The sequence below is a fragment of the Sarcophilus harrisii genome, chromosome 1 (genome assembly GCF_902635505.1).
Source record: "Sarcophilus harrisii chromosome 1, mSarHar1.11, whole genome shotgun sequence".
Taxonomy (NCBI): Eukaryota; Metazoa; Chordata; class Mammalia; order Dasyuromorphia; family Dasyuridae; genus Sarcophilus; species Sarcophilus harrisii.
Window position 1 is genome coordinate 548271416 of NC_045426.1, and position 288358 is coordinate 548559773.

A 288358-nucleotide genomic window follows, 5' to 3' on the forward strand; every position below is an offset into this window, starting at 1 on the left:
GTTTTTCAGATGCAGCAAATATGTCAGGATGCCAAAGATTACTGTTTGCTCCCTACTCAATAAGTATCTAAGCAAGAGTAAAAAAAAAATCAGTTTTTTATCTTAGACAGAAACCTTTTCCAGATCATCTGGCGTTCTCCCAAAAGGGATATAGAACTTGAAACCAATTAATTGTCACTGCCTGGATCCCAAATAAAAAAATCGTCTTCAGCAAAAACTCTTCCATTATTCCCAGTTCAGTGAAATTTGACATTTGAGATATGATAGTAGAAGCAGCTTTAAAGGAGATTTAATTAAAGCCCACATAAAGGGATATCTAAATTGTAATCTATTTGTACTGATTGTGTACACATAACAGAAGATTTAAGAGTTTGGGTACTTTAGGAAAACAAAAAAGCAATTTGTTGCTACTTTTAAAATTCTGGTAATGAACAGCCTGCTTTTGAGTTACCAAGAGTCAGACTTCTGAGGGCCCTGTCTGTAAAAACTGACACCTTAACCCTTTCCTGACTCACAAAATAAAAATAATTTGTATAAATTGGAAAATAACAAAATTCAGTTTGTCTTGAACATTTAATTAGAATTTAGAGAATCTCATGAACTAAAAATAAGTCAATTTCAAAATCCGTTCTATCTCAATTTTAAGAATTGTCTTGTTTTCTCCCTAAAACAAAAGGGAAACATATTTAAGAGAATAGAAATTCTCCCTGAGAACTTTCAAAGCTACAAGAACTTGAGGACAGAATAAACTAAAGGTGGAAAGTTTATTTAGCCTTGCTAATCCCAATATTGCTAATATTTTATAAATTTAATTTAGGGAATTGGGTGTTTTCACCTTTGCTAGAAAATTAAGAGGAAATTATAGCTAAGACTAGTTGACTTATAAGACTAGTTGACTTTATAAGACTTATAAAAATTCTAAAACTGTTGACTTATTTGGAGTTATTGTTATCATGTTAAACCTAAAATTGATGATTACTGTGTATGGAACAAGAGAGATGGGGTGAAAGCCTTGTCAGTTCACCTTCAAGTATGACAATATGCAGCACCTTTTTCCCCTTTACAGAATGGGGGAGGAGGGGGAAGGTATCAAACAGCACAGTCCATGAAAACACTAAAAATAGTTGGGTTGGGCAACAGTCACAAGCTAGGAGAAACAAGTAAACTATTAGATTTGTCAGGTCTGCCCAGTTTTTGCCCAAGTAAATCCTGAAGGGGCTGTTAATTCTCCCTCCCCCCCCATCATGAAGCCTACCCAGAGGAGGGGTAAATACTCAGGGGAGGATTGGCAGATAGATTTTATACATATGTCGCCTCAAAGGGGCTTCAAAGTGCTTTTTTTTTTTTTTTTTTTTTTTACATCTTTAGGCCACCTAATACTCTTTCATTTTTTATTTATTCTAGGAAAATCTGTTTGGATGAGAGGCATTCATGATAACCTTATCTTCCCCCCCCCCCCCCAAGCCTTCCTCTGGGTGGGGTTCCCGATTACTGTCTCTAACCTCCATATTAACTCCACTCTTATTTATTCTTTTTCTTTTGCTCATATTTTGTCCTTGCATTTTTAATCTACTTGTGAGAGTTGTTTCTTCTAGACTCCAAGCCATGAAATTACAACTACTTGGTCAATCAGAAATCATCTAATATCTGATTCTGACATTCAGCATCCCTCCAATGTTGCTGACATCACCTACAAGTCCCTTGTCTCTTCAGTCTGGACCCCACTGGGCAGGGCCAGCTCTATATCCCTTATCAACCTGAAGCAACTTCAGAAGATGAGAACCTTCCTCCCTTTGTTCCAAATGAATCTGGATCTGGACTGCTTGAGGTGGGGAATGATGGGATAATGGCCCTGAGGCCCCCGGGCCTTGACAATGCTGTAGTTCTATGGATAACACTGGCTGCCAGATGCCAATTTATTGGTCTGTGACAACAGGGTTTCCAAGACAATTGGTGGGAGTTGGTGGAAGCGGGGTCACTACGCACTTGCTTACCTTGCATGATGCATTTAATCACTAGAATAGTTCAAGATCCTTTCGCTAAAATGGTCTCAGTAAAAGCTTCCACTGATGTGTGGATGTTGATTCTCAATGGTAGAAGGTGGATTACCAGTGATTCTGAAGAGAGGGAAGAGCCTGAAGACTAGGTAACAGGAATATCCTAGTGGAAGAAATGTGTCAGGACTGGTGTGAGAAATCTTCAAATGTGTGAAATAAAAAGCAGGGACTGAATGAAACCAATGAAGATGTCTTAGAGACTGTAAGGTAAAACAGGTCAGACCCTAGGCCTAAGTTTCAGGTTGCTATGCCAAAAAAGACTTTGTTTACATTGGCCAATAGCCCCTTTCCATACAAGAATAAGGGAGGACCTATGGTTTTTGGCTATGTGACCCAGCTTCTCCCTCTGTACTGGGCTATCCCCTACTAAATAGACTGCCTGGGGAGGATGCTGACATGCAAGAACCAAATAAAGGCTTTCTGTTTGTATCTGGAGACAGCTAATTTGGTTAAAGGGGTGGGGTGGGGGTCTAACATCTCCATACCACACACCACAATCAGAGTAAGACTTTAATGGAGTAAACAGGATTTTGTACTCTACTGAAGGAGGTAATTTATGCATATGAAATCCCCATACTATACTCAAAGTTCTATGAGGACAGGGACTAGTCTTACTTAAACCTTGGGCTTTCCCCTATCTAATACAACGATCTATATGGATAGGTATGGGTACTAGTGTTATGACTCCCTTGGTACAATGCAAGTTGGCATATTTTCAAAGATTTATAGTCTTGGAGAGCTGCCTGAAGCACTGACAGGTTTTATTAAACACCTAATATATATGAGGTATTGCACTAAGTATTGGGGATACACCAAAAGATTAAAGACAGTTTCTGTCTTGAGACAATCAAATGGAGAGATAACGGAGATATCATGATCTGCAGATGAACCAAAAAAGCAGAATCAGGAAAAGTACATTTGTAGACAACAACAGCAAAATTATGTGATGATCAACTATGGCCTATGACAGACTTACTTTTTCTCAGCAGTTCAAGGATCCAAGGCAACCCCAATAAAACCCCAGGTTGGATGGAAAACTTCATCCAAATACAGAGAGAACATTATGGAGACTGAATATAAATCAACATATGCTATGTTCAATTTTTTTTCTTTTTTTTTTCCTCTTGTTTTTTTCTTTTTGTTCTGATTTTTCTCTCCCAACATGATTCATAAAGAAATGTTTTTTTTAAAATATATACATGTAAAACAACAAAAAAATTGTTTCTACATATAACTGGAGAAAATATTTTTTTTTTAAAAAAAGTGAACATCAGAAGGAAAGCACTTGAAAAAAAAGCTTCCTGTTGAAAATAAGATTTTAGCTGGTATTTAAAGGAAACCAGGAGGAGACAAGAAGGAAAAGCATTCCAGGTATGAGGGACAACTAGGGGAAACTGCTCGGAGTCTGAAGATACAGTGTTTTGTTCAAGGAATAGTGAGAAGGGTGGGATCATGCTGTAGGTGGAAAGTGGCTAAAATGTAACAAAACTGCAAAAGACAGAAGAGAAGGTTATAAAGGGCTTTGAATACAAAAAAGGAGATTTTTCTAAATCTGATCCTATATCAAAGATTGTAGAAAGGTCAAGAAGGAAGAGAATAAAATGTCATTAGATTTGGCAATTAATGTGGTATATGAATATTATGAAATATTATTGTTCTATAAGAAATGACCAGAAAGATGAATACAGAGAGGCTTGGAGAGACTTACATGAACTGATGCTGAGTGAAATGAGCAGGACCAGGAGATCATTATACACTGCAACAACAAGACCACATGACAATCAATTCTGATGGACTTGGCTCTCTTCAACAATGAGAGCATCCAAATCACTTCCAATTGAACTGTAATGAACAGAACCAGCTACACCCAGAGAAAGAACACTGGGAAATAAGTATGGACCACAACATAACATTTCCACTCTTTCTGTACTGTTTGTTTGCATTTTTGTTTTTTTCTTCTCAGGTTATTTTTACCTTCTTTCTAAATCTGATCATTCCTGTGCAATAAGATAACTGTATAAATATGTATGCATATATTGTATTTAACATATGCTTTAACATATTTAACATGTATGGGCCTACCTGCCATCTAGGGGAGGGGATAGAGGGAAGGAGGGGAAAAGTTGGAACAGAAGTTTTTGCAAGGGTCCATGTTGAAAAATTACCCATGCATATGTTTTGTTAAACAAAAAGCTATAATTAAAAAAAAAAGTAGAGATACCTATTATAGGTGATTTCATGAAGTTTAGCCACAAAGGGAAGCAGAGATATGGAACAATAACAATTGAGGGTGGGTGGATCAAGTGAGGGTTTTTTAGGACCGGGGAGACATAGGCATGTTTGTAGGCAGTCGGGAAATGACCAATAGAGAGGGAAGAGATTAGGGGGGAAAATGGAGATAATAGACAGGACAATCTGCTGAAGCAGACAAAATACAATGGGATTGCTTGTGCTGGTAGAGGGTTTTGTTTTGGCAAAGAATTAGACCCTACTCTTCATGTGAGATGGGATGGAAGAGATGAAAGCATCCTGGTGATTTGAGATGAGGAGAGAGAGAAAGATAAAGCTCTCAGTAAATGTGGTTGTTTTGTTTTTTGGTTTGATTAGTTTTGCTTTATTTTATTTTTCCCAGTAAAATGTGAGGCAAAGTTCTTACGAAAAAGGGTGGCTAATTAATTGGAGGTGGAACCATAAGAAGTTTGAGAAGGGATGAAAAGATTTGAAGAAAATTGTAAGTGGGTTAATGAATTAGAAAATTGTAAAGGGGTTGCTTTTGCAACAATCAGGATTACAGAGTTTATATAACAAATCTATGGTGAATCCAGTCTAGTTTAGTGGTTTTATCCAGCTTTATTCAGCAGCACATGTAAAGGAACAGAGGCACCAAATGATCAGAGAGTAATCCAAATCTAAGGCTTGGCAAGGAATGCTTGGTGATACCTTAAGGGAGAAGGGATGAAAGAGAAGATGGGATAGAATCACACTAATTCACCAAAGGGTCAAGATGCAAGAGAATGTAGCTAGTGTAGCAGTGCTGGCCTGGGGGAGAACCGAGAGCTCAAAGGCTGTGAGGTTATAGTGTGGAAGAAAAACAGGGCTTGGCAAAGGCAAAGAGAGGTGAAATGACATTAGATTGTGATTAGATATGGAAATCTCAGAGCCCATGAACAAAGAAGTGGAATATTTGTGGGTGATGGCAAAATTAAGGTTATAATCTTTGTGCGTGACTAAAGTGGAGTGGAATAAGAGCATCAATCTGAATATTGTTTTTCCCTGGAATAAGCAAAGAAATTGGAGAGGAAAGAAAGACTGAGCCAGGAACTGAACTCATAGAGGAAGGGAGAGTATCCTACTAGACAACAACTATCAGAATTTTAATTGTGTGGAAGTTGTGGATCTAGTGGTAGGGGTAAAAGGAGAACCATGAAATAGCAATGAGGAGTAAAGAATATTCTAACTTCCCCATCTGGACCAGTGAGCTAGGGAATAAGTTTAAGTGTAGCCATTATGGGAAAAGGTGGCCAAGGAAGATAGTGTCCTAGGAGGGAACCAAGTCACAGGATGGAAGGTATGGGAATAGAAAAGATATGAGTTGTCTGTGAAATAGGCATTTCTTATTATTGTTCTGTAAGAAATGACCAGCAAGATGATTTTAGAAAGGCCTAGAGAGACTTACATAAACTGATGCTGAGTGAAGTGAGCAGGACCAGGAGATCATTATATACTTCAACAACAATACTATATGATGATGAATTCTGATGGACGTGGCCCTCTTCAAAAATGAGATTGAACCAAATCAGTTCCAATACAGCAGTAATGAACTGAACCAGCTACACCCAGCAAAAGAACTCTGGGAGATGACTATGAACCACTACATAGAATTCCCAATCCCTCTATTTTTGTCCACCTGCATTTTTTATTTCCTTCACAGGTTAATTGTACACTATTTCAAAGTCCAATTCTTTTTGTACAGCAAAATAACTGTTTAGACAAGTATACATATATTTAATTTATACTTTAACATATTTAACATGTATTGGTCAACCTGTCAACTGGGGGAAGGAGTGAGGGGAAGGAGGGGAAAAGTTAACAAAATGTTTTGCAATTGTCAATGCTGAAAAATTACCTATTCATATATCTTGTAAATAAAAAGCTATTAAAAAAAAAAAAGAAAAGAAAAGAAATAGGTATTCCTGAGAGCAAAGTGACAAGGCTGACTTTAGAACTGGGAAGGAGGAACTTGAAGAGAATGAGGATGAGAAATTGGGGGATAGACTTCTGAGATTCAGATTCACTGATATGGGAAGGGGATGAACCTGAGGGAGTTTATTAATCATTAAGGGAAGAGTTTAGATAGATTTTCATTATTGTTTCTTCGGGCATTTGGCAGCAAGGTATAATTCTCTCAAGGTCTTAGATAATTCAGATAAGAGACCCAATAGTTAGAGCCAAAGGAACAGAATTCCTGCTCCTCCAAGACACAAGACTAGACTGAAGATCTGATGGGATTTTTTCTTTGGAAAGGAGGAGTCTGAGACTAATGAAATGGCTTTTTCTCTTTAGGAAGGAGGCTGGAGAGAGATGTATATGTGTCTAATGAAATAGCATGAAGTCAGGAGACCCGCCCAGGGCTCCACACCCAGTTCTGTGTGAGGAGGAGGACCCTCATCTTGCAGGTTCCAAGGGCAGCTCTCCATCGCTATGGCATGATACCACTCTATGTAGCAAACAGTAAGTAAAATTTTCTTAATAAAATGAATTTAAAATGAAGGTTAAATCTCTTAAGTCAGATCCAGGCTTGGATGAAATATCTGGCAGTTCTGGCAAATGTCAGCAGGGATCTATGTAATATAATCTTTACTCACTTCTCTTTTTGAGGGCAGAAGGGAGGCACAAGAAAGACTGTGCTGGTGGATTTGTAATGCCAGAATTCATTTTTAGACCTAGTTTGCCCTTGTATAAGTTATAAATAGAAAAGACATTCCATTTATTTGAGGAAAATATCCAGACCTCCCCAAATTTTTTTCAAAATATAAACTTGATTTCTTTTGTACTATTACTTTTATTCTTTACCAAGCCTTACTTGTCTATGCAGGAGATTTTTTTATGATCTCATGATCTCACTTTATCTTTAGTTTGACCAGAAGCCTGAAACCTATCAATGTCAAAGAAATCGACACCCAGAATTTTGAGGTTCCACTTCCAACACAAACTGAAAACTCCATAGTTGCAATTTCCTGCTACATGACCCTCACTATGACTGTTCTGTCCCTAAACTGGGAATATTGATGAATATGCAATCCCAATAATCTCTAATAAACACTAGATGTTGATTTCAAGTACCCTTCTTGCTATTTCTCTGGGTTTCCAATTGGTTCACTATGTTCCAACTTGTCACATTTTCATCACTATGCTGCTTTAAGGCCATAAGGCCATGAACAAAAATCACAGCATACTTAGTGCTACCCTCAAACTTGGGAACATGCATCCTACCCTTGTTTTATTTCTGGCAATCAAACAAGTACTTAAAACTGGAAGGGACTTAGGAGGTCATGCATGTAGCTCAATACTACCAGTCAATTGCTTGTGTTCATGGGGAAAAGGGGAAATGTTGATAATGAATTAAAGTGGGAACTTGAGAATGGGGTAACTGTCTATATATGAACTCTTAAGAAAATTTTATCAAAGTCAAACATTAAAAATAAACACTGCATATAAAACTATGATCTTGCTACTTAGCCTAATTTTTTTAAATGTATTTTAACAAAGCAGTAACAAAGTTGCTCAGTTTATGTCTTATTGAATCTTGTTTTCTTGTGTATTTTTAATGTTTTTAGTGACTATCTTCTCTCCAGATCTCTTTCTCTCCTCTTCCTCCAGTCTTCTCCCTTTGTCCCTCTCTCTCCCTCTCTCTCCCTCTGTGTGTATGTGTGTGTGTGTCTGTGTGTTTCTGTCTCTATCTCTGTCTCTCTCTGTGTCTCTGTCTCTCTGTCACTGTCTCTCTCTGTCTCTCTCTGTGTGTATCTCTCTCTCTGTCTCTGTCTCTATCTCTCTGTCTCTCTGTCTCTCTGTGTCTCTCTCTCTGTGTGTCTCTGTGTGTCTCTCTCTGTCTCTGTCTCTCTGTCTCTCTCTGTCTCTCTCTGTGTGTGTCTCTCTCTCTGTCTCTGTCTCTCTCTGTGTCTCTCTCTCTCTGTGTCTCTGTGTGTCTCTCTCTGTCTCTGTCTCTCTGTCTCTCTCTGTCTCTCTCTGCTTTCCTAACTTGCCTTCATCTGCTGGGACCAGGGAGAAGGGGGCCAGAGGAAAGAGCCCAGGAATGACACAACCTCCCTGGTTCCACCGGGGGAAGAGGAGCCGGGCCTGGAAGCTGGCGGGAGCGACGCCCCGCCCCCTCGCAGCTCCAAGCCACACACCCCTGCTCTGGCGGCTGAGCCCGCCCAGAGCCCCAGACTCGGCCGCGCCCGCCCGCCCGCCCGGTTCCTCCACACCCGCCCGCCTCGGCAGGATAGGGCGGAACCGCGCCGGCGTCTGACAGCTGCAGTCTCCCATACTTGGACCCGACTCCCCGTTCCGCAAACCTAGCGCCACGGCCGGCCGCGGCAGAGGATGAAAGGGTACTGGCTCCAGTGAGCGAGCGCATCAGCGATGACCGGGGAAGCGGTCGCGGGCACCGGTCCGAACGGACGCCCGAAGGCCCGGCGGCGGCTGCTGCGGCTGCTGCTGCCCGGGAGGCGATGGGGGACCTATGGCGGCGGCTGTTTCCGGAGCCTCCGCTGGTTGTCGGCCTTCCCGGCGGGTGTCCGAGGGCTGCCCTCCGGCTTCTCCGTGGGCCTTGGCAGTCTGTCGCGCGCCTCCCCGCTGCTGTTTCTCTTCCTCGTGCCTTCCCCTCGGCTGGTGGCGACGGCGACCCCGCGCCGTCACCTGGGAGACTGGGAGCGCTCGCGCCGGAGGCCTAGCGAGACCATCGGGAGCCGGAGCCCGGCGGAGGAGCCTGCTCGCCTGCCCCCGCCGGCCGCCGCCGCCCCGGAGCCGCACTCCCCGGGTACGGGGCTGGGCGGCGGTGGCCGGGTGCGGTGGCCCGTGTCGTGCCTCGTCCCCGGCGGAGCCGGTCCCCTGCACCCGTGCAGTTTCCTAGTGTGGGCTCCTTCGAGGAGAGGTGAGGAGGTGGCGGGAACGGGAGAGTGGGGCGGCTGAGTGGGGGAGGCCCGCAGCCCCGGCCCCCGGGAAGGAAGTAGATGTCGCCGCCGCAGTCGGGGTCTCGCCTCCCAGAAAGAAGCCTCGGGAAAGGAGGAGAAGGAGGACGGGGTCAGCCGAGTTCATCGCTCTTATCAGAGAGAAAGAGAAAGCGCAAAGGGCGCTGGTCTCGCCCCTGACTCATGGAGCTGCGCTGACCTGGGTAGTCAGGTTGCTCTTTCTTACCCCCGCTGAGAAGAATCCATAATACCGCTAATCCCGTCCCCAGGGGGTGTGTGTAATAGTTTTTAATGGGTGGGCTCCGGGGGGAGGCCAGCGGCTAGGCCGGACTTGATTTTGGAGTTGGAATTGGTGGAAAGACACCTTTGCACTGATGTCCCCGGTTTCTGAATTTTTGTTTCACTTACAAATGAAATGAGCTTCTCTCCCCTCCTTTCTCAAGAGTATTATGGAGGGGGTGGTTTTCAGATTCCGAGGAGGGAAATGAAGAGAAATTTTTTTCCCCCTTATCCTCCACACCACTCCAGTTAACTTGAAACTTTGGAGTGCTGTCATTGCCGTATTAAGAAGTTCCAGTAGCCCTAAAACTAGTACTTTGCATCTTATGGAAATTAAAATTATCAAAGGTCGGTTGTACTGATGTCTTGAGGAGACTCGAGGGTGACGTTAGTCTTGTTTGTCCATGGTTCAGTAGTCTCTGGTCCCAAGGTCATCTAGCAGTTCTGAGCCAGAAACACTAGTTCTTAAAAGTAATGCGCCTTGACTACATAAATCGTGCCTGTTGTCGGCTCCCCTTCCTCCCTCCCCAATCCTACCCCCAAAGCCTGGGGGGAAACTGATTTGTGTACTATTCATAACCTATAGAATTGTGGGTTTCAAGTATGTTCTAGTTTCTCCCAATAATTTGCCAGCTGTCTTTCCGTTGTAAACACTGGCAAAGCCAATAATCATATAACTTTTTTGGCCTTCAGGCCAAAACCTCCACACCTTAAATTGATGTTAAATTTTTCAGTAATGACCAGTAAATAAGTTATAAGAGAAAAATGAGGGAGACAAAAACAAAAAGGACCCAGCAAGGAAATATTCAAAGTTCGTACTCAGTAATAGGTTAATGGATTAAGCCTCTGTTCACTGCTCGCTGGTTTGTTTTGCTATTTTTTATGTGGCCTTTGTATTTTCAAGAAGATATGTTTTGAAAATGAAGAGTTAAACTGATCGTAAACCATTTAAAATTGATTTACAAATTGATCAGAGCTGGAAGGAGACCTGAGAGTCCATGTAATCCAACCTCCTTATTTTACAGATGTAAAAATCTGGGGAAGTACCCAGGAAAATAAATTGACTTGTCCAAGGTCACAAAGGCACAGTATTTGGTATAATTGGAAGCCAGTTCCTTTGCTCTTTCCATTGCTTCCTTTTTTTTTTTCCCCAAGAAATATTCAAAATATTCCTTTTAATAAACTCAGAGCTGTTGAGAAAAACTAAACAGACTGAACCTTGTTGAAACTTTAATTCAATGAAATCCATTCATTTTAGTTGATTGCATATTGGTATCCCAAATAATAAATGTGTTGCCATTAAGAATATAATTATCTGAAGTCAAAAACAATTTCTACTTCTAATCTATGGTAGTAAGGATGACAAATGGACCAATTATTTAACATTTGGACCAAGTTCTTTTTATTATAATCTGCAGTCCAAAATCTACAAGTAGTATTCAAAGCGGGATCATTTTTTGCTTAGAAAGCATTTGCAGCTTTTTTAAAAGTCTTCATAAATGACTACCATATTAGAAATTGGAATTGGAAACATCTAGTACCAAAGATCTTGTTGATATTTTTGCAAGACTCCAGGGAAGGAAAATCATCAGTTTTAATAAAGTGGAAGGTGAGAGAGATTTCTTTCTCATTGTAGGCTAGACCCAAAATCTAAGCATAAAAGTAAATGAAATAAAGTCCCATTTTGCTACCAGATTTTAGGAAGTTTAGGTAAAAATAAGAGAAGGTATTATTGTATCTTTCATTATTTCCATTTTCATAAAACCATAAAATCTTGTAATTTGAAAGGAGCAGTCTAGATTATCTGCTCCAAATTCCCATTTGTGAAAGAATTCCCAGAGGTAATATCCCTGCTATTCTGAGTTTTCTTTTGCAATATTAAGGGGATAGAGACAGTTTGTGAAGTTTCTTTTCCAGCTTCTTTGATGATTTTTGTGGCTGAAGATTCTAGGACCTTATACTTAAGAGTTGGGATTAATGGAAGTTCATGAATGGTTCACCTGTGTGTTAAAAGTATTTTTAAAAGCTATAAGCTATGATAATCATAATAAATGTGGAAATATATATATAGAAGAATTGCACGTGTTTTAACATATTGGATTACTTAACTGTCTGGAGGGGAGAGAGGAAGCAAAATTTGGGACACAAGGCTTCACAAGGATGAATGTTGAAAACTATTTTTGCTTATATTTTGAAAATAAAAGGCTATTATTAAATTTTTTAAAAGGATATAAGCTGGGCAGTTAGATGGTGCAATGGATAAAGTACTAGCCTTGATGTTAGGAGGATCTGAATTCAAATTCAGCCTCAGAATTTGAACTTACTAGCTTAAAACACTTACTCGGTGTGTGACCCTGGGCAAGTCAATCCAATTGCTTTGTCAAAATGTGTGTGTGTGTGCTGTTTGATAAGAGTCTTTCTAAGGTAATAAATTTATTTCACAACATTCTACTGCCTCTGCTTGCTATTAAATTCATTTTGTTTTTTGGCCTCGTGTTTTCTTTTTCTCTCCAGATCTGTGCATTTCTGCTAGGTCACAACAAGAAGCAAAAAAATTACCTTGGTTCTCCTCAGGAAATAAGAAACTCTACTTTGATACCCATGCTGTGGTGCGTCTTCTGGAGGAAAAAGGTAATTCTCTTAGATATTGGTTGCTCAGAAATAAAGAATTTTAACACTACTTCATTTACTTTCTCACCTAAACTATTAAATTTGTTATTATTCTTAAATATGAATGTTGTTTTGTGACAAAGGAACATATAGGAAAAATGCCACTACCTTGAAATTATAAACTGCGGCAGGGAATTGGAGAGAAACATCATTAATCAATTCAAGAAAGTTTCACTTTACATTCTTTCAGCACATTAATTTTTTCATTATTATTTTTTAACACATTGCTTTATGAATTATGTTGGGAGATAAAAATCAGAGCAAAAGGGAAAAACCATGGGAGAGATAAAAAAAAATAAAGGAGTGAACATAGCATATGTTGATTTACATTCAGTCTCCTTAGTTCTTTTTTTGCATGCAGATGGCATTTTCTGTCCAAAGTCTATTAAAATTGCTTTAGGTCACTGAAACACTGAGAAGAACCCAGTCTTTCATAGTTGATCATCTTAGCACATTAATTTAGAAGAGTTCTCTATGACTCCTACTATATAGAAGCCTACCAACAAAGAAAATAGAAACCTTACAAATTTCAAACACATGATAATTCTGATATAATTTATAATTATGTCAATTAGTTGTCAATACTAATAGGAGAAAAATAGTCAATCCCACCATCTTGATAGTTTCAATAAGATTTGAATCTAGATTGTTTTATTTTACCCATAGATATAAATGAAAACTTTTTAATAAAGCAGACAAAATAGTTGGTAAATTTCTTATTCTGAAGAAAGTTGCAATAGCATCACTATGCAAAATGAAATACCATTGATGTAAATTTAGACACTAGTCACCAAAATTCATGGTTCTCATAGCAATATGTCCGTAGGACAGTTTAAGCAGTGGTTTTATTCAGTCTAAGAATGCTTTTAAACTTTGCATTTTTGGGCTGTAAGAAATTGCATGTAGTGAAATTAACACATGTTATGTGTATACAGTTGCTTATGTAAAGATACCTTTTAAAAATAAAAGGAAATAAGCATAATTAGCTAAAAAATAAATGAACGAGTTTAAGATGAATAGATCTTTATTGAAATAACTGTAGCTTTAATTTTATTTCATCGTATGGTTATTTAACCAATTGTCATCTACATTTGTAGAAAATGGGTTTTTGAGCATGCTTAAAAAGAGGTGAGGAAATGAAAGAAGCACTTTATAAGTACTTTTTGACTCAATGGTCAAACAACTCTTCATATCTCATATTTATCAAGTGTTTACTATATACCAGGTACCATACCTGGTGCTAGAAATACAAATCTGGTGAATGAAACAAGGCAAGAAATTTAAAGTCTATTCAGGAGTAGAGGAAAATATAATGGTGAAATGGCTAACTCCACAATCATGATTGGAGAGGAATGGAAGTCAGGTCAGGCGGAATGAAAAGATTGGAGAGATGGATAGGGGCAAAGAAATTGAGGAGAAATGAGGCTAAGGGATTAATGAAATGATAGGAAAGATCTCTCCAGTCTCTGCCTCAACTTCAATCCTTCATCACCATTTGCTTAAGAGATATTGCATACTGGGTTTGAAGATATCTCAAAATCAGCATGTCCAAAACAGAACTCATTCTCTTTCCTCAAAACCTAGTCCTCTTCCAAACTTTCCTATTTCTGTTGAAAATACGATCATTCTTCTAGTCTCCTCTGTGGATAATCTCTCATGTCTGACCCTTCTCTATTCAAATCTCCACCCCCTTAGTTTAAATCTTTATCACTTTTGCCCAGATTAATTTGATAGCTTCCTAATTGGTCTTTTTGCCTCAAGTGTCCCCCCACTTTGATTCATCTTCCATTCTGCTGAAGTGCTAATTATTTTTCTTCTCAGTAAAGTCAACTTCTCTGTTTAGCTTTAAAGCCCTTCAGAACCTAACCCCATCCTCTCTTTTCAGACTTATTGTACAATCCTACATTCTGTGATCCAGCACTTCATTTCTCATCTCCATATCCTTGCATTGGCCTCCCCCTACCCAACCCATTCCTGGAATACACTCACTCCTGATCTCCACTTCGTAGAATCCTATCTTTCTTTAGGACACAGCTCAAGCACCATCTTTCTCATGAAACTTTTAATAACTCCCTAATTGCTGGTACCCTTTCTTCTACCTTGTAATTAGCTATTTTGTAATTATTTTAATTGGCTTTATATTTATTCTATATATATTTACATATATGTAAATATATATGTATATGTGTATATATATTATCTCCCCTTTGGAATGTAAGCTTCTTTTGAGTAGCATATAGCACAATGCCTGGCCCATAGTAGCAACTTGATATTCTTAAATCACAGGTCAGACCTTATTACTATTTTGCCAAAAAAAACTCTAGTGGTTCCTTACTTATTACTTCTAAGATGAAGTAAAATTCCTGGCATTTAAAACCCATCACAGTCTGCTTCCTGCCCACCTATATCTTCTGTTTATTTTGTATGTTTTTTAAATTTACTTTAATGGGTACATGCTGTTTCCTCAGATAAAATTTAAGCTCTTTATAATATAATAAAAAGCATTGATGCCATAATTCAGATTTCATCTTTTATGCTTACTACCTGTGTAATCTGGGGCAAGTTCATTAGCCTTCCTAGTTCTTAGTTTTCTTATCTTTAAAATGAGATGTTTACACTGTATCTTTTCAAATTCCCTTTTTTCTGTAGATTTATGAAGAACAGAGACTCTTTTGAGTTTATTTATTTATTTGATCTTTGTATCTCCCAGATACAGAAATATTTTCTTATTACTATGGGCACAGATACAGATTGATCATGGGATTCCAAAAGTAAATAAATAAAGCTGTTACTGTAAAATATTTCCTTTTCTGTAGTCTTTATTTGGGGTATTTATTTGAAGGTTCATTCCAAGGCATATGATTTTCCTGAATATAGTTGTTTTATTTATTTAGGATTTACCACTCAACAAGCAGAAATCATTGTCTCTGCATTAGTGAAGATCATGAACAACAATATGGAGGTTGTCAGCAAGGATATGGTCACCAAGGTGCATCAGGTTAGATGAGAGGAAAATCTTCTAGATTTGTGGGTGTTTTATGCATTTTCAAATAAATAAATTGATGTATGTATATGTGTATCTTTAGTATGCTATATTGTGTTTTGAGCGCCTGTGTTCAAATGGAAAGTAGTCTCCAAAGTTCTCAGAGACAAAGAAGTTCAATGCTATAAAAATGTAACTATTGAAAACAAAAATGTAACTGCTTTTCCTGTAGTTGCTGGTTTGATGTGGTTTGGGGAGCAAGAAGAGAAAGAAAAATTAAATTGTCTTCAAAGCTTTTCTACTAATACTTAATAGCTAAACATATATATATATATATATATATATATATATATATTTCATTTAAATTGATATGAAAAACCATTCTATAAATGATCATTAAAAAAAATCAACATAAGCTATTTTCTCTCGTTTCAGCACAATGACTCACAACTCTTGTGAGACTAATATAAATTATAAAGATATATCTTGGAAAGAACAATATATATAAAATGCACTTTAAGATTTGAAAAACATTTTACATGTTTGATGTAAACTAAGTATTAAAGAAGATTATTGTTCTTGTTTTAGTAAATTTAGAAGGTGACCAAAAATCAAGTATTTGTTCTTAAATTATAATTGGACATTTTCCATTTCTTGATTTTAATTATCCCCTTAGGTGGTAGTTAACAGCTGTTATGTTACATTCAGACCTTCTAGACATGGATAAAAAGTATCTACTTTTGACCACAATTCCAGAGAGAGGTTATAAGTTGAACACTCTGGTAATATAAGTCAATTATGTATTGGCATTTTTTTTCCCTAGGAGATCACTGTACAGCAGATAATGTCTCAGATTGCGGGTGTCAAAAAGGATATGATCATTTTAGAAAAGAGTGAATTTTCAACCCTCAGAGCAGAAAATGAGGTAAACCTATGGAACTCCTCTTTTATAGTAAAACACTTTAATAATTAGTATAAATTTTAAAATTCCTTATTAAGTGAAATAGAAATCTCATAATACTTCAAAGTAGAGGCAATTCTTTATGCAGTGTACCCCTTAAGCCATCTGGTGAAGCCTATAAATATCTCAGAAAAATGTTTGTCATTGCATAAAATAAAATACTTAAGATTATAGACTTTTGGAATTCATGGGAGCCATCTGAAAATGGCTGCTGGAGATCCAACCCAGACTTGCAGAATGTATCTCCTTGTGTGAGAGGAAGATACAAGGAGACTGAGAGGCAGTTGCTGTTTTCTGACCTCTCTGACTGAGACTCCGTTGGGTTGTCTCACCTCCCTCCTCTTCCCTCTGCCTCCAATTTATCTCATTCCCAGTCTGCAACACCTCTGTCAGCAAAGGCTGCCCTGCAACTCCTTCAGATGCTGTGATCCACAGCTGTGGAGGCTCTCGGAGAATTGACCTGCTCCTTAACAATGACAAAATTAATTCTACTAAAATACAGTTTTCAGATTTTTTTAAAAAGTTCATTGACAGGTTAAGAAACACCCCATCCCCCCACCCCCTAGGGTTTGAAGTCCAAGTTCCATGTTAGCTGTTGATATTCAATTATATATAACTCTTTGTGATTCCATTTGGGATTTTTTTTAAGTAGTGATTTGCTATTTCCTTCTCCAGCTCATTTTACAAATGAAAAATCTGAGGCAAACAGTTAAGTGATTTGCTCAAAGCCATACAACTAGTAACTAAGTGTCTGGGTCCAGATTTGAACTTGCAAAGAGTCTTCCTAACTCCAGGCCCAGCACTTTATCTATTGAACCACTTACCTTCCTTCTGTGGTAATTACTGGTTCACAATTTACTATTTAAATGAAAATGTTGCATTTGTTGTAGCTTATTAACTCATAGGCTTTAGCAACTGTGTATATTCTTAATCCTCCTCAAAAAAAAAAAAAAATCTAAAAAGGGCCAAATTCCTTTGGTCTCAGCCTCTTAGGTAATTCTTTTCTTTTGGCCAAATGTCAATTTAAAACTATCAAAAAAACATCTTTGAAAGTTGTAATTTAAGATTACATCTAGGGTTAAAGTAGCTAGAAAAAACTTGAATGAGATTCTGAAAAAGAGGAAGGTTCAATCTTAGAGGTTATTTAATATTTATTAATACACATTTTCTTTTAAAAAATTATATATTTAACATAATAGTATGGTTATTAATACACTAGATTGGAGGGAATTTTGACAAAGTGAATTGTCTTGAACAGACCTGAAATTATAAAATTGGAAGAGAAAGAAAAAATATTCTGTTCCAAGAGAAAGAAACTGAATTCTAACATTTTTTCCTTTTTCATAAAACTTTAACTTGATATATATACATATGTAATACTTATATTTGTTTCTTTTTTGATGTTTTTAGAAATTAATACTTGAACTCCAGCAGTTAAAACAGCGAATGATGGTAAGATTTTTTTTCAGTAATAATAGTCATTAATGAATACAGTTTTTAAAGTATTTATTACACTAGAAGGATTAGAATTTTAAAATACCTCAAAGAACCAAGGCACATCAATTGATACAATGTTGTTATTTTGTTTTGTTTTTAATTCATGAGGAAAAGAAAATAAGGATACTAAAGAGAACCTTTTCTATTTCAAAGTTATCATAAAAGCTATTTTTTTTTTAATTCAAAAGTTGACTTGCCAGGTCTTTTTGGTGTTTAGTTTGTTTAAAAAGAAATAATCTCAACAGTAGCATTTGGGAGCCTATGCTAAAAAAAAAAAAAAAAAACAATCAATGGCTCATCTCAGCTTTCTCTTCATCAAGCATTTGTATTTTTACTAATATTTGAGAATTTCTTTAAAATTATGAGGACTTCATAGATGACCTTTTATATTAGAGAAGCCCATAATTTTAATTCCCTGATCTGTGTATCCAGTCCTAACCACTATCTTGAGCATAAATCTTCTGTCACCAACTACATTGTGAACATCTTGAGCTGGATATCCAATAGATAACCAGCATGTCCAAAACTGAGCTCATCGTCCTCTCCTCAGTCACTCACTTCTCTCTTCCCAATTTTCCCATTATTGTTAAAGGTGCCATGTTCTCTGTTACCCAGACCTGCGGCTTCCAGGATGTCCTGTTCTCACTACTCCATATGGCTAATTGGTTGTAAAACCTTGTCATTTCTATCCTCAGAGCATTTTTCACACGTGTTCCCATATCTCCACGCATGCTGATGCCCTCATCACTTCACACCTGCATATTGCAGTAACCTTTTCTTTGGTCTCCCTACTTCAGTTCTCCAGTTCTCCTCACTCCAGTCCACTTGCGGCTCAGCTGCCAAAGGGATTTTTCCTAGTATATAGGTCTGTCCATGTTACCCTTTCTATTCAATTATTCAGTGGCTCTCTGTTACTATTTGGTAACTAATGCCTTTTACAACCTGCGACTGTGTGATTCTTCAGAGGAGACAATAGTTTAAACTTTGTGTGTGTGTGTGTGTGTGTGTGTGTACACATATCAGCCTATACTAGTGTACATCAAAGGTTGAACTTAAACCCATATCTTCCCAAATATAGGGTCACTTAAGTTCATCTTTATTAATTCACAGTGTCATGTGAAAAATGAGTTTTTCGAACAAAAAAATGGCTCAAGGAGTTTAGACTTTTACAGTCTATTAGGTGATAAGTATGTTTTGTATTTTTAAAAAATACCCACCATGCTTTCTATAGCACTTCTAAATATTAAGTATTTCTATGTAAAAAAAAAAAAAAAGGAATTTGTCTTCATAGATATGAGTTAAGTAATATTCTACTTAAATAGAATTGAGTAACATCTGTTTTTTGATTCCGAGCCTTCTCTGATGTTTTATTGTTTATTTTTTTCTCTAACTCTCTTTTTTCTCACTTTGCCTTCCAGGATGAAATACTTAAAGTCCGAGCAGATAATAAATTGGATTTCAACCTAGAAAAGAGCAGAGTAAAAGAATTGGTATGTCCTTTCAAATTGATTTGTTATTTTAAGGTAAAATTCTAAGTGAAACCTGAATTTGCATGAAGTTTGAATATTTAAGACCATCCTATGCATAATTCTCTAGCAGGGTTGAATGCAAGCAAAATCTTTTATTTGATGTTTGGAATTTTAAAACTTTCCTCAAGTCTCCTTGCACCCTAAATTTCAAAGTATCTGTTGGATTGGTTCTTATTCTACCTGCAGGAGCTTTTCTTTCACTTAATTAGGCATATGTCATAAGAATGAAAATTTAAAACTTAGTCAAAGTGATCTTGGAGGCTTTGATGAAGTATTTGAATTGAGAGTATACTTTTAAACTGTTAGCATGTCACCTAAACTTTAATATGAGGGTTGTATTTAATTCCAGTCTTATATTGAATAAGATTAAGTATCTTCAGAATCTCAGAAAAAATTAAATCATTTTGATAAAATGAACTAGAGTAATATATTTAAATTATAAACTAGCACTCTTGTTTTTTGTTTCATTTTGTAGTTATATTCTTTGGCCTCAGGTTAACTTAATAACTTAATAACAGGTAAATATTTTTAATAATAAAAATAAACAGTGAGTTTAGTGATCTAAGTAGAACTCTATGGAATTCAATATGGCTCATTTCTCATTGTCTTTCTTGCTAAAGCATGTAGGATTCTAAATTGTCTTTTATTGGCATAAGTCTTGCCATACACAAAACTAATTGATTTAAAACAAAATAATTTTAGCTTTTGTTTTTTTCCTCTTCACATTTTTCTCATATATCCTAAGTCTATGCATCTTTGAGATCAAAGGACAGTTACTTTTTTAGTGACTTAGACTTAGAAGTCTTAAATATCAACTGTACTTCAAATTCCTACCATGTGCAAAATGGCCATCAGTATATGACCAGTTTCTAAAGGAAAACATACTTTTTTCTTGTACCTTTTAGTTTTTATAATTTTGCAAGTAAAAAACTATATTTACCCTTAGATAGTCTGTTCTTTAATCTAACCTGTTGTAGGGAACACTTGCAGTTGGGGAAGGTATTAAAAATGTGGGCAAAACCAGTGAAATGTAGATCTGTTTTTTCCCTGTTTGAAGGTCTGTCTATCCTAGTTATTTTTCAGCTGAAGTCATCAAGAGTAGTTGTATGTTTCCATGGAGCTATTGGTTAGATGCTTAATATAAACACTAGATTACTTTTATTATTCTTCAGCTTATTTATTCCCTTTTGCATAATAAATGAAGCAATATCATATATTCTCATGGAAAGGAGATTTCTTAACATTTAGATGGTAAGGATAGAGCAGTAAATAAATGCTAGAAAATAATACCATGTTACCCTCTAGTAATGAGCTTCCTTGTACTGGACTTATACCTTAAAAGATGAGGGTGACCATTATCTACTCATGATACTTGACTGATACCTGCTTCTAAGATTCCTTTTAGTTTGAGATCCCTCCTTCATCACTAATCTTATTCTTGTTTTGTTATTCTTTAAATATGGAAAATGTAATGGAATTTTTTTAATGTTAGGCATTTCATATGATGTTTGAAAAATAATAAACTAAATTATTTCTACTCATCACCAAAACCACAAATTGTCTCTTACCTAAGCTCATTTCAAAAATTCCAGTCACTTGAGTAATGTGACTATATGTAATCTGCATGCCAAAAAACTGTACTAAACTACAGCCAAAGGGAAAAATACAAGCCTAATTCGAAATATTGTCACTCACTACAAAGTAGTATCAACTATAACTTTGTTTTATAACTCTTTTATAAAGAATTTTATAAAGAGTTATATTTGACACCTGACAAATGAAAAAAATCTTGTTGTTTTCTCACTGTGATTATATGAGTTAAAAATATTTAATAATCCATAAAATTTGTGTAATTTGGCATGTAAATCAACATATACTGTTTTAAAAATCTTTTTCCCCATTCTTTCCATCCAGGCCTCACCCACCTGATTAGTCATCATCTAATATATCTTGTATTGTTCTTCCCAAAAGTTAAATCTTTCAGGAGAAATGAAAATAGAGATAAAAGTGTGAGTTGAAGGAAAAGATTCCCAGAATTGGGATGTTACATTTGAAGGATTAGATATCTTATCGACAGTTAATAGTATATCCCTAAAATAAAAGTAATATGGCTGCAGTTCTATTGGTAAAGATGCTGAAATGGTTTTCCATTTCCTTCTCCAGCTTTTTTACATGAAAAGTTAAGATAAACAAGGTAAAGTGACTTGCCCAGATTCACACGGTAAGTGTCTGAGGTTAGATTTGAACTCCAGAAGATGAGTTTCCTGACTCCAGGATTGGCTCTCTATCATAATATTCATTATGACACTAGAGAAAAAGATAAACAGGAATGAACTTACATTCTAACTGAAGTTAAATTTTATCTTTTCAGTATGCATTGAATGAAAGGAAGCTACTTGAAGTGAGATCAGAAGTATTAACATTGGTAAGAAGTGAAACTGAATATTGTGCTAAATCTTAAATTCACATTTGCTTCCTATTATGACTAATATGTTAGTGGATAATATGGTAAAATTATGAATTGTGGCTCAGTGATGGTAGAATAAGTTCTTAAAGAAGCAAAATCCCTTCTTAAGTACTAGCAAACATTACGTAGCTTTTATACTTTTAATTCATTTTGTAATTATCAAGAAATTGTCCCTGCTTTTCTACCATTTCATGAAGACTCCCATGAAGTCTCACATAAGAATTATAGAGCCTCAAAATTTGAAAATTAATTGAGTGGCTAAAATATCTCAAAAGCAAAGATACATGAATCCTGTTGGGCATACACCTATATCTTAGAAATGAAGAGTAAAATAATAGAATATGATTAATATTGACATTTTTGCTTAGTGGTAATTTTGTCAAAGAGGGGATTGTCCATTCCCAAAATAACTGATGAATCAGTGAATTAATCCAAAATTAATAATTTTTTTTTTCAAGAAAAGGAACTAATAGTTAAATAGAATTGATTTCCTCTTTAGTTATTTTTAAGCTGACATTTACTAATTCTACATAAGGATAGGTTAGGAAAATGGCTGCTTTTTTGTTGCAGAAAACTATAAGATTTGTAATTTCATTGGAAAGCCTGTTTGAAGTACCCTGGGGAAGAATGACTTCTCCATTGGGGTTTAGGGAGGATAACTGTTGGGGATTGGTGATACAAAGAGCCTTGTTTGTTTCACTTTTTAAACCTATTATTTGTTTTCTTATACCTTTTCATTTTATGTAATGTTTATCTGGTTCATACTAAGACCTCTCTTTAAAATGTAAGAGTGATGGGATTGGATAATACTCAGATAAATGAATAATCTCTACACTTCATCCTGAACCATCTGGATACTAAAATACAATAGTAATTGATGCTAAGCATCAGGAAGAACCTTCCTTTTCTAAAAGATTTTTCTGTTTCCAGAAGGCAACTTCTCTCTTCTTCTGTGTCTAGAGCCTGAAGTTTTCATCAGTTTAAAAATATGATCATTGAAAAAAAGGATTATGATTGTAAGAGTGTCAATTGAGCTTGATTTCCTTAGCTCAGATTTGCTTATGAGTTGACTGCTAGATGGATTAATGGGTAAAGCTCTGGACTCAGGGAGACTGAAGTTCAAATCCTGCCTCAAATACTAGCTGTGTGACCTTAGACAAGATACTTCTCTTAGAACCAGTTTCCTTAATTATAAGTACTATGACAGCACTTACTCCCAAGATTGTTATTAGATCAAGTGAAATAGCATTTTAAGTGCTTTTACACATCTTAAAATAGGGTGGAAATGATGGATATTAGTTTTGAAGCTAAATACAATGATGTCTAATAGAAAACTGTGCTTATCTAAAGATCTGCCTAAGGTCACACAACACTCTTGTTTTCAGATTAACTTCATATAAACATTGTGGAATTCTTTCTTCTATGATCATTAATATAGGGACTGTTGTTGGGGGTTTTGTTTATTTTATTTTTAAGCTCAAGAAATGGTCTTTGCCATTATTATACTCATAGCCTAATTAAAGAATCAGAATTTGTAGACCAATTGGAGGAAAGTATATTCAAAAATGCGTTAGAAACAAGATATGTATGTTGGGAGGATTCTCAAATGTGTACTAATTTTTCTTTCATTTGTACCCTATAACATCCCTGGAGATATTCTCTTAAGTGGAGAAACTGAGGCTCAGAGTTTTGTGTTAAAGACAAGATTAGAATGCAGGTTATCCTCCCTCCCAAGTCCAGTACTCTGTCCAGTAAAACGTACTACTTCCCATAGTGTAGTAGAATCATGTCAAACTTCTTAAATTAGATGTAGGAGTTCAATGGGACCTGATACCTGTAGTTATGTAATGTCATTCATTTTATCTCTTTCTTTCAAAGCAAGCACAACAACTCCGGGCTCTTACTCAGACAGAGAGAAAGATAGATACTGAAGTTGCTGGTCTGAAAACTATGCTTGAATCACACAAGCTTGATAATATTAAATATTTAGCAGGTAAGATGTTCTGCCTTTAGGCCTGCTATAAATGATGTTATATTAATTTTTATACATTAGATTTAGTATCGGTTTTTTTCTTTTTTAAAAAAAGTACATTCCTTCACATTTTGGAGTTTATAGATAGGGTTGTCTTTGCTCACATTTGAGCTGCTATAGGTTTTACAAATAAATATTTCATAAAAGATAGAAGATTATTGAATTGCTAGTTTGCTGTGAGAAGAGGGAAAGGTTATAAATGGTTTTATATATATAAAGGTTATATATGTGTACTAATATTCCTTAAAGCAGATGTTAAAGGAACTAATAGTTTTTTCCTTACTGTTTTTTTAAAAACAGGTTCTATATTTACATGCCTAACGGTAGCTTTGGGATTTTATCGTCTATGGATTTAAGTGCCTCCTTAAAGGAACCTGTCTTGTCTTGCCTTAAGAATATAAGGTTATTAATTTTTCCTTGTTTCACATGTTAACCTTGGTTTTTATTTTATTTATGCTATTTTTATGCAAATTATGATTTTTACTGACTTGAAAGTGCCAGGGAATACATTTTGTGGCTCTTTATCTTTTTGAAATTTTTTGATCTCACTGATATATTTGTGAAGAAGATACCATTGGCTGAAGTATTGAAGAACCTACTCACTTTGACGAGAGTGATGTTTTCCTTTCATATTCTTTGAGGACTTTACTATTAAAAAATCATGATGGTTTTATGAGTGACAAAGAATCACAGACTAATCCAGAATCACAAAATTTCTTTCTTGACCCAAGCTTCTAGCAGTGAATATATTTTAGTGCACTGTACCACTCTGTTTTTATTTCAGTGCAGTTTGCTGAAACCTGGGGTTGATTGTCATATTCACTAAACAATTTAATTAATGTAGTATTTGCTGTGACATCTAACCAGAAAATCATGTTGACTAACAGAGGATGTTGGCATAGTTTGGAATTGTTTCTTCTATCTCTTGAAGTACTCTGGAGTTTTCTTTTCTTCTTCTTTCCATATTTTTCAATGGCGTGCCTAGGGAACTAATACTCTAATTTTCTAGTGACCTTGATAAAGGATTCTTTGATAGCATTTAATGTCTTCACAGTTTTTTAGTTTTCCATCCTAACTTGGAATCTTATTGTTCCAATATTTTTTTTCCTTTAAATGTTTTGCCCCTACATCTAAGGATTAGGAAAGCTTGGAATATTTTACATCCATTATTTCATTTTTTAGAGCTTTCTAGCCAGAATGCCTTGCAAAATCTTTTCTATTCTAGCCTCAGGAAGCTCTAGCCTGTGCAACTGACTGCAACTGAACAGAACAGAACTCTGCCCTACCTAGGGAAAAAAAAAACTGGATTGTCATAATTTCAGAGAATAGGGGTGAGAGGTAGTAGAGAGCAAATTGTAGAGTCATTGTATCTCCTCTAACTGTAATGTCTGGATGTATACACATAAAAAAATCTTGCTCTGATTAGATAACTATTGAAAATAAAGACCTAGAAAACAGCAGCATAGATGTCTCTAGAATCTAGGGTACGACATAAAACAAAACACTTAAAATGAATACTGATTTACTAAGTTTTGCTTTCTTTTTGATGTGGGGTATGTTTGTGAATATTTCAGTCTTTATTAGGGTGGCATGGGAGGGATCTTTTCCAGTCATGTCTTTAGAAATAGAGATATAACCAAGACAGCCAAAAACCATTTATCACTCTTTTAATCTTCCACTAATGTGTCACCTGTTAGTATATTTTATAGAATTTCTCCTTTGGAAGCAGTGTTTCAGTTTAAATTACTATGTTCTTTTTATTATCACAGCTGGATGTCTACTTTAATATCTAGTAAAGGAGTATGAATGTATCCATTGTTTCCTTCAAGTGTTTTAAATACCTCTTTTGAGAAACAAGTCAGAGGAGAGGGATTTTACTGAAACTAGAAGTGTGATTGGAATTTGACATTAAAGATTTCATCAAAGTAAAATCCTGAATGCTTTTTCTGAGCAATAGTCAATATCTCCAGCTTTAACCTGGCTTCTCTCTCCTATTACTTCCGAAGATGTTCTTTGCTCCTTGTTTTTATACTTTGATAATTTCACAAATCTGTTATTTCACTGATGTGAACTCTCCACCAATGACATAAATGAATGGGTTTTATCTAAAATTTGTTTCTTATCTAGCACCTGGCACAGTGCTCTATGCAAATTAGGTGTTCAGTAAATGTTGCTTGAATTTAATCAAAATATATAACAGATACTTCCTCAGTTGTCTTATCTCCTTCCCCCACCCCAGCACTTCTGCCCTATAATTAACCCATGTCAGTATTGACAGATACTTTTATTATTATTCCTTTGAGTCACATGGAACTCTTATAAAAGTATTTCTGTCATCTTATTTTTTAAACATCTGAGGACCCCCTGAACTAGGTCTTAAATTGATCAAGTCTTTTTAAATAATTTAGCACAAAAGTTGGTGATACTAGAACAAAAGTGTATTTTTGGAAACAACTCTTTCATTTATGTATATGACTTGTCTCTTACTCTTTGGGGTCTCTTATATGTATACTATTTAAAACAAATTGTCTTTTTCCATTTCTAAATAATTTCTTAACTATATTATTCAGTGATGTTCAATTAAATTTAAATATATAAAGAGGGGAAACAACCTTTGTAATAGAAAGCATGAATATTTTTTAATATTTAAAATAAAATACTTGGACAACATTTTGTGACTATTGAATTTTTTTCTAATCATAAAAGTCAAAAATTAAAACTGTTTTCTACCCTGTTCCTCAAACCCTCTGATTTAATTCCTTAGCTTCCTTAAATTTATGGCCTGCTCCTTCATTCCACCTCAACTATTCAGGAATGATCATATACTATATACCCACAAGTATATCATTTCCCTAAGTAGAAACTCTGACATCTGTCTCACCATAATCACTTATTGTTCTTCTCCCTGTCACTTCCCTCCCAAACCTACTCTATTTAATCAAGATTTCTAATCCATTTATCCTACAATACTTTCTAGTACCTCTCCCTATTGATTCCTTCTCTACTGTCTTCAAACATACTTGTGTCCACTATCCTTAGTGGACCTTGTGTCTTATCCACTGTATCTTATCATCTTCTCAAGCTATCATCCCATATATCTCCTTTCCCAGATAAACTTGAAAAAGCTTCCCATAGTTGTTGCTTCCAGCTTGCTTCCTTTCCTTACACCTTTGCAATTTAGCAGCTGGTCTTATTCCTCAATTAGAACTGCTTTTTCCATATTTAACAGTGATCTCTGAATTGCCAGATGTGATGGTGATCTTTCCTCAATCCTTATCCTTCTTGATGGTTCTGCTTTATTTGACACTATTGACCACCTCTCCCCTAAAAACTCCCTCCCCTCATGTTTTTTTGTGATAATACCCTTCTGATTAGCCTCTTACCTGTCCAGGCATTTCCATTCAATCACTTTTGTTGACTCATCATCCACAGTACAACCCATCCTTCCTTTCTTTGTTTTTTCTTCCATCCTTCCTTCCTTCCTTTACTTCTTCCTCAATTATCAATCATGGAAAATAGAGTAACAAAATATATGAAGTACTTTGCAATGCTCCATAAATGGACATGTTCCTCAGTATTCTGTGTCAGGCCCTTTTTACCTTTCACACTCAAATTCAAAATTAACTTTCACCTCTATGCGGTTGACTCAGATCTTTATACCCAGCCTCAGCCTTTTCCAAACTTATTTCAAATTGTATCCCCATGGGAAAATCTCAAATTAAACATGTCCAAAATAATTACTGATCCCCCAAGTCTTCAACCTTCAAAACTTAAATATTTTTTGAAGACACCACCATACATCCAGTTTCAGGTTCATAATCTCAGCATTATCTTCAGCTCCTCACTTTGCATCAGCTCTTATTCAGCCTATTGCCAAATCTTGCTATTTCTGCCTCTGCAACATCTCTCACCTTTCACCCAGAATATTGCAAAAACATCCTAAATGGGCTTTTTACCTACACATTGCTCTATCCCACACATAGTTAAGCACAGATCTGACCATATAACTTACTGAATCAACTCCTACAGTTTCTTATTACCTCTAAGTTAAAACATAAATTCTTAATTTATTTTTTAAAGTACTATTATAACCTGGCCCAAATCTATGTTTCCAGCTTCATATTCCTTCCCATACTATGCAACACAGCCAGATTGTACCTTTTTCTATCACATCTATTCTCCTCCTCTATACCTTTGTTCTGATCATCTTACACACTTAATACTTTTTCTTCAGGATGCAGATCAAATCCAAAGCCTTTCTGATGCACCATTGCCCTTGATTTTCTTCTCAAACTACCTTATATTGTACTACTTTATTTATATTTATGCTGTAGGTATTTATATATGTACTTGTTTCCCTCATTACATTATAAGTTCTTTTTGAGAGGAATTATTTTATTCCTTGTACTTCAGTCCTCAGCTAGTATAGGGCCTGGCACAGAGTAGACACTTAATAAATAATTAATTCAAATAGCATACACAATATAACTTGAGAGAACTAGTAAAGCAAGAAGTTAATTTTTTGACAAAAATTTCTATGAAAGTTAGAAAGAAAAAAATTGACTTAAAAATTAAGCTTAGCTCAATATATGTAGCACTATGTACTACATTAAACCCCAAAAGGGCCAATATTTTAAAAGCCATAAAAATATATTAGACAAAGGAAAGTGATGCAAGAATAAGGAGGCAAAATGTACAATTTTGATTACATAAAATTGAAAAGTTGTACACAGACAAAATGGTATTAGCAAGGAAAGTTGAGAGAAAAAATGTGCTTGCAGCAAATATTTTTGACAAAGGAACTAAGAACTGATACAAATGTATGAAGATGGAGCCATTTTCCAGTAGATAGCCAAAGGATTTCAACAGTAGGTTTCAATAGAAGAAACCTAAGCTATCAACAATAATATGCAAAATATATTCTAAAAATATAAGAAATGCTAACTAAAACATCTGAGTTTCCACTTTACACACATCAAATTGGTAAAAATAACAAGGAAATTACAATTGGGTGAAGATGGGTACGTTAATAATATTTGATGGAACTGTGAAGTGGTCCAATCATTTTGGAAAGCAATTTGGAACTATGCCCAAAAGTCATCAAATTTTTCTACAGTATAGGCATGTAATCCCCAAATAGATCAAAAACAGAATGAAAGGACTCATGTGTACAAAAAAGAAAATTATAGCAATATTTTTTTGTGGTAAAAGAGAGCTGGAAACAATTTCTTATTCAGTTATATCAGCCCTCTCTAACTCTTTGGGATGTCATTTGGGGTTTTCTTGGCAAAGATATTGGAATGGTTCCTTCTCCAGCTCATTCTACATATGAGGAACTGAGGTCCAGGATCACACAACAAGACAAGATTAGACTTCATGAAAATGATTCTTCCTGAAAAGGCCCAGCATTCTGTCTACTTCAGTTACTAGCTTCCCTGGAAACAGTAGATTTCTATCAACTAGAGAAGGCTAAATAAATTGTCTAAAGAATCTAATGAAATAGTACTGTGCTATGAAGAAATATTCAGATTCAGAGATTTTTAAGAATGTTTATATAAGCTGATACTAAGTAAGTGAATGAAACAAGATCAAACAAAAAGCTGTATGTGGCCATAACATGGGAAAAGCAAATAATGAGACAGTGTAATCATAGAAGTATAGATTTAGAACGGGAATTTCTTAAAATATTAATACTAGAAAAGTAGAGATTAGAAAATAGTTGAGAACAAGTCACCACTGATGAGTCAAAGATGTTCCATAATTGGAACTAGTTTGGGTAAAAAGTTTCGAGAAGAAAAACAGAAGGAAGCACATCAGCCAAAATCAAAAGTACCTTTTCAATGTCTCTTCCACCTTGATTTAAGTAAGGATCTGTTAGGAGAGGAAAAACGAAAGCTTGCAAATTTTCCTCACCAGTGTTGAATAAAAGAATTACATTGTGTTTTTTGTCTTTTTTAGCCTAATTTTCCTAGTATGCTTGCTTGCCAAAAATTATTTTATGGAGAACACACAGGGCAAGTGCTCACAAGGTGGTCAGAAAAAGCGATAAGGGCACTCTCAAGGTCTCTCTTAAGAACTTTGGAACTGATTGCAGGGCATGGGAGACACTGGTAAGGACCATCCAGCACGGCATGCCCTCATCAGAGAAGATGCTGTGCCTTATGAGCAAAGCAGAACTAAAGTAAATAAGAAGAAATTCAAGATGTGAAAAGTTAGAGAAACCACCCCAAATGTACAAATATATAAAACTTACATCAGCCAATTACAGCTGCCCAGCTATTGGTATAACAGAATCCAAATCCCCTTAGGACACACTCCACCTTACCCCTACCATATTTTAATCTTCTCACGTCCAAAGTGATCCACCCAACCTTTATGTCCTATCCACCTCTAGGTACAAATCCCTCAGTCTACCAAAAAGCATTGAAGAGTTTCTTATCATAAATATCCTGATAGATTTCCAATCATGGCTCCTTTTCTGTTGTAAGAATTCTAGCCATCAAAGATTCATGTGTTGTGCACACAATTGAACCTTGGATACTATTTATTTCTGTCTAAAGGAGAAACTCTGGGAGTGCACCTGAGAACAGGGGCTTTTATTTATTTGTCCCAAATGGATCAATGCAGTTATTTCTTATTTTCTTATATTTACTATTTTTCTTATCCCCTCATCACCATGCACACTTTATTTTTGTGTAAAAAGTATTATATTTTTTTCCAATTACATGTAGTTTTCAGCATTCATTTTTTATGAGATTTTGATTTCCAAAATTTTTCTCCCTCCAATTCCCCTTCCCTAAGACAGCAAGCAATCTGATAAAAGTTATAGATGTAAACATATTTCCATATTAGTCATGTTATAAAAGAAGAAAGAGAACAAAAAGAAAAAGCTACCAAAAGAAGTGAAAATACTATGCTTCTATCTATAGTCAGTCTCTTTCTTTCTCTGGGTTTGAATAGCATTTTACTATCATGTCATGATTCTTTTGGAATATCTAGGATCATTCTTTTGCTGAGAAAAGCCAGGTCAATCATAGTTTTTCATCATACAATGCTGATATTTCTGTATGCAACTTTCTCCTGGTTCTGTTCAATTCACTCAGCATCAGTTCATGTAAGTCTTTCCAGGTTTTTGTGGTCAGTCTGCTCATCATTTCTTACAGTACAAAAGTATTCCATTACATTTATATACCACAACTTGTTCAGTCATTTCCCCAATGATTTGTTCAATTTCCAATTCTTTGCTACCACAAAAAGAGCTGCTATAAATATTTTTGTACATATAAGTACCTTTCCCTTTTTAATGATTTCTTTGGAATACAGACCTAGTAGTAGTCTAGTAGTCGTATTACTGCATCAGAGGATATGTAGTTTTAAACTGCTCACCAGAATAACTGATCAGTTTAAAACTCCACCAACAATGCATTAGTACATTTCCAATTTTGTGTAAAATTAATTTAGAGAAATAGGTTAAGAGGTTATAGAGGCCTTGAATGTGAAGCTGAAATATTTGCAACTAATTAGAATAGGAAGAAATGGAAAAAAAAGGTATGGAAATTTCTATAACAAACCAAATCACCATATTTTGATTCAAACATTTCATTGTATGCTACATGAAGTGGAAATGGTACTAAATAAAACAAAGCTGAATATGAGGTTGCCCCAGGAACATATCTTCCACATACTCACCACCTCATAACAATAAGAAATTTTCCAAAGCAAAAAAAGACAAAACAAAAGTACCAAGTGCATATTCCAAGTTCCCCATGATTATAGTGGTATTTTCCCCTTGTAATCACACCACAACAGAAACCTAAAAGGACAACTCTCCATCTTTTACAAGGGAGATTGTTGAACTCACCTAGCCTTTATGGTCTGGATAAGATGAAATGAAACAGCTGTGGGATAGAGAGAGAATCAGTAAGGTACAGTGTTATTTGGAATGGAAGGAAAAGAACTTGTGGCAAGAAAATCAAGAGACAGGCCATAAGCTCAGGATTGGCTCATCACCAGTCATGACAGCCCCAAATAGCTTTAAAAAAAAAAAAAAGCACCAAATAAACAAGAACATTGGGGGGAGAAATGGGTATTTTGAGCAAAATGGATGAGTGAATGATTAGGTCTAATCTTAATCCATACCCACTATCTCAAAATAGCTACCAATGTGCCAAAAGTAGTAAAGAATAAAAATAAACAGAATAAGGTTTTTTAAAGGAATATATCATAGGAATGACATCACAGATAAACTAGCAGTAAGTTGGATTCTAAAAAGGGAAAATAAGTAAACAGAGTCAATTAAAAACAAATACTACAAAGTCAAGGAAAGTGATTCTGTGTTGTAGAAGGAATTCTCTTGTAGATAGAAGTTAGATTGGATAATCTCTCATGTTTCTTCTAACTGAGCTTTTGTTATTTAGTTAGGGGACCCTACAGCCTGCAGAAGCAAGCCAAGATTGGCTGGGAGTGAGGGCAGGAGAAGAGTCTCTGCCAGGCTTAACCAAAAGATATCTAAGGCAATGAATTCTGTAGAACATCCAAACATTATATTAGATCAACAGCAAAAAAAACAAAAACAGGATAATTCGCAAAAGGATTAAAATAGGAATAAAGATGAAAATTCAATCAATTATATTAATAAATTAATAAATATTAATAAATTTAAAAATTAAGTACATACTATGTGCCAAGCTTTGAGGTAGGCACAGGAGATTAAAAAAAAAAGACAAAAATTTTAAAAAAACTCGAGTTTATAATCTAGCTATGGGAAACCATATGTACATGTAAAGGTACATACAAGATAAATACTAAGTAATTTATGGGGAGAAAGACTTAGAACCAGAAGACAATCAGAAAAGACTTCATGTAGAAGGCAGTCTTTTAGTTAAGATTTCTAAGAGGAAGATGTTAGAAGAGATCTTATTGCAAGCATGAAGGGCAACCAATAAAACATCGCAGAAACAGAAGATGGAGTGTCATATATGAGGAATAGTGAGAAGATGAGTTTGGATGGATCATAGTATATATGAGACTTATCAATGCTACTAGAATAAAAAGATAGGTAATTGATACAATGGATAGAACACTAGACCTAGAGTCAGGAAGACTCATCTTCCTGAGTTCAAATCTAGCCTTAAACACTTAATAACTGTGTGATCCTGGGCAAGTTACTTAACACTAGTTGCCTCACCATCCTTAGCAAGGAGATCAACCAAATCATTTCCAATGGAGCAGTAATGAACTGAACCAGCTACACCCAGAGAAAGAACTCTGGGTGATGACTAAAAACCATTACATTGAATTCCCAATCCCTATATTTATGCCCACCTGCATTTTTGATTTCCTTCACAAGCTAATTGTACAATATTTCAGAGTCTGATTCTTTTTGTACAGCAAAATAACAGTTTGGTCATGTATACTTATTGTGTATCTAATTTATATTTTAATATATTTAACATCTACTGGTCATCCTGCCATCTGGGGGAGGGGGTGGGGGGGTAAGAGGTGAAAAATTGGAACAAAAGGTTTGGCAATTGTTAATGCTGTAAAGTTACCCATGCATATAACCTGTAAATAAAAGGCTATTAAATAAAAAAAAAAAACTAGTTGCCTCAGTTTCCTCATCTGTAAAATGAGGAAAAATGAAATGTCAAATCATTCCAGTATCTTTGCCAAGAAAACTCCAAATGAAGTCAACATCTTAACAATTAGAATAAGAGAAGTCATTAAATGGGAAAAACATACATTGCTGATAAAACTTTGCCTCTCTGAGTGTCCATAATGAAATTTTATTCATCTTAGAACAACCAAAAGAAAACAAGTGAGATGTTTCACCATGTTCTTGAGATTATTCAATAAGAAGATTGGTTCAAGGAAGTAGAAGTATTTAACCTGAGAAGAGAAGAGTTAGGAGGAAACTGATGTCTTCCAGGGACCAAAACCTGTGGGACAGATTAGATTATTTCTGTTTGGCCCTAGAAAGTAGAACAGGGAGTAATAGTTGGAAGTTTCAGAAAGGCATATCTAGGCTTGATTTGGGAAAGTCTTCCTTAAATAAACTGAGCTGCATTGTGAGAAAGACTGGGCAGCCACTTATCAGGTATGTTGTAGAAGGAATTCTCTTATAGATAGAAGTTAGATTGGATAATCTCTCATGTTTCTTCTAACTGAGCTTTTGTTATTTAGTTAGGGGACCCTACAGCCTGCAGAAGCAAGCCAAGATTGGCTGGGAGTGAGGGCAGGAGAAGAGTCTCTACCAGGCACCAGGTTGTCTGGAAAAACCACTAGGAGGAAACGGTTGTAAGGGCCTAAACTAAGGTAGTGGTCATTGGAGCAGAAAAGAAGGTATAAAGATGTGATAGTACTTGGGAATCCGCTGGATATAGATGATAACTAGATAACTAGAAAAATTGAGCCTGAGAATATGGGAGCATTATCTACTATCAGTTACTATTATTTGTGGTGAGGAAGGTAAGGAAGGGAAAGTACCATAGAGATAAAGTAGGAAAAATAAAGTAATATTGGAAAGTATCTGCTAATTTCTTTAAAAACAACTTTGTGTGTCTTTATAGTTAAAGGTTCTGATAAAGACCTCATTTCCAAAATTGACTCAAATTTATAAGAAATCAAGTCATTCTCAACTGATAAATGGTCAAAGGATATGAAAAATTTTCAGATGATGAAATTGAAACAATTTTTACTCATATGAAAGGGTGTTCCAAATCATTATTGATCAGAGAAATGCAAATTAAGACAACTCTGAAATACCACTACACACCTGTCAGATTGGCTAGGATGACAGGAAAAGATAATGATGAATGTTGGAGGGGATGTGGGGAAACTGGGACACTGATACATTGTTGGTGGAATTGTGAACGGATCCAACCATTCTGAAGAGCAATTTGGAATCATGCCTAAGAATTTACCAAACTGTGCATACCCTTTGAAACAGCAGTGTTAATACTGGGCTTATATCCCAAAGATATCTTAAATGGAGGGAAAGTGACTCACATGTGCCAAAATGTTTGTGGCAGCCCTTTGTAGTGACAAGAAACTGGAAATTGAAGGGATGTCCAACAATTGGAGAATGGCTGAATAAGTTATGGCATATGAATGTTATAGAATATTATTGTTCTGTAAGAAATGACCAGCAAGATGAATACAGAGAAGATTGGCTAGACTTACATGAACTGATGCTGAGTGAAATGAGCAGAACCAGGAGATCATTATACACGGCCACAACAATACTATATGAGCATCAATTCTGATGGATGTGGCACTCTTTGGCAAAGAGAGAATCCAAATCAGTTTCATTTGTTCAATAATGAAGAAAATCAGCTACATACAGCGAAAGAACACTGGGAAGTGAGTGTGGACAGCAACATAGCATTTATATTCTTTCTGTTATTGTTTGCTTGCATTTTTGTTTTTCTCCCCAGGTTATTTTTAACCTTCTTTCTAAATCCAATTTTTCTTGTGTAGCAAGACCACAATATACAACATATATTGTATTTAGCATATACTTTAACATATATAACATGTATTGATTGGTCTACCTGCCATCTGGGGAGGGGGTGGGGGGAAGGAAGGGAAAAGTTGGAACAAAAGATTTTGCAATTGTCAATGCTGAAAAATTACCCTGCATATGTCTTGTAAATAAAAAAAAAACTATAATAAAAATTTAAATATGTATACTTATATTGTATTTAACATATACTTTAACATATTTAACATGTATGGGACTACCTGTCTTCTAGAGGAGGGGGTGGAGGGAAGGAGGGGAAAAGTTGGAACAGAAGTTTTTGCAAAGGTCAATGCTGAAAAATTACCCATGCATATGTTTTGTCAATAAAAAGCTATAATAAAAAAAGTTCGTTTTAGAGTCTACATAGTTTTTCATGCATTATGATAACCTGAAGTCCATTCCATATGTAATAAGGATAGAACATACACAGAACTGCTCTAACCACTTCTGACTATGGGTGCTGGTTCATTGCTTGGGCTCCCTGGGATTAAGAAAGCCTTTGTCTGCTTCTGATTACACATGTGAATCCATTCTAAATGATTGGGTACTTTGGGAAAGACAAAAGAGTCCTCCTATTGGCTACTAAGCATAAAGAACTTTTAACACAATAAATCTGTACAAAGAGTAAATACGCTTTCAGTTTTCCCTTTTCCTCCTGGCTGCAGATCCTGTCAGGACAATTTGAGCCTCTCCTGTAAAGGATAAATAAAGGAAAAGCCACACTTTTCCTTTCCCGGGCTACTCACACATGACCACTACAGATAGGGAACTCAAGTAGGTCAACTTGAGCTTGAACACTTGCCTACCTTTTCTACTTTGTGTTTCCTTTTCTGAGTCCACATATAAGTGATCAGATTGATACTGTGATGGGTGTCAGGTTTTTGGTGGCAGCTTTGTGAGTTCAAGAGTTTGGAAATCCCGAGTTCTTTGGAGTAGCCTGATAGCAGGTCAAGTTCCTACAATGGAAAGGGCATTTTGGGCCACAGAATGAATCCTCAATATCAGAAAACTATTGGCATAATTGACCAAATCAATAAGAAAACAAACAGAAATCTTATAATTATCTCAATAGATGTAGAAAAAGCATTTGACATGCAAATTAAAACAACTCTGAGATACCACTACACACCTATCAGATTGGCTAAGATGACAGGAAAGGATAATGATGAATGTTGAAGGGGATGTGGGAAAACTGGGACACTGATGCATTGTTGGTGGAGTTGTGAATGGATCCAACCATTCTGGAAGCAATTTGGAACTGTGCCTAAAGGACTATCAAACTGTGTATTGTTACTACTAGACTTATATCCCAAAGAGATACTAAAAAAGGGAAAGGGACCCGTATGTGCAAAAATGCTTGTGGCAGCCTTTTTCATAGTGGCTAGAAACTGGAAATTGGAGGGATGCCCATCAGTTGGAAAATGGCTGAGTAAATTATAGTATATGAATATAATGGAAGATGATTGTTCTATAAGAAATGACCAGCAGGATGATTTCAGAGAGGCCTGGAGAGACTTACATGAACTGATGCTGAGTGAAATGAGCAGAACTAGGAGATCATTATACACTTCAACAACAGTACTATATGATGATCAATTCTGATAGACGTGGCCATCTTCAACAATGAGAGGATCCAAATCAGTTCCAATTGATCTGTAATATACAGAACTGGCTACATCCAGAGAAAGAACACTGGGAAATGAGTATGGACCACAACATAACATTTCCATTCTTTCTTTTAATGTTTGCTTGCATTTTTGTTTTTACTTCTCAGGTTATTTTTACCTTCTTTCTAAATCCGATCTTCCTTGTACAACAAGATAGGTATACATATGTTGTATTTAACATATACTTTAACATATTTAACATGTATGGGACTACCTGCCATCTAGGGGAGAGGTGGGGGGAAGGAAGGGAAAAGTTGAAACAGAAGTTTTTGCAAGGGTCAATGTTGAAAAATTACCCATGCATATGTTTTGTATATAAAAAGCTATAATTAAAAAATAAATAAATAAGAAAAAGCATTTGACAAAATACAGCACTCATTCCTATTTAAAACACTAGAAAGCATAGAAATGATTGTAGTTTTCCTTAGTATGATAAGCAGCATCTATTTAAAACATCAGCCCGCATTATATGTAGTGGAAAGAAGTTACAAGTATTCCCACTTAAATCAGGAGTGAAACAAGGATGCCCATTATCACCACTATTATTCAACATTGTACTAGAAATGTTTGCGTTAGCAATAAGAGAAGAAAAAGAAATTGAAGAAATTAGAGCAGGCAATGAGAAAATAAAACTATCATTCTTTGCAGATGATATAATGATTAGAGAACCATAGAGAATCAACTAAAAAATTACTTGAAACAATTTACAACTTTAGCAAAGTTGCAAAATATAAAATAAACCCACATAAATCATCACAATTTTTGTATGTTACCAACAAAGCCCGGCATCAAGAGTTAGAAAGAGAAATTTTATTTGAAATAACTGTAGGCAATATAAAACATATTGGAGTCTAACTGCCAAAACAAACTCAGGAACTATATGAATGCAATTTTAAAACACTTTTCACACAAATAAAATTAGATCTAAACAATTGAGGGGAAAAGTTGTTCATAGTAAGCTAAACTAACAAAATAAAAATGACAATTCTTGACATGTCTAAATTGGTCTACTTATTGAGTGCCATACTAATCAAAATACCAAAAAATAATTTTATAGAGCTAGAAGATAATAATAAAATTCATTTGGAAAAATAAAAGATCAAGAATAGCAAGGAAATTAATGGAAAAAATGCAAAGGAAGGTGGTCTATATTGTAAAGTGGCAGTCATAAAAACCATTTGATATTGGCTTAAGAAAAAAAATAGTAGATCATGCATATAGGGTCAAGGACACAAGACACAATAACTAACAACTATACTATACTTTGGTAAACTCAAAGATTCCAGGTTCTGGGATAACAATTCACTATTTGACAAAAATTGCTGGGAACACTAGAAAAAAAATGTATCAGAAACTAGACATAAAGGTGGTTTCAGAAAAGTCTAGAAAGATTTACATGAACTGAATCTGAGTGAAGTAAGCAGAACTAGGAGAACATAGTGTACTACAGTATCAGCAAGATAATGTGATGTTCAACTGTTGTAGACTTGGTTCTTCTCAGCAATTAGATGTTTCAACACAAATCCAATAGACTTGGGGTGAAAAGTGCCATTGTATTTATAGAACCATAATATTTTCATCTTTGTTTTTTCTTTTTTGTATTTTTTCCCTTTTGATCTGATTTTTCTTTTACAACATGACAAATATGGAAATATGTTTAAAAGGATTGCATATATTTAACCTAAAAAAGAAGAAAAAGAAAAAGAAATTAGGCATAGAGTAACATTTCACACCCAATACCAAGATAAGGTTGAAATGGATACATTTAGGCATAAAGTATGATACTATAAGCAGATTAGGAGAAGAAGGGATAGTTTATCTGTCAGATGATGAGCCCTATCTCCAGTCTGGCTAACTATAGAACTCCAGCTTTAAAGCAGACAATGCAGCGCCAAAATGAAATATGAAGTACCTGTTCATCATTTCTGTAAATCACTTCACATTTTAAGGTTTAAGTTTCAACTCCCAGGAGAATATAACAATAGTTTTTATTGCTGTTTGTTTAAGTTCTATCAATGCATACTTGTGAGAACCTTTTATATCTAGCATTTCTTTTACATGGAAAAAAATAAATACCTATCCCATGATTGATTTCTGGTATAAATCAAGGACCTTTTTACTCTATCCTTTGGGGAAACCCTAGATAAAGGTCAATTCTATGTTTGAAGTAAATTTTCCCTGGGATTCCAGAAAGAAGGTATAGTAAATGAGGGAGTTCAAGAAAATGTTTCTAACCCACTCTTAGGACTGATCAAGCTTTCCCAAGTCACTATTTGTATATATTCAGAACAAAAGAATCCTGTGATAAAGAGGGAGAAAATACATAGCCCCATGTCTTTCAGCCTAGCAAAAAATTGTTGTTGTTTTTTTTTTATTTTTATTTTCCTCAGTTACATGTAAAAACATGTATAGAATAACTATTTTAGGCATTCCTCATTCAGCACTTTTTATTTACAATGTGATTGCAATTGTGATTACTAGGTCAGTTTATTTTCAGGCATTGTGGTAAGAAAGACTTTAGAAAGATACAAACCAACTTCAGCAGCATCTCTTAATTTTCCCAGTAGAACTATGTTATCTAAACATGGTTCAAACCCTTACAGTCCCTAACTTTCCCTGAGACTCTTTAATTAATTTACATAAAGTAATCTTAATCTTTTCTCATATGTGTTAAGGAGAAAAACATGAAACTTTTACTGCTTCCTGAGCTCACCAGATCCTCGGTATTAAAAAAAGGAGGAAAAATTGGCAAAGTTGCAATGCTTCCTACCCATCCTCAGCAACATATAAGAAAAAGTACAAGATGTGCTTTGGAAAAACACCCATACCTTATTCACAGACCTAAAAAAGAACCCTAAAGATCAATTAGCCTAAATCTTTCTTTTTTTAAGGTAAGGGAACAGTTCTAAAGTAGGAAGGTGACTTGTTCAAGTTCATGCAGTTACATACATTTGAACTATTATTATGACTGTCTCACAAAAAAAAAAAAGTGGTTTTTTTACATTGTTATATCCAAAATTTTAATTCTTAGGGTTCATTTTTATTATTTTTTTACTTATCTATTCCTGGGATTATACCCCCTGTAAAGTTAATTATGGGGTGGGGAGGTGGGTGGGGAGAAGGAAGAGGGGGTTTTCTCCCTATATCCAAAAATTATTTTCAACAGTATTATTGGTAGTAACAACAAACTAGGGAAAAGCAATGTGCTCAGTGACTAGAGAATGGCTGAACAAACTATGATGTATTAATTCAATAGAAAATTAGTGTGCCATAATGAATAATGAAGATGAAGAAACCAGAGAAATATAGGAAAACCTGTATAAAATGACTCAGGATGTAGAAAGCAAAGCTGAAAAAAACAATATACATAAAATCACAATCAAGTAAATGAAGAAGGCAATGAAATTTGGGTCAAATAACAAGGGTACTTGATACATTACTATTAACTTTAAAATTAGAACAAGAAATCTTCTTTTTTGTTAACAACTAGGAAACAACAAAGGCAGAAAGTGGCTTGTCCTATCAGTAGCAATCACATAATTATGGACTTTTACTTAACTATTTTCATAGTATGTATTGGAGATACCATTTGGGTGTTATGGAACAGGAGATGGCAATAGAAAGAGTACTGAATTTGGGGTAAGAAAACATGAATTAAAATTCTTGCCAAGTCTATTAACCTCTCAAAGTCTCAGTTTCCTCATGAGTAAAATGGGGAGAGGATGGGGTAAATATTGGGGTTGGACTTGCAAACCTTTAAAGTCTTTCCTAGCTTGAAATCTACGATCCTATGAAGTGCCTCTTTTTTTTTAATCAGAATGTATCAATAAACATTCCAAAATAAAAGCAATTGAGCTATTTCCCAAAGCTTAATTTTTTTTCTGTGACATCAAAATATCTGGTCCTCAATGTGTGTCCTAAACATATTCAGATTAGGAGTAAAGTGACCCAGACCTTGTAGTCAGCTCTAGAGAAGAAGGAACATCAAGAGGGATGGGGCTGGCTTCAGGATGGCATCCAGAAGGGGGCACTACAAGCACGTGGTTGCAGGCCAAATTCAGTACAAATGGTTCTTTTAGGAGCATTATTATCTAAATCCCAAATCCACTTCCAAGAACAGTTTTCTGTAAGGATGCCAGAGTCTCCCACCCTGTGCAGTAGTCTAACGAAAAGGACAATCATAAGGATTTGGCCTCAGTTTCCTATTTTGTGCAGAAGGAAAATAACAGTTACACTAGAAGCATGGGGGACTTGAAAGTTCATTGGAACTTGAAGAAACTTAAAAAAAAAAAAAGAAGTTCATTGGAACTTGAGAAAGCCCAGTTCAAATCCCACTTCTGACACTAGTTATATGGCCCTGGACAAATTACTTAAATCCTCTCAAATCAATTTCATTTCAAGATGAGATAATGCATACAAAGTACTTTGTAGACTTTCAAATACTAAATAAAAGCCGAATATTATTATCTAATACCCACAGGAGTTAGTAGGAAAGGAAATACTGCATGCAAAATTATTTTTAAATTGTAAAAAATTATATAACTGTGAGCTTTAATTAACAGGCATGTTTAGAAAGCGCACAGGTTTAGACATAAGAACAGCCCAAATTCTGGCTGTTATATTTACTGTTTGATTTGGGAGGAAAGGACACAAAGCTATAAGTTTTCTTAGACTTCATTTCTTTTTTTTTTAAGTGAAAAACAATTTTTAACATTTGGTTTTTTAAATTTTGAGTTTCAAATTCTCTCCATCTTTTCCTACTAAAGCCAATTCCTTAAGAAGGTAAACAATCTGATATAGATTATACATGTGCACTCATGTGAAACCTATTTCCATATTAACCAGGTTGCAAAAGAAAACCCAGACTAAAAAAAAAAAAAAAAAAAAAAAAACTCAAGAAAAATAATTTTTTTAAAGAAAAGAGTGCTTTCAGGCTCTTACAATTCTTTGCCTAAAGGCAGATAGCATTTTTTCATTTTGTCAGGCTTAGTTTATTGATCTATAAAAGGGGAATAAATAATATTTGCACTATCAATACTTGCAAAGCTACTAGCTTTATTTCTCAAACTGAGGACCAAACCAAGACTTCAGAGGTTAAATCTTTAGATTTTCAAAATTTCAAAATGTTTTAGAATGTTTCCCATATCTTTTCTTCATCCTTCTCCAAATTCAGCTTATCTGATGTAGTCTCAAAACACCAACTACTTACTGAACATATCTCACTGGATATCCTGAAGATATCTTGTGTCCGTGTTATGTCCAAAATTGAATCTATTATCTAGCTCCTTCCCCTTTTGCTAACTACCCTATTCCCATCTTGAGAACTAACATCCTTCAAGCCCCCAGACTCACAACCTAGATTTATGATTTTTTCATATGATTTTTTGTATGTTACTTCCCCACTAGACAGTGAATTATTTGAGAGTAGAAACAGTCTTTTGCTTTTCTTTGTATTTCTAGGACTTAGTCCAGTGGTTGGCCATTGAGCTGATCAGAATTTTTAAGTCTTTCTTGGAGGGTTTTTGTTTTCTTAATGTTATTGTATAACTTGATCTTCAGATTCTGTTCCCTCCACGTTGTATTTTTTCATACTAATCTTTCACAGGTTTTCATATACCACATTTTGTTCACCTATTCCTCAATTGACAGATACTGTTTCAGATTTCAAATTCTTTGCCACAAAAAGAATTGCTATAAATATTTTTGTATAGTCCTTTTCTTTTTTCATTGACCTCTTTGGGATATAGGTGTAGTAGTGGTATCACTATATCAAGAGTATGCAGTATTTAGTGACTTTTTGGTATAGTTCCAAATTGCTTTCCAGAATGGCCAGATAATTCCACCAATAAATAATATTTTGTAACTACTTCCCCAAAGTTCCTTCAATAATTGTCATTTCACTTTTTTATCATTTTTGCTGATTTAATAGGTAAAATTTCAGAATTGTTTTAAATTGCATTTTACTAATTATTTGTCATTTGGAGCATTTAAAGAAAAATAACCAATTATACCTTATTTCTTTGAGAACTGCCTTTTAATATACTCAAGTAATTCATCTTATGATGAATAACTAGGTTTTTTCTTTTTCTTTCTTCCTCCCTCCTTTCCTTTCTCTCTCTCTCTCTCTCTCTCTCTCTCTCTCTCTCTCTCTCTCTCTCTCTCTCTCTCTTTCTGTCTCTCTCTCTCTCTCTTTCTTTTTTTGATATTAGATTTCTTTATATCATCCAGCCTACAGGGATAGCAGCCACTCATCAATCAAATCTCATTATTGATGCACATGAGAGTTTTGACCTGCTCCTTTCCCACCTTGGCCACTTTGCCCTTTCTTAAATAGCCTGATAGTCTCCTGTCTGTGGATCTGGAGATACTCAAAGGTTTAACCTCACTGCAACTCAGAACTCTTGAGTTGAATAGCTCCACCAGCCTTATGTTCCCTGGCAATAGAGATTAAAGGTGTATAACATTGTGCTGCCTCTTATTCTTTTATTTATTTATTTAAAATACACATTATTTTATCAATCATGCTGGGAGAGAAAAATAGGGAGAGATTAAAAAGAAAAAACAGAAAAAAAAAAAGTGAACATAGCATATGTTGATTTACATTCAGTCTCCATAGTTTTTTTTTTTTTTTTGGATGCATATGGCATTTTCCATGCCAACTCTATTGAAATTGCCTTGGATCACTGTATTGCTGAGAAGAGCCCAATCTATCACAGTTAATCATCACATAATCTTGCAATTAATTATATACAGTGTTTTCTTGGTTCTGTTCACTTCACTTAGCAACAGTTCATTTACGTCTTTACAGGCTTTTCTGAAGTCAGCCTGTTCATCATTTCTTATAGACCAATAATATTCCATTACATTCATATACCATAATTTGTTTAATTCTCCAACTGATGGGCATCCATTCCATTTCCAGGTGCTTGTCACTATAAAAAAAAGGCTGCTAGAAACACTTTTGCATATGGGGTCCTTTTTTCTTTTTTTTGTTTCTTTGAGATACAGACTCAGTAATAGCACTGCTGGGTCAAAAAGTATGCTGTTTTATAGCCCTTTGGGCATAGTTCCATATTGCTCTCCAGAATAATTGAATCAGTTTACAACTCCACCAATACATTGTTATGTATTAGTGTCCCAATTTTCCCACATCCCCTCCAACAATTATCAGTATGTTTTCTTGTCATTTTAGCCAATCTAAGAGATGTGAAATGGTACCTCAGAGTTGTTTTAGTTTGCATTTCTCTAATCAATAATGATGTAGAGCATTTTATTACATGACTGTAGATGGCTTTAATTTCATCATCTGAAAATTGTCTATTCATATCCTTTGAACATTTGTCAACTGGAGAATGACTTGTGTTCTTACAAATTTGACACAGTTCTTTATATATTTTAGAAACGAGACCATTATCAGAAAATTTGGCTGTAGAGATTTTTTTTCCCCAGCTTTGTACTTCTCTGTTAATCTTGGCTCTTTGGGTTTTATTTGTGAAAAAACTTTTTAATTTAATGTAATCAAAGTTGTCCATTTTACCTACTCTTAATCCTTATTTATTTGAATCACTTCTTTAAAAATCTTGGCTAACAGATCTTCATAAGAAAAGCTTGCTGCATTTATGTTTCCCTTCTAATTTTAATATTATTTTGTTCATTAATTTTATTTATACAAAAGTTTCTTGAGTTTATGTAATCAGAATTAACTGCTTTATCTATCTTTTCTGTCCTTTGGTCATGAATTACTTCTAGCCACAGTTGTATTAAATATTTCTATCCATGCTCTTCTAGTTTGCTTACTGTGAGACTTTTCATATTAGTCATATCTATTTGGAATATATTTTAGTATATTATGTGAAGGCTGATCTAAACCCAATTTTTGCCAGACTCTTCTTTTTTCCCCAGCAGTTTTTGTTGAACAGTAAGTCTTTGCTTCAGTCACAATGCTTTTAATGACTTCAAGTTTTTAGTGGCAAAAAAAATCTTACTATTCAACATCAATATCCTTTCAATAACACTACATGGCTCCTGATTACCGAATTTCCTAATCTCTAATTAATCAAAATTAAGGACTTCCAAAGAATGATGTTATTAGTTTTAAGTAAGCCACAGAATACAACCACCAAAGCACTGAACAAATGAAGGGGGGTGGGGGGGGGGAGATGTTTCAAGGAAATGGTCCTGTCACATAATAGGAAAGATGATGGACAATCTTTGTTCTCCTTTGATGATTATGAAATATCATGATACCTAGAGGTCCCCAGAACAATGAATGAAGTTCCTGCAGGCAACAAAGACAGAAGTCACAAAGCATAAGAAAGTGCAGAAGTTTGGGATCTGTGCCATGTGGAGTAGTGTCCATATTGAAAATATCACAGATCTATTGAAATATGGACAGTTTGTTAATATAATAATATAATAGAACATATCATCATACCTTTTAAAAAAACCATTTTGTGATTTCATCAGCATAAGGAACTCCTAAAAGGAACTTGCTCTATCAATAAAAAAGGCTGTTCTGCAACTTTCAGATCTTACTTTTAGGGAGTTGCCTGGGGCCCTGAAAGGCTATGATTTGCCCAGAATTTTGAAGCCAGTATATGTCAGAGGAAGGTCCTCATTACACTGAGACCAGCTCCTTTTCCATCCTGCATAACTGCTTTTCACTATTATAAACCACAATAAGTGAAAATGAGACGATAACATAGAAGTATGGAAAGATTTAAATGGAATGATTCCAAGGGAAAAGCTAAATGGGAACAATGACTCTGAATAATAATGAGAAGCCCAGTAGTATATATAATAGAGCCCAGGTTCTAGATTTAGAGGACAACAATTTGAAGCCAGCTAAGGGTCATGTTAGAAAAATTAATTCCTCTTTGGGGGCTTCAACTTTTTTTATCTTTAAAGTAAGGAATTATATAATAGATAACTTTTAAAATCCCTTCCAGATCTAAAGTCCTATTTTTAAAAAATTTATTGTTTTAGATTTCAGCCCAGGGTCTTTTGACCTCTGCCTTTTTCTATCCTTTACTTGCCCTTACTTGCCTGGTAGATTCTGACTGGACTCATGAATGAGGAAGTTATTATGAAAAAGGGATTCTCATGCTTCAATTTTGTCCCCCATGTCAGATTCCTAGTGAAAAATTCTATTTTTTGGCTCCAGCCTAAGGGTTTCCCCCTCCAACAATGGTAGCAAAAATTAAAAAGTATCCAGAGTATAAATATAAATCAGGTAAGGAACAAGCCATTTTAATTAGTCAGGCAGACAATCAGGCAGCAAGCATTTATTGAACACTTATTTTTTTGCCAGGCACTGTGACTAGCTAAGCCATAGCCAAACCCTGGGAATACAAATACAAGTAGAGAGTCCTATTCTCAAGGTTACTTTTTTTTTCTCTTTATTTATTTTGGGGGGAAAGGATGAAACAATTGGTATTAAGTGACTTGGCTAAAATCACACAGCTAAAGCTTATTTTGAACTCAGGTCCTCCTGACTCCAGAGCCAATGCTCTATCTATTTTACTACCTAGCTGCCCCAAGATTACATTTTAACTGATGAAGACAATCCATAAAAGAAAATTTAAAACTAGTGGTGGTGACAAGGGGAGCCCTAAAACTCTTTTTCTTTCTCTCTCTCTGACTTTGGGAATGAGCCATGAGGTAGAGCACTTGAGAAGCTGCTTGAAGGAGAAATTCTCCTTGAACCCTGCCTCAGTGAGACCAGCCCCAGGGAATCAAGATTAAAGTGGTTTATCTAGGCAGGACTAGTTGAGTCCTAGCTGAAGAATTCCAATTTATTGAATTAAAAATTAGTTAAGAAAGACTAGGTCAATTCTATTCAATTCCAGTTCAAGCCCACCTAGCCCCCATCAAGAGCAAACCCCAGCTTGTAGCTAAGGCTTCTATCATAAAAAGAGCCAATTTTAAGCTCAGTCCTTGCAGAGGAACTAATATGCCCCCATCAAGAGCAAACCCCAGCTTGTAGCTAAGGCTTCTATCATAAAAAGAGCCAATTTTAAGCTCAGTCCTTGCAGAGGAACTAATATGCCATCTCTGGCATAGCAGCAACCTCTGCCTGTTGAAATGATATTCTCTTTCAGCATTACCCTTTCTTAACTCTCACCTATTTCCTTAACAAGACTTTAGACCTTTCTGTTGGGATTTCCTAGCCCCCATCAAGAGCAAACCCCAGCTTGTAGCTAAGGCTTCTATCATAAAAAGAGCCAATTTTAAGCTCAGTCCTTGCAGAGGAACTAATATGCCATCTCTGGCATAGCAGCAACCTCTGCCTGTTGAAATGATATTCTCTTTCAGCATTACCCTTTCTTAACTCTCACCTATTTCCTTAACAAGACTTTAGACCTTTCTGTTGGGATTTCCCCACTAGAAATTTTACTTCTCTGTTGGGACCTTGCCACTAAGGAACTCAGTTTTTCTATTCATGCATAGCAAAGACTGACTTCCCAAATGCCAATAATAAACTTTTTTTTTTTATCAATATAGCTTTTTGGGTTCATAAATTCCTTTACGAAGGACTACTGCACTACCAAAAGGGGGTTCCCACAACTCTGCTATGCACCAAATCGTAAAGGGATTTAGGGGAACCAAACCGCTCCATTTGGTTCCCTGAACTCTGAACCTGCCACTAACCTCATCATTTAACTCCCTGACCACCAGGAACCCTAATCTCATCATTGGAGAGATTGAAAGTATATATGGGGAAGAAAGGAGTACAGCCTGAAGAGGAATGGAGACATGATTGGCTTGGGCTTCCTTAAATGGAAACTGCAGGGAAGGGAGGGTGGAGAGAGGTCCAATGCAAGGAAGAAACCTGGGACAAAGGGGTACTCCAACATATGAATTCTGGGGCTAGCACAAACTTCCAGGACACTGAGGTTTCTGAGTCATATTACAGGAATTCTTGGAGTTTGATCATTTGGAAATCTAATATAATAAACTTCATTGGAATCTTTGCAAAAAGTCTGTTCATTAGCTATTATACATTTACTTCCACCAAAGAGAGCCTAATCAACCCCAAATGGTCTCTGTTCTTCCCAGTAGATTATCTCTCTGTGGATGACTTTCTGCCTTGACTACTACTATCATAATATCAGCTCCAGTAGCTGATAGCTTATTCCTTGAAGGCTGGGAGAGAGAGGAGCCACAAGACCTTTTCAGTCTAGGTGGCCCTATCCCACAGACTTTCCTAACACTTTTCCTGGCCTTCACAAACTTTGAATAGAAAAGTATCTTCACCCCTCAGTGGCCCTAAGAAGTTTAGAATCATCTTCACATTTTCCATTGGAAAAAAGGCCACAGAGGCAGAGAGACTAAATATACAAACCTTCTAAAGACATTTACAACAGGGCTGCTTGTTAGCTAGTTTACATTTCACCTCCACTGCAGAGCTATCAATGCTTCTCATACTTTCCACTCAACGCCCAATTGAAAATGAATCCTTTTGGCCAACTGGAAGAACATCCAGAAAGAAGTGTTACATGTCTCTCCTCCCCACCTCACCCCCATCCAGTTTATTGCCAAAGCCTGTGGGTTCTACTTTTGCAACATCTGCTGATTATTCTCCTTTCTCTCCTCTAGCACTGGCACCCTTTGACATCCTCATCACCTCATGTCTGAACTATTGCAATAACCTGCTGTTTTAACTCTTTCTATTCTAATTCATCTTTTCTATCACTAGAGTGATACAGGTCTGACATGTCACACACCCCCCACTCAATAAACTCCAGTGACTCCCAATCACCTTTACAAAATACAAAATCCTCTAACATTTGAAGCCTTTCATAACCTAGCCCTTTCCTACTTTTCTAGTCTTCTTACACCCTGCTCTTCCTTCTTCTACTCCCTCCCCCCCCTCACCTCCTCCTCTGACATATTCCTCAGCCAAGGGATACTAGCCTCCTGGCAGTTCCATGAATGAGATGATCCATCTCTTAGCTCAGGATATTATCTCTGTCTATCCCCCATCCCTGCAACACTGTCTCTCCTCTGCTCATATTATAACCTCTCTGATTTCCTTAAAGTCTACTAAAATCCCATCTTCTACAATTAGTTAGAGGCAGCTAGGTGGATAGTGAATAGAGTGCTATTCCTGGAGTCAAGAAAACTTTAAATCTGGCCTCAGATATTTAGTAGCTTTGTGACCCTGGACAAGTGACTCAATCCTGTTTGCCTATTTCCTCATTAGTAAAATGAGGGGACAAGATAATAACAAAGTACTCCATTATCTTTGCCAAGAAGACCTCAAATGGGGTCACAACTGAATAATAGGAAGCTTCCTCAAGCCCCTCTTAATCCTGCTGCCTTCCCTCTCTTAACTATTTTCCATTTATCCTTTATATAGTTTGTGCATATTTATTTGCTTGTCCTTTGGATTGTGAGGTCTTTGAAGACAAGAATTATCTTTTGCTTCATTTTTCATCCCCGTTAATTTAGCAATGTCCAGCAAATAACAGGCACTGAATAAATGTTTATTGACTGACTTGACAAGAGAAACATAGAAATTTGCTAATTCTTATCAGAGATAGAACTTTATACAGTGAAAGAAAAGAAGTCAATTCAAAACTCTTTACCAGAATTATCAAATCTTACTTTAAAAACATTGGTTTCTGGTGGAGGGGAAGAGTTAAGTCACCTTCCCGTTGTTTTCCGTTCTCTTAAGCCTTGCTTCCTGTTTTCCCACAGCACCCTTTAGCTGTGGTTGTGGTTGAAACAAACTATTTGCCAGCTTGAACAGATACGTTTAAAATTAGCCATATTTCCCTCAGAAAGGGGTTGAAGACTGGGTGGAACAGAAGTTAAGGGAAGAATCATATAGAGAAATGGTACTTAACCATAACAACAACAACAACAAAATCCAAAACAAACATCATCCCCTCTCCCCCCCCCCAAAAAAAAAAAAAAAAAAAGCCCAGTCTCTTTTTATTCTAAGTACCCATGGAGAACACCTAAGCCCTCAGAGGAGAATGGCAAAAATAAAAAAATTCTCATGTTCCAGCTGTGGTAAAAGCCCCCTAGAATATTCTGGCTACCCTCGGAGGCTGGAGTCTGCTCTGATTGCTCCTTTTAAAAGAACCATAAACTGATGTAGGAATAGAGGAATGCTGTTTACAGAGCTGCTTGGACCGAGACATTCTTCGAGGTAGAGACTTGCTTGATACTTTGGGTGGAATTGTCTGTTACTGTCTACATAAAGTAACTTTGTTATTATCCGACCATAAAGCCAGGATTCTGGGAAACCTTTCCCCCTGGAGGCACCTGAGGGATGAGTCATCAGAAAGAACCTGGGGAAGTGGGCTAAGCTAGAAACCTGAGCTGAGAGAGGTTTAATCATTCATTGGATTTAGGGGTGTGTCACTCATGTTTATTCTGCAAATGAACTAAACCTTGGAGGCGGGGCCCACACAGGAAACTGGAACTTTGTGGGCAGCCCTAATGGGGTTTGGGCTTTGGTACAGGTAGAGGGACGACTCTCTGCTGGCCTTGCTACTCCTTTCTTGGGGGGCATCCTAGCCACTGAGGAGACTAAGCCAGGAGGCAGGCTTAGAAAAACTCGGGAAGAAGTTGGGCTTCACTGAAAATTGGAACCAGTTTTAATAATCAGCTACTGAAAATGCCTCAGGCAAACCAAACAGGATAGAAATAAATAGATCAAAGGGCATGGACTCCGAGATGTGCTGGAGGAAGTGAGGAAGCTGTAGCAAGGTCAGTGCAGGAGATCTTGGACCCGGATTAGACTCTTTGGGACTAGATAGAGGGATGTCTTCCTTCTGGAAGGAGCAATTTCAGAAATGATCTACAACACACTTCTGGTCCCCTCAGTGCAGTGGGGCTGGGGGCCACAATAAATAGTTCAGCCCTAGAAAGAAGAGAAGGAATCCAGTTCTAGAAGAGGCTGGAAATCCTGGTAGTGATGATGATGGTGTATCAATCCCCAACCATATACCTTTGGGTAGGATTCTGAGTATTTTCGTCTAGCATTCAGCTGAAGCAAGATAACGAGTAAGAAAAATAAAAAAGGTTTTGTCTTAAGTAAAAAAAGAGGGGAGGAGGAAAGAGATGACTCAGCAGTGAGGGCCCAGGCCTGGAAGCATGTTGGATTTGTGGACTCTCACCACAACACTTCAGAGCATGTTCCTAAGGAGGAAAAAACAAGCAATTATTAACCTCCTACTATGTGCCAGGGACTATACTATACTTTTAAAATATTATCTCATTTGACCCTCAACACTCCTAGGAGGTAGGTGCTACAATTATTCCCATTTTACAGTCGAGGAAACTGAGACTGTGAAGTTATGTCACTTGCAAAAGGTCACAAGCTTGTTAAGTTTCTGAGGGCAGATCTGGAGGCTTCGTGACTCCAGGCCCAGCAGCATTCTATCCACTGTGCCACCTAGACAGGGCTGTCACTGGCCTCTTTTCTTATATTAAGCCAAGGGCCAGATCAATTTATGTACATGTCAAGGGTAGAAGATCTTGAGGGCAGTTATTACACTCTTGTGCTTTTATTTTCATATCTAGAAAATGAGAAGATTCGATTTAGCTTTCTCTTGATTTTTTAAGGAAATGTTTTTGGGGAAAATTTCAATCCTGCTTTGGCAGGAATCTCTAACTAGGCCAGGTTGACTAAGGAGAATGGGAGGAACTCAAAAGACCAGGCACGGCATCATCACATCATATCACACCTCAGCACAGGTGGTACTGGGGCAGATTAAGCCTTGAAAATTGTGGGTTGGGAGAGGAGGAAGGGTAGAGCCTGAGGATAGAACCAGGATTATCTGAATGCGCTGATCCCTTCCTACCTTAGGTTTTCTATTTCAGAGCTTGAAAGGCACACTTATTTTATGCCGTTCAAACTTACACCAACAAAACAACAAATTAGATCAGTCTGTTTAAAAGGTACTTTCTTCAAAATCTGGTTCTGAAGAAATGACAGGAAGTATCGACATTCCTAGGCAAAACTATGAAATAGCAAAATTTACTCAGGACTCCAATTTTTCCTTTCTGTACCTGTCTGGCCACTTGCCTGGGCTGTGCCCTTAAGTTCCTGTAAATTACTCCTCCCTTCTTTTCTTTTCCAACTTATTTCCTTTGCTTCCCAACCTCATCCTCATCATCAAAACCAATTAACTAAAAAGGTTCTGAAATAATCAAATTGGATAGTTCTACCTAATACTATAAGGAATTCAGTAGCCCCCTTCTTCAATCCACTAAATGAAGAATCCCAGGAAACCTTCCCCTGAGTCACCCTGGCAGAGTAAGTCCAGAAGTAATGACCCAAAGCCTCTTCTCAGGTTGGGGAGTTTAAATGTTTCTTGGTTGCCAACTCCCCCATTAGTATGAATCATCATCAGTCCTGAGGTCTAAACTCCTAGCTCCCTCTTCCCAAAATCTAGTACCCTGATAAAAACCCTATAAAAACGGACTGATTTGATTTAGGAATGAGTGCCACATTCCCTACTCCAGTAAATGACTTCTTTGGATTCATCCTTCCTCAACATCCCTTCATTTTGTGAGTTTCTCCCCTCAATAAAGCTGGGTTTTGTTTCCTAGCATTAGATTTTTAGAATTTCAAACTTTTGTAAACCTGTACTGATAGATACATACTGGACAAATGACCTTAAATAAGCCACTCTCTCGGAGCTCTAAGCCCCAACTTTTAAACTGATAACTGCATGTAGAGATCTTGAAATTATGATTCATAATCAGTGAATGTTTGATTTGCACACCTATTTTATATATCTATGATGTGGTTTGAGAACCAAAATGATGTACCTGATGTAGACATCAGATCATGGTAGGCACCAAAAGTTGGGGTTCAGTCACTTGGCAAAAGGTAGATTTATTTAGGGGAATAGGGTACAGACAAATAGGAGGGATACAATAGACACTGGGAATGGTAAGTATGAAATAGAGTGAGAGAGCATATAAAAAACAAATTCCTCAGTGGAACTCACAAATTACCCAGTAGAAAGGGATCATTACCCCATGATGTTGGGACACATCCTTAGCTGGCAGGCTAAATCCTGAAAGGGACTTAGCACTCTAAAAGAGTTAACTAGCTGTAAGGAAAAGTGAGTTTAGGAAGCATAGTGGAGTTAGGGTAGATAAGGAGAAAAACACCATGAGGCAGAGTGCTGTGGTTGACTAACCCAAAGGAGAGTAACAGTCATGGGATGGCCCACAAGTAGATTTTAAAGGGAAAATTTCATCTCAGGGACATGACTGGGATTTCTACAGAGGGTGGGTCTCAGGAGTTTGACATGAATTTCAGACTGGACCACTTCTCTAAAGGGTGAGATCATGGAACTAAATTGATGTCTATCAGTCTTCTGCCTGCTTGCCTCAGGAATCAATTCTTTAGTTTCTCTTGGTCCAAAACACTATTCAGGACCTCATCACCTATGTAACCAGAGGCATATAAAAATTTCTTGGACAAAAAGGGGTAGTGAGTGGAAAAGTTTAAGAAGCCCTGCCCTAGACAACTGTGTATAATAATTGCAGAAAACTTTTTTGATAGTCTCTTTCTATTTCACATAGTCCCTCTCCTACCATTTATTTACATCTTGGTGTGAATTTACCAAGACATTACTTTTCTTGAGTCAGCTCTTACCACAAATTGTTAAATAATAGGCTTGGTCTACAGGTAAGAAGTTTCAGGGATCCACTTTGATTTCAAGTAGGCTCCGAAACTTTTATCAATGCCTGACTCATAATAGACTCAATCAATGCTTCTTGACTTGACTCTTCTAGCAGCATAACAAAAACATTTCAATGAATTTGGTACACAATAGCTTTCTTTTCAAAGTGTTCTTTGGCTTCTGCTGTAAATTTTGTGCTGGCCACTCCTCCAGTCTCTCACATTGGCATTTGAAGGTTGGTTGCATGTACTGATTATGCGGGTAATTTATTTACTACTCAGCTGCACTTAAGTGAAAGTTTGTTCTCAGATCATCTTATTGAAATTACACTAACGGAAAAACACTAGAACAACTTACCAGTTTTTCCTCTAACCTTCCTCCCACTCAACTACCATCAACATTTAGATAAAGAGAATTTTCAGATTCATAACTTTACTTCACACAATATATTGTGAGAGTCCTAATTGATCCAAAGATTTCTCTTATTTTTTGTTTCCATAGTATGTATATATCTTAATATTCGTCTGTCTATTTGAATGTATAATCTGTGATTTAAACACCAAGTAGGCAACTCTATCAACCAGCTCATAATTTAGTAAGCAGCTAGGTGGAACAGTAGATAAAATTCTAGATTCAGAGTATGGAAAGTTTGAGTTCAAATCCAGCCTCAGACATTTACCAGTCACTTTGGAACCCTTGATAAATCATTTAATCTTTGCCTCAGTTTCCTCATCTGTAGAAGATGAAGAAAGAATATTATTATCTTCATTTTACAGACTATCATTAAGGTTGTAATGAGGATAAAATGGATAGCTTACAAAACATTTTACAAATCTTAAAGCTATATATAAGTGCTAGCTGTTTGTATTATTAGTTAAATTCTAGGGAGTTTCTTGATTTTTATAAGAGCTAAATGAGTACTCAGAGTCTTTACGCTATTAAGTATCTGAAGCTAGTTTGCTGTTCAGGTTTTCCCAATGATAAGTTCCCCACTCTATCCAATAGATCCAGAAAAAAGAATTGTGAAGAAACTTTGAACTTATTTGAATAAGAAGAACCTGCTATTAAAAAAACAAACAAACAAACAAACAAAAATGTTGGTAAGAATCTGAGGTCTATGAAGGCTGTACCTGCTAACCTATGTATCCACCAATCTCTAGTAAATTGGCTGGATTTAGACTAGATATTCTAGAGAGGAAAGTATGCTGACACTTTTTATATTGAGAGTGGGCCAGAGCTAGGATGACAGGAAAAGATAATGATAAATGTTGGAGAGGATGTGGGAAAACTGGGACACTAATACATTGTTGGTAGAGTTGTGAACTGATCCAGCCATTCTGAAGAGCAATTTGGAACTGTGCCCAAAGGACTATCAAACTGTTCATATCCTTTGATCCAGCAGTGCCACTATTGGATCTGTATTTCAAAGAGATCATAAAAAAGGCAAAAGGATCCTCATGTGCAAAAATATTTGTAGCAGCCATTTTTATAGTGGCAAGAAACTGGAAACTGAGTGGATCCCCATCAGTTGGGGAATGGCTGAATAAATTATGGTATATGAGTGTAATGGAATATTATTGTTCAGTAACAAATGATCAGCAGGATAATTTCACAGAGGCCTGAAAGAGACTTATATGAACTGACCCTGAGTGAAGTGAGCAGAACCAAGAGAACATTGTACACAACAAGATTATGTGATGATCAACTCTATTAGACATGACTCTTTTCAACAATGAGGTAATTCAGGACAATTCCAATGATCTTGTGATGGAGAGAGCCATCTGCTTCCAGAGAGAGGACTATGGGGATTGAATATGGATCACAACATAGTATTTTTTTACCTTTTTTAAATTGTTGATTGCTTGCTTTTTTTTCCTTTCTCATTTTCCCCTGTTTTGATCTGATTTTTCTTGTGCAACATGATAAATGTGGAAATATGTATAGAAGGGTTGTTTATGTTTAACATATATTGGATTACTTGCCATCTAGGGGAGAAGATGGGGGAAAGGGAGGGAAAAATTTTTTTGGAATACAAGGTTTTGCAAGGGTCAGTATTGAAAATTATCTGTGCTTATGTTTTGAAAATAAAAGGCTATATTATTATAAACAAACAAAAAGAGAGAGAAAGTGGGCCAGAGCATATTCAGTAGCCTTTCTTTGGCTCAGAAGCTGTCTGCCACTGTCAGACTCAGAAAATCAACTAATTACAATTGTTTAGTTATTTTTCAGTGGTGGTCAACTCTTCATCCACTCCTTTTGGAGTTTTCTTGGCAAAGATACTAGAGTGGTTTGCATTTCCTTCTCCAGTTCATTTTTACAGATGAAAACATTGAGGCAAACAGGGTTAAGTGAACTGTCTAGGGCCACACATTTAAGAATCTGAGACCAGATTTGAACCCAGGTTTTCCTGACTCCAGCCCATTCTATCCACTGTGGTACCCAGCTGCCCTTAACTGGCACATAGTAGGCATAGTAAAAAAAAAAAATACTGCTTATTATTATCATTATAATTACTGTGTGTTGTCTCTTTTCCTTCATTTTAATCTTAAGATTTTTTTAAAGTGTTTTAGATATGTTACCATGGTGAATCATTAGAGAAGGAACAGTTCCCTCCCACCCCCAAGCTGGACACACAAGAATGCATTTCAAAAAGCAAAATTCCAGCCTATAAAGATATCCATGTCCTAAGACTTCTCTAGAGAATTGTGCTCTCACTGCCTGTCATTTGATCTTCTATTTCAACTCTCCAGCATAAATTTGGGTATTGTTCAATATGAAGGCAGAATCTTGACAGCTTCCCTAGTATACATGGCACATCACTGATGATACAATTAATTAGAATGGACAAGATAACTTGAATATGATTATGACTGATGCAATCAGTGCAGCCTCTAACACAGTGCAAGAGTTGAAAAGAGGTTAAATAGTAATCACTAATGACTTTAAACACATTCTTCTTGGCAGCCTCTCAAAGAAATTACAACCAGTGCTGGATATAGAAGCCTGTCTGCTGGAAGGAACTGGCTATAGAGGCCAAGACCATAAATTCCCACCATTGCCTATCTGGGCCAATGTGGAAAGGGTTACCAAGGACATCTTCACTTCTGGAGAAATGGAGGAATGTTCATTATACATATTATTCTGAGTGTTTTATTCCTTTTCCTCCTGGAAGAGTGATAGATAAGATTTAGGGAAAATTAATGGTTTGAATCTGGGTTTCTCATTTTTATTTTGCAACTAAAATGGGCTCTCTTCCAATCTGAGAACAGAATAATCAAGATGCTTTTTTTCTATTTGCAATATTTTATTACCTAATCCGTGAAAACAAAAGATGTTATTCTATTATATAGTACATCAGTTAATCCAGCTAATTTAAGTACAGTTAGTTTGGATAATATCTTTTCTGCTTAAGCAATATTGTCAGTAAATTCATAGCCCTAGAGAACAGCCTGAAATCAGAAGGAACAAGCTGTTCTCAGAAAGAACTTCTCAAGCTTCAAACATTCTTCCCAGTGTCGTTTTCAGCATATTGGAGGGCAAGAAGCAAAATATAATGGAAGAACTATCAGTTCTAAACTCTGGAAAACCTGTGTATGAATCCTAAGTTCTATCACTTACACTCTGTGTGATTTTGAACAAAGCCTTCAACTTCAGCTGGTTCTCAGTTTCTCCAACCTTAAAATGAAGTGGTTAAATTAGATATCCTCTGGTACCTTCAAGTTCTTATATCCCATGATGCTATGCTGCCTGACCATGGATTATTCCTCAGGTGATTATTTCTTTTCTCTTAAGCAACAAAAGAATGAGACCAGAAAATGCTGCTGTGGGCCTCCCAAAGCACAATAGAAATGTTTCTGTCACCCATCAGAGCTGGTGAAGTTTATAGGAAACCCTCAATTCATTAAAAGCCACCTTTTGAAATGGTAAAGAAGACATCATTTTTTTTTTTATGTAAGTGGGAAAGAAATTGTACCTGTTGAGCTAGATTGACAATATTCTTTTGTTGCACATAGCTTAATGCTGTTCCATTATCTCAGTGTGTTTTAAGTTATTATGGAATCTCATGTAATCATGAATGGCTCCTAGTTGGAAATTCTTTTTCTTTTGAACACAAAGAAACCTATCCATATTTCTTCTTGTGTATTATATCTTGAAGCCTCCACCACCACCACAACAACAAAAACCCACTCAGGGTTCTAGACAATTGTAGTGTTTTTAGAGAAATCATAAAGCTACTTTTTTTTTTAAGTCCTAAGGCAAAGACCCAACTCTCAAATACCTCTGGCCCAGCCCTAGGTAGCAGTAAGGATTGGATTTCAGAAGTTGATTATGATGAACCAGTCCTAATCAGCTTACAGAGGATACCAAATCCCCTTTGCACCCCACAAAGAGCCCCAAGTTTATCCAGAAGACAGAACATCCTCTCAGGACGTGGGCACCATGGGACACTTGGGTGGTTCAGAAGGTATTTTCCTTTGTTAGTGATCAGAACCTGTCTTAATAAATAGGCTGAGCCTTGTAAACAATAACCTCAGGATCAGGGCTGACTGAGGAAGACCTGAACTTGCCATGATAAAGACAGACACAATTCTTAATAAGCTCCCACTGGAGCAATAGGGAACAATGAAGCCTGTTGTAGTACATAGAGAGCTGATCTCAGAATTAGGAAAATTTGGTTCCATTCCTACTGCTAGCCTACTGTGAACTTGAACCAGTTGCTTAACACCTTCAGTGCCCCAGACAATTTTCTAAAATTATAAATTGTATAATAATTGCCATTCAGCCTTGGTAGGAGGAGTTTCCTTACTGGAAGTTTCCTTGTACTGCCAAACTTAGAGTGATCATTATTTTCAGTAATACAAAGATTAATATTTACATAGCATTTTGAAGTATGCAAAACATAACGTTCCCAGTTATTTACCTCGTTTTGTGAAATACCAACTATATAGTTCATAGATATTAAACGACTTGCTCATAGTTAATGGCAGAGGCCATCCCAAGCCCTTAGAATCACAGATGAGGGCTAGAAAGAACCTTAGAAATGGCTCATTTTACAGAGGAGGAAACTGAATAATTATTATAATAATGGCTAGCCTTATATATATCATCTTAAGATTTTTAAAGCATTTTATGTATATAATTTACATGAATGAAAACTTGAGATATGTAATTTGCTTAAGGTCAGTCAAATAGAAAGGAGCTGGTATTTGATAATAGGCCTTTTGACTTCGCTTGGGATTTCCTTGGCAGAAATTCTAGAGAGGTTTGTCATTTCTTCTCCTGTTCATTTTACAGGTGAGAAAACTGAGGCAAATAAGGTTAAGTGACTTATCCATAGCCACACAGCTATTAAGTATATGAGGCTGAATTTGAACTGAGGAAGAGTCATTTTCCTGATTATAGGGCTATGCCACCTAGATACCTTAGCTGTCCTAATCTTTCCACTGTCCCATATTTTAAACTCTTAAGGTAAGTGATCTTTTCACCTACTTCATTGCTTCTAAAATTAAACCTTTTTTTGTCTCATTCAAAAATCAAATTGGTGACATTATTATTATCACTAAGGCCAACTCAGAGGAACTAAGATGAATTTTATATCCTCAAGGAATGTGAAATCTAGTAGGTAGATAGTTTAGGTAAACACACAAATAAACTCTCATGCAAATTGGAATAGTCAAGAGCATTTAAGAGTTCAAACAAATTGTTCAGAGATCTTTGAAACAAGATTATCTTGAATTGGGAGTGGAGCTTGAGGAAGGGAATCAGTTCTGATTGTCCAGTGAGGAAGTACATTGAGCTTGTCCAGATGCTGAAGGAGAACAAGCTGGTAGGGAAGCTAAAAAGAGCTCTCACTTGACCTATTGAATGGGATAAACTGTATGAAAACCTCTCATAAGAATGTGAGCTTGATCTATGTAGTAATTGTGACTTGAGATTTTGCAATAACTAGTTGAGCTATAGATAAAAAGTTGCAGGTGTTCCCATTATCCTAGATAATCAAATATTTCCCTCCTGTCTCCCATCACCATCTTTTCATTAGCATTTAAGTATCTAATATGTAAAGTATGTTCTGGGAGTCAATTTTTAGTTTCTGGGTAAATGAGAACTCCCCAGCCAATGGGAAAAAAGTTGGGGGGTGAGGGGAGGGCTTCTGGTTAGGGTCTATATAATCTTGTGTTTTGCAGTTTGCAGTTTGCACTCCTCTAGTGACACTTTGTCTGTTGGGAATTGCCCTTTCTCTAGAGATTGTAATAAATTCCTTTTTGCTTTTTAACCTTGAAACTCTGATTTTAATTTTGGGTAAGGGTCACTGTCCCATACATTATCCATTGCTAGTCCTACATCTTCTTTGCCTTTTGTGATTAAACTCCTTCGAACAGGAACCTACAAATGGGTGCCTCTTTTTCCTCTCCTTTTACTCTTTTCTTAACTTTTTATTGTTTGATCTCTTAAATGCCAGATCAATAGCCATTTTCCATTCCTTATTCTTCTTGATCTCTCTGTAGTCTTGGACACTGATGATCATTCTCTTTTCCTTGATAAGCTCTTCTTTTTAAATTCTCAGGACACTATTCTCTTGATGAAGCATTGAGTGCAGAAGCGGTGAATTCCAAATAATATATTGAGGTTTTCTGTACTGGCCACCAAATGTTGGGATATGGGATTTGACCCCAGATATATACTGGTTAAACAGGTTTTGCAAGATGTTTCAAAAGAATTTGTAGGTTTAGACCATCCCCAAATCAAGAGGCAAAGATTTTATTAAATTGCTAACAATGGGCTAATTTCCAAAAAAGAAGAGTTAAACAATTAACAAGGGGAAAGATATGAGCTAAGTTCCTTAGTGGAACTTGCTATTAATATGGGGAAAGACACCATTTTAGTCAAGTTAAGTTTTAATGAACTAGTTATAACAAGAGGAAAGATGCCAAAAGACACACAAAGTTCTTAGAGAACTTGCTGCCATAAGGTAGGCAGTCCTAAGAAAGCCACAAAGAACTGGGGTACAAGTAGGTTCTCTGATAAATGGGGAAAATTGGGGATGGACATCTTATTGGATTCAGTAACCATGAGTTCAACAGGATTTTGTCAATAGTAGAAATTCCATAAGGAATTATGAGATAATCCTATAAATATTCTTCCCTCATTAACTGAGGGAGTTGCTTTAGGAATTCAACTAGGAAGATAGCAACAAAGGCCCACTTAAATTTCATTTAAATGTAATAAAAGCATTCTCTCCAGGAAACCTCCCCTTATGGCCCATCTAGCCCCTGGGTTGCTAGTTGGGATGGGGCTTTTTTTTTTTTTTAAACTTGGTTTGCAGTTGCAGTTATACCTTTATTTAAAACTTTTTTTTAGTACTATTTCATTTTTCAACATTAATTTTTATAAGACTTTGTGTCCAAATTTTTCTTTCTACCTCTTATATTTCCCCTCCCCAAGGGAGCAAGCAATCTGATATGGGTTAAATATGTGCAATTTTTAAAAACATCCACACTCAACCCTCTTTCTAGTGGCTAGAAACTGGAAACTGAGTGGATGCCCATCAGTTGGAGAATGGCTGCATAAATTGTGGCATATGAATATTATGGAATATTATTGTTCTGTAAGAAATGATCAACAGGATAATTTCAGAAAGCCCTGGAGAGACTTACACGAACTGACGGTGAGTGAAATGAGCAGGACCAGGAGATCATTATATACTTCAACAACAATACTATATGATGACCACTTCTGATGGACCTGGCCATCCTCAGCAATGAGATGAACCAAATCATTTCCAATGGAGCAGTAATGAACTGAACCAGCTACGCCCAGAGAAAGAACTCTGGGAGATGACTAAAAACCATTACATTGAATTCCCAATCCCTGTATTTATGCTCACCTGCATTTTTGATTTCCTTCACAAGCTAATTGTACAATATTTCAGAGTCTGATTCTTTTTGTACAGCAAAATAACGGTTTGGTCATGAATACTTATTGTGTATCTAATTTATATTTTAATATATTTAACATCTACTGGTCATCCTGCCATCTGGGGGAGGGGGTTTGGGGGATAAGAGGTGAAAAATTGGAACAAGAGGTTTGGCAATTGTTAATGCTGTAAAGTTACCCATGCATATAACCTGTAAATAAAAGGCTATTAAATAAAAAAATTAAAAAAAAAAAAAAAACATCCACACTAGTTATGTTGGGAAAGAAAAATCAGATGAAAAGGGGAAACACCACCAGAAAGAAACAAATAAACAAAAATAAAGTGAAAATACTATTCTTTGATCCACATTCAGTCTCCATAGTTCTCTCTCTGGAAATGGATGGCATCTGCTGAGCAGAGTCAAGTTCATCCCAGTTGATCATCACATAATCTTGATACTATGTAACGATTTATGTTTTGTTGGTTCTGCTCACTTTTATTCAGCATCAATTCATGTAAGTTTTTCCAGGCTTTTCTGAATTCAACCTGTTATTCTTTCCTTATAGAACAATAATATTCCATTATATTCATATGCCATAACTTATTCCATTCCCTATTTGAAGGACATCCACTCATTTTCCACTTCCTTGCCACTACAAAAAGGCTGCTATAAACATTTTTGCACATGCAGATCCTTTTCTCTTTTTTTAGGTTCTCTTTGAGATACAGACCCAGTAGGGACACTGCTAGGTCAAAGGGTATATACAGTTTTATTGCCCTTTAGGCTTAGTTCCAAATTGCTCTCCAGAATGGTTGAATTATTTCACAGTTCCAACAACAATGCATTAGTGAGGGACATGGCTCTGATTCTCCTCCCTACCTAATCATTCCTAAATCTCCTCTGCTGGATCTTCTAAGTCATGTCCACCACTATGGAAGTCCCACTTGTCTCTCTCATGGTCCCTTTTTTCTATACTATTTTTAAAGGGCATCTAGGTGGTGAAGTAGATAGAGCACCAGGCCTGGAATTAGGATGACTTGTCCTCCTGAATTCAAATTTGGTTTTCAGACACTTAATAACTATGTGACCCTGGACGAATCATTTAACACAGTGAGCTTTAGTTTCCTCATCTGTAAAACTAACTGGAGAAGGAAATGGCAAACCTCTCCAGCATCTTTGCAAAAAACAAACAAGCAAGCAAAAACCAGTAAGGTCATGGATAGTCCGGATGGAGAGAACAACAATTCTATTTTACTTGGTGATCTAATTATCATGTTATCTCTGATTTAATGATCATTTCTATGCAAATGAGCCTCAAAGGTATGTAATATAGCCCTAACTTCTCCAGTTTCACTTCTTTCACAGTCTTTTAGACATCTATGTCTACGGCCCAAAGACATCTTAATCTCTATGTCCCATAGACATCTTAAACTCATCCTATTGAATGGGATAAACTGAGTGAAGATCTCTCCTAAGAATGTGGCCTCCACTTATGCTCTAATTGTGACCTGAAGCTTTGCAATAACAAATTGAGCAATAACTAAAAGCTGCAGGTGTTTGATTATCTTAGATAAACATTTCCTTCCTGCTTCTCCCACATACACACCTTTTCATTAGCATTTAAGTTTCTAATACAGTAAAGAGTGTGTTATTGACTAGTATTCTTTGTTTCTGGGTTTGGATAAATTAGAACTCCCCAGTCAATGGGGGATAAGGTCAGACAGTGGAGTGGGGGCTTCTTGTTGGGGTCTATATAATTTTGTCTTTTGCAGTTTGCACTTTGTACTCTTCTACTGATACCTTGTCTTTTGGGAGTTGCCCTTTCTCTCAAGATCATAATAAATCCTTTTTTGCTTTTTACTTTGAGAGTTTAATTTGGGTAAAGGTCATTGTCCTGCACACTGTTCCAAAATGACTCTTTCCCTCTCTAATCCTACCCCTTCCACACTTTTTTTATTATTGTTGAGGACATCACTATCTCTCCAGTCCTGGATCTTAAATCTTAAATTGAATCTTAAATATCATCCTTAAATTCTTCATTATCTCTTTTCCCCTATATCCAATCTCTTGCAAAACTTGTCAGTTTTACTTTTACTACTTCTATTTCTCCCCTGTCCTAAACAGAAACATCCCAGCCATTCCTTTTAACTTATTATTGCTATTATTATTTTGCTGAGGCAATTGAGGTTAAGTGACTTGCCCAGCTTCACACAGCTAGAAAGTATTAAGTGCCTGAGGTCAGATTTGAACTCAGTTCCTCCTGACTTCAGGGCTGATGTTCTTTCCACTGTGCCACCTAGCTGCTCCCCTTATTTCTTTTTATTAATGGCACAACTACTCTTCCAGGATGCCAGACTAATAGTCATTTTTGACTATTCCTTCTCCCTCTTTTGAAACATCTAATCAGTTTCCAAGACCTCTAGTTTGTTTTTATCTCCACATTATCTCTTGCATTATCTCCTTCACTCCCACTGCAACACCCCTGTGGGTTGTTTCTTTTCTCCCACTGACTATCTCAGTAGCCTTCCAGATGTTCTTCCTGCCTCCATTCTATCCTATCTCCTATCAGGAACAACAACAATAATACAAATAAACATTTATTATCCATCTGCCCTACTACTGGGAGTAATCTTCCTAGTGTACTGCTATGATGTCACTTCTCTACTCAGAAGCTCTTAGTTGCCTCCTAAATAAGGTACAAACTCCAGATTCTGGCCCTACACAAATGGTTCTAAATGCCCTATCTGCTGTTTAAGGTTCAGTGAAGTTATCTTGCCCTCTCTCATCTCCTTTGCTCATATTGTTTTTACATGTCTGAAATGAATTCCTCTCACTTTTAGCTAGTTCTTCCCTTTTTTCGGGATTCAGCTTAGCTTCTAACTCTTCCAGGAAGTCCTGCCTGACCTCTCAGCTAGAATTGACTTCTCCCTCCTCAGATTTCTCTTGGCGTTCTACCTGGTTCTCTATTGATTATAAGTTTCTGGAAAGGAGAGTGGTGTAATGGAGAGAATACTTGAACAAGTGAAGAAAGACCTGGGTATGAATTCTTTGTTCAGCTGTTTTTGGTCATGTCCAATTTTTTCATTTGGGGTTTTCTCTGCAAAGATGATGTGTTTTAGGAGAACAATTTCAGTACCAAATGATATGTTGCAGTTTAGCACTAAATGATCAAGTTCAGGCACCAAATGTTGTGGTTTGATCACGGGAAGAATTCACGACTATTGTCTTTGGCAAAAGATAAGTTTATTTGAGAGAAGAGTCTACAGGCAAAATGAAGAGATATAACAGATACCAGGAATGGTAAATATGAAATAGAGTTGGGAGAGCATATAATAATTAGTACCCTGAAAGAGTTAGTTAGCAATAAGGTGGAGAAAGACATCATGAAACATTGTGGAGGGATAAAAGGAGAGACACCATGAGGTATGGAGGAGGGGGAAGGGGAAAGATACCACCAAGCAGAGTGGCGTAACTGGCTAGAACCCAAAAGGCATTCAGCAAAGATGGTGTGGGTCATAGACAGATTTGTAGGGAAAATTTAACCTCAGGGGTTTGACATAATGTGGGTTTCTGACTGGACACAGCAAGATGGGGCTACCTACAACCTCCACTCTACTAGATTGAACTGGTCTGCATCAGTGCTCTCCCCTGCTTGCCTGAGGGAGTAATTCCATAGATACTCATTCTCTGTCAGGACCTCATCAAAGATACTGGAGTAGTTTGCCATTTCCTTCTCCAGTACATTGGACAGATACAGGTAAGCAACTTGCCCAAGTCACTCAGCTAGTAGGTGTCAGGCCAGATTTGAACTCTGGAAGGTAAGTCTTTTTGGCTCCAGGCACAGGGCTCTCTCTATTAGGAAGCTCAAGTTTGATAAAACTTGACTTGGTGACCCGGATAAAACACAACTTCTGAGCTTGTTTTCTCTTCTATAAAATGGGAATAATAAGAATAATGCTTACATTGTCTATTTCAATGGGGCTGTTATGAAAATCAAATGAAATAATGTGTGTAAATTACCATAAAGATATAAAGTATCATTATTTATCTTTGTAGTACCCACAAAAATTATCAAAATACCTTACACATAGTGAATGAATACACAAACAATTCAGATACAGGAAGCAGAGACTCTCTCAATAGCAATCTAAATAGATGTATACTATGGTGCAGTTTTTTTTCAAGAAGAGTTAATTTTTTTCAGTGTTGTGTACTTTTTGTGTGTGAATTAAATTATGTTGTAAATACACTAGACGAGTTATTATTATTTAAAGGAATTCAATCTGACTTTCTATATCTGAATTTTTGTATATGCAGTTTGCTTATACTTTGAAAAAATTGTTCAGTATGCCCCAGAGAAAGAAACTGGTAATAACTACTGGTAGAAATTTCTGGTATATCATAAATTAAAAAGAAAAAAAGGTACTATGCAATACAGGGCCAATTCTAAGCAGGGTTGTAAACTAGTTAGCCTTTAAATATTTAAGGCCCGTCTTTCAAAATTTCTTTCTCAGCTCTCCACCCTAATGTTCACACTATGCTATTTCTGGGAAAATCACCCAAACTAGAACTTCTGTTAATTCCTTTACATGCAATTCTTTCCATTGTTAAAATCTGTTGCTATGATAATCCAATTCCTAGCCTGTTGCTGTTGACCATCAATGGAATAATGAATCAGTCCATCCAATCTTTGACCTGCAGCAATTACATGAAGCTCTAATGATGGGATTTCAGACACCAGGGATATAGGCCAAATTTGACATATGTAACTATCTTAAATATTGAAAGCCAGGCCTAGTTGAAAGATATTCATCCAAGAAAGAGAAGAAACGATGGAGTCTATCTAGACTGAGGCATTTGATAGTTGCTAAATGCGACCACTTCCTGTTCTGGTTTAGTGTTCCCTCTTTCTCTCTCTCTGTCTGTCTCTGTGTCTCTCTGTTTCTCTTTCTCTCTCTGTCTCTCTCTTTCTCTGTATCTCTCTGTATCTCTCTCTCTCTCTCTCTCTCTCTCTCTCTCTCTAACATTTAGCCCACTAAATAAAGGTAACAAATTCAGTTTAAAAAAAACTTATTATAAAGTTAGTTTCAGTGTAAAGTTTGTTCACAAACAAAAAATTTAAACCATATATTTTAAGAGGGAAAATCTATAAAATTTAACAAAAGAGTAGCTATAGCAATGTATCTATTTGCCTTTATTAGCTGAGTCTGCAATAGTATACAGTGTAAGAACACTTGGCCTGAAAGCAAATTCTGATTTTTATTTACTACATATGGGATAATGGATAAAACATGTCATCTTACAAAATCAGATTGTGAAAGATGGAAGGAGCATCATCACCCATCTAACCCATACCAGAAATAAACCTCCAAGTGTTCCAATTTTTGACAGTTTTAAATACTGGAAAACTGGTGTAAGTAGATAGAGTGCTGGGCTGGAATCAGGAAGATCTAGCTGTATGAACCTGGGCAAGTCACCTAACCCAGTTTGCTTCTGTTTCCTCATCTAGAAAATGAGCTGGAGAAGAAAATGATAGATCACTTTACCAAGACAATCCCCAATGAGTCATGAAGAGTTGGATAGGACTGAAAAATGACTGAACAGCAAACAACTGCAAAAATTTCTTTGTGGCAGAGAAAACAAGCAAATCAAGAATTGAGTAGTTACCATTTTCCCATCTTCCTCAATTGATGATCATCTCCATTCTTTGACCTTCCTCCAGTCTCAGCTTATCTCTTGAGTATTAGCAGTCCTAATTCTCTTTTTGACAGGACTATTTTATCATGTTTCATATTCATCCTCTATTTCTGGCCTTTGATTCTACTACATCTTTAAAAAATCTGTATATCTCTTCAGACAACAACTATTTCTCCTCTTCCTTAGAACTATTTTCCTTTGTGTCTTCAGAATTTTATTCATAAGAGTTTCCCATATCTCATGAATTTACTCAGCTGCTATTATTTTTAGACATGGTGTATTTATATTGTCAATTGAGAATAAATCCTAAACCTAAAAAAGACTTTTTAGAAAGAATTTTATTGTCATTCAACAGAAGGGAGAGTCAAACAAGATGTGGCCTTATTCTTTAAAATCTCTATAACTTTTACATGATAAAAATTCAAACTAGGATACAAGGATAAAATCATACATATTTTGTCCTACATATAAGCAGTTTCCAAAAGGGGCAGTTTCTAGATAAGGCATGTAGGTTGCCTGAGATATATACCAGCAAGTAAACATTCAATAAAATTTGGGCAGAGTCAAAGGTCCAAACATTCTCTGCAGTGATCTCTGGCTCCCTTGGAGAGGGATGATGTTGGTATGACCTACATAGTTTGGATTAAACAATATCTAGATATACAAAGCTAGATTCAAATAATATAATAAATAATAAAGTTTTCTCACAATATGTTTATATTTATACATACATAAACACACATGCATACATAAAAGTTTTCTCCTCTACCCCTCCCACTATCCTCTTTAATTTAAATTTCTCTTCATTAAATTGATAAGATATTTAGCAAATACACTCTTGTTAATTATACTTCATCCCTGGCCAGGAATTAATCATCCCTATATTTTAAGCCATGGTCTAAAAGCCCAAATTTCATTCCCAGACACCAACTTTTTAGCCAGAAATTTTCTTCCCAAATCAGTTTTTCTCTTTTGTATTCTTTGCCTTCAATTAGTAAACGGTGAAGAAAATATAAGCTATGCTCTTTTAGTCTTTAGGTGTTTTGCCCAAGACTTTGTTTTATAAAGTTTTTTATTTTCAAGACACATGCATAGTTTTCACCATTCACTCTTTTTTTATGTTAAACATGGTAAAAAATATATGTTAAATCCAATATATGTATACATATTTATACAATTATCACACACTGCACAAGAAAAAAAAAAGAGAAGCAAGATAAAATGCAAGCAAACAACAAGAAGAGTGAAAATGCTATGTTATGAACCATACTCAGTTCCCACAGTCCTTTCTCGGGTATAGATGGCTCTCTTCATCATTGAACAATTGGAACTGGTTTGAATCATCTCATTGTTGAAGAGAGCTATGTCCATCAGAATTGATCATCATATAATTTTGTTTCAACATTCACTCTTGCAAAACCTTGTGTTCCAAATTTTTTTCTCCCTTCTTTCTCCCCACCCCCTCCTCTAGATGGTAAGTAATCCAATATATGTTGAACATATGCCATTCTTCTATATAATTTCCACAATTACCAGGCTGCACAAGAAAAATTAGATCAAAAAGAAAAAAAATGAGAAAGGAAAAATGCAAGCAAACAACAAAAAGAGTGAAAATGCTATGTTGTGATCCACACTCAGTTCCCACAGTCCTCTCTTTATTTGCAAATGGCTTTCTTCTTCACAAGATCATTGGAACTGGCCTGTTCTTTGATGTTGAACCTTGCTGATGAAAAGAGCCACATTCATTCTGATGGAAGTGGATTTTTTTGACAAAGAGAAGATCTAACTCAGCTTCTATTGATCAAGGATGGACAGAAGCAGCTACACCCAAAGAAAGAACACTAGGAAATGAATGTAAACTGCTTGCATTTTTGTTTTTCCTCCCGGGTTATTTATACCTTCTGAATCCAATTCTCCCTGAGCAACAAGAGAACTGTTTGGTTCTGCACACATATATTTTATCTAAGATATACTGTAACCTCTTTAACATGTATAGGACTGCTTGCCATCTGGGGGGAGGGGGTGGAGGGAGGGAGGGGAAAAATCAGAACAGGAGTGCAAGGGATAATGTTGTAAAAAAATTACCCTGGCATGGGTTCTGTCAATAAAAAGTTATTAAAAAAAGAAAAAAAGAAAGAAAAAGAAAAAAGAAAAGAGCCACATCCATCAGAATTGATCACTGTATAAACTTGATATTACCTTGTACAATGATCTCTTGATTCTGCTCATTTCACTTAGCATCAGTTCTCATAAGTCTCGCCAGGCCTTTCTGAAATCATCTTGATTGTTTCTTATAGAACAATAATATTCCATTCCATTCACATACCATAATTTATTCAGTCATTCTCCAACTGATAGGGATCTACTAAGTTTCCAGTTCCTTGCTACTACAAAAAGGGCTGTTACAAACATTTTTGCACATGTGGGTCCTTTCCCCTCTTTTATGATCTCTTTGGGATACAGGCCCAGTAGAGACATTGCTGGATCAAAGGGTATTTTGGGTATAGTTCCAAATCGCTCTCCAGAATGGGATCAGTACTCAATTCTGCCAAAAATGTATTAGTGTCTCAGTTTTCGCACATCCCCTCCAACATTCATTGTTATTTTTTCCTGTCATTTTAGCCAATCTGAGAGGTGTGGAATGGTACCTCAAAGTTGTCTTAATTTGCAATTTTCTGATCAACAGTGATTTAGAGTATTTTTTCATATGACTATAAATTCACCAGCCAATTTTGATAAATCATTTTATTTATATCTGATTCCTAATAACCCTTTTTGGGATTATCTAGGCAAAGAGACTAGAGTGTTTGCCATTTCCTTCTGTAACTCTTTTTCAGTTAAGGAAACTGAAGTAAACAGGGTTAAGTGACTTTCCCAGTTACACAGCTAGTAAATGTCTGAGGCTGGATTTGTATTTAAAAAGATGAGCTTTCCCGATTCCAGGTCCAATACTCTTTCCATCTCTGGATGATGTCCTAGAGCAAAAGCATCAAGGTTTTTCCATCTGCTATTTATTTTTCTACTTTGATTCTATCTCTTATCTTTGTGGGCGGTTTAAATCTACTATTCCCAATACCAAAAGATGGCAGAAAATTCTTATATTGTAGATCCAAACCAAATTCAAGGGATAAAAATAATCTTTTCAAAAGACTATAGATTTAGAGTAGAAGGGACCTTAGAGAACACACAGTCCAACCCTCATTTTATAGATGAGAAAACTGAAGTACAGAAACATGTGAAGTAATTTGCTCAAAATTGAGACAGAGGAAAGTAATTAATTCCCAAGTTTAGCATACTAGATTCTCATCCCGCTACATCCTCAACCTGGATATGGAGTCTCATATCTTTAACTGTTCTAGTGGCTCAGTGGATGGAACTCTGTGTCTAGAATCAGGAAGATAAGGGTTCAAATTCAGCTGCAGATATTAGGCAAGTTACTTAAATCCTGCTTGCCAAAGTTCCCTCATCTGTAAAATACTGCCCAAGGTTGTTGTAAGGATCAAATAAGGTTAATATTTGTAACAAAAGCTTGTGGTATAATATCTGTCACATTATAAGTTATCCCTTCTACATCATGACTTTCCCCATCACAGTTGTCAATGTGTCACAGGGTCAGCATAAGACATAAATGGGAATTGTGGAGGGGGGGGGGTTGTATGAAAGTCACAGATGACACACAAAAGCCAAAAGATATAGAGTCTATCACCAAATATTTAACCCAACATTTACAATTTTACAGTAAAGTACTGTAAATATCCCATAAAAGAAAAAGGAAAAAAATTCAGACTTTGCTGGTATGAAAGGAGAGCCAAAATTTTTACATGGATTTTCCAAACCACATCCCTAACCCTTAAGATGTACAAGGGTTAACTATATATTATTATGATTCCATACTTTCAGTGTTTATGGATTTCCTGACTTTTAACCATCTAATTTCTCCTTATTATATACTCTTCCGTGGATATATGTTGTAGTGGGAAAAGCATCAGACTTGGGTTTCAGTGCTATATATGCCAATAACTAATTACATGATTTTAGTCACATCATCTTATTTCATTTTCCTTATCTTCAGAATAGAATAGTTAGACTAAGTTATTTCTAAGGACCCTTCCAAATTTAATACTTTAGAAAATCAAATAAAATACTATTTGTAAAGTGCTTTGCTAATCTAAAGTACTAAATAAATGTCAACTATTGTCAACATCATTATTACGGTGATATATATTACATGTTATGATAATATATCATCCTTGTCCATAAATAGCTTATAGTCTTAGTGGGGGAAAAAATGACCTTTGTGGGAATAGAAATAGAATATTCAACATAAACTAGTATTTCTATTAAAGTCTTATGTGCTTCTTCCACACACCCTTTCTAATACCAACCTAAATTTAGATTCTAGATGCTTTGCTATTTCACAGCTTTTTCAATTAACTATTCACAAGCATCATGTGAAAGTCTTCCTTCAACACCAACTTGTCATAAAATTGGTCAATAAGGAATTCTCAGGCAACAATCTTTGTTGGCTTACAGAGTGATTCAAAAGGCTTTGTGTTGTCTGGTGAATGGATAGAAATGTTTTTGACAAAGGCTGTGAATTAGACAAAGACTAAGGATTTTCTGCTCACATGAAAGTGATAGAAAATCTTACCCTTAGGAAAAATTTCAAAGAGATGAAATTTTATCTTTGGTAATGTTCTTATGCCCCTGTGTAATGATCACCTCTTCTATAGTTATTATTCATTCCTAAAAGGCTTGGTTCTCAGCACATATTTAAATAAATCCCCATTTAGGCATTAGTTGATAATACTCCCATTGAAAGTTTTTGTATTATGGGAGATACTTTAAAATTCTAAATTACAACTAAACTAACTGGTACTGCCTCCAAAGCTTTTTCCTTGTTCTCCCAGCAGCAGGAGTTTAGTACCCTCATATTTCATTCTTCTCCCTTCTAAAACTTATTCTTAGGAGAGGCCCTAAGAAATTCATTCACATTAAAGTGTGAATGACAGGTAAAAGTAAGGTATAACTTTCTGCAATACTTCTATTTTAACAAGTCAAATTCACAGCCAAAGAAATAAATATCCTATTACTGCATTTCAAGCTGGGAAGCACACCTTCCCCCTTTCTCTCTCCTCCAACATCCCCTAGATGATTGTGAAATCACACTAGTTAGGCAGCTGCCTATGGAACAGGTATATTTATGCTCTCAGCCCCAATTACATTAGTTCTTTGTTTTCAGGTGTATAGAACTAGGCATCCCAGAACACTGTTAATATTACTTGAGTACCATTTACAAGTTCAGTGTGAAATTTAGTACTACACAGATCAGAGAGAAACACATTTTTGGAGGCAGGTTAATACTTTACTCAAATTCAAGAGGTTCAGACAAGTTACCTAATCCATGTGACAGGTAAATTGGGTCTACCAAAGTGCTTCTAGAATTGTGTTATTTGCTTTTTGATAGGTTTATCAGTGCTACAATATTGTTTTTTTTTTTTTTTTTAAAAAGTGGCTCCAGCCACTTTTTAAATAGTTTAAAAATACAATGAAGCTTTTGTGTAAAGTATAAGGACTCAGCTCCATGCTAAAATAAATGAATTGGTGTTGCATTGAAATCTATGCCATAGATGACATGTATAATTACAATTTAGAATTCAGGGGTCCTCAAACTTTTTAAATAGGGGGCCAGTTCACTGTCCCTCAGACTGTTGGAGGGCTGGACTATAGTAAAAACAAAAACTTTGTCTTGTGGGCGTTTAAATAAAGAAACTTCATAGCCCTGGGTGAGGGGGATAAATGTCCTCAGCTGCCGCATCTGGCCCATGGGCTGTAGTTTGAGGACCCCTCAATCATTATATTTATGTTCTTGTTTGGGAGAAGCAGGAATCTGGATGCAAATTGCACCTTGGGAGCTCCCAAGTAGGAGAGTGATTGCTAGACCAGCCGGCAGGAAACTGGATCACATAAAACTGTTCCCAAAATGTCAGTAACCATATTGATGGAAAAGTGATAGAAATGGTACAGTGGATAGAACAATAGAAATAGAATCAGGAAGACTTGAATTCAATCAAACCTCAGAAACTTATTAGCTATTTGATGTTGGGTAGATCACTTAATAGTTTCTGCCTCAGTTTCCTCAGCTGTAAAATGGGGATAATAATAATAGTACTTACTACCAGGGTTGTTAGTGAGGATCAAATAAAATAATATTTATAAAGCACAGTGCCCAGCTCATAATAGTGCTTTAAAATGAATGTACCTCTCCCTTTCTTTATCTCCAGCCTTGAGATAAAGCAAAGGACTGAAGAAATATGGAAATGCAAAATTTATAATATCCAGTAAAATCTCTTTAATGCAGACAACTTAATTCTGAATTTGTGATACTTGGTGGACTAAACTGAAATTTATATTTGAATTCTCTTTCATGACCGACAGGTTATAAAGAAAACATATAACAACCCAGGGAGATAGGGATTGTTATCCTCATTTTATATTTGAGTAAACTGAGATAGAAATTAAATGACTTGCTCAGGGTCACACTGCAATTAAATGTTTGAGACTGGATTAGAACTCAGTTCTTCCTGACTCCGGGTGGAACCTTCTGTGTCTCTGAGGATTTCCATTTATTCTTCATTTAGTGGAAAGAGCACTGAACATCTGCATAGTCAGACCTATTAAACCCAGGGTTTAAGTACTGCTTTTGCCTCAAACTTCCTATTTAACTTCCTATTTAATTTTTTTCCCCATTTGATGGATAATACTCTTCTAGTTTTAAGGTTTATGTATTGTTTTTGTCTCAAATTTCCTATTTAAAATTTTTTTCCTTGATGGAAAACTGAAATGCCCGTTTCTTTCTACTAAAAAATCTCTTTTGTTTATTGCTTTTGCTAAGGGAAGGGAGAACTATTTACATTTTGTATCAATCCTGTCTACATGTTCAAGTTCTGAGCCATACTCGTCATGCTCACATGTCTTTGGCAGACCACCAGCCCATCCCCATTCTCTCCTCCTTTCCCTTAAAGGAGCCATGTTCAGCCAAGCTGCTGTCATTCACGAGATGCACACTAACAGATGTTGTCAGTGTATGGTGTTATACACTGAGACAATTTGAACTAGATAAACAGGAAATCAGTGGAACAAGTACTTCCTAAATCATGTCCAGCATATATTGTGCTGCTGTATTATATATTAATAACAATAAGAAAAAAACATGACAATAATAGTTATGCTAGTCAGTGAATGCGGAGAGAATTATTGCTCATGATTTTTCATCATAGATAATTCAAATATATATTTATAGTTTTAAGACATTGCAAGTTTTAATAGTTTCAATTCTGTGTTTTACAGTTTCAAAAGTTTATGGGACTTACGGCTCCCTTTCAGATTTGGGTTGAATTTTAAAGGAAACAGAAATAGAAAGGCAAAAGTGGCAAGGTAGAAATAGTGCTGAATTTGGTGTCTGAGGACCTCCCCCTATTAAGTCCCATTTGTATGACATTAAACAAGTAACTTACCCCCTCGGGGCCTCTGCTACCTCATCTGAAAAAATGAAGGAATTGGATTAAGTGACTTCCAAAATTCCTTATACCTATAAATCTGTGGTCCTAGTTTACTGACATAAAACAAATAGCTTTCTACTGTAGAATTTTAACAAAAAGCATAAGCCCATTTGTGAAAGTCATAGGAAATGTATGAAGTGCTCTACAAATAATAGGTACTACTATACTCGGACACTGAGTAGTCCTTTCTGCTTCTGGCATTATCTAACATTAGTTCAGAGCTTTTATCTCTAACAAGATATTACATCAAATATAGGTCAAGGGTAAACATTTGTCAGAAGACAGCTTTTTGTTTTTGACTGTGATATCCAGATTGTATGACCTCTATGGTGATGGGGATAAATAATTAGTCTGCATTTGTCTTTGTGGAAATACATAGTCTACACAGAATTGTGTAACTTTGTCTTTTATAAAACACCATTCAATGTTCCAAATGGTGGTGATTTTCATTAGAAACAATGTAGTTCATACATCACCTTAGAATTTTCAATATTCAATGTTCACATAAATGATGTAAGGGATTTAAACGGATTACAAGGAGAATGACTATCCCTGTTCCTTTTTTCTACAGGCAAATTTTCCTTTGTTACAAGGAAGAGCTGGCTGAATGGTCAAGATAGGAGGGATAAATTCTGAAATGAATATCAAATAAGCTCAAAAGACATCAATAATTTTTAAAAGAATCCTCTTTCTCTTTTTCTCTTCTTGCTTCACCTTTCCTTCCTTCTTTTTCTTCCTTAGATGAATTACCTATTTCAAAATCTAGATAAATTATGTGTTTATGTTCATGGTTGTATGTAGTCTGACCAGTGTTTGAATACAAGAAGTGTGTATTGAACAATTTTTGAAGGATTCAGATTACACTATATGTCCAGAGTAAGCTCCATTCCCCCCCCCCCAAGAATCTTCCTATTATAATAAGTGATGTGTTAAAAAAAAAAGAGGTTTATTGACAATATGACTATTTTTATTGTATTTCAAGATATTTAAAAACATCCAAACTTAGATAGTGACACATATATTAGTAAATATATTTTTCTTTCTATGTAAACCTCTTTGGAAAAATAAACAAAAAACATTATTCATTATAAACTATTAATTATCAAGCATTAGTGATGCAGTGAATAGAGTGATGGACTAGGAATCAAGAAGGACCTGAGTCAGAATTCTGCCTTAGATAGAAACTTACTATCTGTGACTTTGAGAAAGTTACTTTCTCTCAGTCTCAATTTTCCTCAAATGTAAAATGGGAATTAGAATAGCACTTATATTACAGGGTGGATTAAATGAGATATGCCTTAAAACATTATTAAAAAAGCTAGTTGTACTTTTCTATCTATCAACTTATTATATTCTTATGTTGCTATTATTTATGATTATGTTCATGGTTATTTTTTGTGACCCAATTTGGGGTTTTCTTGGCAAAGATCCTGGAGTAATTTTCCATTTCCTTCTCCCAATTCATTTTACATATAGGAAACTGAGACAGAGGTAAGTGACTTGCCCAGGATCATACAATTACTAAATGTCTGAGGCTGGATTTGAATTCAGGAAGATAAGCCTTCCTGATTCTAAGCCTAATGCTCTGTCCCACTGTACCACCTAGTTGCCTATTATAGTGATATGCTATTATATTCTCCCAGATGGTTGATATATTTAACCTGAAACACTTTGTGGGACTATCAGAAAGGCATTTTCACCTGTATCTTGTGTAATAAGTGTCCTGAAGGAATAGATGGTCAATAGTATCAAAAAATAGGATGATAGTGAGAAGAGTGAAGACTATGATAACATGAAATCTATTGAAGAAACTGGGAATATTTAGCTTGAATAAAGGAGGCATATTAGCTATCTTCAAATTTTTTTTGGCTTTCATGGGGAAGAAGGATTAAATTTATTTTAATTTGGCACCAGAGAACTGAATTAGGAGCAGTGGATAGAAGGTGCAGAGAGTCAGATTTAAGTTTGATTTCAGAACATTAAAGATATTCTAAAATGAAAGGGGGTGACTCTTGAAGTAGTGATTTTTTTCCTCTCTGCAAACCACTGAGCAAAGCCCCCATGGCCATTTGTTAAAAATGTTTTAAAGGGGATTCTTTTTCAGGTACAAGTTGGAGCAGATAGACTTTAAGGTCTTTTCCCTTTTTTATTTGCATTTATTTGTTTTTAATATTCATTTTAAAAATTTGAATTCCAAATTTTCTCCTTCCTTTGAGCTCCTCCCCCATAACTTGAGAAGACAAGCAAAATAAAACATCAATTACATATGCATCTGAGGTCCTTCCAATCCAGTGAGTGACTCACTGATTTTCAAACTCTTCAAGAGTAGACAAACTATATTAACTCTTGGCAGCATTTGCCACTACTACTTTTTCTTTCTCACCCTCTTTTTTCTTGCTTTCTTTTATTTTCCTCTAGTTACTACCTTTCTCCCCTTATTACTTCTTAACTTTTGTTCCCTCATACCTGTTAGCTTACTTGGGGGCACTCAGAGAAAGCCACTAATGGAATGGTAACTCTAGTAAGTGCTGCCCAGAGCCTACCTAAAAGTACTTATTTCTCATTTGATGGTAACTATATCTAGATGAAGAACGTTTTACAAGGCTCTTGTCTGTCCTCTTTAGATGCACAACCCAGGAATGTACTTTTCATTTTAACAATTACAAAACAGGGAACATAATAAAGAAGCAATCTGAGAAGGTGAAGGGAAGACTCAGAAAGAAAAACAAGAGAAAATAACTTTCTCATTAACCATGTCATTTATTTAAGATGTTTATTCATGTTCTTTATGAGATGATTATAGTTTAAGTTCTTTTTTTATAGTAATAGAATGACTGAATTGCTTTCATTTCCTAAATGTATTCCCCACTCTACTTTTTTTTAGTCAATTAGTCAATAAGCATTTATTAAGCACCTATTCTGTGTCATCTGTGACATGTGTGTCACATCTATGATGTGTCATCATCTGGGGATGCAAATAAAAAGCAAAAGACAATCCATGATCTTAAGGAGTTCATAGTCTAATGGGTGAGAAAATAAATAGGGATACTTCATTAGTGGATCAGGAGAATGTCATAGATACTGTTTTCCTGAGCTTTAGTAAAGCATGAAACAGAATCATTCATGAAATCCTTAGGAATTGTTGGAAAGATCTGGACTCAATGATAGTACAGTTAGATGAATTTGGAACTGTTCAATCAATTAAAGACCTTATGTCAGTATGGAGGTAGTGGAATGGTAGAAGATTCTGTCCTTGTCCAATTTATGTTCAGTTTTTATCAGTGACTTGAATGAAGGCACAGATAGCACACTTATTCAATTTATAAATGATTCATTTCTGGGAATGAGAGTTAACAGGTTGAATGTTAGAATGAGGCTCTGAAAGAATATATTAATAGGTTGGAATATAATTAAGATGAATTTAATAGGGATAAATGTAATGTCCTACACTTGGATTTTTAAAAATTAACTTCATAAATGATCCAACCATTCTGGAGAGCAATTTGGAACTATGCCCAAAGGGCTATAAAACTGTGCAGATCCTCTGATCCAGCAGTGTTTTTGTTGAGTCTATATCCCAAAGAGATCATAAAAAGAGGAAAAGAACCCACATGTGCAAAAATATTTATAGTAACTCTTTTTATAATGGCAAAGAATTGGAAACTGAGCAGATGCTCAATCAGTTGGGGAATGGCTGACTACATTATGGTATATGAATGTAATGGAATAGTATTGTTCTGTAAGAAATGATGAACAGGCTAATTTTAGAAAAGCCTGTAAAGACTTAAGTGAATTGACGCTGAGCGAAGTGAGCAGAACCAGGAAAACACTATATGCAATAACTGCAAGATTATGTGATTAACTGTGATAGATGGCTCTTCTCAGCAATGCAGTGATCTAAGGCAATTCCAATAGACTTGGATGGAAAATGTCATCTACATGCAGAGAGAGAACTGTGGAGATTGAATATAGATCAAAACATAGTAGTTTCCCTTTGTTTGTTTTTCTTTCTGGTGGTTTTTCTCCTTTTGGTCTGATTTTTCTTTCCCAACATGACTCATATGAGAAGATATTTAAAAGGATTGTACATTTTTTTTTAATTAGCTTCATATATACAAATTTGGGGAGATGATACCTGGTCTTTTAGCATCTTGAAGATCTTTCAAAAATTTTTATCTATGCTCCAGAAGTAACTATGTTTCTACATCATCTGCTCAGATATTCTCATACTATAATCCAAAGTTAAACATACCAGTATCGTTTAAACCAGTAAAGGTTTTCTTTCTAAAACAGGTCATCCAACATTAGACATGATACAAGAAACAGCTAAGAAGGATAGTATGGATCTAACCATTATGGAAACTGGAAAAAACACATTGAAACTAAAAGCTTGATTGAATTTGATCTTCAGAAATTAAAAAAAGGGCTCACTGTCTACTCTTCCCCCTCTATTTCCTATTTCAAATCATTTGCTAACTTTTGTAAATTTCCTCTCAAAGACCTCTCTTCCATCTATTCTCTTTTCTCTGTTTACATAGCTTCTGTCCTAGTTCTTATCCCCAATGCTTCTAGCTGGTATTACTGTAGTAGTCTTCTAGCTCATCTTGCTGCTTCTAGTCTCTCCTTTCTCTATCTATTTTTCTCACAGTTGCCAACTTGACATTCCTAACTACATCACTACTTTAATCAGAAAGCATCAGTAACTCCCTATTGCTCCTATGACCAAACAGAAAATCTTTATGTTGTCATTTAAAGCTCTTTCCTTCTTCCCCCCAAAAAAACGTGGCTCCCATTTATTTTTTAATCTTATTATTTATTATTATTTGTACATTTTTTGTTCCAGTCAAACTCTGCTAGCTCTATCCAATGTATGAGATACTATCTCCTACCTTGATGCTTTTGTACAGATAGTCCCCCACATCTGGAATGCACTCCTTTTTTATTTCCACTACATGAAATACATAGTTTCTTTCATAACACAGCTCAGGTTCCATTTCCTATTAGAATTTTTTTTCTGATGACCTTGGCTGTTATTGCTTTCTCTTTTTTGAAAACGTATACATATTGTTTTATCCTACTGAATGTAAACTCCTTGAAGGCAGGAACTATTTTATCTGTATTCCTGTTCTCAGTACCAAATATTGTATATTGCACATAGTAGGCAATAAATGTTAATTATATGTTACATTTTATGTTCTGTAGCCCATGTAACCATTCTTATTCCACTCACAAGTCAGGTCCCCAGAAATTTCCAATTCCTCCTAAGTATTATAGAGGCATCTTGAAGGGTCAGGTGTGATTCTCTATCACCATTGGCTCAAGCATCTAATGGGATGATTGTAAAGAAGAATATGAATTGAACATTATTTCCTCAGCCAGCCTTAAGTAGCATTTAGAAAGGAATATCTACTAAGTTGGTGAACTATGAACAAATGGTTCAAAACATCTCCTTAATATCTATCATTTTCAATCATTTTCATATTTTCTGAAATAGCTAGCCAGTATAAATTTTGTATGTTTACAACATAGCAGAAAACAGTAGTCTTGGAGTTAGAGGCCCTGATATCAACTTCTGCCTCTGATATTTGTTAGGTTAATATTTGATGATTTTTAAAATATTCAATTTTATTTTATTTTTAGTTCCTTCCAAATTCTCTCCCTTCCCTCCTCAGTGAGAAAGCAAGAAAAAGAAATTTTTTTACAGATATGTATAGTCAAGGAAAACACATTTTCATTTTAACTATGCCTGAATACTTCCTCTTCCCTTTAATAATGTTTTCAATGTATACTCTGAATACCTCACTTCTCTCTGTGAAGATGTATTAGCATCTTTTATCATGAATGCTCTGGAATTGGGGTTGGTCATAGTTTTGATTAGAGTTCCTAAGTCTTTTTAAGTTGATTGTCTTTACAACATTTTTGTTACTATATAAATTTTTCTTCTGGTTCTTTTCACTTTATTTTTGCATTAGTTCACAAAAGGTTTTTTTTTTTTTTTAATCTGAAAACCCCTCTTTTATCATTTCTTACAACCAGTGTTACAGCACCTTCATATACCATAGCTTATTCAGTCATTCCCCATTTGATGGGTACTTTTTTTCCATTCTCTTCAAAATCTATAGACAATCCCTAAGATATGAGCAAGTTTCCTTGGCTTGTTGGAATATAATTCTTGTACATGATTCCAGTTTGAAGGCCTTTTAGCTCATGGTTTAGGGTTTTTGTGTGTTTGATTTAAACATGTTCTCATCTAATTAAAGTATTATGGTTTGGATTACTCCCACCATTCGCCACCATAACTTCTATTTATATGATGCTACAGGAAGATGGAGATGTTGATGAGATTCACTACAAATCTGTTATAAGACCTCAACTGGCCCTCACTGTTGCTAAGTGATCTTGCTAGACCTCCTTTATCAATTTGCTGTCTCACTCTCCACAGTGACTCTTCCAAACCTTTTTATCTCTTTCAAACCTCCCATGGCCCTAATTCTTCACAACTTTTTCAGCTAAGAACTCTGTCTCATATTTTACAGAAATAAACCGAGGCCATTTTATCGTGAACTTCCTCATCTCTTACTACTCAGATGCCTTCTGCCACCATTTCCTCCTTCATTTCTGTCTCACATGATGAAGGGATCTTATCCTTTATAAAGGTTATTCTGTTTCATCTTCTTCAATAGATTCTCCTCTCTGTCAGTCCCACTCATTTTTTATCAGTCTCTCCCCATTTAGTGGCTTATTTCTTACTATCCACAAACATTCCTGCATCTTCCTCATCCTGGAAAACAAACAAACAAACAAACCTCATTTGATCCTTTAATCTTATATCTCTTCTGCTTTTTGTAGCTCTTCCTTCAAAAGGTGATGCATAATAGGTATCTTCACTTTCTCTCCTCTGTAACCTTTCTCAACTCCTGAAAATTTGACTTTTGACCTCATTCCACCAAAACTGCTCTCTCCAAAAGAAACTAATGATCTCTTAGTTGCCAAATCCAATGGCTTTTTCTCAGTCCTCATTTTCCTTCACTTTTCTGCAGTTTTTGACGCTGTGAATCACTCTTTTCTCCTTGATACTCTCCTCTCTAGATTTTCAGGTCACCACTTTCTCCTAGTTTTCCTCCTATCCATCTGGCTAGTCCTTTGTTCTTCTTCCAGATCATGCCCTTTAATTGTTAGTGTTACTCAGGATTCTGTCCTGAGTCTTTTTTTTCTTCTCTATTCTGTTTCACTTGGTAATCTTAGCTCCCACAGATTAAATGATTCTTAAATTTACTTTTCCTGCTCCAATCTCTTTGCTGATCTCCAATCTCTCATTTCCAGCTGCCTTTCAGAAATTTCAGATTGCATATCTGGTAGACATCTTAAATTCACTATGTCCAAAACAAGTATCTTTCCCTCTAATTCATTATTCACCCTCCTCCAACCTTCCCTATTTATTGTAGAGAATAATTACCCCCTCCCAGTTTCTGAAGGATTACAATTCAGGACTCATTCTGTATTCCTCATTTTCTCATCCCCCACATCCAAGCAGACAAGGCCTCTTGACAGGTCCATGAAATTCACCTTTGTGACTTCTGTCTAATAATAGATTCATCCCTCTATCTCCTTTTTGTCTTCTGACACTACTACCACTTGGAGCAAGTTATCATCTCACACTTGGATGATTGCACTAGCTTGCTAGTAGGCCCACCTTCCTCCAGTCTCCTCACCTCAATTCATCTTCCATTCAGCCACTGCAATGATTTTTCTAAAGCACAGATCTGATTTTTTTCACACATACTCCATCATCTCTTCCTCCCCACTTCATCATCTCTTCCTCCCCACTTCAGTAAATTTTGGTGACTTTAATCCTTCCAGGATCAAAAACAAAATACTTAACCCCTCCTACCTTTCAGGTTTCTTACATCTTTCTCCCTTATAGATATTCTTCAGTTCAGTGACACTGACCTCCTATGTCTTCCACAAATCTCCCCATTTCCAGCATTTTCTCTGACTGTTCTCCATTTCTGGAATGTTTTCTCTCCCTTTCTTGAATTACTTATGCTTCTGGTTTCCTTTAAGTCCCAATTAATATCCTACTTCCTATAGGAAGCTTTCCTCAACCTCTCATAATTCTTGTGCCTTCCTTTTGTTAATCAATTCCTTTTGTTATTTACAGGATAAATAACTTGCTTTGTCACATTCGTTAGCATGTTGTCTTCATCCTTAGATTGTAAGCTCCTTGAGGGCAAAGTCTATCTTTTGCCTCTTTTTATATCCCCGGTGCTTAGCACAGTACCTGGCACAAAGTAGATATTTAATAATTGTTTATTGATTCATTGACTGAAATACTCTTTCCTTTTCTAATTACATGTCTGTGTAAGGCCAGGTTTTCTTTGTTTATTTCAACCAAGAGAGCTTATCACAACAGATTGAATGCAGAGCACATGTGAGAATCCAGCTGTCTTCTATTAAGCCAGACATTAAAAAAAAAAAAAAAAAAATATATATATATATATATATATATGAAGCCACACTTTCTACTAAATGTGTATTTGGAAAATATATTTTTTCACAAAATATTTATGTTAATAAGTAATATAAGTATATTATTATGTTTAAATAAATTAACAAATATTTTAAAAATGTGTCAGTGTAATCTCTAATACAATAAATATTGATAGTGTAATCCACATAAACAAAAAACTCTTTAGGTTCTTCAATAATTCTTAAGAGTGTAAAGGGATCCTAAGACCAAAAAGTGTGAGAGTCGATGCTCTATCCCAATCTTTAAAATGTTGTAATAACTGATTCCATGCTTATCTTGGTTTATTCCTCTTTAAACCCAATATATGAAAATCTGCTTTGATGTATCAGCTAAGTTAGGAACTGATCATTTGTGCAAGGAAGCAATTTTTGCTTTACAAATAGATCATGATTGGATTCCTTTAAATAGCAAGTTCTCCTTTAATGCTCTTTTAATTCTTTTCTGTCCTAAATCCATTTCAAATATATTATATCTTAGATAACTCATGATCTAAGATAACTTTTGTAATCAAGGGTACAGTCATATTCATAATCATAATTCCTTATTATTTCAGGGACTTTTGATGATGTAGCCTATTTTTTAATTAAAAAAAAAAAAAGACAACCCTCCCCACCCAATATCTTATATTTGCTTAGCACTTTGACATTAACTTATTTTTTTTGGTAAGGCAATTGGAATTAAATGACTTGCCCAGAGTCACATGGTAGGAAGTGGTAAGTGTCTGAGGCTAGATTTGAACCCAGATCCTACTGATTCCAGGGCCCTTACTCTACCTACTGTACCATCTAGCTGCCCCCAACTTATTATTTCTTTTAACATTAAAAAAACTTTTACTGACTTCATAAAAATTTATTGCCAACTATTAGTATTAAAAAGGACTTCAAAGGCATTTTGTGCAATTTATATCTGAATAAGAAAAGTCTTCACAAGCTATCTAACAAGTGGTCACTCAGTCTTTGAAGTAATAAGGAGTCCATCACCTCCTGAGGCACCCATTTCATTTTTGGATGGTTCTAATTGTGGAAGATATTCTTTACATTGGGGCACCTAGATAGATTGGCACAGTGAATAGAAAGCTGGACCTGGAATCAGATAAACTTTTTTTCTTGAGTCCAAATCTGGCCTCAGACATTGATCCCAGGCAAGTCAATTAACTCATGTTTGCCTCATTTTCCTCATCTATAAAAAGGGTTGGAGGAGTGATAGATCAGAGCTGAGAGTCTACTCAAAACTGCATGTCAACTTGAGGAATATGGAGCAATAAAACCTCTTATCTGTTCCTCCTTATTTATCCCCATCCTGTCTAATTGACAATACCTTATTAAAAGACATCTGTCTCCTTATTCCAATACAAGCTATTAATCCACTAGCTAAGTCCCAAATTTCAGTATAGAAAAACTTCCAAACTTCCTATAGTTGGTAGACTATTAGAGACTAATCTATCAGCTATGGTGTTAGTAAATTCTTTTGTGATTGCAAGAGAATCTCTTTGAATTCTTTCAAACTATGAACCATGATATACATACTTCAGAAAGAAATGGAAAACCATTCTCTTACCCTTGTCAAGAAAACCCCAAGATTTAAATTTAGACACAACTAACCTAGGCAACAATCTTATCTTTACACCTAAATTTGACTTTCTGTAACTTGTTGGCAATTTTCTTCTCCATCTTCTCTCCACCTCTCCCCTCCCCCCCTAAAATAACCCTCTAGAGTTTTTTGAGATAAAAGGCTTATTTCTGACAAGATTTTATCTTTCTTCTTGACACACTTATTCTTTTGCCTAATATGCTTCCACCTCCAGTTCTTTTGGATTTTGTCATGCTGAATACTTCTAAACTGGTTTTGCTGTCCAAACCCCAGTATTTTCTTAAGAAATCACTCAGCTACATCTGTATACAAACTCACTTCTTCTTATAAAACACATGAGCCTTTCTTAGGGCATCAAGTGAGACTAGTGCAAAAAGTAATAAAGGATCAGTCAACCATCCACCAAAGAAAGCAAAGTAGCAAGAGCTTGGGGGTTCCTTATTGTGCCAAATCCAGAAGGTAACCTGTCATAGGATCATCATGTATTCACCTTCCTCCTCTTGCTCTGGCCTGAAAGTCATCATGTCTAGGATTCCCTCCCTAGGATTACTACTTCCATGGCCAGGGGTATCTCAAGTTAGATATTATGTCCTTCCTTGTATGAAAACTGACCTTGTAATAATTAAGACCCACTGTATTTAGTATCACTGGCCAGACTGTCTCTCATGAAAACTTTTAACTCCCAAAGCAGCTTCAATGGAATTTGATAAGTTTATATATAGTGCTCTTAGTTTTGCCCTCTAAGGCCAAGCAGAACAAGTTTAAACTCTCTTTAACATAACAATCCTTCAAAAGTTTGAAAATTGCTATATATTTACCTTAAGTTTTCACTAGTTTAAAAATCTCAAGTTATTCCCAACTAATCCATGATCTATTATATGATCTCAAAACCTTTTGACATCCTGCTCCCTGAATCTGAATGATTTCTGATTTATCATATGTCTTCTAAAATGTCATGCTCAAAACTAAATGTAATAGTCAAGATAGGGTCCTGCCATGGGAGATTACAACAAAACTACCATCTCCTTATTCCTGGACACCTAATCTTTTTTAAAAAATTAAAAATAATATTTCATTTTAATTTTTAATATTTAAATTAAAATGTAAATATTTAAATATAATATTTTTACTTTAAATGTTTAATAAAATTAATGCTTTTATTTTCACATGTAAGACCTTTCTTAAGAGAGTTTAAGATCATATTAACTTTTTTTTTTTTTTTTTTTGGCCATTGCCCACTATTGACTCAATGAAATTGAAGTTCACTAAGGTTCCTATATCTTTGTCAGATAAACTGCCATCCAAGTATAGTTCTCCAAACTTATGCTTGGGGAGGAGAAAGTGTAAAACTTTTACAACTCTGGCTATTAAAATTCGATGTATTCACTTTGAGAGGCAATGTAGTATAATCATTAGTCTAACCTCAGGTACAGGAAAACCTGAGTTCTAGTTCCACTAAGACTAACTTTAAGTTGCCAAAAGGATTCTGATTTGTATTGGAAGAGGGTATCTTTTCATCTAGGAGTTTCTTATAACTATTAAATCACAGTCCTTATCCTTTATTAAATCTAGTCCTACTTATAATTTGTGGAAGTCTTTTTTTGATGCTGATTCCATCATCCAACTTGTTAATCTATCCTTCTATCTTTGTATCATTAAAATTTGATATGCATACTGTATCTACCCAATCTAAATCTTTGATTAGAATGTTAAATTAAATAAGAGTGAGCACAATTAATTTCCTTAGGGCACTTCACTAGAAGACTCTTTCCAAGTTGACATCAAATCATTAATGACTATTACTATCCATTTGATCTGTCCCAAATCCATCTAATCATTTTATCACCTAGACTACATCTTTGTAGTTTGCTTACAAGAGTAGCTTGAGAAACTTTATGAAATTCTTTGCTGAGATAGAAATAAACTAAATCTACAGCATTTCTATGACTTAATGAATCTAGTAGCCCTATCAAACAACATCAAGTTAGTCCGGAAGGACTAGTTTTTCATGAAACTATGATGATCACTACTATTTCTTCTATATGTTCATTAAGCATCCCTTTCAGAATATGATGACTCAATGGATGGAGTGCTGGACCTGGAAACAGGAAGATTAGAGTTCAAATTCAGCCTTAGACATTTATCAGCTGTATGTCACTGGGCAAATCTCTTAATCTGTGTTCAACTTTCTCCTGGAGAAGGAAATGGCAAACCACCCAATGCCTTTGTGTTAAGAAAACCCCAAGGATAATATGGTTCATGGGGACATGAAGAGTTGGACATGAATGAACAAGAATCATGTAATTGAAGTTACAATTGCTGGTCTATTCTATTTAGATTTTATTGTCTCCTTTATTTTCAAAATCAAGAAAACATTTGCCTTTCTCCAGGTCTACCACATCTCTCCCAAATTCTCTAAAATTTTTCAAAGATCACTGAAAACCCCTCAGCATTCACATCTGACTTCTTTTTGGACCCTGTTCTGGAGTTTGGTGAATGTGGTGATGAACTCACCAAGATCTGTTTACTACTTTTAAAAAATTATAATCTTCCTATTTACTTTGGGCTTCAACTTTCTGTAATGGCATCTGATTTAGGGAACTCTTGATCAATTTGATGAGTTCTCTAGTTGGCTTGCAGTTACAGGGCATGAACTTTCAGGATCTCCCTGTGGAATGTGGACATGCCCACTGATACCTTATTTAGAGGATATAGACAACTTCTTCCACTGGGGTTGCCTTGATGATAATTGGGTAGAAGGGACTCATGAGGACAAATTGTATTGAAGGAAGCATCCTTTTGCATGCTCTATGAAATTGAGTTAACAGCATTTTGGGGACCTTTTTGCTTCTCTGCTTGTATTTCACTTCCAGAGACCTGGTTAGGAGTGTAAAGAAATTCTCCCCTGCTTTTCCTCAGAGGCAGCTGATTTTAGCTTATTTGTAGAAACACAACATATTTGCTTGTATGTAGCCTGAGAGGGAAGATAACAGAGATGAAGGAAGCCAAAGTGTAGTCCACTACACAATTGCTGAATTTAAAATCGGAGAATTTGGATTTAAGTCCCAGCTTAAACACTTATTGTTAGTTCATTTGAAAAACAAAAGGGTTGGATCCCCAATTTCTTAAACTGTGGTTTGTGAATCTATATGGAGTCTTGTAACTGAGTATAGGAATTGTGAAATATGATTTATTATCAGCAAATTTTTGGTTTGTATATCTTTTTTATATACCTATAAACGCAGGCCAAGGGGAAGGGGAGAAGAAAGTGCAAAAAGTTTAAAAATTCCTGAATAATGACCTCTAAGTTCCTTTTGATCCATCAAATTCTAATTCTATGATACTATGGTAGCAGTTGGGGTTATAGAATCCAGTAGAGACATTTGGCAAAAGCAGGCATGTGTATGTCCATACAGCCTGAGAAGGTTCAGAAGATCATAGATTTAGAATTGAGAGGTACTTCAGAGCTCATGTAATCTTGCCCCCTTATTTTGCAGATAAAGAAATAGATATTTGTTGGATACATACACACACACATAAAATACCTAGTTTGTATTAATAAATACACACACATTTGTATCTCTATGGGTACATATATTTGGATAGAAAGAAATAATAAAGATTTTCCTGGAGTAATTACTAATGGGGATGACCAACCAGAGAGAGAAATTAACCCTTCAAAGGGTAAATCTTTAAGATCAAACCTGGTTGAAATGTGAGTCCAGAGTATTCTGTGATATTCTGGGCCAGAGGTGATAGGTCTATTAGCCATTTTTGTTCTGTCCTTTCAGTTCCAAAGGTCATCGTCCTCAGCAGAAATCAGAAGCAAAATAAGAGTTCTTCCTGTTCTCCAATTTCCATTGTCATTGTCTGATCTGCCCAAGAAGAGATCATCTCTTCTTTGATCTTCCTCTGTTCTTCAAGATAGCTTAAAAAAAAAATCCCTTCTTATTATCCTTAATTTTCCTTCATAACCTCAGCTCATTTTGGGCTTTCATGTATTTAACACTTTTATTTATTTTAAGGACTGTGGCACACATGAAAATTTATCCCTTTTTTACCTACTCTTGCTTTTTGTCTGTTAAAATTTAAGGTTGAGAGAAGCCATTAACCAAAGGAAAATTTCTATATATCTCTTAATATTTAGAGCAGTTCTTTTTGTGATACTAAAAGACTGGGAACAAAGTAGATGATCCAATGATAGGGAATGGCTAGACAGATTGTGGTACATAAATGTAATGCAATATTACATGATAAAAACAGAAACATGGAAAAACATGCACTGATGCAAAGTGAAATAAGAATAACCAGGAAAACATCATACATAATTACTATAACAATGTAAATGGCTATAACTACCACAAAACAATCAAAACTGAATATGGATCAAGTATGGAGTACAAGTTTGAGTCCAAAGAAAAGATGAGAAGACACCTTTACATAGAACACTGCATATAAAGTCAGATTTTTTTGATGTGTTAATTAATTTTGCTGATTTTCTCTCCCCCATTCCTCCTTTCATTTTTTTATTAAAGGTTTTTATTTTCAAAACATATGCACAGATAATTTTCAACATTCACCCTTGCAAAATCTTGTGTTCCAAAATTTTTGTCCTCCCTTTCCACCTCCTCCCCTAGATAGCAAGTAATCCCATATATGTTAAACATGTGCAATTCTTCTATACATATTTCCACAATTATCATGCTGCACCTCCTTTCATTTTTAAAAATTATTTTTAAATAAAAAAATTATTTTCTTTCCTTTTCACCTTCACCCCTTTTCTATAATCTGATTACAAAAAAATTTATTCAAGCAAAACTAATTCCCTGGCCATGTCAAAAAAAAAAAAAAATCTCAGTACTCTGAGTCTATCATCTATTTATTAGAAGGTAGATAGCGTATTTCATTGTGAGTTCTCTGGAATTGTGGTTATAAAGAATGCCTTCCTGGGAGAAAAAAAACAAGAGGAATATAACAAAAACTCTAAACAATGTAAAAACAAAAGATATTTAAAAATTATTTTAAAACAACTACTACAATAAATTTAAGACCATTGTCAGGACTTTAATAGTAGTATTACAATGCTTATGTATCCATATTGATTTCTTTAAACAATCTGCCCCTTTTCTCTTCATTGAATTTCTTATCCTTAAGAGCTTTCTGTTCTTTTCCAGACAGAATTTCTCAATAGAGAGAGAGTCCATGGGAGCCTATTTATTTTTGCTCTGAAACCTTTAAAAATATATTTTCCAAAAATCCGAGATATACACCAGATATGTGGCTTTCCTCTCCTATTTTGCAAAATGTAAGATTGATCTGCTACTTCCAAATTTTTCATTTTTACCCTATACAATGAAAATGTAAGAACTAAACAATACAAACCTCAAATTAACCAGATTGAGATTTGATATTTTATTATAATACAATTTAGGTATGTAGATTCTTAATAGCAATCTTATTGAATTATACAGTGTTTTAAAATAAACTTTACCATACAGTTATTAGTTCTGGGCAGAAATCCAGGACCTGTAATTAAACCAATACACTCCTCTGTTGCCCTAGAGGTGGAAAAAGATTAATTATTTTCCAAAATGTTAAAAGCTTATTTGACTAAACAAATGTTAAGTAAAACATTTTAAAAGCAAATCTAATATTTAGTGTTTATTTTAGGATCTACTTATAAAAATTTAGATTTTAAAGGAAAACAAAATAATACTTGGAACAAGAATGCTGAAAACTCAGACTACTAGACAACCTAAAGTCCAATTATACCACTGGTGAGATGCACTAACTTAATAAATCAAGTACTAGATTGGAAGTCATAAAATTTGAATCTTGTTCCTAACTGTGTGGACTTGTTTTTAATTTGAACAAAGCATTCCACTTCAGCTTTATTCATTTACAAAATGATCACATTTTTGACAAAGGGAGATGCTATAAGGAAAAGAGTCTATAAAGTGCTTTGATGTCTCAGGAAGAAAGGCTCTTCCAAAAGCGTATTTTTATAAACCTGCACTCATACAAATTCCTCTTTGTAGAAAACATTTCAATCTTTAGGATTGCTAATTTAACATTCCTTTAATATAATTTACCTATACATTCCCATAAAATCAATTCACATAGGAATCTCTACTTTTAAAAAATAAAATTTTGTTAATTGTTTGAACGAGGAAAGTTTCTACTTAATAGTTTTATGGTTGATTTTGATCCTGATCTGAGATTGTTTCCATAAGGGGAATTCCCCTTCTACATTCTCTTTGTACACATGCAAATCAGCAATTTAAGGCTTTGGAGAGTTGCCTGGGACCCTAGAAGATTAGTTGTCTTTTGAGGTCATAGAACTGGAAGGGACCTCAAAGGCCATGTAGTCCAACCCCCTCATTTTACAAGTGAGGAAACTGAGACCCAAGAATCACAAAACATTTGCTAGGGTTTAATAAGAGAGTAAATGTCAAAGACAGAACATGAATTAACTACACGCACTGGGATTGTACTTGAACTCAGGACTTTGACTGCACTAAGGCAGGTTGCCTTTTTTATATTAAAACAATCGTAGTGTGAAAAATGTCAAGTTTATTTGTACTGGGAGAGGAGCATCATAAAATTTTAACGTTGAAAGGTACTTTGGATGTCCTCTAATGCAACTCATTTTACAGATAAGAAAGATTGAGTAAAAGGGACATAGAGGGTTGAGGGGCAGCACAAAATTTGTGTTAAAGGGACATAGAGGGTTATGGGGCAGCACAAAATTTGTGTTAAAGGGACATAGAGGGTTGAGAGGCAGCACAAAATTTGTGTTAAAGGGACATAGAGGGTTATGGGGCAGCACAAAATTTGTGTTAAAGGGACATAGAGGGTTGAGGGGGCAGCACAAAATTTGTGTTAAAGGGACATAGAGGGTTGAGGGGCAGCACAAAATTTGTGTTAAAGGGACATAGAGGGTTGAGGGGCAGCACAAAATTTGTGTTAAAGGGACATAGAGGGTTATGGGGCAGCACAAAATTTGTGTTAAAGGGACATAGAGGTTGAGGGCAGCACAAAATTTGTGTTAAAGGGACATAGAGGGTTGAGGGGCAGCACAAAATTTGTGTTAAAGGGACATAGAGGGTTATGGGGCAGCACAAAATTTGTGTTAAAGGGACATAGAGGGTTGAGGGGCAGCACAAAATTTGTGTTAAAGGGACATAGAGGGTTGAGGGGCAGCACAAAATTTGTGTTAAAGGGACATAGAGGGTTGAGGGGCAGCACAAAATTTGTGTTAAAGGGACATAGAGGGTTGAGGGGCAGCACAAAATTTGTGTTAAAGGGACATAGAGGGTTGAGGGGCAGCACAAAATTTGTGTTAAAGGGACATAGAGGGTTGAGGGGCAGCACAAAATTTGTGTTAAAGGGACATAGAGGGTTATGGGGCAGCACAAAATTTGTGTTAAAGGGACATAGAGGGTTGAGGGGCAGCACAAAATTTGTGTTAAAGGGACATAGAGGGTTATGGGGCAGCACAAAATTTGTGTTAAAGGGACATAGAGGGTTGAGGGGCAGCACAAAATTTGTGTTAAAGGGACATAGAGGGTTGAGGGGCAGCACAAAATTTGTGTTGAAAGGAACTTTGAATGTAATCTAGAGTAATTCATTCATTTTAGAGGTGAGGAAGACTGTGTGGAGCAAGCTTTAAGCAAAGCCCAGTGAAAAACTTTTTTTTTCCTCTGTGCATTATAAGAATTCTTAATGCGTTTGTTAATTGCAAATTTAGGATTACTTTTTAAACTTTTGAAACTATTCATTATATTTACAATCTTGAACAAGTTTAAGTAGACAGAAAGGAGGAAGGAGAGGGGAACAGAGGAGATGGACTAGGTTTCCCGGTATCTTGAGCTGATACCACTTTTCAAGCTCCCGGCTGGGGAGCAACGTGGGTGCTCAGTGGTGACAGAACTGGGGGTGGGGGAGGGAAAAAAAGAGATGATGCCCGGACACCAGTACTCGATTACTCTTGCCTAAGCGAGAGGCCGCAGCGGCGGCTGCCGTTTGGGGAGGGAGGAGGGGCGACAATAACAAAAAGAAGTAAAAGTAGGAAGGGGGGTGGGGGTGGGGGTGGGATGAGCGCGCGGCGCATGGAGGGTGGGTGGGAGGGAGGCAGGACTAGAGGGATGCTGGAAAGCAGGTGGGTGTGGGAGTGGTGGTGCAGGAGGGCTCTCCGAGGGACCGAGCCTTCCCGGGGGGAAGGGGACTTGGGGATCACGGAGGTGGCGAGTCCCCGCGGCATCCCCGGGAGAAGCCCAGCTGATGGGGCCCGCGCGTGCGCGCTCTAGCTGCGAGACACCTCTCCTTCCTCCTCCCCCTCCCCTCTAGCCCACTCTGACCACAGCGCCTCCTGCAGTGGCGGCGTCCCAACACGCCCGCCCTCCCCGCTTCTCCCTCCCTCCCAGGACCTGGTTTGTCGCGTTCGCTGGGATCTCGCGCTCTTTGGCCGAATTACTGTGCTCTCTCTCCCTTCATTTCCTCCCCCCTTTCATTTCACCCTGCTCCTAGTTACTCCTTCTCTCCTTTCCGCTCGCTTATCCCTCCCCTCCCCCTTCTCCCCTCCCTCGTTTAGCGCCGCCTGCGCGCTACGTCTTGCGCCGGGCTCCGCCGCAGGGAAACAGCGGCATTGGCGGCGGCGGCGGCGGCGGCGGCAGCAGCAGCAGCAGCGGCGGCGGCGGTATCATCAGCGGCATCTGCTGCAGTAGTAGCAGCAGCAGCAGCAGCAGCAGCAAGAGCGGCGGCGGCTGGAGAGGGAGCAGCAGCAGCAGCAGCAGCAGCGGCGGCAGCAGCGACCTCCTCCGCCTCTTCTCTCGCACGCTCCCCCCACCCCCCGCCCTCTGTCTCCCTCCATCGCCTAGGCAGTCCCCGTGCCTCGCGCGACCGCTGAGCTTGAGCCAACGTTCTTTCTCTCAACCTCCCCCCCCGCCTCCCTCCACACTCCCCCATTCCCAGCTTTAGCCCAGTCTCTCCGGTTTCCCCTCCCCCCAAAAAGCCCCCCAACCGCCGCGCTCACCCCTCGGCGCGCGGGCCCTGCCGCCTGCTTCCGGGGAGAGGGGGGTTGGGGGCGGGCGGACGGACAGACGGACTGGGCCAGTGCCGGCAGCGCCCCTGGGGAGCAAAGGAGGAAGAAGGAGAAAAAGAAGAAGAGAAGGAAGAGGAGGCGGGGGTGTGAGTCTCGGCCGGGATCGGGATGTCCGGGCAGCAGCAGCAGCAGCAGCAGCATCATCAACAACAGCAGCAGCAGCTGCCGGCCGTGGCAGCCGCGGCAGTGGCTCCGGCCCCTGGGGTCGTCCTGCCGGCCCCCACCCCCGTTAGTGCCGGCTCCTCTCCGGCCGGCCCCGCCGCCGTGCCCCCGGTTGGGGGAGCAGGGAGCGGTGGCGGCGGCGGTAGCGTTGGCGTCGGGGTGGGGGCCGGGGCGGCCGCTCTGCTCCTGCACCCGCCGCCTCCGCCGCCACCCCCGGCTACCGCGGCTCCGCCGCCGCCTCCCCCGCCGCCTCCCCCGCCTCCGGCCACGGCCGCAGCCTCCCCGACCCCCGGTATCTCGGCGGCTGCCAGCTCGACCGGAGGGGCCACGCCAGCGGCCGCAGGGAGCAGCGCCCCGGCTCCCTTCCCCCACGGGGACCCGGCCCTGAACGAGCAGGAGAAGGAGCTTCAGCGGCGGCTCAAGCGTCTGTATCCGGCGGTGGACGAGCAGGAGACGCCGCTGCCTCGGTCGTGGAGCCCGAAGGACAAGTTCAGCTACATCGGCCTCTCGCAGAACAACCTGCGGGTCCACTACAAAGGTAACTGGCCTGGGGGCCGATCGCCCTCTGGCCCGGAATCCCGCCACTTCCGTGTTTTTGTTTTTAAAATGTATTTTCGCCGCTGAAATTGTTTTCTAGGTGTTTCCAATTCGGGGGTGGGGGCAGGCCACATCCGAGGGATTGAGAGGCTTCTTGGGGAAAGGAAAGTGACCATAATTATCCTGAGCAGAGATGTAGTAATCCTCACACCAGTAACAGGACACCTAGAAAGGAAACATTTTTACAACAATGTCAGGACAAAACTCTTTTCTGATCTCCCTTAAAGTAGAGGAAACTTATATCTTCAGTGTTTGGTTACATTGTTCTCCCAAGACTCTCCCTTTAATTATTTTGGTGGAAGGATAAAAAGAATCTTAAGTATAATTACTTATCTAAGGAGGTCAGGAACACGAAGGAGATGGATATTTATTAGTGGAAGGTTGTTTCCAAAAGTAGGCCAGAAATTGTTTAGAAAAGAACCAAGGGCACAAGTTCGAAGTCAAGCTATTTCATCAGACACAACAAGGAAGTGTCAAGAAGGTGAAGCCACAAAAACAAATCTTGGCTGTTGAAACCTACTAGAAAAGGGAATAACATTAAAATAATCTGTACTTTCATATTGATATAGTGTTGTAGAAACAAGACTGTTTCACACTTGATACTCTTTTACACTTGTAATTTATAAGATCTGTGTGTCAGATGTCTCTTAAAACAAAACTTTCTGAAAAATAGATGTATATAAAATTTCAAATTGTGTGGAGATAGTATTTGAAATTCCCTGAAAAGTGAACAAAAGATATATTACTGTGGCCTGCTTTAAAAAAAAAAAACTAACAATAAATATTATGTCTGGAAACAAATCTAGTATTTTAGGCCCAAGACCTGAAATTAGAGCTTTCACATTCAAAACAACCTTTTTTTGATTAGTTGCAATGGGAGGGTTTTGTTGGAATCCTCAGTTGAATATGGAGCAGAAAAAAAAAAAAACAACTTTGTGGTTAAAGACAAAGTATTCAGGGTGAAATCTGAGACAGACTTTGATAAATAAGTTACTTTTTAATCATAAAGGAGAATGGCCACGGGCACATAACTGGCATGATTTGGATATACTGAGATCTATATACATTAAATCTGGTATTGCTTGAATTTTGATTTCCTTTTTTTTCTATGCCACTCATCTAGACAGCTTTGCCAATTTAAAATAATTACATTATTTAAAAATTTGAAAACTGTTGTTTTATTTTTAATTTTCTATTTTTATTACTGTGGTTTTATGTTGTATGGATAAAGTCTTCATCATTGATATAACTTCCAAAAAAGTTTTTTAAGTTGGACTTGATAGACTCTCTTTTCTGTTAAAAACATGTCAATGGAAAAATGTAACTATGTAAATCAGTTAATGTGGTGTGGTCGAAAGAACAGAACCACTGGAGTCAAGTAATTTGTTATTACTCTGGGTTATATTAACTGATCTTGTAGTCCTATGCAACTTGTCTGGACTTCATCTTATACAAAGATCCTAGGGATTCTTATTGACTTTAGTTTCTTTAACTTAGGCATAAATATGATTTTAATTTTTTAGATCAATTTTAATATTTAAAAGTGAATAGTGAAATTGCATATTCCTATGTGCATTTTGTGAAGTCAGTAATTTATAAAAACACTGGTACTTTTTTTTAAACTTTCGGCCGCATTATAATTTCTATGCAGTACCAAGATCACTTTCTAGAAACTTCATATTTTGCTAAATATAAACTTTTGTTTCTGGAGAACTACATTTTGATGTTTGGTTTATGGGTTTTTTTCCTTCTTCTCTGCACTTTTCCCTTCTATTCTGTCCCCATTTTTTTCCTCTGCTGCCTTCCTCTTCCCTTTATCCTTTCTCCCCTTATTGACTCTTCTGCTTGTCGTTTTTAATATGTTTTGTGAGTTCGGATAAAGAAAAAAACATAAAGTATAACTAATCAACTTTGCTTGGTAGCAAAATGAAGAGAATAACAGTGTTGTGGACAGTTTTGGAGAGAAAAATACTTTATGTAGATGAGAAAAACCTGAAAGATGTAATTGTACTTTATTTAACCTAATGCTGTTCTATCTAGAATTTCACTTACCATTTGGATAGTTTTTCATGTTTCTAAATTTCAAAAGATGTTATCACACCTTTTTTCCAGCATGTGGCTCTCTTATTCTGCCCATAAGTCTTATAAGCAAGGATTGGGCATGTGTATTTGGAAACTGTATTCCTTAACTGACTGGAGGGATTAATGTTGAACAATGCCAGACTCCTTTCCAAAGTTGATTGCCAGGGCTGTGACTAACCACTGGGTTGTATCTATGTAGAAACAGCCTATACATAATATCATCTCAATTGTTGATTGAGAAATAAGGCTAAATCCTTTTGCTTAAGAATTAAAAGTTTAAAAACAAACTTTTAAAAATTTTTTTTAATTTTTCAACTTTTTTCATTTCTCAGCTTCTTAGCCAACAAATCTGTAAAATCTCCATTTTTTTTTTTAAGATTACATATTTTTCAAGTTGTTATATTTACCTGTAGTTTGACTGGAAACTGCTTGATTTGTATGTATGTCACTTGAACACTTCCAACTCAAAAACCTTAATAGGATAGAGTGATGTTTCAAAAAGAATCGATTAGGATGTAATCCACACAAGGAAAGTTAGTTGGTATTTCTTGATTGATTAATGGAGTGCCCTGGAAAGACTATGGTATGAAGCCATGATATTGTCAAATCACTTTAGATCTTTTATTTTGGACATGCCTTTAAGGTATTAATGCTAATGTTTTAGGATAATATGATTTAGAAAAGGTAAAGAAATGCCCTTAAAATTTCAAGTAAGATTTTAACTTTGTCTAAATAGATTAGCAAAGAATTATAGAAAGATAAGAAATCTGAACTTTCATCCCTTTTTTGAAATGTGATTCTGGTGCCAAATCAACTTTTTTAAAAAAGCTTTATTACTAGTCAAAAAAGTTAAGAGAGTAAATGAGAATGGTTTAGCTATGAATCAATCAAGTCAAAAAGATTAAATTTTATTGACTTCAAGTGATAAACAGTATGAGACAGTATATGCTTAGATTAACCTGGACTATGAAAAATGAATTTTCACACTAGAGGAAATAGGCAGGGAGAAAATAATAAGAGATAAGCAAACTTCTTCAAAGGACTCAGTGACATTTGACCATATTTCTTACATTTATTATTTTTCTCCCCTCACCTCTCCTTTATCTCTTTAATACTTTCCAACACTAGATGGATAAAGTGATAGATGGAGTTTTTCTTGAATTGCATAGATACAAGTCTCCCTTTTGTGAAACCTTGCTTTAGACAGTGGTTAATCACAATTGGAAGGTGAATTAGATAACATCATTTAATTATTTCATGGTTCAAAATGGCTGTAGGCCATGGTCTAAAGACCATGTCAAGAAAAACTAATTCAGTAAATGAATGAACTTTTAGTCTTCCTATATAAAGCCCTCATGTAAGTGTGAAAATGTGTGTATTCATGTGTACATGTATACACACTTGAATGAGAAAGAATAAACATCTATTTAAAAGCCCCTACACAAGAAAATCTGAAATTAAGTGAGAAAACAAAAGTTGATTTACAAAAGGTTCCAATACAAAAATTCTTTAATAAACTCCCCTAGTTTAAATTAAAAAAAAAAGTGCAGTTCAATTGATAACTTTTCAAAACTACATTGATTGCATACAGGACACTCATCATCAATATCCAATGTGAAGCAGTCATTTAGTAACACTTTTTTTTAGAACTGCTTTTAAACATTGTTTCTTCTTGTCAGTCTAGAATAGAAGAAAATGTTTAGCTGATTGTATACATAATGATTTTAAACATAATCAGGACTTGAAAAAGCTTGATAGTAGGAAGATGTCATGTCTTGATGAACAGAATAGGGTGGAGTTATTCATTATTTCAGACTGAAGGAAAGATTTTACTTTAGCTTTGTTTGTATAATGCTTTTCCCTGGAAGTGCCAGTTTTTTTTTTTTTTTTTTTTTTTTTTTTCATAACCCTAGAGGGCTGGAACTGAAGAGTGGTAATATGATTATCAGGTTCACATTGACTTTCAGGCAACTTTACTGTTTCAGGAGGTTAAGAGTTGAGTATTGTGGAGCCTTTAACTTTTAAGTGCCATTTCAATTAAATCAAATAATTTATCCTCAGTGATGTATTTCTTCCTTCACATTGCTGTTTGTTCAGTTAAAAATATTTCATAACATGACCAAGGATTAAAGCTTCCTAAGCTTACAATCAAAGAAAATTTCAATCAGCTTTTTATTTTAAATCTAGAAAGGCATGAGGGAGTTGACTCTCTATCTGAAGGCTTCTGGGATTAAATAACAGTGAAGATTGGTGGATACCATTTTATAACCTTAGGGTTATTTCAAAGTTTTTCTTCTTGAAGAAGACTACTTCCTCTCTACTGCAATATTTCCACCACTTTCCTTCTTCACTCTTCATCCCCTAATCCAGTTTATTTCTAATTTAAACTACATGCTCCTTTAATGTATTTCTGCTACATTGGCTATACTTACCCATCTCTGAGTTCCATCTACCTTTCCCCATAGAAATGAGGAAGAAAAATTCTTGTTTTTTGATCTCTGAATGAAAGTGCCAATTACAATTTTCATCATTGTCTATTAAGAATTTTTTAGACAGTTAACTTTTATGCATTTTTCTAGTTAGTTTTTGCTGTCTGAGAGTCTAAATAACTTTTCTAGGAAAAAATGTTGTTTTTATTGCATTGTAGACTAATTAAAATAATATGATGCCTGGTATACACAAGTTTTGGGTCAAGATTAAGGAACAAGCATTAGTTCACTATAACATGAAAACGACAAATTTTAACTTTATTATTTTTGCATTTAAAATTAAAGTTTTGAAGTATTGAATATTTAAAATATCTTCAGCATATTAATTAAGTTCTGTTTCTTTTAAGTTTGGAAAATTGTTAGTGGTTGGCATTTTAGTGTGAATTATTTAGAATTTCAGTGACCTATCAGGATTTTTCATCACCTGACTGGAATTCTCCCTCATGTTTTTCATTAGTTCTATTATTGTTCTTCCCCAGTCTCTTAAGCACACACACAACCAAACAATACAGTAAACCAACCCAGCAAAAAAACCCTTTTTTTCCCCTTGCAAGGGAAAATTAGGGAGGGTTTGATCTATGAGAGAAGGTTGAGGTCTTTGAAGGCTGGCCCTATAAGAAAGAATCTCATAGATTTAGAGCTCTTCCAGCTCTGATGACTTTAAAAGTCATTTAGTTCAACTCCCTCATTTTGTAGATGAAGAAGCCATAGACCAAAGCGAATAAAGGTCTGATATTCCTGAAGTCACATACTGATGAAGGCAGATTAAAAAACTAGAACTTTTTCCAGTGTACCAATGGTGCTGGAAGATAGGTGTTCTTTTTTTTTTTTTTTTTTTTTTTAGCAGCTTTTTTGCCATGTGTTAGGTGGCGAAGTGGATAGAGTTGGAGTTAGGAAGACCTGAGTTCAAATTTGGCCTCAGACATTTAACATCTTTGTGACCTTGGGCAAGTTACTTAACCCAGTTTGCCTCAGTTTTTTCATTTTTAAAATGAACTGGAGATGGAAATGGTATTTCAGTATCGTTTAAAAAAAAAAAAAAGACAAAAGAAAACGCAAATGGGTTCAACAAAGAATTGGACATGACGCAACAAAAAGAATGTGTTTGAAAATTATACAAGTTGACTGGTATTATGTTTTAATGATATTCTGTGATTATTTAAGGTCATCAGAAGACTCGGACCATTAGATAAATGCAAAACAGTAAAATGAAGATTTAAGATTTTTTTCCTAGAAAACTTTTTTTTTTTTTAAAGTAACATGTATTTCTTTTCTGTCTCCCTAAATAGGGTACTGGTAGATTGGGACTGTCTCTTAAATAAACAAAACCCTAACTTTTTGGTATTTAAATATTAAAAATATTGATCTATATCTGGATTTTAAGTATCATCCTGCCAAAATGTGACTGTCTTAAAAGTAATAGAAAGGAAGATTTTCTTAGCAAATACAATTAATAGAAATTTTCACAATGTGCTACTGATTTTTTCTTTTTCTTTTTTTTTTTTTGCTGAGGCAATTGGAGTTAAGTGACTTGCCCAGGATCACACAGCTAGGAAGTGTTAAGTGTCGGAGGCCCTATTTGAACTTAGGTCTTCCTGACTTATGGGCTGCTTGATTTTTTTTTTTAAGTGATAGTTTTTTCTCTACTTAGCAAAAGGGAAGGGTTTTTTGTTTTTTTTGGGGGGTGATAGTACCATTCTGGTGATTTTTTAAAAATGTTTTTTCATTTTACCTTTTTATAATAATAGCTTTTTTATTTTTCAAAATACATCCAAAGATAGTTTTCAACATTCACTCTTGCAGAACCTTGTGTTCCAAATTTTTCTCCTTCTTCATGTCTGCCTTCCCCTAGACAGCAAGTAAATCATTATAGGTTAAACATGTGGAGTTCTAAACATACTTCCACATTTATCATACTGCGCAAGAAAAATCAGATCAAAAGAGGAAAAAAACAAGCAAACAACAACAAATAAAAGGTGAAAATATATGCTTTGATTCAGTCTCCATAATCCTCTTGATGATTGTATCACAAGTCTATTGGAATTACCTCATTGTTGAAAAGAGCCAAGTCCATCACAGTTGATCATCACATAATGTTGTTTTGTACAGTGTTCTCTTAGTTCTATTCACTTCATTTAGCATAAGTTCATGTAAGTCTCTCCAGGCCTTTCTGAAATCAGTCTGCTCTGCTCATCATTTCTTGTGGAACTATATAATACTCCATAATATTCATATCCCTTGACTTATTCAGCCATTCCCCAACTGATGGGCATTTACTTAGTTTCCAGTTAAAAGGAAAGTTTTTAAAGATATTTAAAAGAAGTAAGTCTGTCTTGCAGTGTGATCTAACTCTAAATTAATAACATTTAGAGATCCACTAAATTTTATCTTGGGATGAGGAGCAGTAGGAATGAGAATTCATCTAGAGGTCACTGGGCAGGATTGGTAACTGGTAGACAGCAAGACAGATGCTGCTGTACTACTTCCAAGCCCTACTTGACCCATCTCCAGATCTTGTTTATTTTTAGTTTAGGTTTTGGAATCAGATTTAAGTCAAGCTTTACTGCAGCAGTTGGCACATATCCAGTAAGTACAGGATCCTTTTCTATGTACATATTTAAGGTGAGAGGAGGCGTTATAAATATAGCAATCTCAAAAGTGTAAAACTGCATCAAATTCTTTCAGTGTCCTGACCAGACTAACTAGCCCATTAGTGAAATTTAAGCAAATTTTGGAGCTTGAGAGTTGGCATTACAGTATCACAAAACTATTATAATAATCTTTCTTCCTTAGAAATTGCTGACTCTAAAATAACATAGCCTTTTTTTGGGGGGGGGAGGGGATGTGCTGTATTGTCTGCTTTATTTATTGATTTATTGATTCCTCCTTAAAACATTTCAATTATGAAATGGAACTATCTGACTTTCACTAGATTCTATCTACATGCTTTTCTGGGATAATTGCATCATATTGAGAAGTTATGTTGAAAGTGTGAGGAAGTATGTGGACCAGTGCTAATATTTTAATGTTATATTATCTTCTAATGGATAGAAGGATAGTGGAGCAAGTTAACAGGTTGGGCAGTTGTTTTGGTTAAGGTATTTTCCTTATGCTTATAAGAAACCTTACCAGAATTAACATATTAAATTGCCTACGTGGTTTTTCTTAAACATACTTCTGACCATATTATCCTGCAAGTATTCAAACTCCAATGGCTCTTATTGCCTTAAGTTAAACTATAAACTCTTATGCTTGATATTTAATACTTTTCACAATTTGGTCCTAACTTACCTTTCTAATTTTATTACACATTATCCCTTTTCACATGTTATGGTGCTTAGTAATTATGAGTCTTTTCATTATTCTATGTACATCGAGCTTCATTTCTCATCTTTGGTGCCTTTGAATTGGCTGTCAATCAATAGGCATTTATTAAATGTCTACTATGTGCCAGGAACTGTGAAAGATGCTAGAGCTAAGAATACAAACAATGAAAAGCCCTCCAATCTCAAAGAACTTTTCATTCTTTTGAGGGAGACTAGAAGTAAACATGATGAATGTATTCAAAATAAATAAAAAGACAATAGATAAACACAAAGTAGTTAGTAAATACAAGGTAGGGAGAATGGGGCACTAACTATTGAGATTAGGTTGGGCATCAGGTGGTATTTCAATTGCATCTTGAAGGAAGAGAAGGGTTTCCTAAAGTAAAGGTGGGGGTAGGGGAAGAACATCCTGGCATAAAGAATTGCCAAGTGTGAAGCAGTGAGACCAGAGATAAAGTGCCCTGTGTGAGTAACCTAGAGAAGGTCAATTGGACTGGATGGAAAGGTGGGCTGAAGGTAGGGAGGAGGAATGCACAATCATTGGGGAAGGCTTCCAAAGTTAGACTAAAGAATTTATTATTGATTCTAGAGTTAGGAGGAAGCAACTGGAATTTAGAAAGGAGGAGAGTCTCACAGTTGATTATACTTCTGGAAAAGCACTTTGGCTGTTTTATGTAGGGTTTGGATTAGAGTGGGAAGTAACTTGAGGCTGGAAGTCTTAATTAAGAGGCTGTTGTAATAATACAGCTATGAAGGCCATGAGTAAGGAAAGGAATGTCTCTTAAGACATAAATGTCTCTAACACATAAAGTTGGAAATATTCAGTGGATATTTGCTGATGTGGAGCTGGGGGAAAAATACTTGGGGGGAGGTAATGGAGAGAAGGAATGACTGTGAATTGGCACGGGTTCTCAGAGTATAGGAGAGATGAACTTTTTTTTTTTTTTTTTTTTAATGCCATGGTCCTGGCAAGCTGGTAAAATTTAAGGATCTATTCTCATTAGTATGGTTCTCATTAACATCAGAATAATAGATTGAGGAACTAGTAGCCTATAGTGAAGGATTGTTGTTGTTTTTTAGTATGTGGGCAACTTGGATATGTTTGGAGGAAGTAAGGAAGGAATCGATAGAAGTTGAAGTAAGGGGATGATTGAGGGAACCATCTGTTCTACAAGACAGGCAGATATTTAGAGCCTTTTCGAGACCTATTCATATATACAGGATTGGCCTTGGTAAAAAGTACTTTCTTATTGTTGGGGTAGGAGAAGGGAGAAATGAATAAGGAATAATATCCAGAAATTTTGAAATGAAGAGAAGGGGGAAAACAGTCAAATTAAATGGTCTATTTTCTGAGTAAAATAAGAGATCAAGTGTACACAATCAAGAGAGTGGGTGGGAATGGATGGGTAGAAAGTTATGGGGGGAGGCTTAAGAACATAGGGTTTGAAATAAATTTTGTGCAGAATGAGGTAGGGATTTATTGCTCAGTTGTATTTGATTCTTGGTGACTCCATTTGGGTTTTTCTTGGCAAAGATATGGAAGTAGTTGGCCATTTCTTTTTCCAACTTATTTTATAGATAAGGAAGGCGAGGTAAACTAGGTTAAATGACTTGCCCAGTATTATAGAGTTTGTTAAGTGTCTGAGACTGGATTTGAACTCAAGTTTTCCTAACTTTAGCTCAGCACTATATCCATTGTATCACATAACTGCCTGAGTTAGGGAATTAGGAATAAAAGGATTGCCTTGTAAGTTTAAAATTGGGAGGAAGTACTCATTATGAACTATCTAGTCAGAGTTGTGATTTCCTCCATTTTAATTCTGCCTAGGTATAGTTAATGGGAGTAACCCAGACTTCTAGATAAAATTAAGCTATGATGGCATAATAGGTGATGAAGCATTAGAGAACAGTAAATAGTATGGAGTGTGCTTTGTTGGGATTGGGAAGGAAGGAAAGTGAAATCACAGCAGAAATAATTGATACTGAGGGAGAGAGGAACTAGAGGTTGTGTTAAAGCTAAGTAATAGGTTAAGAAGGAGTGAGGCCCAGGGAAAGATGGAGTGATAAAAGGTTATTGTCATACCAAGGTCATAGGTTATTGATTAAAGAAATAGAACATTTATGAGTAATAATAAGATCCACAGTGTAACCATCCCTGTGTGGTTAAAGTGAAATAAGAAGGGAGTTGGTAATGCCATTAAAGAAATTATGGCATTATCAACTCCCTTCTTAAAGAAATTAGGAGATGATTTTGAGGGAACAACTTGATGCATTTTAAAGCCCACTGTTAGCTAGGTGGCACAGTGGATTCAAGGGCTAACTAAGCCTTGTGTCAGGATGCAGTCTTACTATGTGACTCTGAGCTAGTTACTTAATATTTGTCCCAGAATCTTCAACTAACAAGGAAATTGTAATAGCACCTATCTCACTGGGTTGTTCAACAACAATACTATATGATGATCAATTCTGATGGACCTGGCCATCTTCAGCAATGAGATGAACCAAATCAGTTCCAATGGAGCAGTAATGATCTGAACCAGCTACACCCAGCGAAAGAACTTTGGGAGATGACTAAGAACCATTACATTGAATTCCCAATCCCTATATTTTTTGCCTGCCGGCATTTTGGATTTCCTACACAGGCTAATTGTACAATGTTTCACAGTCCGATTCTTTTTATACAGCAAAATAATGGTTTGGTTATGTGTACTTATTTTGTATTTAATTTATACTTTAATATATTTAACATCTATTGGTCATCCTGCCATCTAGGGGAGGGGGTGGGGGGAAGGAGGAGAAAAATTGGAACAAAAGGTTTGGCAATTGTCAATGCTGTAAAATAACCCATGCATATAACTTGTAAATAAAAAGCTATTTTTAAAAAATGAGAACAGTTTGGTAGGTAATAAAGAAAATCTTGACAAGTTTCTTGTCTCCCCTTCTTAAAGGAGGATGAGTTCATGATTCTATGAGATTTAATACCAAGATTGATTAAATCTTGCCAATCTGAGTGAGATGTTATTTGTTTGCTTTTTTCCTTAAAAAAAATTATTATATCTTTTTGTTTATAAAACATACGCATAGGTAATTTTTTCAAAATTGATCCTTGCAAAACCTTCTGTTCCAAATTTTCCCCTCCTTCCTCCCACTCCCTCCACCAGATGGCAGGTAGTCCAATACATGTCAAATATATTAAATTATATGTTAAATCCAATATATGTATGCTTATCTATACAGTTATCTTGCTGCACAAGAAAAATCAGATCAAGAAGGAAGAAAAAGAAAAACTGAGGAAAAAAATGGAAGCAAATAACAGAGAGAGTGAGAATGCTATGTTGTGTTCCATACTCTGTTCCCACAGTTCTCTCTCTGGGTGTAGATGGTTCTCTTCATCACTCCACAAGTAGAACTGGTTTGAATCATCTCAATGTTGCTTCATATAGTATCGTTGTTGAAGTATATAATGATCTCCTGGTTCTGCTCATTTTGCTTAGCATCAGTTCATATAAATCTCTCAAGGTCTCTCTGAAATCATCCTGTTGGTCATTTCTTACAGAACAATAATATTCCATAACATTCATGTGCCACAATTTGTTCAACCATTCTCCAATTGATGGGCATCCACTCAGTTTCCAGTTTCTTGCCACTACAAAGAGGGCTGCCACAAACATTTTGGCACATATAGGTCCCTTTCCCTCCTTTAAGATCTCTTTGGGATATAAGCCCAGTAGAGTCACTGCTGGGTCAAAGGGTATGCACAATTTGATAACTTTTTGAGCATAGTTCCAAATTGCTTTCCAGAATGATTGGATTTGTTCACAGTTCCACCACCAATGTATCAAGTGTCCCAGTTTTCCCACATTCCCTCCATTATCTTTTCCTGTCATTTTAGCCAATCTGACAGGTGTGTAGTGATAATGAGATGCTATATTTGTAAAGTATTTATCACAGTGCCTGCCACCTCCTAGGTGCTCAATTTTTGTCCTTCCCAGGAAAAGATAGTTAAGAATGACAGGAAAATTCTTTGAGGTCTTGTTCACAAACTGTCTTTCATGCCTCGAAAACATTCCCTTCTAAGGTATACCTTTATTTCAGTTTTCTTTAAGGCTCAGCCTAATACTTTGTTTCTTTGGAGAGCCTTTCCAGATTCTCCCCAGTTGCTAGCAGTATCTTCCCCTACTCTCAAATCACCTCGTATCTACTCAGTACAAATTACCTCTTACTTTAGATTGCTAGTTCATTAACCTCAGAAACTGTTTTACTTTTCTTTGTACCTTTATGACCTAGTGTGGTACCTGGCACAAAACAGATACTTTATAAATGCTTATTGATTTTACAGTAATCTAAAAGAGGCTTATTTTGCTAGTCTGAAACTATAATGTTAATGAACTTAGTTCTTGGGTAAAGTCTTATCCTGTGAATATTAATTCTTTGTTTTTGAGTAAATAGCAAAATTACAAGTATTTTTGCCCAGTAGTTGATCTGTTAACAGGTAGAATTATTTTATACGTATGTATTGTGTTTAGATTTGCCCACATTTTGCCTTTTTAGGCAATTCTATTAGTTAAATAGAATTATAACATAAGATAACTTTGGTTTTAAAATATTGAATACGTTTTTGAGTTTGCTGGAGAGAAACCACAGTGCCATTTATGTCTAGTTTAAAATGTTAAAAAATTTTTGTAGTGTGATTGTTTTTATCATGTAAATTATTTAACAATTGATGAATATTCTTAGAAATAGGACCTGTACCACTGAAATATCTGCAAATAATTTTTTTTTTTTTTTACTTAATCAAAATGTTCTGGGAGTAGAGTTGTTAAATTAGTTTAATTTCTCATTAAGAATTAAGCCAAGAAATGTTTTAATTTGTAACTCATGTTTTTTTTTTTTTTTTTTAAGATAGACAATGTGTCTATCTAGTATAGTTGATGTTTTTTTTTTTTAAATTAAGATTCTGTATTATCCAGTACTTCAGCATCTTCATTATATAGAATTGTAGATATAGATTGGTCTTTTTGTATGTCTTGGAAATGATTTTCTTAAGTAAGTCTTAGGTGCTTTTTAAATTAACTTCTCTTTTAAAAGTTGTGTGTAGAAAAGTTCAGTTTAATAATTTTGGACTCCAGTTATTTGGCTTCTAATGAAAGAATTTTATTACCTTTCAAAATATTACTGGAATTAACTTAAGAATTTTTTTTTCCTCTTGAAAATGCAATGTATTTTCACAGAAAAGATATTTTACTGAATAATAAGAAGCTATGTAAGATTTGAAGTCATTTGGTAAAGCACTGTTAGACATTTTAAAGATGCTATTAGTGTCCCTGAAAATAAATTATCAAAACACAGGTTTCTAAGTTACCCCACTGAATTTTTTGGATTCAGAAGTAAATGAACATTGCTTATTAACTTGGACTTTTTTCTGTACTTGCTTGTTTTAATATGTAAAATCAGCTTTCTAGAAAAGGTTCATTGATCTTGTGATATCTGTCTATCTATCTATCTATATCACAACAATATTAAACCTCTTTACTATCGCTCACCAAGCTAAGAAAACAGAAACATCTGCCTGTAGCAGATATTCTTTAGATTTCTCCTCCACACACACATATTTCCATGGAAACCTAACAGGTAATAGAAAGAAGAGGCAGAGTTTATTAAATGTCTTCTAGTCTCTGAGCATGTGGAAATGTTGCTTTTTTGCATTGTGGGTATAAGCAAAACAATTTGATGGTAGACTATATATTGATAATATTAATCTTATTAAAGTGTATCCCTAGCAAGATGAGATTTCCTTTCCTTTGATGTTTTCTTTATATATTGTGTGTTTTTCATATTCCATGCAAACATTGACCAAAAAGCAAGTGACTAAAAAAATCATACTTTAAGAAGCATTTTAGTTATCCATGAAGGTATTTTAAGAAAATGAATGAAAGAATGACATACATGAGTTGAAACTTAGTAAAATATAGATTACTAGACTATAGAAACAATACATAGTATATACTCTGGAAATAATCATTTTGGAGATAATAGAGAAGTGCTTTAGTTGCCTTTATTTTAAGCATTTTATGTAGGCTTAAAATTTTAGGGACATTTCTCAATCTTTCCTTTCTTTGATATACAATCATTTGTCAAATCCTGCAATTCTGAGAAAGAAAGAGAGTGTGAGTGTGTGTGTGTGTAATAATCTCTTACATGATCTGCTTCCAGGCTTTCCTTTCTAAACCATTCTCTTCTTCAGTCCTGGTTTAAAGCCCTCTGTGGACCCAGAGATGGTATCAGCAACTTTGTCTGAGATTTGATATGGTTGAAAATTTGATCATTCTTTAGCCAATTTGTTCTTGATCCTTTCCATACTTAGCATGGGCCTTAGTCAGAACATGTTGATTGCCAGGATTATTCACAGAGACTTTTTTTTTGGGGGGGTGGAGGAGCAATTTTGATCATTTTATTAACAAGGCCAGCAGGATATTAAAAAGAGTGGCCATTTGACCAAAGACAAACACTATATCAAGGAGTTCTTGAGACTTATAAGGGGAGACGGTGTGAAAGGAAAAATGGGTGACAAAAATCAACTTTGATAATATTGACAAAATCAAAGAGGGTAATCGCCTTTGATAACTAGACCTTACAGATAAAAGATGCAAGGGAAAAAGATATTTACCTTCCTCTAGAAACATTTGATTGAGACTTTCTAGTTTAAGGTTAATTAGCAAACATTCAGTATATACTATATGCCAGATACTTTGCTAGGAACTGTGTATACAATTGCAATGAATAAAATAATTCCTTCTGGGCAGGAACTTTGATTCTGATGGGGGAGACAATAATGACACAAATAAATACAAAAAGAATTTAAAAAAAAACAGTAGTAACCTACAAGATGATGAAGGAATTATGGTAGGCTTCATATAGAAGGTAGTGTGTGAGCTGTCTTGAAGAAGAATGGATTCTGGATTCTGTGAGGTTTGGTGAGTTCTTGGCATAGCTGATAATGACAGTAGGGCTTGCAAAAGTCCGCATTGCATGGCATTCTATATGCTTTAGAATAGGAATATTCCCTTCTTCACATTATTGCTAAAACAATATTCCTCATATATACCTTTTCATCATTATCATTTACCTGCTCAAAATCTTCATGCTTTCAGGATTAAAATACAAGTTCCTTCATCTGGGATTTAAGGCTTGCTCTAAGTTGGTTTTAGTTTTCCAGCCTTTTTTGTAGTAGTTCTCTCTTTATGTTTGATAGACCATACTACTGGCTATTTATAGAACTTGTTCTCTTCTTGTCATATACACCTTCTATATTTTCACCTTCTATATCTGCTTTTTTAAAAGGCTTTTTTCCTTTCCTTCATGGGTCATCTCAACCTCAAACTTTTCCCATGAAATCTTATTGATTGTCCACTTTATTACCAGGAGTTGAAAATAATGGTATCTTCCCTATGTTTGTCATAGCACTTTGTATTTTTTCATACTTATTACATTTGTCTTTGTATCATACATATTTATGTATAATCCTCCTGATTGAATCAAAAGTTCCTTAAGGGAAAGTGACAATATTTTTTGTCAACTTTGTATCCCTAAACCCTTTGATGGGTGTTGCCTTGGTGAACTTAGGAGAGAATAAGTAGGTTTTTGTATAAGATTCTATAGCAAGCCACTTTTTTTAGCCACATAATTTCCTGGAAGGTAAAGATACAAGATCTCACTCTTAATTATTATTAGCTGTCTGTAAAGTGCTGTTTGATATGTTAAACAGAATGCAGTCTTAAAGGCTCTAGTTACAACTATACAAGATTCCCTGAAATATGGAACCACCAACACAAAGCTCTGAGGCTTTGATGATTGTCAAGTGAGGCATAAAAATAAGATCTGTATTTTCTTCCTTCTTTCTTCTATCCCTTCCTCCCTCCCTCCTTTTGTCCCTCCCTCTCTCTCTCCATTCTTCCCTCCCTACCCAAATTTTTTTCTAGTTACATGTAAAGAGTATACAATTCATTGTAGTAAGGTTTTGAGTATCAATTTTTTCCCCCTTACCTTCCCAAAACTGCAAGCAGTCTGATACAGATTATACATGTATAATGATTGTAAATATGTTTCCATATAAGTAATTTTGTGAAAGAAAAATCAGAATAAAAGGGAAAAACCATGAGAAAGAAAAATCAAAAAAAGGTGAAAATAATATGTTTTAATCTGCATTCAGACAATTCTTTCTGTGGAGGTGGATGGCATTTTCTATCACAAGTTTCTAGGAATTGGATTATTGCATTGCTGTGATGAGCTAAGTCTATCATAGTTGATCATCTGCACAGTGTTGCTGATACTTGTATAAAGGTTCTCCTGGTTCTGCTCACTTCATTCAGCAACAATTCATGTAAGTCTTTTCCATGGTTTTCTGAAATCTGCCTGCTCATTATTTCTTATAGAGCATTCCGCTGCATTCATATGCCTTAATTTTTTCAGCCAATTGATGGGTATCTACCCATTTTTGCCACCAAAGAAGAGTTGCTACAAATATTTTTTAAGTCTGCTTTTTGATAGTATTTGCCATTGTCATAGAACACTATTACAGATTTAAAACGGAGGTTCCTCCTGTGCTTTTGTTTGGGCATAATACATTGATTGCATAGTCCCAGTGATACTGCAGATCCAATGAAATTCATAATTATTCAAGTGAAGGAAAAAAAAGAAGTGGATAAAGAATACTTGTGTGGATTGTGGTGGGTTATGGAATGAATGGCTTATCACAGGTCTAACATTATAAATCTCTTGGACAGACAGTATGCATGAACAGAATCAAATTGAAGGAGGAGAGGCTGAATCTATAGTCTTTGTTGTTGTGGTGGTATTTGGGGTTAAGTGATTTGCCCAGGGTCACATAGGAAGGAAATGTTAAGTGTCTGAGGTCAGATTTGAACTCCAGTTCTTAGGACTTCAGAGCTGGTGCTCTATCCACTGCACCAACTAGCTGCCCCTGTACTTATAGTCTTGAGGAAACTGATTTAGTTCTTCACTTGTGGTAAGGAAGTGTTTTCCAGAAACACAGACTTGCCTTCCCCCCCTCCCCCTCTTCCCAAACAATAGTTATCATTTAGAGTTGTAAGTCATACAGTATTAATAATATTTTTTTGGGGGGAGCACACAAATTTATTTTTATAACCAAAATGTAAGTAGTTTGAATTTTGATGTTTTACTTGTAGGTTTATCCTTTTCTTATTTTCATTTGTTGAGAGGGTTTATTAATAGTAAATTTCAAAGATGCTCTTCAGTTAGAAATAATTTTTGGTTTTAATAGAGAAGAACATTTTAGAATTATGTGTTTTCAGGGTAATGTGGAAGTTTCTTAAATTTATAAAGTACATGTACTTTTAGGTCTAGCATTCACTGATGAACCATGTCATTATAGTAGGTCACTTAACCTGTAGTCTCTGCTTTGGTTGAAATAGTTGCATTAGACAACAACTCTAGGTCCAAAGTTCATGATTTCCAGTCTAATTTATTTTTTTCTTCACCATGGATAGTTTTATACAAAGTTTATTTTGGCATGTCTACTGGCAATGAATATTTTGATTAGTCATTCCAAAGACCAGTGAAGAGGTACACAGCGAGCACAAGTAGTTTGCAACCATTACTAACAAATTTTACAGAAGTGGCATAAAGATCATCATTACAAGTATGTGATAAGAAAAAATGTGGGGTAACTGATGGACACTGTACTGTGTCTCACTGATTATGTATTCAACATCATTATAAGTCTAGAAGATCCTTAGTGCTATGGATAATCCTCCTATAGAATACATATGAGAGTGTCTCAGAAGAAAAAGTATGGATGTATCACAACCTACATTGTTGAAGATGGTATAAAGTATCCCTATTACCAGTTTCAATGCCTTGCCACCCATCTGAGAAAAGGTACTTAATGTTTGCTGAATTTAATTCCTCATTTGTGCCTTATCCCCACTCCCGACATATACAAGACAGCAGGCTTGTATCCCTCTTGCCCTTTTCCTCTTTATCTTATATTTGGAAGAAACAGGAAACTGTTTAGCTTGAAGATGGTCTGTATTTTTTAGATAGAAAAATATGATAGAGACTACATTATTACTGGAATATATTTGCTACTAATGATGATGTGATTTAAAAAATTTTTTTTGACAAAACTATTAAAGCTTGGATGTATTTTTAAGTATTTTTTTTTTTTAATGTCATCAATGAACTGTTGAAATAAAGAAACTTTAGAACCTAAACCTATAGTCTATACTGTGGTACAAAGTTATTAACAAATGCTAAATCAAAAGTAAATACATATTATTGGTAAATCTAAACTCAAAAACAATTCCATGTTACTAGTTCAACCTAATCATATCAAATTTTAATCTTTAAAAAAGTGCTATAATGTAAAGCCTCAAAGCTTTGTTAATGTAAAAAGATAATTAAGAATGTTCAGTTTTTTATGTCTTGTTTATAAAAATTAGTTTCTAATTATTCACCTTAATAAATCTCTATCTTTTTGTTTTTGAAATAGGAATAGTTGAGAGCAAGAAAACTATTGAATTAATAAATAAAACTAAATCTGGTTTTATGAAAAAAATTAGTAAAATAAGTAAACCTTTATTTTGATTAGAAAAAAGAAAGAAGAAAACCAGATTACTAGTATCAAAAATGAAAAGGTTGAATTATCTCCAGTGAAGAAATTAAAACAATAATTAGGAGCTATTTTGTCCAACTTTATGCCAATAAATCTGACAATATAAGTGAAAGGAATGAATATAAATATATAAATTGCTCAATATAGCAGAAAAGAAAATACTTAACTCCATTTTAGGAAAAGGAATTGAACAAGTCATCAATGAATTCAGTAAGAAAAACAGCTTCAGGGCCAGATAGATTCACAAGTGAATTCTACTAAACCTTTAAAGAACAATTAATTCCAATACTGTATAAAAGATTTGGGGAAAAATAGGCGAAGAAGGAGTCCTACCAAATTACTTTTATAACAAAATATGATGCTGATGCCTAAAAGAGGAAGAGTCAATACGGAGAAGAAAATTATAGACCATTTTCCCTAATGAATATTGATATAAAAATTTAAATAAAATATGATAATGATGGTATACATAGAGAAGAATCAACTAAAAAACTACTTGAAACAATTAACAGCTTTAACAAAGGTGCAGGATATAAAATCCACACAGATCATCAGCATTTCTATTTATTACCAACAAAGCCCAAAAGCAAGAATTAAGAGAAATTCCATTTAAAAATAACTAGATAACATTAAGTTTTTGTACAAACAAAACCAATGCAACCAAAATTAGAAAGAAAACAGAAACCTGAGAAACAATTTTTACAGTCATTCCTTCTGAAAAAGGCCTAATTTCTCAAATATATAGATCATTAAGTCAAATTTATAAGAATATAAATTATTCCTCAATTGATAAATGGTCAAAGGATACGAACGGCCTTTTCAGATGAAGAAATTAAAGCTATAGTCATATAAAAAATGCTCTAAGTTACTACTGATTAGAGAAATACAAATTAAAACAACTCTTGAGGTACCATCTCAAAAGTCTATTAAAGGAAAACAATAAATGTTAGAGAAGATGTGGGGAAACTGGAACACTAATTTATGATTGGTGGAGTTATAAACTGATCCAGTCATTCTGGAGAGCAATTTGGAATTATGCCCAAAGGGCTATAAAGCTGCATACCCTTTGATCTCACTTGCACAGAAAAGCTTAGCAGCTGTTTGTTTCTATGTTGGCAAAGAAATAGAAATTGCTCATCAACTGGGGAATGATTAAACAAATTGTTATGGTATATGAAGGTAATGAAATACTATTGTTCTATAGGAAATGATGAATAGACAGATTTCAGAAAAACATGGAAAGACTTTACATGAACTGTTGTTGAGTGAAGTGAGCAGAACCAAGAGAGAACACTGTGCACAGAAAACAGCAACATTGTGCAGATGATCAACTATGATAGACTTAGTTCTTCTCAGCAATGCAGTGATTCAAGACAGTTCCAAGGGACTTAGGATGGGAAAAATATCCACATTCAGAGAAAGAATTGTAAGAGACTGAACGCAGATCGAAGCATACTATTTTCACTTTTTTTTGTTTTTTTCTTTCTTGTGGTTTTTGTATTTTATTATTAGTCTTCTTTGACAATACAACTAATGTGGAAATATGTATAACATGATGGTATTTTTATAACCTCTATCGGAATGCTTGCTGTCTTGGGGAGGAAAAAGGAAAGGGAGGTTGGGAGAAAAATTGGAGCTCAAAATTTTACAAAGATGATACTGAATAGTATCTTTATATGTAATTGAAAAGAAATAAAATAGTGGAATAAAAAAGTGGGGGGAAGGGAAGTTGAGCAGGATGGGCAGGCATTGATTAATTGTTGCTATCTGCATGTTATTGTACTTTATGAACAAAGCAGAATTGAAGCTCAAAAAAGGGAGATTTGTCAATTTAGAGAATTTACCCCAAATATTCATATGGACTATTTGTGCCTCACCTTTGTGTAGACCATTCTGAGATTACATTAGTCTCCTCAGCCAAAGTTAGGCTGGCTTTTAACTTGATTTTAACATAGTGATGTCATTTTATTCCTCTTTGAGAATGAAGGACAACAGCCACTAGAAGGAAGTTGAGAATAGATGAAATCACAGATCTTTTTGAGTATTTGAATCTATTTTGTATACATTTATATGTATAGATAGTGTCTTCCCTGATAGAATATAAAGTCATTTTAGGTAGAAATTATTACATTTTTGTCTTTGTATTCCTAATGCCTAGCCCAGTGCCTGTCACTCAGTAGACAATAAATGCTTATTGAGTAAAAGAAAAAGGAAATTGGGCTTATATCCCAAAGAGATCTTAAAGGAGGGAAAGGGACCCACATCTGTAAAAATATTTGTGGCAGCCCTCTTTGTAGTGGCTAAAAACTGGAAATTGAGTGGATGCCCATCCATTGGAGAATGGTTGAATAAATTATGGTATATGAATGTTATAGAATATTATTGTTCTGTAAGAAACAACCAGCAGGATGATTTCAGAGAGGTTTGGAGAGATCTACGTGAACTGATGCTAAGTGAAATGAGCAGAACCAGGAGATCATTGTACGGCAGCAAGAAGACTATACGACTATCAATTCTGATGGACATGGCGGTCTTCAACATTGAGATGATTCAAACCAGTTCTACTTTTGCAGTGATGAAGAGAACCATCTATATCCAGAGAGAGAACCATGGGAACAGAGTGTGGACCACAATATAGCATTCTCATTCTCTCTGTTGTTATTTGCTTGCAATTTGCTTTCTTTCTCAGTTTTTCTTTTTTCTTCCTTCTTGAATAAATATGTATACATACATTGGATCTAACATGTATTTCAACATATTGAACATGTATTGAATTATTTGCCAGCTAGGGGAGGGGGTGAGGGGAAAATTTGGAACAAAAGGTTATGCAAGGGTCCCATGCATACACTTTGTAAATAAAACACTTTAATTAAAAAAAAAAAAGAAAAAGGAATAGGCTTATTAAAATGTTCATGTCATTTTTGAGTAAGATTACTAAGTTCGCTTTGTTTAAGGTTTCAAATTTTTTTTAGCTCGAATTCAAGAAGCATATTTTTTTTAAACTTTGTTTTTAATTTTCAGTTCTACATTTTTTCTCTTTCTCTTCTCTTCCACATATTGAGAAGGCAATAAATACGATACACATTATACATTTATTGTCATACCAAACATTTTTTGTGTTAGTGATGTTCTGGGAAAAAAAAAAACAAGAATAAAGGGAGGAAAAAGTTTTAGTCTGTACTCTGGAGTTCATCAGTTATTTATCTGAGGAGAATAGCATTTTACATCATAAGTCCTTTGGAGTTCTATTCGATCATTGTATTGATCAGAATTAGTCTTTTGTAGTTGATTATTGTTACAGAATTGCTGTTATAGATTGTTCTGATTTTGCTTATTTTATATTTATTCCTGTAAGCCTTCCCAGGTTTTTTTAATTAAATTTTTAGACATACAATATTATTCTAGAAAATTCTTGAATTGACGACAATTTTATAAGGATTTATCATTAATATGATGTGCTTTATTAATTTTTTTTTCCTGAGGCAATTCGAGTTAAGTGCCTTGCCCAGGGTCATACAACTATGAAGTGTTAAGTGTTTGAGGTCAGATTTGAACTTGGGTCCTCCTGACTTCAGGGCTGGTGCTCTATCCACTGTGCCACCTAGCTGCCCTGCTTTATTAAATTTTTAGTTACTTGAGGTGAGAAGATTAGAATTATACTTGTCCTTCTAACAAGCATATCTTTTTAATGTATTGTTTTTCTTTCCCATTTCATTTGTAGGTCATGGTAAAACTCCAAAAGATGCAGCCTCAGTTCGTGCCACGCATCCTATACCAGCAGCTTGTGGGATTTATTATTTTGAAGTAAAAATTGTCAGTAAGGGAAGAGATGGGTAAGTATACCTTGAATACCTTTTTGTAAGTAAACTATTCTTTTACTTCAAATGTTCTTTTTTTGCTATTCACTTTTAAAATATACATTTGTTAATTTATGTGCAAATTTTATGGCTTAGTCCAATTTTTTTCTACTGCTGAGGCATCCAGATTAACTAAACATTGTTTAGTTTAAATACTAGTTCAAACTAAAACATTCTGAAACAATACCTTGAAATATTGTGGTCTTTTTTAGTTATGGTGTCTGTCTTAAGTAGGAGAAAAAATTGTTTTTAGTATTTACCTGGTTCTCCTCATCCTCCCTCCCAAAATGATTTGGGTAAGGTATAGCCACCCCTCAGATCTCTGTCCTTTGTACAGAAAGGCTGTTAACTCCAGTGACCTCAGACCCAAAGTTTTTTTTTTTTTTTTTTTAAGAACCTGAGATTCTTACTGTCTGGTTAGGTCCTTTCTTCAAATATAATGGAAACTCCAGAGAAGGTGGTATATTAGTGATAGATACTTTTACTATTAGGTAGGTCATCTCTCCTGCATCAAGAATTCTGTAAAGCTAAGATTCAGATTTGAGTTGCCTAAAATGGTTCTTGGATACTTAGTACCCTGTAGCTAATTTTTGAAACACGTGCAGAATCAAAGTGTTTCAGTACCCACTCTTCTGTGTTAATTTTTTAAAGAAATTTATGTAGAAGTTTGTTTGCCTGTTTTTTGGAGTTAGATAAAAGCTTTAAGGATATAGCAAAGAGTTCATATTTCTAGGGGATTATTCTTTATTTTTTTAGGCATATTTTGAAATTACTGATTATAATTCATTTATTTGAAATAGATTATTTTGAGGGGAAAACTTGGAATTGAGTAAGAACTTTCTGTAAACACCTAATGACAAAAACCAGCTGCTTGCTGGTCATTAATTTGTTGCTATTTTAGTCTGGAGGTTAAAATATCATTTTGAATTGGGATTACTTTAAGAATTCTTGCTTGAGTTGCTGTAAACTTAAAGTACATTCCAATTTAGATTTGAATTCTGTTTTAATCTGAGGCATGTTGGCAGTTGAATTTTTTTAATAAAATACAAGTGAAGAATAATTGTGAATTGTGTGTCTTGGAAAGAGAAAAAGATTTGAAAAAAATATAGTATATGCAATTTTCCGTCTGCCTTGATCAACATAAGAAAATACCAAGAGATGACTTAGTTTGTCATATTTCTTTTCTTTTATGCTAATATTATGACTTTAAGGAAGTCCTTTTCTATGTACTACATTTTGTGTTTGTTTTCATTCTTAAGTTTGCCTGCATGGGATGAGTTTCATAAGATTGATAGGACTACAGATTATTAGAGCTGGTAAGGAGGACCTTAGAGATCATCTAGGTCTATTTTAAAGGCAGTGCTTGGTAGCTCAGTGGATAGGGGTAGGGCTCTCTGGGCCTGGGTTCAAGAACACTGGAGCCAAAATCGAACTTCAGATGCCTGAGCAAATCACCTAACCACTGTCTGCCTTAGTTTTCTTAAGTATAAAAGGAGAATAATAATAATACCAAACTCTAAGGATTGTGAGTACCAAGTTATACTATTTATTTGTAAAGCACTTACCACGGTGTCCGTGCTTATTTCCTTCTTTCTTCAGTATTTGTAGAGAAAGAAAAAACCAAAACCTTAAGAGACTGACTTGACCTGAGTTGGCAGAGTGGGAATCTGAACCTAGGTCTTCTTGCTCCTAGTCTAATGCTCATTCCTCATATACCAATTTTAAAACAATGTCTTTAAATTTTATTACAAATTTAAAACATTTCCTATGAATCTATTTAAATTAAAAGGTGGTCAGAATAAGTGTTTTTGTTTGCCTTATTCACAACAGTAACAATGGCAGGCTGTTTATATAGTGGTTACTGTGTGCAAAGGGAAATGAGGTCTTTCAGCTTTAATTTAAATGAGAAATTGTCACTAGGTTGTATTTGAATTTCCTATCTTGAATTAGTTTTTGAAGCTTAGTATCTTAAGAATGCAATTCCAAATTAGGAGCTGAATCCATATCTAGTTGTACATGTAATAAAATGAGCCAGAAGTATAAGTAATTCAAAGTGAGGTATGGTCCCGGAATTTATTTGATTTTTCAATGTTTATTTTTATAGTTGATTATAAGTATGTATAGATTTGCTATACTATATATAAAGTAACAAAGCTACTCCCCTATAAAACTTGTGATTCCTAGACTTGTTTTGTTTCTCACCTTTATTGTCTTGCCATTCTATTCTTAGGTTCCATTGCTAGTTCCATCATCTATCAGATTCATGCAAAAAAAACAGTGATAGCAAGCTTGTCAATTTCTTTCTGTGTTAATGCCTTTTGAGAATGAAAGAAGATAGTGTTTTTTAATTTTAAAAGTCTTTCCTTGTATTTATTGTTGAACTGAAGGCTATAATATGAACCTAAGGGATGATGTTGATAGTTCGAGGAAACATTAAAAATAGACACTAAATGATAGTATCAGCAAGAAACTTAAAAGGTTTTTAAGATTTATCAAGTATGAATATAGAGTTGCATGGATGATCCCAGCCACCTAATAATTCCTAATACTGCTTTTTATTTTTAAAACTTTTGACTTTCTCTCTCCTATAACATAGATTTAGTCAGTAATATTAAGAGTACCAGGTTATCTTTGGTGTTTAAGTGTGTAATTCATAAGTAAGCTATAAGACTTGTAAATCATATTGATGAAATAGAAGATTTGAATAGTGTGAAAATTAAATCTGATGTGGTATTGAATGTACTTGTTACTTTAGTGTATTTCACTCAGCAGTATTCCTGTTAACTTTCCTTAGGTATGTGGCAAAGGAAGACTTTATTATAATCCATTTTGATCTCTGCACTTTTGGTTGGGGGGGAGAGGGGAAGAAAAATGTCAAGTGCCATATTCTTGTTAATGAAAGTGATGAAAATTTCTCTTTATAAGCTTAGAAAAAGGTTGTGAAACATTTCTTTAATGGTCAGTGGTCCAAATTTTAAAATTTATTGTTAAATTTTTTTTTGCCTCAAAAGACGTCCATTATTGAATGTCTCTTTCAAATTACCTGAAATGAAATTAACTCCAGATTTGCTAGAATCACCTAACAGACTCCTGGACTACCTCTTTACTTTATTATTTTTCACTCTGTGAGTACATTGGTTTCTAATATTGTCCTAAAAAAACAAATTAATTTTTAAGAAAAATCACATAATACGTTTTAAAGCAAAATTTGAGGCTTTTAAAATTTACTTTTGTACCTAAGCCACAATGATTACTTGAAGGTAGATACATGATTGGACGCCCTGTTCTTTTAACTGAATTTCCTATTATATGGTGGATTTTTAATGTATATGTCAGGAGACATTCAAATTCTTCTATCTGCTATGTAATTTAAGCAATTTGTAATTAGCAACACCATTATAGTTCTCTGGGAATTGGAGAAATAACTGAATACCCCTTTTTGTATCCCATAAATATTCCATTCAACTACAGTGAACTTAGCATTGTGAGTTAAAAAGGAATGTTGTGAAACTAGGGTCAAATGGAGTATTCATGCTTACATACCTTTTCTTCTAATTTGTTTTTTACATTTATATATATATATATCTTTTTTTCCCCTGTGTTATTTTAATGATTAGTTGGAAGGTTTGGATCTGCTTTTTGGATCTATTAATAAGGGTTGAATTGGAAGTGAGAGGATTGGGATTGTAATTTGCCCTCAGAGGAGTAGAGGTATGAAGAACTAAATTTGACCTTTTCTTTCTCCTTGTCTTTAACTTAGCATACAGTTTATTTATGAGAAACTGAATGGATTAAAGGAGAGGTGGGGGATAGCTGAAGAAAACCAAAGGAATTTTGAGTAAATATTAGTAGAGGAAGAAATGAACAATTTTGTCTGCTTAGTTTATTGATAGGCCACTTAGAATTAATACATGAGATTTTTAGAAACATTGCAAGCTTGGCTCTTGATGAAATTACGTGGTCCAAACGAACAATATATATCCTTAAGTATGGTGGGCAGTAAACTACTATAGGTGATAATGTGGAGAATTAAAGGAAAATTTCTGTAAATTTGTAAAAGGAGCTTACATTCAGTAAGCATTACATTGCAAGCTTGGGATGATATCACCTTCAATTATCCAGATGACCCCTGGAGCATTTTTTTTTATGCAAAGGAGAGCAATTAATTATATACACTTTCTTTCTCCCTTTATTTTATCTATTTTGTTCTCATTCACAGGAAGAAACTGGTTTCTTAAATGGGAATTAATAGGATTCTTATGTGGAAATTGTCCTCAATCCCATGGTAAGAAGGAAGGCCAATTTCAAAGCAGAAGGAAAGATAATGTCATGGACTAAAATTATATAAGACAAAAGTTAGTACTAAAAGGATGCAAAATTTAAAAAAAATTAAATTATTATAAGAAAGGAAAGCAATCCTAATAAAGGAAGAAAACTAGGAGTTGACTGAAGAGACCATTTTAGATGCCAAGAGACTTTACTAACTTAGGTTTTAAAAAGGCATATAAAGAACATGAAAGCAGAGCAGATAACAGGATCTATACAAAACCATCTGAAGATTCTGTAAAAATACCAAGATCGCCTGCCCAACTGTAAGCTGGTGAGGAAAGCTTAGAACAACATGAAAGTTTTTTAGCTATCTTGGTAAGAGAAAAAGGATCAAAGGTAGGAAGGTATGATTCCCTCCTTGCTTTGGGGGAAGAAGTTACAGTGACAATCAGATAAAGCTTGTAGATATTCCAGCTATTTCTTTGTTTTTTCTCTTGAGGAGAATGATCTTTGGATAGAAAGGATAAATTATTTGGTCAAATGGGAGTTCTAAGGGATTGAAACTAGATTTAGGATTCTCTGATACAGGGGACTTAGTGGGGAATTTTCTCATCTCAACTGGTGTTCTTAGAGAGTTGTCTATAACACTGGGAAGTGACGTGGAGAACCCTTGAACTCTGGCTTTGGGGCCAGTTCTAGCCACTCTCAGAGAGTTGATAGCCAATATAAAGACAGCAGTAGTAAGGGAAAGCTCTTGATGAAATTACCTGGCCCAATAAACTATATTCTTAAGTATGGTGAGGCACTAAGCTGCTATAAGTAATAATGTGAAAAAGTGAAGACAATGGGAGAGATCTTGTAAGTTTGTAGAAGCAAATTTAGTAAGATATGAGTGGGGAAGAGTGAAATCAGGAATAATTGTGAACTTTTGGATCTCAGTGACTGGAAGATTAGAAGAACCCTTGACCGAAATTGGAATGTTAGGAAGAGGAGTGAGTTTGAGTAGAAAAAATGAAGTCTCTTTTTGGACCTACTGAGTTAGAGATGGCTACTTTGACATCCATTTGGAAATAGTAATAAGTTAGTTGGTGATGCAGGAGAGTTCAGGAGAGAGTTAGGGCTGGATATTGATGGGTTAGATAGAGACTTATCTGAAAATGATTAGCGAGTGTTAGTGGACTAAAAGCTTAGCATAGGTAAACTATGAAATGACTACTCTTCTCCCCCCCCCCCAAAAAAAAAAACTCTCCAAACCTGGCATAATTTTTAGAAATAAAGAAGTGACAGTCTGCATAACAAATCATCTAGGATAGAGCATCGGACTTGGAGTCAGGAAGATTTGAGTTCACATCAGACACTTACTAGCTGTATGACCCTGAGCAAATCACTTTAATCCTCTTTGCCTCAGTTTCCTCATGTGTAAAATGAACTGGAGAAGCAAATGAAAAACCACAGTAGTATCTGCCAAGAAAAACCCCAAATGGGGTCACAAAAAGTTGGAGACAACTAAAATGAGTAAACAGAGTCTGCCTGATTAAGCCATAACTGATATATTTTGTTCAGTTTTGAGTACCACAATTTAGAAAGTACAAAAGCTGGAGGGCAACCAAGATAGTTTATGCTTTAAGACCATTGGTTAAAGACACTAACCTGGTAATGTTTAGTTTAGAAATGAAAGGAGTTAAGGGAGGAAGAAGTGGTAGACTGGTGAGTTGTATTCAAGTGTTTGTAGGATTGTCATATAGAAGGGGGGATCAATTTGACACAAGTATTGTTGATTCTGTTCCCAAAATGTTATCCTCACCACCACCACTCATTCCTATGGCTACTATTCTTACTATCTCATTCTCTCTTAGTTGAATTATCAATTTTCCTTGGAAATCTTGTTTCTGTTGTCTAAAAAATAAATTTTAGACTCTAGCTTGACAGGGCTTTTAGCGATGTTTCCAACCACTGTGTGTGTTTCAAGTTATTTTCAATACAAATTTTTATTGATGTCTTTTGCTTTTTACATTATTATAATTATCCTTCAGGGTCCTTCTGCTTTCCCCTCTCAGAGAGACATCACATATAACAAATAATATTTTTTAAAGATTAAAAAAAAGAATTAAAAAATTGCAAAATAGATCAGTTATTTTGACCCCCCCCCCCCCAAAACACATGCTATGTGTTTTGTGGACCTCCTTCTTCTACAGAAGGGTGGGTTGGAATGTAATAATAATCATTTCATTTGAGCTTGATCATTATAATTTTGTTATATTTGCTTTTGCTTTTGTGTTTCCATTGTCATTGTTGAGTTATTGTGAATATTTTTTTGAGTTTACTTAGTTTACTTTGCATCAGTTCATGAAGATCTTATTCATTACATAAGTAATTTCTTTTTATTTTATTCATTTATTTTTTTTCCAATTACATGTAAAGATAGATTTTAGTATTCATCTTTGTAAAATTTTGAGCTTCACATTTTTCTGACAACTTCCCTTTCCTTTCTCTGCCCCAAGACAGCAAGCATTCTGATAGAGGTTATACATGTACAATCATGTTAGCACATATTTCCACATTAGTTGTACTGTCAAAGAAGACTAATAATAAAATACAAAAACCACAGAAAGAAAGAAAACAACAAAAAAGCAAAAATAGTATGATTTGATCTGCATTCAGTCTCCATAGTTCTTCCTCTGAATGTGAATACTTTTCCCATCCTAATCCCTTGGAAGTCTTGGATCACTGCATTGCTGAGAAGAGCAAAATCTATCATAGTTGATCATCTGCACAATGTTGCTGTTTCCTGTGCACAGTATTCTCTTGGTTCTGCTCACTTCACTCAGCAACAGTTCATGGAAGTCTTTCCAGGTTTTTCTGAAATCTGTCTATTCATCATTTCCTATAGAACAATAATATTTCATTACCTTCATGTAACATAACAATTTGTTTAATCATTCCCTAGTTGATGAGCAGTTTTTATTTCTTTGCCAACATAGAAACAGCTGCTCTGCTTTTTTGCACATGTGGCTTGTTTCCCCTTTTTTTAAATGATCTCTTTGGGAGTGGTATTGCTGGATCAAAAGGTATGCAGTTTTGTAGTCCTTTTGGGCATAGTTCCAAGCTGCTCTCCTGAATGACTGGATCAGTTTACAACTCCACCAATCATGTATTAGTGTTCCAGTTTACCCCACATCTTCTCTAACATTTATTGTTTTTCTTTAATAGATTTTTGAGGTGGTACCTCAAGAGTTGTTGTAATTTGTATTTCTCTAATCAGTAGTAATTGAGAGCATTTTTTATATGACTATAGTTTTAATTTCTTCATCTGAAAAGTCTGTTTGTATCCTTTGATCATTTATCAATTGAGGAATGACTTATCTTCTTATAAATGTGACTCATTTTTCTATATATTTGAGAAATGAGGCCTTTATCAAAAACACTGACTATAAAAATTTTCCCAGCCTTCTGTTTTCTTTAAAAACAAACCAAAAAAAAAAAACCCTTTTCTGCACCTATTAACATGATGTTTTTCATATTTACTATTGATGTGATCAATTATGTTAATAATTTTCCTTATGTTAAACCATCCCTGCATTTATCTTCCTCCCCCTCTCCCCCCACAATAGTATTTTTCCTATTACATGTAAAAGACAGTTCTGTGTATTTTAGAAATGAGGCCTTTTTTAGAAACATTGGCTATAAAAATTGTTTCTCAGCTTTCTGCTTTCCTTGTAGTCTTTGTTGCATTGGTTTTGTTTGTGCAAAAACCTTTTAATTTAATGTAATCAAAACATTCATTTTGCATTTTGTAATGTTCATGTCTTTGGTTATAAATTCTTCCCTTTTCATTTGATTTAACAGGTAAACTATTCCTTACTTTCCTAATCTACTTGTGGTATCACCTTTTATATCTAAATCATGTGCTCATTTGGACTTTTAACTTGTGTGAGATGTTGATCTATGCTTAGTTTCTGCCATACTATTTTTTAGTTTTCTCAGCAATTATTGTCAATAATGAATTCTTATCCCAAAAGCCAGAGTCTTTAGATTTATCAAGCAGTCGATTATTGTAGTCATTTAATAATTCTTTTAAAAACTGTATGGTCATATTCTTTGATCATTTACTGTTGGAGGATAAATGTTGTTAGTTGTAAATGCATGCATATGCGCAGATACAAACACTCTTCTTGTGTGTGTGTGTGTGTTTTTTTTTTGTTTTTTTTTTTTTTTGTTTACAATTTCTTTTCCCCTAAACATTTTTCACTCCTTTCTTTTATGTAACTTTTATGGGTCAAGCCACACTAATCTATACTTTCCATTTCCCTTGTTTTTTTCACTCTGAATCTTTGTTCATATGAAAAAGATAATATTCCTAGGGGACCACTTTTCCAGTTTTGACCTTCCAGTATCTTCTGTTTAACTGTTAATCATGGAAACTTCTGCTCAAATCTGGGAAATGAGGGACATTAGATGATGTTTAAAGGTCTTCTGATCCTTCTGTAAGATTCTACTACACATTCTCTTCTTTGAAGGTTTCCCTCATTTCTCTTTGAGAAGATATTTTCCCACCTCATACACCGCAAGTGATAATCTCCAAATTCACATGACATTTTCAAAGATCATAGGAAACCATCTAGGTTAGCCCCTTCATTTTATTTTAATTGGTTGAGCCTTTTGTTTTTATACACATTAATATCTAAGTATATATCTCATCTTGTAGCAAGTCTTCTCTTGTAACAAAGATTAAAAGAAAAAAAGTGCAGACTTAGCAAAACCAACACATTGACTTCATTTGACAGAGATGCAGCATTGCTTATACTCATCACTTTCTCTTCCCCCAGGCCCTCCAAGGTAAGATGTGTATGTTTTTATCTGAGGCCTAAACTACATACACAAATTCATATTCTTTTTATTCTTTAGTTCATATTGTCAAAAGCATCGTACATGTTGGGTTTCTTGTTTTACTTATTCATTCAGTATTAGTTCATTAAGGATCTGCCTATGTTTCTGAATTTGTCATAGTTTAGTTTCTTGTGAATAACTTTCTTGGCTTTTTAGTTTGAAAACTCTTTGAGGTTGGAATCTTTATTTTCCTATACCTTTGAAAGTCTTAAATTCATTGTTTTAAAATTATAAATAATGCCAATTATAGTCAATAAATACATATTAAATTTAATATGCAACAATAATTCACATTTATATAGTGATTTTTTTTATTCTAGTTGGGGAGGGAAACGAGATATATGTGTATGGCAGAAATTTAATTAGTAAATATTATTTGAATTAAGTTGTTTACCCAGAATACTAGCTAAGAGAATGTCCTAGTTAATTTTCTGATTTAACTGAGGTTTAACCAGGAATAGTGGCAGCTAAATGATGCAGTAGAGAATGCTGGCCCTGAAGTCAGAAAGACTCAACTTTAAGTTCAAATCTGGTTTCAGATAACTTCCTGGCTGTATGACCCTGGCTGGACAAGTCACTTAACCTTGTTGGTATCAATTCTTGATCTATAAGATGAACTGAAGAAGGAAACAACAAACCCATTCCAGTATCTTTGTCAGGAAAACTCCAAATAGGGTCGCAGAGAGTTGGCATGACTGACAAATAATTTAACAAAACAAAAAACCAGGGAAAATCTTTGTTTCTATTTTTATTGTTGAAAATCTTTTTTTTTTTTTTTAAATGTATTAGAACAACTTAAAGTATGTTCAACATAATTGTATCTTTATTTGATGAGTCAAGATCTTCCTAGTTAGTCCTTGATGTTCATTTTTTTGACCATCACTTCTGAGTTTTTGCTACTTTAAATGTGCTTAGGGATAGAACATTGGGCTTTAAAGTGTATGTGCTAATCTTGGAATAGTCAATTTATGCTGTTTAATTGTATTCTTGTCATTATCACATTCTTACAAATCAAGTATGCTTGAAGAAATAAAGACTCTTATAGTGCTTTGAAATTTGCCAAGCAGTTTACTCACCTCTATATGAAGTGTCAGTACTGCAAGCTTTATTCTTATAAATGGCAAAGATGAGATTACAGATAGCAGAGACAGAGGTTTACAGTTTAAGGAGTTGACACTGTGTTAGAAGCAAAATTCAAATCATGGTCTCTGACTCTTCCAAGTCGGGCAATCTTTTGACTACTCTGCTTTTATTTGGGTTTACTATGAATTGAACTTTTATTTTTATATGACCAACCAGTTTTATATGATTTAAATTAGAGTGATCCTCCATTTTTGCAAAGATTTCACAAATAAGTTTTCCTTAAGTAGAATACTTAGTGTATATTTTAAATTATTGATTTAAGAAAATGTATTTGACAACTTCTAAGGAAAATATATTGGGTAAAATGAAGAGAATAGTGTGATTTTCTTTTGCTTGTGTAAATATGCTAACTTGGAATATAATTAAAATGCATTTTTCTTTAGTTATTTTAGGAAATGGTATTAAAGATAAAAATAAATAAATAAAAAAAAATAAAGATAAAAATACTGTACTTTTAAAGGTAGTTTTAACTCTTTGTTCTCTGTATTGACTAGAGAAAAGTTTGTAGAGGCAGACAAGTGAAAGTAATAGTTTATTAAAACTTTCATAATTATAAAAAAGCTTTAATTTTGTTTTGGAGATTTTTATAGAGTCCTACATAGCTTATTGATCAAAGAGTTTATATGTTTTGTTTTTTAATGGAACATATCCAAATCAGAATTTACAAAGCCATTTAAGGGGTGATTTTAAAACTTATTCATAAAATTTACTTTGGACAGGTACTTCCCAGTAAAGGCCCCCAAAAACTTTGTAAAGTACATTCAGTGAGTGAATGTTTGCAATCTAAAAGTAAAAGATTTTTTACTTTACAAGAGGTTTTACCTGAGATGTTTTTTTAACTAGTAAGCTTCTGTCATGTATTTTAAGCAAGATTTTCCCGGTTTAGAAACATAAGATATGGCTATATTCTTTGGAATCTATAACTTTCCTATTGATAGCAACCATACTGAGTCATCCTTCTTACATGTAAGCATATATAGAAAAATGATAAACTTTCTTTTAAGGGGAACCTAATAGATGAAATTTGAACTTGAAAATTGATACTAAAGGGTGGTGATTTACAGTACAAGAGGATTCCTTTAAATAGTGAGCTCCTTTAATGCATTTAAGTGTTTGTTTACAGATCAGTAACAACTTGACAGAAACTGAGGGGCAGAAAAACTTAAGGCTAAAGTGTTAGGAGGTCACTGCCAATTGAAGATCTATCTGAAATGAAGATAAAGCATCTCTGAAATTTTAATGTAAGTCAGTGGGAAAGTGATTTGATTGACAACAATTTACAAACTTTCCAGGCATTCATAACAATATGTACTTGTATTAAATTCCATGGTCCTAGGACTGTTTTTCAGTTTTTTGGTTTCTTTTTTTCTTTTTTGCTATTTTTGGCTTACTTGCTATTACAACATAGTAAATTCTTGTTTTCTCTATTTCAGAGATAACAAAGTGCCTGACTGAGTTTTTTATACTGAGGACCCTAAGACTTAAATGGGAAGATTTTTTAAATGTAAATTAGAAAATAGGATTTAATTTGTATGATTTTGCTTTACATATGGCTTCCTTTTGACCCCACACTGAACTTTGTAGGAAAGGAACACTATTAAAGAAAAGCAAGCAGCCAAAAACTCCCAAACAAAAACCCTTACCCCAGTTCTTTAACGTAGATCACAGCATATAAAGGAGTATCTTTAATAAAAGAAAGAAAAATTGTTGTAGTTTATGAGTGTTTGAGTACCCATGGGATTATGTCAGTTTTTTTTTTTTTTTTTAAACAAGAAAATTATATTCCTGACAAGGTAAAATGATCATTCTTTTTTCCTCCCACAATATGTTTAATATTACTGTTAAGGGATGGATAGTCTACTTTAAAAAAAAAAAAAAAGATGGAGGTTGTTTCAGTTCTGGTAAAATCTCATTACAAAGAGTGTAAGTTTCTTAAATTCTTTTGGTTTCAGATTTTGTTATATTTATTGATTTAGACCTGGAAACCTATTTATTTGAAGGTTGTTTTTTTTTTTTTTTAATTGTTGTTTTTACTTCTTGCTTTCAGGTATTTCCTAGCCCCTTCTTCCCAGTGTACCTTTCCTTGTACCACCCCCCCCCCCCCAAAAAAAAAAAAATGGTAAGCAAATACAGTTGACAGATTGGTCTCAGGTGAAGTCATGTGTAAAGTTTCACAGCTGTAATCTCTACTACAAAATTTTCTACCTTCAAAAAGTTGGGGGGCAGATTTCCTGGGTCAAGATTGGTTGTCAGTATTTTACCACAGCCCACAAGGTATTTCTTTTATTCCTTCTTAATTGATTTCCAGTCTTACCACAAAAACTATTCCAAAGCTACTTTGTCTTCTTTAAAGTCTCAAAAGTTCTTCTTCCTCCCTCTCCTTGCTCTTTCAGTTGAGAACCTTTCTTCCTATTTCACCAAAAAATAGAGTATTTGATATGAGTTTCCTTTCCTTTCATTTTCTTCATTTCAAAACCATTTGACATCTCGTTATCTGTCTTCCTTTCCCCTTAGTCTCTGGACAAAGAGAAAGTGGCCCTTCTTGTCAAGCCCAACCCTTCCTCTTGTGTACTTGATCCTATCCTCTTCTCCAGCAGACTACAACCTAAATTCCCTGCACCAATACATTTTCAATCCCTTAACTTATGAATTGGTTTTCTTCACTACTTCCTTTAAGTGTTTCCTGTAGCTTTTAAAAAAAGACTTCATTAGATAGTATCATCTTTTCAAGAGCTATTGTTCTAACTTCTCTTTCTCAACCAAACTCTTTGAAAAAACTTGGCTATACTATTTGCTTATACCTTAATCTCAGTTCTCAATTTTTTTTTTCTCCCTGAGGTTCATTTAGGGTCAAGTGACTTTCTCAGGGTCACAAAGGTAGTAAGAATTAGTATCTGAGGCTGGATTGGATTCAGCGCCTTCTGATTACAGGATGGGTGCTGGTCCTCATCTTTTTTCTTGCTTCTTACCTCATCTTTCAACTGAATCTTCTCTCTCCAAAGTTTCAGTGTTTTTTCTCAGTACTAACCCTTCTTGATTTTTCTGTTGTATTTAATACTGTTGACCCTCCTTTCCTCTTAAATATTCTCATCTCTTTGTATTTTCTTATAGTGCTTATGGTTTTTCTAGCTGAGTACACCTTCTTAATCTTCTTTGCTCATATATCATCTATGTCATACCCCCTACTGTGGGTGTTTGTCAGGATTCTGATCTTACACCTGTTTTCCATCTATACTTTTTGTCTTGGTAAACTTGGTAAAGCTCCTGGTGCTTAAAGATGATTTTTACTATCTTTATACAGATGACTCGTAGCTCTCTCTAATCAGCCTTGGTCTGTTCTGTCAGTTTCACTTCCATATTACCAACTGCCTACTGGACATTTTGAATTGGAAGTTCCAAACATATCTTGAACTCATCAACATGTTTAAAATTGAACTCATTACCCTTTCCATAAAAATTTGTTTGGTTGAAGGTACCAACATTCTTATGTGTTTTAAGTTTGTAAGCTCATTATTCTGACTTTCACATTCCCCTTAATCACTTATATTCAGTTAGTTGCTAAGTCTTTCCATTCTTACTTTCACAACTCTTGAATCTAACCCCTTCTTTCCATTCATATCGCTACTTATTTTAGTTCTCACCTTCAATTCAGTAGGCTCTTAATTGGTTTCTCTGCCTCTAGTCTTTTACTACCTAAACTATTTCTACTGGCAACCCTTTTTTGCCCTAGAAATTTTTGTGTGGTCCTGGGTATAGAGATATGTGAGGTAGGTATACAAGTCAAACATTTACTAATAATCATAATTTTGATTACCCTCACATCAGTTACATGACCTGATAAGGGGTCATGCTATAGATTATTGCCAAAGTAATTTTCCTTAAGTACAGATTTCACCATATGATTCCTTTCCTCTCCTGACTAGTGGCTTCTCTTCTTGGATGAATTTTAAATTCTTCTGTTTAGATTTTATACAACCTGGAGCCAGCCTATCTTCCAAGTCTCATTGGAAATTACTTCTCTTCCTCACACTCAGCTATTCAACCAAACTGGTAGTCTCTGTCCCTTATAGATGATAATCTTCCATCTTCCATCTCCCATCTCTGCATTTTTACTGGCTGATCCCCATGCTTGGAGTGTACTCCCTCCTTACTCTTGGTTATAAAAGCTCACTATTCCTTTAAGATGCCAATCATGCATCATCTTCTGCATGTAAGCTTTTTTGATACTTCCCTTCCTCCAATTACTAGTGCTTTCCCTCACAAACTACCTTGTATATATTTAAAATTCCTTGAGTGTAGAGATGTGTTCTTTCTTTACTTTTGTATCTCCAGGATCTAGCAAAATGCCTGGAATGTAATTGGTACTTCAGTGATTGATAGAATTCAGCTTAGTTTTTTATTTTTTTCATTTACATTGTTGTACTTTTTGATATCTGTTTTTTTCAGGTGTATTGTTCTTCTTCATTTTCTTTCAGTTCATAGGCTTCTTCCTGTAATTTCCTGAATTCTCCATCCTCATCGTCATCATAGTTAACATTTATTTTTAGATCACTCACTGTGTTCCAGGGCACTGTACTAATAAATACTTTATAGTTATTATTCCCATTTTACAGATGAGGAAACTCAACATTGTCATATATTATGTCTCAGTAATAATCCATTATATTTATGTAACACCATTTGTTTATCAATCTCACCTTGAATAGGAGCCCCTCCTCCCCCTTTTAGACAAAAAAATTCTATGAATATTTGTGAAATGTTAGTCCTTTAATCTTCTTGAAGTATATATATGCCTGTCAGTGACATCTCAGGATTGAAGGGCATGGACTTTCCCCCCTCATAATTAGAATTTTTCCACAAACTTTTTTATGATGGGTGTTTTTGTTGTCATGCTACTTATAGTTAACACGATAACACTGATTTGGTTATTTTGTTTTGTCTTGTCTTTTTAGACTATTACAGGATTTGATTTTTAGAAATTTCTGTTATAGTCATACAGTAGCATACATTTGACAAGAAATTCTACATAGACCATTATGTGAAATTTTTGGATTTTGTATGGTGAAGTGACAGTAGTTTTTTACTTTGTATTAATGATGTCTCCTAATTAGCAAGAGAGAATGGTCTGTGATAAATTCACTTATTTTTATTAGATTCAATTTAAACTTTTCATGAAGTAGACCTCAAGTGATATTATTCATCTTTATCTTATTTGCTTTAAAAGCAAATTTTTAAGATTCAACTACCTTTTTTTATTCATTTTGAACAAACATTCGAAGGAAATGCTATATGTATATATGTGCATATATATGTAATATATAAATGTAATGCATATAATATGTAGATAATTTTAGAAAATAAAATAAATGCTTTAAGAAGACCTTAGAAGTACTAAATTCTCTGCTCATCTAAAATTATTAATTTTTATATTTAATTTTGAGCCTGAAATTTAAAAAATGCTGCTGAAATGTTGTATGTCATCTTTGACATGATTTGATTTTAGATAGAAATAGTACTTTTTATTTCTGCTTACCCTTCTTCCTTTGCTGCAGCTACATAACAACTACTATGTTTAGGAAGGTAAGCTATTATCCTCCTCCATTTTTTTCATGGCTGATGTTATTATCATAATGCAATCACAATTAAAATGAAAATTTGTATAGATAATATGAAAAACAGGAATTTTAGATTTGTGAAACTTTGCTGAGGATTCTCTATATTTTTGCCAATTCAGACACAACTGTTTCACATGTTGGTTCAGATACCATGTACTAGTTTGTTTGAAATAATATTTGGCATATGCTTTTTTAATGACCAAGATAGTGCTTCAAATAAAGATGACTGCTAATGTGTGTAAAGTTTGAATTTTGGTCTTTTAATAAATTATCTGGGTTAATATTTAGAAATTTTTCTTGGAAGTATTCTTAAAAGAAAAATTATACATGTTTGATTTCATATACTCTAAAATAGGAATACAAATGCTTTGATAAGGAAATTGGAAGAAAAATTGTTTTATTGGAACATGTCAAAGTATTCTGTGTACTTACTTAAAATGTTTGTATTGTAATTTTATAAAGCTTTTTTTTTTATTAAGAAAGATTGGAGTATCATGATAAGTGTGACAGAGGGAGGAGGCACCCTGTTATCACCTGCTTTTAAAACAATTTTTATTTAATTAAAAAATTTTTTTCTGCTTTCTTTTTACTTATTCAAAAAAAAACAAAAACAAAAACAAAAAACCACCACCACCCAGTTGAAAAAAAAAAAAAGTAAAGTCCTATTGTAAATAGCTATAGTCATGCAAAACAGATTTCTATCTTAACTGAGTTCCCCTTGCTGCTAGTTCCATTTTGTCCTTAAGTCTTTCAACCTACTAAAGAGATGGATTTGGTCATTATTACTCTGAAATTGTGTTTGGTCATTGTACTGATCAGAGTTTTTAAGTCTTTTAAAGTTGTTCTTCTTTACCATGTTACTATCATTGTATAAATTATTCTTAGTTCTGCTTTTGTCACTCTGACAGTTGACACTTATGTTCCTAAAGTTTCTCAGGAACCATCTCTGTCATTTTTTTCACATTAATGCCATTGCACAATTTTTGGGCGGGCACCCTTTCAGTTTCCAGTTCTTTGTCACACAAAAAGAGCAATATATATTTTTTATCTTTTATTTAGAGTTTTGATTAATCCCTCAGCTAAGCTACCCTCCTTCCAATTCTCCTCTTCCTTTTCTATATATTATTTTCCTATTGAATGAAATTTATTTCTCTGCTCAAATGTGTTTAATTTCCTCGTGTGACTAGTTGAGATTAATATAATTTAGGTGTGGGTTGTCACTGCCTCCCCTTTTACCCCCATTTTTTGGTTGGTCTATAAACAAGATTTTTTACCAACATGAGTATCAATTTTATGAAATACTTTTTCCTAAAATTTCTCTCCCTTTTTTCTTCTAGTGTATTTTTCTTCTTTTTTATATTTTAAGATTATTAAGGGCAGCTAGGTGGCGCAGTGGATAGAGCACCAGCCTTGAAGTGAGGAGGATCTGAGTTCAAATCTGGCCTTAGACACTTAACACTTCCTAGCTGTGTGACCTTGGGCAAGTCCCTTAACCCCAATGCCTCAGCAAAAAAAAAAACAAAAAACAACAACAAAAAAAACCTCTCCTAAGTCTTCTCTGTGATCCCAGATGAAGGTGGGGTTCAAAGGGAACACATGTATCATCTCCCTCTGTTAATGTAAATAGTTTATCCTTATTTAGTCCCTTATGGTGTTTTGTTTATGTTATCTTTTTTGGTTTATCTTAATTCCTTTCTATTTAGTCCGGGACTTTTCATTAGTAATATTAGCAAGTCCTATATCAGTAAAGGTCTGTTGTTCCTCTCATAGGATTCAGTTTTGCTGAGTAAGTTAATCTTGGTTATAAACCTTTACTTTGACTTTTGGAAAACTGAAATTGTAGTTTCTTCCTATTTAAATTCTTTCTTCCTATTTATATTATTTTTTTCTTTGACCTAGAAATTCTGGATTTTAATTATAATGTTTCTGAGAGTTTTCATTTGGGGAACATTTTCAGGAGAATAGTCTTTTTACCCTCTGTTTTTGAGGTATGGCCAGTTTTCTTTATAAAGTCTTAATTGAAATAGGACATTTAGGCTTTTTTTTTTTTTTGTTTTTTTGTTTTTTTTTGGCCATAACTTTGAATTATGATTCTTAATGATTCAGCAATTCTTAATTTTTTTTTTCTCAGTTTGTTTTCTAGGTCAATTGTTTTTGCTATGAGATAACAAGATCTCAGGCACAGCTCAGACTGGGTACTTGAAATTTTTCAGTCTGTTAGATGAAAAACATCTGATCACTGTCCTCTCATCTGAGGTCCTAACCTGGATTTGAGTCTGAGGCAAAACAGGCTTATGTAGGGTCCTATATGGAGTTTCAGTAGAACTGCTTTTGGATTCAGCCATTATCAGTAAACTAGAAAGCCCTGCTGGTTCAGAATGGCAAAACTGTGGTTCCCCTTTGTTCTGGGATTCTTGTTCTGGTTATTCCTCCATAAGCTTCAGATTTGGCTAGAAGGTGGACCATGAGATCTTGATCCGCTCCTGGGATCTGGGCCACACAGTGCTTGTTTCTGAACTCATTCCTTGCTCAGTACATAGCCACCTTTCTTCGCCCTGAAATACCATTGATATACAGTTGTAGCCTCCTCAGTTTGTCCTGGATCTGAGACTCAGAACTTAGTAGTAAGTTGTAGAACTCCAGGCTGGTGAATATTACTTTACTAATATATGAGATGAAGCCCCTCTCTGCTGAATCTGGGACCTTTACTTGCCTCTTGCTTTGTGGGAATGTTCCATACAGTGAGCTCTTGGACAAACCCTTATTCTCAGTGTGGATAGACTTTTTGTCTTTCTGTGCTGAAGTGGCCTGGAAAAATGATGCACTTTGCTTTTTTCCCCCTTGGATTTCCCACCCAGGATTTGGTCCTGTACATTTTCTAGATCTGTTTAGAGTAGGGTTTGTTGGAGGGAAGCTTGCTGTACTTCTTCCTGGTATTATGCCATCTTGGCTTTACCTCTTCCTCTGCTTTCTTAATATAGTTAAGTTGTGAGTTCTGATGCTAAGAAAGAATGAATGAGTGAGGAAATGTAATAGGAAGTTTGAAGAGAAGATGGAAGCTACTATGGGGGGAGTGATAGTCATTCAAGAATAAATAAAACAATTGCCATATGAAAATAAGGGCGCACAGTAAAGTTAAATAAATATACAAAGCTTCCTAAGTTGTCTGACTTTGATCAGGAATATTCAGCCACATAGAAGTAAGAAAAGAGGAGTCACATAATGAATGTAACTCAGGATTGGAGTTTCACAAGGTGAAATTGGTGATAAGACAAGATGTCAAGGGTTTAAGAGTAGCCAAGAAGGGGCAGCTAGGTAGTGCAGTGGATAGAGCATCAGCCCTGAAGTCAGGAGGACCTGCGTTCAAATCTGGTCTCAGATATTTAACACTTCCTGGTATGTGACCCTGGGCAAGTCATTTAACCCCAGTTGCCTCATCTGGTTGATGTAGATTTAAGACCATGAAAAAAGGTGAAATAACAGGGGTGATGGATTAGGAGAAGAGGGTAGCAGGGATGGATAGAAGTTATGGAAAGGACAAAGAATACATTTAGGAGGACTAAGGCAAAGATTGAAGGATTGGAGATTTATGATTTGATAGAAGACAAACATAAAAGTAGAACAACTTATGGTGTTTGGCAGAGCAAGAGTTTTAACAGTCTGTGTGTGGCCGAGATAGTGTGAGAGTGGAGAACTTGGGAATTTAGGGGATTGAATGAAAGGAGGGTATCAGGAGGGATCATCATCATCTGTATCAAGAGTCCTTAAGTATAATCATAAGGGTTAAGGTGGAATGTTAGTCTGAACTATAAATTCTTGAAATCTTGAAAAAGGAGTTAATTCTGGTATTGTCTATGAATAAAGTGATATGAACATTCTTATAAATTGGGTATTAAATCAATTTATGTCTATAATGCCAAAACCATAGTACAGCAAAATAATCTTTTGTAGCAATACCTGAAAATGAGTGATGAAATTTATCTTTGAATATTTTATAACCATTCCTTTTTAGGAAAAAAATGTCATTTTTCTTTTTAAACTCAGTTGAAAATCAGGGGAAAGATTTTCTGAATTGTCTACACTTTCAGTCCTAGTGTAGCTTTTTTAACATTTTATAAATTTGTAATTTCTAATTATATGCAAACATGGCATGTAGATATGTGTGTGTATATATATGCATGTACATACACATACACACACACAAACATTTCTACAAGTCTATATCTTTCCCCCTCCTCCCAAAAGAGAAAATCAAATAACCTATATCTGCCTTAAAGCAGAGGTCTTAAATTTGAACCATACTAAGATTTAATTGGGAAATGATTAACCAAATAAATAGTTAATGCACAGATAATATTAATTCAAAGTCAGTATGCTCAAAAAGTGCAGGGAAAACAGTAAAACAGAAATAAGTATAGACCAACATTTTACACTAACTATATATACTAAGATAAAATAAAAATGAGTATATTAGTTAGGCATAAAAGGTAATACCATAAACAAATTAGAAGAAAATAGATAACCTCTTAGATCTAATGGAATAATTTATGACTGAGACAGAAAGCACTGAAATATAAAAATGGACAGTTTTGATTAAATTAAAGTTTTGAACTAACAAACCAATGCAACTAAGATTAGAAGGAAAGCAGAAGACTGGGGGGAAATTTTTTTACAGCAAATGTCTCTGATGACGGCCTCATTTCTTGAATATATGGAGGACTAAAGTAAATTTATAAGGATATGTCATTTTCCAAGAAGAAATCAAAGCTATTTATAATCATATGAAAAAATGCCCTAAATCACTCTTAATTAGAGAAATACACATTAAAACAACCTTGAACTACCTACCACCTCATATCTATCGGATGGGTAAATAAGACAGGAAGGGAAAATGACAGATATTAGACAGGAGGACACTAAGGCTCTGTTGTGAAGTTGTAAAGTGATCTAACCATTCTGGAGAGTGATTTGGAACTGTGCATACCCTTTGATCCACTACCAGGTTTGTATCCTAAAGAGATCATAAAAAAGAGAAAAGAATCGACATGTACAAAATATGGTAGAATGTGTTGGAAATTGGGGTGGAGGGAAGGTATGTACCCATCATTTGGGGCATAGCTGAATAAGTTGTGGTATATAATTGTAGTGGAATACTATTATGCTTTGAGAAATGGTAAGGAGAGGATTGTGGGAAGATGGCATAATAGGTCAGAAAATTCCAAGCTTTCCATATTTCCTTTACAAATGAAACAAAATAGTGCTCCAGGGTGAATGTCGATTGGCAAATAGAAAAAAGAATTGGGGCAGAACAGTGGTCCTTCTGGGACAACTGGAGAATATCCTAGGAGGGAATATCACATACCTGACTTCTGAAGCCCCCAGGTTTAGGAAAAAATAGTGTAAACACCTCCAGGCTAGCTTTGCTGAAAGAGCAAACAGTGAGTATAGAAGAACTGGGGAAAAAAAAAAAAAAAAAAAAGACTTTAAAAATAAAAAAAAGAGAGATAGAGGAAATATTTTTAAAAATTAAAAAATGATAATCCAAGAAAAACAAGTTTATGAAAAGGTCAATCAACCAGAAAAGGAAATCCAGAATCTTAAGGAAGAAAATGACTGCTTGAAAATTAGACTTGTGCAAGGGGAAGCCAGCAAAATTGAGACCAAGAAATAATTAAACAAAATATAAAGACTGAAAAAATTGAAGAGATTGAAACATTTCATCAAAAAAAATAACTGATCTGGAGACAGATGAAGACATAAGAAAAATTGGACTATCTGAAAGCTATAATTAAAAAAAAAAGAATTTTGATAAAATAATGTTATAACAAGAGGGTAAAGTAGAAAAAGAAAAAAAAAATCTACCAATTGACACCTTGAAAACCTAGGAGGAAAATTTACAGGAATATCGGGGCCAAATTCTGAAACCCCCAGGTTTAAAAGAAAATATTATGAAGAATAAGAAAAAAAATTCAAATATGATGGAGCCACAATTAGAATTTCACAAGACCTAACAGCAGCTACACTAAAAGACTGTGGATCTTGAAATAGTATATATCGAAGAGCAAAAAAACTGAGGTTGTGGTTGGAAATATATCCAGCAAAGTTGAGCATAATCTTGAATAAGGGAGGGGAAGGAAGGGCATTAAATGAATTGCCAGACATCAAGGATTTTGTTGGGGGGAAAAAAAAAGACCTAAATTCAACAGAAAATCTGACCTACAACATCCAAGAAATATATAAGATTAACAACCAAAACTAATTATAAGAAACTCAAAGACAAATTGTTTACTTTTTATAGATGGAAATGTAAACCATGTGTCTAAGATTGTCATTAGTAATTGGGTAGTTTAAAAGAATGATGGGTGTAGAGTTGAGTATGATAATTCTAAAAAGCCAAACTGTAGCAAAAGGTAAAAAGCAATTAATGTCATACAAATGAGGAATGAGGAAGAACTGATACAGAAGAATTAGATGTGAGTAGAGGGCTGGCAGTTTTGAAGGCCTATTCTCATCTATCTAGAAGAGTATAAAAGTTTCTGATTCAGGAAGAATTAAGGGATTAAGATTTAAGGGGATAGGGAAGGGGGAGAAGATAAACAAAGGGTTTTTAAAGGGAACTCTACTCACCTGAGTAGACCTCAGTTAAAGAGAGAACAACATATACATTTAGAAGGGAATAAAATTATTTAAAATTTGTAAAGAAATAAAATGATGAGGGAATAGGATAAGGGGAGGGTTTAAAAGGGTTGTAAATTAACAAGAATTGGGATAAAGAGAAAATAACATATGTTCTAAGTTCAGATAGAAACAAGGAACAAGGGCAATAGGGTAGGGAAAGAAGATAAGGAAGGCTTTTTGGAGGTGGAGGTAGATTAAGTAGTAGGAGGGCAATGTAGTGGGTAAAAGTAAAGTTAGAGAAATCAGCAATAGTTGAGAAGGATAGTGAGGAAAATTTAAAAAAACAATTATAGCTTAGAATGTGAATTGGATGAATTTATCCATAACAATAGAAATATTGATTAAAACTATGAACATTGCTTTCAGGAAATGATACACAAAAATAAGAGATACACAAAAACAAAATAAAGATCAGGAGTAGAATTATGGTTTTTAAAAAAGCAGTGGTGGTAATCATGATCTCATAGAAAGTGAAAATTGATTTAATCAAGAGAAAAAAAAAATACGAAAATCACACCATGTCAGTTTTAGACTTTTAAAAATAACTAAACAAATATTGCTATTTAGGAAAATATGGACTTATGAAGGAAGAGCTAATGCTACCTTCAGAGAAACTGTGGAAATAAGCCTGTATGGTCTTACATATATGCGTGCAAAAATATGTGCCTGATTATAGATACATATATATGTGTGTGTGTAGTGTATATCTGTATCTATATGTATGCATATATATATATATATATATCAATCTTAATTGCAACCTTGTGGAGAGGAAGGGGGAAAATAAAGTAAAAATACAGCAGAGAACAAAACAAAGAAGGCAAAGACCAAAGCTGGACAGCTCTAACTAAATAGCTTAGAATGTGAATTGGATGAATTCATCCATAACAATAGAAATATAGATTAAAAATATGAACATTGCTTTCAGGAAATGATACACAAAAATAAGAGATACACAAAAACAAAATAAAGATCAGGAGTAGAATTATGTTTTTTAAAAAAGCAGTGGTGGTAATCATGATCTCATAGAAAGTGAAAATTGATTTAATCAAGAGAAAAAATATGAAAATCACACCATGTCAGTTTTACACTTTTAAAAATAACTGAACAAATATTGCTATTTAGGAAAATAAGGACTTATGAAGGAAGAGCTAATGCTACCTTCAGAGAAACTGTGGAAATAAGCCTGTATGGTCTTACATATATGCGTGTAAAAATATGTGCCCGATTATAGATACATATATATGTGTGTGTGTAGTGTATATCTATATATCTATATGTATGCATATATATATATATGTATGTGTATATATATATATATATATATATCAATCTTAATTGCAACCTTGTGGAGAGGAAGGGGGAAAATAAAGTAAAAATTCAGCAGAGAACAAAACAAAGAAGGCAAAGACCAAAGATGGACAGCTCTAACTAAATACAGTGTGTGGTATTTATTATATAGACATTCTTGAAATGGAACTTATTGCTTTATATTTTGAATCCTCTCTTAGGTTCTGTTGTAAACATGATAATGCTTTTTTTAAACTTTATATTTAAGTTTAAAATTTAAAAAAAAAGAAATAAAATGGATGAGCAGGCAGATTTCAAAAAACCCTGAAAAGACGTACAGGAACTGATGCTGAGTGAAGTGGAGAGAACCAGCATAACATTGTACACAGTAACAGCAGTATTTTATGATGATCAACTGTGAATGACTTAGTAACTCTTCTTAGCAATATGATGATTCAAGATAAATCCAAATGATGAAAAATGCTATCCATCTCCAGAAAGAACTGATACATTCTGAATGCAGCTCAAAGCATACTATTTTTCATTATTATGTTTTTTTTTTTTGGGGGGGGGGGTAATGCCTGTGTTTTCTTTCAGAACTATGTTTTGCGTAATTGCATATGTATAACCTATATCAAATTACTGAGGTAAGATAGAGAGGGAAAGAACTTAGAACTCAGAATTTTAAAGATGAATGTTAAGATTGTTTTTACATGTAATTGGGAAGAAATAAAATATTATTCAAGGGGGGAAATGTTAATATACAGTCCATAGACATAGTTTGATGCCACTATATTAGAGAACTTTTTTAGATACTATTGCTTTCCAAACAACATTAATAGAGATTGCATGTTTATTAGAGATGATATTGTACTAGACAGAAGATTGAGACCGTTACTGCATTCTAGGAACCCCCATTCCACTTGGGGGAGGCAACACTTAAAAGAAGGGTGATCTGCAAATCAGAGAGAGAGGTCCTATAGACCTTGGGGGACATCAGTAAAGTAGATAGTGAAGTATCTTTTAAAATGCAGTTTCTACTGATAAGTAGTTCACTTGATAGTGGCAAGTGCCATTGGTTTTGAGAATTTTCTCTGGGGCTCGCCAGAGCTGGGCGTTCTGAGGAGGCTGGACTGTAGTACCAGCAGTAGCAGTTGCCTAGTCACATTTTACACAGGGCCTGCTTCCTGAGATGATGACTAGTAGGGCAGGTCTTGGGTTATAGGGTCCTGGGCTGTCTCTGGCAGGGCCTGAGGGGAGATGATAGTCAAGATGATGGCCTTAGTTTGACCTGCTAGCCAGGCTGTTTGCAGACCAAACACTCTGGAAGAGAGAGAAAGGGGAAAACTGGGGAAAATATTATTAAATAAAAAAATTTAAAGGAGTCAGAGGAAAGTCTCTAGGACATATTATAGATCTTTGCTGGAGAATTTATTTCAGAGTATAGATGGTTGTATAGTAGTTGCACAGAACTTGAAAGGGCTGGGAAGTAAGGAAGAGATCTGGTTCTGGGGAAGATTAAATTGAAAGCTTACTTGTGAACTAAATTACTCAGGAATATAATCTAAGGCTGTGGTGGAAATTAGGTGAGGATCATTGAAGGGAATGTACACATGGATAAAATCATGGAACCATTTGAATATTAAGCATTCTTACCTATCTCTCCTATTTAAAATGAGAAATAGAACATAAGCTATAGGATAAGAGAAAAACAAAAATACTCCTTTATGGAAGACCTAATTGTGTAAATTCACTTCTACTATATGTTTTAGACGTTTTCTGGAGGTATACATGGAGGAGAGCAAAATAATGGATGATCTTTGTAGAAAATTTCTATCTCCTGAAAGATTCTTGCAATAATGATAATGACATTTCTTTAGTTTTTTAATATTTGTACAACACCTACGCTGTGGGAGAGAAATTATCTGAACTTATAATTATCTGAACACTGAATTGGTAGAGATGATGTTTTTGGTAAACAGGCCTCGTTTTTGTTTACCGAGTTCCTCTTATTCTTTTTAATGTTTCCTTAGCTTCTCAGTGAGAAGGCTTTATTGCCTGGTTGGTTTAAAGGAGTTCTTCAATATGGGTATTTTATAGGGAAAGGTGACCTGGGGCGGGTCAGGAGTAGGAGTTTATTCATTGCTCATTAGTTAGACTCTAAAGGGGGAGATGTTTCTTTCCTTCTTTACTTTTTTTAAAAATTTGACCAAATTTTGAGAAAAACAAGGAATAGAAATATATTGGACCTATGCTTCCTGACGTCCTGTCTACTAGGACCCAAGCTCCTTGTATCTAGACATGTGGCTAGCCACATCCTGGTTCCCACAGCCCAAGTCCCTTGCATCTTGTTCTGGTGAGCAGTAACTTGTTTTTCTTCCTCTACCCCTAACTACAAACAAAGGCTGCACCAGGAACTATTCCAGTTGGAGGTACAATTGAATTGGGTTCTCATCTGATTCTCACAACAGCCTTTGTATAAGGGAGGTACTGCTATCACTAATTTATAGACAAGGAAATCGGTTTAGAGAAGTTGTGACAGACAAGGAAATTGGTTTAGAGAAGTTGTGACTTAGAATCACAGAGCTAGAGAAGATCAAGAGTCAGATTTAGATCCAGTTATCTATTTCCCCAAATGTAAGTTCTTTGAGATAGGGATTATGCCATTCTTTTTGTATTTTGTTTTTACCCAGTATCTACCTTAGTGCTTGACCCCATAGTAAACACAGATTGATTGCCTTATGTCCAAAAGGAGGACTTTTCCTTCTTGGTCTAATAGTACCAACAGGCACAGGGTTCTCCTGTATGTGAGATGCATAGGTAACAGTAGGGAAGGAATAAGCTATAGGAACACTATTTTTGTAATGGAGATCTGGGTTCAGGTCTGTGGAGCAGAGGACAAGTTATCTGTGTAAAAACAATACTTTGGCTACCACAGAGATAGTAAGAGTCTTAAAGGATACTTGAGAGCCTGATATTGATAATAGCTTTCTCAGAAACATGACGGTTTAGTCATACATTGTTGTTCACTGAGTTATGTGAAGAAATTTTGTAGAAACAGCACATAACGATATAAATTGGTGATATAGGGTAAATACATGGCCACGTGTTTACATGTGCAGAGCACAAATACAAAATTCATACTGTAGTAGTTTAAAGTTGGAGGCTGTAAATTCACTTTTCTTGCTATTTTCTTAGGTGAGGGGGTATTGGTAGGTTAGAGTTACTGTCTGTGGTCCTGGCTGACAGTTGTTTTCTTATTGGCCAGACTCGATAACTGACAGGAACAATGTATTAAGGTTATTGGGAATATGCTTATATGATGCTGGTGTTATCATGTATTGTTGCAGACACTAATAAAGATGAAGACAATATGAAATCATGACAAAAATTGTTGGAAATCTTAATTTTGTTATTGTCTTATCAAAGACATCTAAAATTAGATTTCTTTGAGTTTTAACTGTTAAATTTTCTAATCTTCCTCAAGCGTCTGAATTTGTGCAGTCCATTTTTTCTGAGTTTTCTAAATAATTTGGTTTATGTGTGTGTGTGTGTGTAGTGTTTTACCACTACCCCCTTGATTTTATTACTAGATCTTCTTTTGAGCATTATAGATATATAGCAGAAAGAAATTGCAACTGGGAAACACGGGGTTTAGTCTGCTACTAATAACTAAATTGTTGTGTGACCTTGGGCAAGGTTAATTAAGATCACTTTATGCCACATTTCCTCATCTATCAAAATTCAGGATTTGAACTAGATAATTTCTAAAGTTTCTTTCAGCTTTTCCCTAATCATTTTCATCACGATATCACCTGTAGTTCCTAATACAATGCTTTGAATTTAAGGCCTTTCCTTAGTTAATATTGGTTAAATGACTGATTTGTGGTTTTGGTAATTAATAAGTGAATAGTTATGATACCGAAGCAGTGAACCCTCAAAATAAATAATGGAGAGACTTGTATTATGCTGGGGTTTAGATTTCCTGTTTACTATGGAGTCAAGCACTAAGGTAGGCACTGATTATATTATGATTTTTTTTTCAATCTTGAATAAATGTGATTTTTGTGCTGCAATTTTTTTTCTTGTAATGGCACAAAAAGAATAGTGGATGAAAATGTACTGATTGCATTATAAATGTAAAGGAGAAAAGATATAATGTTAAATTAAAAACTTATTTGTGGATCTAAGTCAAATTGTTAGGTGGTGGAGGGGGGAGGATATGAACTATAAAGGATAGCAGAATTGCTCATGAAAAAGAAGTAACAAATCCATTATTTCCATTGTTTTCTAAGAGATTTTTAACAAAATAGAATGAGGTAGTCTTCTTAGTTTTGATTGAGTCATATTTTCTTCTTTGATTCTGGCTAGTTCTCTTGTCTTCCTTTGACTATTACCTGAGATAAAAGGCATGATAAACTTGACCAAGGAATAAGTTTCTGCTAATTCTGTCAGTAGCTCCTAGGTCAAGAAACTAATTTGGGGCTCTAGTAGATAATTTTTCCTTTATCTTTTTAAAACAGAGGTAGTCTGAAATTTAAAAAAGAGAATATTAAGTAGAAACATGTTTGTCACCTTGTAACAACAATTTTTGTTGTTCTTCAGTCCTTGGAACTTTCTTTCAAATGTAGGAGCTTTAGGCGTTTGCTTGAAAGAATTTTTGTCCTTTTCACCTGTTTGTGATAATGAAGTGTCCCTTTTGCTAAAATATATTGCCTTGATTTCATATTTTTCCATGTTCTCTAGCACATTGTCTTTTTTAATTCTATCCCTCTTCTACCTCTCTACTAGCTCTTTCCCTTTTGCCTTTAAATATGCCAAAGCCACCTCTATTGGCCAAAAACTTTTTTTATACTAAATTCCTTCAGGTTTGTGATCTCTTCCATTTCCCTTTTCCAAACTTTTTTGGGGAAAGTATCTAAACTTAAAGGCCTCTATTTCTTCCTTCAATATTAAACTCTGTGTATCCTTGTTTCTTAGGCAATTGAAACTACTATTTCCAGGTATTGTTGAATTGTCATATTTGAGGGTCTTATTAAAATTTTAGATCACTCTACTCTTAGATTCTCTTTGAATTTTCATGACACTGTTTTTTTCTGGTTCTTCTGACTGTATGATGATTCCTCATTCTCCTTTGCAGTCTCATCATTCCCATCAAACCCTGTAATCCAATGGTCTTCACAAGTGTGTGTGTGTGTGTGTGTGTGTGTGTGTGTGTTTAATCTGTTCTCTCTGAGATCTCAGCATCTCCCCTGCGTTTAACTATTTCATTTCTGTTTTTATTGACCAACTGACTCAGTTCTTTATATCCATAGAAGTCTCTTTCCTGAGCTCTCCTCTCCCATCATCAGATACCTGTTAGATATTTCAGCCTGGATATCTCATAGCCATCTCAATTGTATTGTGTCCCAAACAAATCATTATCTCACTCTCAGACTTCTGTCTGTATGTTTAGGAGAGATTGCTATTCTTCTAGTCTCTCAACTTTAATCGTCAGTTTTTTATTCTCTCTCATTTCATACTTCCAGTTGCCAAATTTTGTTGTTTCTACCTCTGTGATAGAGGCTCTTAATTTTGGGGGGATGTTTTGAACCCCTTTGGCAGTCCAGTAAAACTTATGGACCTCTTCTCATGATAATGTTTTTAAAAGCATAAGATAAAATACATACAATTACAAAGAAATAGATGCATTTCTCCTCCTGGCCCTCATCCTAGTTTATAGTGTCTGAATGAGTTAAGAACCCTCTCATATCTAATCCTTTTTTTCTGTTCATATAGGTACTACCTTTGTTCAGGATGTCATCTGAACTAATTCCTTTCCTTACTTACCTCATTTCTCTTCCCATTTAAAACAATTCTCTATGTAGCTACAAAGCTCTCTCTTCTTCATAAGTGATGCTGACCTCACCTTGTCATTCCACTACTCAGTAAAATCCAGTGATTCCAGTGGTTGTTTGTAGGATAAAATGTAAACTTTGACTTTTAATGCCCTACAATCCTTATCTAATTTCATTTTGTCTTCCTAGAGTTGCCATTTCCCACTTTCTCACAAGACTCTTCATGTTCTATGTACTTTTGTACTGACAGTCCCTTATGTCTGCATTGCACTCTTTCCCAAGTTGGCTGTGCTTCATAGGACTCTTCTTCTTCTAACATATAGTTCGAGGCACCCCTTTGTAACAGGAAGCCTTTCCTGACCTCCCCCCCCCTTCTCCTATTGCTAGAACTCCTCTGAATTATATTGAACTATAATGTATTTTAAAATTTTTTTCCTGTATTTACTTGGGTAAATTGTCTTCCTTGTTGAAACATAAGAATCTTAAGAATAGGAATTATTTTTCTTCTCTCTTGTCTCCTTTCTTTTTTTTCTTGTTTTGTGAGCCTAGCATAATCTCTGGAACTCAAGAGGTGCTTAATAAATGCTTGCTGATTGAATGATTTCAAGTATCATCTAGTGCACATCCTTTCCACAGGTTCCTTCCCAACTTTCAGATAAAACAAAGAAAGAGAGTTTGTGACCTGCCCAAAATCACACAACAGGTAGCAGAATCAAGGTTAAATTAATATCCAGATTCTTTGATTTCAAATCCATTTTTCTTTTCAGTTTATCAAATTGTTGATGCCTGTGTGTGTTTTTGTGTCTGTGTATATGAGACAGAGAGAAGAGAATAATCACTGCATAATCTTTTTTTAAAACTCTGAACCAAAGATAAAACTGTAGTTTTCTATTGTCACTTATTTTAGCATAGAGGTAGAAAAGGGAAGTACTTTTAAATGAATATGGTTAATAGAAATGTATTATAATGAAAAATAAAAAAATCCCTTCCACTATTCTCTGATATTTTTTATGTCATCTTTTGTCTTATTGTCATGATTACTCAGAATCTGATTCTTTTCCTCATACTCTTAGCTCATATGGCATCTTGAAAATTAAATTGGTAGGCCTTTGTGTTGACCTTTTGTGAATTTGCCAAAAATTCATTCCAAAGTCATCATAATTTTTGAAATATTTTAAAATGTTATGTGAGAATGCCTTCTCCTTTGATTTTCTACTTCTGTTTGAAAATTTCCTTTCTCTCAAAAAAGATTTTGTATTTTTGACTGGGCAGAAGGATATTATTAAAAATCATCCCCAGTAGATTAGTAGAAAGGAATTTTTAAGCAATGGTAAAAGGAGTAATTATTATTGCTGTTTTGTTATCTGAGTGTAGTTTATTGATTACATAGTCATGGTCCTCTTGGATGGGTGATATATTTTTTGGTATTTCATTGAATTTCAATGTCATTTTTCCTATAAACCCAGCAAATCTATTACACTGTATCAATCTCCACGTGTCTTAAGCATGTTTCTGATTGTCATATACTGTTCATAATTTGTTTACATAAGGAATAACCTGCTTTTCTTTTTTACAGTTACATGGGAATTGGTCTTTCTGCTCAAGGTGTGAACATGAATAGACTACCAGGTATACTTGTGTTTGAAGTATAGTGTAGCACTACAGGTAGCTGCTATTAATCTGCATATTTGGGATCAGTGACAGTTTTTAATGGGCGAGGAATAAAGCATACTTATTTTAGTTGATTGTTTTAAGTTGTGGATTTTAAGGGGAGGCTGGATTGTTTTAAAGACAGATTAAGAAAAGGGTAACTTTTATTTTTAGGATCATAGATTTAGAGCTTGGAATGGACCTTAGAGATGATTTAGGCTAATACAAAGCTAAGAGTATATCACTGTACCTTTTTATAATCTTTTTAACTTTTAAAATTAAAACTTCTTCAGTTCTAATTTCTGCATGTGAGTTTTCCCAATCATTAATATAAATACCCCTAAGCTGCTTCACCCATTTGGTGCGTACTCAGGAAAAATAATTTTTATATTTGTCTTAAGGAAAACATAAGTAGGATGGCAAAAATATCGCCAAAATATGTAATTTAGTGATCCTTATGTTTATCTGCACCATTCTTTCCCTCCTGTTAGTTTGCAAAACATTGAGTTGAATATTTTGAAATTAAAACCATTAATGTAAAATTGTAATAATTGCTTTTTTAACATAAGCCAGTTTAGTTTGGCTTCAAATTGTGTTTAGATGTTTTATTTGCTAGGACATCTTACCTAACAGCATCTATGTAATAATAAATGTGGCATAAAATATAAAGAGCATAGTGGTATGTTTTAAATGATGTTTCATTGTTTAAAATGATAGCTAACATAAAATGAAAGTTACCTATTTTAATGTAAATACAGCATTGTGATAATAATAATCTGTAGTTTGAGTGCTGTTCAAATGGTTTAACATTATAAATTATGTTGCCTGAGGGATCATAAAATGCTTAATTTTTAAATTTGAATCACCTAGTTAACTAAGGTGATCTAACATCAAAACTCTGTCCTATCAAATAAAAGTAGAATAGAACATATTTTTCTATCCTTCCTATCTTCTCTCCTCGCCCTCTGTCCTTTTCTCTCTTTCTCTCTCTCCCCTTCCATCCTTTCCTCCTTCCTCCTCCCTCTTTCTCCCTTTCCTTTTTTTTTTAAACAAATAAGAATTATGGGTTGATTTTTAAAATACGTAAAAGGCAGGAAATAATATATATGACCACCATCCTTTAAGAAAAGAACATGGGAAAGTTATTCTGTAAATGATACATTTACTTGTATTTTTTGTCATGTGGGAGCACCCTGTGTTTCATATCTATAACTTCATTTTATCACGAGATAATTAATAATGTTTAAAAAACACTAATACAGTGATTAGAGATTTGAATGTACAAATGAGAATTTGTTTTCTTGTAGCAGTTCTGCATTCTTCTAAAGGGCTTTATGTATTTATCATTAATCTTAAATGAATGAATCCAGTACAAAGAAAGTAAATTCCTTACATAAAACTTGAAATACAATAAATAAATTACTGCTTTCGGTTTAGGTTGGGATAAACATTCATATGGTTACCATGGAGATGATGGACATTCATTTTGTTCTTCTGGAACGGGACAACCCTATGGACCAACTTTTACAACTGGTGATGTCATTGGCTGTTGTGTAAACCTTATCAACAATACCTGCTTCTACACAAAGAATGGACATAGTTTAGGTACTGAGATAATTTATTGCATGTAAAATAAGCAAATGTTCTGATTCTAGAACAGGTTCTTATTTGCATTTGTCAACTTTGCAACACTCTAGTTACACTTGATTTTTGATTATCTATTTTAGATGCAGTTGAATATAGGGTTTTGTGTTATAGCCAGACGTTTGAATTTGTGAAAATTGTGGAAATTTTTACTTTGTTAAAAATTATACTGTATTTCAGATAGGAAAAGGAACTACGGCAGTACCCATATCTAGATTAGTGAATTTTCTACTTTGCTGTATAGGAAAGTTAGGTTTATTTTGTGGTTTATTTCCTGGTGTAGCAAGAGCTAAGAATGCAACATCATCAGCCCTTGAATGGGGAGGGGTCAGGAGAGGAACAGTATGGTTGAAAATGATTGCTACCAACCAAGTAAATGGCATTAACATGTTATGAGGAAAGTCCTGCTAAAGAAGGATAAATGAAGGATGGTAGCTGCAATTTAGAAGTGTGAAGGTGAGTAGGTATTTTCTTTTAAAAAAAAAAAAAAAAAGAAAAAGAAAGAAAGAAAGAAAAATAGGGAGAATCATGAGGGAGAAAAAGAATTAGTAAAAGGGTTGGACAAATCTAAAACTTGAAAACTTACTAGGAAAAATAGTATTTTTAGACCATAACACATAACACATTCAAAGTGGAGAGTAGGCTGCAGTCTTACTGCATAATTTTCATATCAGAAGCAGTATTTTACATAAGTTATCTAAAATTCCATTCTTTAAAGAAAAGCCTAGCAATTTAAAAATATGTAGCTGTTTGAGTCATTTTATAGCATTTAAAAGATAAACAGTATTCTAGGTACAAGGCCAGAAATAATGAATTCCAATTCTGGGTTTTTACAGCTCTTATCTTCATGAGTCTCTACCCTTCTTTAGCTGCCGAAATTTTACTTTGGCCTAAAATCGTGGAATTGGCTCCATACATTACCATCAATTTCTTAGGCCACCAACCTACAATTAATTCCACTTGCAATTTACCTTCTTCCAGAATGAAGACTGGGACTGGTAGTAACGCCCTTCTTGGGGACAGCCTCAGTGCATACTTCAAAGAATAACCACAAAAAAACAGCCAAAACTCAATAAGCTATAAAAACAGGTACTTTATTAACAAGGAATTATTTCTATTCGGGGGAAGTGGGAGGGGGCAAAAATAAAATAGGATAAATAAATACACTATCTTTTAACTATGAAAAAGAAGTTGGAAGAAATTGCTCTTAGCAAAGAAATAGAATTTAAAAATCAGAATATACAAGTTACTCTTTATATCTTACAAATCCTTCTATGTAGCATAGCAATTCTTCCAAGAAATGTTTGAATCCCCAGCTATATTAGTAATAACAAAAGTTCCTTGAACTGTCTGTTATTACTCTGTGTGAATGATTTGTGATTCCTCATCATAACCTAATAATTATAAATTCAAATTCTTAATACATGATTATGAATCTGGTAAAGTGCTTATGGCATCTTAACTGTAGCAAGGGCTATCTCTGCCTCCTTTGCACCACAAAGGATGCTTGTTTTATGGCTGTCCACAGAGGGATTTTGATCAGGGCCACTAATGAAGATTACATTATATGTTTCTTAACGGTTCAAGGTGATTGTAATGGCTAAGATTTTATTCCTTCAGGAAAAATAAGCTCCCTCTTATTTGTTTGCTGTTAATATTCTAGTGCAATTTGTGTTCCTACTTGATTTGGATTCTCAAGATGTTTAATTGAATGTACAAGATTGATCTTACATTATATTAAACTGGAAAAATGAGACTAGAGATTTGAATACATTTAATAAAGACAGTTGATTCTAAACTTTAAGAGAGAACATGATTAGATTAGTCTGTTTAGTGTTTGGTTGAATGTATAATATTGATCTTTTATTGAACAAGAAGAAACTAGTCTTTAATTTATGAATGTCAAACTATAATAGGTGCTTCTCAAATTTAACAGGTAGAATGATTATAGGTAGTCTTTTTGGTTAACGTTCTTAAACCTTTATGCTTTAATTAAATGAGATTTTTTTGGAGGGTAAGTGGGAGGAGAATGGAGACTGATTCCATTAATCAGTTACTAGAAAATTTTCACAAGTCTTTAAATATTAATATATTTTCCCTTAAGCATTTAAAAGTGGTAAGGAACAGGAAACCCAATAGGGGCATGTCCTAATTATGTATAAAATATTTTGAGCACTTTGGGGCAGTGTCTGAGGCATTTCTTCCAGACCAGGCAAGTAATGTTTAATTATTGTCTAGTCATACCTCTTAGAAATTATAATTTCAGTCCTTAGTAGATTACTTATTTTTTGTAATCTGGTCTACTGTAAAGCTTTTATGTACATACTAAATTTAAAAAAAAAACTTTTTTTTTTTAAATTGGCAATGAGAATTAAAGATAAAGAAACTAATGTCGGTTCACATATTTATTTTTAAAAGTTGCAACTACATTTTCTTAAAATTGTCAGCTGAATACTTTTTAAAGTACTTTCTTCCTCTGAAAATGAATTAAAAATTGGGATTACTTAAAACTTGTCTAAAAAAATACCCAACTTTTAAAAGTGGAATGTGCGTATGCATATATGTGAAATTTATTGTATAGAGCTAGATGAATGTGTTTCTCTAATATCTGTTACCTTTGACAAGATCTTATTAAAATTAAAATAAATTTGCTATTAGGATCTTTAGGAAATGTTTGGAAAGATTTTAATTAACACAGTCTTATCTTTAGTAAAGCAAAATAATTATCAGAAAATGTTCATGTTAAAACATTGATGTCTGCAAAGAAGATAGGGAATTCTTAATTTGTCAGTGCTGTTGTACCTATGTTAGAAATTAACATTAAAAATTTTTCTTGTTTTGCATTATTTGACATTCTTTTTTTAGACTTCTGAAGAATTTAAATGTATGTGGAGAGGGCACAGATTTTTTTTTTTACTTGAGACTGAAATTACTATTATTACTTTTTCTTTTTGTATAAAACTTAGACCATCTATGGTTTTGTATTTCTAGTGCCATGGCAGTATGAAAGTTTTCTATATTAAAAGTATTTTTAAAATACTATAAACATAGTAGGGAGGGGGAGGGGTTCTAAGACCAGAAATTTCCTTGTAACAATTTGTAGGTGGTATCCTTATATAGGCTAAATCTTGTGTAATGTGATTATGACATAATGCTTTAAAAAAAAATTAAGCTAATATTACCAGTACTTATACGTCCAAATGAATGTTGACCTTTAATGACCTTGTTGTAAGATGTACTTTTATTCCCGTAATGCTACTCTTTCTCCAAGTGTTTTTAGAATTACCCTTTGTAATTCCCTTCAGAGTATATTCTTTGGACCATATGATGGTGGTAAATCTTGCCACTTACTTTCTTTGGGGTGGTTTTCTAGGGCTTAAAAGTAATTCCTTCAGTTGAATTAGAAAAATATTTTGAACAGTGGCAGCATAATAATACTAACCCATACATGATAGGGAGTTGGAAGATTTTCAGAGTGAAATAGTGGGGAAGTACTATAAGTTACTTTTGTTTTAACAGGTGAGGCCAGCTAGAAATTGTTGGAGTAGAAATTCATATGTCCGCTGACTCAACAAACTGAACTCTCTGTATATTGGAAATTTTGTCATTGGAATCAATGTTTGCTTATTTGTATAAAGTGGTGATCACCAAAATGTATAACTTTCTATTTTTTTGAAAATCAATTGTAATACTAATTATCTCTTTGTATTTTACAGGTATAGCCTTCACAGATCTACCGGTAAGATATAACTATCTTTTTAAAGTATATTTTGTATCTTAGTTTGTATGTATAAAAGTGTAATAGAAAAAACATAAATATGTATATTTTGTATGTGTTTATGTGTACTAATTAGGTGCCATCTTAGGTGTTATACATGGAGATCACATTCCTATTATTACTACATAGGTATGAAACTTAAGAGATTTTTATTTTATGCATTTATCTTTTAAAAATTTTAACTTATTTAATATTTTTATTTTCTCCAGTTACATGTCAATTTTTTTTAACAATTGTTTTTGTTGGAGATTCTCTTCCTTCCTTCCCACCTCACCACTTTTTAAGAAGACACATGTAAAGCTATGTGTAGACTTTCTAAGATAGGGGTTAAACTGGTATATCTAGTTTTATGGTTTTCTTCATTTGGTGTAAATTAACCCATGTAGAGAATTTTTAAAATTTTAATTATTTAATTTTGAAAAATTAAAATTTTTTATTTTTAATGGTCCTGAGATTTTTTTTTTATGTTGTATATAATTTTTAATCACTATCTGCTTTTAAAGATTTTTGTCTTTGAATTATGTCTATAGTAGACTAAAGCCTCAGTGGCCATCTGATTTTTGGTTTATCTTGTTGCTTAAACCTATAGAACTAAGTTATAATAGAACAGACCACATTTTATTTGCTAAATAACTCTCTTATGAGCAGCGTGGAAAAAAAGTTGAGAAAGTCCATCTCTTCCAATCCATTTTTTGGTATTTGTTTTGGTATTGGTTTCTCTCCTGCTTTTAAATTACAAAGTTATTTTCTTTCTGTCATTAACCTGGGTTATGTAGCATGAATCCAGCCCTATTGGCCAGCTAAGCTTTTGTCTTATAAGATTTCCTGTTTTATGTATCACAGCCACAAGGGCCTGTGAACAGCTTGTGTCCTATGTCATATTTTTGCATTAGGAGCTGTTTACTCTTTATCACACAAGATGAATATGACAGATCAGACCAGATTTGCTGCTGGGCAAACTTGGGGGAAACAGATAGCATTAATAGAAAGAGTTTACTTTGTCACTGGTCTGGCTCCCACAGAAAACAACCAAAAAAATTAAATGACCTATATCTAAAAGTTCTAATGAGTGGATGCATATCATTTCCTTTATAGAACAAAACTGCTATTTTAACAAATTAACCTGAATTCTTTACATATAGAGTATTTGAATTAGTTTTCTTCTAGACTGTAGATCAGGGGTCCTTAAATTTTTTAAATGGGGGCCAGTTTACTGTCCCTCAAACTGTTGGAGGGCCGGACTATAGTAAAAACAAAAACTTTGTTTTGTGGGCCTTTAAATAAAGATACTTTATAGCTCTGGGTGAGGGGTATAAACGTCCTCAGCTGCTGCATCTGGCCCGTGACTGTAGTTTGAGGATCCCTACAAGGAGATTTTCAGTATATTTAATATTTCAAAAGAACATAAAAGTTCTAAAAGTTTTTGTTTAATTTTCTACTGTGCATTATAAAAGATTTATAAAAGGGCTCTCATTTCTAAATTCACTGCAGGCAGTGAACTAGTTGTTAGCAACCTACTTAATCCTATCTCAGCCATTTCAAATCAATCCCTGTTATTTTTAGGAAGCAATTTTAATTTTCCCTCCCCCCATAAAAATTTTTTTTTTTACTATTGATTATACACTCAAAAATCATTCATTTTATATGAACTACACCTAAGTTTGTTTCATTTTATCATCGATTGAGATGATTTTACATTGAAAAACTAACTATATTTTGAAGTTTGAATTTCTATTGTTGATAGTATTCTCGAAGTTTTCAATAAGTACTAATTCGTTAGAACAGAATAAATTTTGTTAGTGTTCAATTACTATATTTTACAAATAGCCCTGGCTGTTTTGGGGGACTGTCTTTTATTACTTTTATGATGGAATTCACTATGTTGATGAACTTTATTATAGAATAAATATTTGTCTTTTTAAAAAGATAAATTTTAAAAGATGTATTGCTTCTAACAAGAAATGTTTTCTCTAAGCTTCAGATTCCTTATTAAGCAAAATAAAGGTGTTCTATTAGTTCTCTCAAGATTTTTCCAGATATACAAGTGTGTTTCTATTAAATCAGGAAGATTGTTAAATATACAAACAACGTTTTGGGTTTGTTTATTTTTTTTTTTTAACTCATACATTCTTTAAAGAGAATTTTAGAAAATTCAGTAGTTTGTTTTCTGTGGTTTTCTTTTATTGCTATAGTATGTATTGAAAAAATAATTTTTTTAGTCGTCTCTAATTTCCTTTAATGAATGTGTATCAGTGAAGGGCTTAATCTGTGTGCCCTAATATCAGGTATTCATGCTATTATTATTTAACATATAATTGAATAGCACTTCTTGCCTTTCATAGTACTTATATGTACAGTGCCTAATTAGATCTTCATAAAAACCTATGTGAAATATGTGAGGCCAATATCACAAATCAGAGAGTTGTTATTTGCCATTGAAAAATCCAGGAGTACTTAAAGTACTCTTTACACAATGCAGTCATCTTTTTTTGTACCCTTCACAAATATATGTTCTTAGGTTTCAGTCAATTCAAGCATTTATTAAATGCCTACCTATTTGCTAGGCATTCTAATCCATCTTCCGTTTTGAGGTGTATGTGTGTTTTGTTCAGATATATTCCTAAATATAGGCATTCCTCACTTTTTATAGTCTGATAATTCAACATTGCCTAAAGATTCTATATGAACATCTCCTTTACCTTTTAACTTGATGGTTTCTGTTAAGTGACCAAATAGATGAAGATAGCATCATCACAGTTAGATGTACAGTTAGGATTTCACATTAACATACTTTAAAGGTACAAATCTATAAGAAAGTATGTAAAAGGTGGGAATGAGCCAGGTGCAGTTGCACACATCAGTAATCCTTGGTACCTGTGAATGAAACTGAGGCTAGTAACTGTTGATTTTGGAAGTTCTGAACTGCAGTGTTAACCCACAAGCTGATTGAGTATTTGCACTAAGTGCAGCATTAAAATGGTACACCTTCTGCATGGGGAGGTGGGAAGGGGTGGAGAAGAGTGAGAATGACAGAACCCAGGATCCCTCAAAAGGGGTGAATAGGCTCTGGACAGAAACAAAGCAGAAAGTCAATGCTCACTTCTAATCTGGGTGAAGTAGGGAAACTTAATCTTAAAAATGAAGTGGAATTTGCTCATGTAAGTGTCCATGAATATTTTTAGACTTAAACATAATTGCAGCTCACATTTGTATAGACCTTTAATATTTGTAAAGTGCTTTATATACGTTATTTCATTTGTATATTAACATGCATAGTTTCCTTAAAGACAGAAATGGTCTTTTCATATTATATAATGCTGTAGATATACTTACATGTTCAAATGGTTTCTGATGGTTCAGAAAGATGTATGTTTAGAGACAGTTTTGTAGAGGAAAACTGCTAACTTTTTGGGTAACTGATTTTTCTTGCCTTTTACATTCTCTATTTCTTATGATGATTGTCATAGGACTAGATTATTTAACGGTAATTTTAAGATAGTCTTTCCTAATTGGTTTTAGGTCGTCTATGTAAAACAAATAAATGTAAACCCAACTACAATTGTTTAGTGAAGAAATGTTGCTACTTCTTTCGAAGAAAGAATTTTTAAAAATTGTAATATTAGGAAAACAATTAACAGAATGAATATATTGTCTGTCTTACAGCCAAATTTGTATCCGACTGTGGGGCTACAGACACCAGGAGAAGTGGTAGATGCCAATTTTGGGCAACATCCATTTGTGTTTGATATAGAAGACTATATGCGAGAATGGAGAACCAAAATACAGGCACAAATAGACCGGTTTCCTATTGGTGATAGAGAAGGAGAATGGCAGACCATGATACAAAAGTAAGAGTGAAGTAGTTTGGACAGTTTTCAAAAATTACATTTTATAAAGTATTTTGATAGTTGGTATTCTTTTTGTGTTTAGATAAAATTTTAATGTATAGTTTCTTTTATTATAATCATCTTAATGATAAACTTTGAATTTGTCACATAATTACCTTCATTTTGAGATTAGTTGGGCAGTTAGATGGCACGATAGTGCTCAGCTTGAATTCAAGAAAACTCATCTTCCCAAATTCAAGTTTTGATCTCAGATACTTATTAACTGTGATTCTGGATGAGTCACTTAATTCTCTTTGCCTCTGTTTCCTCATATGTAAATGAGCTGGAGAAGGAAATGGCAAACCACTCCAGTGTCTTTGCCAAGAAAACCCCTAATGAGGTCACGAAGGGCCACATGTAATTTAAAAAATGACTGACCAACAGCTGAGGCTAAAGTAAATAAAATGGATGATTGGATATAAAACTTTCAGTCTGACACAGTACTTTGCCAGAGGAAACTAGACAGCTTTTTCTGGATGACATGGTAGCAGGCAATCAGAAATGACAAGTTAGATTTAGGGCCTCATATTCCTAAAGTGATTTACATGTATGTTTTCTTAACTACTGTTAGGTATGCCTTCAATTTAGTAAATGACTGGCCAAAATGGCATTAGGAGTTGTGATTAATTTTGATTTAACTGCATGTAGAAGCAGAAGTGAAGACTCCTTCCATTCTACCATGACCTGAAATGGAATTTTGTCAGTGTAATCATATTACACATTTATTTGAAACTGAAAAAATATTTACTAAGATTTTTAGTGGAGCTAATTTTCTGTCCCTTAGCAAGCTGTTACAGAATTCAAATCTGAAATTGGTAAAGTAACAAACATTCTTGAATTATATATTATAATAAATCCTTAAATACAAATAAAGTTGGAATGCAACTTGTCAATCTTAGAAGACTTTAAAAACACATGTTCTTAAATCATATAATTGGTTATTAAATGACATTGAAATTGTTGATTTAAGAAAAATAGTAGAAGCCATTTATCATCCTCAGAGGATTTAATTTTATGGGATATATAGTATAGCTTTAAGAAGATATGTAAAAATAAACATGTTGTTGTTAATCATATATACAAGTAGAATAATTGCTCATTTTTAGATAGAGAACGAAGAAAATTTTAGATTGTATAGTTTTTAATTTGTAGCAACAATAAATAGCATTTATATAGCTCTTAATTATGTGCCAGGCACAATTATTATCTCATTTGATCCTTACAAAAATCCTGGGAAGGCTGGCACTTTTGTTATCTTCAATTCACAGATGAGAAAATTGAGGCAAAATAGCTAAGTTACTTGCTTAGGGTTCACACAGACAATCTGAAAGTGTATTTGAACTTAGAATTTACTCACTCTAAGCCTGGGACTCCTAACCATTGTCCATCTTGCTAAGTAAGTACATTATTCTGTATGGATTAAATTCAATTTTTGATCACTAGTAGAACTTGGACATGACATTTATGTGTAGAAAATAAGATTTGAATCCCTTGAATACTTTGTGCTTTCATGCATTTACCATAGGTTATCTCACAGTATGCCATGGAGGACATGGCATTAGTACTTTTTTTTAAAAAGTATTAAAAATGTCCTTGCTTCTAGTAAAATAAATGATAACTTGGTGACCACCACCTTCTTCTCTAGTGCTATTGCCTCTTAGTGTGGCAGGGCCATGACAATTTTGATTAGCACTTTGAAAGAAACTAGACTTTCCACCTTTGTGCACAAGAGTCTTCATCAATAATGAAGCTGTTATAAGATTGGAGTCTTATAACCTAAAGGATAGTTACATATCTGGATGCCATTAGAAGCTTATAGGTAAATAAAAATGGTTTTGTTAGTTTCTGTGTGTTTTTTTTTAAGGTCATAATTAATTACCAAGATCCCTTGGCATAATAATATCAGTAGGTTGACATTTGTTTCCTTAAAAGTTCATACATTTAAGAGGAAAGAAAAAGGTAATCTATTTTAGCTCTAAGGAGATGTGTGTTTTTAATGAAATAATTTGAATAGATTAATTCATGAAATGGCAGATAATTTTATTAGTAAAACTATTTCTTTGGCTAATTTTCTTTTATCAAGTAAGATTCACTTAATTTTGTAAAACCCTTTAGTTTACCTTAACAGGAAGATAATAAACATTTATATAATGGCTACTACATGTCTGTGTTAGGTATTTTACAAATATTATTTCATTTCATCCTCACCATAGTTTACAGGAAGGTGCTGTTATTATCATTTTACAGTTGAGGAAACAGAGACAAACAGGCTAAATGACTAGCTCATAGCTAGTAAGTGTCTGAAGTTGGGTTTGAACTCATTTTCCAGACTCCAGACCCAGGACTCTATCCATTATATCATCTAGCTGCTTCAAGAAAGCAAAGCTAGTCTTAGTATGCATTTCATAAGAGCACCAAGTTTACTAATTATTTAATTAGCTGTTGATTATTCTTATCTTTTATATTAAATTTTTTAATGACTAATTTGACTGTAGTTAATATAATTCCAGTAATGTTTGTACTTCTGCAGTGTTAATTGAGAGATTAATCGCTCATTAATGACTTGCGTAGATTTAAGTTAATAGTTTCTTTTTTCAGGATTCTTAAATAATGTTATTTTGCCTTAGTTTTTATGTTTTTTTCTCCCCCACAGGTTACCAGTGATTTAAGTACTGGATCTGCAATAGCTTTTTCTTAGCATTTATCTCCTTGAACTTTTATAACTATATATAATTTTAAATATATAAATACATAATATATATAACTATGAAATTCTTAATTCTGTTGATCATTCCTCCCTTCTAGCCTTAGGGATCCCCCCCACCCCCAGCTTTGACTTAATGGCCATAACCTACCTTTCTTTTCTTGATTGTTTAATTTCTAACTGCTTTTTCACCCCTCTCCTGCCTGTGAAATATGAATATTTCCCTGTTCTTGAATTGGGCCCTTTGCCCACTCATTAACTCATGTTCTTTATTCTCTCTTAGAGATCTCATTAGGTCTCATGGATTTAATTTTTTCTGGCAAGTAACTTGTTTACATATCAAGACCATATTTCTATCTTCAATTTCAGCCCTACATCTGTAGGTGCAGGTGCTTTTTTGGGGAAGTCTGTTTGCTGTTTCATCAGTACTTGATACTCAACATGTCCAAAATCTGAACTTCCATCTCCTTCTTAAAACTCACCCCTGTTCTAAACTTTTCCATTTGTCTTAATAATGTTATCTGTTTTTTTTTGTTTGCATTCACCCAATCACAATCTTCATTCAGGCCCTCATAACTACTTGGCTGGACCGTAGTATTAGCCAGGAAATTGCCTTCTTGTGTTCATTGCTGCTGCTTTTTCAATACATTCTTATAATTGCCAGAATAAATTTTCTAAGACACAGGTACTGTATAAAAAGCAAACTTTCAGATTGGCTGCCACTGAAGTCTATACATTCCAGCTGCATAAATCTCCATATATTTTTCTAATTTATCTGATCCTCAAACTTGATGTTACATCTGAAATCTGTGTGTCTTTCCTAAGCTTAGAATGTATTTTTTCCTCATTTATAACTTTCAGATTCTTGACTTTGCTTGTGCTTGACAACCAGCCCAACTTAAATGCCACATTTCTGATACACTCTTTCTCATTCTCTTCTACTTGCTCCTAATTTAAAGTGTTTTCTTCATCAGATAGTTCCATGGTACTTTGTCTGGATCTCTCCTTTGCTTCTATCACTCACTGCCTTGTGCAGAATGTCACATATCCCATTCTCTTCAGCAGAATGTCTTTGAATTCAGGGGCTGTTTTGTTTTTGGAATTTATGTATCACTTGTCACAGTGCATACTTTGCATATAGGAACTTAAAAAAAGTTAAATGGGATTCAACTATCCCTTTACTCCCAATGACACCTTAGTTAATCATAGGGTAGAAGCAGCCACATTTGCATATATACACTTTGAATATACTCATAGAATAAGGGGGAAGAGTGTGGTCATTGGGAATGAGGAAAAAAAGAAGCAAGAAGATAATCATGGTTCAATGGAAGAAATTTTGAATTTGGAGTCAAAAGGCCAAAGTTTGAATCATGGCTCATCTGGAAATGATTTGTGTGACCTTGAGCAAAGTCTTTCACCTCTTTGGGCCTCAGTTCTCTTATTTGTAAAGAAATGAAAATGGAGATGATGACTTTCTAGTTCCCTTCTGTGACACTGGGAAAGAAACACACATTTATGCCTATAGCAATCTAAGCATGTTCAGGCTTTGGAATATATATATTTTTTTCTTTTAGGAAAAAACATATATAGATATATGGCACATGATTATTTAGAAATCTGAAGTTGAGCTCTTGTTATGTTCCTATATTCCTAAGAAATACTTTAAACATTAAAATTATAGAATGCAATATATATTATTCAATTAAGGACATGCTTATTTTTTTTTTTTTTTTTAAAGAATGGTTTCGTCTTACTTAGTACATCATGGGTACTGTGCTACAGCAGAAGCATTTGCCAGATCTACAGACCAGACCGTACTAGAAGAATTAGCTTCAATTAAGAATAGACAAAGTAAGAACTCAGTGCAATGTCATTAATGTATTTTGTGTAGGGTTGAAGTTTTGTTTCTAATGCTTTTCATTTTAAAATATTTGTTTACATGATTTTAAAATAATTGTAGATCTACAAAACTCATTCTAATAAAAATTTTGATGGTCAACTTCAAATAGAATAAATAATAAGAAAGCAGCACTGTCATAGAATTCTACATATTGATTTTTAAAAATGTAAAAAGTTTTGGTGAGAAATGTCTTCCTGATTGATAGCTAAATGCCTTTGTGCTTATTTAGAAGGGAAAAAAATCATCTTCTCTTAACTTTGAAACCAAACTGTTCTTATGTAGAAGATATTTGAAATAAAAATTATTTAAATAATTAATGGGGACTCATGCTAATGAGACCAAGGTTGTTAGACCTGTTGCTGTAGTGGCAAATTAATTTGACTCCGATGGTCATGAGCTATATCAGAATTTGTTTTTTTTTTATCACAAATATAATAAGATAATAAGAATATACTTAATTGCTTTTGAAAAAACTTCTTAATTTAAAACCATATTCATATTTAAGACTTGATCTTATTTTTTTGGACAAGAATCAGAGATTAGGAATGAAAGCCCAATAAAGAATTTTTTATATGATTCTTTAGTTTTTATAATTGCATTGAAACTGCAGTGTTTACTTAGCTTTTTTTTTCATAATTTTTTTTGTACTTTGCTCTGTATTATTGAGCACAGATATTTGACTTTGTTCTTTTTATTATGTGAATATACCAAACATAGTAGTGCTTTGATTAGTGTTATTTCAAAATAACATCATTTGTACATTATAACCAAAAGGTGCTATAATGTTAATCTGAGACATAGATTTTTGGGAGAATCAGCCCAAGGGTATGATTAATTTCCCTTAATATTGGTTTGCTTACTAAATATTCAAAACATTTTTTGGTATAATTTAATTTTCCTCCATTTATGTTGTTTATGCCTAAAATTATCTTTTTTAAAGAGAGCCACTTAGGTATTTTTATTTATGGTATATCTATAATCTAAAATGTGACTTCTCACTTCTGAGACCAAGGCTTTCAAGAGAGTAATATAAATTTATTGCTGTGAGTAAATAATGAACAAATTACAGGAAACTTTTAGGTAATTTTATTCTTTTGTTTTTTTTTTTTTTTCTTTAAAGTTAACTTTCTACTTTATTTTAATGAACAGGAATACAGAAATTGGTATTAGCAGGAAGAATGGGAGAAGCCATTGAAACAACACAACAGTTATATCCAAGTTTACTTGAAAGAAATCCTAATCTCCTATTCACATTAAAGTGAGTTCCTCTTAGGCTACTTGATATAGAGGCAAAATTATTTTAATACTGTAATCACTTTAGATTTAATTTTACTTTTATTTAAATGTTTGTAAGATTCTTCTTTAAAGTGGATTCTTCTTTAAATAATGAAAACATGCATTGTTAAAAAAAATAAAATATTTTGATATGTGACTTGAGCATTTTGATTCTCTAATTCTTCATTGTTGAATCTGTTAGATTCTATATATCTTTTTTAAATTTTTAAAATAGATCTTTGCAATAAATCTTTTAGCTTTTTAAAAATGTTAACATTTGCTCATTTTTTGCATTATAATTACATTTTTCACAGAAATTCTCAATGTAAGAGTGTAGAACTAGAAATTCTACAGACTCAATTTGAATGGATACTAATTTTTTTGAAATCTTTTTAACCTCATTCTTAAGAATATAACTGATATAAATAGTCTTATTTTGATATTTTGCTTTAAGTTAATCATCTCAAATTATTAGTTACATTAACTCTTTTTAACAAAAAGAATACCTTTTTCTCCCACTATCCCTAGTAGTTACATACAATATTGTCAAAATTCTGAAATTTCTCTTCCAAAAATCAGCCACTTAAAATTCACATCATTAACATGCATGATGCTGTCCAATACATTAAGGTAAAGTACCAAGTTGAACGCCATTGTGTAATGTATACTGTAATGCTTTCTTTTTTTTTTTTTATTCTCTAGGGTTCGGCAGTTTATAGAAATGGTGAATGGTACTGATAGTGAAGTAAGGTGTTTAGGAGGTCGGAGTCCAAAGTCTCAAGACAGTTATCCTGTTAGTCCTCGACCATTTAGTAGTCCAAGCATGAGCCCCAGCCATGGAATGAATATCCACAGTTTAGCATCAGGCAAAGGAAATGCCACACATTTTTCTGGTGAGGTTCATTTAGAAAATTTAATATTTTGCTTTTCCGTATATTTTTTAAATAAGTGGATTAAAAATACCATAAAATGTTTTTCAGAAGGTTTCTTTTGAAAATAAACACTAAATGCTGATTTTTAGCCAAGTTGTTGATTTCAAAATAGTAAGAATTTAATAACATTTGTTATTATGGATATGTTTTATATAGATTTGGAATCAGGAAGATCTAGTTTTTTTTTTTATTATTTTTTTTATTTTATTTTTTTTATTTAATAGCCTTTTATTTACAGGATATATGCATGGGTAACTTTATAGCATTAACAATTGCCAAACCTCTTGTTCCAATTTTTCACCTCTTACCCCCCCCACCCCCTCCCCCAGATGACAGGATGACCAGTAGATGTTAAATACATTAAAATATAAATTAGATACACAATAAGTATACATGACCAAAACGTTATTTTGCTGTACAAAAAGAATCAGACAAAGATCTAGTTTCAAACCCCACCTCAGATACTTAGTTCTATTACCCTAGACAGATCACTTCATTCCTCTGTACTTCAGTTGCCTTAGTTAAAAAAGGAAGGGGGGGGGCGGGGGGGCAGATTATGCTAAATGGCTTCCACTATCCTTTCAGATAGTAAATATATGCTGTCATGCCCTGAGCTTTTTATTTTTGAGGGGAGGAAAGGGTTGAGAGTGAAATATCTAAAGGAATATTAAGATATAAGTTGTCATAAAACTTAGTTGAGTAGAGGTGACAATTTCTTGGCTTCCCTTTCCTCTGTCCCCTAATTTGCAAACCTTTATTTTTTTCCCCTTGTATCCCTTCTCCATAGTGGAAGGGGAGGGAAAGACCCTTATAACAAATATGCATAGCAAACAAAACATTCACATTGCCCATCCAAATACTATGGGGGTGACAGTTTTCATCTGAAATCTGACCATCATGTAAGTGGGCCAAACTTTTTAAGAATATGGATTGTCAATTAGGAAGCATTTTCAAGTTATAGTGTTGGGCTTGTTCTGAAAGTAGTAATTAAGGCTGAATTTTGATTTTCCATATATTTTGTACTAACAAGAGCAAATGGCAGGGAACATCTAATTTGTGTTATAGTATAATCCACTAAAATTCATAGTAAAATACCACAGTGCAAATCTACTTTAAGCATATACATCTTTTGAATAAATTGTCATGTGTTTCACTTGAGAATATGTACCAATACATATATGTTCTAATACATGTTCTGATACATAGTAAACTCGCAACAAATGTTTGAATTTTTTCACCCCTTTTTTAAAAGGTTTGAATTTATTCGCAAAATCAACTCTGTTTTGTTGTTAGTAGCTCAGTTTCTACTCAGTATGTAATCTTTTTGTCCTTAGATAGATCTTGTTATTTAGTATGGTATCTGGCATATAGTAAATAATTAATGCTTTTTCACTTATTTGAGATTTCTGTTGTCTTATGCATTGTAACTTAACACAGTTTGTGGAATGTTTTGCTAATTTAGTTTAGACTCTGACCACATGAACAAATTAAATTACTTTTTTCTTTTATTACTAAATCTTTTTTCTTTTTTTTTTTTTTTTAATAACTTTCTTTAGGTTTTGAAAGTTGTAGTAATGGAGTAATATCAAATAAAGCACATCAATCTTATTGTCATAGTAAACACCAATCAACCAGTTTAAATGTCCCTGAACTGAATAGTATAAATGTATCAAGATCACAACAAATTAATAGCTTCACCAGGTAAGCAATCGCTCTTGTCTTTTTGCTTAATCTCTAGTAGCAACATAATTAAAAGTATAGTCTTAGGTGAACATCTATCTGGTATCTCCACCAGACGAGGTTACGGGCATTTCTAGAATCGGGGAAGAAGAAAAAGAGCTTGAGTTTAGGGGAGGTTGGATGAGAACTTAGTCCTTTTGGTTTTTATTTCTATTGGCAAAGAGAGAGTCAGAGTCATATTGAACCCTTAGAAAGTTTAATTAACTAAATGAAGTAGTCACAATTATGCTTTGGATATACACGTTGGTAATACTGTTTCTGTGGGAAAATGTTTCATGGAATACAGCAAGAACCTGATCTAGCATGGGGAATGAAGATTGATTAAGCATTCAAATAGAAAATATACTAAACAAACAAATTGGATAACCTAGATTCTAGTTCCAGATTGAGTCCTGAGTAGAAAAGAGACATGTCCTGCCTTAATACATTAAGTTCGAGATGGCAATGAAATATTTGATTAGGTATTCTTAAATAGATCAATAGATAAAGAAAGGAAAAAAAAGCAATACATTATTTTGAGAATTCTAAACAAAATAAAATTGGAAATTTGGGAATCGGATTTTTTTGCCATGGTAAGTACAATTATAAAGGATAGTTTAAAATCAAGGTTTGGTAGTGCCATGAAATTTAAGTGGCTTAGGAGAGGGAGAGGGTGCTAAAAGAGGTCTTGAAGAATGAGACTAAGTACTTTGAGGGTATTTTAGAAGAAGGTAAAAAAAAATTGGGTTATAGTGAGAACATTTTGAGGAATTCAAGCAACAAACACAGTTCAGTGATTTCAGTATTGAAAACATTATTGAATAAATTCAGATATACACATGAGAAACAAGTAACTTTATAAGGCTGGACTTTTAAGAATGAAGAATATTTTGAGTAGTATGTGGAAAGAAGAGGAGAAATGAGAGGATTTAATATTTCATGTTAGGACTGCAGGAATAGGAATAACTAGAAGAAGATAATTTTTTTCCCATTTTTCACATTGGTGTATTGATTATTCTAAGGATTAAATGAAAATATATGTGAAAATACTTTGAAAAAGAAAAAAGCATACTATTCTTTGATTTCACATTGAGTCTCCAGAGTTCTCTCTGGTTGTGAATGGTGCTTTCCATCCCAAGTCTCTTAGAACTGCCTTGAATCACTGCATTGTTGAAAAGAACCATATCCATCACAGTTCATCATCACATAATCTTGTTGCTGTGGTTCTATTCACTTCAATCACATCTATTCATGTAAGTCTCTCTAGGCTTTTTTGAAATCAGCCTGCTCATCATATCTTATAAAACAATAATATTCCATAATATATCCCCCAACTTGTGGGGATCTACTCAATTTCTATTTCTTGCCATTTTTACAAAAACTGCTGCTACAAACATTTTTTGCACATGTGGGGTCCCTTTCCCTTCTTTGAGATCACTTTGGATACAGGCCCAATAAAGACACTGCTGGATCAAAGAGTATGCAAAGTTTGATAACCCTTTGGACATAGTTGCACATTGTTCTCTCCAGAATGGTTGGATCATTTCATCATCCACCATCAATGCAGGCTAAATTTCTTTCTAAAGTTGTTATGCTGTCTTAATTTATAAAGTAATGTAAGTACGGTTGAGCAAGAATGCATTTTAAAGACTTTTTGCCAATATGGTATTACTTGTAATTTTGTTTTGTTTTTTCATTTTGCAGCAATGATGTAGACATGGAAACTGATCACTATTCCAATGGAGTTGGAGAGACTTCCTCCAATGGTTTCCTAAATGGTAGCTCTAAACATGACCACGAAATGGAAGAATGTGACACCGAAATGGGTCTGCAGTGATATTTCTTGTATTTTTAATAAAAAATGGTAGCTACGAGGTTATGTTCTTATTTGTGCTCATTCACAAGTGACAAAACAAATTGAATTCACCGATGTGATTGTTTGGATTTTAAAGATATATAGTTTATCTGGATTTTTTTTTTTTGAGGGGGATTAGTAGAGGAAATTGAAGAATGCAGAAGTTAATTAATCATTCTTTTTTCAAATAATTGCTTTGGAAATCAGATGTTTTTAAATTTTTCTTTTTAAATAATTTGGAGCTATACCTAACTAATTTATTTTTCTGGATAAAGTTATTATAGCTATTAACAGTAGTGGCAGTTTTCAAATTAGTGTTAAAATCTTATGTGCGTGTACAGGTAGGGGATGTGGAAAGTCCTATCCTGTTTATTTAGATAAAGCCCTGAAGTCAAAAGTTGAATAGGGATAGTTTGTGTTGGCTTTTTTTTTCCCTCCCCGAACTGAACTCCATATAATTGAGCTGTCATTCTAAATCTTAAAAGCATGCATAATTACACTGTTCTGTTACCTTATATTACAAATAGTAACACACACAGTTCAGTGATTCAGAATTCTCCACAGTTGGGAGAGTTAAAATTATTGAAGCTTTTAAATGATTTATTCAGCAGAAACTCCATGGCAGCACTGGATTTCTTCAGTGTGTTGAGGTAAACACATTTATTCAATTGTTAGTAAAGAAACAAATGTTCCTAGAGTTTTTATAAGGAAATGTACTTTATAAATGCAACAATGTGTTACCTTTTAAAAATAAATTTGTTAAAGCTATATACCTTTTTAAAGCAAAAAAAAAATTTAGTTTCAAAGCATTTGTAACTTTTATTCATGTTAATGATGGAATCAGTTTTGCAAGAATACATCTTATTTTTAAAAATGATTTGGAAATTCAGATAATTGTTGTAGAACCATTTTGGAATGTGAATTTTTTTGTTATTGAGGTATATGGCCCTAGTAAAGACTTAGTGAAATTGTTCAAGGGTAAGTAGTCCATCTCTTTGTTTTTGAGAAAGAAGTTTTATTTTACTTAAATGTACCTTCTTAATTTCATGGCACTTGGGGACTTTATAAGTAAAATTTTCCATTGTGTCTTAAGTTTTACTCTTCTGTGCCCTCTTATAATTTACCTGTATGGTTATCTTAAGCTTTTCTGACTTGGAAAAGGTGAAGAAGCATTAGAAGCACAGCACACCATGATAAGCTGCTAAGGGGTTACACAGAAATTAGTAACAAAATTGAAAAGGGATTTAAGCCTCTTTGTCCCTCATTTCATGCTTATCCACTGGATTTCTTACTAATTTTATAAATGGATAAAAATGTATCTGTGCAGCTATAAAGCTTAGACATATAAGTTAGACTTCATTAATATACATTTCTTAATTGAAATGTAAAGTGTATTTCAGAGTAAAATTGTCTTGATTTTTAATATATATGAAGAGAGAAAGAGAGAGAAAAGTCTTTTTCATTAGGGTAGTAATACGTTTAATTTTTTTTTTTTGTATTATTACTGATAGAGGGTCATTGTTCTTGTAGAAGTAGATTCAAATCACTTGAGACGACAGCTTTGTGGAGGAAGTCAAGCAGCCATTGAAAGAATGATCCACTTTGGAAGAGAATTACAAGCTATGAGTGAACAACTAAGGAGAGAATGTGGCAAGAACACTGCAAATAAAAAAATGTTAAAAGTGAGTTATTTCATATATTTCTATCATGTTTAACATATATTGGACTACTTGCCATCTAGGGGAGGGCATGGGGGAAGGGAAAGAAAATTGGAACACAAGGTTTTTCTAGGGCTAATGCTGTCCACTTATATATTTTGAAAAATAAAAAGCTTTAATAAAAATTTCTCATATTTTATCTTGGGTGTCAGGGTGGGGAAAACATTATAGTTCAAATTGTTAGTAAGTTTTTAAAAATCTTAATGACATACATCCTACCTTTATTTCACCCCCTTAGCTGAGAATGAGAAATGGTTTTAGTAGGGAGTATTCACAATTTTAACAGGTTAAGAAAAAAACTGTTAGATTTTCTTTCAAAGAAGGAATATTGGTGAAATAAAGGACTTAAGATGTTAAGACTTTTAACTAAACCTTCTTTCATTAGGAAGATATTTTAAAATGCATAGGTTATTTAATTGGAAGATAAAGATCAAGTGGTCATACTACCCTAATATAAATTTATATCTTGTTTGAGTTGTGTTAATAGGTTTGGCCCTTAAAGGTACAGGAATTGTCTAAGATTATACTGACTTTGTAAAGTTTTGATGGTCTTGTGAATCTATACAAATTCTATCTCAAACTTATGCGAACATGAAGAACACAACCATATTGGTGCCATCACTTTGATCTCATCACTCCCATGCTTCATATCCTTTCAGTATCATCCCTACTCTCTTCCACTTTCAAGGAATTGACTGATCCTTGTCAAGGCCAACCCTTATCATTGTTCCTTTGACTCCATCCTCTTCTGTCTCCTAAGAACTTAACCCCACTTATGTTGGCCACTTTCATCTTTAGTCTCTATTTAAGGGCTTCTTTCTTCCTTGATACCTACCAGTCTTCCCCAAATGCAGAAAACCTACACTTAATTAACCCTGCCATCCTCTAAGTTATTGATTCTATCTTTTCTTTTTTCTTGCCAGACTCTTAGAAAAAGATATTCAGACTTTGTCACTTTTCATGAAATTTTCAAATTGGCCATCCACTTTTCGGAGATTGCACTTTTTGAAGATACTAGTGATAACCTATTTGCTAGTAAATCCAGTGGTCTTTTTTTGAATCATTCTTCTCAATCATTCTGCAATTGCTGACAATGTTTAACCATCCTCCACTTTATATGCTGTCTGCTCTCTAGTTTTCTCATCAAGTTTCCTTCCTTTGCTGAATATTATTCATGTCCTCCCTTCTTTTTATGTTTGTACTCCAGGGACCTCTGTTGTTGGTTTTGTTCTCTATTCTCTAAATTCTCTATTTCCACATGATTAACAAATCTATATATTCAGACCTCAGTTATTTTCTTTTGAGCTCTATGATTTATCAAACGGCTTGGATGGACATCTCTACCTAAATGTCATTATTATTTTTCCAGCAATCTAGTTTAATGGTCTACAAGTTCACCCTTCATTCTCCTTTACTCCCCATAAGCAGTCTATTGCCAAGTCTTACATTTCTATCTCCATAGTAGTCCCTTACATCTGCCATTTTTTAATTTCTATTCAGACCACAATCACTCTCCTTGTGGCTTTTGTCATCACACACCTGAACTACTGCAGTGTCCTCTTGTTTGGTCTCACTGAATCAAGGCTTTGATCTTATTGAGTCGTCTATATAGCTGCCAAGATATTACTCTTTCAGTGATTTTTAATGTATCTAAAAACAAATACATTTGTCATCTTTTATAATTTAAATCTTTACAATCTGGTTTCAGCCAATCTTTCCTTATTGATTTCATCTTATTTCCCTTCATGTACTCAGCGCTCTTGCCAAATTGTCAGTTTATTCTTTTCTGTTTGTGACAACTACATTTCCCACTCTGACCTTCTTTTCCACAGGCTGTTTGCCCATATATAGAATGTTTTGTTGCCTCAAAATCTTTAGGTTGTTTTTTTTTTCCTTTTATTTTGTTTGTTTAATATTTTTCCTCAGTTACATTCCAAACAAAAAAATTTTTTGCACATGTTTTTTAAAAGGTTTTGAGTTTTAGGTTCTTTCCCCTTATCTCCACCACAATTAACAAATCATATGTGAAGTTATGCAAAACATTATAAAAGTCAGGTTGTGAAAGAATACATAGATGTCCCACCCTAATGAAAATAAGAACCCTCAAGAAAAATTAAATAAAAAAAAATAGAGAATGCTTTGATCTGTATTCAAACACAGTCATTTCCTTTTCTGGGTATGGATGGGATTTTTTATCATAAGTCCTTTGGGAGAAGTAGTGGATGATGGTACTGCTGAAAATAACAAAGGCTTCCACAGATGGCCAACCCAGAACATTGCTATTACTTTGCATACAGTACATTTCACTTTGCTTGTGTTCATGGAGTACTTTCCAGGTGGTGTTAGTGGTGGTGGTGGTGATTCTTTCTGAGAGCATCCTGCTTATCATTTCTCATAGAACAATAATATCCTATCACCACACACATATCACAGCTTATTGAGCCATTTCCCAATTAACAGGCATCCCCTCAATTTCCAATATTTTTGCTCTGGGAATTGCTGGGAATATTTTTGGTACATATAGATCATTTTCTTTTTTTTTTTTTTTTTTTTTTTCTTTTTCTGAATCTCTTGGTATTCATGACTAGTAGTGTTATTGTTAGGTCAAAGGATAAACATGAATTTATATCCCTTTGGGCACAGGTCATATCTTTTAATCATTTATCAGTTTGGGACATGGCTCTTTTTATAAATTTGACTTAGTTTCCTCTATGTTTGAGAAATGAGGCTTTATCAAAGAAACCTGCTTCGAAATTCTTTTTACAATTACTATTGCTAACTGTATTTTCCCCTCCCCCACTTGCTCTTTCTCTCTCTTTCACCTTGTCCCTCTTCAAAACTGTTTTGCTACTGACCATTCCCTCCCCTAATGTGCCCTCTCTTTTATCACCTCCTCTTTTCTGTATCCCATTCCCCTGATATTTTCCTGCAGGGTAAGATAAATTTCTATATGCATTTTCAGTATGTATGTTACTTCCTCTTTGAGCCAATTTTGAGAGTAAGATTCACTCACTCTTTCCTCTCCCTCTTCCCCTCCACTATAAAAGCCTTTTCTTTCCTCTTTTTGTGACAGAAATTTGTACCATTCTACATCTCTTTCCCTTTCTCCCAGTACATTCCTCTCTCATCCCTTAATTTCTTCATTTTTTAAAAAGATCCCTTTATATAACTTACCTTCATAATTTACCCCACTGCCTTCTGTGTATATATATCCCTCTTAACTGCCATAATAATGTAAAAGTCCTAATGAGTTACAAGTAATGTACTCCCAATGTAAGAATGTAAACTGATAAACCTTATTAAATCCCTTATGATATTACTATGTATAAATTGCTAAGTCTTGTGTTATTCTAACTGTGGCTCCACTATATTTGAGTTATTTCTTTCTGTATGCTTATAATATTTTCTCCTTGACCTGGGAGTTCCAGAATTTGGTATTCCTGGGAGTTTTCAATTTGGGATCTTTTTCAGGAGGTAATTGGTACATTCTTTACCCTCTGGTTCTAGAATATCAGGAGAGTTTACCTTGATAATCTCTTTTAAGGTGATGTCCAAATTCTTTTTTTTTTATTATTACTTGCAGGTAGACTAGTACTTTAAAAATATCTCTCCTGGATTTATTTTCCAGGTTGGTTGTTTTTCCAATGAGATATTTAATAGTGTTTTCTATTTTTTCTATTTTTTTGGTTTTGTTTTATTGTATCTTGATTTCTCATAAAGTCATTAGCTTCCATTTGCTCAGTTCTATTTTTAAGGAATTATTTTTCTCAATGAACTTTTGTGCCTCCTTTCCCAATTGTCCACTTTTGCTTTTTAAGGCATTCTCCTCATTAGCTTTTTGTATTTCCTCTTGCATCTCTTCTCCATTCTTTCCCTAATTTTTCACTCTTTTATCTTACTTGATTTTCAAAGTCCTTTTTGAGCTGAGCCCAGTTCTTATTTTTCTTGGAGGTTTTAGGTATAGGAGCTTTGACTTTATTATTTTCTTCTGAGTGTGTTTTGATTCTTCTTGTCACCACAGTAACTTTCTATGATCAGAAACTTTTTCTATTGTCTGCTCATTTTCCTAGCTTATTACTTGGCTTTTAAAACTCTGTTAAAGTAGGGCTCTGTTTCCACAGTGGAAGCTTCCACTACCCCAAGCTTCAGGGATTTGTGCAGCTATTTTCAGAGCTCCTTCTAAGGGACCTGACCACTAATGCCCTGGAGCTGTGAGGAGCGTACTTGTCCCACTGTAGCTGTAAAAGTCGGTGTGCTGACCAGGGCTGCACTGGGACTACATGCCGGACTTCCACTCTTGGCTGACCTTCTAAGTCCCCTCTGGTGTTTCCTGGGCTGAGTTCCAAAAGCCTCCAGCACCTGATTCAGAGGTCCTACCTCGCTGATGCTGGGGTCCAGGCCAGGGGTGAAGCAGGGCTGGGGATGCGCTGATGTGGCTTGTGCTGGGATTGCATGCTGAGATACCACCCTGGTTCCATAGGTCTTTGTTCCTGACCTTCCAAGTCCTAGTGTTTCCGAGCTGAGAGGTCTGGAAGCCACCAGTACTGCCTATCTGACTCTGGCTGGAGTTGGACCAGGTCTTGGTTGGAGCTGGGTGATGCAGCCTGGGCTGGGTTTGCATGTGGGGCTTCCCCCCAGTGTCATAGACCTCTTCCTCTGACTTTCTAAGGTACCTTTGGCTGGAAAATGTTCTCTTCTGTCTTTTTTAGTGTTCTGATGCTCTAAAATTTGTTTAGAGTCATCATTTAAAGGAATTTGGACAAGTTTGGGGGAGAAATTGGGCGAGTTCCTGCCTTTACTCCACTATCTTGGCTCTGCCTCTCTTATTTCAAAGAACAGCTTCAGAGTCCATATTTATGGACAGACTAGCTTCATGCAGTCCAGAACTTAGTGCCTCTCTTATTTTTGCTTTGTATTGACTTTGTGTACATTTTGCATATTTACTTAACTATGGTACTCACTTCTCCCCAACAGAAGACAAACTCTATGAGAGCAGGAGCAATCTATGTATTACCTACCTGTTTTTATACTAATGCATAGAGTAGATACAAATGAAGCAATTTGTGTTTAAATTGTTGAATTTAATTTAGTTTTGAATTATCACTGTTACTTCTTTCTTCAAAAGAAGAGGTCTGATGTATCAAAGATGAAAATAATGATTTTCTTTTGGCAAAAATATCTTTTTCATCACTTAATTTTCTTCCTTTCCTACTTCATAATCCATCTTCATAAGAAAGATTAAAAGTAATGAAGGGAAAGGAGATTATAAATAGTCACCATATCAGCTGACTCATATCTATAGACCCCAACCCTGGAAGTGAAGGGTAGACGATACATTTTTTCAGCTTTTTTTCTGGGACCAAACTTTGTCTTTATAACTGTATACCATTGAACTTTTTTTTCTTTCCATGTGTATCTGTCTTTGTCTGCCTATCTGTCCTTCTGTCTGTTTTCTCATGGTTCTAATTATATCACTCTTCATCAGTTCAGATGTTCTAAAATTTTTGTTAAATTCTTCGTAATGCTTTTTAAGGTGAGGTGTCTCACCTCTATTATATTCTATTATATTCATGTACTAAAATTTTCCTGGTCATTCCCCAGCTGATGAGCATCTTTGAATCTAGTTCTTTATACCACAAAAAGCATATTTTGAAATAACAATTTCAAACACACACACACACACACACACACACACATACACACACCACCCTTTCAGTCTTTGACAGAAAGACAAGGCTTGGGTAAAAGATAGTTTTTTTTTTTTTTTTAAACACTATTTCTTAATATAATTATAAATTGCATATAAAAATCAACAGAGATAGCATTTATGTGATTTTTGTGTTTTGCTGAGTTTTTTACATGTATTATTTTAATTGATTCCCATAGTAACCCTGTGAGTTGTAGATGCTGTCATTAACCTCATTTTACAGATAAGGGAATAGACTGAGCAAGGTTAAGTGACATGTCCAGCTAACATGGCTGTAAGTACTTTTTGTCTACATGCAAATGATATTAGTAGCTGAATTGGCTCTGGGTTGTGAGAGATGGAAGGCAGCTTAGGCTTCGGCAGTGCTGGGGAGGGTAACAAGGATTGGTCAGAGGAAGGCCCAATTCCCCAAGGGATTTCTATTTTAAACTAATGTACTTTAAACTAATAAACTAATATAATAATAAACTAATATTTATTGAATAATAAACTATTCAAGGAAATAGTTCAGGATTATGCAAGAAGCTATTAAATTCTATAGTCTTTTTATCCAGACATTCTACTATTAGGTATATCTCAAGGAGATTAAAAGCAGAAACAAAGATATGCATTATTCCTGAATTAAATATTAATAGTAACACTTTTTGTGGAAGTGGGGAGTTGTTGAATAAATTATATCTAGAATATTTTAATGGTATTTTTATTATGTTTATAAAAATGATTAAATATGTAAAGATAAAGAATCATGAGAATATTTGTGTGACTTGATGTGTAGCTTAGGAAGCAAAACTTGGCTAGAAAAATTACAGTAATGTAAACAAAAGATCACTAAAGCCAAACAAAAATCTAAATACAAAATTTTCAAGAAAAAATAAAATAGAAAAGGAAATAAAGACAAATAGAACATTGTCATGTGCCCAACAATATCTGGGAGGGTTCAGTATATGTAACAATAAATTCCCATTTCAAGAAAGCATATGTAATAAAAAGATTATATTCATGGCTGTCCATCTTTACTTCCCCAGTAAGTTATTCCCAAGTAAGTTCTCTGCTGTGCACTTTTTACTTAATTCTTTTTTTCCCTGTCAGACATGCAGCTAAAACAATATTGATATGACCAACACATATATTTCTCTCTTAATTGACTCTTTGACTTTGTTTGAGATCAATGAATGCTAGCCGTGCTTTTTTTTCTCACTGTACTTTTGATACTTGTTCTTGTGTTTGTGTATGTCTGGCTCTTATTTCCTATCCCTGCTAATTCTTCTACTTTAGTTCTACTCCTTAACTTGCCTTAATATTACTTAAGTAATCTCCTTCCAGCTATACTCCCTCCTTTATTTTCTCTCCACCCTTTTCTTCCCTCTTTATCCCATTCCCATTAATCTTTATACCTTGTCCTGCAACCATAAATGTACATATCTTTCTAGTCTACCATATCCTATTAAAAAAAAAAACTACTTAAAGCTAATTACAAATAAAAAACAAAATAGAAAAAGAAAGAAAAGGAAAAATAAAACAAAATATTGTCATGTTCAGCAAGAACATCAAGGAGCATTGAAAATGCAACAATAAATTTTCATGACTGCCTATCTTCCTTGTAGGTTATTCTTTTGTTCTCTGCTATGCACTTTTTACTTTATTCTTTTTTTTTTTTTTTTTTACCCTCCTCTCCTCCAAGCAAGCTACAATTAAGTGTGGATATATATATATATACATACACACACATACATATAAATCTATATACATATACATATAGCTACATGGATACATACACATGTATTTACACATACATAGCCATATCTGAAATGATATTTATATGGCAACATATAATACAGCTTTCTCTCTTGTTGAATCTTGACTTTGACTTTGTCTGAGGTGAATGATTACTAGCCTACGTTTTTTCCTAATTCTACTTGTGATCCTTGTTATTATACTTAATATATTAATATGTTGTATTAATCTTATTTCCTTTCCTTGCAAGTGCTTTTGTCTTGTTCTACTCTTTAACTTGCCATGAGTCCTATCCTTACCTTCTTCCCCCACCTTTTTCTTTCCTCTTTATCCCATTTCCATTAATCTATATACCATATCACATTCCCCTTAATTTAAACATGTTTCGGTACCCCACCTTATCCTTTTTCCTCCTCCCTTACTTCTTTATGAATTTTGGAGGAGGCTATATTCTGTATGGGGTGTGTGTGTGTGTGTGTGTGTGTGTGTGTGTGTGGTTCCCTATTTAACCCATTCCTGATATACACGTTTTCAGAACTACCAGCCATCTCTTCCAATCGAATGCCTCTGTGTCTATTTTTCCTCCACACTTCATTTGCATAGAATAATTAAATTCTTTTCATATTGTTTTTCTTGCATAGTTCTAATTTATTAGTTTTCTCTCAGTCTCATTTGACTTTTAAAAGTTTTTTTGCATTCTTCTATAAATTTTTTCTGGGCAGATACCATTTAATGTTGCTGTTTGGAGTAAGACTTTTTTTAATTCTCTTCTGAAGGTGAATCCTGGTTCCCTATTCACATAGTAAATTTCTATGGTTAGGCTCTTTTTCCTTTGCCTATTTATTTTTTAAGTTAGAAATTATTAGTGTGATTACCTCTAATCCTTCGGTTGAGGGTGGGGAATGGTGGCTCTATCATCTTTCTTTCTGACTTTGATCCCCACCAGTTGACTGAAAACTACTTTCTCAAGCTCTCTTCGTCAGTCATCCCTTCCTTCTTGATACTCTGTTTTCAGCGGGTTTTTTGTTAACCCTCATTGGCTTTCTTTTGTACCTATATGACTGCTCTTTCTTGGTCTCCTTTTTAGAAACATTATCTGTTTTGTGCTCCATATGTAGATGTACCTCAAGGCTCTGTGCCTTTTTTGTCTGCATTGTTTTTCTTTGATCTCAGCTTTCCTGGATTCAGCTGTCATCTATTTGTAGATTATTCCTATATCTGGTTATTTAGTTCGTCTTTCCTGAGCTTCATACCTATACTACCATCTTAAACTAAATTTGCCCAAAAAAGAATACCATCTTTTTTGCACCCAATTTCAACCTTCTTCCTAATATACATCTTTCTTTTATGGATACCATGATTCTTTTAGTCACCCAGATTCAAAATCTAGGTGATAGCTGTCACTTCCCAGCTCCAGTCAATTTCAAGTCTTGTAAATTCTGCCTCCATGTATCCTGCCTCTACTCATTTCTTTCTGTTTAAACACCAACTATCCTACTTTTAGACTTTACAATAATCTCTTAGTTGATTTCTCGATTTTCTGCTCCAAGCTGTCTCAGTATAGTATTCCTAAAGTATAAGTATGACCACAGAGCCTCAATGTTTAAGAAGTTTCAATGGCTCTCCATTGCCTTTAGTATAAAGTACAAGTTCTGTTGACATTTATAGTTGTTTGCTCCCTGATTCCAGTCAGTCTTTACAAAGATGATTGCATTTTATTTACTGCCTCATATATTCTTTGTGACAGCCACCTAGCAAGTTGTTACCCATGATTAGAAAATTCCTCCTTGCTTTTATTTTTATTTATTTATGTGTTTGTTTGTTTACTGAGGCAGTTGGGGTTAAGTGACTTGCCCAGAGTCACAGTTTGGAAGTATTAAGTGTCTGAAGCAGGATTTGAAGCTCAGGTCCTCCTGACTTCAGGGCTACATTCTATACACTGAGCCATTTAACTGCCCCTTGCTTTTATTTCCTAAAACTGTTGGCTTTCTTCATTGTCCACCTCAAGTACCATGTATTTCAAGAGAACTGTTTTGATTCCCCCCAGTTGTATTTTCTTCCCCAGTCACTGTATTTTTATTTTATATGTAACACGTTCACTTATTTACAAATATGGATTCATTCTTCTTCCTCCCTTTTCCTCCATACTGGAATGTAAGTTCTTTGATATCAGGGACTGCCTCACTTCTGGTTTTGATTTTTTTTTTTTTTTTAATTGTCCCTTGCACCTAGTAAGTGGCTAATAAATTATTGAGTTTGCACTTGTGAAGTTGAGTTTTGGGTTATATCAGTTGTACATTTATTAAATTTCTACTATTGGACCCTGGGGATACAAAAAGTTTTAAAAAGGTCCCTTTTTTAAGGAGTTAACAGTTGAATGAAGGGAGACAACATACAAACAGGACAAATTGGAAATAATTAATAGTCATTATATTTTATCTAGGATTTTGCCCAATGTGGTAGCTTCTAAATCTCTATTCAAAAACTAAATAATCCATTTTTCTCCCCTTTCTCACTTTGTATTATCTGTAAATTTGAGGAGCGTGATTTATTTCTTTATCCAAATCATTAATAAAAAATTCCAAATAGTACAGAATTCTCCTTTCAAGTTGATACTGACTTCAATGACTACTTTTTGAATCTCTAATGCATATCATTCCAGAAACTTTGGAAGGAGAGACTTTGTCATATATTTTGCTGACATATATATATATATATATATATATATATATATAGAACATTCCTTTGTTTTACTCTGTGTTAATCTGATACGAAGTGTTTTTGATAAAGCTGTGATAACTTTTAGTGATCAATACTTGTTTAAATGCTCAAATATAATTTTTTAATATGTTTTATAGTTTGCACATCTTATGTACAGTTTCTACAGTCAGAAATAAAAGTCCAAGGTCACTGGCCATAGTTTGCAGAATCTAACCCTATTCCCCTTCTCCCCCTTTTTAAAATATAGTACAATTTTCTCTAATTCTGTATCCTTTTTGTTTTATTGATGTTATCTATCACATGTTAGCCTTTTCAGTATCTAGGTTCTGATACATTGTCTTACCTTGGCTTCCTACTTCATGCTAACCATTTTTGTTGTTTACTTCTCAGACTTAAGATCATTGTCCTTAAAAAACAAAAGTATGAAATGAGTTGTTTAGCTTTCTGACTTTTACTCATTATCATCGTGTTTACTCCTGCACTATTTCTTATTGAGTTTTCTACTTTTCCTGTGTGTAGTTTGAAAAACACATTTTCTTGTCCTTAGCATTCTTTGCCAGCTTTCTTTTTGGCTTTAGTGTTATATAATACCAGTAGGACCATATTTATCATTTGTATTCATTTTCTGTTTTCTTTTCTCCCTCCTCCTCCTCCCATTTTCTGTATTATACCTTTATATTTAAAAAAAATTTTTTTGAGTTTCTTTTGGTTTTCTATATATCGAGGTTGGTTCTTCCCCAAAACTCCCTTTTTGTCTTTCTCTTTGCACTCATTTTGCTTTTTTTCAGTCTTGAGTGTTTACTCAAAAGAGTGTTTACTCCTCGAGCAAAGTTTCCCTTGGGCACTGGAATCTTTTGAGGTTTGTTTTTCCCTAATCTAGTATGCTTTTTCATATTACACACATGCCTTTCTTGTTTTGTGTTATCATTGGACTATGATAGAAATGATTAGTTGCTTTCTAGGTTAGTGTCATGTCTACTTCAGAAATCAGTTCCCCTTACCAATTCTTCCTTTTTTTTTTTTTTTTTTTTTTTTTTTTTTTTTTTTTTTTTTTTTTTTTTTTTTTTTTTTTTTTTTTTTTTTTAGAATGAAAATTTCATAAATTCTTTATGTTACACCTTAGTAGTTCCTATAATGGTATCATTTTTTTTTTTCCTACTCTGGATTGGCACATCTAACTATTCTTTACTATATCATTCTCTTGAATTTCCTCACATAAATATGTATTTTTTTTAAACATTTAGTAGAATACCCTTCTTGTCTCATTCTTTCTTTGAACAATTCTGTTTCCTTTCAGTGTCATATTTTAGTTATGAATTATATCCTTCCTACTCTTAGTGATACATGTTATCACATTTGCCTTCCATAATTAGGATATTGTCTGTATTTGTATGTAAATATTTGAAGTCATAGATTTTATTGTTTTCTTATTTGTTGTTTCATGAGATATTGATTCTTTCTTTTGGTATTCTTTCTCCTATGTCACAACTACTACTTTTTAGTCCCAGAGTTATTGAAATTACACATGCAGTTTTCTCCATCCCTTTCCCCTCTCAATTTGTTGTTCTTTTAGCTTCTCACAAGACTGGAGTGATACATGTTTTTTTCTTGGACCTTTTTAGGTATATTTCATCCCTTATCATTTCTTGTCAAGTCTTATTGCTACTCATGTGTTCTGAGCCATGTTACAGAAGTCCAGATTGCATTCTCAGACCATGCTTCTTGGCCAGCTGTTCATTTTGAATTTTTAGGATGTTGGGTCTAGAACCGAAGGGTACCTGCTAAGCCATCTAGTTCTTCACCCTCATCTTTTACCTAAAGAAATGGAGGCTAAGAGACAGTAAGTGACTTTCCTCCACCATCAGACTACAGAGCCGGACTTTGAACCTTTCCAAGGAGAGGCAGACTGGCCTGGTGGGGAGATCAGCTTAGAGGAAGTCTAATGCATATCATTCCAGAAACTTTGGAAGGAGAGACTTGGTCAGATGTTTTGCTGACATATATATATATAGAACATTCCTTTGTTTTACTCTGTGTTAATTTGATACGAAGTGTTTTTGATAAAGCTGTGATAACTTTTAGTGATCAATACTTGTTTAAATGCTCAACACATCTTATGTACAGTTCTACAGTCAGAAATAAAAGTCCAAGCTCACATTGCAGTTCCAACACCCAGGCATCAAAGGTCCACACTTATAAAATGGGCAGTTTTAGTACCTCACAAGTTGTCATGAGGCCAAAGCCAAATAAAGGTGTCAAAGTGCTTTGTATGTTTTGTGTTAAGGTGTTTGTCACTCCTGACTTTGTGAGCCCACTTAGGGTTTTCTTGGCAAAGGGGGTGAAGAAAGTGAGACAAACAAGGTTCATGGATCACACAGCCAAAGGACAAAGTCTGCAGGCTGTATTTAAAATCAGAAAGATGACTATTTCATAGCATTATCTAAGTTCTTCACCACCCCCATCCCCACCCCCTTTTCTTCCTCCAGTCTGATATTATTCATTCTTGTTAGGCTTCACTTTGAGTAGCCATGATTATGATCTTTTTTTTTTTTTTTTTTTTTTTTTGAATTTGTGGTTTTCTTTGTAAATTGTGTATTTAAACCTTAATTTCTTTGTCTGAAAAATAAAAGTTGATTTTAATCTATAAAAAAATTAAGAGATGAATAAGTTCTGTAAGAAAAGATTGTGATTTTTTTTATTTATTGTTGGTATTGAATTCGGACCTAATTATTGCTAGTTGTTTAATATGATATATTTAACCATGAAAAACTTTGGCTTTGGGGAATGAACTCATAGCCTTGTGCTGTACCCAACTGGAAACATATACATTTTCCAGGTACTATTAGAAAGATTGATTGTAATCTTATCTTACTGAGCATTCACTATGTGTAGAACATGGTGCTACTACATACCTTGAGGATAAAAAAAAGTAGACAAGAACCTTTTTTTTTTTTTTTTTTTTAAAGGAGCTTCTGATTGGGGAAAGAAAGACCAATAACACATAAACAATTAAAAAGAAATGGAACCAGTTCAGAAAATCTTGACAATTTGAATATTATGGAAGCTAATGTGGTTCACCATGAACAAGTTTTGTGCTCACTAAAAAAAAAAACAATTATTAGATTAGTAAATTAGGAATATATCATAAATCATATTTTACATAGATATTAATAAGATCTTGGATAATTGCTCACAACATAGGTGTGAATAATAAGATGGAGAAATTTGAGTTTCATGATAGGTTGATTCTCAGGTAGATAAATCTTATGGGCCAAGGAAAGAAAATGGTTCCTTCTCTCATTCAGATTAAAATTTGGTTTTCTCCTGGGAGTGAGGAGAGGGTAAAAGAGAGGGCTACATAGGGTTACTATATAAATTTGGAAAGAGGGAGAGGAATATTATAAACTGTTGGAGCATATATGATCTGGAGACTCTTCTGATCATCCATAGGAAGCTTGCATTCCAAAAATCTCAGATTTTTCAGTGGTGGGATTCTGTGCTTATGTTTTTACATGTAGTTGATGTCAACTAGCTGGAATTAGATAGAATTTTTGAAGGTCTTATCTTTTCATATCTCCATTTAGAGAAAATGTATAATTTAGGAGATTACAAAATTACATTGTTGTAATGGATAGTGCAATTGCCTTGAGTCAGAAATATGGGTTCAAATTCTACTTCAGTTTTTTCAGTTGTAAATTGAAGGAGTTGACTGTATATGACCTTGAAAGTTCTTTTCTAGCTCTTTAAATTCTAAACAGATTTTTAAAATAATAGGAGTTCAGAGGAGAAAGAGTTCAGTATTTCATGGTCTAGTTGGGAAGTTTCATAGAAATTGTTACATCTGAGCTGGGAACAGAAGAAAGAACTAGCACTCAGGTAAAAGTTGTATCTTGTTGGGTTAAAATGTATACTTCATGGTATTTAGGTAAAAAAATAGAAAATTGTTTCAGATAACAATATGAACCAAGGCACAAAATTAGAAATTAATATTTTGTATTTTGGAGATAGTTGCAGTATTCCTTGTTTGGAATAAAAGACTGGGGTGGAGCTCAGATTTGTAAGATGAGGCTAACTTAATTGAAATCTTTAAAAGCCAGGTTTAGCTTGTAGGAAGTTGCTCAAAATGAAAGCAAAGGAGTGACAGAATGGAAGCATTGCTAGAGAAAAAAGTAGGTTGTTACCAGCATGAAGGATATATTGGATCACAGAGATAATAGACTGCTATCTAGCAGGATATTGGATTTATGCAGGGATGAATTGAGGAGCAACATATTCTATGGGAATGGCGGGTTCGATGGAGATGTGAAATTTTTAAACGAAAAGTTGGCAAGATTTAGGTACTGTCTATAAAAAGACTTAAAGAGGAATGAGCCAGAGAATGGTATTGTAATATAATGGAAAGAGTTCTGAATTTGCAGTTGGAGGAATTTTGATTTCTTTGAACTTTGGTTTGGGGCATTTATAATGTCTGTGAGCTTGGTCAAGTAATTTAATCCTCATGGACCTTGGTAATTTCTAAGATATCAGCTCTTAAATTTTATGATCCTATAGCTCCCAAGGTTTTGTGCTTGTATAACTAGGAGAAATGGTCATACAATAAGGGGGAAGCAGAGAAGATAAGATAGTAAGTTTGAATAGGTAGCTTCAGAAGTTATCAGGCTTAAATGTTGTTGGATCCTAAGATCACACACTTACTGATAGTTTTACAATTGATAGTTGAATGCAAAATTTTATGACTCTATGTCCAGCACTCTTAAAAAAAAAATCAAGGCTTAATATTGTAATTGTTGTTTTCTTTTTTAAACTTCACTTTCTCTTTCCAGTGGCCCCTTTATTCTCTCCACTACCCAACAAGTGCTAAGTAAAATAAGCCAACTCTAATATTGTAGGCCTTTTTTGAGTTTTCATAGTGTACTCTGCTGAACATGAAAGGCATGCTTCATTGTCAGTCCTCTTAAGTTGCAATTGGTTACTGCAGGATGAATATTTTGATAATTCTGGTGTTTTATAGCATTTTTCCTTAACATTATTGTCTTCAATGTGTAATTTATTCTAGTTCTGCTTGCATTGTTATACATCAGCTTAATTCTTAATGTTTGCTAAATTTATCATATTTACCATTTCTTATGTCACAGTAATGCATTATACTAACGTACCACATAATTGATGGACACTTTCCCACTGTTTCTTTTTTTTTCTTTTTCTGTAAAATACAGTACTATAAATATTTTTTGTGTATATGGGACCTTTCCTCTCTGTAACTTCTTGGGATGCATGATTAGTTAATAGAATCAATGATTCAAAGGGTATAGACCTTAATAACTGTTCTTAGTAACTTAGTAATAAGTATACATTGTTTTTCAGCATAGTTGAGACTTTAATAGTATATTAGTATCCTTGCCTTTCTGTAGTCACTCCAGCATGTACCATCCTGATATTTTGTTATTTTTTTCTAATTTAATTATAAAGTGAAATGAAGTTACTTTAACTTCTAGTTTTCTTATTAGTAATTAGGAAACTATCTTTGACTTGATTGTTTATAACTACCTTTTCTCCTTTTGAAAAATAAATTCCTGTTCATATTCTTTGATTATCTGTCTATTGGGACTAAGTACTTCATATGTATTTATATCAGTTTCCTATATATATTTTGTCTATTAGAACTTTTATCACAAATATTATTAAACATTTATTAAGTGCCTACTATGTGTCAGGCCCTATACTAAGTGCTGGGGATACAAAAAGAGGAAAAAGACAGTCCCTGTCCTCAAGGAGCTTATAGTCTAATGATTTTCTTTTCACTCTGTTTTAATTTTAATTTTAAAAAGTTTTAATATTTTTTTGTAATCTTAGTTGTATATTTGGTAAATCATTTTTGTCTTTATCCATTTTTTTTATTATAGTTTTTTATTTACAAAATATATGCACGGGTAATTTTTCAGCATTGACAGTTGCAAAACCTTGAGTTCCAATTTTTCCCTTCCTTTCCCCAACCCCCTTCCCCAGATGGCAAGTAGACCAATACATGTTAAATGTGTTAAAGTATAAGTTAAATACAATAAATACAATACATGTCCAAACAGTTATTTTGCTGCACAAAAAGAATCAGACTTTGAAATAGTGTACAATTAACCTGTGAAGAAAATCAAAAAATGCAGGCAGACAAAAATAGAGGGATTGGGAATTCTGTGTAGTGGTTCACACTCATTTCCTTGGGTTGTTTTGCTGGGTATAGCTTATCCATTTTTTTTTTTTTTTATATGATCATTTGTATTTAGGTCAGTTATCCATTTATAACTTTGTTGTGTGGTGTCTAGGTGGCCTAAACCCAATTTCCTTTAGCTTAATTTTTAATTTTCTCAGCTATTCTTTTTGATTTAGGAAGTTTTTTCCCCTGATCCTTTTTGTTGGGATTTTATTGAACACCAAACTACCGTGCTTCTAGGTCTCATTTACCTAACTTGCTCCATTGATGAAGTTCAGTTTAACCATTATAAATTTTGCTAATTGCTACAAGATTTGACTATGCCAAAAGAACTATAAAACTACAAAGTGTTTGGTCCAGCAGTATCACTATTGGATCTGTATCACAAAGAGATCATAAAAAAGGGAAAAGGGCCCTTATGTGCAAAAATGTTTGTAGCAGCAATGTTTGTTGTGGTGGCAAAGAATTGGAAACTGAGTGGATGCCCATCAGTTGGAGAATGGCTGAATAAGTTATGGTATATGAATGTCATGGAATATTATTGTTCTATAAGAAACGATCAACAGAATGATTTCAGAAAGGCCTGGAGAGTCTTACATGAACTGATACTAAGTAACGTGAGCAGAACTATAAAAACGTTGTACACAGCAACAACAAGATTGCATGATGACCAACTATGATAGACTAAGCTCTTCTCAGCAATAATAGTGATCTAAAGCAATTCCAATAAACTGGATGGAAAATGCCATCTGCATCCACAGAGAGAGAAGTATGATGACTGATTGCAGATATAAACATACTAGTCACCTTTTTTCTTTTTTCTTTTTTTTTTGTGGTTTTTCCCTTTTGTTCTCTATCAACATGATTCATGGAAATACATGAAAAATGAATATACATAGGTAACCTGAAAAATAAAAAGATATTTTCCACCTCAAAATAAAATATATTTTAAGATCTGGTAACACTGATCCCTTAATTCCTACTTCTTCCCATTTATTTCCCTTGGGAATTTATCCCTTAGGATGAATTTTGTTACTCTTTTGTCTAGTTCAGTGAAATAACCCCTTGGTGGCTTGCTTTTGCTTTATATTTGTAAGTTAACTTTGTATCCCAATATTTTTTACTAATAACATAGTGCCTTTGAAGGAAAAAATAGGGAAGAGAGGAAGAAAATCACAAAGAAATTCAGTTTTGCTTTGTAATTATGATTTATCAAGAAGCTTTGCTAATATAATTTATCTTACACACACCCCCCCCATTTCATTCCTCCTCTGTACCGTGAGAAAAAAAGCAACACTGTTGTCTTTTTTTTTTTCCATTTTTCAACATTCTACATACCATTTGAAACCCAGATAAAGTTTCAACCTTACTTCATGAAGTCCTCCAGATCAAAATGATTTTTAATGTTTAATCCTTTCTGTTACCTTATGACATTTTTCCTATTATGAATTAATTTTTCATTTGTTTGTCATTTTACTAATTAGCAGGTAAGCTCATTAAGTGTACACATATATTTCATTTAATTAGAGCTATTTTTCACATATATATACATTTGAATAATAGCTCAAATTAAATGAATTACCTAGCTGTATTCTTAATCCAGTTTGGGGACTGATAGTATACAGTAGCTAAGTCATAAAGAAATTGAAATGTGAACTCATTACTGTTGTCTCAACAGGATGCATTCAGTTTGCTTGCTTATTCAGATCCCTGGAGCAGTCCAGTTGGAAACCAACTTGACCCAATACAAAGAGAACCTGTGTGCTCAGCTCTGAACAGTGCAATACTAGGTAAGTAAAAACAAAATGCAGGCCATAATGGATTCTCTTAAATTTTTGTGCAGAGGATGCTGGGAGGGGCAGCTTGGGTATTGCAGTAGATTAAATGCTGGATCTGGAGTAAAGAAGACCCATCTTCCTGAGTTCAAATTTGGCCTCAGACACTTTATAGCTGTGTGAACTTGGGCGTGTCACTTAACCTTATTTGCCCCAGTTCCCTTATTTGTAATACAGTGAGCCAGAAAATGAAATGAAAACCACTCCAGTAACTTTGCCAAGAAAACCCCAAATGAGGTCACGAAGAGTTGGACATAACTAAATAAGAACCCACCTTCCCATCCTCCCCTGTAAATACCTGGGAGCATCTACCTAATAGTATTAGAAAATTATTTGTGTTAACCTTGTTATTTTTTAATTTGCCCTTCAATCACATTTCAATCTCAATCCTAGACCAGATGAAATTAAGAAAAAAAAAATTAAAAAGTAGTGTACACTGTACCTTTTTGTGCACTTCACCTCCTTTACAGTAGTCACAGATTGTTCAAGTTATTCATAAAGAATTTATTAAGTGTTCACTATTTGCTAAGCAGGTGAGATACAAAGAAAGTTAAGAAGACTCTTCTCTTATTATAATGGGAACTCCAATATTCAGACAACTGTATGCATATAAATGCACTCACGTTCTCTCTGGAAAAATTTTTTTAAGCATACAATTAATTTTTTGTTCCCCAAATTTTTTTTTCATTAAATAGTTTTTTGTTTTTGTTTTTTTGTTTTGCAATTAACATGTAAAGATAGTTTTCAATATTTTCTTGTATAGGATTTTTATTTCCTTTTTTTTCCCAGTATATGGAATTTGAGATGAGTCTTACAGAAGTCAGAGAAATTAGGAGATAGAGGTGAGGAAGAGAGCAAGCCTTTCTAATGTGGAAGACAGCCTGTGAAAAGGCAGGAGCTATTACCTAGCATCATGTTCAAGGAATAGACAGAAGGCTAGAATATGTGGAAGGGAATATAGTAAGAAAACAGAAAAATTAGGAAGGGGCTATAATGTGAAAGACTTTCAAAATTTTAACAGAAGATTACAAAGGTTGATCCTGAAGGTAATAGTCATTGGAGCTAAATTGGGAGTGGGGACTGGGGCAATGATGGTTCTGATAGACACACTTGTTTTTAGGAAAATCATTTTGGCAGTTACGAGTGTAGTATGGATTGGGGTAGAACCCAGACCAATCTGAGGGTTATTGTAAATAGTCCAGGCATGAATTGTGACGAGGGCCTTCCCCAGTCATGATTGTGAGTGGGGAAAAGAACATGAGAGATGTTGTGAAGGTAGAAATGACAAGATTTAGCAATAGATGACTAGAAATGTGGAGTGAGTTCTGGTAGAGAATAGAGGATAGCAATGAACTACCAGTGACTTGGAAGATATTGATGCTCTAATTTGTAATAGGATTTAGGTATTATTAAGTTCAGAAGAAGGAATGTATTGGGAGTATGGAGATGGAATTATAAATTCTGTTTTGGACATGTTGGATTTGGGATGTTTGTGGAATATTTAGTACAGTGTGTCAGTTGGTGATGTCTCTGGAGGTAAGAAGATAGACATTAGTGTTAATTCCCATTTTACAGATGAGGAAACTGAGGGAGACAGGTTAAGTACTTGCCCAGAGATATAATAAATGTATGTGGTCAGAATTGAAGTGAACTTCTCTTTCTACGATAATATCACCTAGCTGGCTCTGTCATTTATATACAGATGATAATTGAACCAGTGCGAGCTGAAGAAATCACCAAGTATAGAATTGTTATAGAAAAGGGCCAATTATAGACCCATGTTAGCCATGTTCAATTTAAAGAGTCTTGATTAGCCAGGCTCAATTAAGTCGAAGAAAAAGAACTTCCCACTTTATAAGGAAGATATTAAGTTGGAGTTTACTTGTAGAACTCTTTAATTCAATTGAAAGGGAAAGTGAAATGTTGAATATTGAATTAGTTCTCTGGGAGCCTTTTCTTTAAGGATAATGTTCCCAACAAATTTTATGTTCTTCTGAGATACCAGATTTGAATTTCCTGTAGTCTTACTTAGCCATATACCTACAATGACTAATGTGCAAGAAATTATTATTCAAAGTTAACTATGTAATTAAGGATAATCTCATTTGTTCATTGTTAACACAAAGGTTGCAAGCTTGACTACACAAGCCATATGCTTTTGCCACTCTGAACCATCCTACTTGTTGTTAATCATATTCAATATTATATAGAACTCTGCCTTTACTTGAGCTAACTCATTAAACCTGAACTGTCCCTCCTCATTATTTCTAGTGCCTAGTATAATTATTTTTCCATTGTTTATGCTTAATAAATGCTTTTGCATTGATAAATTTCTTGGTTAAACATATACTTTAAAAATTTTTTTAAATTTTTTTTCCATTGTTGAATTTTCTTTTCCTCCAGAGACTCACAATCTGCCAAAGCAACCTCCACTTGCCCTAGCAATGGGACAAGCCACACAATGTCTAGGACTGATGGCCCGATCAGGAATTGGATCCTGTGCATTTGCCACAGTAGAAGACTATCTTCATTAGCTATGCATTTAAGAGCTCAGACTTATATTGTGGCATATAGTCAACATGGAAGTAGACCAGCTCTGCCGATTTGAAATTTAGATTTTTTTAAAATTATGTACTGGGGACAGGTCTTTGTCGCTTTACATTGCTTCCTAGTTTACAGCATGATGCAAATGATTTTCTAACTTAGTGTTAGGAGAAATTATTTTCCATCTTTAACCTCTTAGTTGTCTAAGAGTTAAAAAATATTGCTGAATTTCAGATATTAAAATTTGATCATTACAAATCCTCTAAAAATTATTTTAAAAAACAAACCCAAAATTCTGCTTCTTTGGGTTGGGGGGGGTGGTGGTGGGGGAAGGAACTATAGAACAAGTTGTGTTTGTGTTAGCATGTGGGTGATGTAAACTTCAAATTGGGAGACTTTCCAACCCCCCCCCTGCTCCCATTATTAGCGATCAATCAGTGTAATTTGCAAAGTGCATAAACACCTGACAGTTTGGATTTATAGTGTTGATGGAAGAAATCATTTTTAATGTGTACTGTAAAACTTGAAATACTCAGGAGCTGAGTGAATATGTTTGTTGCTACTTACAATCCCAACCTGTTAGTCCCAGTAGTTTTGTTTTAACATGGTCTTTTTCAACTTTGTTTCCTGTTTAACTGCAGACAACTTCTGTTGTAGACTCACAAGTTTAACTGTTGTATTATAACAGTATTACATGTCAACAGTGTGGTTACGACCTTTATTTATATAAAAAACCAAATATTTAGTCAATTTACAGTGTCTTAATTTAATCTTTGTACACCTTCCATTTTTAAGTGCTTACATGAGTACTATATTGCAATAAAATGTAGTGATATAATTAACCAGCCATTAAAAATTTACTTCTACAGATATTAGAGTTGTATTAATTTTAAATTATAAAACTAAAATCGGGTACAAGCAAACTAAATTAGAATATTAATGCTGCTTATAGTTTGGCCGAGACTATGGGAGCAGTATAAATTTAAGATTGCTAGTTCATCAGTCCAGTGGCCTACTTTATAAAGAGTTCAAAACCTAAAGCTTGAAGTGGGGAAAGAATAAGTCAGCAATACGGAGAAATGGGAAATTCAAGAGGATGGGTTATACCAAAAGACAAGTCTCCATCTAAGTCTGTATTTGACAGTACTCAAGTTAGACTAAGAATATGCTTGTAGTATTGTTTTATTTCTTCCAGTTGCTTTCAAAAAAATGAAAGCTTTGTGCATATAGCTATTGAGTTCGGTTAGACTAAGGTAATCTTTATTCATTTCAGAGCAGTTCTGTTAAACTGACAAGATGCAAAGCAGGCCCATTTTATTTTACTTTATTTTAGCTGAGGCAATTGGGGTTAAGTGACTTGCCAGGGTTACACAGGTCAGAAGTGTTAGGTGTCTGAGGTCAGATTTAAACGAAGGTCCTCCTGACGTCGGGGATGCCATGTTTTATCCGCTATGCCATTTAGCTGCCCCAAGTAGGCCCATTTTAAAAAGATTTCTAGTAATATCTTGGCAATTACCTTGGCTTTAGCTACAATATAAGAAAAATAAAGCTTGGTACTGAAGCTATTTTCCCGAGACTTTTTGAAAATGATTATCATCATTATTAATCTTTGGTTTTAGTTTTTCCTGAGCCTTTACACTCAGGGATTTAAAAATGTTATCAGCTATCAACTATCTTTTTAAAAAATCCCTTGTTGCTCTGCTGTTGACCCTTCCCCCTCCACCCCCCCCAAAAAAAAATTTCTTATCTTTTATACTAAAGCTCTATACTATAGAAAGCCTTTGGAGCACAGCATAATGGGAAGAAAGTTGACCTATCTTGAGTTCAAGCTGACTTTCAGTCACTGAGAACTAATTTATAAGCTCTAGAGAACTCTTAAGACTTAAAAGTTTTAACTTTCAGAGAATATGCCAACTTACATTTTTCAAGAAAACTTTCCATTCTTGTTTTTGAAGCAGCTAGATTCAAATGATGTTTCAGACCCAATGTGACTGAGCAAGTCATTTAATTTCTTTGCACCTCAGTTTTCTTATTTGTAAAATGAAAGGATTGAACTTAATTAATGGCCTCAAAGGGCCCAGGCCCTTCAGCATTCATTTCATATTATAACTCATGGTGTTTTTTTGTGGTCCGAGTTCCATAGACCAGCATTCCAATGATAACATTCTGAAGTATCTGTTGTAGCCAGAAAGTGACTGTCAATAACAATAAAGGTGGCAGAAACCACATTGAGAAAAGAGCTTACTCCTTGATTGGTATTTGTTAACTCAGTTGTTCTTGTTTTTGCTCTTCTTAATTTCTAAAAAATCTGGCCTATATAAAAGGAGTATGGAGCTCAATTCCAGTCATTTCAGAATGTTCATAATCTTTAATCTGGTATAAGAGCATTCTTATTAGATAAAAAAGACTAGTACATAAATGGAAACAAAGTATACAGTTCTAAAAAGAAAACAAACAAGTTCTAAAAAACAGCAAAGTAGTTTTAATAAATTCTGCATGATCTTTTAACAGTGTGATCATTTTTAAAAAGGGGATTTATGTAATATTTGGTCTTCTGGAAGCTAGCTTCTTTTTATGCATCCATTGTTTTTTGAACTTCTTAGCACTTTGTTTTCTCTCTGCTCCTAAAATAAAAAAATGATGACAACTAAGACATTTTTACATTTTAAATAATTCCCATAGAAATATGCAAATCAAGTTCATTTTAAAAACTAGAGCTTCAAACTACCACTTAGGTGGAGCAGAAGAATGAAGCACTACAATACTATGAATATAAGCATGGGTGTCATATATATATAACTCAAGAAACACTTGCATTTTGAAGCCCATCTCGGACAATGACAATGTTACTGCCTATGACTGAAATATGAGCCTCAGACAACTTCCCAAGATGAGCTGTGACAATATAATTTGTCGGAGACGAGGGCAACTTGTGTCACAAAAATATGTAATTTGGACTTATTTTCAAGAGACTATTTAAAAAAAAAAAGTCTCTTCTTCCTGCTTTGACTTCACTTAAAATATGTCCAGCATTGCTAATTTTTCACCAGCAGTAGCTAACACGTGAGTAACTGTTTAAATATAAGCAGGTAAAGGAAGAAGAAATCCAAATTATTAACTTACCCCAATTATTATTCACAAACTGGACTGCAGGTTTTTTAACTGGCAATCTCTTGTTGTCAAGGGAAAGAAATTTGTTTACTGAAAGAAAAAATTTTTTTACTGTTTCCTGTTCCTTGGTCAAAAGTAAGTTAATTAGGCAAATTATATATATGAAATCAAGTTACCAGTAGTTCTGTTGCTCCCTCGACCATATAAATACTTCTGTATGAAGCCTTTGGCTGCTTGCTGCCTTAAGTCTATCAAATCTTGGTCCTTTAGTCTACAAGCCACGTACCTCTTCTTTACGCTGGTAACCACAACAAAAGGGGAAAAATAATGATGCAAAATTAAAATTAAAAAAAAAAAATAACTGATATTAACACTTTTTTTTTTTTAATTGTGATGGATCACAATAGCTAAAATTTATAGTTTTTATTATGTGCTGGGCACTATGCTAAATGGCTATTAAAATTATTATCTCATGTGATTCTCGTAACGACCCTGGGAGTTAAGTGGGATTATTACTAATGAGGAAACTGAAGCAAACAGGTTAATTGATATGCCCAGAGTTACACAGTTTAAAATACTTTTATGGAATGCCTCAAAGTTTTATAACTCCCACTAAGCTCAAACATCAGAAATAATCATTTGATGCAATGGGTCAAATTCTGGAAATCTACTTATACTGTAAAACAATAATTTCCTAACACAAATCTTATTTAGATAATAATTCCAATATTGTCCTCAGTAAAATAGGAGCTTATTACCGTGTATGAAACATTTTTTCTTCTTTTTCCTCCTTGTTCTCATTTTCTGCATTGCCTAGGCAGGAAGATGAAAAAGGGAATGAATATATAAAATGTCTACTCTAGGTCAAGCACTGTTGAGCATTTACAAATATTTTTTCAGTCCTTTTGAGATATATGTTAAAAAACAGTTTAAGTGATTTATCCAGAGTCATACAGTTAAAAACCCAGGTTTTCTTTACTCTGGACCCAATGTTCTTATTCCTTGTGCCACTTACCTACAAAATTTTACCAAAATTGACAATAACCATTCATGTTTCCCACATGTACAACAATCCTTGGGTACTCACGTAATTAACGATAGTTAATTAAATTCAAATTACTATAACTTTGTTAATTATATGAATAGGAAACATATTCCCCTATTTCCAGCCTAATTACATTAATTGTAAAAGAGGCAACAGATAATCTGTTATGTTAATCTGCTAATGTCCTCTACCAGTCAAGTATAGATAAGAAAATCTATTTCCTTAGAGATGACATACTATTGGATACATATTCTATTTATTTAGAAGTTACATAACTTATATAATATTTCGTACCTTTTTCCAATCTGGGTAATGATTCATTTATTCTAATAAAAATGAAAAAAAAAAAAATTAGAATGACTCTTGCCATCTGTAAAAATCTTGAAATATTTTGTTTTCTACTAAGGAAGGAGAAAGTAAAATAAAATTAAGTCCCACAGGACTAGAACATCAATTGGTCCCCTCCCCCCGTTTTTTTTGCCTAGGCAATTGGGGTTAAGTGACTTGCCCAGGGTAACACAGCTAGGAAATGTTAAATGTGAGGCCAAATTTGAACTCAGGGCTGGTGCTCTATCCACTGTGGCACCTAGCTGCCCCCCTCAATCAGTTTTAGGAATAAAAGTATGACTCCCAAGGTCTTCCCCACCATTATAAGGTATTGGGCATATACAAACAATCCCTCTCCTTGGAAATTAAATTCTTTTTGTGGAATATAACATGTGTGAAGCTAAGTATACAGAAAGTAATTCAATGAAAAAATAAATGACTTAAGGTGGATCAAAAGTTCAGTAGAACTGCTTTGAAGAAAGTTAAGGATTCTCCTGGGGAATCATTTGTACATGGGTGGAGTGTCCAAGGAATAGCAAGGAAACTGGTTTAATTAAAATTAAGATGGGTATATATGTAAGGCTGGAGAAATAAAAGTCAGAAAAAGGTTTTAAAGGTTTTGTATTTTTCTAGAAGTGATAAGTCAGTCAACAAATAGATTAAGCAGGAGTAACTTAAAGGTCAAGCTTTTGAAAATTGAGAACATAATAGCAGAATTTCAATAATCTTTATGCAAATCAAGACTCCTCACATAAAAGTAGTTAACTACTATATAGCATTCCCAATCCCTGCTATTTTTGTCGGCCTGCATTTTTGATTTCCTTCACAGGTTAATTGTACATTATTTCACAGTCTGATTCTTCTTGTGCAACAAAATAACTATATGTATACATATATTGTATTTAATGTATACTTTAACATATTTTTTTAAAAAGTTAAAACAATAGAATCTAAATACTTGCAGTAGACATACTTAAAATGAGAGGAGAAATCAAATAAGAAAAAGAGGAGGGCATGATTTTATAGGAGTATTTCCTCTTAGTTTGTAAAGAAATGGATTACCTTACCCCATTAGTTTAAAATATTTGAAAAGCAAGTCCTGTATTCTTTATAGAATTATACCAAATAAGTACTAAACTTATTAAATTGCATTTCAAGAATGAAATATGAGAAAGAAAATGGGAGGTCAGCAAAACCCATTTCTTACATTGTCTGGGGAGCTGCAGTTAATTCTTCTAGAAGAGTGGCAGGAAGTAGTTTTCTTTTCTTGGAGGGAAAAAAAAAGTAAAATTACTAGAGGCATTTACTGAATTGTCTTAGAAGATTCTGAAGATCACCCAGTAGAATAAGACCAGATACAGAGGTTAATCTTCAAACTAAACAGCCAAATATTCAAACACTACTGAAGAGAGCATAACTCTGTTGGGCTAGCCATAATGTTCAAAGGCCAAATATAGGCTATTTTATGAGAATTCACACAGGGCAAGCCCTCACACGATGGTTAGAAAAGGTGGTTAAAAAGACATTCTTAAGGTTTCTCAAGAACTTTAGAACTGACCTGGGACAGCAAATTTCACATGTAACTTCACTACCACAGAGATGTCATTTTGGTCATCCAGAACAAAGAACACCAACCAATCAGAGAGACACTTACATAGCTGTACTGAGCAAGATAGTTTAGTCAAAGGACTCCAATGAATGACATAATCAAAAGTGCCATTTTAGAATCAAGAGGACCTTATGTGTGGCCTGAGTGACTATGGGCAAGTCATTTCACCTCTCAATTTCTTCACCTGGAAAATAAGGCTTACCTATCAGATCACTACTAGCTTTAAATCTAAGCCGCTGATCTCAGCTCCTACAACAGTTACAGGAATGTGACCTACCTAAATTCTCAGCCTCTGGGTGAGAGATTCAGGAATAACTGAATGGTAATGCCTTTCACAACTTGGTGTGGCCTCCATCACCTGCACCGAAGCTGAATTCTTAGCATGGCACTAAAAAAAATCTGCCCCCCATTTATGTTGTACTTAATGTCTGAAATGTAAATTTAAAAATAAGAAAACGTTTTATATTTCTAGAGAAGAATGATTTTCAGCAACCAGTCTCTTGGGTATTTTCACCTGCTTGTCAGTATTTATGGTTTCTGGTCACTCCAAAGTAAATAATAACGCTTTTTAAGACAGTGGTAGAAGGAGGATGCTCCTTGTTTCATAGTCTTCCCCCTTTAAATATATTGGGAGAAGAGGGTGTGGTGGGATTGATCTCTCCACCAGAGCATACTGCTTATATCTGCTACGGAAGGCAGAAAATGACCCAACTTAGATAACAGGAATACAGAGGGGGGTAGGGAAAGTCAGTATTCTCACCAGGATCTCAGCCCTGTCATTGCTGGGGAACAAAAGGCATATGCAATTGCAATCAACCTGGGACACGGGCCAGGCTGGAGCTTGAGCGCGAGAAACGCTTCCCTCAGCTGAGGGTCAGCGGCGTCTTGCCCCAGAACGGGCACCCCGGGGAGGACGCTAGAACTTTACGAAGACAAGAAACAGAGGGCGGCCCTGCCCCGCCGAAGAGGGACGCAAGAATGACGGGCTCGGGGACACGCTCCCTCACAAAGTGGGGGCAACCGGGAGAAAAGGGGCCGGGCCGCGGGCGGGGCTTGGTCACGGGGAGCCTGGGGGGGGGGGGGGGGGGGGGGGAGGGGGGAGGGGGGAGGGAGGGGGGGAGGGCGAGGTCGGGCCCGCGCTGGTCCGCATCCGCAGTTCCCCGCTGCAAGGGGTCTCGCCCAGCCCCAGGACAACAAGAAAACCGCCGGGATTCCGCCCCGGCCCTGACCTTTTGCTCCGTGAACAGCTCCTCCCGCCGCTTCCTCTTCTCCTTCAGGAGCCGCTTGTCCCTGGGGAGAAAGGCCGGGAGAGATGAGGGCGCGCGGAGCCCCGCCCCCCCCTCCCCGCTAGAGCCCGCGCCGGTCGGGGTGGGGGGGGGGGGGGGGGTTCAGGAGGCGGGGCGTTACCTGAGCAGAGCGTCCCGCAGGCGCCGCTCGTCTTTCTTGGCCTCCGCTTGGGCGCTGGCAAACGTCAACTCTTCGGGGGCTTCATCTTCCTCTTCCTCCTCTTCCTCCTCTTCCTCCTCCTCTCCCGTCTCCGCCGCTGGGCCGCCGTCGGGGAACTCCAAGTCCGGTTCTTCCCCTTCCGAGTCCGACTCTTCTATCTCGTCCTCCCGGTCCAGCACCGCCCCGATTGGCGACGCGCGGCGAGGCCTCCGCGGCCGTAGGTTGACCATTTTCCTCTCTCCCACCGGCACCGTGACCCGGAAACCGCTCCGCGGAGGTGAGGAAGTCGCGTGACGTTGGAGCTGCGTGGGCGTTGCTGCCGCTACCGCCGCCAACAGGCCTGGAAGGTTCGGCTCCGCTTGATAAGCGCTAACCTGGCTTTGCGCATGCGCTCTTCTCGGCAAGAGGGCCGTGCGGTGTAAGTGGCTGCCTTGCAGATTTACTTGTCTATCCTTTCCTATCCTGCACAACCCACCCATTTTTTATGAGCCTATCATTTCATTCTGCTGCCGCCAAGCCAGGAATTAGCACACCACGGCGCTGTCTGTTTTTGTGGAACCCTGAGACTGGACCAAGTTTTAAAATTCTAACTTTTTTCAAATTCCGAATTTTAAAAACGTTCTGCAGGGATTTAAGGCACGATGACGTTACGGAGAACCTTTCTCCTTTGCTCAAACACGTGTGCAGCATGGTTTATAGTACGCCTACTAAGAGCATTCAGGAAGACCCGAGTTCAGATTCACCCAACCTATTTGCCTCAATTTTCTCATCTATAAAATTGGCTGGCACATAGTAGGTGATTTATGGCCGGTAGCTACTATGATGAACTCTAACCCCGTCTTAACTGATCCAACCTTTTCCCAAATGACCTTTCTGGAACACTAGCATCCTTCCTCCCCGAGTCCATTACCGAGTGTTTCCCAGAAACCTCCTCCCCTCTCCCACAGCTTATTCCCTCCCCACCCTCCCGTAGCTCTGGCCTCCAGTTCCCCTGAGCTGGGCCCCTAATTGCCCTCCCCGCTCCTACCACGGCAGGAGAGTGTTACACCCCCCCCCCTTTTCCAGACTTGCTTTCTGCTTCCCCTCAGGCACTGTTTTCTCCTCGGCCCGGCCTGAGCTGTTCCCCAAACAGCACAGTGGCTCTCCTGCCTGCTTTCCTTTGGAACAGACAGTCCCCATGCCTGGAACGTCACACCTGTACCTCCCAGAATCCTAGCTTCTCAAGACCCAGACCGGGCGTCCCCGTATCTGATGTTTTCTACCCCTCGGCTATTTGTACGTACTTCTTCTGAAATTCCTTTTATAATATTTTGAATTTTGTTTTTGTCTTTGAACATCCAGTAATAATACTTTTTACACAGAAAGCAAATGATAAATGTTTTGCTGAGTGTCATGCCTCCTTGGTGTCCTCGCCCCTTCCTCCCCTATTAGAGGGTGCAGAGCTCCTTCCAGAACTTCTTTTCAAGAAGGAAACCCACACCAGCCAACTCTTGCATTTCCCACCTGGCTGCACTTCTCCATCATTCTCCCTTTCTAGTACCTTTTCTCCCTTCGTGTCCGCTCCCCTCATCCAGCTTACTGGTGTGCTGTCTTCTCCCATCAGAATGTAAGTTACTTGAAGACTATCTTTTTCCTTTTCCTTTCCTTCTTTTTTCTTTCTTTCTTTTTTGCATAAATGGGTTCATGTATCAGTGTATACATAATATAGTATTAACCTTTTCAAAGTATGGCACAAGGTAAGTACTTATAAAGTTTATTTGATGAATTGATTTGAGTTCAGTTCAAAATTAGCCCTTTCCCCCTTTTTTCTAAGTAGCAGAGTTAAAAGTTCATCTGCTAAATCATTCATTTTGTTCAGGTTGAATTTCTATCAGAACCCCACATTTTCCAGGTAAATTCTTGGAACTGCTTTCAAAGAAAAAGTTTTTAATGCCATTCAACACATTTTGCTAATAGGACAGAGAACTATTTATTACTATCCACTGTTAATACTACATCATGTATACACCGATACATGAACTCACTCATGCAAAAAGACCTCTTATACTGAAAAATGAATCCCTACTGTTATTGCGGCAGTAATAAAACAAATTGTAGGTTTATATATACTCTCAAAGGCTCTGACACGGCCACCTATTCCTGAAGCTTTCTTGATCTTTCATTTCATACAGCTAGGATAAACTCATAATGTAGTCCAATTGATAAACAGATTTTGTTAATGCTATGTCATATTTCTAACTTGTAGCCGACTTTTCATTCTTCTCTGGAGTTCTTATAAGCTACTTCCTTCACTGTGGGATTTTTTGAAAAGTTTTTCTAGCCAACTAGGTAATCTTGAAATCACCTGAACTTTATTATGCTAGGGTTCCTAGATAGACCATTTTTAATAAAACAAATGATTTTAATTGGGATTCAAATAACTGGCAAAGGAATAACCATTGGCTTCATACAGATGATTCAATTCTCCTTCCCAAGTATCAAACTCTATATATCCAGTCGTGCTTGGGGTGACATGGACAGGCATGGGGAAGATCCTGACTTGATCTCTAGTTTACAGATGAAATAACTGAGTATGACAAATGTTAGGTTGTTATGGGCCAGAACTCTGCACTTGAAACAAGGATTCTTACAAAGTGCTAACTCAGTGGAATTGATAAGACAATGGTGATCTAATTTAACATGGTGATTAATAATTCTCTAATTCAGTACATCTACTTAGTACTTAATATAGTTCTACAAGATTGACACCTATTCTACAAGATTCACACCTATGATAATGTGATTATAATAAAGCATATAAGCTGGGACAAACTCAGCCAGATTTACTCCATTTCACACCACACTGGCCTGTCCTCCTGTACTTCCTCCACTGAGACCAAGCTAGCCCAGGCCCCCAGGCAAGGAGACAATAAAGAATTTAAACTTTAACATTTGGCTGTTCTCGAGGTGATTATTCTACTGAAACAAAGGCTGCTCCAAGACCACCAGAAAACCAACCAGAACACTATATTAGGTGACATGTCCAGGTCACAGGCAGGATTGGAACTATTTACTACTCCACTCAAGAGTTTCATCAGTAAGAGTACTCTTGATATTAATGTCTGTTTTCTATGAGTTACCTTCCCAAGCAGATGCACTGGACACAGAGTAAGCCTATTTGCTAAAAGGACAGTCAGAAATCTGTAGTAGCTTACTTTCAGATGCTTTTGCCAGTGATCACTAACTGATCTTAGTGGGTGAGCTGTGTCACTGCAATGGCCCAAACCAGCCTTCTGGTCAACTGTTCCTGCAAAACATCCTTCTTCTGTGTCCCACCAATTTCTGGGAAAAACTGCTCATTCTCTGTCCTAACCCCACACTTGAACCCCCCCCCCCTTTGGTTTTCAAACATAAATTGCTCCTATTTTTCCTATCATGTGGGTTATCTGGTTGCCCGCATTCTAGTGTTAGAAGTAGGACTTATCATGGTGAGCATCTTCTTTATGACCACTGGAGGAGTGATGCAGCCCTTTGATACCAGTTCAGAGCTTTGTTGTTGTCCAATCTGCCACCTCTCCTTGGGGGGTCTGGTACCTTTGGTTTGAATTCCATACTCCTGTCTCTTTCTCTTAGATTCATTTATTAAGAGAAAAAGGGATTTAGATATTGGAGAATGCCAGGGCTGATAAACTCCAGGCAGGGATAGCACTGATCAACTTATAAAGCCCTAGGGGCTCAGGAATTTGTGGCCATGGATGGAAATCAGTGAAGACCCCCATGGTTAGCTGCTGAGTCTCAGGTTTTACAGGTTAAATAGGGTGGGGAACTGAATGAAATCTTGGTTTTTAATTTAGGTAGTCCATATTACTTGAAGAAAAGATAATGAAAGAAAAGACCACAGTCAAATTTTCAAAGGCAACCAAACATCCAAAGGCACTGAAGACATCCCCTCTAAGTGGGACAGTGGATAGCCATATGTCTCTATATTATGGGCCTGAAATCTGCATATATTTAATAAGTTGGCAGAAATTAACCTAACATGGTCCCCATCATTGATGGACAATCTGGGGTGCTTTTGATTGGGATAAATTAAATTACCTTTACAAAATGTTTTGATGAAAATATCCTGAATAGGATGCTTTTAATAAATGGCTACTCAAACCTACCAAATGAGAAGCCAAAATTAATTTAACTTCTGTTAAAGAAATAACCAAACTGAGGAATGGAAAAAAAAAAAAAAGAGGGCAGAAAACTAAATTTATGTCCTCCAAAGCAATGCCCAAAACTCTTTTCTTGGACAGTTAGAATTGTATCACTCAGATCAGAGATTTGCAGGTAAAAGCAAGTCACCTCTCCCAAAAAACATCTGAAAAAGATTCATTCCCTTACTCTATGAATTCCTCTATGAATGAGGAAGGTAAGGGGAAGTCCCCTTGGGACCATGGCCCAAATACACCTTCTTCTTTTAAAAATCAAGAAGGGGGGCAATATTCAATATGTATTCCTTTAAATTGAATTGTGTGAAATCGAACATAAATTTTTGAGAAATTTAACTGGTAATTTATATTAGTTCTAATTCAACTCAGCATTATTACAAATAAAATAAATTAAGACTAGTCATTGAAAGACCTTTTTATAATTAGATGAATTTTTGGTTTTGCTGAACAGCTTTAAGTGATTATTTCTCCATCTCCCCCAGAACAGATTTCTTTTTTATATTCTATGTGTGTTTTATTGTTTCATTTCTGTTTTTGTGTCATTGTAAAATGCAAAATATTGTCTTGTGTCATGTTTGTATTGTTTGTGAATTCAGTTACCTTGAAAGATTTCTAAAAGGGAAAATGCAGACAGCCAGAAAAACAGCTAAAAAGCTATAGGGAAAGAGTTTAGAATATTGGGGAAGATTAAAGCAAATGTCCTACTGACTCTCACTTTAGGCTTTCCACAGGATTAAGTTATGAAGGGGAAAAAACCCTGCAAGACACCTTTTTCCTGCCATTCCCATCTTGGCCACATTGGAATTACACAAATGAAGTTAGATAATCAGAGTTTATAGAACTGCTAAAATTATTTTCCTAGATCTTGGAATTTTGGAGATTAATCATTAAGGAGATAGGAGGTTAATCATTTTAAGATTGCAGAGGAGAATTTCTGAGACTTGAGATAAATCTAGTAACTCATCCCATTCTAAGATATTTTAATGAGTTTTGGGGTACCACTCTAGGATTTGTTTTTAAGAAAAAAATAATTAAATTAGGTAACAATTTTTAAGGTAAATGCACCTAGATATATTTTTTCTTAAGATTGATAGCTTTGTTTTAGTACCGTGAAGGAAGGCAGCTAGTTCGGAAGTAATCCCAGAGTAAAGGGTGGGGGAGAGGAATCAGACATTAATCTTGGGGTATTCTCAGATCCTATCATGGAAACCCCCTCCACAGATGCTATGAAAGGAGGCAACAGGATATGGAAATTAGTGCATGTAAGAGTGAGAAGGCAAAAATCAAGGATGATTATGAAAGTAGTCTATTAGACTATGAAAAAGCCAGAAAATGGCTGAGAGTATGAATGATGATAACATGTGCCATACCATTTAAATACTTTAACAGAAAAAAATAATAAAGTACATCAAAACAAAAATATCTTAGGCGAACCTCTCTATACAACAAATTACAGTCAATTTATTTTCTGCCAAAGTATTTATGTAAACATTAGAATCGAGGAAAGGCAATGCTTTAGCCAAGGAAATCCTTATGTTTATATTAGAAATAAAAAAATACTATTAGAATTATAGATAAATTAAATGTTGTAAATCTAGATAAATGAAAATAGTTTTTACCACAACTATAAAACACCCAATAATTATTTGGGAATCGGTGCAGTCCAACACAAATGTAATGGGTTATTTTCTTGACAGTTTTTAATATCATCATTGTGACCGACAATAAGAATATCTATTGATTGGTTACATTTCCAGTTCTGAGGACCAGAGGTCTTTCTCTGTTTATAAATTTTTCCCCCATACACTTTCTCCCACCTCCTTTTGGGTTTAAGTATTTATAGCTAAGTACTTATGAATCAAATTTTTTTCCTCATGCTTACAATTAATCTTTTTCAGATTCATGACAGGCAAGCGCTTCAGGGATAGTGCTGCCACAGGGCCCTGAGAAGTGAAACCTGAAACAAGAATAAAGAATACTGAAATTAAACATGGTCTACCAAAATGAAATCATGTATTTCTTCAAAATAATTTTTATTATAGCATTTGGGGTTAGATCTGTGATTTCACCAGTATAAGAAAACTCCCTCCACCAATGTAGAGCACCATCTTTTCTGCAACTTCGGTATAGTCTTAGAAAGTGCCCATATTCAATATTCAGATATTCAAACATGACTATTATACCCTCTCCCCTCCCCCCAAAAGAAGCACAGGGGACAGAGACCAAGTTTGGGAATGGGAAGCCTCACTTGTTCTGACACATCCTCAGCATCCTAGGCAAGTCACTTAATCCCAGTGCCCTGAGCAAAATAATTGTGACACTAAGTAAAATATTTGACATGTACATATCAAATGTTATTTCACTTAATGTCACGTGTCACAAATATTTTATATATATACACATACACACACAATATATAGAAATTTGAAGTTTGAAAATAGATGCTATTATCTCCATTTTATAGTTGAGGAAACTGAGGCAGACAGGTTAAGTGCCTTGGATCAGGGTCACAGAACTAGTAAGTGTCCAAAGTTAAGATTTGAATTCAGATTTTTTTGACTCCAAGCTCAGCTCAGTGCTCTATCCATTGAACCACTTGAAGGTACTCAACTCATTTTTTTTCCTCCTATTTTTGATCATTATTCATTGTGGTATTTTTTGGTTTAATTTTTTCTAGAATGTATAATGGTTTGATTTTTTTTTCTAGAATGCATGTATGAGAATCAGGCCGTTTTATCCCTATTCACAGAAGTTCTTTCTTTTAATGACTGACTAATAACTAACAAAGTGGCTGGTTCCACAATACGAATCAAAGTAGTTTTTGTTCTGTTGTTGTTCCTTATGTAAATCAGAAAACAACCCTTTGAAAATGGCTTCTCAAATTCTAACACACACACACACACACACAATTCTGATTATGGTCCCTTTAAGAAACTAATCCTTTCAGATTGATTTATTCCTTTCTGATTCCCAACCCCTCCTAGCTGATGCATTATCAATTCAGGAAGCCAGGATCTTTGATTCACAAATCCTGGTCAAAAGCATTCCTTTGAATTCCATTAGAAAATTGGGGTTCTCCCAGTCCCCATTCTAATGATCTACTCAGGTTTCCCAATCCCCACAAGCAAATTCTAGCCCTCACTGAAACCCAGCAAGGAGCCAACTTGGGCCTCCATCCACGGGCCTCTTTAGCTAAATCTCTTAATATAAAAGAGCCAAGCCCTCTCTTTGCAGAGGGTCAAAACATGACAGCACCATGCTTGGCACCAAGGACTCTCTGCCCACTGGAATCCTCTTTCTGGTGCCCTCTTATCTCTACCTTCACTTATTTCCTTAACTAGACTTTAACCTTACTTCTAAACCCTATAATAAACCTCTTTTATCAATCTAGGTTTTCGGATCTGTAAATTCCTTTATAGGGGACTCTTGTGCCACTACTAGATCTCATTAACTCTGTATCCTTGCGCCGAATCCAAAGGGGTTGCAGGGGAACTCTATTTGACTCCCTGTACCCCAAACCTGCCACTAGACCTCAAACCCTAATTTCATTTAGGTACCCCATATCTAGACCTCATCACACACACACACACACACACACACACACACACACACACACAGAGTTCCATAATTAGTTTAAGGATCTCCAGGAATGAAAATTACTTCCATCAGTGCATATTAGCAACTCATTTGTAGTACTCATTTATACTCATTATTAGAGTTGGGAGCACTATTATCCAGATGTTCCTGGTATTACTCTGCCTTTCTTAAAGTTTCTTTTTCTTGTTTGGACTTGTGATTTCATTGGTGTAAAAGGAACTTCTAATAAGCATACTTTTCTGTAATTTATTTTCTTAAAACAGTTCAGCCCACCCTCTTAAGAGGGTCTGCTCAAGGTCCAAGATCAAGTGTGTGGGAGCAGAACCTGCTTTCCTGACACTGAGGTCAGCTTTTTGTCCACTACTCTGTGTTACCTCTGCTCTTTAACCCATGCCAATTAAATATGCAATCATTATATAGATGTAGTAAAGTATGGACCCAAGGCTGGTGAGAGGCGAAGGTGAAGAGTGATAACCTACATGGCAGTGCTATTAGAGTTTCTCCAAGTCTATACAAATATAAACCATTTTGTGAAAAAGAGCAGAAAAATGCTGAGACCTATTTGATAAAGACAAAAATCTATGTATGTTTCTATATCACTCCTAATATGTCTCTGTCTTTCAGCAAAGATATCCTACTGTCTTTAGGTTACAATGAAGTTCTTTATGCAATCTGTCATAATTTTAAGTAATTATTATTACAAATAGGAAAAAAAATGAAAGAAAAATAAAAGAAACAAGTAAAACCAAAAGTTAATATCTATCTTTAAAAGATTTCTCTATTAAAACTACTTTAATTAAAAAAAATATCATGTGTCACTGTGTACAAAGAGCTCTTCTGCTAATCATACATTCTCATATTCCCTGGGGAAACAGGTGACTATCAGGTCTCATAAGCTCAGGAGTTTTGAGCCACCATGGGACAAGTCAATGGGTTATTTGAATTTTAAATTTGTCATTATTATGGTTTGTTCTAGGGAATGGGGGTCACCAAATATGGGCAAATTGTTCCAGCTTGGAAAATGGATGTCAAATCCTTATGCTGATCAGAACAGAACCTAGCCCATGAGTAGTGCTTGTGCTTCCAATTTGGGTGAGATAGGGAGACCTAATCTTTAAAAATAAACACTTTTCTAGGCACTGAGTAATACAAAAATGAATAAGATACAATACCATCCCTCAGGGGACATACAGCCTAATTATTACAGAAGTAGCAGTAAAATTCAACCTCTATTAAGTGATATTTCCAGTTATAAGAAGCAAGAGTGAAATTCAACCTTGTTATTAAGTACTACTGTCAGTTTTAAGATGAGATTAAGAATACATCTTGGCAAGCCTCCCTAAATGATGGTCCATTTCCTTTAGAAATTGGAACTACTAAACTATTGTGGCCAGAGTTTAGAGACAAAATTAGTTACTTTTCATTCAGCTGTTAAGTTTCATAATAGGCAGTTGCAAGTAATAGTTTAATAATAATACAGAGTCCATCCTCTATCTCTCTTCACAGTGCTCCTCTAATATTAAAAAAAAAAAAAAAAGTTCTCAGAAAGCAATGTGAAAATAGAATGCCGTGATATCTCTGGAAAGAAATCCCAAAACAAATAGTGAAAATGAAGAGCTTTCAGATCAAAAGAAAAAAAATACAAAGAACCACAAAGTAGTTCAGATATCAAGGTGAGGCAATATGGATCACAAAAGACTTAGCAACTCATACATAAAGGAGAGAAGAGCCTATACCAAAAAGTAAGAGAGAAATGCTAAAGGAAAAAAAGTGGCTCTTTAATTGGATAGAGGATTTCCAAATACTTCTGATGAAAAGGTCAGCGCTGAGTAGCCATTTCAAAATGGAAATCGGTGCCAAGAGAAATAAAATGAGGTAAAACATTTATTCAATTGAAGGGGAATATGTGGAGATGAATTGTCTACACATTAATAGAGGGATAAATGATTTCTCAGAACCTCAACATACTTAAGGGTGATAGTGAAAGGTTAAAATGACAGTTTGTAGTGGTTTTTGTCCATTTTAATCTTCTTGAGAGAAGAGGAAGAAGGGAAGGATGTCACTTGCATAAGAGAAGTACATAAAATGAAAAGTATATTCTTGTGGAAGAAGGCATGGAATGGGAAATGGATATCCTGTGAAGCTCACTTTCATCTCATTTGGAAAAAGGAAATTTAAACATAATTATTTATTTCTCCCTCTCTTCATTTTATTCACCTGCTCTCTGCCCATCTTTCTCTTTTATACAGGGATTTCAGTATAGAAATACATTAAACTCAAAAAGGAAAAGGGAGAAGACAGAAATAAAGGAGATATAAGTGGGAAGACAATAGTCATAAGCAAACTTAAATGCTGAAGGTATGTGAAAAGGAAATTAAAAGAAAAGGAAGAGTAAAACCTGGGATCAGAGGCAAGTAAGGAAAGAAACAGACTTTCACTTATAAGATTACAAAGAATCAGACAAGCTCCTTTTCTTCCTTTTTACTATCTAAAAAGAGGGACGTCAGGAATAAAGAAGAAATCCAAGTACAAGAGGACAGATTGACAATTGAATCAAAAAGGAAAGAGTACAACAATGGATTAGAAAGCAAGAATTGACTATACATATTGTTTACAAATAATACAAGTGAAACACAAGTTCAAATGAAGGGGTGGAGCTAAATCTTTTATATTTCATCTTAACTCAAAACAGAATCATGATTACAGGTAAAGTTACAGTATATATGAACAAAGTAAGAGAGGGGAAATTATATTTAAAAGCAATATTGATGACAAATCATTATCAACACTTAATAACATACTATCTAAATACTTAAAGGAAAAGTTTGTTGAAATATAGGGAGAAATGATAAAAATTATAACAGTGAAGGACTTTAATGTATTTTTCAGCTCTATACCATTCTAACTAAGAGAAAAATAAAAGTCTCAAATGGAACTTAAGAAAAATTAGAGATAGCAGATCTCTGGAAATTACTGAATGAGAGGAGAAAGATTTGTATAATTCAAAACTACATGACACCTTTACAAAAACTGACTATATATTGGAACAGAAAGATCTCACCAAAAGAAAAAAAAATGCAGAAGTGAAATATTTAAATCATAAAAAATATTTTTAATCTTTATTTATTGTTGAGGCAATTGGGGTTAAGTAACACAGCTAGGAAGTGTTTAGTGTCTGAGGCCAAATTTGAACTCGGCTCCTCCTGACTTCAGGGCTGGTGCTCTAATCACTGCATCACCTAGCTGCCCCTTAAATCATAATTTATCGATCACAACACAATAAAAATTATATTCAGGAAAGGCCCTTAAAGGATGCACTAAAAGAACTGGTGGATCAAAGAACAAATTACAGAAACAATAGAAAAAAATTGCATAAAAGAGAATGACGAATAAGAAAACAAACCAAAACTGAAGGGATACTACTAATGTAGTTTTGAGGAGAAATTTTTATCTCTAAACACTTTCAGAAACAGAAAGAAAACAATAATGGACTAGGCATGAAAGTTAAAAAAAAAAAAAAAGATGAACAAGTAAAAAATCTTCAACTAAATAACAAAGTAGAAATTCTGAAAATTAAAGAAGAGATTAATAAAACAAAGCAAAAATAAAAGTTAGGAGTTATTAAAAAAAAACAATAGATAAAAAAGCTAACTTGATTAATAGGCCGAAGAAAACCAAATTGTACCCATAAAAAATTAAAAATGAAAACTCAATAATTAAAGAGGAATTAAAAGAAATTATCAGAAACCACCCTAATTATATGTCAACAATATTGATAACTGAGGATGTATACACATATATATGAATTATGTGTATTATATGCGTATATTTTTCTAAGTATACATATATATTATACACACATTTCATATATATATGTGTGTGTATGTGTTCATGCTAACAGATTTAAATTTAAATAACCCAATATGAGAAACAGAAATTGAGCAAGACATAAATGGAGTCCCAAAGAGTCTCCAAGATCAACGAGATTTACATGTGAATTCTGTCAATCCCTCAAAGAATAATTATTTTTCATACTACATCAATTTTTTTGCAATAACAAGGAAAAAAGGCACCCTTTTCAATATTTTTCTATGGTACAAATAACGTCTTGATATCTAAGCCTGGGAAGAGACAAATGGAAGCAAATAAATTACAGACCAATATTCCTAACATTGATATAAACATAAAATAAATGTTAGCAAGTAGGCTGCAACAACATAGAAAGATGATACACTATGACCTGATTGGGTTTACCTGAAGAATTGGGTTTACATGAATGCAAAGAAAACCAAAAGTATAATAAAGCTCTTTAATAACATAAGTAATAAAAACTATATGATTTTATCAATAGAATCTAAAAAAGACTTTTGACAAAATTCAGTACTTGTTTCTATGAAAAACTCTAGAAATCATAAATAAATGGATTTTTCTCTAAAATGATAAGTAATATTTATCTAACTCCAAATAAACATTATGGACAGTGGTGAAAAGTTAGGAGCCTTTCCAATAAGATCAGGGTAAAGCAAGAATATTCTTTGTTCTCACTTCTATTTTACACAACTCTAGTGATGATGGCTATAATAATATATCAAAAAAAAAAAAAAAAGAAACAGCAAATAAGCATAAGAAAAAGTGAAATTAAATTTTCATTTTTTGCAGTTTATATGATGGTGTATTCAGAGAACCCCTGAACGTTAACTAAAAATTAAATGAAATAATGAATTGCTTCAGCAGAATTTCAGGATATATAATAAAACCATACAAATCATCAGTATTTCTATTTATAACCAGCAATACACCCAGGAAGAAGAGCTAGAAAGTTAAAAAAAAAAAATCCATTCAAAACTATAAAAACTACAAAATATTTAGTAGTCTATCTCATAAGATTCATTGAAGTGTTATCTGAATCTAACTATAAAACATTCTTTGAAGAAATACAGACTTTTAAAAAGTGAAGAACCATTAATTACTCTTTGTAATTAACAAATTATGTCAATAATTTAACAAATTAATATGAAAATGCTCCCTAAATTAATTTACTCATTCAGTGTTGTGTCAATACATCTTCCAAAATAACATTTAGAATGCTGAAAAAAAAAATTCATATGGAGGAAAAAAGATTAAGAAGAATCTCAAAGATTTTAAGTGAAGAAAAGTGTGGAGGAGAGCAAGTCTCTAAGTACCAGTTCACGAACTGTAATTAAAAGCAGTAATATTAAATAGTATAATATGATAAATAGTAAATGATAGTATGATGTAGTACCGAACATAATACCATAGTGATCAATAAACCTCAAAACTCCAGCTATTGGAAAAAAGATTCATTACTTGATAAAAAGGTCTGACAAAAATAGACAGCAAACTTGAAGAAATTAGCTTTATACCAAATTATACACAAATATAAACTCCAAATGAACTATATGACTAGATGTGAAAGTTCATATCATAATCAAATTGGAGGAGTAAGGAAATTACTTATGAATAGGGGGAAAGTTCACCACTAAAAAGTGAAAGAGGGAATCACACAAGACATAATGGACAGTTTTGACTGCAAAAATTCAAAAGTTTTCGCACATATAAAGTAATGTAGTAAAATTAAAAAGGAATCAGGAAATTGGAAGAAAAATTTTTGCAGCATGTTTTTCTGATAAAGATATCAATTCCAAGACATGTAAAAAATTGTTACAAATGTATAGAACTAATCCCTACTTGACAGTCAAAAAATACGAACAGGCAGTTTTGAAAGGGAAAAACTTGAGCTATTAACAATCATATGAAAAAAAGCTCCATGTCACCAGTAAATAGTGTAAAACAATATGATGTACCTGATATTGCACCTTACACTCTATCAGACTGGAAAAGATGACAAAAGGGGGGAATGTTAAGTGTTTGACAGGCTTTGGGAAAACAGGTAGATGATGCAACAGAGAAAACTGGACTTGGAAGTCAGGAAGAACTGAATTCAAATTCAGCCTCAAACATTTACTAGCTATGATCTTGAGCAAAGGCACCTACCCTTTTCTTGTCTTACCTTCCTCACTTGTAAAATAAGGATGATAATAACAGCATCTACTTCCTACGATGATTGTAAGAATAATAGTGAGATAATATTTTTAAAGCATTCTACAAACTTACAAAACATTATATAAATGCTAGTTATTATTCTTATTATTGTCAGTGCACTATTGGGAGAGTCATAAATTCATCTAGCTATTCTGAAGAGCAACTTGGAAGAATGCCCACAAAGTTCTTTATTTGATCCAATTATGCCATTACTACATTGTAGCTCCTCAAAGGCAATAGCTGTCTCTTTTTGCAACCCCAGCACTTAGGAGAGTGCCTGGCACATAGTGGGTGCTTAATAAACATTTATTGACTGACTATCCCCTGCCCAAACAAAAGAAAAAATGAAAAGAATCTATATGGACAAAAACATTTATGTCATGTGGTGGCCAAGAATTGGAAAACATAATAGTATCCTTGTTATTGGGGAATAGCTAAGTATGTGGATATAAAGGAAGATATTTGCACTATAAGAAATGATAAAATGCAGTGGATAGAGCACTAGCCCTGAAGTCAGGAGGACCTGAGTTCAAATCTGGTCTCAGACATTTAACACTTCCTAGCTGTGTGACCTTGGGCAAGTCACTTAATCCCAATTGCCTCAGCCAAAAAAAAAAAAAAAAAAAGAAATGATAAAATGGACAGTTTCAGAGTGAACTGGTAAGATTTCCATGAACTAATATAGACTAGAATGAACAGAACCATATAATGATAACAAAACTGCAGAGAAAAACAACTTGGCAAGATCATAGGGATGCTGATTGATGCATGATAAACCATGAGTCTAATGAAGAAGAAACACCTCTTAGAAATGTGATGAAGTTAAAATATAGAGACATAAACATTTTCAAACATGGCTACTGTAAGAATTTTTTTTTTCAGATTATATACCTATATATTCAGAGCTGTATTTTTTTTTATTTGCTTAGTAAAAAGCAAATAAAAGGGAGAGACTAAATTATTTTTTAATTTTAAAAGTTACCAGCAATCATCAGTCTTTAAAAAAATAAGAAATGCAAGAAGTATGAAAATTTTAAGTTCACATATATGATAATAGACATATGTATTATATACATAATAGTATATATTAATATACTACATATATAAATACATATACATATATTTATATATGCATTATCACACATGTGAACTTAAAAGTTATAGATATGTGTATATCTATATACATATATATAGATATAGATATGTACATATACATATATATAGCCAAATACCTGAGGTGCAGTATTTACTTAGGGGAAAAAATACAGGATTCTAAATGTCAATTTATAAGGAACTAAACAACAAAATCCCAAAACTAAATTGGCTGAAAAATCATTTTCAATTCATTTCTACTTATAAGTTTAAATAACAATATTTCTCTTAATATTCAAAATAACTAACAGTAGTTAAATATCTGTTGCAGTAGCTGTTCTGATCTTTCATAATGCCTAATATATATTAGCTCTATGTTCTCTTCCTTGAGTACAGACATGAAATGATCAAGTCATTGCAGACACAACTGTCACACTATGCCCCTCTTGTCATTCAGTTTCATGCCTTTACCTGAAGTTTTGTGTAACAGGGGTAGTTGTAGTGTTAAATTCGGCCACTGGTACTCCCCTAGCTGATACATGTGGGGCGAATATAGCTGCAGGATAAACCAGAGAGGAAGTTCCCACCTAGAAAGCAATGGGATCAAAGAGACAATTATTTTACACTGCTGACAGCTAGTTTATTTCCACCCCCATTTCCCTAATTCCACAAACTCTGACAGGGTTGGGGATCCAGGTGGGTGACAACAGCCAAAGCTGAATAGATACAGAGAGAGGTATTCAACAAGAGCAACAAAACAGAAAATTATATAATTATTTTCTAGTTATACAAGATGGAAGCTGTCTCTAAAGTTGTATTAAAGGCTATAGGAATAAAATATCATGTCTAATCTTTTATATTTTAATGCTATTTAAAAATTTTAAAATTCATTTTTTGTTACATTTTAAGTTTCAAGCTGTGTCCTTTCTTCATTCCTTCCCTTCTCCACAGTAGAGAAGGCCAGCATTTGAAACAGATCTGTAAAAACATACTACCTATACTTCTATTTATCAGTCCTTTGCTCTGGAGGGAAATAGCATCTTCCCTTCTAGGACATTTGTAGTTGATTTGAGTATTTGTAATACTCAAAATACCTTAGTTTTCATAGTTGTTCTTAGAACAATATTGTTGTCAGTATATATAACATTCTCTTAGTTTTGCTCATTTCATTGTTCAATACTTCATGCAAATCTTTCCATGTTTTTCTATAATCGACCAACTCATTGTTACTTATAACATAATAGAATACCATCACAATAACAAATCACAACTTGTTTTGCCATTCCCCAATTGATGAGTATCCCCTCAATTTACAGTTCTCTGCCACCACAAAGAGAATTGCTATAAATATTCTAGAACACGCACGTTCATTTCCTTTTTCCCTGATCATTTTATTACTGGGTCAAAGGACATACACAGTTTTAAAACTCTTTGGACATTATTTCAGATTGTTCTCCAAAACAGTTGGATCAAGTCAGTTGTACAAACAGCATCAGTGTCCCAATTTTTCCACAACTCCTCCAACATTTGTCATTTTCCCTTTCAATTATTTTAGCCAATCTGATAACTATAAGATGTCTCAAAGTTGTTTTAATTTGCATCTCTCTAATCAATAATGATTAGAACATTTCTTCATTTAACTACTGTTTTCATTTTTTCATCAAAAAACTTGCCTGTTCATATTCTTTGACCATTTATCGACTGGGGAATGATTCATTTTCTTATTAAACAAAGTTTTCTACATATCTGACATGAGACCTCTTTTTGAGGCCTATAAATTCCCCCCAAAATTTTCTGCTTTCCTTCTAATCTTGGTTTTATATGTACAAAACGTTTTTAATATAAAGTTATTCATTTTATACCTCCTAATGCTCTCCATTTCTTTTTTGTTTCATAAATGTTTCTATCTGTAAGTTAATACCATTTTTAAAAAAATGAACATTTAAACTCTGCTTTGTTTTTTGGTAGAAGATCTCAGTACACTTTTTCTTTTTGGATTTCTAGAGAACCTTATGGCAAGTTTTAGAAAATACTTGGACTGAATAAGGAGAGAATCACTTACCACTAAACATAAGTCACAGAGAGCAAGCTCTCTGTTGACCTTGTCAAGAATGTTAGGGTCCAGATTTTCTCCAAACCATACCACATGGGGTCGAAGGGGGCCAATGCAATCTTTTTCTTCACACCTGTGAATGTAGATATTACTCAACTGGCTGATGAGATCCTAGCTCTGACACAAAGAATAAAGTTAATGCCTGCTCACAACCCCCATTCATACTTACTCCACGATTTCTGCATATTGAAGAATATACTTCCCTGACCTATGTATGTCACTGTGTATATTTTGATTGTTCCTTCAGGCAGTGAATTTATTCTTTGGTTGTTGTATATCCTATATGGCTTTTCTTGACAATCTTTTGCCTCCTTCTTACGAGTACCATTGTGTTCCTAGTAATTAAGGCTTTAAATTCATTTTAAACTCACTTTTTTGCACACAACCTTTTTCCCATTAATTTCTCAACAACCTCTCATGTTTCAGAAATACTAATGTAATATTTGACAAAACAAAAGCAAAAATATCCCTTGGTGGGCAATTTTTAAGATGAGCCTCTCTGTTGTTACCTAGATTGGTGCTAGATCTCTTCACATCAAGAATACTCATAAATATATTATGTATCATGTTATATCGCTACCCTGAGATGTTCCTCAAGTGCACTGAGCCTTCTTGCAGAAAACAAATATGGAGAAGAACTGAGAAGGATGTGAAGGACCATGTAGTTAGGATTGCTCCAGTGGAAGGAGGAAGGAGATCCACTAATCAGATCACAAATCCACCTAAGTGCCTAAGCATATCTCTCAGAATCAGCTTTTCTTCCTCTTTCTAATCTAGCTTTCACAATAGTCTATATGCTCATCACTTTCAACCTTGGATTGTGGAAAAGAAGGAAAGAACAATTCAGAGTTAGGAAACATCTGGTACAAATCCTGTTTCCAGCTGTATGACATGGGAAAACCACTTCTCTCTATGCTCTGCTTTTCCTTTTCTATAAAATAACAGAAGTATCTACCTCTCACATCCATCCATCCATCCATCCATCCATCCATTCATCCATCCATCCATCTACCTACCTACCTACCCATCCATCTGTCTGTGGGTCTATCTATCTATGGTATTTGGCATGGGGGCAGCCCAATGGCACAGCGGATAGAGTGTTGGGCCTGGAGTCAGAAAGACTCATCTTCCTGAATTCAAGTCTGACTTCAGACACTTTCAAGCTATGTGACTCTGGGCAAGTCACTTAACCCTGTTTGCCTCCGTTTCTTCATCTATAAAAGCAGCCAGAGAAGGAAATGACAAAGATGGTCATGAAAAGTCAGAATGATTAAAAGTGATTCAACAATAACAAAATTTGGGAAATCCAATAAACTGGAATTGTTATTACTGTCTTTATTACTACCATACTAGATTACTAACTGGTCTTTCTTCTGTCTCTTTTTCAGTCTAACTTATTAGAAATTACTATATAATGATTTCCCTCCCTTTTCCCCTCTTTCCAATACCATTTTCATCATATCACTGCTATGTACCTTCTCATAGTGGGTATCTTAATCTGATGTTCTCAAATTAAAAAAAATTTTTTTTGGATAGCTGGATTTCAAAAATATGGTTGATTCCTTTTATAATCCTATTTATTTTATTTTATGCATTTAAAATATTCTTCTAAAAACTTCTAAAAACATCTTCCATGATAAACAAAAAGGTAAAGAATTCCTTTTAATATATCAAATCCTGACTTCTCAAGAAAGGAATAAAAAAAAACCTTCTTATTTATAGCTTCTCCATATAGTATTAATTTTTATCTGCCATTTGTTTTTATTGTTCAGTCATATCCATTCTTTATAAACTCATTTGGGGTTTTTTTTTTTTTTTTTTTGGCAAGGATATTGGAGTGTTTGCCATTCCAATTCATTTTACAGATGAGAAAACTGAGGAAAACAGGATTAAATGACTTTCCCAGGCTCATACAGTTATTAAATTAAATTGCTGCAGGATTTGAACTGGGATCCTCCTTATTCCAGGCCTGATACTCTATCCACTCTGCCATCTACCTGTCCCCCTACCAACTGTATTTTATTAATTTGTATTTCCTTTCATTCTATCTTGTCATGATTTGTGTCTGGTTCCTTGAAAATTATCTTCAAACACTCTTGGAAATAGTTTTTGAAAATCTACATAGTTTTTTTTGGCATTGTACCCATATTTCATTGTCAATTCTCTAAATGTTTTTAATGCCTCCCTATAAAAGAATCATAGATTTAGAGGTAGAAGAGAGATTATGCGATTTACTTCAGCCCTGATTCCATAAAGGGGTAAATGGAAGTTCAAAAAAGGAGAATAAAAGTTCATTCATGGCATAAGTACTTCCTGAGAGTACACCTAATCCCCAAAACATCAAAAAAGAGGAATGGGAAATAGGAAGCAACAAATATTTCTCTTCTTTGACAAAGGCTAGTTTTCACTAATTAAAGACAGACCTAAACAAACTTTCAAATTTCTGTCCCTGGTTTTTCCTTCCTGCTTTTCTGGAACATTAGACAATATTTACTCACCTAGGAAGCTTTTCAACTGGGATTTGGGCATCTGGAACATCAGGTTCTGGGGCACTAGAGTTAAAATACGATCAATCAGTCAAAAAACCAGCCTTTATGAAGTACCTACTTGTACCAGGCACAACTCTAGCATTGTGAATACAGACAAAAGTCCACACCCTCAAGAAGCTTACATTCTATAGAGTGGAATAACATGCACATATAGATATAAAAAATAAAATAAATAATTAATTCTGATGGAGAGTGAAGGAAAGAGGGCCTAGCAGCTGTGGGGAATCAGGAAAAGCTTCATCCATCTGGTGGGCTTTGGCCTATGTTACTCAGGAAACTAGAGATTCTAAGAAACATAGTAAGGAGGGAGAGCAGTCTAAGCATAGGGACAAACCAAGGGTTTATATGCCAAAGACAGTAGCTTATATTTAATCCTGGAGGCAGTAGGGAGTCATTGAAGTTTATCAATGGTCAGAACTGAGCTTTAGGAAAAATTTTTGATGCCTGTGAGTAAGATGGGTTAGAATGGAGAAAGACTTGAGGCAGAGAGACCTATTAGGAGGCTACTTCAATAGTCTAGAGAGAATAGATTTCTATTGTAATACTTAAATAGGAATAAATATCACTTACATAAGCTGAAAACTCCTTCCTCTAACAGCTACATGGGATCATTAGGTTTTTATATTTTACTGAATAGTACTAGCTTTATCATCCAGGGCCATCTCCAGTAATCCTAATGTATATATCTTGCCACTGGACCCAGATGGCTCTGGAGGAGAAAGTGAAGCAGGGGACGATGTCCAGCCCTTCCTTACTGAAATCCAACTCACTTGTAAGTCATGGCACCACCTCCCTGATGTCATGGTCCACATTGAGAATAAAGGACAATCTGGGGGAGGGGATGGGGGAAGGAGGGGAAAAGTTGGAACAGAAAGTTTTGCAAGGGTCAATGCTGAAAATTTACCCATGCATATATCTTGTAAATAAAAGCTATAATTTAAAAAGAGAGAGAGAGAGAGAGAGAATAAAAGACAAACAACAACAATTAACTCTATAGTCATCGAAACAGGGCATCCAAAAGTCTTATTGAAGTCTTAAGCCATTAAAACTTTTAATTTTAAAAAAGCTTAAAATGATTATTAAATTATCAAAGCTTAGAACTGTATTAAGAATTCTGGGATACTCTGTATTAAATACTAATCCCATTTAAATTCTTTTTCTTTTTTTTTTTTTTTTTAAATTTTGGGTACCTTCTTAAGTCATCCTACACTATGAACAAATCTTCGGGTTTAAAAGCCATGAATAAAGCTTTCAAATGACTTTCTCTACATCTACTGAGAAAAGGATAACAGCATTATAGCATATTCCTTTTATACCTTTTTTGTTTTTTTAACAGCATAATATAATTACCCTTTTCCATCTAAAGCTGGACAGATTGGACTCTTGTAATTCTCTGCTACATTTCCACAACTGAGGCATCGAGTTTTAAATAAACTGCCTGAAAAACATAAATAAAATAATAATCATCATTCTTGATAAGGTATAAAATGATTCTACATCTGAACACAGGATTTCAAAGCTAGCAAGGACTTTAGAGAAGTCTTGGTTTTGTTTCAGCACCACTGCCCTATCTCCTTCATCATCCCCTTTTTTTACCTGGTCTTTCATGTAATTGTCAGAGTGTAGGCCCCTTACAGTCACAATCACTTTAACTGTTAATGAAAGACTACATAATTTCCCCAAAGAGATCAGTTTGACCATTCAAAATGGAAAAATAAAGCAGATGAAAAATGCACATTATCCAAATTGTGGTATGAGTTGAGCAAATCTCCTTGCGTAGGGCAGATTCCTTACCATGAAGCTCCAGGAGGTTCCTGGTGCCTGCTCGGTAATGAAGCTCATCAATGTTCTGAGTGATGACTACCACACGCCTTCCTTGACCAGTTAGCCGGGCTTCACATTCTGCAATGGCCACATGGGCTGGGTTGGGATGCTTCTTCAGCATCAATTCTCTACGATAGTGGTAGAATTCCCACACTAAAGAAGGATTCCGCATAAAAGCCTCAGGGGTAGCTAGATCCTAGAGGAAAAATACATATCAACTGTCAAAATGGGATCAGTCAACCCATCTCTAGAACTGAGACAAGAGGTGGGGGACTAGGAGATATGTAAGGATCTGGGTTCAGAACTACTAAAACTATGTGCCTCTTTCGGTTTATGTATCCCTTTGAAATGAATGATAATTTAAGAGTTTTTCTGGTTTTCTTCCTTCTAGGAACTCATTTTTCTTTTCTAATATTAAATATCATAAAAGCATTCCATGCTCCCAACTAGGGAGCTCTATCTCTTGGAAAAGATCATAGAGTATGACAGCAATATTAAACATATATTCTTCAGACATGGGCTTAGAGTGCCCTCAAGATCCTTTCCAACTGAATTTGTTTTACTTGACTATACTTACTTGCTTTGAGTGATAACTCCATCTTGGAGTAGATATGGGGAAGTAGGGAAAGGGGAGGAGTCTGGTTATAAGGGAATAATTACTGAAGATGAAATGGCAGACCACTCCAACATCTTTCCCAAGAAAAGTCCATAGATAGTACAAGTATGAGGATACACAGGGTTACAAAGAATAGGACACAAGTGGACAACAACGGGAGTAATAATAATGATGTTAAAAAAATGACAATGAAACATTTGAGAACTACATAACAGAGTAGAAAGACAGACAAGTAGGGAAATATTGATACTACCATGATAAATTTAATATAGACAATTGAAAAATAAGCTACACATACTAGATTCATAATTTAATATGCAATCCTATTAATTTTTGTACATGAGATGCTTATGTTTGTGGATACTTATAAATTCATTATTGAGAACTTTATAAAGTTTTATATATATATATATATAAAACAGTACAAACATTGTGCTATTGGGCTCAGAATAGCTGAGGCAATCACCTTTTCCCTTTTCAGTAATACTGCTTTTTCTTGTACCCATTGATATTTTCAAATGCTGGAGCAGCTAGATGGTGCAATGAATACAGCACCTGCCCTGGAGAATCTGAGTTCAAATGTGACCTCAGACACTTAACATTCCATAGTTATGTGATCCTGGGCAAATTACTTAACCCCAATTGTCTGACCAGAAAAACAAAACAAAACGGTATTTTCCAATTCTTCATGGCAGTCTCTATTTGCCTGAGCCTTGACATTTCCCCCTTTGAAACTTCTTTAATCCTCAGGATATTCAAAAGAAAATACTGAATCCCGATTTTAATTTTCTTGTAGCTTAAAAAAATTGATGAGTTCTTCCTTTAATTTCTTGGGTAATTTTCTTCCATTGAACCATATACTTTAGCATTTTTCTTTTGATATTTCTAGTATGACTTCTGACATTGTTATGGCATGTTTTTCTCTTGATATTTTCCTGTTATTTTTGAGAAGGATTAAACATAGTTATTCCTCTAGCTTTTCACACTGAAATTTTCTAGGAATATTTCTATTCTTAAACATTTTTCCATCATAAAATCTGTTCTTCTTTCTTACTTTTTCAATGATATCATTAATTTGACACTCAAGCACCCAACCTGCTATATTTAGCCCTTTCTTCAAACATCCTTTGGCCCCAATACATTTAATTTATCATCAAGTTGTCCTGATTCTTTTTTTTTTATTATTATTCTTTTCTTTATTTTTCTGGTTATACATTTACATTAATTTTTTTTAAAAAAAATACACATTTCTTTATGAATCATGTTGGGAGAGAAAAATCAGGAGAAAAAAAGGAAAAACCATGAAAGGGGGAAAAAAAAAACAGAAAAAAAAAGTGAACATAAAATGTGTTGATTTACATTCACAATCTCCATAGTTCTCTCTCTGGAGGTGTTTTCTATCCAAAGTTTATTGAGATTGCTTTGGATCACTGAACAATTGAGAAGAATCAAGTCTTTCATAGTTGATAATCACAAAATCTTGCTGTTACTTTGTACAGTGAATGAATTCTTGGTTCTGTTTCACTCAGCGTCTGTTTGTATATATCTAGCCACAATCTTCTAAAATTAGCTTGTTCAACATTTTTTACAGAACAATAATATTCCATTACTTTAATATACCATAACTTATCTAGTCATTCCCCAATTTATGGCCATCTACTCACGTCCTGATTTGTTGCTACCACAAAAAGAGCTGATACAAACATTTTTGTACATATGGATCCTTTTCCCTTCTTTATGATTTCCTTGGAATACAGATCCAGTCATGACACTGCTGGAACAAAAGGTAGGAACAGTTTTATAATCCTTTGGGCATAGTTCCAAATTGTTCTCCAGAATGGTTGGATCATTTCACAACTCCAACAATGCATCAGTATCCCAGTTTTCCCAACTCCCTTCCAACATTTGCCATTATTTTTTTCCTGTCATCTTTGATTCTTTCTTTAAAATAGTTCCTCTAACCATCTCTTTCTTAATATTTTCATCAATACTGCTTTGTTCATAGCTTTTATTACTTTAGACTAATAATCTCCCAACTACTATTCCCTGTCTATAATATTTCCCCATTCTAATTCATCCTGTATTGGTAGGATACATTTTCCTAAAATACCACTTTGCTCATGCTCCTATCTTGTCAAAAAAAAAAAATTCAAGGACTGCTCATTTCCTACAGCACAAAGTTTAAACTCCTCAACCTTGAAAACAAGGTCCTCCATAATCTAACCTAAACCTAAATATCAACTGCAAATCAGCTAATTACCTTATTAACTATGAAATTTATTAGGAATTTGAGCATATACAAAGCAAAGAAGGTTGTATACAAAATTGCTTATTACATAAATCTTTTTAAAAGTGTATTTTCATTTGTTAGAAGAGTTTTTGATTTTTCTTTTTTCTTTTTCAATAGGAGGAGAAAGGTAGAGGAGAGAAAATACTTGAAAAGTGAAAATAATAAAGCACATAGTAAATTTAACATGATAGTAGCAACATTGCCATATTTATTTCCTCTTCTAAATTGCCTGCTGCTCTATTCTGTATATTTCTAAGCGTTTTATTGATTTCTTTTCATTCTTTTCCTTTCCCACCTTCTTATTATTACTCATTTCTCGGTTCAACTCAATCTCCCATTCCCAAATAAAAATTCTTCCTTGAAACAACTAAATCTAACAAAATAAATCCAAATAAATTGTCAGCATTCTTATATATCACTAACAAAATCCAACAGTCAGAGTTACAAAGAGAAATTCCATTTAAAGTAACTACTGATAGTATAAAATACTTAGGAATCTATCTGCCAAGGAAATCAGAAACTTTATTGAAACAAAACTACAAACCACTTTCATACAAATTAAGTCTGATCTAACCAATTGGAAAAATATTAAATGCTCTTGATAGAAATGACAAATATAATAATATAAATACCTAAACTAATCTATTTATTTGCTTCAATCAGACTCCCAAAAACTATTTTAATGACCTAGAAAAATAACAACAAAATTCATATGGAAAACAAAGGTCAAGAATTTCAAAGGGTTAATAAAAAAAAATCAAATGAAGATAGCTAACTAACCAGATCTAAATTAATTATAGACAGATTCCAAAAACCATTTGGTATTGGCTAAGAAATAGAACTAATTGATCAGTGGAAAAGATTAGGTTCAAAAGGACAAAACAAATAACTTTAATAATCTAGATTTAAAACCCAAAGACCCACTTTTGGATAGAACTGTTTGATAAAAATTGCTGGGAAAATTGGAAATTTGAATGGCAGAAACTAGGCACTGACCCACACTTAACACTGTATACCAAGATAAGGTCAAAATGAGTTCATGACCTAGGCATAAAGAATGAGATTATAAATAAATTAGAGGAACACAGGATAGTTTACCTCTCAGACCTGTGGAAGAGAAGGAATTTATGACCAAGAAGAACAAGATTATTATTGATCACAAAATAGAAATTTTGATATACAAAACTGAAAAGTTTTTGTACAAACAAAACTAATAAGATAAGATTAGAAGGAAGCAATAAACTGGAAAATATTTTTACAGTCAAAGGTTCTGATAAAGGCCTCATTCCAAAATATATAAATTGACTCTAATTTATAAGAAATCAAGCCATTCTCAATTGAAAAATGGTCAAAAGGATATGAAAGCAATTCTCAGATGAAGGAAATTAAAACTATGTCTAGCCATTGAAAAAGCTCCAAGTCATTTAATCAGAGAAATGAAATTAAGACAACTCTGAGATACCACTACACACCTGTCAGATTGGCTATGACAGGGAAAGATAATGCAGAATGTTGGAAACGATGTGGGAAAACTGGGACACTAATACACTGTTGGTGGAATTGTGAATGCATCCAACCATTCTGGAGAGCAATTTGGAACTATGCCCAAAAGTTATAAAACTGTGCATACCCTTTGATCCAGCAGTGTTACTACTGGGCTTATATCCCAAAGAGATTTTAAAGAAGGGAAAGAGACCTGTATGTCACAAATGTTTGTGGCAGCCCTCTTTTAGTGCTAGAAACTGAAACTGAATGGATGCCCATCAATTGGAGAATGTGAATAAATTGTGGTATTGAAATTTATGAATATTATTGTTCTGTAAGAAATGACCAGCAGGATGATTTCAGAAAGGTCTGGAGAGACTTACATGAACTGATGCTGAATGAAATGAACAGGACCAGGAGATCATTATATACTTCAGCAACAATAGTATATGATGACCAATTCTGATGGACCTGGCCATCCTCAGCAATGAGATCAACCAAATCAGTTCCAATGGAACAGTAATGAACTGAACCAGCTACGCCCAGCGAAAGAACTCTGGGAGATGACTGAAAACCATTACATTGAATTCCCAATCTCTATATTTTTGCCCACCTGCATTTTGGATTTCCTTCACAGGCTAATTGTACAATATTTCAGAGTCTGATTCTTTGTACAGCAAAATAACAGTTTAGTCATTATACTTATTGTTATCTAATTTATATTTTAATATATTTACATCTACTGGTCATCCTGCCATCTGGGGAGGAAGGGGGGAAGGAGGGGAAAAATTGAAACAAGAGGTTTGGCAATTGTCAATGCTGTAAAGTTACCCATACATATAACTTGTAAATAAAAGGCTATTAAAAAAAAGAAAGAAAGAAAGAAACAACTAAATCTAGTCAAGCAAAACAAATTTGCACACTGGTCAAGTCTGAAAAATGTGTCTCATTAGTCATCTGTAGTCCATCATTGTTGTTGTTTGTCCTTTGATCTCAAAGAGATCCAATGATATCAGGAGGGGTGATGTCTTGACTTGTGAGTGAACTGGATTTAAGTGAGGCAGAGTTGTACAAAGTCATTGGCCCCACTCTCTCCTCCAGAATCATTGAAGTCCAGCGGCAAGACAGAGATGAGGACCACTGGTGATGGTCCTGGTGGCCCCAGAGGCAGTGGGAAACTTGGCCTTTTTTAAGCTCCTAAAGCTCAGTTTGTCTGACTCCAAGCCCATTCAGTTATTAAAAGCTAGGTAAGAACTGAGGCAAACAGTGGGCCAGTTAGTCTTCTTAAAAGAATCAATGTGTGGGGGGGGGGAAGACCCTCAGAGTTTCTTCTCTGCCAAAAGTTGGAAGGCATGCTTTATCCTTCATCTATGGAGTTGGCACATTGATTTTTCAAGAATCTTCAAATCATTCTAAATTATTTTCCTTTGTGTTATTATAGTTAATGTATAAATTGTTCTCCTGATTTCTGCTCATTTCACTCTATATCAATTCACATAAGTCTTTACAGGTTTCTCTAAATTTGTCTCTTTTTGTCATTTTTTATGGCACAGTTCCATTACATTTTTAGTCAGCTCCTCTAGGTTGTACAGTGAATAGAATGTTGGAGTCCAAAACTTCATGAGTTCAATTTGACCTTGGACACTTACTGTGGGACCCTGGGCAAGTAACTTAACTCCATGCCTTAATTTCCTCATCTGTAAAATGAGCTGGAGAGGAAACTGGCAAACCTCTAGTATCTTTGCCAGGGAAAACCCCAAATGGGGTCATATAGAGACAGATCCAACTGAACAACAACTTGCTGTGTTTTCAGGGTTTTTTTGACACAGATAGTGTGGGTATAAATATTTTTGTACCTACCAATAATTTTACATCAGATTTTTTACCTGTTTGTAGGGAGAGGAATATATACTTAGTAGTGGAATAAAACATACAACATGCACATACACAGAGACTTTTTGTTCAAATTATTGTACTTTCCAGAATAGCTGGACCAATTCACAGGACTGGCCACAGAGCAGTAGTGTGACGGTTCTCTCCCAATCCAACTAACATTTGTTATTTCCTTTTTTGTCATCTTTTTATGGGTGAGCTGAAACCTAGAAATCAGTCATCAGGCTAGTCAAAGAATACTCTTAAACTTCTAGATGCAATACCAACCTCAGCTTTCCATTTTCTCCAGAAACCACCGGGTCCTCTGAATGTTGGCACACCACTTTCAGCACTGACTCCAGCCCCTGTAATAATGGCTATATGCTTTGCCTTGGCAAAAAATTTCCGAAAATCCGCCATGTCTAAAACACAAAGAGGGGCAAAAATAAATAAACTCAATGTATCATTTGTATGTACACATTACCACATATCTAGATGTGCCCATTTCTTATAGTCTTAAACATAACATTTGGGGTTTGTAACTTATAATTGGCTCATGCATTTTTTTTATTATATCTTTTTATTTACAATATATATGCATGGGTAATTTTACAGCATTGACAATTGCCAAACCTTTTGTTCCAATTTTTCCCCTCCTTTCCCCCATCCCCTCTTTCCGATGACCAATACGAGTTAAATATGTTAAAGTATAAATTAAATACAATATAAATATACATTCCTAACAGTTATTTTGCTGTACAAAAAGAATCGGACTTTGAAATAGTGTACTATTAGCCTGTAAAGGAAATCAAAAATGCGGACAAAAATATAGGGATTGGGAATTCTATGTAGTGGTTCATAGTCATCTCCCAGAGTTCTTTTACTGAGTATAGCTGGTTCAATTCATTACTGCTCTAGTGGAACTGATTTGGTTCATCTCATTGTTGAAGATGGCCACGTCCATCAGAATTGATCATCATATAGTATTGTTATTGAAGTATATAATGATCTTCTAGTCCTGTTCATTTCACTCAGCATCAGTTCATGTAAGTCTCTCCAAGCCTTTCTGAAATCATCCTGCTTGTCATTTTTACTGAACAGTAATATTCCATAATAATCACATGCCACAATTTATTCAGCCATTCTTCAATTGATGGGCATCTACTCAGTTTCCAGTTTCTGGCCACTACAAACAGGGCTGTCACAAACATTCTTGCACATACAGGTCCCTTTCCCTTCTTTGAGATTGCTTTGGGATATAAGCCCAGTAGAAACACTGCTGGATCAAAGGGTATGAACAGTTTGTTGGTTCATGCATTTTAATCTAAAAAGCAAATTGCTCTACGATAATAAATATGTCTCAAATCTAGTACTGTTGAAATATATTGATTCTATTTTACTACTTTCTTGCCTCACCACTTTGCATGATATGTGAACAAAAATAAAAGAAATGCCTGCTCTACTGTCAAGAGGAGAAAGGGACTGAACTCCTCTTATAGTCCAGGAGATACGTAGTGTGGTATCAAAAGAAAGGATTAAGCAGTTGTTCTCAAACTTTTTTGTTTTAAAACTCCTTTAAAAAGCCTCTTAAAGGTTTTTATGGATTCCAAAGAGCTTTTGTTTATGTTATTTATATCAATATTTACCATATAAGAAATTAAAAACATTTATTAATTCATTAAAAAATAATAGAAAACCATTACATATGAACATTTTTGCAAATTTTATGTGAGAAAATATTTTCCAAAATGAAAAGAAATAAGTGAAAAGAATGTCATTATTTTATTTATTTTTGCAAATTTCTTTAAAGTCTGGCTTCATAAAAGACAATTGGATTCTCATATCTGCTTTTATATTTAATCTTTTAGGATTAGCTATTTTGGCTAGAGCATATAAAGACAATTCAGCCTCACAAACATATGTAGCTAGAAAAGGAAGTAATATTTAACAGATGGATAGTGTTTCAGAATTATTAAGAAAATAATATCCCCAAAGATCCCCAAAAGAGTTTTGGGAATCCTCCTCTTTTTTTGAGAATCACTAGTTAGAAGAAACTTACATATTTCATCTAGTCTTTCATACCACTTGATCCCAATAACCTCAAACCTTTGCTGAAACATCCATATCTGTGGGAAATGATCTGAAAAGTACTTTTTTTTTTAATGCTACATTAGGACTAAAAATGTTTATCCTAGAGAAACTCAAATAAGGATAGTGGATCTCACTGAAGCAGTCTGTACTGATCTAATCTACTAAAACACTAAGAAAGCCAATACGAAAATGTGAAAATAGTTGAAAAATATTTTTTAAAGGATAATAGCACTTGGCTACCAGTTGTCTACATGGAAACTGAATTCAAATATTATTAAGTAAATCATAAACACTGAATGAATGTTCCTTGTGTTAGGTGAGCAAAAATGGAAACCATTTAAAGCATATTCTGGACTCAAAAGGCTTGTTCTGTAACTTGCAAACATTTAATAAACATGACAAGTGAGAGAAATATTGAGAAACATCCTAGAGAGACTCTCTTGATTAAAGACTTACTAGCTATATATTTTTTTCCTGGCCATGTTTTCTATAAGAATAATTTGTAACTGATTAAAGAAAATATGCTCATTTCTGAGATTAGTTTGTGGAGGGGCAAGAAAGTATGAGAATACCAGGATATTTTAAAACTTTTAACCTTGAAGATCTTTCCAAAGAATTCTCATCCTGGAGTCAATAGATTATTAAAAGGTTGTTGCTACTAAAAACAATTTCATACTATATTAAAAATCACTACATAAAAAAGGAAAAAAAATAATTATTTGATTCTTTGAAGACTAGGTTTCAAATCTAGTTATAGTAAAGAACCATAAAATCTGAAGCAAATCTGATGATTTGGGGGAAAAAAAGCAACTTTGGGATATAGTAATGATAAAAATCGAGAAGAAAGGTACCCTGGGTTGTAGTTCTGGCACTGTCACTATCAGGGTGACTTAGGGCAAATTCCTTAATTTTGAAGGACAACTAAAATCCCCTTCCAATGCTTTCCAACTGATATCAGAAATTCCTTTAACTGTTTTCATTTCACACTTAAAGAAAATGTATTAATTGCAAATATATGTGAAGAGCTAACACATTGAATTAAATTTTCATTAAGATATAAATGGCTGGAAACAGCCTCTTAGATTCTAGGAAGGGGGGAGGTTAGGAGGGTATAAGGCACAGAAAGTGGGGATTATGAAAGCATGGCTATCTATATTTTCAGGTTTCCCTAGGGCCAGTTTTACCATTAAGCCTCATTAGATTGTAGGAGACCACTGTCTTTCACCTCTTTTTGAGTACTTAGAGCTCAGCATAGTGCCTGGTACAGAACAGGTTGTTAGTAAATGTCAAATTTCCTTATGCTACCTTTAACTCTGATAAAGCAATCATAATTTTCATATCTTTCAAAATTCACGTGGAAGATGCAATAGGTTGAACAGCTACAAAGTTCTCTTACTTGAAGTTGGACGAGACATTGCTACACAAATCTTTAAGGTTTTATGAGCAGGAGGATCCTTCAATCCCAATTCACGAAGCACTTGAAGAATCAGGTGTCTAGTTGCAAAATGGAACAGACTCATCAGGATTTTCTTAATAATTCTTGAAGAAGAAAAAATGTAATGGAAATGATCAGAAAACACATTATTTTGTTGCTACTCATTCAACAAGCATTCACTAGGATTTCTTAGGCACTTAGGGTATAGTAGTAAATAAAGCACACCTCTGCCCTCCAGAACACCTTATACAGTGTGACACATACAAAGCACTTAAATGCTTTTGTCGATCAACTGATTCATTCATTCATACTTTGCTCATGCTGTCTCAGTTACAAGAATAACTGTCTTCTTTTGCATCCTATCCATCCTTGAAGACCTATCTCAAATGCTTCTTCTACAATACCTTTTCTGAACATCTTGATTTCCTTGAAAAGCCCTTTTATATTCATTACATTGTATTCTATACAGTTATATCTGTTTATAGATATTTCATAAATCAATGCATGCATTTATTGTATAGTACTTTATCTTAGTGTATGTGTTCTATTTTCTACCTTCTCCTTTCCTAACTTTTATCAGATTGTAAACTCCATGAAAGCAAGAGATGTCACGTTTTAATTATCTTTGTGTATCTGACAATGAGCTTTGCATTTAATATGTATTAAAAGGATACTTTTTTCAATTTTGTAGGGGAAATAAAACATGAACCCAAATAACTAAAATAATACGAAGTACATACAATATGACAAATGAATGGAAGAGGTACAGATAAATTGCTGAGAGGTTAGATATGAGGTTCTTAACCAAGGGGTCTGTAATAGATATCAATCTCCTTTGGAAAAGGTTGGGTAGAAAAAACTCTAAACCACATCTAGATGCACTCATAAACTAAATGAGTAATACACACTTTACAAATGTAATTGACCACTATTGTATCACAAGAAATGAGAAAGAGGACAATTTCATAAAAACTTGTAGACTTACATGAATTGATACACAGCCAAGTGAACAAAACCACAACAGTTTATATAGTAAGCAACAGGGATATGATAGTAAATATTTAACAACTAGCTTGGGGGGGTGTGTGTGAAAAGAAATGTACACATGACACATTCTTATGTTTAATCTACACAATATTTCTTCCAAAAATAAGACAATAAAACTGAGCTGAGACAATAAAATAATCAATAAAGTCCTAATTTGTAGCATTTCCCAATTTCTAAGGTGTCTTTAACAAGTAGTTCTCATGAGTCTTTTCAGTTACCTCCAATATACATTATAGACTTAAGAACTCTGATCAACCCAATGACCAAACACAATCCTAAGAAGGCTTGTGATGAAATATGTGAGCTAACTCCTGAGAAAGAACCAAAAGGACCAGGGTATGGATTGTCATGTGAATTATTTTGGACATGGCCAAGATAAGAAATATGTTTTGTTTGGCTATGTATTTGTGTGGCAAGAATTTGATTTTTTCTTTTAAAATTGAAGTAGCTGAAGAAAACAAATGTTTGTTAATTGAAAAAAAAAAACAAATACAATATATTTAGTCATACTGCAAAATAATTTTTACTTTATAAAGTCAAAATGAGGTGCCTTTAAAAGATGAGCTAATCTATCCCATTTAAAATATAACTTTATTAGACATTCTCCAATTATAGATGGCCAAAGAACAGTCCTTGTGTTGTCTATTAGTGCCCAAACTTTTATTACTTTCTATACTGGCTTCTATATTGCCAACTTTTTCTATTTCCTGGATATATTTCATGTTACCTTTGGCATACAAACAATAATTAGTAATGTGAGATAGGATAGAAAAGAGGCAGAGAATAGTGTGAAAGCCTTGAAGTCAGGAAGACTCATCTTCCTGAGTTCAAATCTGGGCTCAAATGCTTACTAGATATGTGAGCCTGGGCATGTCACTTAACCCTTTTTGCCTCAGTTTTCTCTTCTATAAAATAAGCTGGAAAAGACCATGGCAGACTCTCCAGTATCTTTACCAAGAAAACCTCAAATGGGGTCATGAAGAGTTGGACATGACAGAAAAACAACTGAACATGAGATAAAATTTTGGATTCAGCTGATTGTGAAGATGGAGGAACACAGATAAGATTTGTGCCCTAGACAAGTATAATTGGTGTATATTCTGCCAAGCCATGGTATCTCTGTTATCCAGGCCACGCATTGCAGGTCCTAAAAGAAAGTAACAGACTAAAAGCAGGACTTTGGTCCTTCTTTATACATAAAGAGTATCATTTCTTCACCCTAGTCTATGCAGAATACTAATCCATGAGCTTATAATTTTTACAAAAAAAGTGAAGGCCTTATTATTTATGGGAATTAAAAATCATGATGACTAAGAAACCATTGAGGTGTTTTTTCAATTAAATCAGAGTACAAAAAACATATAAATACAGGTGCATAGGCATATAATCTATAAATTCACAATGATATATAGCATACACATATTTATATATATGTACACCCATACATACATGTACATGCACACCCATACATAAATGTATATGCATTCACTTTTTAATTCACAATTCATATATATGTATATGGCTCCTTTTTCCTACAACAACTGATTTTCTGAATAAAATTTTTATAGACTTGCTTTTGTCAAAAAGTTAGGCTAATATTGGGATATGTTTGACAAATCCCTGTGTGATTCTTACTGATAGGTTTTTTTCAATTTTCAAATTATGTTCTTTCTCTTAAGTGAGAGGACTAAAAGGGCAGCTAATAAAGCTCATGATCACCTTTAGATGACTATTTTAGAGGAAAGGACTATTGGTAATTATTTCCTTGCTCATTAAGAAGGCAGGTTACCAATCTTTGATTTAAATAATTGCAAACTCCCTTTTCCTCTTTCTTGTGGTAATTGTTTTACATTTCCTTTAGTAGGAAATGGAGTTAAAATCATTTTACAGACAAGGAAAATGAGGCGCACAGCAGTTATTTCCCTAGAACCTGGATTTAAACTTGGTCTTCTGGCTCCAGATCCAATGTTCTTTCCATCCTACTTGACTTCGTCCCATGAAACTTTATGATCCAACGTCTCCAATACATAAAGTTTTGTAAAATGCTTTCCTCACAACAACTCTATGCAATAAGTAGTATGAATACTGTCATTTTCATTTTATGAAGGAGAACACTGAGACTCAGCAAAGATACCTGATGTTCATACTCACATAACTAGGAATATTGGGAGCCAGTAGTGTCCCAATTCCTAGCACACATTCTGCTCAAAAGCCCCATAAAAGTTATATTTCGTATGAAATATTCTCTTTTACATAGCTGTCTGCCTTTTCCAAGCAAAGTTGGTGAGGTTCAGTTAAAAGGGAAAGGCAGTAGAGTCATAGTAACAAGGTACCTAAAACAGTCATACCCTAGGACTCAGAGATCCTACCCATAGGCATATGCCCTAAAGAGGTCAAAGATAGATTCCTTATGCACCAAAATATCCTCAACACTTTTTCTACTACTGTCCCCCTCCAAAAACCAAAAAAACCCACAAAAATAATATAAACATTAATATAAAAGATGAAGGGCAGGAAAACTTATGAAGTAGAGATGATATGAAGATAAGTGGATATGGTGAATATGAATGAAGACTAATACCAAGCAGACATATGAAGCATGAGAAAAAAAAAATAAAAGTACAACACAGTTTTCAGGAACAAAACACACAGAAGCACTAGAATAGGACTAGGCTCGTCTGTGAATAAAAAATATAAATGCACCTTCCTACCTTCTCTTTTTTACTGGGTTGCTCTACTGCCCATGTCAAACTACCTATTTGTACTGTCCATTTTAGTCCACATGGGGATTAGACTATAAACTCCCGGAAGACAGGGTCTGGTTGTTTTTGTTGAAGGCGGCGGTGTTTTTCCCCTCCTTTTCTTTGTATCTCCGATGTTTAGCTCAGCACAAGGACTTAATAAATCTATATTGAGTTGTATTTTCTCTTCTTCCAGTTTTAGATTATGGGGCTGGTGGTGGAGGTTGTTTTTTTAAAGGATGGGTCTCTGGAGTGATACTGGCAGAGGAAAATGATATAAACAAGTAAAATAAAAATTCTTGGAAGATAAAACCGACACGTAGATCTTCAACACAGCCCGACTCTCAACCCAGGCTAGCTCAGCACGAGAGTACCACGCTTCCCCTAGTAAACAGCTGGGGTCAAGGTCAAGGGGACCTGGGCACGTGCAGGGCTAAGGCCTCCTTCGATTGGAGCAGGGGAGAAAGGGGGCGGATTTGACTCAGAAACAACCAGGTAGGGACGGAAAAAAGGCTGGCCCCTATCTAGCCTAACAGGAGAAGGGAGGGGAGGGCGGAGGCCGTAGTTCCGACGCCACCGTTTTTTGCCTGGAAAGAACTTTTTCCTCCCCAGCACCAGCTGCAACCTTTCCTTTCTGGCCGGCTGGCTCCCTTCGCCTCCGGGGCTCGCCCGACCGCCCCCTTTAGCCTGGGCTACCCTCCGGGGCCTGCAGCGCAGCCGCGCGCTAGGGCCGGACTCACACGCCCCCTTCCGCGCCCCGCCTCAGGCGGGAGGTCCGGCGGGGGCTGGCGGCCCAGAGAAGCGGAGCCCCAGCCTAGGCCCAAGGCTGGCGGCGTCGGGGCGGGGAATCCGGGCGGCTGCGCCCCACCCCCGCTGCAGAGCCCCGAGGGGAGGAGGGCTCCGCCTGCGACAACCGGGCGCGAACCCACCTGCTCGGGAAGCGGACGGCAGGGCAGGAGGAAGTGCCGGGCGCAGCAGCGGCTCCCGCCGTCCGCCTGGGGAGGAAAGAAGGGGAACGCGCAGGCCGAGGAGGGGAGGAAGAGGGCGGGGCCGGAGGGCGGAGACTGTGGCGTCAGTCACGCTCCGGGAGCTTTAGTGCCATCCGGCGGAGCCCCCTCTAGTGGAAATGAAATTACACAATGCGAGGTGGGGGAGGGGAGAGGGAGGAGCTTCCAGGAGTCAATCAAGCCCCGCCCCAAAGTGCTGGGGTGTTCTCCTGCCTGAATATTCCCTTCCCCTGCCTGGGCAGGGAATCTTGTGCTTTGAAGTGCCATTTACCTACTATTCACTGCAGAAGCTGAGCTGAAAGTCTCTAACGCTGCTGACCAGTGAAGAATAGGATGCTCCCTGAGCCAAACTTAGCCCAATCCAATCCACCAATCGTGTGCCGGACGGTGAGATCAGCACCGGGATGCAAAAACGCGATAGCGTTAGATCTATCCTGGAACAGCCACAGGCAATCTCCGAGGGGAGGCATTGAGATCCAGGAGGACCCGGCTGAGCCTGCTATTTCTGTTTTTCCTCCCCTGGCCCTTTATCCCACTGCTCACCCCAAGCTTGTTTCTTCTGGTTTCCAAACGATCGCTTCTAAATACGGCTACCCTCCCCCGACACCACCTTCCTATTATTTGTACTTTTTTTTGCTTGTAAAGGAGTCATACTATAGACATTGCTACCATCCCACCAATCACCTTGTTTTATTACCTATATTTTGTTCTTTTGTTCATTGACGTCTGACATCTCGGGTTTTACTGACATCCTGGACTCCTTTCTTGAATATCCTCACCTTCTCTCCCTAGGAAGGAGACCATTCTTCTCTTTATCATGAATAGCTGTTAACTTGACATTGACAGACACATAAAAGTAGTGGAATACTTAACAAAATTAAAAAAAAAACACACATATTAAGGAGAGAAACAAATTCCCTTTAAATAACCCAATTTTAGAAACAGAAATTGAATAAATCATAAATGAACACTCAATTAAAAAAAAAAAAACACCCAGATGGATTCACAAGTGAATCTGATGAAACAATTTTATTTTATTTTATTTTTTTAAATTTAATAGCCTTTTATTTACAGGTTATATGTATGGGTAACTTTACAGCATTGACAATTGCCAAACCTCTTGTGATGAAACAATTTTAAACAAAACATGTATATACATATATATATTCCAATAATACATAAAACACAGTATAAGAAGATATTCTTCCAATCTCTTTCTATGATACAAATATGGTCTTGATACCCAAACCAAGGAGAGACAAAAATAGAGGAAGAAAATCATACAGTAGCATCCCATTTTAAATAAAAATGTTAAATAAAATATTATCAAGTAGGCTATAACAAAACATTAGAAAGATGATAAACTATTACCAGTTTAGGTTTATACCAATAGTGGAGAACTGATTTAACATAAGTATAATAAGTATAATTATAATAAACCATTTTAATTATGTATATGAAACTTAACTACATCAACAGATGCTTAAGAGCCTTGTGGACAAATCCATTGGTCATTTCTATTAAAAATTCTAGAAATCATAGGAATAAATAAAATTTTACTTAATATCATGAATAGTATTTATCGCCAAGAGCAAACATATGTAATGGAGAGAAGTTAGAAGACTTTTGCAATAAGAACAGGAGTGAAACAAAGATGCTCATCTTCACCATAAATATTGAATATAGCACTAGAAATGCTAACTATAGCAATGAAAGGAAAAAGAAATTGAGAGAATTGTCAACTGGACCAGAATGTTTCTTTAACTTGTGGGTTGCCAAAGACAGATCAGAGACAAGGAAGTCAGGAATCAAATAGAAGTTTAATTTCAAAGTGAGGGAAACTTTTTGCAGCTATAAGGCCTCTCTGTCCTGAGAAATAAGAATTGCTAAGGTAAAGGCAGAGCTTGGATACATGAAAGAAGCATTATCATTTCTAAATTCTGAGTAAGTAGTTCCCATAGTTGACCTTGGGCTTGGGTCCTATAGAAAATAAAAGCAAAAAAGTACAAATAATAGTAAGGTGATGTTGGGGGAGGGTAGCCATATTTAGAAGAGAAACAGAATTCTCACTTTCTTGAGAATCATCAAGTCTTGTGATTATTCAATAGCTACAGAACCAGAGTTAGCATGTTAGGAACAGGAGTGTAATATCTGGTTCAATTCATTTAGCAGTTAAAAAAAATAGGAATTGTGAGCATGTCAAAGGATGTAATGGATGGCTTTAAATTGTAGCTTGTTAGCTCTTAGGTCCCTAGGAAATAGGGGGAGGTCCAACAAATCTAAACAATTATTGATTAATATGAAAATTATAAATCCCTCAGTAAACACTTGGTGTTAGTCAGAGTAAAATACTTTTCTAAAAGGTCAGATTATCCAGAGCACAAAGGATTGTTGTTATGCCAAGCTCAGGGCCTTAGATCTGGGAAACAGAGTATATCATAATATCTTGACAAAATTAAGCATAGGCCAATAATTAAAATATTTATTAAATTAATTATTTACAAAGCTTGGTGACTTGGCAACTAAAAAAAGGTTAGAATATACATGGTGTGGTAGGTATGAGCAGTCAATAATTAGTGTGAAAAAGATTGAGATAGCAACCAAATAAACTAGCAGATGCTTTAAAAATATTTTAAATATAATTTAACCCAAATATCCTGGTCATATTGAGAAATAAAATAATTTGCTTACTTCCCCCCCCAAAAAAAAATTAAGCATAGACAAAGAGAAAACAAAATTAACCCACACAAGTCATTAACAATTATAAATGTGTATTATATTTATGTACATCTATTTTTATTGATAAATAGTGGATAAAGTGCTGGGCCTGGTGTCAAGAAGACAAATTTTCCTGAGTTCAAATCTGGCCTCAGACTCTTACAAGATGTGTGACCCTGGACAAGTCACTAACTCAGTTTGCCTTAATTCCTCATCTACATGAGCTATATATATAAAATGAGGTCAAAAAGGAAATGGCAAACCATTTCAGTATCTCTGCCAAGGAAACCCCAAGTAGAGTTATGAAGAATTGTACATAACTGAAAGATGAGATATCATATATGTGTGTATATATATGTGTGTGTATGTGTGTGTGTGTTTATGAAACAAACAAAATCCAGCAAAAAAGAGCTAAAAGAGAAATTCCATTCAAAAATAACTATAGAAACAAAAAATACTTCAGAATATATTTTCCAAGATTCACCAAGGGACAATATGAATCTAATCATAAAACATTCTTTGCAGAAATAAAGGCCTAAATCATTGGAAAAACATTAATTGCTCATTGGTAGATTGAGACAATACAAAAGAAATGGCAATATTACCTAAATTCGTTTGCTTATTCAGTACTGTGCCAAATTCCCCAAAGAAAACTATGTAGAGCTAGAAAAAATAGTGATAAATTTCATATGGAGAAATAAAAAATCAAGAATCTCAAGAATAATAATGAAAAAAAAAATGTGAGAAGGGAGTCTATCAGTACCAGATCTTAAACTGCATTACAAAATAGTAAGCATTAATATGATTTGATATCCATAAAAAAAAGAAATGAAGCAATAGGAGAGATTAGGTGCCCAATATATAATAACAAACATAGTAATATAGTATTTGATAAATCCAAAGTTACTGGTTAGTGGAAGGAAGACTCAATATTTACAAAAACTGCTGGAAAAACTGGACAGGAGTATGGCAGAAAATGGGTTTAGACCAATATTTCACAATAGATGTGTATCTTAGCTGTAAGTCATATCATTAACATTAGAAAAGCAAGGAAGAACTTAAATTTCAGATTTATAGATAAGGAAAGAGTTAAATTACTAAAGATAAAATGAAAAATATTGATTATGAAAGAAAATTTTTTACATATGTCTGATATGATAGAAATTAGAAATGAAGTATATAACTTGCAACAAATTTCTCTCATAAAGATACATAAGGAGAAGGGAGGATTCTGAGAAGATGGCAGAGTAGGTCGGTGTAAATTTTAAGCTCTCCAAATTTCCCCCACAAATATACAAATTTGTGCCTTGGGGAACATCGACTGGTAAAAAATTAAGAGGACTTGGAGCAGAACTGGGTCCTCCAGGTATAACCCCAGAAGATCTGAAGAAAGATGTGGGCTGGGATTAACCCCTATGAACTGCAAACCCCTCTGGGGCTAGTTCTGTAGAAACACCCATTGGGGATCTCTGGGGCTACCTGAGTGTGGCTGGAACCTCAGCAGGAACCACAACAGGTGAAGTTGGGGTCTGAGTCTGGGAGGACTGAGGGAACCTTGGCTAATAGGGAACACCAGGCTGGGCTATACTATGGGGACAGAGACTGGGGGGAGAAGGAACCAGCACACTCATGAGTGCTGAGGCAAGGGGTCAGGGATGCTATTGGCTGCAGGTTTTTGCTGGAAGATGGAACTCTTGGTTTGAGGTTCCAGATCAGAGGGGAGAGCTGAAGTGAAGCTAGAGGCACCATCATCCCCCCACCCCACCATTACAGGTAGTTTCATTAATACCTATTATTAAAAAAAAAACAAAAAAAAAACTGGCAAAAAATAAAGAACTTCACCACAGAAACTTGATATAAGAATAAGGAAGACGGGTTCATCTTCAGAGGAGGACACTGAAGTAAAAAGAGCTTCTTCTACCCCAAAAAATAACGTGAAATGGCTCCCTGCCCAGAGAGAATTTATAAAAGAACTCAAAAAAGAATTCAAAAATCAAATGAGAGACATTGAAGAAAAACTAAAAATAAATAAATAAAGATCATTAACAAGATTATGGGGAAAAAAAGGTTAACCAACTAGAAAAGGAAATACTGAGACTCAAAGATGAAAATAACTCTTTGAAAATTAGAATTGGGCAAACAGAAGCCAGTAATGTTATGAGAGACCAAGAAATAACAAAACAGATTATAAAAAAATGAAAAAAGTGAATAGAATGTGAAACATTTTATAAGAAAAATGACAGATCTGGAGGACACATCAAGAAGAGAAAATATAAGAATAATTGGACTGTCAGAAAGTTGTGACTGAAAAAAGAACCTTGACACAATAATGCAAGAAAAAATGCTGATCATTACCTCAATGGGATCCTTTGTGGAAAACACATAGAAATATTATTGCTAAATTTCAAAATCCTCAAGGCAAAGAGAAAATTTTGCAAGAAATAAGAAAACAATTTAAATATGCTGGAGCTACAATTAACATTAACAATAGGGTAGCTCAAAAAAAATACTGGGGAAGAGTTAAAGTAAAAATAATAATTATATTACATAAATGAAGTGCAGAGGAAGAATAGACACAGAGACATTAGAGGGGAAGAGGAGGGCTCATAGTTCTGAAAAGCTACTTACATCGGAATGGGTTAAATAGGCAACACTTCACATATACCATGAAGGATATAGCACTCTCCAAAATCTATAAAGAAATAAAGGGTGAGGGATGGGTGGATGGGGAAGCAAAAGATGAGGGAAGAAAACAAGGGAAGGATCCATGGGTTGGGGGAGGTTAAGTAATAGCAAGGCAAATTAAGAAGCAGAATTAAAGCAAAGAATCAGCAGAGATAGGAACAATATGTATGTGTATGTGGAGGAGGGGTGTGAAGGATGTGTGTGTCTATGTATGTGTGTGTGTCTATGTGTATCTATGCATGCATATGTAATATATCTACATATATATACATAAATATGTCCTTTCTTAACTATCATCTACTGAAGGAGGGGATGAAAGGGGGGGGAAATAAAATTAAAAAAGTGTGCAGCAGAGAATAAAAGAACAATTTACAAGAAAGTAAGAAAAGATGGACACTCATTAATATGATATCTTCTAATATATATATATATATATATATATATATATATATATATATATATACTTTCTTGAACTGGTAATTTGTTGTTATATATTTTGAATCCTCCCTGATGTTCTGCTGGGCACATGACAATGCTCCCTTTTAGTTTTGTTCTATTTTATTTTGTATTCCTTTTCTATTTTCTTATTTTTTAATAAAATAAATTTTTAAAAAAGGTACATAAGCAATGGGTTCAAATTTATTAGATTAAAAATGATTTCTTAATAGACAAATAGTTAAAGAATGTGAATAGATAGTTTTCAAAGGAAGAAATCCCAAGTTATCAACAATTAAATTAAAATTTACTAAAGTTTAAATCACTAATAGCTAGAGAAATGCAAATTAAAGCAATTGTAAGGTTTCATTTTAAACCTATCAGACTGGCAAAGATGACAAAGAAAATGAAAAATGTTGAATAGATACTCTAGTGATGGTTAAGCTGTGAATTGGTTTAGCCATTCTGGAAAACAATTTGGAATTATGCCCCCAAAGTTAACTAAATTGTGCGCATGTCCTTTGACCCAGTTGTACCATCACTCAGCCTTTACTTCAAATAAATCAAAGAAAGAGGAAAAGGATTAATAAGAGCAGAAATAATTATAGTAGACCTTTTCATGGTAACTCTAAATTGGAAACTAAAGGGATAAGGATTTCTTCTTGTTGGGCAATGTCTAAACAAAGTGTGGTATATGAATATAAAGGAATAATATTTTGCCATAGGAAGTGATGAAATGGATAATTTCTGAAGAAATTGGAGAGAACTTTATGAACTAAGACAGTAAAATGATCAAAAGAACTACAATTTGTATGATTATAACAACAAAACAAATTTTAAGACTTTAAAAGTTCCCCAATCAATCTAATCATAAATTACAAGTCCAAAAGAATGAAGATGGGGAAGCAAAGAATGAGGGAAGAAAACAAGGGAAGGATCCATGGGTAGGGGGAGGTTAAATAATAGCAAGACAAATTAAGAAGCAGAATTAAAGCAAAGAATCAGCAGAGATAGGATATGTACATGTATGTGGAGGAGGAGGTGCTATTTGCTTCTTGGCAGAAAGGCAAAGAACTGAAAATACAGAAACATATTTTCACACATGGTCAATGTGGGAATGTGTTTTGTTATATAAAATGTTTTAAGGGATTTGTTTTCTGTTGTTTTTTGTTATTTGCTCAGTGGGGAGGAGATGTAGAAGAAAGGACAAATTAATTTTATAAAATAATTGTTACTTGAATAACAAAAAAAGTAATTTAAATTCATTTTTTAAAATCTTACAAATACAATGAACTCTGCATCTTAGTACAAAATTTCCTTTGCCTTTCATTCCCTCTAGCCAAAAGCAAGTATTCAATTGACATTCTTGATAAATGTTGTGGCTAACTCTTGTGATTATTGCCATAGCAAAAGACTTGATTACCATTGCAGACTTTTAATGAATGTTTACACAAAGTGTCCAACTTTTTTAGAGTCATCTAGCTTGCTCAATGGTGGTGTGATTAACAAATGCCTTCCAAAGCCTAATAGCAACAGAAGCTGGTCATTGTTTTGTTCTGAGGCAGAGGGAGGGTCACCAAAATAATACAATTACAAGTCATTTCACACTTTTTTATTTTCTTCTATTCTCCTTGATAAGAATTTTAGAAACCTCCCCTTTTGTTGCCAACTTGCTGAGTACATAGAAAGAGTCTAATAAAAACTTATTGAGTGACTGATAAACTTTGGAGGGGTAAGACATGAGATCAAAACAAAGAAAATTGGTTTAATCATTTGAAGAATAGATTGGATGGACTCATTTCTAATTTTTTTTGTTGTTGTAAATATATAAAGATTAAATAGACTTTTGGGAATTTAATCATTATATGTAATTTTCAAAAAACATTCTGAGTTTCAAACAATGACTTTTGATGTGTCTTAGCCACAAAAAAAAAAGTCACTAATTGTAGGTGGGATGCAAGAGTTTCAAGGGACTTGGGGATTATCTATTCCAGTTTCTTCATTTGATAGATAAGCAAAAGAATTTCTGTGACCTACCCCCAAGATCATAAGCTAGTTAATGGTAAAAAGAACAAACTTTATTACCAACGTTTATACCTTTAATTAATGCATAGGATTATAAATTTAGAACTGGAAGGAAATTAAGAAGGCAACTCCCATTATTTTATAGGTGAAATCATGAAGATGGTAAGCCAGTCAGAGGTGGGATGTGAATTTAGATACACTGATTTCAGAGTGAGGGTTACTTTTATTTCTCAAATTTGTATAGCTAACATTTCTAGAACTTTATACACTAGTATAATATGTAATTGAATATAATAATAGAAAGAAGAGACATTCTTGCTTTACCCCTGTTTGTGATGATAAAGCTTCTAAGGTTTCTCCACTGGAAATAGTACTTGCTCTTGATTTTAGATATATGGTTTTGATCATGAAGAGAGGCCTATCCTTATCCATGATTTTCAATCATATTAATGTTGTATTTTAACAAAAAGCATTTTTCTGAATCTATTGAGATAACTATATGTTTTGTTAATTTTGTTATATAATTATACTAATTGTTAATGTTGAATTAATCTTGCCATTCTCAGTTATTGTAAATTGTTTCTGAATATATTATTGGAATTTCCTTACAAGAGATTATTTGAAATCTTCATATCAATATTAATTAACTAGTTAAATCTAACTATAGTTCATAATATCTTAGATCTAGAGTACAATTCAGTGTCTATCTTGTATAAGGGAGGGAAATAAAGCCTAGAAGGGTTAAAATGTGAATTGTCCAAGATGACATAAACAGTAAGAGGACTCAGGTCCAACACTCTTTTCACTATACCATAATGCCTCTCACAATTATCTTCTTTTTTTCCCCTTTACTAGTTTGATTAGCAGGACCTTGCTAGTTTCATAAAAGTTAGTTCAGTGCCTTCTATCTCCATTTCTGAGAATAATTTTTGGAGTATAGGTATTAATTTCTCTTTAAAGGTCTGACAGAACATAATTGTAAATCCAAATGGCCCATAAAGTTTTTTCTATGATATTTAATTTATAGTTTTGCTTGACTTATTTTTCTGATATTGGGTCACTGGATTTCTATTTCATGCTTTATTAGTTTGAATATTTTGTATTTTTGTAATCATTCACTTTTCAGTTTTGCTGGGAAAAGTTTTTATATATCTGTTTCTTTTATTTCTGTTTATTTCATCTCTGTTGTCAGTTCACCTGGCTTTTTTTTTGGGTGGGTTAATTTGGCTATTCTCTCTTTTTATCTTGATCAAGTTAGCAAATGGTATATTAAGATTTTTATTCTTTAAAAGAAACCATCTCTTAGTTTGTTAGTTTGATTTTTTATTTTATAATTTCTCAATTTCTACTGTAATTTTAAAATTTCTTCTTTAAGATATTTTTAATCTGTGCTAATTAGTTTTTTCTAGCCTTTTAAATATTTTATAGTCAGTTCATTGAATCACTTCTATTTTGCTAGTAAAAGTTTTCAGAAATATAATTATTTCTTTGAAGACTGCTATAATTGTTATATGTTGTCCTATAATTGTTAATATGTTGTCTCATTGTTATTTATTGTTTCTATTTATTCTATTAACCACATTTAGTATGATATTACTTAGTCTCCATTTAGGTCTATATTCTTTAGTTAGTCAAATAGTCAAAAAACACTGATCACCTGCTTTGTGCTAAGGATACAAATAAGGAGAATGAAATAATCCCTACACTCAAGAAATTTATATTCTATTGAGAGTAACAACATATATTTGTAAATATAGACATAACAAATAAAGGGATTTCCTAAAAATCTCAGTGAAATTTAAAACTTAATTCTGTATATGCAGGTATACCTTGTTTTATTGAGCTTCACAAATTCTGCATTTTTTCAAATTGAAGGTGTATGTGACTAATATATGGCTATCATGTTTAAAATTATTATACATGTATAACCTATATCAGATTACTTGCTATCTTGGAGAGGAGGAAGGGAAAAAAGGGAAGGAAAAAATTTGGAACACAAGTTTTACAAAAATGAATCTTGAAAACTATCCTTACATGTAATTGGAAAAAAATAAAATACTATTAAGTGGGGAAAAAATTGAAGGTTTGGAAAAGCTTTGTATCCAGCAGATCTGTTGGTACCATTTTTCTAACAGCATGTGCTTACATCATGTCTTTATGTCACATTTTGGTACTTCTTGTAATATTTAAAATTTTTTCATAATTATTATTATTTTATTTATTATGGTGATCTATGGTTAGTGATCTTTAATGTTGCTATTGTAATTTTGGGGCGGCTCCACTAACTGTGTCCATATAAGATGATGAACTTAATTGAGAAATGTGTGTGTTCGGACTATTCACTGTTCATTTTCCCTTCTCTCTCTCTCTTCCAGCTTTGCTATTCCTTGAGACACCATAATATTAAAATTAGGCCAATTAATAAACAAACAATGGCCTTTATGTGTTCTAGTGAAAAAAAAAGAGTCAATGCAGCAAACTTCATTGTTGTCTTATTTTAAGAAATTTCCATAGCAACCCCAACCTTCAACAACTACACTAAGGCAAGTCCTCCACTAGCAAAAAGATTAAGACTTGATGAAGATTCAGGTGATGATTAACTTTTTTTTTTTTTTTTTTTTTTAGCAATGATGTATTTTTAACTTAGGTATATATTGATTATTTTTAAATATAATACTATTGCACACATGATAGACTATGGTATAGTATAAACATAATGTTTATCTGTATGTGTATATAACTTTTATGTGACTTTATTATGGTGATCTGAAACTGAATTTGCAATGTCTCTCAGATACTTGTATATAAAGAATCCACACAAAATAAATATCTTGCATTTAATACAAGATAATTGAAGAGGAAGGAAATCAGGAAAACTTACAGATAGAAGTTGGTGGATGAGCTGCATCTTGATTTCTTTTACTATAAACTATTTTTATTGCATTATTACATTTAAAAGATATGTTTAATATTTCTTTCTTTTCACATTTGTTTTTGATTACTTTATATTCTGAAGCGTGATCAATTTTTGTAAAGGTATTAGGAAATGGATGTGTTATTTCTTAGGATTTCAAACTTAGAAGAAATTGTAGAAGTCATTTAGTCCAACTCTACACAAAGCATGACTCGTCCATTCAAACATCCAGTCTCAGCCTCAATACCTTTAACTGAAAAACATTCACTACATTTTGCTCAATCCATTTTTGGATAGCTGTTAGTTCTTAAACTGAACCAAAATCTATTTCTCTATAACTTTCATGCATTCATATTATCTCTTTGTACTCAGTGACCAAATCATATAAATCTAAAGATATGTGTGGTAAGATCAAGGATGTACCAGAACAGGATCTTGAGAGCCTTTTGTTAAGTGTAAGCAGTGTTAACATTTAAACCATTAAAATGATCAAACTCTACAAATGATGTCTTGATTTATTATTTTGTTGATTGTCTAGGCTTAAGAAAGTGTTGGAGATGTGCCCAAAGGGCTATAAACTGGGCATACCCTTTGATCCAGCAGTGCTATTACTGCTTCTATATCCCAAAGAAATCATAAAGGAAGGAAAAAGGACCCATATGAGCAAAAATGTTGATAGCAATTCTTTTTGTGACAGCAAAGATCGCAAAGAATTAAAAAATGGGTAGATACACATCAGTTGAGCAATGGCTGAATAAGTTGTGGTATATGAAGGTAATGGAATAGAAGGTAATGAAATATTACTATTCTATAAAAATAATGTTCTATAAAAAATGATGAATAAGCTGATTATAGAAAGGCCTGGAAAAATTTACATGAGCTGATGCTAAGTGAAACAAGCAGAACCAGGAATACGTTGTACATAAAAATATTAAAAATGTGCAATAATCAACTATGAAAGATTTGGTTCTCAGCGGTTCAGTGATCTGAGGCAATCTTAATAGACTTTGGATAGAAAATGCTATCTGCATCCAGAAAAAGAACTATGGAAATTGAATGTAAATTAACACATGCTATGTTCATTTTTTTTTTTTGTTTTTTTTCTCTCTCTCATGATTTTTCCCCTTTGTTCTGATTTTTCTCTCCTAATATGATTCATACAGCAACATTTAAAAAATAAAATAAAAAGAAAGTGATAGAGTGATAATTTTGTTTTCTAGTTACCTTCTCTAGAAAACAAAATTATCACTCTTTGCAGATGATATAATATACTTAGAAAATCCTAAAGAATCAACTAAAAAACTACTGGAAACTAACAACTTCAGCACAGTTGTAGGATATAAAATAAATCCACATAAATCATGAACATTTCTGCATGTTTACAACAAACTCCAGCAGCAAGAGATGGAAAAAAATCCATTTAAAATAAGTGTAGATAATATAAAGTATTTGGGAGTCTACCTGCCAAGAAAAAAAGCAGGAACTGAATGAACATTTTTTACAGGAATAAAGTGAGATCTAAACAATTGAAAGAATATCAAATACTCATAGATAGGCTCAGCTAATATAATAAAATTGATAATTCTACCTGAATTAATTTACTTATTCACTACCATATCAATCAAACTTTCAACAAATTATAAAGTTAGAAAAAATAATAACAAAATTCATCTGGAAGAACAAAAGGTCAAGAATTTCAAGAGAATTAATGGAAAAAAATTCAAAGGAAGGTGGCCTAGCTATTTCAGACCTAAAAACTGTATTATAAAGTGGCAGTCATCAGAAGCATTTGGTACTGGCAAAGAAATAAGAGTAGTGGATCAATGGAATGTCAATGACTATAGTAACCTAGTGTTTGAAAAATCCAAAGCTCCAGCTCCTGCGATAAGAATTCACTATTTGACAAAAATTGCTGGGAAAACTGGAAAACAGTATGGCTGAAACAGTATGACCCACATTTTAACACTGTATACCAAGATAAGATCAAAATAGGTTCATGATTTAGGTATAAAAGGTGATACTATAAGCAAATTGGGAGAACAGTAGATCTGTGAAGAGGAAGGATTTTATGGCCAAAGAAGAACTAGAGAACATTATGAAATGCAAAATGGATAATTTTTATTATCTTAAATTAAAAAGGTTTTGTGTAAACAAAACCAGTGCAGTCAAGATTAAAAGGGAAACAGAAAGCTAGGGAAAAAATTTTACATCCAGTGTTACTGATAAAGGCCTGATTTCTAAAATATATAGAGAATTGACTCAAATTTATAAGAAGATAAAGTCATTTCTCACTTGATAAATAGTCAAAGGATATGAAAATACAATTTGCCGATGAAGAAATTGAAACCATTTCTAGTCATATGAAAAAATGCTCTAAATCATTATTGATCAGAGAGATACAAATTAAGTCATCTCTGAAGTACCACTTCACAGCTCTCAAATTGGCTAAGATGACAGGAAAAGATAATGATAAATATTGGAGGGAATGTGGTAAAACCCCATTAATACATTGTTAGTGGAATTGTAAACTACTTTAACCATTTTTGAGAACAATTTGAAACTATGTCCAAAGAGCTATCACACTGTGCATACTCTTTGACCCAGCAGTGTTTCTACTGGATTTATATCCCAAAGAGATCTTAAAGGAGGGAAAGGGACCCATATGTGCAAAAATGTTTGTGGCAGCCCTTTTTGTAGTGGCAAGAAACTGGAAACTGAGTGGATGCCCATCAGTTGGAGAATGACTGAATAAATTATGAAATGTTATGGTATATCATTGTTCTGTAAGAAATGACCAACAGGATGATTTCAGAGAGGCCTGGAGAGACTTACATGAACTGACACTAAATTAAATGAACAGAACCAGGAGATCATTATGCAAGGCAACACCAAAGCTATATGATGATTACTTCTGATGGACGTAGCTCTTCTCAAAAATGAGATGATTGAGGCCAGTTCCAATGATCTGTGATGAAGAGAGCCATCTACACCCAGAGAGAGGACTGTGGGGACTAAGTGTGGATCACAACATAGCATTTTCACTTTTTTGTTGTTTGCTTGCATTTTGTTTTCATTCTTTCCTTTTTAATGTGATTTTTCTTGTGCAGCAAGATAATTGTGGAAATATATAGAAGAATTGCATATGTTTAACATATATTAGATTACTGTCTGGGGAAGAGGGTAGAGAGAAGGAAGGGAAATAAAATTGGAACACAATTTGCAAGGGTGAATATTGAAAACTATACATATGTTTTAAAAAATAAAAAGCTAAAAAAATGCTCTAAATCACTAAGGATAAAGGAAATACAAATTAAGACAATTCTGAGGTATCATTTCACATCTTTCAGATTGGCTAAAATGACAGGAAAAGATAATGGTAAATGTTGGAAGGGATGTGGGAAAACTCGAACACTAATGCATTGTTGGTGGAGTTGTGAATTGATCCAACCATTCTGGATTGTAACTCTACCCAAAAGGCTATCAAACTGTGCATATCCTTTGATCTAGTGGTGTTTCTACTGGGCTCTATATCCCAAAGAAATCATAAAAAAGGAAAAAGGACCCATTTATGCAAAAATGTTTGTTGCAGCCCTTTTCGTAGTGGCAAGGAACTGGAAACTGAATGGATATCCATCAGATGGAGAATGGCTGAACAAGTTATGGTATATGAATGTTATGGAATATTATTATTCTATAAGAAATGACCAGCAGGATGATTTCAGAGAGGCCTGGAGAGACTTACATGAACTGATGTTGAGTGAAGTGAGTAGAACCAAGAGAACATTGTATTAGCAACAAGATTATGTGATAATTAATTGTGATAGACTTGGCTCTTTTCAATAATAAACTTATTCAAGGCAATTCCAATAGACTTGTGATGGAAAGAGCCATGGAGACTGAATGTCAATCAAAGTACAGTATTTTTACTTGTTGTTTGCTTGTTTTTTTCCTCATGATTTTTTTTCTTTCATGTTTTGATATAATTTTTCTTGTGCAGCATGATGAATATATTTAGAAGCATTGCACATGTTTAATTTATATTGGATTGCACACATTTAAAGCAACTACTGATAGTATAAAATACTTAGCAATCTATCTGCCAAGGGAAAATCAGAAACTTTATGATGAAAACTACAAAACACTTTCCACACAAACTAAGTCTGATCTAACCAACTGGAAAAATATTAAATGCTCTTGGATAAGGCGAGCAAATATAAGAAAGATGATAATACTACCTAAACTAATCTATTTGTTTAGCCCTATACCAATCAGACTCCCAAAAAACTATTTTAATGACCTAGAAAAAAATAACAACAAAGTTCATATGGAAAAACAAAAGGTCAAGAATTTCAAGGGTATTAATGAAAAAAAAATCAAATGTAGGTGGCCTAGTTGTACCAGATCTAAAATTATATTATAAAGCAGCAGTTGCCAAAACCATTTGGTATTGGCTAAGAAATAATTAGTTGATCAATGGAATAGGTTAAGTTCAAAGGGCAAAACAGCTAATAACTTTAATAACCTAGTGTTTGACAACCCAAAGACCCCAGTTTTTGGGATAAGAACTCATTATTTGACAAAAATTGCTGGGAAAATTGGAAATTAGTATGGCAGAAACTAGGCATTGACCCTCACTTAACACCGTATACCAAGGTCAAAATGGGTTCATGACCTAGACACAAAGAATGAGATTATAAATAAATTGGAAGAGCATAGGATAGTTTATCTCTCAGACCTGTGGAAGAGGAAGGACTTCATGACTAAAGAAGAACTAGAGATCATTATTGAGCACAAAATAGAAAATTTTTGATTATATCAAATTGAAAAGCTTTTGTACAAAACAAAATTAATGCAGAAAAGTTTAGAAGGGAAGCAATAAACTGGGAAAACATTTTTACAGTGAAAGGTTCTGATAAAAGCCTCATTTCCAAAATATATAGAGAACTGACTCTAATTTATAAGAAATCAAGCCATTCTCCAATTAATAAATGGTCAAAGGATATGAACAGACAGTTCTCAGACGAAGAAATTGAAAGTATGTCTAGCCATATGAAAAGATGCTCCAAGTCATTATTAATCAAAGAAATGCAAATTAAGACAAATGTGAGATACCACTACCCACCTGTCAAATTGGCTAGGATGACAGGAAAAGATAATGTGGAATGTTGCAGGGGATGTGGGAAAACAGGGACACTGATACACTGTTGGTGGAATTGTGAATACATCCAACCATTCTGGAGAGCAATTTGGAACTATGCTCAAAAAGTTATCAAACTGTGCATACCCTTTGATCCAGCAGTGTTACTACTGGGCTTATATCCCAAAGAGATCTTAAAGGAGGGAAAGGGGCCCATATGTGCAAAAATATTTGAGTCAGGTCTCTTTGTAGTGGCCAGAAACTGGAAACTAAGTGGATGTTCATCAATTGGAGAATGGCTGAATAAATTGTGATATATGAATATTATGGAATATTATTGTTTGGTAAGAGTGATCTAACTAGTTTTCTTTGTCTATGCATTATGATATGTGCATGATATTTTAAACAAAACAATGAGGCAAGAAAGTATGTTCACCTTTATCTGTAGCTCCGAAGTGATCTAAAATGAGATTTTCTTTCATGTTACTTTGCCATTATAATAGGTTATTATTATTTCATGAAAGACTTATACAATGCTCCATACCTCTAAAGTCCTTTGAAATCATTAATATAAGTTATTTCTCACAACTGTATTATTCAGGTCAATATTAATATCATCCTTTTAAAAACTTAAGAGTCAGAAACACAAAGGTTAAGTGAGTGTTACAAAGTCAAGAAGTGAACCTGTGAAGAAATTGGGATTTGTAAGATTCAGTGGGTGAATAAAGCCTAAAATACATCTTCCATTTAAAAAAAAAAAGTGCACTTAATTCAGATCACTTTAAAAGTCAGAGGGAAAAAAGATTAATTAAATAGTATGTTCTCTCCATATCTCAAGCTGATTTGTATTGACTGTTGACTCAAGGGAATGTTGAAAAGGAAGGGTCAATAATTCTGCTGAATTACTGGTTTGTAAATTAATTTTGAGCACTTTTTCAGTTGCAGAACACAACTATCCTTTCTTTTTGCTTTTTCCTACATCATATTCTCTTTCTACAAAGTAACCTTTTTAGACTTAGAATTTTAGAAAAAATAGGTTAGACTTGAGGTCTATACTATAGAATAAATTCGCTCCAAAAATTGCATGTTGTACCTGAAAACTGTCTTGAAAAACTTGAAAGTTAGTGAATTCTGAATTCTTTTCTTTTAAAACCATAAGAAGAGAAGACAGTATGGAGAGAGCACTAGAATCAGACAGTCAGTGACCCTTTATTAAGTACCTACTATGTGCCAGGAAACTAAACCCAGGAAAAACAAAGCAAAATAAAAGATAGTCATAATTTCAAGAAGCATAAAATCTAATGAGAAAAACAACATGAAAACAACTAAATACAAACAAGACATGTTTGATATAGATTGGAGATAATCAATAGAGTGAAAACACTAGCATTAAGGGCATAGAGATTCTGAAGAAAAACAATTTGTCATTAAGATACTACTATCTTTCCCAGTCCCCTCATAAAGGATCATATTCACAATTCTGAGGCTTAATTTTTAATAAGTATCTGCTGTGTTCCAGGCACTATGCTAAATACAGGGAAACAAAAAGAAAGAGACACATTCCTTCTGCCAAAGAGTTTATAAATAATATAATGAAGGGAGACAATATACAAATGGAAGCTGAAAAGGGAAGAGGGAAGAGGTTACAGGGATACTTTGTAAAAAAGCATAATGTTATGTGGAATCAAAACCAATCAGACCTAGAGCAACTAGGTGGTGCAGTGGATGGAGCACCCTGAAGTAAGGAGGACCTGAATTCAAATCTGATCTCAAACACTTAATACTTCCTAATTGTGTGACCCTGGGCAAGTCATTTTTTCCCCTCATTTTATTTATTTAAAAAAATTTTTTTATTATACCTTTTTATTTACAAGATATATGCATGGGTAATTTTTCAGCACTGACAATTGCAAAACCTTCTGTTCCAACTTTCCCCCTCCTTCTCCCCACCCCCTCCCCTAGATGGCAAGTAGACCAATACATGTTACATATGTTAAAGTATATGTTAACTACAATATATGCATATATATCCATACAGTTATTTTGCTGCACAAGAAAAATCAGACTTAGAAATAAGATAAAATTAACCTGAGAAAGAAATAAAAAATGCAGGCAGACAAAAACATAGGGAGTGGAAATGCTTTGTTGTGGTTCACACTCATTTCTCAGAGTTCTTTTGCTGTGTATAGCTGGTTTTCCGCAATATTGAACAAATGGAACTGATTTGGTTCATCTCGTTGTTGAAGAGGGCCACGTCTGTCAAAATTGATCATCATATAGTATTGTTGTTGAAGTATATAATGATCTCCTGGTCCTGCTCATTTCACTCAGCCCCAATTCATGTAAGTCTCTCCAGGCTTTTCTGAAATCATCCTGCTGGTCATTTCTTACAGAGCAATAATATTCCATAATATTCATATACTACAATTTATTCAGCCATTCTCCAATTGATGGGCATCTACTCAGTTTCCAGTTTCTAGCCACTACAAAAAGGTGGGGAAGTCACTTAACCCCAATTGCCTCAGCAAAAACAAAACAAAACAAAAAACAATCAGACCTGCTGATAGAAAATGGGATTATCTTAAAGTTCTAAAAGTTCTGAGTCTCTGTCATTAATGTTATTGCCATTAAGTTCTTTTTTAGATTTGTCCTGATAAGGCCCAATAATAGACTATGGACATTACCTGGAAAAACACAGGTATGAAACATAAGCTTTTTGTATGCCTTCCCACAATATTAAAGAATAAAATAAGAAAAAACTTCAGTCTACTACAACTGCGCTACAAGATCCTTAGAGCTTTAGTGATGTTCACCTATTAATTTTCTCATATAGCATATTGACATTCTTGCAAAAGATGGACTTCTATAACCAACACAACAATAAAAGCAGTGGAAAATTTGTTTAAGTATCTCCATTTTTATTGCTATTGGCAGGCAATTTTCGACTGGTCAAAATGAAGAATCAAGCATATAATGTTAGCTATTTGTGTATCTTTATAAGCATATGTGTGTGTGTAGCTGACATTATAGTCATATATATATACACATGCACTAAAGTATAGTTAGTATTACATTTTTCTCTTAAAAATTTTTTATTAAAGCTTTTATTTTCAAAACATATGCATAGATAATTTTCAACGTTCACCCTTGCAAAATCTTGTGTTCTAAATTTTTTTTTCTTTCCCTTCTCCTGGTCTCTTCTTTAGACAGCAAGTATATGTTACATATGTGCAATTCTTCTATACATATTTCCACAATTATCATGCTGCACAAGAAAAATTAGATTAAAAAGAAAAAAAGAAAAAGAAAGCACAATATTTTTCTAAAAATAACTGTTGTTTTGCATTTTGATAAAACTTAATAAAAATGACATTTCAAACTGAACAGCCATCAATTACCAAAAGCTCATGCACTTTATTTCATATCTCTAGCACCTTCTGCAGGTTAGACTTTTCTTTTGAAAAACTCTCCTTTCTTTGCAGATACTTTTTTGGGTTTGGGCTCTGACTTTAAAGGAATGGGTAAAGATGTGGGAATCTCAAATAAGACAATGTAAAGAATTAATAATATTAATCATTGGTAAATTATATTTATGAATTAATATTATAAATAATTTACATGCAAATTATGACATACTAACAAAAATATTTTGTAAACACTACATCTATATGTGTTATTACTAACTATGATTTCCATTATTTCCTTTTCCATTTCCTTTTTGTTAAAATATTTCACAAGTATAGCACTTTTCATAGAAGTCTGAAGGAAAAGTAATATATGTTGTGATCAGTTTCAGGGCATTTCCCTTTAAAAGGAACGCAAGATACATTTGGGCTTCAGCTTAGAAATAAAATTTCCTTTTCTCTTTATTCTGCTTTTCAAATAATCTAAGTACAAATTATGAGCAGAAAATTCAAACTCAGTTTCCTTTGAATTCCAGCAAATTCCACAATTAGGCAGTTGTGATTTAATTAACAGAGTTCAACGAAGTGAATCATTTAATGGTATCAGTAGAAACAACTCTATCAAAATTGACTTCTTTTTATTCACTCTTGCCTCCTGTGCTTTCACCAAGCTAATTTTCTGGGCCATTCAGTGTCAGTTGTTTATGACTGATGCTGTGCAAAGCAATTTTCTACAGAGAGCACATTTTGGTGGTTACTTGACCCAGAACAAGAAGAGATGAAGCTTGTTTCAAGTAGAAGAAGCAAATAGATCAGCAAAACAAGTGGTGTTGTTGACTCTCTCAAATCCAATTTGTTGGGAAACAATTGAAATTATTTCTCTCAAACTCAAACCTTTGCTACTAGCTCCACAGGAGACTGGCTTCTTTTCTGAGCTGGAAGCCATTCAAGTGCTTATTTCATGTAGTGGATGAGAGTTAGAAAAAGATCTGAACTGACAATAGTTGGCTTTTAGCTCTGGGTCAACTATTACCATCTTGATTGAGTTACACCCCCTCTGTGAGCCCTAGTTTCCTAGTAAGTAAAAATGAGTAGGTTAGAGTATAGGAACTCTAAAGTTTCTTGAGGATTTTTCTTCTGTGATACTAATATTGCTGTATTATACCCACAATCCTTTGAATTGTTTCTTCAAGACACTTTTCTTTTCACATTCCTAAAAATAGTTATTCTAAAATATCCCCTTTCTCCTTCCTTGTCTTCTCTTGTATTGCATTTCCTTCTGTAATGACAGAGTGGTCAAGAAGGGCTCAGACCTTAGAACAATATTCAATATTTCCTTTTGGTTTCAATCCAAAATATGGAATTTTAGGGAGCCAATTTTTGGTCATGATTGAAGAACTAGTATTGTGCTATGGGAAGGAAATTTTAGCTTCAGAATAGAAAGGAGTAGCAATTGAGTTAGAACTGAGTTCTTATGCAAAAGGATGTATATTTATACATGTATTTTTATATAAAAAAGAAAATACTCTATCCCTCAGCTCTTCATACTTTCCTTATTCCTATAAGCTTTTGAGAGAGGAGAATGACACCAAGTCCCATTTCCTACTCAGTTTTCCTGTGTCAGTTAACACCTATTTCTTGGATTTGTTCTTTTCTGATGTTAAGCAGATGACAAAAGGGAGGCTGATGACTTATACAGCCCATCTTCACTTAAATCCAATTCATTCACTTCCCTGATGTTATGGTCCTCTCTGAGAATGAAGAACAAACAACATCCTTTTCTGATCTTAGATGGATAAAGATCTGGAGACACCAAGCTGTGTGTGATCTTATCAGCTTTAAAATGAACAAGAGACAGCAGGCTCAATGTTCATTCCTTTTATTGTTGACTGAAAGTCCCTCCCCACCTGGGGATTCACATCTTTTCTACTTCTAATCCCAGAGCCAAAAAAAATTCACCTTGATTGGTGAGAATCTTTTGAATACATCTTGTCTTTGACTCCAAATCAAATTTAAAAGATTCCTTTTTACCATGTGTTTAATAGATCAGAACCAGTATAGAAAGTCTATATGTACTCCAAATTGGGGATCAGGGCATTTCTATTAAATATCATTATACTTCTCTAGAAGCAGACTCCCTATTCTCTTCTATATTATGACTACTCAGTTATATTCTTTTGTTTTAAATAACTTTTTATTGCCAGAACCCATGCCAGGGTAATTTTGTACAACATTATCCCTTGCACTCACTTCTGTTCTGATTTTTCCCCTCCCTCCCTCCACCCCCTCCCCCAGATGGCAAGCAGTCCTATACATGTTAAAGTATATTCTTTCCCTTAAAAAAAAATTGGTGCCCATAGCAATTTGGCAAGAGTATATTTTGAACAGTTTCTATATCTCCAATCCAGTCCCCTAGGGTCTCAAGTTTAAACACTGTGAATTCATTAGCTTCCCCAATGCTATTTTTGTGAGAGGAAAGATTTTCTAAACAGTTAATGTGGATCTATATATACAGGTTTAAAAAAAATGTACTCAAATGCAAATTTATAAGGATTCAACAAGGAACATTTTTCAAAGTTTGCTAAGCAGCATTGCTTGCTTTGTACTCAATAAAATGGCCTCTCCCAACTCAAAGGCAATAAGAAAAAGAAAACTCATTTTGTTACCTTGAAGGGAAACCTGGTCCCTATGGCACTTCCCAAATCTCAATAAGCTCTTCTAGGAGGAATTTAAGAGCTGGAGTGAACTGCTAGTCATACCAACTTAGATGGCAAACCATATCAATTTGACTTGGTACTTGAAAATTCTCTCTTAGTCGGACAGAGCCTAGTCACTTTGCTTCCAATCACTTCCACCAAAATCCACACATCTCTGTTTTGGATCCTCACTCATGGAGCAAATATAATCATTGATTAACTTGAAAAAGAAAAGAAAAATCAGGTTTCCCACTTAAGAAAGCTAAACCCCTTTGCAATTCCAGAATAGGGACTCACAGGGAATAAAGATCAGTTAAAGACTTACTTAAAAAGGCCACGGTCTTCCATTGCATGCAGGACCAACTCTAGAAATTCTGATTTATATCTTGCCACTGGACCCAGATGGCTCTGGAGGAGCCATGTTATAATATAATAACCTTTTTGAAATCCTCTTTAAGAAGAAAGGACAAGAAACAACAGAGGCCTGGGATTTTCTGGGATTTATCCTCTTTATCCTCAGGAAGAAAACAAACTAACCTGGTTGAAAAACTTATTTGTGATTCACTCAATGCATAAGGCCATCGGTTTGAGATGTAGACAAACTTTTCTAAGTGCCCATTTCTATATAGGGCACACCAAGTTTTTTCTAGGAGTTCCTGCACTATTGACTATCTACTTAGAAATTCAAGTGAATTTCCTCTAAAACTCTAGAAAACTGCCACCAATGGATTTCAGCAAGAGTACACCTATGGGAATTTTATGCTCACAATATAACAGGGCAAAAAGGTTCAATTTCACACTAAAGAAAAGGTCTGTTACAGGGGGTTCTCAAGGCAGTAGGCAAATGTTACCCTATGGACTTATACAAAAAAGTAAACTGTCAGGTTTGTGTAATGACATAAAAAGAAAATAGAAAATTTATCTAATAGAAAATTTAAACTAACATTTTATTTATTTAATTTTTTAAAAAGCTTTTTATTTTTAAAACATATGCACGGACAATTTTTCAACACTGACCCTTACATAGCCTTGTATTTCAGATTTTCCCCTCCTTCCCTCCAATCCCTTCCCTAGATGGCAAGCAATTCAATATATGTTATACATGTTCAAATATATATTATTTTATTATTATTACGTTATATATATTATTATATATTATTACATTACATTTTATATTATATATTACATCATGTATATTATATATTATATTTATAATTATTATTACATTATATATAAACATATTTATACAATTCTCTTGCTGCACAAGAAAAATCAGATCAAAAAGGGAAGTAAATGAATAAGAAAACAAAATGCAAGCAAACAACAAAAAGAGTGAGACTGTTATGCTGGGATCCACATTCAGTTCCCACAGTCCTCCCTCTGGGTGTAGATGATTCTCTTCATCACAAGATCATTGGAACTGGCCTCAGTTATCTCATTGTTGAAAAGAGCTATGTTCATCAGAATCGATTGGGGTATAATATTGTTATTGCTGTGTACACTGATCTCCTGGTTCTACTTCACTTAGCAACAGTTCATATAAGTCTCTCCAGGCCTTTCTGAAATCATCCTGCTGATTGTTTCTTATAGAAAAATAATATTCCATAACACTCATATACCACAGTTTATTCAGTCATTCTCCAATTGATGGACATCCATTACATTTTCTTGCCACTACAAAAAAGACTGCCACAAACATTTTTGTATATGTGGGTCCCTTTCCCTCCTTTAGGATCTCCTTGGGATACAAGCCCAGTAGTAACATTGCTGGATTGAAGGATAGGGACAGTTTGATAACTTTTTGAGCATAGTTCCAAATTGCCCTCCAGAATGGCTGGATCCATTCACAGTTCCACCAACAATGCATCAGTGTCCCAGTTTTCCCACGTCTTCTCCAACATTCGTCATTATCTTTTCCTGTTACCTTAGCCAATCTGACAGGTGTGTATGAGTACCTTAGAATTCTCTTAATTTGCATTTCTCTGATCAGTAGTGATTTGGAGCATCTTTTCATATGACTAGAAATGGTTTTAATTTCTTCATCTGAAAATTGTCTGTTCATATTCTTTGACCATTTATCAATTGGAGAATGGCTTGAATTCTTATAAATTTGAGTCAATTCTATATATATTTTAGATATGAGGTCTTTATCAGAACTCTTAAATGTAAAAATGTTTTCCCAATTTATTGCTTCCTTTCTGATCTTGTCTGCATTAGTTTTGTTTTGATTAGAAAAAGGAAAGAAGATATTCAAATTGTTAGTCTCAAAAATGAAAAGGGTGAACTTTTCCCCAATGAAGAGGAAATTAGAACAATAATCAGGAGTTATTTTTCCCAACTATGTGCCAATAAGTTTGATAATCTAAATGAAATGGAGGAATATCTACAGAAATATAGATTGCCCAGGTTAATGGAAGAGGAAATAAATTATTTAAATAGTCCCATTTTAGAAAAAGAAATAGAACAAGCTATTAATCAACTCCCTAAGAAAAAAATCTCAAGGGCCAGTTGGATTCACATATGAATTCTACCAAACATTTAAAGAACAATTAATTCCAATACTATATAAACTATTTGAAAAAATAGGGAAAGATGGAATACTACCAAATTCCTTTTTTGACACAGATATGGTACTGATAGCTAAATCAGGTAGGGTGAAAACAGAGAAAAAAAATTATAGACCAATTTCCTTAATGGATATTGATGCAAAAATTTTAAATAAAATATTAACAACGAGATTACAGAAAGTCATCCCCAGGATAATATACTATGACCAAGTAGGATTTATACCAGAAATGCAGGGCTGGTTCAATATTAGGAAAATTATTAGCATAATTGAATATATCAATAACTAAACTAACAAAAATCACACGATTATCTCAATGGATGCAGAAAAAAGCATTTGATAAAATCCAACACTCATTAAAAACACTAGAGAGTATAGGAATAAATCAACTTTTACTTAAAATGATCAGTAGCATCTATTTAAAACCATCAGCAAGCATAATATGTAATGGGGACAAACTAGAACCATTTCTAATAAGATCAGGAGTGAAACAAGGTTGCTCACTATCACCATTACTATTCAATACTGTATTAGAAATGTTAGTTTTGGCAATGAGAAGAAAAAGTGATTAAAGGAATTAAGAGTAGGTAGTGAGGAAACCAAGTTATTACTCTTTGCAGATAATATGATGGTATACTTAGAGAACCCTGGAGAATTAACTAAAAAACTACTACAAACAATTCACAATTTTAGCAAAGTTGCAGGATACAAAATAAATCCACATAAATTAACATTTTTATATGACAACAAAGGCCAGCAGAAAGAGATACAAAAAGAAATTCCATTCAAAATAACTGTTGATAATATAAAATATTTGGGAATCTATTTGCCAAGGGAAAGTTGGGAACTATAGGAACACAACTACAAAACACTTTCCACACAAAGTCAGATCTAAACAGATGAAAAAATATCAAGTGCTCATGGGTAGGCCAAGTGAAAATAATAAAAATGATACTACTACCTAAATTAATCTACTTATTCAGTGCCACACCAACCAAACTCTCAAGAAATTATTTTACAGAACTAGAAAAAATAATAACAAAGTTCATCTGACAGAACAAAAGGATAAGTATTTCAAGGAAATTAATGAAAAAAAAATGCCAATGAAGGTGGCCCAGCTGTGCCAGACCTAAACTATATTATAAAGCAGTGGTCATCAAATCATTTGGTATTGGCTAAGAAATAGAGTAGTTTATCAGTCAAATAGGTTAAGATCACAGGACAAAATAGTCAATAACTATAGCAATCTAGTGTTTGACAAACTCAAAGACCCCAGCTTTGGGGATAAGAACTTACTATTTGACAAAAACTGCTGGGAAAATTGGGAAACTAGTATGGAAGAAATTAGGGCTTGACTCCCACCTAACACCACATACCAAGATAAGATCTAAATGCGTTCATGATTTAGACATGAAGAGTGATATTATAAGCAAATTAGAAGAACAGTATAATTTATCTCTCAGATCTCTGGAGAAGGAAGTAATTTGTTACCAAAGAAGAACTGGAACTCATAATTAAACACCAAATAGATAATTTTGATTTTATTAAGTTAAAAACAGTAACATTTTAGTGATGAAAGTCTGTATTTGTCATATAACTCTCAGTAGTAATACTTGTACAGTGTTTCATAAAACAGTAATAGTATTTAAATATTCAGTGCAAACTTTTGCAAAAACTAACTCAAAAGTTGACTTATAAAGGAAATATACACTGCTCTTCCCCTATTCCCCCACTAAATGACTGTACAATTACAGCCTAAAACAGAAAATTTTGCCAATTTCATTTTAGTGATTCTGAAAAACTATGACAATGAATAATAAAAGAGAATAATCTCTCCAAGGGATCTCCACAACTGCAAAGGGCTCTCTTTTATCCCAGAAGAGGCACCACATATGGAGAGATTCTGGACTCATTCTCCCTGATAAAACTGGCTAAATCAATGCTCAGAATTGTAGAATTATATCTTACTACTGACACTACCTATACCCCCTATTTGGATGAGTTCTAGTCACTGTTTTTTTGTTTTTTTTCTTGCTCAGTCAGGGCCAGCCTTCTGTGACCCTATGGACTTTTTGTCCATGTAGTTTTCTTGGCAAAGATATTGGGGTGGTTTTGTTGGGGTTGCCAAAAATGTTGAGGTACTGGGGCATGGCTCGGGGGGTATTCTCTGAAAGAATTGAGGCTCAGACTGTCTCCAAATCAAGCAAGGACATTTATTTTGGAGCATGAAGTTTATGTACCTTATAGGCCTCTTTGTCAAGGGAGAGGGGCAACTTAGAGTGAAGCAAAGGTTTATTTATGGAAGGAAAAGCACAAAAAAATCAGAATTAGGCAAGATGGGAAAATTGGATGAACTCAGAAAGCTCCCTGTCTCATTAAGGTATGAATGGAAAAGGTAAAGGGTAAAGGGTCTTTTTGTTCTAATAAAGTGCATGAAAGAGAGAAAGTGACAGGATTACTGGGGCTAGTGCTGCAGCTAAGATTCCATCAGTTTGCCATTTTCTTTTCTCATGTGTTCTCATTTTACAGATGAAGAACTTAGGTTAAATGATTTGCCCAGGATCACACAATCATTGAGGGTCTGAGGCCAAATTTGAACTCCGATTTTCCTAACTCCAGGCTTGGTATTCTATCCACAACACCACCCTTCAATTTACTTTTATCTGCCAGTAGTTATCAACCCACATCTCTTTAACCAATTGACTTGGCTATAGCAAGAAAAGAAGTTACAAACCTCAAGACCTGAGGGTGTATTTTCTCTTATACCATCTTGGTCTTTGGGGAGAACAGGATGAAAGTATTTTCTACATAACACCCTTCCCTAGCCGGTTTACTTCCAAATGTAGGATAGGTAGTGGATTGAGTTCTCATCTGAGCTACTGCTGGGCTGCGTGCTTTTACTTGAATTGGATCTTGAAGATCATTCTATAGAACCTGAGGCTGGCTGCAAAAATTAGCATGGAGGCCAGCTTCAGAACTTTTGATGACATCACTATTTTGATGACTTACCCTACATGACTCATAAAGTCATAGTAATCCTCAATAAGGAAAAATAAAATGCAATAAAAATAGAAGAAACTTTAGGGCCATACTTTCTTAGTTTTATCCTGCCTCCAAGGAAGAATGATGGGGTCGGGATAACAATTCCCAGTATGAAATACAAGGTGCAAGATACACGTGGCAAATTCACAAGGACGTTCTCCTTGCCAAAAGATGCCTTTATTTAAGAGAAGAGGTTACAGACAAAATGAAGAAGTAAAATAAGCACTAAGGAATGTATAAATAGAATAGATTCGGGAGTGTAGCAAGGAAAAGAGTTTCGAAGAAGCTATTAAAGGAATATGTCATGAAATATGAGCATGTCATTGACTGGGAGACTAAATCCATAAAGGATTTTTTAGCAGACCAGCCAAAGTTAGCTATAGTAAGGAAAAAGATGCCATTAAAGGGAAGATGCTAAAAGGAGGAAGAGAGTACCTCATTGGGGGTTTAGTCCTGAAAAAGACTTAGCAAAAATCTTCATCATAAGCACATCTTTTATGGAGGAAATATAACCTTGGGGGTTTCTCAGGAGAGGAGGGGAAGTACCAGAAAAGAGTTGGAGAGATAAAAGATGTGTATTGATATTGAGACTGTCTTAAAGATATTCTGGGAAAACTTGGTTTCCATCAGGGCTTGACAAAATGATTCAGGTAGTTCTCAACATAGGTATCTTAAAGATATCTTAAAAATGCTAATCAAGGCAGTCAGGGCCTGTCATGGTTGCCTTAACTATGGTTATAAAATAGTCTGAGAAACGAAGTTCCCAGGATGAACGTTTGTTTTAGTGTTTGCTGACAAGGGGAGGGTTTCAGTGTTGACATCAAGAGAATGGGGAAGGCACTCCCCCATCTGAAAGAAGATACTTGCTCTCATCGAAGCCAGCCAGAAAAGAATCAGAGCTGAGAAAGCTAAACTTTCCCCTTTAAAAGAAAAGAAAGTCAATTCATATCAACTGGCTAACTAACATTAGGGACTTATCAATTGGTTAATTGATATTTTGGGGGAAGCACAATTTCAATCCACTTTATTTAAACATTTATTAAACACGTATTTTATGTCAGATAACAAAGCACTAAGGGTACAAATAAGAAAAAGACAGTCACTTCCTGTAAGCAGTTTATAATCTAATGGAAAAGATAAGATAAAAAAGGAGGCATAAAAATCGGATGTAACCCAGCTGGGGATGCCCAGCATGGAAGCATGAGGACCAGAGCAAGCAGAGTTTCTGATGGAAAATGGAGAGTTACTTGGAAAATTCTGAGCCTTCTAATGAAGGAAGGCTTCGAGAGGAGTTTAGAACTCTGACCCTCAGCTCTCTATTCTGAGAGGAGAGACAACTGAGACATCTGAGGTGATGACTATCAAAAGCTGAGTCAGTCGGCTTGCTGAGGAGACATCAGATGATTTGCTTATCCTGGAAAGATGAGAACTTCTGGAGTCCAAGTCAAGAGGAGCCTTTGATGGAAAATGGAAAGTTTTCCAGAAAATTCTGAGCCCTTTTATAAAGGTTTTAGGAGGATGAAACTTCAGATTAACTTCTCCTAGGGAAGGCATGATGTTGGGGAATCTAAACCAAGCAGAATAAATAAAATGAATTATCTATAGAACAAAGTGGTCAATCTGTAAGTTAATAATTTTTAAGATATATTTTATATGTATCATATGATGTGTTCATGTAAGTAACATTGAAAAAGGCTTGAAGCATCAGGGGAATAGCCTCTTCCCTTTTTCATTCTACTTCTCTAGCTCAGATGCAGAAAAATTAAACCTTTTACAAAGAATCTATATAAAATGTGATGGATGTGAGTAGAAAATAGGATATTAGTCTGAAAATTGTTTCTCCTATGGGTTTCCTTGAATTATTAAAGATTATTATCTAAATTATCTATGATAATTGATCTGTATTTGTGATTTTTGACGCTGTAGAAAACTACTTTATTAATGCAAATGAGAAACAATTCTGCAACTGATAGTTTTACAAAGTTACCAGATAGCTTGGGTGTGTTAAGAAATTGGAGCCACTCAATTAGCCAACAAGCATTTATTATGCACTATGAACAAATTATTGTGCTAAATACTGGGTTACAAAGAAAAGTAAAAAGGTGGTGCTTACTGTCCAGGAGCTTGCATTTAATAGGGGCCATAACAATACCAAAAAAAGGTACATTCAAAATATATTCAGTTTAAATGGGAGAAAATCACAGAGAGAAGGCATTATTAGTGGGTGTACCAAGAAAGACTTCTGAAAGAAGATGGTATTTGAGTAGTCTTGAAGGATGCTAGAAAAGCCAGGAGGTGAGAGAAAGGAGAGAGAGAGCATTCTAAGTGTGGAAGATAGTATAAAATCAAAGAGTTTACCAGGGCTGTCATTCAAAAAAAAAAAAAAAAGAACATATTTGTACAAAAATATTTATAGCAACTTTTTCTTATGGTAACTAAAAATTGAAAATTGAGGGGATGCCCATCAGTTGGTGAGTGTCTGAATAAATTATGGTATATGATTGTAATATTCTAACATTATTATTCTATAGGAAATGACAACCAGTATGATTTCAGAAAAAGAAAATTGGAAAGAATTATATGAACTGATAAAAAGTGAACAGAACCAGGAGAACCCTGTTCACAGCAAGAGCAGTATTGTTTGATGATGAAATGTTAATGACCTGGCTATTCTCAGCAATACAATGATCCAAGACAATCCCAAAAGTGATGATGAAAAATGCAATAGGCCTCCAGAGAAAGAACTGATATTGTCTGAATACAGACCAAAGCATACTATTTTTCACTCTCTCTTTTTTTTTTTTAGTTTTTTTGCACAAAATGACTAATATGAAAATATTTTACATGATTACTTATGTATAACCTATATCAATTTACTTACCATCTCAAGGAGGGGAGAGAAAAGAGAAGGAGGGAAGCATTGTATTTGGAAAATATAGTGAATGTTAAAATTTGTGTGTTTTTCATATGTTATTGGGGAAAATTAAAAAAAATATGATCTAAAGCTAATATTATTTAAAACTTTAGAACATAAAAAAATGAAGAAAAAGAAAAACATGAAGACCAATGACTTTATGGGAGGATGCCTTGACTTTGTGTGAGAATTGGATTTAAGAGAGAGAGAGAGAGAGGTGCTCAAAGATATCACCCTCACTCTCTCTTCCATAGTCAAAAAAGTCCAGTGGCAAAGCAAAAGTGAAGATAATTGATGATGGCCCAGTATGTATTTGATCTCCTCGACATCTTTGTTGTCTGACCAGGCCCTTGGAACTCCCCAGCACTGCTTCAGTGCCTTCATGGCCATTGGAATAAATTGTTCTCATCTGCCCATTCTGCAGTCTTCACATTCTTGGAATAGACACCCCCTAACTCATTGTTAGATTTGTGTTATTAAATTTGATAAGAAAATACAATACGGAATACTTTGAATTCACGCAGTTTCTTCAGGAATTCAAATACTCTAAGGGGTCTTTTCTCTGCTTTTGGCTATGTCTCCCACATCCTATTTCAGGGTTCCACTTCCATTTTACCACTTAATATCAGGTAATATTTAAAATGAATATTTACTTAAAAGATTTAGAAAGAACAAAGTACATTTTCCCCAACATCTTGAAGACACAATCCTTTTCATACCCCCTCAGTCTCTATGGATGAAGGAAGGGAGAAGGGTGGAGATTAGGCTTCTGATTTATCTCAGTTCTTATGCAACATCAATCTCTCCAAATTCATGTACAAAGGTAATATATCCAGTTTTCAATGTTTTGGAGTCCTAGACCTTTGCTCTTTAAGTATCAGTGCCAGGCAGTTATAAAACCTGCCTTGATATCCTAGAATACTGAATTTTCATGGGTCTTACTCTTGACCCTTTTTGGTGACCCATTCCTTGCATCTAACATGGAAAAGAACAAATGAAAAGGTTAAGGACTTAAGTAGGTTTCTTTGGAGTGATGTGTTTTTGGTGGGAGTGGAGTAGAAGGATGAACAGAGTTCCTACTGCATGGTTCTCTTCCTGGAAGCCATTAAGAAAGAAATCACCTTGTATTTTCAGATGCAAACGTTGCAGAGCTATTGTTGGTGCTCTCCCTTATCCTTTGGAGTATCTGTGCATGCTTTAATCCTCATGATTCTCCCAGAAGCAGCTCCCTATTGCCTTCCACATGGATGACATCATCTTAGCAAATTGATGGATTCTATATATGTACCAGACTCCCATTACAAAAAGATCATGACACTGAAAGAGCAGTTTCATTTGAATGATGAGATCAGAAGTCAGATTGTAGAATGTTTAGAAGCGATTCAGAAGAGAAAAAGTGAAAGCAATAATTATAAACGTCTTTCTCAAGGAGTCTAATAACCACCAAAGAGAGGACAGATGTAATATTAGAGTTAAGTGGATTTTAATTTAGGTTGAGAGAAGACAAGGATGTATTTTTAAGCAGCAAGGAAGCAGATGATAGTAGATGGATAGTCAATATTAGTAAGAAAGTAAGTATGACTGAAAGGCCACTCTGATAAGAAAGATGAGGTGAATTCTACTTATAGAGAAGTTTGCTTTGGCAAGAAGGTCTGTGAAGGAGTAAATAGTAAGGGAAACCATTTGAAGGAATGAGAGGAGGAAAAAGGGAGCTTTTGGAAAATGCACTTAATTTTTTCAGGGAAATATGAAAGTAAGTCCTTGATTGAGCAGGTTGAGGCAAGAGGTCATTCCTCCTTTTTCTTGGAAGAAAGAAAGGAAAAGGAGGAATGAAAACATTTGGAATAGGTGCTGTGGTAAGTAGAATAAAGAATGGATTACAAAGGTATGAAAGGATTGTTTTGCTATAGTAAAAACCCAGTTTAGATTTTGCAACATAAATTTGTAATGTTCCCCATCCATGTGGTTTTGTGATTTTCTCAGAAAACAATATATAAATAAGAATGAAGACAGTAGATGGTGAGAATAAGCCAAGCTTGGCAAGGTCTTCCTCACTCAAAGTCTGGCTCTCTGTTCATTATGCCATATTGTCTTCTATCTGTGATGTGAGAGTTGGATGAGGGTTTAGTTTCCACAAAGTTATGAGACTTAAAATTAGAGAAATGCAGAGAAGTGAAACTTAAATCAGAAAAATGAAACAAACCTGAAGGTTACAAAACTTATGGAGAGAAGTCATAAATTAGAATAAGAAATATGCTATAAAATTTAATCAGGGGTGGGGACTCAAGACTTGCAAATGGAGAAAAATGGAGTCAGAGTTGGAGATTTACACTCAGGTGAGGGAAATGTAATAATATAATTAGAGGTGGAGACTCACAGGGAATTAGACTCTCCAGATAGGCTGTAATCTTTCTAATACCCAGTCAATAGAGAATCAGAGGAAGGACTGAACAGGACCAAATGAGGTGAATGCTAAGAGAAGATAAAACAATGTAATTACACATGGCAGGATTAGGCACTTGGGATAGGATATAACCTCTGTAGTATCAAGTTAATGGGGGAAATAGGGAAGGATTTGCATTTAGGGGACAGGGTATAAAAAATACATGTCTATTGATTTCATGTGTGCCTATTCTATAGGATACCCACTGCTGCAGTTGTATAATAAAAAAGACTTTTAATTTCACCCCATTCTCATTCAGTCCATCATTGTGTTAGGACTAGAAATCTAAATTCTTGGCTTTTTGATTATATGATGGTCTTCTTGGTGGTGTCTTTGGAGACTGAGGCTTAAAACTTGCATTATACATATAAAGTAATGATGACCAAAAATATAAGTAATCATAATTTAGATTTTCAATAAGATCAAGGAGCACATTTTAATTCAACACCTCAACCAATATGAAATATTTAATTAATTCAAAACATTTTTTATACTAGATGATCAATATTTGTTTGTTTAAAAAGGGTAACTAAGCATTTTGGTTATCTACCAATTAGTTTTCTTTCGTTAATTTTTTAGAAAAGAAAACAATCTTTTTTCTTATTCCATGTTTAAACTTTTAAAAAATTGAGGCCTTTATTATCTATCCATTATTAGTATAGTCCCCATGGAGAAGTTCTGATTTCTTGTTTTAGTATCTTAATTATGATTTTTAGCACTTACAAAGTCTATTTTTGAAGTTATTGCTGAACCCCATAATAACTATATATTCATGTCACTTCTCATCTATGTAATTTTCATGATAATTAAAATTATAATGGTTTTTAGTAAGAAAAATTACTAATGAGGTCAAAACTCATTCTTTTAGATCTGAAATGTCAAAGAAGATATGGGTCAAGTCAGTTCACCTTTAAGTGAAGGTGATAATGTATGCTAAAAATAATTTTTAAAAGGATTTTTCTTTCTTTAAAAAAAATTTATATTAGGCGTAAACGAGATCAAGAAAGGGCTAAGACTATTACTTGATTTGGATAAGATAATGGTAAAGGACTATAGTGAGAAAAATGAATAATATAGCTCTTATTTTATATTTTAGTCATTTCTCCCAATTATTCACTTTCTGACCTCCTTCCTTTTGAAAGCAGATTTTTTTGGAGGGTTGGACCGAAAAGCTATATCAGCCTCCTCCCACACAAAGCAGTATATGGTTTACCAGATTTGGTCTCTGACGACTTGTAGGGGGATAAATTGTCCTTAGCTAGATATTGGACTCTCTTCCTCAGGTTAAGTGAGATGCCATACAAGTCCTGCCCTAACATCCTCTGTTCTTCAGTTCTTTGGCTGAACTCTGTTGTGATACAGAACTCTGTGAGTCTTTTTTTATTTTTATTTTTATTAAAGCTTTATATTTTCAAGACATAAGCATGGATAATTTTTCAACATTAACCCTTGCAAAACTTGTGTTCCAAATTTTTCCCTCTTCCCCTCTTCCCTAGATGGCAAATAATCCAATATTTGTTAAACATGTACAATTCCTCTATACATATTTCCACAATTATCATGTTGCACAAGAAAATCAGATCAAAAAGGGAAAAAATGAGAAAGAAAACAAAATGCAAGCAAACAACAAAAAGAATGAAAATGCTATGTTGTGATCCGCACTCAGTTCCCACAATCTTCTCTGTAAGCTGCTATCTTACCCTGAGCAAACTTCTGTTGTTTGGGTCCCTTGAAGCATAAGAAGAGCCTGGGGTTGGAGAGTTGATTCTGATGCAAATCCCTATATAAACTTGTGCAGCCCTGCTACCACAGCATGATAGACTGTGGGAAAAGAGGTGCTGACTGAGTACATTCAAGATTAGGGATTACTGTTTTAGTCTGTTGGTTGTTTTATTTATTTATTTTTAACCTCATTGGATTCTTGACCACAGAGATAGCTGACATTGCTCTAACTCTTATTTATCTCCTACATTTTGGAGAAATTTGAGAAATCATAAAAATTGGAGACAAGTCTAGTCTTTTCATTCTTTTAGTCATGGGACTCAATATGTTGGTGAAATTGGTGAAATTGGAAAAACAGCAGGAGTAGTGTAGGATTGGGAAAGAACAAAAGTGCTGATTTTCAAAAATTTAAAGTGGTATCTGAATAACTATCCACCAGGGAGTTAATTTTCTATTCCTGACAAAATCCTAAAACACATTAAAGGCATAGTTTATGAACACTTAGGAAGGGAAAGAGCAATCGCTAAAAAGGTAGCACAATTTCATCAAAATCAGGTCAGGCTAAAGTAACCACAATTTCTTTTGGAAATGGTGGCTCAGTGGATAGAGTGCTAGGACTAGAGTCAGGAAGATCTGAATTCAAATCTTGTCTCAGATATTTACTGCCCATATGATCTTGAACAAGTCACTTAACTTCTATTTGCCTCCATCCACCAGAGAAGGAAATAGCAAAAACTCCAGTATCTTTGTAGTTTGTTTGTTTGTTTTTTCTTTCTTGTATTTTTTTCCCTTTTGATCTGATTTTTCTTGCCCAACATGACAAAGACGGAAATTTGTTTAGAAGGATTATACATCCTTAATCTTTGTCAGATTGCTATTGTCTTGGATTAGGGGGAAATTGGGGAGGGAGGAAAAAATATTTGGAGTTCAAAAATCTTACAGAAATGCATTTTGAAAACTATTTTTACATATATTTGAAAAAACAAAATACTATTGAAACAAACAAAAAACAAATCAAAAAGCAAGCTGAGAAGTGAACAGAAGAGAAAGTGAAATAACTGGAGAGATGCCATATGAGTGAGGGTCAAAGAACCTGGGGGATGTTATCCTGAAAAAGAGTAGTGGAGAAGATTTGGGATAGCTTCATGGAGAGAATGCTAGGCCTGGAGTCAGGAAGATTTCAGTTCAATGTGGTCTCAGATATTTACTAGCTATTTGATCCTTGGCAAATCACTTAACTCTATTTGTCTCAGTTTCCTACACTATAAAATGAACTGGAAAAGAAAATAGCAAACCACTCCAATATCTTTGCCAAGAAAACTCCAAATGGAATCATGAAGAGTCAGATATAATTGAAACAAGATACAATAGTCAATGATTACAGTAATCTACTATTTGATTAAACCCAAAGACTCCAGCTTCTAGGATAAGAAATCACTATTTAACAAAAACTTCTGAGAAAAATAGAAAACAGTATGGCAGAAACTAGGCATAGACAAATTGAAGCAATTAAACAACAAAAGAGGGGTCATGGTATCTGTCTTCAAGGGTCTGATGTGCTGAATTGTACAAGGGACATCAGATTTGTTCTGTGTGACCTTAGAAGGCAGAACTGAAAACAATGGGTGAGTGTTTCCAGAAAGTCTGATTTGAGCTTAATATAAGGAAAAATTTCTTAATAATTAAAGTTTTCCCAAAGTAAAAAAGCTTCCTCAGGGAGGCTGAAGGAGTAGGGTTTTCTTTGTTTTTTAGTAGAATTTTTTTGGGGTAGAATTTCAGGCAGAGGTGGATTGACCATTTATTGATATTGTAGAAGAGATTATTGGCTAAAGGTTAGTCATGATGGTTTCTAAGGTCCTTTTCAGATATGAAGTTCCAAACCTTTTCTTCCTTCCTAAAACTTCTTGTAGACCTCCCTTTTACCTCCTTCTCAGTTAAAAACTTTGCCTCATATTTCACTGGGGGAAAAAAATTGAAGCTATTCATTGGTAGCTCCCATTCTTTGTTCCTCCTCATATCACAATACTCAGATGATTTCAGTTATCTCCTTTATTCCTATCTCTCATAAAAAGGTAGCCCCTTCTCTTTACCAGTACATGTACAAAGAATCCCATTCCACCCCATCTTCTTCAGAAGATTGTTTATTTTCTCATACATACTCTTTCATTAATCTTCAGTCTCTCCCTATCTACTGCTGATTCCCTTCTACTTACAAACCCAATATTGTCTCTTTCATTCTCAAAAACACTTCTATTTGATCCATACATTTCCCGTAGCTATTATTCTATAGCTCTCCCCCTGTTCATGGCTAAACTCTACAAGAAACCTAACTTTAATAAGTGCCTCCATTTCTTTTTTTCTCATTCTCTTCTAACTCTCTACAGTCTGATTTTTCATCTTATCATTCAACTGAAATTATTTTCTCCAGTTACTGATGATCTCTTAAATGCCAAATCCATTGGTTTTTTTCCTCCTGACCTCTCTTCAGCCTTCGACATAGTTAGCCACTCTCTTCTCTCCAGGTTTTCAGGACCAAACTCTCTCTATTGCCAGTGGGATCACTCCTCAGTTTCTTTTGCTGGATTCACCCATGGGTTTACCCATAAACTATGGTTATCCCTCTGTACAAGTCTCTCTTCTCTTCTCCATCTGTACAGTTTCACTTATTCTATCTTATCAGTTCCCATGAGTTCAATTATCATTTCTATGTAAGTGATTCTCAGATTTATTTATCCAACTCTAATTTCTCTCCTGATCTCCAATCTCACATCTTCAACTACCTATTGGACATCTTAAACTGGGAATCACATCAACACCTGAAACAATATGTTCAAAATTGAATTATCTTTATTCTCCAACCCTCTCCTCTTTCTAGCTTCCTTATTATAATGAAGGGTACCACCATTCTCCCAGCAATCTAGATTTACAACTTGGATGTCATCTTTAACTCTTCACACTCTCTCACCACTGCCCCATATCCAACCAATTGGAAAGTCCTGTCATTTCTACTTTTGTAGGAAGATTCTGAAGATCACCTGGAGGGATAAAGTAGCAGACACTGAGGTCCTTTCCTGAACTAAACTTTCTAAGTATTCTAACTCTGCTTTTGAGAGAGCAACTCTAATATTGGGCTGGCCACATTATTCAAATGTCAAATGTATGCTTGCCAAAAAGACTATTTTATGGGGAACTCGTGGAGGGCAAGCTCTCACAAAGTGGTCAGAAGAAGCAATGAAAGGATATTCTCAAGATCTCAAGAACTTAAAAATCTATTGTATGACATGGAAGACACTGGCACACTGCCCAGCATATTGTGCCCTCATCAGAGAAGGAGCCATGCTCTATGGGCAAAGCAGAATTGAATTAGTCCAGAAGAAATGCAAGATTTGCAAAGTTAAGAGAAGCCCTCCCAGATGTTCATAGAGATTATTTGAGTTCAACCTGTGGCAGAGCATTCAGAGCTTGTACTGGGCTGATGAGCCACTTAACTTTAACATGGTGACGTCATAGTCATCTTTTAGAACAAAACAACAACAAACCAATTTTCCTAAAATGTAGGTTTAAATATATCACCGGCTTGTCTCTAATGACATAAACTCCAGCAACTATTCATTACCTTCAGGTTCAAATATAAAATTCTCTGTTTAGCTTTCGTTTTTATTTTTCTTTATTGTTTTATTTTTTCTGGTTATACATGTATATTAACTTTTAAAATACACATTTCTTTATGAATCATGTTGGGAAAGAAAAATCAGAATAAAAGGGAAAAACCATGAGAAAAAAAATTTTTTTGGAGAAATTGGGTTATGTGATTTGCCCAGAGTTATATAGCTGGTTGTCTGATCTGTTTAGCTTTTAAAGCCCTTTATGATCTGGTCCCTTTTTGCCTTTTCATTCTTCTTACTACTTACTTCCTTTTATTCACTCTGCTTTCCAGAGACACTGGCTTCCTTGCTATTTATTCCTCAAACAAGACACTTCACCTTTCAACAACATGTTTTTTTACTGTCTGCCCTCCATTCATAGAACTCTCCTCCTTTCCATTTCTGCCTTTGACCTTCTCTGGCTACGTTCAAGTCTCTATTAAAGTCCTACCTTCTGCAAGAAGTTTTTTTCTGGTCTTTCTTAATCCTTGTGCCTTCTTTCTGAGTTTATCTTCAATATATTCTCCTATTTTCAGGGCCATCTCCAGTCATCTTGATTTATATCTGGCCACTGGACCCAGATGGCTCTGGAGGGGAAAGTGAGGTAGGTGACCTTGCACAGTCCACTTAAATTCAATTCTCTTGCAAGTCATGTCATCCCCTCCCTGATATCTTGGTCCAAACAACAACCATTTCCAGTATATCCTGTATGTATCTTGTTTGTATAGAGTTGTTCGCATGTAGTTCCCCCCCCCCCCACATTAGACTGTGAGTTATTGCAGAAAAGGAATGGCTTTGTTTGTTTGCTCTTTTCAAATGTCATTTTTCTTTGCAAAACCTTTCCTGATTCTTCCCATTTTATAATAACTTTTTCTTTAAAAAGCTCACAAATTCCTTTTTTCTTATGGGTCATTCTAATGAATTTGTGCAGCATTATGCAGTTAGTGATTAACTCCTTTAGATTAAAAACTCTTTTGGGCAGAAACCATGTAAATACAAATTTTATATCTCCTCCAGAGTCTAACATGGTGATTTATGTACAGCAAGTTTTTAATAGATTTTTATATCTTAGTGTAACTTGTTTTGCTGAGTTTTCAATGCAGAGTTGCCAGATGAAAAATCTAGTTTTTCCTGGCATGCCAAGGAACAGATTTCCTCTGGTGTTTTCATGAAGAGCTCAGCCTATAATTATTCCAGGGAGAAAAATCTTACAACTTAGCTACCATCTACAAGACTTCTGGATATTCAAATTAGTGATGTAGCTAGTTAGTGGGCATTGCTCTATCCTTGGAAAAAAATGTTCTTGGGTTGGGCAAGGCATGATGTTGGGAACAGAACTAAACACCATCAGTTCTAAACTCCACAATTTAAGAGGAACATGTTACCTTTGGAAAGAGTCAAAATATAATTGGAAAGTTAGAAAGAGATTATTTTAATAGCTTTTAATTTTTCCTAATGTAAAGATACTTTCAACATTCATCTTTGCAAAAACCTTGTGTTCCAAATTTTTCTTCCTCCTTTCCCTCCTCCCCACTCCCATAGACAAGAATCTCTCCCTCTTTGTCTCTGTATTTCTCTGTCTCTCTCTCTCCCCCTCTTTCTCTTTCTCTCCCCTTCCCCCCTCTCTCCCCTTCCTTACTCCTGCCTTGAAACAAGGAAGACCTGAGTTAAAGTTTTGCCTCTGATACATACTGGCGTGACTCTGGACAAATCTTTTAACCTGTCCAGGCTTCAAGAAATTCTCTAAGCTCATTAAGTTGTAGAGAAGATGGCAACCTTTATTGGTAGAGGAAATTTCCTGACTTGGGAGAGGTGTCTATATCACCTAGGTAGCAGGTAGATGGTGCGATGGATAGGGCGCCAGGACTGGAGTCACAAAGACCCCAGTTCAAATTTGGCTTCAGACATTTGCTAACACAGGTCCCTTGTGTCTCAGTTTCGACATCTATGATGTTGGAATAGTAGCATCTACATCCCAGGGTCATTATGCGGATCCAATGAGATAACAATTGTAGTAGAGCGCCTGGCACATAGTAAACATTATATAAATGTTAATTTATTATTGTTATTGTTGTTATTAATGAAGTCTATAGTCCTAGTACTGATCTTTTCATATCTAAAGTCAAATCCACAAAGCAGTACCTCCTAACATATTAGTATTGAACTTATTAATTCAATTGAACTTATTAGACAATGTATGTGAAAGCATTAGAGTTTAAGGCTTTTAGGGATTTACCCTAAATCCCTGGAATACAGTGATTAGATGTTTATGTCTGTTGAGCAGAAAGAATAAAAGAAAATATATTAAGATGCAAGATTATGAGTTATAAATTAGACATAATAAGTATTTTTGATAGGGAGAGATATTTAATGTGACTAAATTACCCAAGGAAATTATGGTACCTGTGGAAAGTTGTAAAGGGCAGGAACTTGGGAGAAATATACTTAAGGCTCAGTATGATTTATTTAAACAAGGTGTTAACTCAGTGGAATTGATAAGACAATGGTTATCTAGTTTAGCATGTGACTTCTCTAGTTCAATATGATTGATTTAATCTTACAACAAATAATGGTTCCCTAGTGATATAATGATTGGTAATTGTAATAGAGCATATAAACTGCGACAAACTCAGCCAGAGATAGACTCGGAGAAGACTGGAGGCTGGAGCTCAAGTTCTCGGACTCAGAGTGACATTCCATCTTCATCTGCCTCGTGGTGGCTCTCATGCATTTCTCCCCTGAAACCAAGGCCCCCCAGAAAGCTAGCCAGGCCTTAGGCAAGGAGACAGACTTGTGAAGGAGACAATAAAGACTTTTGGACATTATTCCTGGCTATTCTCGGGGTGATTAGTCTGCTGAAATGAAGACTGCTCCAAAGACCTCCAGAAAACCAACATTACAGAACATTACAGAAAGTGGGTTCCAAGATAATTTTACACCTGTCATTATGGGGCTATTTAAGACCTGGTGGCAAATAGTCAATAATTCAATTAGAGCTTGAGTTAAGAAATGTCTCACTTGTTCCTTTATATTCTAGCAAATTGTAAATGCTAAAAAGTATTTTTCTCTTGAAAGTACAAGAAAAATTAACTTCTATTTTTTATATTAGTTTTCAATACGTTGGTCTACAAATAATACCTTCTAAAGCCCAGGTGACAAACCACAATCATTGTTTGGTAACAAAAAGAATGCCTCATATATCAGGAGTCCTCAAACTACAACCCACGGACCAGATGTGGCAGCTGAGGACGATTCTCCTTCTCACTCAGGGCTATGAAGTTTCTTTATTTAAAGGCCCACAAAACAAAGTTTTTGTTTTTACTATAGTCTGGCCCTCCAACAGTCTGAGGAACAATGGACTGGCCCCCTAATTTAAAAGTTTGAGGATCCCTAAAGGCCCTAAACTGTTGAAAAATAATGTTAGAGAACAAAAAATTCATCTGTTACCTATTACTTGTGTGAATATTATTATTCCCCCCCACCCCAGCTGCATAAAGGAATCTTTTGGTAGGTCAATTGGTATGGCTTTGAATAAATTTAAGTAGCATTGTCATGTTTATGATATTAATTTGACCTGCCTATGAACAATTAACATTTTTGCACTTATTTAGTTATGTCTATTTCTATGAAATTTTTTTATAGTTATATTCATATAGTTCCTGTGTTTCCTTTGGTTAGTGTGCTCCCAAATATTTAATTATTCTGTAGTTATTCTGAATGACATTACTCTTTGCAAATCTTTTTATTAGGTCTTCTTATATATATATATATATACACACATATATATATATATACATATATATAAATGCTAATGATTATTGTGGATTTATTTTATATCTTGCAACTTTACAGAAATATTCTAATTTTTCTTGCTTTATTTTGAGAACATTAGCTTAGACAGATTCTCAAGGATGGTACACAATTTCCAAGGCTGAAACTTTGCAGCATTTTTTAAAAAAAGTTTTCACATTCTTTATAAAACAAACAACAAAAAAGTAAAAGCCTAATTCCTTTCCTAGTTAGGTCAAACATTTTTTCTCTGTAAAAGATGTTCTAAGCTTCCTTGTAAGACAGTTTGTATAAAGGAGCATAAAATTTTTGTGTGGTTATATGCAAGCACATGCATGTGTGATTATATGTATGGAATATTGTATAGTGCATGTCTATGTATGTGTGTATGAATGTAGAGAAAGAAGGAAGGAAGGAATGGAGGGAAGGAGAGAGAGAGGAAAAAGAAGAGAGAAAGTGGAGGGGGGAAAAGGAAGGAAGAGTGGAAAGAAGGAAAAAAGGAAGCAGAGAAGGAGGAGGGAAGGAAGGAAGGAAGGGAAGGAGAAAAGAAATAAAGGAGGAAGGAAGGAAGAAGGGGAAGAGGGAAGAAAGGAAGGGAGGAGGGAAGAAAGGAAGGAAGAAAGGAAGGGAGGGAGGAAGGAAGGAAGGGAGGAAGAAAGGAAGGGAGGGAGGAAGGGAGAGAGGGAGGAAAGAAGGAAAGGAAGAAGGAAGGGAGGAAGGAAGGAAGGAAGGGAGGAAGGAAGGGAAGAAGGAAGAAAGGGAAGAAGGAAGGAAGGGAGGAAGGAAGGAAGAGAGGAAGGGAGGGAAGGAAGAAGCTTTAGTTTGAAAAGGGTAATTTCCAGTGAGTTCTAACATACTTGTCCCCATGCTGAGGACAGCTATGAATAATGCTCGCACTGGATATCCTCAAATGACCTCATTGATTATATAAACCACAAACACACTAGCAAACATACAGAATCTTCTCCACTTATGAGCTTCCTTCCTCTCCTCTTCCTTGAAAGACTGCTGATTAAGGAGCCGAATTAAGCATCTTGCTCTTCCTGATCCTGTGGGAAAGAAGAGCCTCTGCTCCCCAGATTGATGCTGCTCTGTGACATCTGGGAAGGTGGGGCTCTCCTGGCTGGAAGAGCATGGGGCAGACTGTCTCCAAAGCAGCTCCTGCTCTCCCAGCCACTCCATGGCAGAAAGCCCCGGGTATGTGTGACAGCCCAAAGGGGCCAGTCCTGCCCTGGATGTGCCTTTGTCTTCTTGACCATGGCCCGCGCATCTTTCTTTGACAGGCAGAAAGGAAAACGGAATTCTGAGGCTTTGGTTCTTACCAACCTCCTGGGAAGACTTCAAGAATAGATGTCTGGTGACAGATGGGAGGGAGGGGGAGTGTAGGGACTCACTGTGCTGTTGAATCTCTAGCTAAGAGCAGTACTGGTAAGATGGCTCTTTGTCAGCCTTTCTCATGGGGAAACTTCCTGCTCCTTGTGATGGTGTCATTCAGCCTCACAATAGGGCAGGGGTGACCTGAGTCAACTGCTTTTATCTTCTGCTTATCTGAGTTTAACTGGGATGCCATTCCCCAATCTGAGGAAAATGTATGCTCATCAGCTTCTGAATTTGTAAGTGGGCCAGGACCTGAAAGATGAAGGTCCTGTTTTCTGTCTGAGAAGACAGAGAGGGAAAGATATATTTTATACTGCCCTTTGCCCAGGTCTTCTATTTTTTTAAATAGTATTTAATTTTTTCCCAATTATATGTCATGACAACTTTTGGCATTCATTTTTACAAGATTTTGAATTCCAAATTTTTCTCTCTCTCTTCATTCCTTCCCCTCTTCCTAAAATGGTAGACAATATACTATGAGTTATAATTTCCATATTAGTCATAGTTGTGAAAGAGTAAACAGATAAAAAAGAAGAAAAAGCCATAAAAATATAATAAATGAAAAAACAAAGCACACTTTGATATGCATTCGGAGTCCAACAGTTCTTTAGCTGGATGTGGGTAGCATTTTCCATCATGAATCCTTTGTACTTGTCTTGGATTGTTGTGTTGCTGAGAAGAGCTAAGTCATTCACATCACATGATGTTGCTGATATTGTGCACAGTGTTTTTCTAGTTCTACTCATTTATTTTTGCAGGGGTTTATATAAATCTTTCCAGGTTTTTATGAAATCTTTCTGCTCATCATTTGTTATTGCACAATATTATTCCATTATATTTATATACCATCAGGTTTCCTATTGTTGCAGTATTTGCATAGTTTCCTCTCCCACTTCCCTTAAAAACTCTTCAATAGCAGGGGTTAGGTCATGTAATCTTATTGTTTTGTGTGTGTGTATGTGTGTGTGTGTGTGTGTGTGTGTGTTTAAGTACACGTATTCTCCCTCCTTTTTTTTCTTTAATTTTTATTTTTCTCAGTTACATGAAAAACATTTTTTAATTATACATGTACAACTTTTAAAACATATTTCCTTATGAATCATGCTGGGAGACAAAAATCAGAACAAAAGGGAAAAACCACAAGAGAAAGAAAAAAAAAACAAAAGAAAAAGAAAAAAATGAACATGACATGTATTGATTTACATTCAGTCTTCATAGTTCTCTCTCTAAATGCTGATGGCATTTTCCATCCAAAGTTTACTGGGATTGCCTTGAATCATTGAACTGCTGAAAACTATCATAAGTCTGTCATAGCTCCTCATCACACAAAATTGCTGTTGCTGTGTATAATGTTTTTCTGATTCTGTTTGTTTTTCTGTGCTTCAGTTCATATAAAACTTTCTAGGCCTTTCTAAAATTATCCTGTTCATTTTTTTCCTCCCAGAAGCAATTGGAGTTAAGTGACTTGCCCAGGGTCATACAGGTAGGAACTGTTAAGTGTCTGAGGTCAAATTTGAACTCAGGTCCTCCTGACTTCAAGGCTGGTGGTTTATTCACTGCACCAACTAGCTGGCCCCTGTTCATATTTTATAAAACAATAATATTCTACATGTTATCTTTCGGTAGCCCCAGTGCTTAGTACAATGTCTCCCACCAGCAAGTACTTAAATATTTGTTGAACTGGAATGAACAAAGTGGAAGAAGAATAATTAACCTTTGATTGACACAGATTGGAACTTAATAGAATGAAGAAATACCCAAAAGTCTTTTTCCAAATCTTGGGTATGATAATATTATTAGTCTGCCAAGGAATCAGCTTCAGCTTCAGCCATGTTCACTGGTGAAATCTCTCATCTGCATGTGTAAAGATCGAGTTAGTACCTGGATACCTTAGAATCAGCCGGAGTCAGGATAAGCAAAAGTCCTTGGTCTTTGTTCTTGGTCTTTAGGGGTAGAAGTGAATTGGATGGATGAAGAATCTTCATGACCTCTCTTCTTTGTCTCCCACCCAGAAGTGACCCTGACTAGTCTTACTCCACCCCCTAGTCCCTCCTACAATTCTCTGTATACTCCAATTATCGAGCCAGCACAGGATAGTGGGAAGGGCCATTTCCCAAGCATATGCTTATATTATTCAATCGGTAATTAACCTTAAGTGCTTGGTTGTCCCACCTCAGTGCATCAACTCAAGAGTTTCAGCCCTTTACACACATGCACTCTTGTCACTAGGTTATGGGAATATAAACCTCTGCCTGCAGTAAATGTACTCTTGAATTTTCACACATCTTGGTTCTCAATAAAACTAATCTAAGAAACAAAGGGCAGGACCTGACTGTTAGTCCCTTCACTTATCACACACATAGGAATAGTCAATGATGTTGGAAAAGGAGAAAAAGATTCCATTGTTTAAAAGACAATAAAAGACCTATTCTTGAAACATAATAGCACTTAATAAACAGTTTCTCATTCATTTTTCCTTTCTAAGCAGTTTTTTTTATTCAATTCTATTTTGTCTATAACCCTTTGCTTCTGTCTTCAGAATATTTTTTCCTTCTATTATCTTTCCCCCTAAACTTTCTCCACTTCCTGACTTCCCCATTACTGTAGAAGGCAATATCATCCTCCCAGGCTCTCATATTAACAACCTAGGAGTCATCAATATCTTTCACTTGCCATGTCCAAGCAGCTGCCAATGTCTGTCAATTTAACCTTTGCAACATCTATTATGCCCCCCTTTCTCCTGTGAGACTGTCATCACTCTAGTGCAGACCCTTATCACCTTGATTACTGCAGTAGCCTCCTGGTGGGGCTTCCCCTGTTAAGTCTCCCCCTCAACTCTCACCCCTCCTCTATTCAGCCAATAAAGTGATCTTCCTAAAGCACAGAGCTGAGCATGTCATCCTCCTACTCAATAAGTCCAGTGGCTCCCTGTTACCCCCTTAGATCAAACACAAAATGTTGTTTGCCATTCAGCATCCTTAATAACCTAGCCCTATCCTATCTTTCCAGTGTTTTTATACTATACTCCCCAATACATGCTCTTCATGCTTTTAACACTGACCTTGTGGCTGCTCCTCAAACAAGACACTTCATTTTTCTGCTCTGGGTATTTTCTCTGGCTGTCCCCCCATGCCTGGAATGTACCCCCTCTTTTTCTCTGATTACTGATCTCTTTTAAATCCTAACTAAAATCTCATATTTACTGGAAGCCTTCCCCAATTTTTCTTACTCCTAGTGCCTTCCTTCTGTTAATTATTTTCTTTTTATTCTGTATATAGCTTCTTAATATATATTTGTTTGCATGTTGTTTTTCCCACTACATTGTAAGCTCTTTGAAGGCAGGAACTGCCTTTTGTCCTTTTTTTTTTTTTTTTTTTTTTGTATCCCCAGTTCTTAGTACAGTACCTGGCACATAATAGGAGCTGAATAAATGTTTAATGATTGATTGATTCTATGAGATATACAAAAATTCTATTTCTAAACATTCAAATACCCTAGCCTGGGATTTTCGTTATGTTTGTTCATGGTGTCCTTGCATATCTGTTACCCATTTGGCTGGATCTGAGTGAACAGAACTAAAATTGAAGACAAGGTACATTTTCAGAAGTGGTCAGCAGCTGCCTTTTGTTCACTTAATCTAGAAGACATCAACCTTTGGGAATGTAAGTGTTCCATGTCTAACCTCTGTTATATAATGGAAAAAATATTGGGTTTGATCTAGGTTTCAAATCTTGTTTTTGCCACTTATTAGGTAGGTACAAGTAAGCTACTTGCTTGCTTTAGGACCTCACTTCTTCACCTGGAGAATAAAAGGCACGGCTCAAATGATCTCAAAGATCCCTTCCTATGATTCTATGACATGAAAACCTTTGTTCACATCCCATGGGTAAATAGGTGATATGTCTATTGTGGGAAAGGAAGAATTATATTGGTAAGCCATAGAAAGGGGAGAAATAGTGATAATAGAGACTAAGTCTTCTGTGACATCTGATTCTGCCAGTGTCCCTACTCTGAAAGCTACCGTGACCCATTTTCTCCTTTGAATAATACATGATCCAAATGCTTTGTTGTTCACCTATGGCCTGAGCTTAGAACAAAATAACTTTTTTCCTTAGAATTTAGCTTTCTGAAGGACTCTGAGGGAAGGGCTTAAGAGTGGTAGGACTCCTCTAGGAGCACAGGATCATGGAATCATATCTCCAGATTTGAAAAGGACCTCAATACTCATTTAGTATAATAATTATTTTTTACAGATGAGAAAACTGAAACCTAGAGAAGTTAAATGATTTGCCTAAACCACATAAAGTCCTACAACTCTAGAGCCTATGTTCCGTCCACTTTATCACAACCTTTATTAAATATATCTCCTTTTTTCCCCCTACCCTCTATCACTTAAAGATAGAGGAAACCTGTCTCTTTATGAAGATCAATTTAGAATATTCATACCAGTAGTCTCCAGGAAGTCCCTTATTCTGGGGGAAAAAGCCTAGTTTGATCCACTGGTCAATTGAGATCAATTTTGGGAACAAAGAGGCTTAGGTAAGCTTCGCTGTTGTAATTCTAACCACAGCATGGAAAATTCCATTGATGATCCCCTGGGTCTAGAATGTTTAAGTACATCACCTCTGATGATGAGCTTTGAAGTGAAAGTCAGAGCCAAGAGTAACCACCTGGAGCCATAACCTGACTGAGCCATTTAGGGAAATAGACCAGTGTGAGACATACCAGCTGATAGGTACAGAATCTCAGAATCTCAAAGTTAGAAGGCACTCCAGTTAGAGGATTCCAGAGTCCTATTGTCTAATATATGTCTGAACAGGAATCCCCTTAAGATCATATCTTTTTTTAATAATTGGTTCTTTTAATATTTTCAGAACATAGGCAAAGATAGTTTTCAACATTCATCCTTGTAAAATCTTGTGTTCCAAATTTTTCTTCCTTCTTTCCCCTATCTCCTCCCCTAGGTGGCAAGTAATCTAATATATGTCAAACACGTGCAATTCTTCTGTACATATTTTCACAATTATCATACTGCACAAGAAAAATCAGATCAAAAAAGAAAAAAATGTGAAAGAAAACAAAATGCAAGCAAACAACAACAAGAAAGGTGAAAATGCTACATTGTGATCCATATTCAGTCCCCATAGTCCTCTCTCTGGGTGCAGATGACTCTCTCCATCTCAAATTGGAATTGGCTTGAATCATCTCATTGTTGAAAGAGCCAAGTCCATCAGAGTGTATCATTGCATATTCTTGTTGCTGTGTGTAATATTCTCTTGGTTCTGCTCATTTCACTCAGCATCAGTTCATTTAAGTCTCTCTAGGTCTCTCTAAAATCATCCTGCTGGTTGTGTCTTATAGAACAATAATATTCCATAACATTCATATATTATAACTTATTCAACCATTCTCCAATTGATGGGCATCCACTCAGTTTTCAGTTTCCAGTTTCTGGCCACTATGAAAAGGACTGCAACAAACATTTTTGCACATATGGGTCCCTTTCCCTTCTTTAATATCTCTTTGGGGGACAGGCCCAGTACAGACACTGCTGAATCAAACTGTATGCACAGTTTGCTAGCCCTCTGGACACAGGATAAGAACATTTCTGACAAATGTTCTGAGTGACAACCTCTAGTGGATGGGATCCTTCTGTGGTTGCTCATTCCCCAATCAGATAGCTCTGATTGTAAGGAAATTTTTCCTTAAGTCAATCTAAACTAGTCTTTCTATGATTTCTACCAAGTGTCACCTTTCTTCCCTTTAGGGCCAACCACAGCAAGCACAATCCCTTCACATGCGACAACAATTTACAGAACTGTTCAGAGGTATCATGTCCTGCCCTAAATTTTTTTTTCTAAGCTAACCATTCTCTCTTCCTTTAGTATATCCTTGCATGGTCCAGTGACCCTGTAATTTCCATTTTTATGTATTTTGTAACCAGAGGTATTCTGGTAAATGTTTAACAGCTGGGTCACTGAAAAAATTGCATATAAGATTCACTTTTTTGCATTATTTTTCATTCATATTAATTTGCATTATTAACATTTTCTCCATCGTTTTCTTAAGCCTTGACAACTAACAAAACAATAAATCAAGTGCTGCTTTGTAACACTGAATAATTTCAGAGATGTAAATGCTCTCACTGAAAATGTAATGATTAGGTCTTGAATGCTTGTTTGAATTGGTTACAATACACCCATTTTATTATATATATATATATAAGCTTCCATTTGTACACACTACCTACAAAGATAGTACTTACCCCTCCTGGAGTACAGCTCCAGAAGTCTTTGGATTGTGGATTCAGTGGAAGGGATCACAAGGACCACATAGCCTAATCCTGTCATTTTACAGGTGAATAGGTGAAATTATGATTTATTACATAAGTCACATAGGTATTCATTCTGGCCATTTTCATTGACTGTCTCCTTGTGGCTAGAACTTTCTCTCTGCTTCTTCTCTGCCTCTGTCTCTCTGTCTCTGTCTCTCTCTGTTTCTGTCTCTGCCTCTTTGTCTCTCTATCTCTGTCTCTGTTTCTCTTTATCTCTGTCTCTCTCTGTCTCTGTCTCTCTGTCTCTCTTTTTCTCTGTCTCTGTGTCTCTGTATCTCTGACTCTGTCTCTGTCACTGTCTCTCTGTATCTCTGTGTGTCTGTGTCTGTCTTTCTGTGTCTGTTTCTGTCTCTGCCTCTCTGTCTCTGTCTCTGTCTCTATCTCTCTCTGTCTCTGTCTCTCTGACTCTCTGTTTCTGTCTCTGTCTCTTCCCCTCTCTGCCTCTCTGTCTCTCTGCCTTTGTCTCTGCATCTCTGTATCTCTGACTCTGTGTCTGTGTCTGTGTCTCTGTGTGTCAGTGTGTCTGTGTGTTTCTCTGTCTCTTTGTCTCTGTCTCTGTCTCTCTTTGTCTCTATGTCTCTCTGCCTCTGTCTCTGTCTCTGTGTCTCTCTGTGTCTGTCTGTTTCTCTCTCTCTCTCTCTCTCTCTCTCTCTCTCTCTCTCTCTCTCTCTCTCTCTCTCTCTCTGTCTCTTTGATTCTCTCCACTGTTCAATATCATCCCCTTAAATTTGTCAGGATGGGAGGAGGAGAAAATGAGTATCCTAGAGTAGTACATTGCATATTACTGACTTTTGACCTGGACCATAATGAAGGGATTATGAGCTTTAAATTTCCATCCTGTCATTAACTTTTTGGGTGATCTCTAATAAAGTAATTTGCAGTCTTAAGAGTTTTAGATCTGAAAGGATCTTAGAAACCAAACTATAACTGAGAAAAAGAGAGATTTAAGGATTTAGTCAAATAGCTAAGGAAAGAGCTCAGTTTTCTGATTTCTTGATTACTTAGCTTGTAAAATGAAGTGAATTGTGTTTTTCATATGGTAGGATTGTGTTAGGACATGGCCCATAGGTTTCTTTAAATTGGAATTTTAAACAGTTTTTAGCCCAGCTTCAGTGTCCACATGAAATGGGTTGCCCAGCTAGGCTAGCATATCTTTCACTTCATTTATTTGTTCTTGTGCATGGATATTCGTTCCTGAATCCATTCAACAAACATTTTTCAAGTGCCTGTTATTTTAAGCTCTCTGAGAACAGAAATCTTGTTTTTTATCTTTGAATCTTGAGAACATGGTAGAGTCCCTTGTAACATTATAGGTGTATGATAAAAATTGAATTGAATTAGTATATGTAATGCACTTTGGGTTAAAAATAGCTACTTTGAAGTGCATATATGTGTAATTTATTTTTTTAATTAGAAAATTATGAGGGTATAGTGGAAAAAGTACTGGCTAAAAGGACTTGGAACAATCTTATCACATCAAATTTCTGGACTTCAGTTTCCTCATCTGTAAAATGACAATGAGATGAGAGCTCTTTTGAGATCCTTCCAGATTTAAAACTACAATCCCATGATTTAAGCAAATATGTGAGGGAATGAAGGAGGAAAATGTTTGCAGTTTCCAGGATGAAGTGGGAAAACTGGGACTTGTATTCAACACTAGAGGGAGTCTTATGAGGAAAAAGAACAACAAAATGCATTACAAGAGAATACAGGTTGTTGATCACTAGAACATCACCTTCAACAAAATAGAGATAGAATTCAAACCATTGAACTCACCTAACTCAATTCCTTGGTTTTACAATATGGGAGTTGAAGCTTAGAAAAATTAATTTGTCTTAATAAAAATTAATTAATCTTTACATAGCTAGTAAAGCAGCAAGCTAAAACTTTTCATTTCAGTTATATCTGACTGTTCGTGACCCCATTTGGAGTTTTCTTGGTGAAAATATTGAAATAGTTTCCATTTCCTTTCCAGCTCATTTTACGGGTGAGGAATTGAAGCAAATAGGGTTAAGTGACTTGTCCATCATCATACGGCTTGTATGCATCTGAACTCAGGAAGATAAATATTTCTGATTCCAAGCCAAAAGCTCTATCCACTATAATATCTAGTTGTCCTCCTTTTCACTATACTATGAAAAAGTATACATACAATGAATTTCTGAATGTAGAATTTATGTATTTCCACTGAATTTTATATGAAAATTGTATATGTGTTCCTGTGAAAAAATGTAATCCTCAAGATAGAATAAAATCATTTTTAAGAATGTAATAAATTTTAAAAATGTATTTGATGTCTTTTAGAACCACCTTTACTTACAGATATATCCCTCCTCACCACTCCTACTGAACAGTAACAAATACTTCCTAAATCATAAATATAATAGTTTTATAATTTCCCAAGTGTTAATGATGCTTTAAATCATAAACTATGTATGAAAAATAGATAGGATTATTCATATGCTTTGCACAATAGCTTAGAGACTTAAAACGCCAACCATGATGAAAGCCTATGTCAGTAAAACATATCAAACTTAATTTAGAATAGTCACAAAGGTTTCCAGATTTTTCATTTTTATAACGAGCTGGACAAAATTATTATGAGAATTTCAAAGATCCTAAAAATTTCAATGTCAAAAAGGAATTTGTGCAACCTCTACATGAAAGAGCAATTTCCACTACCATATATCAAATAAACTTCACCTAGTCTCTCTCTGGAAATCTTTTAAAAAGGAGAATATTCTGCTTCTCAAGGTAGCCCAGTCCATTTATGGATAGATGTAATTGGAGATAATTCTAAGAGATCCAAGGAATCCAGGCTTGGACATATGCTGTTTAACATTTTAATTAATGACTTGGATAAAATCATAGATGGTATGTTTCCTCAAGCTGATAACACAAAGCCTAATTAATACAAGAGTAAGAGAATCAGGATCCAAAAAGAATTTTCCAGAGTAGACCATTGGTTTAAATCTAACATGATGAACTTAATATTCAAGGGAGAAGTAAAAAAAGACTAACCAAATGATTTCTAAGGTTATAATCAGCTAGAAAATTGAAAGTTTCTAACCTGAGATAGTCTAAGGCCAGAATTTTCCAAAATATGGCAGGGTGGAACAAGGAAGGATAAAAGGAGAGGGAAGAAGTAAAAAAAGTCCTAGTAAGAAAGAAAGAACAGCTAAAGAATAAATACCCTGATAGATGAAGAAAGAGATCAGAAAAAACTAGAAGCTTTTTCTTCCATCCTAATATGACATCCCCAAATAAACCTACTCCGCATGTGGTCTGCTCATCGCAGAGTCCAAAGGTACTTTTTATCTCCTTATGCTTGGAAGCTAAGTCTCTCTTGAGGAAATCTACATCACACTAGTTTATTGGCTGCCATATCACACTGCTGACTCATATTAATCTTAGAGTCCACTAAACCCCAAATTATTTTTTCAGATGAACTTCTGTCTAGTTAGGTACATCCAGCCTTCTACTTGTGCAGCTGGTTTCTAAAAGTCCTGTCAAGATTTTTTTGAATACTGATTCTGTCATCCAGTTTGTTAGTTATTTATGCCTTTGAAAAATTTTCCTAAAATCCAGGGTACTTGTCAGACTCTGTCCAAGTTTCTTTCCTTTTCTATTGTAAACCCTAAATCCCTCCATGCTTTTCATTATTTTCATCCACCAATTAGTTGTTGGTGACAATTAGATCAAGAAATAAATTCTCTACATCCAACCATTCTGGAGAGCAATTTGGAACTATGCTCAAAAAGTTATCAAACTGTGCATACCCTTTGATCCAGCAGTGTTACTACTGGGCTTATATCCCAAAGAGATCATAAAGAAGGGAAAGGGACCTGTATGTGCACGAATGTTTGTGGCAGCCTTTTTTGTAGTGGCTAGAAACTGGAAACTGAGTGGATGCCCATCAGTTGGAGAATGGCTGAATAAATTGTGGTATATGAATATTGTGGAATATTATTGTTCTGTTAGAAATGACCAACAGGATGATTTCAGAAAGCCCTGGAGAGAATTGCACGAACTGATGCTGAGTGAAACGAGCAGGGCCAAGAGATCATTATATACTTCAACAATAATACTAGATGATGACCAGTTCTGATGAACCTGGCCATCCTCAGTAATGAGATCAACCAAATCATTTCCAATGGAACAGTAATGAACTGAACCAGCTACGCCCAGAGAAAGAACTCTGGGAGATGACTAAAAACCATTACATAGAATTCCCAATCCCTATATTTATGCCCACCTGCATTTTTGATTTCCTTCACAAGCTAATTGTACAATATTTCAGAGTCTGATTCTATTTGTACACCAAAATAACAGTTTGGTCATGAATAAAAAAAAA

At 34.9% G+C, this 288358-nt stretch overlaps 4 protein-coding genes and 2 long non-coding RNA genes across 10 annotated transcripts; 3 read left to right on the top strand and 3 right to left on the bottom strand.

Moving 5' to 3' along the window:
* The first annotated feature begins 8514 nt into the window (after positions 1-8514).
* MCUR1 (mitochondrial calcium uniporter regulator 1) lies at positions 8515-26335 on the top strand. The gene is made up of 9 exons (XM_012541628.3): positions 8515-9210; positions 12041-12157; positions 15091-15194; positions 16003-16104; positions 17551-17592; positions 19056-19127; positions 21538-21591; positions 23512-23626; positions 23966-26335. The coding sequence occupies exons 1-9, from the start codon at positions 8700-8702 to the stop codon at positions 24019-24021; spliced, it is 1173 nt and encodes a 390-aa protein (XP_012397082.3). The 5' UTR covers positions 8515-8699; the 3' UTR covers positions 24022-26335.
* Positions 26336-88351: 62016 nt separating this feature from the next.
* LOC116420639 lies at positions 88352-93346 on the bottom strand. The gene is made up of 3 exons (XR_004231018.1): positions 93236-93346; positions 90298-90364; positions 88352-88734 (listed from the first exon to the last, which is right to left on the bottom strand). It is a non-coding gene; the product is annotated as an uncharacterized LOC116420639 (long non-coding RNA).
* A 542-nt stretch (positions 93347-93888) lies between these two features.
* Positions 93889-192079, top strand: RANBP9 (RAN binding protein 9). Of its 2 annotated transcripts, XM_023496330.2 has the most exons (14): positions 93889-94609; positions 116941-117052; positions 148372-148424; positions 149883-150050; positions 153806-153828; positions 157531-157715; positions 162197-162309; positions 163508-163616; positions 164336-164526; positions 166122-166266; positions 167989-168110; positions 169670-169821; positions 187903-188014; positions 190463-192079. In XM_023496330.2, the coding sequence occupies exons 1-14, from the start codon at positions 94018-94020 to the stop codon at positions 190591-190593; spliced, it is 2208 nt and encodes a 735-aa protein (XP_023352098.2). In that variant the 5' UTR covers positions 93889-94017; the 3' UTR covers positions 190594-192079. The 2 variants fall into 2 exon arrangements, with proteins under 2 accessions (XP_023352098.2, XP_031802692.1); XM_031946832.1 differs by lacking the exons at positions 187903-188014; positions 190463-192079 and adding an exon at positions 168748-168789 and having other exon boundaries at positions 169670-169820.
* Positions 192080-192534: 455 nt separating this feature from the next.
* Positions 192535-198975, bottom strand: NOL7 (nucleolar protein 7). Its single transcript, XM_031946833.1, has 8 exons — positions 198103-198975; positions 197925-197985; positions 196294-196352; positions 195054-195085; positions 194473-194527; positions 193891-194012; positions 193727-193804; positions 192535-193227 (listed from the first exon to the last, which is right to left on the bottom strand). Exons 1-8 carry the CDS (start codon positions 198618-198620, stop codon positions 193139-193141), a joined length of 1014 nt encoding a protein of 337 aa, XP_031802693.1. The 5' UTR covers positions 198621-198975; the 3' UTR covers positions 192535-193138.
* On the top strand, positions 198419-204626 carry LOC111719099. Its single transcript, XR_002769386.2, has 3 exons — positions 198419-198559; positions 199230-199416; positions 204236-204626. It is a non-coding gene; the product is annotated as an uncharacterized LOC111719099 (long non-coding RNA).
* SIRT5 (sirtuin 5) lies at positions 203775-234195 on the bottom strand. Of its 4 annotated transcripts, none has more exons than XM_031946835.1 (10): positions 234082-234183; positions 233123-233410; positions 229326-229423; positions 226127-226260; positions 219546-219771; positions 219102-219189; positions 217701-217754; positions 215152-215275; positions 213561-213676; positions 203775-204294 (listed from the first exon to the last, which is right to left on the bottom strand). In XM_031946835.1, exons 3-10 carry the CDS (start codon positions 229342-229344, stop codon positions 204222-204224), a joined length of 834 nt encoding a protein of 277 aa, XP_031802695.1. In that variant the 5' UTR covers positions 229345-229423; positions 233123-233410; positions 234082-234183; the 3' UTR covers positions 203775-204221. The 4 variants fall into 4 exon arrangements, with proteins under 4 accessions (XP_031802695.1, XP_031802694.1, XP_031802697.1 ...); XM_031946834.1 differs by having other exon boundaries at positions 229326-229468; XM_031946837.1 differs by lacking the exon at positions 233123-233410 and having other exon boundaries at positions 234082-234195.
* Positions 234196-288358: the final 54163 nt, after the last annotated feature.

Coding starts and splice junctions, on each gene's coding strand:
- SIRT5 (XM_031946836.1), bottom strand. CDS start 229,449: ATGAGTCTGTTCCATTTTGCAACTAGACACCTGATTCTTCAAGTGCTT. Junction 226,261..229,325: donor AATGTCTCGTCCAACTTCAA/GTAAGAGAACTT, acceptor TTTGTGTTTTAG/ACATGGCGGATTTTCGGAAA. Junction 219,190..219,545: donor GAACCTCCTGGAGCTTCATG/GTAAGGAATCTG, acceptor TATGTTTTTCAG/GCAGTTTATTTAAAACTCGA.
- MCUR1 (XM_012541628.3), top strand. CDS start 8,700: ATGACCGGGGAAGCGGTCGCGGGCACCGGTCCGAACGGACGCCCGAAG. Junction 21,592..23,511: donor GATCAGAAGTATTAACATTG/GTAAGAAGTGAA, acceptor TTTCTTTCAAAG/CAAGCACAACAACTCCGGGC. Junction 23,627..23,965: donor TAATATTAAATATTTAGCAG/GTAAGATGTTCT, acceptor TTTTAAAAACAG/GTTCTATATTTACATGCCTA.
- NOL7 (XM_031946833.1), bottom strand. CDS start 198,620: ATGGGTGGGTTGTGCAGGATAGGAAAGGATAGACAAGTAAATCTGCAA. Junction 197,986..198,102: donor CTGCGGGACGCTCTGCTCAG/GTAACGCCCCGC, acceptor CTTTCTCCCCAG/GGACAAGCGGCTCCTGAAGG. Junction 194,528..195,053: donor ATTACCCAGATTGGAAAAAG/GTACGAAATATT, acceptor CTTCCTGCCTAG/GCAATGCAGAAAATGAGAAC.
- RANBP9 (XM_023496330.2), top strand. CDS start 94,018: ATGTCCGGGCAGCAGCAGCAGCAGCAGCAGCATCATCAACAACAGCAG. Junction 164,527..166,121: donor AAATGCCACACATTTTTCTG/GTGAGGTTCATT, acceptor AACTTTCTTTAG/GTTTTGAAAGTTGTAGTAAT. Junction 188,015..190,462: donor TCTGAACAGTGCAATACTAG/GTAAGTAAAAAC, acceptor CTTTTCCTCCAG/AGACTCACAATCTGCCAAAG.